The following is a 258,909-nucleotide window of genomic DNA, read 5'->3' as shown; positions in this document are numbered from 1 at the left end:
ATAGTTTCTTTTTTCACGACTCGCACTCGCGTAACCAGCAGCGGAGGCTGCAACGAATTGCATGCCGCCCGTAAGCGTGTACGTGGCGTCGATCGGCATCGCACCGTTGTGATCAATTATAAGAGCCAACAGATCGCGTACGTTTTTGTTGGCCAGCGTGTATAAACGAACTGTCTGGCGACTCAGGGTAAGCCACGCTAATTCGACCAGGAGGTGACTTCGTGCCAGGAATTGCATGGTTGCGATTTTATAGGAGGTCGAGATTGAATTGCGATGGCCCAGTGGAAGCTATGTGGAGCGGGACTGCATGCCCATGTCACAAAAACGTAGCAGCCGCGGGCAAAACCAAGCACCCGACAACGCAACAATGTCCTCCCCCGCTGTGCTGGTGCAGTTGGCGTACTCGACTTCTGTGTCCAAGGGTGTGGGATTCAATCCTGTCTGAGGTGACTGCTTTTCGATGGGAGCGAAAACTAGCAAGGCGCCCGCGTACATGTACTGCGCGATATGTCAGCTTACACGGTAAAAGCCCAGCTAGGTGGTCGAAATTCTCGGAGCCCTCCACTATATACGGCGTATCTCATAGTCTGATCGAGGTGCTTTGGGACCTCATAAACCAAACCAAACCATCTTTTGCAGTGCAGTTTAATTCGTCCCCCACGTACCCACCTTACATACACAGCATATGTAACGCGACTCATTCGAACATTTGTCCTCGAGAGCTATTATTCGAACTGAAGTGGAAGCGCGAATTTTCATGTGGCGCTTGATCTCAGTGCGTGGTTATGCATATGTTTGTTGTGAACATAGAATGTGGAAAAAGAAGTAAATTTTTTACTATATATTTTGCGCGGCCGGATTTACAAGCAATGGTATATCCAGCTGCCAAATGACCGTGTATATCGAGCAATTTGTTCAAATTATTCCGTGGTCGTCTTTAACAAATCCAATGCGTAAGATATGCATCAGAGTGCATCGCCAAACTTTCTTCCTCTGATGCGCTCTTTATTCGTTTCGCCGGTTACGCGACTGCCATAGGGCTGCGCTGTAAACTAAACTCGATAAAATATTTTATTTATGTGCTCAATTAGTAGAGCTGGGCTTACCTGCTTAGTGCAATAATCAGCGAAAATTGATGGCCATTATAACAACCAAACTGGAAAGAGGGTTGAATCCGTGCCGCGGAGGACGTGGCGTCGCTGGGAGAATCGACGGCGACGATGCGCCGGCCGATAGCTGCGAGTGGATGACCAGACGCATAACATGCTTGGTCTGTAGAGGTGAGCACTGCACAAGTGCTACCGATACTTTACGTCGCAGTCGACAAGAAAGAAGTGAAAGCGATTAAGTTGACTTGCGTTGCACTCTCTCCAGGCGTTTTAATTGAGCAGGATATAACCTGTCCGTGTTTGGTGTCAGTGCTGCGTTTTCATTTTCAGTATCAACCAAGCAGCTCAATTAGACCACTGTTAATTGTGCTTCAGGGAGTATATATGACAAACACTAAGTGACGACTAGATATATCAAATTTTCTTTATTAAAAATAGTAGTTGGCAGTGCCCTTACCTGCAGGTATTCGTAAAGCCTGATAGCATCTGGTTTAAGCACCATTCCATATATATTTCGTGGAAATCAGGTTAAGCCTAGCTGAGTCCACTTAGAAAGGTACCCTCTCGCAAAACGTGGCTTGCCAGTGCGAAAGCACGAAGGTGCTGTATAGAAACTAGCAGATGTCGTCCTTGCATGATGGAAACTGGCAGCTTGAAATATGAAATCTATGTGTACCAGGAGGAATTCTATGTAATATTAAGCATTGCAATACTTTGCTTGAAAGCATATGCTTTTTTTTTGCTCATTAGTTTCATTCACAGTGCACATGGGGTGTCCACTCAGAGACATCTACTCTATTTTCCTTTTCCAAAAGCTTGCTTTGTCCCTGACAGAGTACTGCCAAATTTTTCACTTTTTTAGGCTAAGAAAATTTCTCACTGCAAAATTGGAAAGTGTACCAAGCAATTAAGTAAGGCAACAATGCTATGCTTCAGAATACTCAGGCTACTAGAGGCATTAAGCTGAAGGTTTCATCATTGAAATCTTGTCAAACATGAGGATAGTCCGAAACTGAATTGATAAACTACTGAAGTTAATACTGCATTTATAGATTACTGAGCCTAAAGGTTAAAGGTGTGGGAAAGGTTTTACCAGAAACTGAAATACACCTAAATTGAGCAAATGCAACAAATATTTCGGGGGCACTTCTGCACCGCTGTTAAGGAAAACATGCCACAGCATTTACGACTCCTGTATCCTCATCCCTGTACATTTAGTTGGCTACTTGTTGACTCACCAATCTTAGTTTGCGCTTTTATCACACATACCAATTTGTAAGTTTACCAATTACCACATGATGTGAATGAACTCGCAACTCACACATCTGACTTGGGGATTCTGAAAGGCAATAAGTTTTTCTCATGCCAAAGGAGCTGCTTGGGTAGGCAGCTGGACCATACCATGGTCCTCACATCACCCAGACCAATCCATCTGGTCATACCATCTGCCAGTCATCCTTGTCACTCAAATTGCCTTTTTTGGTAAATATGACCTTTTAATGCAATCACATTAAATTAGGCGAGGGCTTCAACTATTGTTACATGGCAAGAATTACTGTACACTTTTGTTTATGCCCTTTTAGTATGCTGCCTCACCATCCCAGTAGCATAGAGGCACAGCAATAGCATATTGAGAGGGTATCCATGGTTAGAATCTCATTGCTACAAGCATGTCACCTCGCTATTGAACACAATTCACTTTGAAAGGCCAAGATTACAATATTTTAGTAAAGTGATTAGCACTGCCAAATGTTTGAGCATTACATGAGGTGACAGTATGGGTGTATCCCACAGACAAGGGCATTGTAATTAAGTTGCTGCTCATCTGCAAAATATTGAATTAAACCACTCTTATGCAAATCAACAAACACCGCCCACTTTGCCTTTCCATCACCAGGCCCTGCCTGCAGTTCCAAGCATCTTCATTGGGTTTACCTCTAAATATTGTCTACTTTTCTTACTTCACTGGTTTTGCTGATTATTTCCTGTCTCAAAAGGAATAACAGAAATACATGTGGTTCTATGACACATACACTAGGCTAGGCTACAAAAGGGAAGTAATGCAGAAGGTAGGCAGTCTAAACATAAATGTGTGTGTCAACATGGTGTTTTGGCACTGGAGTGTTTATTACTCCAATCATGTGCGTTATTAATGAATGAAAAGGCACATAGGTAGGAATACTTTATTTTGACACAGAAGCTATGGCCAACATGTGTAATGTGAAGTGCAGACTTGTGAGTGCACTGTTGAGCCAGTAGTACAGGGAGCAGTCAACTTGGACCAGGGAATGCCATGCTTTGAAAGGTGGGCAGCTGTTGTGATCTTTCGACTAGCATCAGTCACATGCAGGATCGGCTGTCATGGGGAGAAAAAACAAAAGTATGCAAGCTCAGAACAATAACAAAACACTCAGAGAAATTCAGACGTACCAAATTTAAATAAAAAGATAACAGGACTGCAGACTGTGCAGCAACTCATATATTCTAATAGTGGATTTGCATATGGTCACTACACCCTCAAAAAGGAAAGAAGCACAAATGCTGAATTCATGACTCGTCAAAGGAACCAGACAAAAAGAAAAGTGTGCACCATGTAGCATAGCTCAAGAATGAGAAAAGCCAAAACAGCGAAAAGGTTACCTTAAGTAAGGCCAGTACTAGTGCTCTCTGCATGTGTGCGACAATGTATCACTGCAGTGCACATGCACAGCAGAAATGGACACCGTGGGTGGTAAAGAACTGATATGAAGTTATCAACACTGGCCGCAGACATCAGAACAGACAGCTGATTGTGCTTTGGTATAACGCAAGCGTGCGGGCTTTGGTAGGTTGTGAAGCATATAAATAAACGTTGAGACATCTTGAAAACCATGTGTGCACATTTTCATTTGCTGCTGCATCCAAGAAGTTTCGCTTGCACTGTTCATTGGACGACATGCATTGCTATCGGATTGTAGCGTTTGTCGACTACACAGCATGATCCCAGAATCGCGACTAATTCAGCTGTGGACTTTTCATTTTCTAAACTTGCGAAATCCTTCCTATGGGCTGTGAAAAAGAATGAGGAACTGTTCCACCCAAATGTAGTCGCTCGCACATGATGGCAGCCACAAGTCATTTTGTGCCAAACAGTAGTTTCCATACAAGTAACAAGAAGTTCTCAAACTATGTGACAGGACCATAGCTATTTACTTTGAGGGTGGCCACAGCAAACAGGCAACAACCACAACCCAAGCATCCTTGGCCGACCATTTACGTGTGGCCGACGTTCGGAAAATGGTCGGCAGCCTACTTCGTCGGCTAGTAAACCACGGCAAGCGGTCGGCCCGGAGGTAGCCGCCAGCCATTTCGGCAAGTAGTTCGCAGCGGCCTTTGGCCCGACTTTTTGGGCGGACTAAATGCCGGGCACGGCGCCAGGTTAATGGCAATGCGTTGGCCCGACTGTTGAGGCGGTACATTGAAAAAAAGTTATGAAGAGCACGATTGCTACTTTTTTTTATTTGCCTGTTACTTGGCTTTGGTTTTTCGCGATGTTATGTAATTTGCGCTTAGTATGGAACAAAATGATACATGCTATTCAGTGTAAATGTTTTGTTACATTAATTAATGCTATTGTTTGTTTAACTTGTCGCTCACATTTTTAGTGAACCTTATAGCTGTTAGTAAAATTATTTACCGAGTTCTGATAAACAGCAAGCCACAAGGTGACCGCGATTTCATGTGTAGATCATGTCATTATACTGTTTGCTTAATACGAAGCGCAGCTGTAGGTGCTGTAACATCAGTTATATTTTGGCGCACAAGCTCCCGTACACCCCATTTAGCCCGTATCACTCACTGAAATGCGTCCGTTATATGGCAGGGCACTTGAGTAGACGCAACTTCTCATTGTGAAGGAGGAGGCTATCTATTGTGTAAAATAAAAGAAGCGGACAGAAGAGAAAAAGCACACGGAGGCAGAAATTATGCGTAGGGCACTGGCAAGCCTTGGCCGCGGCGAACGCTCCGGCAGGCAAGCAAAGAGACAAATTTTAAAAACACTACTTCGCAGCAGGAGAAGAGAAATGCGTACACGGAGGGAGACCCGGACGAAACAAAACCGACCTCACGCTCGGACGTTTCGAAAGAAGGGCGGAAAAGAGGGGGGAAATGGTGGGAAGGGCGGTGCAACTGTGTCACCCCCGCAGCTCGAAAGTTGGTGGCGAGCATTCCTGACTGGGCGAGAGAAGAGATGTATACACGCCGACTTTGAAGAGAGCATGCAGTTTTGTGGTATTTGTATACTATTTTTGAAGGAGGCCTTTTCGAACAAAGTTGTCTTACGATCAAATACATGAAGAAAAAAAAACGAAGGAAAATGAGTATTGTCCAGGTTATTAATCCCATACTTTTTTTCTCAAAACAGTCTGGTAAAGCTAAGAGCCGCGAGAAAACGGGCCAGCGTCCTTGTCATTTGGTTTTGTTTCTTTGCGTGTGGCCCATTCATCCTCTTTTACGACCTGCCGGGGTGGGACGGGCGGCTCTTTTTATTTATTTTTTTTTCGGAAGTCGGAGGGGCGCATTTTCGCAGCGAGCGGTCCGATTCTACACCGGAAACTAACCCCCTCTCCTCCCCCGCTTCTTGTCAACAGTTCTTGGAAGACTCGGCAGCTTGTGCTCGTGGGTGCGTGCGTGCTTTCAAGTTCATTGCAGAAGTGTAGAGCGCGACCAAGAGACGATCTCGAGCGCGCGAGGACGCTGTACGTGCGAACGAAATGTTGGAAATGTAAGCGCGTTTTCCAAAGTTGCGCGTTATTAGTTAAAATTACAAGACAGTCAACTTTGTTACCTTCAATAACTAGGCGCTGGACAACCAGACCTCTTTTTCATTCGCATTTATATACTGTCCGGACAAGTGACTGTAGTAGTTTTCAACCGCTGTATCCTTTCAGTAACTCCGCCAAGCCATCCTGAAGTAACGCGCTCCTCCGGCGCGTTTGGACACAAAAAATCGAAGATGCTCCGCTTTTTCTGTTTTTTTTTTGTTCATTTTTTCTTTTTGCTCAAAGAATGGGAGTGTGGTTTCATAGGAACGAAACAGTTGATTTTTATTTATTTTATTAGTATTTCGCTTTTGTTTTACAGATTGTTTTGAATTATGGCTTCTATATTTTCTTGCTTGTTACTGTCCACTCCTGGTCCGCGAGAGACATATTTTCTCAACGCATCCTGCATATCAATATGAGTTTGAGACCCCTATGTTAGACAGAGTGATTGAAAATTAAGAATATTTATTGAGAGCTACACGATGTACGCGCAATAAAAGAAGCTAATTGAAAAGAATTCTTTCCTGAAGCAGCTGCCGTAATTTCGGGTTTTTGTTGTGGCTTGCAGACTAATAATATGGAGAACTTTTAGTTTTAAGGCGTGAACATGTATCGGAAGTGATTAAAGCGAATTATCTGTCGTACGTACTAAGCCGAGAGATCGCTTGTAGAATAGCCCTGCATATGGAAGGAATGCTGCATAGGTCCAGAAACTTAAGACTTCTGCTTGAAAAGTACCGGGATAAGAGAGTAGAAACGATCATGACGTCATAGGCGTGAACTTAAACCATTTACATAGCAGGGAACCAAAGAAATCTTATTGATAAACATGGAAATAGCAAAGCACACTGGGACAATAAATAATGTTTCAGTAAAACAGCAAACAGTACCGAACATATAAGATAGCGGCAAGAAATATATAATGCAGTGAGTTTCTGGTCACACGTTGTATATCAATAATGCGCAGCTGCAGCAGGACTCCCTCGGGAGCTCTGACCACCTAACAAATTTCCAGACAGTCGATTGCTCGATCCTTTGTGCTCACACATATATCACACAAGGAGGTATTCACGTGACGTCATCCGCTAGGGGGGCTAGCGGCCAGCGCAGAATTCGCCATACGCGTGGTCGTGCAAGGGTCGTGTGTGTGGGCGCCGCACCCAGCCGCAGTATTCAACTCGTTCTGATCCGTGGGGTAAGCCTTTCGCGCCTTTACAGAATTTCTGCGTGCGCCAGCGAAAACCATGCGAGCGAGTGGATACACCCGTGGACTTCGTGGAACAAGAAAAACGGCTGTCTGGACAAAATGTTTGACTTTGTGAAAACACCGGCTCGTACGACCGCGGTAACTTCGTCGAGGTGTGTCGTGTACTACAAGACCACTGCTTCGCGTTGAATTCCCTGACATCGGTGCCTGCCACGTGAAGGGCGGTCTAAAGTTTTGCGACAGGTGAAGAAATTAAAACGTACTAAGCTACGAATGTGTTTTAATTTTTGGTAAGAATATTATATATGCTCATATATTATATATGAGCATATATTATATATATATATATATATATATATATATATATATATATATATATATATATATATATATATATATATATATATATATATATAATTGGTGTGGGCGCTGATCGCGCAGGAAGACTTGCTGAGCCGTTTGGAAACAAGGCTGCGGCTGGCTGCGGTGGCAGAATTGGCTCATTTTGCTGCAGTCTGGGTCCTTCGGTATCTCCTGTCCCAAAATGCTCGCCTTTTAATATGGAGGGACACTCACTATACCGATCAGGTAAGTCCAATTAGCAGATATTTTGTTCGATACGACAATATACTGCAACTGTTTCTGGAGCGCGTATATATTTGCGCATCTTATTACTACGTACATTTTTTTTTTTATAATCGATGTGTGCGCATTTGGCTCTGATTGCGCAGGAAGACGTGCTGAGCCGACTTGGAAACGATGCTGCGGCGTTGGAATTAGCTCTTTTCGCTGCAGTCCGAGGTCCGATCTCCTCTGCCCCAAAACGCCCGTCTTTCACTTCTTCACATCGAAGTGCATGCAGTGACATGTATACCGACCAGGTAAGTCAAATTATCACTGATTTTCTTCTATACGATAATGTACTGCAACTAATTATGTATTGTTTTGAGACTTATGCGCATCTTGTTACTGTAAATGCATATTTTGTAATTGGTGTGCGCGCCTTGCGCTGATCGTGCAGGGAGGCGATATCAGCTGGAAACTGGCTTCGACAGTGGAAGCTCGTTTCGCCGAAGCCCGAAGTCCTTGGTCTCCTCTACACTAAAACGCTGGTCTTTCGCTTCTTCATGGCGGTGCACTTGCCGGACAGGTATTAGCGCTGATTTTGTTCGGAAAATTCGATTATCCGACTCACATCGATGGGACGCATGCAACCCAGTTAAATGTCAAATGCTATCACTGATATAAATATTGCAGCACCCCTCGCCATAGGAGCGATCAGAAGCTGTACTAGCATCATCGCTACTGCCAAGCAAGCTCGTGCCAGGACTGAGTACAAGATTTATGCCGTGTTTATTATTATTATTATTATTTTGCTGCTGTAATGATGTATATACGTGAAAATTGATGATTGAGTGATGCGGTATGCTGGCAAGGTAAGTGAGCCAGTGCGTCCATTTTGTGGATTTTGGAATTATATATGTGATGCACACAGATCTGAGCCGTTTCACATTGATTTTGCTCTGTGCGCTTGCTTTCTGGGCAAGCAGTTGTATTTTCATCGTGCGGATTATTTCCTGGTGCTTACATGCTCATGAGGTGTTCAGCTAACTTGTTTCAAGCTTAAAAAATTTAGAACGGGTTCTATAAGCTTCTAAGAGTTGGGCTGTCTAAATTGCCGTCTTGGCTGATGAGACAATTTTTAAAATAATGCTCGGTGGTTAAATAACGAAAATAAATCAGATGACTTATCGTTAAATATCCGGTCGCTTTTGCTGTAAAAGTTCCATCTAGTTTGAGAAAATTAAGCTGTATTCTACGGAATAAACTTATTGTAGGTTTCATGTAAATATCGCGGAAACTGTTTGTTCTGCCGCGTTGGAATCCCTCATACGCGCTCTATGACAAGCGCGGACATTTGGTTTTGCTAGAATTATTAAATTGCAGCATTAGCATGCAAGAACGCGCTTCGGGAGGATAAGGTTTGAGTGCGCTACGGTTGCAAATTGCAACATCATGACTCCAGCAAAACAAAGTGATCGCGCCTTTCTCGCGGATTCACGGATCCTGATTACCTATTGCGGCTTTGCGCTAATGCGTTTTCAATAGGGTCGCATGAAGTCAAGCGCATAAAATATATTGATGTGATAGTGCAGTTGGTGGCAGTGAGCAGACATTATTTTTTCTACCTTTTCACCCTATATTTGCCTGCAATGTAAAAGTCTAGGCGAAAAGGAAATATTTAATTAAAACACTTTTCTTCATACAGCTGACCAAGATGGAACCTGCCGCAGATCCGACCAGTCGCAGACATCAAGTGATCGACAGGCTGCCAAAAGAAGGAGACCAAGCCTCAAGCCCATCTTCCATATGTGGCACACGCGCAGTCATATATCCACGCTTATTAAAAAGCAAATCGCGAGCTTTTTCTGAACGCTGTTGACAAATAAATTTTTCACCAAATACTGCAGCTTTTGTTTCTTCATGGCATCAGAAAAGCTACTGCTTTTCTTGATGCATTTGTATGTGCTACCCCGTTATATATGCATGGGCCACGATATATTAAATGCATGGCATGATACCTGCACGAGGAGCGATGCCGGCCACTAACCGGCGTCGGGAAGCAACCGGCCGACGTACGGTCTTTCGTCAGCAAAATGCTAGGGCAGACGAGCGGCCGACCATTCAGTAACACTGGCAGACGGCAGGCTCACGTGCGGCAGGTGGTCGATCACGTCGGGCCAAAAGGTCGGGCCGTAGTCGATTGCCGAAAATCGGCCGACGTTAGGTCAGTGTCAATCCCCGACGCCGGCCCTCATTCGGGTGCCGAAGGTCGGCCGGCCACTTTTTGGTCGGCGAGAAAGGTCGGCCCTACCTTTTGCCACACATTTTTTTTTGCTTGGGAAGATGGCCAAATCCCTCACTGAACTGCAGCACCACAACAGTTGCTACAATGCCAGCATCATAAAACCTCTGGCTGTCTTTGATCACAAATACACCAGCTCATGTTGTTAAGGAGGCTGTCCATGAGCATCTTACTTCTCAAAGCAGCTAAAAGTATTGCAAACAGAGACCAACACTTGACTAAGTGCAGTAGCAGCACTACTAACATTCAGTGTGTTAATGGAGTATAGACACCCTGAAACAGATAAGACAAAAAATCAATTATAAATTATTTAGCGGTTGAAGATAAAACTTAGGTGATGATCTGTACATAGTAATGTCTTGCATGTCATTAACAAGCAAAATGCGACCAAGATTAGGTGCATTTGCTCCTGTAAGATGAAGTACTGCACTGGCCTAGCCCAAGCAGTGCGAGTAGCTCCAGTCAAAACGCTTTCAAGTGCCATCATCCATGAGATGGTTGCCCAATAGCAATCGGAATTTTCATAATGCTGCGTTCCTTATCTTCAGCCAGCATTTTTCACTCTTCCCAATGGATGCAACCCTCCCCAAAACTCCAAATTGAAGACATCAATTCAGTCATGCAGAGTTGTCAATAATGACCTGAACCACAAACCAACTTGGAGAGGTGGAAGCAGGCTCGAGCACTTTGAAGCTATAAAACGGGAGTTTTGAAGCATTCAAATTGTTTTGGAGCACGTTTCTAAAGTCAAAAGATTTTATTAGCTGAATTTTTTATACCTGACATACCAAAATAACCTATTTGATTCCTTTTTATTCAAAGATCAATGCATTGGTGAAAATACAAGACTAATAGCCAAAACATGTACAGATGTTTAAAATAACACAAATGACCTTAGCAACAATTTGGAACAAACTAGCAGAAAATGCAATGCTTGCTTCTATACCTGATGCCCGAACGATAAGTTTGACTAAAAACATGACTCTTTTAGCTTGAGAAATGTGGACTATACCACTATGATGTGCTCAAGCACCACTAGACTAGTTCGGAGTTCACATCAATAAGCAGCACATTTCCACTCCCTATCTTGTGCATATAATTTTTTTTATCCATGCCTGTTCTGATAAAATTTCCAAGGCACTGGTCAGTATCCCTTCAGTGAGGATAGACTGCACTCAAGGGTAGCACTTTCCCCCTTCAGATGCCCTACTCCATGGCCTTCTGTCAGTGGCTTCTTACGTTTTCGCTTGAGTGGCACCGGAGCTTCCTTAATTTTAACACGTTAATGATGGGCCCTGCATGCGCCTGCCTAACACTTGTGACATTTCTAATGATTGACACCTTCATGGTGTCACACCCATAATACTGTATGTTTTTGTCTGACGTATGTTTGACAAGCTTAATATTAACAAAGAGGTTCAATGAAATAGATCTACGACTGCCAGAAACGAGGCTCATGCTGGTCTGGCTTATGAGATTTAATGTCCCAAAGCAACACAGGCTATATGAGAGGCTCATGCTCTTCTATTTAGCAGAAAAGGAAAAATATATAAAGGCCCTGTTACGACACAGGTATGCAAACGAACAGAATGAAGTTGAGGAAAGCATATAATTAACTAATAAAAACAAAATCTGCATTGGTGATGAACGGTAATTAGCAGTGTATCTACTCTCAAATGAGAAATAACTCATTGCAAACTAGGAAAACAAAACAAAAACAAGAAACATGCCACTGTCGTGAGTACGATTTTCGCAGTGACGCTGGGAACAAATACACTGAACACGAAAACACCCAGATCAATGTTTTTGAGGGAGCGCGCAGCGCGAGTCCGACAGGGGGGCGTGGTCTTTGCCTACGGGCGACAACTGCACGGCGCTAGGGGGCTGATCCGCTAGCTGAGGGAAGCGAGGGCTCGTCTGGCATGAAGTCAGTGCCACTGCACTCCGAGCGCTAACTGAGGGAAGCGAGGGTATAGCGAGGGCTCGTCTGGTGGTACACCAGTGCCGCTACGCCAAGGTCCGCAATGCCGGACCCGCTAAGCTACTCTAACTAAGCCGTGATCCATCGGAGCAGTGAGGGCTTCTGATAGCTATCAGTGCCACAACGCTCACTCCGATAGACCACGGCAAGCTGACGGAAGGGGAGGCGTTTATTCCTACTCTTCCCGGTAGCCCCGGTGGCCCCGGGCCTCGACGAACTCCTTTGGCTCCCGGCTGCCCTTCCCTATCAAACCTGCTTTACTCTCTGCGAGAGTTTCTTCCTCTTCATTCTTAATCCCTCCTCGAGGCCTCATGTAACTTAACTGTGCTCCTATATTGCGCTACATTATTTGGTAGCGCAGGCTGAAACCTCTTTACTCTCCGAGGCTCTACTCGCCTCGTCATAACTGCCAGCCCTCATATACCCTCATATTTCCTAATCGTTGCGCCCAGCAAACTAAGAGATAATTTAATAATCTAAATTCAACGAATATAGCTGTGGCTCCACCTTTCGGACATCAGCGCAAGCTGCTCTCATAATTTTATTTTCAGTTAGGGCTCATAGATAGCGCTGCTGCGCGACACCACCATTGAGGTCCGAGACCTCCACATTATGCATCCCGTGCTTTACAAACTAGCTACAATAATGGCTGTGCAATCTTTTACTTTCAAGTTATTTATGTTGCATGTATCCCAACATAGACAGCGTTCACCAGTGCTAAACTAAACCACAGCAGCAGACGTGGGAATGCCCTGTAAATACAGCAACAAGGTTATAACGACTGGGCGAGTTGGTAATCATTCATTTTAAACCAGCCAAAAGACGAGGAACAGAGAAGCCAGCCTCATCTCGTTCGCTTCTATTCTCTGTCTCGTCTTTTGGCTGGTTTAAAATGAAATACAGCAAGTGCCAAGTAGAACATGATGTGGAGCATGGTGTCTGAAGGGTTGCGTATGAACGAGCCGCGCCGGCGCGGCACGCCACTGTTCGTAGTGTGCCCAACCTCCGACAGGCAGTGAGACTCACGGATTCGGGCAGTACGGCCAGTGTGACTCTTTCGTCTTCCCACGACAACTCTAAACTGTTAGAAATTTGCCGAAAAAGAATGTATTAGTTTAGGCTGTTTACAGTCTCCAAACACACCTCGAAATATGTCAGCTGTATTGCATTTCGCTTCTGCTTAAGGGGAGACATGGCTCTTAAAATTATTTTCCAATTTTTGACCAAATTTGATAAAACCTGGCATTTTGATTGTTTCTTGCACTGATTTCAAACATGCAACCATTTTTCCAGCTGCCCAATTAATAGTTCAAGAGATAATGAAATTAATTGTTCATAATTTGCAGAAATAATGAAAAAATAACCACTACAAAAAATTCACATGGACACTTTTCTAGGTACTAGAAAGCATTATTAATACAATGTTAGGAGCTTTTTTTATTTAACAAATATTAGTGATGTTATAGGAGTTCAAAGTTTTCAATTTTGCTCTAAATAAGACAGGAAGGCACTCACATTTGGAACAGTGAACTGCTATAACATCGCTAATATTTGTTATACAAAAGTGCGCCTAACATTATTCGTTATGCTTTCTAGTACCTAGCAAAGTATTCATGTGAATTTTTTGTAGTGCGGTTATTTTTTCTTGAACAATTTGATTTATCTTTTGAACTAATTGGCCAATTGGAAACATAATTACATATTTGAAATAAGGGCAAGAAAGTAAATCAGAATACCAGGTTTTATCAAATTTGTTGAAAAACGTAGAAAAAATAGCTTTAAGAGCCATGTCCCCCTTAAAAGCAACCAGTTTGGCCATGATTTCAATTCGTGAAATCGCATTCAATTACAAAGAAAAAAACAAAAATTGTCATCGGACTTCTTGCGAGGATGCTTTAATATTTAAACACCGTGTGCAGCAAAATATAACTGATTAAAATCTCGAGGAAACGCAAAGTAGCCAATAGCGTGCGCATGTAGCCTTCACGCCATGCCAGAACTGCCGTTCGTCAAGCGTAGGTACCACCTCCGTCAAAGAAAGAAAAAGCCAATATTCTTCTCGATTTAATGTATCTGTGAACTGGAGGCGACGGCGGTAGACGAAAGACAAGAAGCTCAGGCGGCGTGCCCGCCCTATGGTGTGCGAGAGGTGCCGTTATATCATAGCTCACAACAGCACCGCTGCTAAGGCCGGCACGTGTTCTGGCTGCAATGCTCTTCGCTGATACTGCATGTAGAAGGTCCCCCCCCCCCCCCCCTCGCCTTCAATTTCCCCTGTCGAGAAAGATGGCGCCGCTGCGGCAGCAAGACTGTATCTGTGGCTGAGGCGTCACGAGTGTTGAACACCAACCTCTTGAAAAAGATCGCACCTCATCAAGCGTTCGAAGTTGGCCCTTCCCAGTGGTTTGTATGAGGTTTCCAGTTCCTAGCCTCCAGTGGTATATAAAACTGACCATATGTGGAAGCGCCTTATCGCAGACCAGACTGCCTGTGCTCGCTGATAGCTGAAACAGCCTCATCTGGCGCTACTCTAATTTATTAGGCGAACTCCACGCTGCACCACACCAGCGTAACCTGCACATGGCATTTTACGCTTTAAAACATGCAAGTGCGGTGTCTGACTGCTGCTCTTTAGTCACCGAGGGGAGTAATTTCATATATTCGTTTGTATCGTTCAATGTGGCCGGCGCGCGCCTAATTGTTTACGACACTGATTGACTCTATTTAAAAATTGCTCATTCAAGATTTATCTTATTTCATCGTCAAGGAGATTTCTAAACTCTATCAAGCCTTTGCGGCTATTCCCGTTATGAGACGTTCCAATCAACAGATTAAAATGAAAACCATACCCACATTTGGTTTTGAATTTTCTCACGTGGAGAAAAAAAAAAGTGTACATGACGCCAAAAAAACAACAAAAGGGCTATGTCTCTGGAGCAATGGTCCTAAACTGGCTCAAAGTCTGAGGACGCCGTAGCAGAGGCGTCCGGATCACTTCGGCCATCTGGGATTCTTCTATGAAAAAGCCATCGTTAAGTATATGCCTGCCATGCTTTCAGCTTCGACCAAAATGCTGTCTCCCAATTAGGATCAGACTAGGGTATCCCAGCTCAGTACTCGAGAGCTTTAATGACTAAGCCACCGCGGTGCCGTAATAAGTAAATAAATAAGCTAAGAAGACTAAACTTCTTTTTCGGAGCGTATCATGGTTATTTCATCCATTTTGCTGCAGCGACGCCGCGAATGTGTATTTTACTCTGACAAAGTGACTATAAAGGACATTGGCCCTCTGTGTACAAGCCCGAATCCGGCTCAGACCCGTACGTTTAAGCCCACCCCGAGTCCAGCAAAAATGTTCATGTGTCGGCCCAGACAGCCTGTGGGTTGAGCCGCACCCAGCTTTTGGGCCTGTCCATGCCCACGCAGTGTCGTGTGAAGCGCGTGCTACCTTCACCTGACGCTTCTACATAAGGTTTAACGATGTTCTATTTTTTCGGTTCCTGGGGCTGCCTTTCAGTGGGTCGCTTTCTACTTTTCGGTATCTGAAAGGTAGGCAAGGCAGGCAGAGAATATCGTGGGGACCGCTTCCTTTGCTAGCAACGCGTTGCAGCATATGCCCATTTAACTTTGTCGTCTATGTTTTGGATACAAACCTGGGCTCAAAGTGCCCCTCACAAACAGTGACTGTATAGCTCGGTCCTTTCTTGGTATGCCGGCCACCATAGCTGAAGTCGTTCGACATCTTTTCGCACCGAAGAAAGCTGACATTTTTCATTGCAGAATACGTAGCCTGTATTGCAGCGGTGAACGATGCACTTTTTTCCACATTACATTACAACTTAGAATATACCACGATCGAAGAAAGGCGTGGAGCGGGGGCGTCAGCGAGAAAAACAAAATGCGCACCGATGCAAGTTGAGAACTGACTGGCAATGCTTGCGGCACCAGTTAAGTTTGCGGGCTTCGCCCAGAAGGAGATTCCGAAGGGGCGACCAAGGTCAAGGGGCAGCTTGACGCGGGCTGATTTATGACGGTCGCGCAGGCGACCGCTTCTCGGAAGTGAGCCCAGAACACACGGCAGCGGGCGACGCTGCCGGCTTTGTCCGTCCCGTGCTGCTAGGGAGGCAGAGCAGTGCAAGTGGAAGGCACTGCGTAAGCGCAGTGGTGGTGGGTTCGGCGCTAACTGCTGTGTCTTCCGGTTCGAGTGGAGAGGGTGCGGAGGCCATAAATCCTGAAACGCGGCCTAACACGGGCCTGGGGAGAACGCGCTGTTGACATGTCTTCACGGGAAGACGTCTGTACGTCCCTTTGAATCCGCCGCCCGCGCGCAACCGACCAAGGGCAGGGATCGGAATGTTTGGGCCTGGGGTTTGCGTGTGTGTGCTTTCGGAAGTGTAACCGTCGACGCCGTTTGTCTTTGCGACTGCTTGGCGCCTTTTGCGTGGGAGGATTTTGGAGAGGGAGAAATCGCAGATGTATGTGTGTTTGTGTGTGCAACCACTCGCCGCGTAGCGCGTGCTTTGTTTGTATTACTTAACATGTGTAGGAGAGGGGTATATGTGGCACAGCGATTGGCCAGCCCATTTTGAAGGACTGCATGTTATTGGCCACAGAGTGACGTCTAGTCATTGATTGGTCAACGGACTAGACTCGAATTTTGAGCGCTAAGGAAGGAGCGTTGGGACAGTTGGGCTCGGAAGACGGTTGGGCTCAGACGAAGGACGAGGGCGGACGGGTTGTTCGAGGAGGGAGGCTAGGCTGACGGAGGTCTCAAGGGACTCCGGCCTAAAGTGTAGCAGAAGGCCAAGGCCTGACTCTGCTAGCCTCTGACCTCCGATCGTGCACCCAGTTGCAGTTAGCCCTCTATGTTTTGATGTCGCATCTGACGACGTTATTGTAAATAGTTTGTAACAAGTGTAAATAAATGTGCACAGTCGAGAAGGGAAGTGTCCGTGGCTCAGCGACCGCAATGTGTCGCTGAGCCACGGACGCAGCGGTGGTCACCAACACCACTCGGTACGAGCGAAGGCAGAAGAAACAGCAAGAAGCACCTGCTGTATAGGGAAGCCCATCTATTCCCCACGCCTTCGCCCGAAGAGTTTAACTGCACCCAGCGAACCTGCGGCCACCAACAGTCAACGCAGTCTCTCGGCAGCCTACGGAAATCAGAGCATCGGTATCGTCACTTACTGTTCGGTGTGGAGCGGCCCGTTCACACACTTCTAACACCATGATGCGGAGGTTGTGGGTCCGGGTCGACCAGTGGCATATGGTAGCTTTTTGCTAAACAATTACCTTTCAGACAAACTCATTATGAATTATCCATTGACCCCCCGCCATTATGGGAAGAGAGCAGGGGGTCTCAAACTCATATTGCTACGTGGGCTGCATTGAGAAAGTTTTTTTCTCATGACCCAGGAGCCAGAAATTAACAAAACAACAGGGAACAAAGTACAATAAATAACAATAAAATGAACAAAAATAAGCAAAACTTCGTTTTGTCAGACCAAGTCCTCCTATTATTGCAAAAGAAAAGCAATGTGTGCTCCTTTCCACTTCAATGCTGGACAAAAGCCGTTTCAGGATCGCTCGGAGAGAAGTACTGAAATGGTACACCTGTTAATAAATACTACCACACTTATAATCCTCAACAAGAAAAAAAAAGAAAAGCACACTTGGAAATAAAAGAGAAGGCAAGGATGTCTGGCTCCTTGCTTTGAAGGCATAGTGATGTCAAATGAAAGTTGACGCAGATTAAGTGGTCAACGCCTTTTCAAAAATGAATGCATACTAACTGGTACAAAGTCTGAATTTATTTTAGTTGGAAATTAGGGCTGGTAGTAATGCTTTCAAAATGTCAGCTGAAAATTTTGAGCTGGTGGACTGCATCACGCAGCTCCGCGGGCCGTGCGCCAAGGCCCCTGGCATAAAAGGATAATCTTTGATGAGCGGAAAGAAAGTGTTCGATGTTGGCGAGAAGATAATGGATGGAGTGGAGGGGCTGCATTCCCCATTCTCAGCAAGGGAAACTAGAATGCTTCTTTGCTCGTCAAGTGAAGAGGATATACTTTAGGCAGGCATTGCCTCTGCTACGAAATGGGCACCACCGTAGGCAGTGTACACCTGGCCAATGTTTTAACAGTACCACGTGACCGTCGACTGCCCGGCGCTGCTGTGCCGGAAGATGCAGGAGTGCGAGGGCGTGCTCACAGTTCTTGCTGCTGCAGTGAACCTCGGTTGCTACGCTGCTTTGATCAATGTGAAGCAACCCTGCCACAATCGGCCGGTAGGCATGTCGGTGCCCGGAGAAGCTGTCATTGTTTGTTTTTAGCCGCAATAGTATCTGCATATCATGCGAACAATATCTTCAAAGTACACACATTTCCAATAAAAAATCCAACTTGCCCCATCACTCTTGCCATCGATACTTTTGAAAAATTGTTGTATCGGTACTTTCATTGCTTTGAAAAAAAAAAAAGAAAAAAAAAACACCCTTGAGACAGTATCCGCAAATAGAACCAGGGACAAGTGTAATATTTGGAATGTTACAAGTTTGCACAGATTGAATCCACAAGCACATAGCAGAGCGCTCTCAGAACTCCGATATGAAACTTGATTCAAGGGGTTGCTGCCAATGGAGCAGAACAGCCAAGCAGACAACACTCGCTGAAGCAGCATGATTACATCTCCCTGCTTGTTCCCTCTCCTGATTTCCACTTTGCTTCTGCTCGGACAGTCCACGCTCGAGCGATACTGTTAAAGAATTGGCAGGGTGTATATTCTGTGCTGCTTGTCTTGCAAGCCATTGATGCCAATCTTGCAGTTCACAGTGGTTTCCAAAGCTATAAAGTTCTTGCAGCAACTTTGTCACACGCACAAAAAAGCAACACAACCAACTTGTGCAGGAATATCATTCGTTAAAGAAGGCAGCTTTGCCAGTTTTTCACAGCGAATTGAGAAGACAATATAGCGTGGTTTGATCTTCCATCTTGCGCAAACATTTGTTTGTTTTTGGAGCTAGTCTGCTTTTCTTAGTCTGAATCTACTGTTACATTGCACACTGTTTGCAATACATTATTTGCAACTGAGAAAGAAAGGCTGCAAACTACAAGCTGGACACTGCAGCTGCAGGAATGCTTGCTTGTTCGATTCATTCATGCACTCTATGCAAACTGGGCGGTGGCACAACAATTGTTTTGAAATTAAGTACAGGGCTCACCTTGTGGCGTTAGAGCATATGCTGCCTCCGCCTTTCATAGTCCCATTCGTTCAGCCTCAGCAACCAGCAAGCACATGCTAGACTCCAAAACACATACCAGGAAGGCCCCTGCGTACCAAATATTAGACGTCAGCTTATAAGCGATCTTCACACACACAAAACAAATTGAATTTAAGACAAGTACAGTGTGTACATGTTGATGCACTTTGAACACAAGGCGAAATCGCTTACCTCACCGTAATTAGAAAGCGGCCCTGCATACATTTGACAGTGCGCAGGCATAAAATGAGGTATGAAATCATTATTCTACACCGCGTCATAGCAACGAGGGCCATAAAAAATGATAGTACGTCGCACAAATGGTTAGTACGTCGTGGTGCATCGAAACAAAAGCTTCCCACACAGGCCTGTATGATCCTCGCCTTTCCTGCTTCTACGCGTTGTCTTGTCATGTCCTAGTACCTCCTAAAGTCCCTCTATCAGCTCAGAGACGTTACAATCAAACTATTCACCCAGACAGCCGCGGAAAGCTTACCCAAGTTTCCCGCCCTTTTCTAGTCAGGCGTGCTTTACATGACAGCTTTTCGTGCGGTTGGCCTAATAAACGGTATTTAACCGCATGTTCCTTAGTGTCGAACTGCGTTGAGCTTTCGATTGAAACCTTCAATAATACACCTTTGGGGCGTTCGGGCCCACTGCCGGCCAAGCAGGCTCAATGGTCGTCAACAGAACATTCGGGCCAACGGAAGTTGAAAACTAAATGTAGAACTCCAGACAGCGGGCAATGACTCAATACATGCATACTGAAGTACCTAAAGAATAGAAAAAATTGCTTACGTACCGTACAACACGAGAGCACACGGCTGACACGGCGACACAGCTCTCACGGCTCCCACCATGAAGGACGACGACCAGCCATTTTGCTACTAAAAGCAACACAAAACCCACAAAACAATAGCCGGATGTGACGTTTTTCTTAAACCGAATAAGACGTCATGGGTTGCAGCAAGCATTTCGCTGCTGCAACCCGATCGCAGCAGACGGCGCCGTATGAATGCAGCGTTTGTGCCTGGGCGGCCGGGCCGGGCGCGCGTATCCAAGCAAAGCCACCTATCCAGGACGGTCTGCCCTTTCCACCGATGAGGGGTGCGCGTATCGCGGCCCGAGTAAGGCTTCTCTATTTTTTAAATTTTTATAGTAGAGACTGCGCCCTGCCAGTAAACCTACCTGCCAGCGGGAAAGAGAGCCGACACGGCTCGCGTACTGGCCAAGGTCTACAGCGCGTTGCACAATAGGGGATATGCAAAATTACTTAGTCATCTGGCAACATGCACACGCCGCCATCTTGTGTAGGCAGAGTTTTGGCACTTGTGTTGATGTCGGTGTGTGTCGGCGGTGTTTTTTTTTTCGAAATGTGTAGAGTGCCGTAGCCCTGGGCGCGCACAGGGTTGAGGTGGTTACGGGTGTGCTGTGCGGCCGGTGGGGCCGTCTGCGCTCGGTCACCGGATGCGACGTTAGGCCTCGCCGCGCTTTGAACGGTCAAAGGCGCACTTGGGTGTTGTCAGCGCCTCAACACGCAAAGTTGGGCACTTGTGTTTGTGTCAGTGGTGTTGTTCGAGCGGTGTAGAGTGCCGTAGCTCTGGGCGCGCACAGGGCTGAGGTGGTTAAGGTTAAGGGTGTGGTGTGCAGCAAGTTGGGAGGTCTGCGCTCGGCCGCCGGATGCGACGTTAAGCCTCACCGTTGGATGAAGCTACACTGAGTCCACGGAGCCGCTGGGTGATTCCACTGCTCATATGTCCCCTAACTGGATCCGTTGAGGTGGCCGTCGGCGGCGGGGATACTGGACCGGCGGTGATTGCCTGCGGGCGCCGAGCAGCGCGGGCCGGGTTGGGCGAGCACGGACCGCAGCACGGGTAAGCCGCGCAACAGGAAGGACGCAGGTGAGAATGGGGAAGAATGGGTCGCCTGCACAAGATCTGACATGTGGATGCTGCTCCAGGACACTCCATTTAAGACGATAGAAGAGGCAAATGGAGCGACGCTTTTCGCGTGTACACGATGCACTAGGGTGGATGTTGTGGAGAGTGAGTTTGCCATCCAACTGAAACAGCTGAGAGAGGAATTGGTTTTGCGGCTGCAGAACTTGGAGGTAAGGGTGGTAGAGAATTCAGGCAAGGTGAAAGGGCCTGGGATTGAGAACTTACAGCAGCAACTTGAGCAAGAGAAGGGAAGGCGCAGAGAATTGGAAGTGCAGGTGGTCGAGTTGCAAAGAACACTGAACATGATGCAGAGCAGGATAGAAAGGTTGGAGGAGCCGGCAAAGCCCGGGATACCGACTCTTGAGCCAGGAGAGGTCTAGGAGGTAGGCACAGATGAAATACCGGACAGGATACACGGGTCCAGGCAGCAACCCGAGGACCAGAATATAAGGGATGAGGAACGTAGCGTTGTGTGTTTCGGAGACGGGGATCGGGAAGACGAAGACAAGGAAAACGGAGCTTGGGGAGGAGAGGGAGATGGAGTCCGTGTAGCTAGTGAGGAGAGGGAGAAGCACAGTGGGGAAAGTCTACAAAAGACCCGGTCAGTCGGACAACAGCAGGTGATCAGGAACCCCAGGATAGTAAGTCACCGATCTCTCAAGAGAGCCTCCAGGTGCCTAGGGGCACCAAAGATAGGCAGGTAGGGCAGTCCCGAGCAGTGTTAGTAGCCGGGGACGAGAATGCTTTCCGTTTCGTGCAGGGAGAATTACATTCCCTGATTTATCGATGTGCGTGCGACAAATCAGCACCTGATGTCACTTCAGAGTGCGCAACGTGCTGCACGTGTTTAGAGCACCACATGCTGGCGGGAGGATCACTGGCATCTTGCTCGAAAAAGAAGCAGCAGCTGAAACATCCACCTGGATTCATGTTTTTGCAGCGATAAACGCAATCTCAGCTCTTTGCTTCCAAGAGCCTTGCCGGCGCGCTCTCGTGACCACGCGGTGGGGTCAGGGGCATGGACAGTCAGCCGCAAATAAGCGGGGGAAACGTATTTATTCCCCATTATACGTTAGAAAAACGAGCCACAGGACTACTTTAGTTTCAAGAGCTTGTGTATCCTTTTTGCTCAAGCGGCTTTTCCGCAGCCTTACCATTATCGCGAAGGAATATACTGGTGTTTGTCACCAAGTTGAGCTTTTCCAAATAATACAATTGGTTACAACTAGTTTTGCCAATATAAAGTAATTGATTTATACTAGTTTTAGATTACTGAACAAAATATGTGTATTAACAAAAACGTTACCGCGTGCAAAAGTAAGCAATGCAGTACGAAATCTGCGGTAATTTATTAAAAACAAACAATTCACATACACCTTTGGCGAAGCGCTCGACGTCGAAGACACATCAGGTGCCTGAATGTGCCCAGACCACTCATGAGCATGCATGGCCCTGTCGCTAACAGTTTCTAGTGCTATATAATCTTGATGGTATCGTCTTCTTAGCGACATAAAAAGAGACAGAAACGAAGACGACACATTAGAGACATCCGGCAGTTTGTGTGGTTTTATACCACCAACAAAATGATTCCAGCAAGCCGTTACCAACTAGCCCAACTTAATGAATCTACTATATAATTGGATGCAACACAGTGGCAGATGCCCATCAAATGGCGGCGACTACTTGTCATGGCGGCGACTACTTGTCATGGCGTCTTGGTTACGTTCGTGTCCGACAGTGTGGAATCGCAGCTGGCTACAAGTTCAATACAGCGAAGCGCTCAAAATCACAAAGGACGAGGAGGGAACAGGACAATAGCGCACTTTCAACAAACGTTTATTGCGGTTGCGGAGCATATATATATACACTTCAGAATCACAAAGAAAGAAGGAAAAACATCTGCACGTGCCGCCTAAGCTAAGAAATCCAGCTCAGTTTTTGATAGAGCCACCGACGGTTTGCTGACGCAATCATCCCCTGAACGTGCTATCTGCGTTCAGGGGATGATTGCGTCAGCAAACCGTCGGTGGCTCTATCAAAAACTGAGCTGGAATTCTTAGCTTAGGCGGCACGTGCAGATGTTTTTCCTTCTTTCTTTGTGATTCTGAAGTGTATATATATATGCTCCGCAACCGCAATAAACGTTTGTTGAAAGTGCGCTATTGTCCTGTTCCCTCCTCGTCCTTTGTGATTTTGAGCGCTTCGCTGTATTGACGATGAACCAACACGCCCAAACATTTTCCCTTCTGGCTACAAGTTGCTGGATTTCCTGTTTGAACCGTTGTTACATATGTATACATTGATAAGAGCGACTGTTCCAGCGCAGTACTGATGCAACACATCCATGACGTCAAAATAGCGCGTCTTCAAACACTGTCGTCGCATACCTGGACTAAACTGGATACATGATGACCTGGGACACCAGCCACAGTGTACGCTTAGGGAAAATGATGTTCACCGCAAGTCAGTTTCTCCCCATCGGTTCTAATTTTTTTTTTTTTCATTCAGCTGTTCACAGAGAAGAATAAAGCAACCACACTTTTCTTTTCATCGTTGCTTTCTATTCGTGCCGTTCACTGTGAAAATAATCAGCCGTTGCGACTGCCATCGCTAGCCGTCGTTTTAGCTGAGATTTTTACATCCAGAATCAGCATGGTAGCAACATTTGCGGCCATTGTCCTGCTTCTTTCTCGTGCCAGACGAAATTTCGTCGACATACCTCCTTTTCGCTGTCATCATCGCAGCGTCCACATTAAGATGAGAGCGCGCAAAAACATGTAGTCTTATTTAAGACAAGCTGCAAGACCTCCATTTTTCGTGGTCAAGGCCACGGCCTCATTGGAGGGAGCACCTGTGGAGCGGAGGTTCCGTTTCCTAACCTAGGGGGTGGAGCGGACCTAGCTAGTGGAAGAACTATGGTAGAATGTTTGAGCTTCTACACGTGAATGCATGGTGTTTCTTCCCTCATCAGGCATGCTGGTGCGCTGAGTGCTGGGGTGTAGTGTAACTATTTTGCGGGGCAAACAACAGTGGGCAAACAAACAGTGGGCAGGCCAGCAGCAGTATCGGCAACATGCTCAGCAACCAGTTTTGTCTTGCTCTACAGGTTTTGGCGGCCCTTCTGTGCGGACCAGTTCCACCATGTGGCGGCGGCCCAGTGGCCACGTCGTTTGACCTGGTCAACGAGCCCTCGCATCGCGGGAAAGAACTGTGGCCCAGCGCCTGCGCATCAAGGGCAATCGACGTGGATGTGTTCAGTGAACCGGCATCGGAAAATCTGGCTCGTGCCAGGTGCCCGGCGATTACATTGCTTTCCGTTCCGCAACTGACAGCGCATCGCTTCATCTCGACAACTGTGACGTCACATCACATGGCTCAGCAAGCCCCTTTAAAAGAGCGAGCAACATCGACTTTCTTCAGTGGGCAGGCCAGCAGCAGTATCGGCAACATGCTCAGCAACCATTTTTGTCTTGCTCTACAGGTTAGTAAAAACGTTTCCGTGTACTGTTATCGTAGTGACAACCGGTTTCTGTTGCTGCTGCCCTGCCCACAGTGTTTCAAATGTATTCTGGCGCACATTGCTTTACTGCCTACTAACCTACTTCTTTCGGGCGATATTGAGACAAACCCGGGACCAACTGAAAAGCAATTGCTGTCGGAACTGCTAGACGGCCAAAAGAAAGTGCAAGGAACTATTGAAGGAATAATCGACGGTCAGAATGAAATAAAAGAGCAAATGGTTACACTAAACAACAGAATAGATGGCATTGAACAGCAGTTGTCCAAGCTAGGCACGCTGACAAAACAAGTAAGCGAAATAGAAAAAACAATAGCAGATTTTGACAGCCAGTTGTCCTTTCTGATGAATAAGGTGGACGACTTAGAAAACAGAAGCCGTCGCAATAATCTTATAATTTACGGTTTAGAAGAATCAGGAAACGAGACGCTTGAAGAACTTGAAAACATAGTGATAGACGAAATAATAATAAAGAAGATAGGTATAACACCCACAGGTATAGAAAGACTTCATAGGCTTGGGCGTAAATCCAGTGACAAATCTAGACCGGTTATCATAAAATTTCTTGACTATCGGGAAAAGGCATCCATTTTACAAGCAGCCTACAAACTAAAAGGATCGTCGTACTCTATCTCGGAAGACTTCTCAAAGCGCGTGCGTGACTTGCGTAAACTTCTTTGGGACAGCGCAGCGGAAGAAAAAGCAAATGGCGCTAAGGTAAAGCTGGTGTTTGATAAAGTTAGCATTGATAGCGTTATGTTTGTATGGGATGCCCAGAAAGGAGAGCGTGTCAGATTGGTCAATAAGAAAAATAACTGACAGAAAAAGCACTATCCTACATCCTTGAAAATCTTAAACATTAACTGCAGAAGTGTAATCAATAAAGTAACCGAGCTTGAAGGGCTCCTTTTTACTAACAATTCAGACATTGCTGTGCTAACCGAAACATGGTTACATGATGCAATTTTCGACAGTGAATTCGTGCCTACTGGTTACAATGTACTCCGGAAAGACCGTACTGGAAGAGGTGGCGGCGTCTGTATGATACACAAGGAATCATTACGAGTTTTAAGGATGCCTGACGTTCCTAATGTAGAGTGCATTTTCAGTAAAACATATTGTGGTACAATCAGGTACATTATAGGTGTGTTGTACAGGCCCCCTTCTTCTTCCATATCGGTTTTAAATGATTTGAAAACTTACATGAACACATATTTAAAACCTGGAGATCGGATAATTCTAGCTGGCGACTTTAATCTGCCTAATATTGACTGGCGCACGATGTCCCTCAAAAACCATAACGACAAAACAGGTGATGCCATGTTGGACATAGCATTTGCATTTGATTTATCCCAACTTGTTGACGAGTACACCAGGGTACACGACAGCGCTAAATCTATACTGGACCTTTTCTTCGTAAGCGGATCTATTAGTACTAAAACAAAATGCGAAATAATCCCAGGAATCTCCGATCACCAGGCCGTGTTCCTTATTTTATCTGATGCCGCTATTGACAGGCATACAAAGCAGTCATGTTTTCCCAACTTCTCACGCGCTGATGACACATCAATAATCGATACCTTATCCTTTCATTTTGATAGCTTTTCGAGGTCTACCGCAAATGTAGACGATCTGTGGATTTCTTTCAAGGATCTGGTTATGATGTGTATTAGCCGTTTTGTGCCAATCATTGTTAAAAAGACAAAACGTGGCAATCCCTGGATTTCCCGCACTTCAATACAAATGCGCAGAAAATTAAAAAAGTTGAAAAAGAAAAGGCAAGCAGTTGTCCATCCTGAAGGCCTGCTTGATAAAATTTCCGCTCTGTCAAGTCAACTACGACGACAAGTAGCACTTGATAAAGAAAATTATTTTGGCGATTTGTTGCCTAAATTTATAACTAGCTCACCTGAAAAATTTTGGCGTACAATCTCACCAGTATCTAGGGATTCCCATGCATTTGAAATCAATGGCACATTAACACATGACGGAAAAGTAATATCAACCGCCTTTAACGAATACTTCAAATCCGTTTTTACTAATGATAATGGCATACAACCTTTGTTCGAAACATGCTTACCTCCGATGCCTGATCTTGTCATCAGTGAACAGGGTATAACTAAAATGCTTTTGAATCTTAACGTAAAAAAATCCCTTGGGCCTGATAAAATACCCAATGCATTCCTAACGAGGTATGCAGAATGGGTGTCCAAGTATTTGTTTATAATTTTTTCTAGGTCTCTAAACGAAGGACAGGTGCCGAGTGACTGGAGGACGGCCAGAGTCCAACCACTTCATAAAAATGGAAACAAACAGTACATTAATAATTACCGACCGATTTCATTAACATCGACAGCTTGCAAAATTATGGAACACATAATACACACCCACATTTCCCATTTTCTTGAACAACACAATTTTATTACAAATTTCCAACACGGATTCCGGAAAGGTTATTCTACTTGTACCCAATTAATTCAGACTATACACGATTTTGCGAAAGCTATTAACAATGGTAACCAAACATATGTCATTTTTATGGATTTCGCCAAAGCATTTGATAAGGTCTCTCACAAAAAGCTGCTTTCCAAAATTAATAGCACACTAAGAAATAACAAAATCATTAATTGGATTTCAGCATATTTGAATAACCGTCAGCAATATGTCTCTTTTGGGGAACATTCCTCTCAAACTGTTTTTGTTGACTCTGGCGTCCCTCAGGGCTCAGTGCTTGGGCCACTCTTGTTTATCATTTACATTAACGACATCGTGAAAGACATTCCAGTTAATATTAAACTATACGCGGATGATTGTGTGCTATACTCCGAAATTAAACATATGTCAGATCAGGTAAAACTTAATGAGGCTTTTCAGAAAATTAGTGCCTGGTGTGATGCATGGCAGATGCCTATCAACTTTCAAAAAACCGTGTATATGAGAATCACTCACAAAAAAAAGTCCACTGATGTTCCAATATTCACTTGATAACAACATTCTTTCCGAAGTCTCACACTACAAGTATCTAGGGCTATGGATTACTAACAACCTTGACTGGACAAAACATATTGATCAAACTGTAAATAATGCAAACCGTAAACTTTTTTTTCTTAGGCGTGCATTGAGACTTTCCACACCCCGAGTTCGGCTTCTAGCGTATAAATCGATTGTCCTTCCAATATTAGATTATGCGGCAATAATTTGGGATCCATTCACCAAAACAAACGTAAATAAAATTGAAAAAATACAACAGAAAGCAGTACGTTTTGTTTACAATAGCTACGGACGCACATCAGTAAGTGACCTCTTAAACAGGGCTGCTTTAATATCTATAACCGAAAGGAATCGCGTTTCTCGACTAAAGTTCTTATACCAATTGGTCAGAGGGCATTTTAAAATTAACATTGATGGACTAATATCTTTCTCTTCAGGTTATTCTACAAGACAACGTCACAATCTTACAATCACCCCTTTCACCCAGCGTAATAACTGCTTTAAATATTCTTTTTTTCCGCGAACAGTAACGGAGTGGAATCAACTTACTAACGACGAAGTCTTACAGCTATCTGTAACATCATTCATCGGCAACCTCAGTGCACAATAATGTCCTCTGTCATGCATTCCCGGTTCCCATTTTTGAACTGAATTTAATATTGTGATCGTTCTGGTGCTCTTTCTTCATTTAATTAATTCCCTGTTGACCATGTTCACTGATGACTTGATAGTAGTGTATTTATATGCCCCAAACCTTAGTGTACTTTTTTTTTTGTTGTGTTACGTCATGAGCCTTTCATTTTTGCTGTTGTGTTTTTTTGCTTATTATTAATTTGTGGCCTTTGTACTTTTTTTTCTTAATATTTGTACTTACCTATTTTCTGTATGCTCACCCTGCGAAAATCCCTTCCTGGGATTGCAGTATTAATAAATAAATAAATAAATAAATAAATAAATAAATAAATAAATAAATAAATAAATAAATAAATAAATAAATAAATAAATAAATAAATAAATAAATAAATAAATAAATAAATAAATAAATAAATAAGAACAATGAGTGCGTTTGTGGCGCTCCTGAAGCAATAACTAACTTTTTATTGCATGTTCTGTGCGTGTCAACGGTCAGGGCATTATACAGCTGCGTCAGAAGAGTTGTGAGAGTGTGTAGCACAATCAGTCGCCCGCTTCTGCTCTGAGCTGACCACGAAGGCTGAAATGACTGCTTGCCTGTGTAGCATTGTTAAAAAGCATTAGCCACTTTACATGAAAACAATGTGGCTGCTGCTAGGAATCCGTTCTGTTCGTTCACGCTGACTTTCCGATGGCGTCGATGGTGCCGCGAAGAGAGGGACGTCATAGGGCAAGCACTCTCGTCGATTCTGCTGAGCTTGCCATCAGGACCGGTCCGTCTCCTGCATCCGTGGACATTCTGCAAGTGGTTGCGGTTAGTTGGCACACTGCTGAACAAACGGGATGCCGTTACGAGATTGGGGCCTGGCAGAGAAAGCACACAGCAAGCATTTATTAGGGGCAGCATCAGAAGTGCGCATTTTCACTCGGAATCAATCTAAAAAGAAACAAATATATTGAGCTTAACTCAATGTTGAGCGAGTTAGTTTGGCATGATCGCTTATGCTGCGAGCAGAAGAGAGCGAAAAGTACTGGATGTTGCTTCTGCTTTCGTCCAATTATTGCGAGCGCTGAAAAATGCTCACCAATATAAAATGCATCAAATGCTTTTAGCAGCATCAATTCTACTCATGGCATGGCATTGTTTGATAATGGACCTGTATATCACGTGCTTATGATCGCTGAATGAATTCAATGAGTTGTCGTAGTAAACAAAATTACAGCTGACATTTACAGTTCTTCTGATCGCTATGTTTCCGCACGGATAAACTCTCGAGAAAGATCTGCTATCCCCCTCACGTCACTCACGTAGGGAACTCACGTAGGGAGCCGAAGCTACCTTGTTCTTTGCGTGCAAGGTGAGAGGTTAGACGCAGGAAGGGGTGAAGCAAAGCGAACATGGTTTATGGAATTATTTCACTTCAACAAGAGAGATAAGTGCGTTGGACAGGGCTAGTTCTATAAAACCATAGCGGTCTAGTGCTTGCATATGAAATGGATGTGGGATGAAAATAAATTAGTCCTTTTTCCGAATAAACGATGTCCCCTTATATGCCTGCTTGGAAATTACATGGTATGGGCATGCCGGAAAATCCAGATATGTGAACCAATGACTCAAAGACTGATGACTGGAGGTCAGTGTTGCCCAGCTTTGGCTGGTGACCTGTGCAAGAGCGCGGCGGAAAAGACAATGGCTTCCTGGAAGGACTAACCTCGATTCATTCCGTTCAGCACTTGTCACACACACACACACACACAAGCACAAATGGCCGCCACCGCTAGAGTCCACCCTACGGAAGAAGGGAGCGCCAGAGAAAGTTGGTGCGCGAACGGCGTCCAAGCGCAAGCGGAGGGCGAAAGATCCCGAGTTTCGAGCGAGAGAAGCAAAAGCCACGCATTTATAATTTATTAACGTGGATTTATAGCGTGGATTAGCGTACCATGGATATATAACCGCTCCGCCAATCGATCAGCTGGCTTTGAGAAGTTCTGTCAAGTTAGCCTTGCGATTAATGAACGCCAGGCAGCTTCCCTGTTAGCATCAGCGTAGGCGCCATCAAGTTACTGAAGCTGCTGTAATTGTTTTCAATTATCGCGTATGGAAAGGAATAAGAAATATATGAAACCACAGAATTATTCCATAAATTTAGCTGACCTACGCATCAATACATGCACCTATACTACACGACATCCTGAACTTTGGACGGCTAGATTTAGACTAGCCCTATGGCCACAACAATTGTTTCAAAATGACTCTCAACTTCCCTGCAGGACAGTTGATAACTGGTTTAGAGGGTTTGCGATCCTAGGAAACAAAAAAGAAGGAATTTGACCAGTCAACTTTGTCGGAAGACTAAGGTAGGGTGTAATAGGCGTGGTAAAATTGTGGGAAATGTTTTTTCCTTGTACTTTTAAGCAGGACATTAAAGTTTGGTGGCTACTTCTGTGCAGAGTTCAAATGTAGGATTGTCTTTTTTTGCAAGAATAGAGTTGCGTGTAAGTGTGCGGTTCGATAGGAAGGCGACATAAAGTTAATTCTAAACTCACAGATGACTGCGTGTTTTCCATTCTATGGTCACAGGCTTCACTATAGGTGCAGCTTATTATTCACTTCGTTATTGCTTGGCGCATGACATTTTTCTATCAGTTATTATTGAACAAATTTAATGGCATCTTCATGCGGTATATTCACTCCGTATTTACTCTTGCGGGTGGCGGCGGCATATGCCTGAGCTGTCTTGTTCTTTTTGATTTCTAAGTGGATTGACACAAAACAGAATTTTATTTCATATCCTTGTGTTTCGGCATATTAAGTTAAGGATTATGCCTGCTATTAAATACTTTATTGTATTTTTGAGGTGCAGTGATGACTTAAACTGAGGAAGTCTGTGAAAAATAAACTATTTTCAATGTTCTGTACTATTTGTTTTTGTTGGGAAGAAAATGGAGCAACATTCAACAGTGAAAACGGCGGCATACAGAGACAACCTTATACCAGCGCCCGTGTCGTGTCGTCTTCTCTTTCCTTGGCCCTTAGTTTTGCGCTGGTCCACAATTGAACTGCTTAGAATACACCGTACTATTCACTTGCTATAGTTTCCGTTTCTTTTCTGCAACAGCACTATCAAAATAAAGTGCTGTTTAGGAACCATGTATAATAAAAGTCTGTGTAACCTCTGCATTCTTTGCTTAGTACCAAGAACTCTAACAAGTGTTTTTGTGGTGTATGTTGTTTAAGAAAGTGTTAATGAGAGGTCACGTACTAAAGAAAACTTGTAGTAGCAAGATGGCAGAGGGTCAGATCTCCGGGCGAATTCGGCAAGTGCATCAATGTGTTTCATTTCTCTTCGAAATCGACAATGAGTGGTTTATTCGTCTAAGGGTTGTTAATAAAGAGTGTTTTCAATGAGAATTTTGTAACTATGAAAGGACAAAGACGTTTTGGCAACGCAAGAATTTTCATAAAGTTTCACTTAGCTGCTGTCTGCTACTAGAGGTTCATTTGTTTTTACAAAAAGACTGTTTATGGGAGACGTCCTGTACGCATCAAGTGGAAGACGCCAACCTATTTTAGGTACTGGGCCTAATCGTTTCAATTAGGTCGACTTTGCAGGCCCATGCAAAATGCAACGATAATCTTAGCAAGAACGCACAACCGAGAGATCGATGTGCAAACAGTATGTCCTAGTGTTTACGTGAGAGAGCTTGGAGTGTATTCACAGAGCCTTATTTTTGAGGAGGAGGTAACGAACCTAGAAACTGGCCGTGTGGGATCAGTCTTTATCGGAGAAAGAACCGGAAAAACCATTGCTATCTGCGCACGTTGCCAGTTGCAAAAGATTACCTTTTTACTTTGCATGACTGACTGATGGTGTCAGAGTCTTAAAGAAAGAGCAAAAGGTGAGAGAAGTATTGCTGTTTATTCGTTCACTATAGACATTATGGAACCAAGGAAAACGTTATTGTTCTTAATAAGAAATGGGAACATTGCAAGCAATGTTCCCGTTTCGGAGGCGTTAGGCGGTCAGTTATAAGCTTGTTATGTTATTCGGCCACGGTGGCATTTACCAATTACGGAGCGCAACAAGGAGAAAGGAGTTGCAAACAGAAATCGTGCCCATGCGAGCTGTGCACCCTGATTATAACTAAAAAGGCAGAACGCAATATGGTTATCCATTTAACGCTAAGCCTAGCCGCCAGTAAAAATAAAAAAGCCAAATAGAGACGCGAAAACAGGAAAGGAAGTAAAAGAGGATAGGAAAAGGAAACTGCCGATTCCCCCGATCGGGTCTGCCCGGAGTTGCCGTCTATGAGAAGCTGAGGCCAAAGTGGTGTATTGCTTCCGCCGAGTGGCCTTTAGCATTCGGTATTGGCTCGGCCATCAGGATTCCTCTTTCCTTGGGCAATTCTACGCACACTAAGCGTGGATGCTCGGGGTCAGCGGTGTCGCAATGTACATAACACATCTCATCTGACAGACGCCCTCTGCTGGGATTAATACAAAATGTTTATTTTCGGGGTATGGGAATAATCTCAACTCGCAATACTTTTCGAAAAGGAATTGCTGTTTGACTCGATTCGCGCTGCCCTTTCGCTTTTAGAGCTATTCGAACTTCCTAAATGTTCAAAATTCCGCATTCTGGTTCAACTAACTTGCAGCAAAAAATCGGGTAGTTCTCTGACGACAGTATTTTGCACTTCTCACGCGAGTTAACTTTCCGTTTTTTCATTGAGTTGACCGCCATAACATGGGAAGAGCACGGGACACAGCACCACTCGGCTCATCAGTGCATTGTGTCGCGATGTAGTCAGCAGCTAGCTATGAACCGATTGACAGAGATTTTCACATCACTGTGCAATAAGAGACACGGCGAGTCCGGCCCGGCTTGTGGAGGGAGGCATCAGGCAGATTTATGCCAATGTGGAAACTGCTTATTTTGGGCCACAATGAAGAAGAAAATTCCAAGGATGCAAGTAACCGCCAATGTAAGGAGAATGGGTAAGCATGCCAAATTTTTGGGGTGATCTACCTGAATTTGGAAGTCGCTACTAAGCTAACCAAAGCCAAGTCAAGAGCACTGAGTTGTCCGTAGTCAAATAGTCTGGAGAAATAAAGAAGCAGCCTATTAATCTTCACGCCATGAAGTTCAATCCTAGCGCAAAACACTTAATCTAAGTTCCAGGGTATTTAATCTAAACACCAACTCGAATAACGCTAATGAATTCCAGTGCCAACAGCAACCAACACAAGCGCCAGCTCCTTTAAAGAGCAGCTTTATCTTTTTTCTATATTCAGGGATTCAAATTTATAGAGGTAATACATGTAAATTGTTTTTGCGCTAGAATTCAAACTGATGACAATCAACGATTACAACTCGAGCTTCTTCTCACAGTACTGAACGTCTGCAGAGAAGCTTGATTATAACGTCAGGGACGGTAGTAATTCTTTTCTTGCCTTCGCCTACTTCTTGCGGTGCCTTTTCTGATGCCGCGCGACAAAGTTCTAAGGCTTTGCTTTCGTCAGCAATGTTTTTACTGCTTCAAACGGCGGGGCCCTGTTTTCACGCATGAGGCAGCACAGCGCGCCAGCCACATTTGAAGGGCACGCCACTTCCTGACACCCCTGTGCACTGCCCCACTGGCCCTCTCCTCTCCCGCTGACGGGCAAACCGGTCTCCGCTCGGACCCCATAAAACGAGGCGCACCGGCTCCTTGCTCCCTCTTTGGTTTCCCGCTGTCCGCTCTCTGGCTGCTCTCCTGACGACGACCCTTGCCCCATCGCATCTGCATGGACGGACCTGCCTGCCCTCTGTAAGATAAATATGTTTGTTTCACAGCCCGCTGTGCGTGTGTGTCTTGTGTCTCCCTCCGGCAGAGGAATCACCCACAAAATGGCGCCCAACGTGGGGCTGAGTTATTTTAGGGCTATCGTATGTGTGGATGAGGCGGAATGCAGTATAGTGGTGTTTGTACAGTGTTTTAATTTTGTTTTGTGTTATGCGTCTGTTTTTTAGTGCCGGGCGGTTTGAGTTTGCATTTTCTTCGCATATCTTCTACAAAGACATGAGGATTGTCGCCGCGATTAGTCTTTGCGACCGGCCTTTGCGCGCGAGCAATTCTGCATCTTTCAGCTAGCCACAGTTTGAGTAAGGCATGCAGCCGAGGAAAAACGGGACAGATAGGGCCACCGCTTCGAATGTCGGTGCATCCGGTAGTGAGGCAAGGGACGCCGCAGAGCCCACACAGGTTCCCGATGCAGCGACTCTTATGCAACACGTGACCGCAATGTTTCCTGTGTTAACCCGTTAGCTCGGTTCGGTGGCTAGCGCCAACCAAGCCGCAGCTGCGGCGACAGTCCCGCGTCCGCGGGCAAATGTAGAGGTTTCCTCCTTTTCCGGCTACACGGACGTGAAGTCAGTCCACGAGTTCTTACAAGAACTCGAGGATTATCAGATGGCACTGGGTTCCCCAGACGACGTGGTGCTTGCGCAGGTGATTCCCGTAGCACTCGTTGAGAGCGTGGCGCGATGGAGACGCTGCCAGCCGGCCTACCAGTCGATGGCAGACTTCACTGGTTGCTTCCGCGCCGAGTTCGTGCCGCCCGATTACGAGCGCCGTATGCTTAAGGAGCTCGCTTTGCGTGCACAGCACCCAGAGCAGAGCCTTCTCGAGTATGTACGCGCAATGAAGGAGCTCTACAAGAATTCAGATTCAACGGCAGCCAATCGCGAACAGGTCGCATGCGTGATCAGGCAGTGTCATCTGCGCTTCAAGCTGTTTTTACGGGGAAGTGGTTTTGCAAACCTCTAGGCCCTAGCACAGGAAGCGAAGGTGGTGCAGGCGGATTTTCTCATTGAATTGGGCTACCAGCCACCCACCCAGGGCAGCCAAATTGCTAGAACCGCGATGCGCCTGGGCCGGAGGCCAAGACTCCGAGCCACGCGCCAAAGGCGCATACGTAATGACGGTAGGGCAAGAAAGGTAAGCGGAAGGCTCCGCTATTCCTCGCGCTCTTGACCCCTACACGTTCGAGCAGCGGCGTGCAGCTGGGCTCATCAGCGATGTTCACGTAGGCGCGGAGAGAGGGAAAAGACGTCCCCAATGGCTTCGTGGAACGCGGGATCCCCCGACCGCGTGGCCGGTGAACGATCGGCTTTCCTGGAATTGCAACCAGCCGGGCCACGTGGCACCCGAGTGTCAAGCAAGGCGTATAAAGGGAAAAGCGGACCGCCGGCAGCGATAATTGGTAACACTAGCCTATCACCATCCGCGGCAGAATTTCGCGGTAGCTACGGCGGAAAATGGGAAGGGTACTCTCGCGCCGCGTCACCGGGCGACCGCACCGGCGGCGCAGAGGCTTTTGTTCCGCTCGCCTGTAGAGCGCAAAAATTGTCGCACTCAAGCCTTTTTATGCTAGTGCGGTTAGCTGGTCAAAGCTACTCTGCACTCGTTGACACAGTCTCAATACTGTCACTGGTCGGTGACAGTCATTTTCAAAAAGTGCGAAGGGCGTGGGGAATGGATGCGCTTCCCTGTACGGCAGGTATTTCTTGCTGTTTTCTTCGTCTGCCTTCGCTCGTACAGAGTGGTGTTGGTGACCACCGCTGCGTCCGTGGCTCAGCGACACATTGCGGTGCGGAGATGAGAACTTCCCTTCTTAGACTGTACACATTTATTTACACCTTTTACAACTTATTTACAATAACTTCGTCAGATGCGACAACAAAACATAGAGGGTAACTGCAAATGGGTGGACGATCGGAGGTCAGAGGCTAGCAGAATCAGGCCTTGGCCTTCTGCTACAATTTAGGCCGGAGTCCGTTGAGACCTCCGTCAGCCTAGCCTCCCTGCTCGAACAACCAGTCTGCCCTCGACTCTCGTCCGGACCCAACTCTCCTCCGAGTCTAGCCGTTCCACCTCGCTTCCTTAGCGTTACCAAAATTCAGTCTAGTCGGTTGACCAATCAACGACTAGTCTCTCTGTTGCCAATAACATGCAGTGTTTCAAAATGAGCTGGCCAATCACTTTGCCACATATACCCCTCTCCTACGCATTTCAAGTAAAACAAACACAAAGCACGCACTCAGTAGCGTGTGGTTGCGCACGCAAACACATAAATCTGTGATTTACCCCCTCTCCAAAATACGCCCACGCAAGGGGTGCCCAGCAGTCACAGACAAACGGCGTCGACGGTTACACTTCCGAAAACACACACATATAAACACACACACGCGCAAACCTCAGGCCCAAACATTACGATCGCTGCCCTTGGTCGGTTGCGCGCGGGCGGCGGATTCAAAGGGACAATACGGACACTATGAAGCATTAGCAATGGCTGGGATGAAACATGACGGTTGAGCAACAGAAGACGAATAAATAGAGCCCCTTGTACAAGAAATAAAGTTTTACAATACGAACTGGTGGGCTAGTTGGTCTGACATATCTAGTGAAGCAGTGCAACGGCACAAGGCTAGAGCAAGAAAGGGACAAACACAGCGCTGAACCAGCACTTCAGACGGAAGAATCCGCTTTCGAATGCAAAAAGCAAGCATTCGCGATTTGCATGAATCATAGCAATGGCTGGGATGAAACAGGATGGTTGAGCAACAGCAAACGAATAAATAGAGCCCCTTGTACAAGAAATAAAGTTGTACAATACGAACTGGTGGGCGAGTTGGTCTGACATATCTAGTGAAGCAGTGCAACGGCACAAGGCTAGAACAAGAAAGGGACAAACACAGCGCTGAACCAGCACTTCAGGCGGAAGAATCCGCTTTCGAATGCAAAAACCAAGCATTCGCGATTTGCATGAATCATAGCAATGGCTGGGATGAAACAGGATGGTTGAGCAACAGAAAACGAATAAATAGAGCCCCTTGTACAAGAAATAAAGTTTTACAATACGAACTGGTGGGCTAGTTGGTCTGACATATCTAGTGAAGCAGTGCAACGGCACAAGGCCAGAGGAAGAAAGGGACACACAGAGCGCTGAACCAGCACTTCAGGCGGAAGAATCCGCTTTCGAATGCAAAAACCAAGCATTCGCGATTTGCATGAATCATAGCAATGGCTGGGATGAAACATGACGGTTGAGCAACAGAAGACGAATAAATAGAGCCCCTTGTACAAGAAATAAAGTTTTACAATACGAACTGGTGGGCTAGTTGGTCTCACATATCTAGTGAAGCAGTGCAACGGCACAAGGCCAGAGGAAGAAAGGGACACACAGAGCGCTGAACCAGCACTTCAGGCGGAAGGATCCGCTTTCGAATGCAAAAACCAGGCATTCGCGATTTGCATGAAGCATAGCAATGGCTGGGATGAAACAGGATGGTTGAGCAACAGAAAACGAATAAATAGAGCCCCTTGTACAAGAAATAAAGTTGTACAATACGAACTGGTGGGCGAGTTGGTCTGACATATCTAGTGAAGCAGTGCAACGGCACAAGGCTAGAACAAGAAAGGGACAAACACAGCGCTGAACCAGCACTTCCGGCGGAAGAATCCGCTTTCGAATGCAAAAACCAAGCATTCGCGATTTGCATGAATCATAGCAATGGCTGGGATGAAACAGGATGGTTGAGCAACAGAAAACGAATAAATAGAGCCCCTTGTACAAGAAATAAAGTTGTACAATACGAACTGGTGGGCGAGTTGGTCTGACATATCTAGTGAAGCAGTGCAACGGCACAAGGCTAGAGCAAGAAAGGGACAAACACAGCGCTGAACCAGCACTTCAGGCGGAAGAATCCGCTTTCGAATGCAAAAACCAAGAATTCGCGATTTTCATGAATCATAGCAATGGCTGGGATGAAACAGGATGGTTGAGCAACAGAAAACGAATAAATAGCGCCCCTTGTACAAGAAATAAAGTTGTACAATACGAACTGGTGGGCGAGTTGGTCTGACATATCTAGTGAAGCAGTGCAACGGCACAAGGCTAGAGCAAGAAAGGGACAAACACAGTGCTGAACCAGCACTTCAGGCGGAAGAATCCGCTTTCGAATGCAAAAACCAAGCATTCGCGATTTGCATGAATCATAGCAATGGCTGGGATGAAACAGGATGGTTGAGCAACAGAAAACGAATAAATAGAGCCCCTTGTACAAGAAATAAAGTTGTACAATACGAACTGGTGGGCGAGTTGGTCTGACATATCTAGTGAAGCAGTGCAACGGCACAAGGCTAGAGCAAGAAAGGGACAAACACAGCGCTGAACCAGCACTTCAGGCGGAAGAATCCGCTTTCGAATGCAAAAACCAAGCATTCGCGATTTGCATGAATCATAGCAATGGCTGGGATGAAACAGGATGGTTGAGCAACAGAAAACGAATAAATAGAGCCCCTTGTACAAGAAATAAAGTTGTACAATACGAACTGGTGGGCGAGTTGGTCTGACATATCTAGTGAAGCAGTGCAACGGCACAAGGCTAGAGCAAGAAAGGAACAAACACAGCGCTGAACCAGCACTTCAGGCGGAAGAATCCGCTTTCGAATGCAAAAACCAAGCATTCGCGATTTGCATGAATCATAGCAATGGCTGGGATGAAACAGGATGGTTGAGCAACAGAAAACGAATAAATAGAGTCCCTTGTACAAGAAATAAAGTTGTACAATACGAACTGGTGGGCGAGTTGGTCTGACATATCTAGTGAAGCAGTGCAACGGCACAAGGCTAGAGTTGAAAGGGACAAACACAGCGCTGAACCAGCACTTCAGGCGGAAGAATCCGCTTTCGAATGCAAAAACCAAGCATTCGCGATTTGCATGAATCATAGCAATGGCTGGGATGAAACAGGATGGTTGAGCAACAGAAAACGAATAAATAGAGCCCCTTGTACAAGAAATAAAGTTGTACAATACGAACTGGTGGGCGAGTTGGTCTGACATATCTAGTGAAGCAGTGCAACGGCACAAGGCTAGAGCAAGAAAGGGACAAACACAGCGCTGAACCAGCACTTCAGGCGGAAGAATCCGCTTTCGAATGCAAAAACCAAGCATTCGCGATTTGCATGAATCATAGCAATGGCTGGGATGAAACAGGATGGTTGAGCAACAGAAAACGAATAAATAGAGTCCCTTGTACAAGAAATAAAGTTGTACAATACGAACTGGTGGGCGAGTTGGTCTGACATATCTAGTGAAGCAGTGCAACGGCACAGGGCTAGAGCAAGAAAGGGACAAACACAGCGCTGAACCAGCACTTCAGGCGGAAGAATCCGCTTTCGAATGCAAAAACCAAGCATTCGCGATTTGCATGAATCATAGCAATGGCTGGGATGAAACAGGATGGTTGAGCAACAGAAAACGAATAAATAGAGCCCCTTGTACAAGAAATAAAGTTGTACAATACGAACTGGTGGGCGAGTTGGTCTGACATATCTAGTGAAGCAGTGCAACGGCACAAGGCTAGAGCAAGAAAGGGACAAACACAGCGCTGAACCAGCACTTCAGGCGGAAGAATCCGCTTTCGAATGCAAAAACCAAGCATTCGCGATTTGCATGAATCATAGCAATGGCTGGGATGAAACAGGATGGTTGAGCAACAGAAAACGAATAAATAGAGCCCCTTGTACAAGAAATAAAGTTGTACAATACGAACTGGTGGGCGAGTTGGTCTGACATATCTAGTGAAGCAGTGCAACGGCACAAGGCTAGAGCAAGAAAGGAACAAACAGAGCGCTGAACCAGCACTTCAGGCGGAAGAATCCGCTTTCGAATGCAAAAACCAAGCATTCGCGATTTGCATGAATCATAGCAATGGCTGGGATGAAACAGGATGGTTGAGCAACAGAAAACGAATAAATAGAGCCCCTTGTACAAGAAATAAAGTTGTACAATACGAACTGGTGGGCGAGTTGGTCTGACATATCTAGTGAAGCAGTGCAACGGCACAAGGCTAGAGCAAGAAAGGGACAAACACAGCGCTGAACCAGCACTTCAGGCGGAAGAATCCGCTTTCGAATGCAAAAACCAAGCATTCGCGATTTGCATGAATCATAGCAATGGCTGGGATGAAACAGGATGGTTGAGCAACAGAAAACGAATAAATAGAGTCCCTTGTACAAGAAATAAAGTTGTACAATACGAACTGGTGGGCGAGTTGGTCTGACATATCTAGTGAAGCAGTGCAACGGCACAGGGCTAGAGCAAGAAAGGGACAAACACAGCGCTGAACCAGCACTTCAGGCGGAAGAATCCGCTTTCGAATGCAAAAACCAAGCATTCGCGATTTGCATGAATCATAGCAATGGCTGGGATGAAACAGGATGGTTGAGCAACAGAAAACGAATAAATAGAGCCCCTTGTACAAGAAATAAAGTTGTACAATACGAACTGGTGGGCGAGTTGGTCTGACATATCTAGTGAAGCAGTGCAACGGCACAAGGCTAGAGCAAGAAAGGAACAAACACAGCGCTGAACCAGCACTTCAGGCGGAAGAATCCGCTTTCGAATGCAAAAACCAAGCATTCGCGATTTGCATGAATCATAGCAATGGCTGGGATGAAACAGGATGGTTGAGCAACAGAAAACGAATAAATAGAGTCCCTTGTACAAGAAATAAAGTTGTACAATACGAACTGGTGGGCGAGTTGGTCTGACATATCTAGTGAAGCAGTGCAACGGCACAAGGCTAGAGTTGAAAGGGACAAACACAGCGCTGAACCAGCACTTCAGGCGGAAGAATCCGCTTTCGAATGCAAAAACCAAGCATTCGCGATTTGCATGAATCATAGCAATGGCTGGGATGAAACAGGATGGTTGAGCAACAGAAAACGAATAAATAGAGCCCCTTGTACAAGAAATAAAGTTGTACAATACGAACTGGTGGGCGAGTTGGTCTGACATATCTAGTGAAGCAGTGCAACGGCACAAGGCTAGAGCAAGAAAGGGACAAACACAGCGCTGAACCAGCACTTCAGGCGGAAGAATCCGCTTTCGAATGCAAAAACCAAGCATTCGCGATTTGCATGAATCATAGCAATGGCTGGGATGAAACAGGATGGTTGAGCAACAGAAAACGAATAAATAGAGTCCCTTGTACAAGAAATAAAGTTGTACAATACGAACTGGTGGGCGAGTTGGTCTGACATATCTAGTGAAGCAGTGCAACGGCACAGGGCTAGAGCAAGAAAGGGACAAACACAGCGCTGAACCAGCACTTCAGGCGGAAGAATCCGCTTTCGAATGCAAAAACCAAGCATTCGCGATTTGCATGAATCATAGCAATGGCTGGGATGAAACAGGATGGTTGAGCAACAGAAAACGAATAAATAGAGCCCCTTGTACAAGAAATAAAGTTGTACAATACGAACTGGTGGGCGAGTTGGTCTGACATATCTAGTGAAGCAGTGCAACGGCACAAGGCTAGAGCAAGAAAGGGACAAACACAGCGCTGAACCAGCACTTCAGGCGGAAGAATCCGCTTTCGAATGCAAAAACCAAGCATTCGCGATTTGCATGAATCATAGCAATGGCTGGGATGAAACAGGATGGTTGAGCAACAGAAAACGAATAAATAGAGCCCCTTGTACAAGAAATAAAGTTGTACAATACGAACTGGTGGGCGAGTTGGTCTGACATATCTAGTGAAGCAGTGCAACGGCACAAGGCTAGAGCAAGAAAGGAACAAACAGAGCGCTGAACCAGCACTTCAGGCGGAAGAATCCGCTTTCGAATGCAAAAACCAAGCATTCGCGATTTGCATGAATCATAGCAATGGCTGGGATGAAACAGGATGGTTGAGCAACAGAAAACGAATAAATAGAGCCCCTTGTACAAGAAATAAAGTTGTACAATACGAACTGGTGGGCGAGTTGGTCTGACATATCTAGTGAAGCAGTGCAACGGCACAAGGCTAGAGCAAGAAAGGGACAAACACAGCGCTGAACCAGCACTTCAGGCGGAAGAATCCGCTTTCGAATGCAAAAACCAAGCATTCGCGATTTGCATGAATCATAGCAATGGCTGGGATGAAACAGGATGGTTGAGCAACAGAAAACGAATAAATAGAGTCCCTTGTACAAGAAATAAAGTTGTACAATACGAACTGGTGGGCGAGTTGGTCTGACATATCTAGTGAAGCAGTGCAACGGCACAGGGCTAGAGCAAGAAAGGGACAAACACAGCGCTGAACCAGCACTTCAGGCGGAAGAATCCGCTTTCGAATGCAAAAACCAAGCATTCGCGATTTGCATGAATCATAGCAATGGCTGGGATGAAACAGGATGGTTGAGCAACAGAAAACGAATAAATAGAGCCCCTTGTACAAGAAATAAAGTTGTACAATACGAACTGGTGGGCGAGTTGGTCTGACATATCTAGTGAAGCAGTGCAACGGCACAAGGCTAGAGCAAGAAAGGGACAAACACAGCGCTGAACCAGCACTTCAGGCGGAAGAATCCGCTTTCGAATGCAAAAACCAAGCATTCGCGATTTGCATGAATCATAGCAATGGCTGGGATGAAACAGGATGGTTGAGCAACAGAAAACGAATAAATAGAGCCCCTTGTACAAGAAATAAAGTTGTACAATACGAACTGGTGGGCGAGTTGGTCTGACATATCTAGTGAAGCAGTGCAACGGCACAAGGCTAGAGCAAGAAAGGAACAAACAGAGCGCTGAACCAGCACTTCAGGCGGAAGAATCCGCTTTCGAATGCAAAAACCAAGCATTCGCGATTTGCATGAATCATAGCAATGGCTGGGATGAAACAGGATGGTTGAGCAACAGAAAACGAATAAATAGAGCCCCTTGTACAAGAAATAAAGTTGTACAATACGAACTGGTGGGCGAGTTGGTCTGACATATCTAGTGAAGCAGTGCAACGGCACAAGGCTAGAGCAAGAAAGGGACAAACACAGCGCTGAACCAGCACTTCAGGCGGAAGAATCCGCTTTCGAATGCAAAAACCAAGCATTCGCGATTTGCATGAATCATAGCAATGGCTGGGATGAAACAGGATGGTTGAGCAACAGAAAACGAATAAATAGAGCCCCTTGTACAAGAAATAAAGTTGTACAATACGAACTGGTGGGCGAGTTGGTCTGACATATCTAGTGAAGCAGTGCAACGGCACAAGGCTAGAGCAAGAAAGGGACAAACACAGCGCTGAACCAGCACTTCAGGCGGAAGAATCCGCTTTCGAATGCAAAAACCAAGCATTCGCGATTTGCATGAATCATAGCAATGGCTGGGATGAAACAGGATGGTTGAGCAACAGAAAACGAATAAATAGAGTCCCTTGTACAAGAAATAAAGTTGTACAATACGAACTGGTGGGCGAGTTGGTCTGACATATCTAGTGAAGCAGTGCAACGGCACAAGGCTAGAGCAAGAAAGGGACAAACACAGCGCTGAACCAGCACTTCAGGCGGAAGAATCCGCTTTCGAATGCAAAAACCAAGCATTCGCGATTTGCATGAATCATAGCAATGGCTGGGATGAAACAGGATGGTTGAGCAAGAGAAAACGAATAAATAGAGCCCCTTGTACAAGAAATAAAGTTGTACAATACGAACTGGTGGGCGAGTTGGTCTGACATATCTAGTGAAGCAGTGCAACGGCACAAGGCTAGAGCAAGAAAGGGACAAACACAGCGCTGAACCAGCACTTCAGGCGGAAGAATCCGCTTTCGAATGCAAAAACCAAGCATTCGCGATTTGCATGAATCATAGCAATGGCTGGGATGAAACAGGATGGTTGAGCAACAGAAAACGAATAAATAGAGCCCCTTTTGCAAGAAATAAAGTTGTACAATACGAACTGGTGCGCGAGTTGGTCTGACATATCTAGTGATGCAGAGCAACGGCACAAGGCTAGAGCAAGAAAGGGACAAACACAGCGCTGAACCAGCACTTCAGGCGGAAGAATCCGCTTTCGAATGCAATAACCAAGCATTCGCGATTTGCATGAATCATAGCAATGGCTGGGATGAAACAGGATGGTTGAGCAACAGAAAACGAATAAATAGAGCCCCTTGTACAAGAAATAAAGTTGTACAATACGAACTGGTGGGCGAGTTGGTCTGACATATCTAGTGAAGCAGTGCAACGGCACAAGGCTGGAGCAAGAAAGGGACAAACACAGCGCTGAACCAGCACTTCAGGCGGAAGAATCCGCTTTCGAATGCAAAAACCAAGCATTCGCGATTTGCATGAATCATAGCAATGGCTGGGATGAAACAGGATGGTTGAGCAACAGAAAACGAATAAATAGAGTCCCTTGTACAAGAAATAAAGTTGTACAATACGAACTGGTGGGCGAGTTGGTCTGACATATCTAGTGAAGCAGTGCAACGGCACAAGGCTAGAGCAAGAAAGGGACAAACACAGCGCTGAACCAGCACTTCAGGCGGAAGAATCCGCTTTCGAATGCAAAAACCAAGCATTCGCGATTTGCATGAATCATAGCAATGGCTGGGATGAAACAGGATGGTTGAGCAACAGAAAACGAATAAATAGAGCCCCTTGTACAAGAAATAAAGTTGTACAATACGAACTGGTGGGCGAGTTGGTCTGACATATCTAGTGAAGCAGTGCAACGGCACAAGGCTAGAGCAAGAAAGGGACAAACACAGCGCTGAACCAGCACTTCAGGCGGAAGAATCCGCTTTCGAATGCAAAAACCAAGCATTCGCGATTTGCATGAATCATAGCAATGGCTGGGATGAAACAGGATGGTTGAGCAACAGAAAACGAATAAATAGAGTCCCTTGTACAAGAAATAAAGTTGTACAATACGAACTGGTGGGCGAGTTGGTCTGACATATCTAGTGAAGCAGTGCAACGGCACAAGGCTAGAGCAAGAAAGGGACAAACACAGCGCTGAACCAGCACTTCAGGCGGAAGAATCCGCTTTCGAATGCAAAAACCAAGCATTCGCGATTTGCATGAAGTATAACAATGGCTGGGATGAAACATGACGGTTGAGCAACAGAAGACAAATAAATAGAGCCCCTTGTACAAGAAATATAGTTGTACAATACAAGCTGCCCCTTAAACTTGGTCGCCCCTTCGAAATCTCCCCCGCGATAGTCGACCCGCGATGAACACTTCGTTTCTTTACGAAGCCCGCAAACTTAACTTTGACGACGTGTTCGAGGCCTGCCGTAGATGTAACATCCGTGTCAGGCCAGCCGAAACCCCTTTGAGCTTAGCAGCCGGGATGGCAAAAGCGGAGGAAGGAGTGCGTCTCGTGGTACGCTTTGACGGCAGAAAGTGCAAGCATCGCTCCGCCTACCTGTCAGGTTTAGCCATATCACTCATTCTGGGAAGAGATTTTCTTTCCAGCGAAGGCATTGTGCTCGACATGGGGAAAACGGCTATCGGTACAGCCCCTTCCCCCCTCTCATTCTCTTTGTTAGCGCACCCAGGCAGGAATGCATCGACCAGCGGGCGGGCGTCTACACATGTGAGGGAAACGGCTCCCCCGCGATGCTGAAAGGTAGCCATTAGAAGCAATTATCTCGTCCTGCACAGCAACCGTAGTTCTTCATAAATAAAGTAACAAAATTCCCATAAAGAAAGGTGTTAGGCAAGGAGACACAATCTCCCCAGTACTATTCACAGCTTGCTTAGAGGAAGTATTCAGATACTTGAAATGGGAGCAGTTAGGGATAAGGGTAGATGGAGAATACCTCAGTAATCTGCGATTTGCTGAAACATTGCCTTGCTGAGTAACTCGGGGGATCAAATACAAATAATGATTCATGACCTAGACAGGAAAAGTAGAAAGGTAGGCTTAAAAATCAATACGCAGAAGACTAAAGTAATGTTCAACAGCCTCGGGAAGGAACAGCAGTTTACGTTAGGTAGCGAAGCACTGGAAGTAGTAGGCGATTATGTCTACTTAGGGCAGGTAGTAACCGCAGATCCGGACCATGAAAAGAAAATAACTAGAAGAATAAGATTGGGATGGAGCGCATGTGGCAAGCACTCGCAGATTATGACTAGCAGCTTACCGGTGTCGCTCAAGAGGAAAGTATACAACAGTTGCATCTTACCTGTACTCAGCTATGGGGCTGAAACGTGGAGGCTAACTAAGAGGGTTCTACTTAAGTTGAGGACTACACAGAGGGCTATGAAACGAAAAATGGTAGGGGTAACATTAAGAGATATGAAGCGTGTAGAATGGGTCCGAGAAATAACTCACGTTACTGACATTCTAGTAGAAATTAAGAAGAAATGGGCATGGACAGGAGATGTAGTGCGAAGAGAGGATAACCGATGGTCGCTTAGGGTAACAAACTGGATTCCAAGGAAAGGAAATCGTAGCAGGGGCAGCAGAAAGTTAGGTGGGCGGATGAGGTTAAGAAGTTCGCAGGGGTCAAGTGGATGCAGCTAGCACAGAACCGGGTTAATTGAAGAAATATTGGAGGGGCCTTCGCCCTGCAGTGGGTATAGTCAGGCTGATGATGATGATGATCTCGTCCTTCTCAGGACACGGTAGTCAGCGCTGAATGCTTGCAGAAACTTTACTCCCGTTTTCGGATTGCTTAACAAAGAAACCGGGCAGAATCGACGTGTTTCAGCACCTGATTGAAATGGGTGATGCGCGCCATTTCAGGTGTAGCCGCGCATAAGAGACAGCTTCTCGACAGCGCTCGCTTTTGACGAGATGATTGATACCAGCGCGGTGAGACCCTCGCAAAGTCCCTGAGCGCCCCAGTGGTTCTAGAGCCAAATAAAGATTGTTCGGTCAGGCTGTGTGTTGATTTCAAAATAACGGCTTGAGGGGCTAGTTGGTGCTGCATAACATTCAGAAATGTGGCGCAACAAACCCAAACACAAGAGAAGAGACACAACACACGCGCACGCTACCAACTGTAATAAGGATCTGAAAACACTTCCTCTTCACCACTCCTCTTCTTTACACTCAAGTACATCTTCTCATTTTCCTCTTCTTTGCCAAGGGGATATTGGCACTTTCTTCCTCGCAGAACATAATCATCGTCCAAGCATGGCAGTCACCAATTCTACACTGTCTTGTTTCTCCACACCTCTGCTTTGCCCAAAAACTCATACCACGCTGGACAGTCACAAAGATCACCACATAGTCACACACTAATAACCACCACCACACATGTACAGTAGGACATGTCCATCCACAACACATCACATGTGAAGTCCCTATGTATTGAAAAAAACTTTAACCTGCTAACGTCTACGAAGCCATGAAGTCCATGTACTTGAGGGAAAAAGATTCTTTAAACTACCATGGCCACAATACGTGAGAGGTGTCCAGGAATAACAGCTTTAGGCCAAGAATAACAGCTTGAGGCCCGATAATAAACTCGTTCTTTGCATTACTCAAGAGGATTACTCAATAAAAGTAAATTCTTTTCTACGTAAACTCAACGAAGCCTCACTAATACATCTGTCTTCTTTCGTCTGTATCCAGTACGCCTCTAAAATTTCGCGCGCCATCTTATCCGACTCTTCCCTAAAATGTTAAGCCTGCTAAACAACGGCTCACACTTCTGACAGTGCAGGGGTAAATTTGACCCCTTCCCATTTTCTATGGACTTCTCGTGTTCCCTCATTCTATCATTGATACATCTTCCAGTTTGCCCTATATATACTTTACCGCACGTCAGTGGAATCTCATAAATCACTCCCACCCGACATCCAATAAAACTCTTTACATGCTTCTTATCGCATTGTCCTTTCTTTCTCCTCCCTATTAATGCACATAACCCACCCAGTTTTTTGGGGGCAGAAAACAACTGGCACCTCAAACCTACCTGCCACCTTTTTCAGGCAGTGTGCAACTCTATGTATATAAGGGATCACTTGTGGTCATCACAGTCGTTCGAAGAGCTTCTCATTCACCTGAATTCCGCTCTTGAAAGAATGAGACGTGCGGGTATAACGATCAACCCAAAGCCCGTGCAGTTGGCATCAAAGAGAATGAGCCTCTTGGGATTTGTGGTTGATGATGGCACTTTGAGACCGAACGATGACAAACTGCAGACAATTCCGAACTATCCCTGCCCTATGGACGTGAAAAGCTTGCAGAGGTTTTTAGGAATGGTTGCTTTCTAGAGGCAATTCATCCCTCGTTATTCGCAGCTCGCAAGGCCGTTGAATGAGCTGTAGCGGAAAGGCTCGGAGTGGGTCTGGGGCAAGGAACAGGACGTATTTGTTGCCTTGGCTCGCGCGATAGCGAATACCCAGACCTGAGCAAGCAGTTTGTCTTGAAGACATATGCTAGTGATGCCGGTGTTGGAGCCGTTGTATTGCAGGAACGAGAGGGTAAGCTGCATCCTGTCGCGTTCGCTAGCCGCACGCTCACAAGGGCGGAGCAGAATTACTCCGTGACTGAAAACGAACGCCTGCCGATAATGTTCGCATTGTCAAAGTTCGACATGTACCTAGACGGAGCGGTTTTCATCGTTTAGACAGATAACCAGGCACTTTTGTGGTTAAAGAGGCTGAAAAACTCTTCAGGCAGACTCGCGAAATAGGCGCTGACGTTGCAACGTTACGCGTACGGCATTGAGTACCGCCGGGGCAGCATGAACAAGGTGGCCGACGCTTTATCGCGCGCACTGTGGAAAGCTGGCGGAAGCGCATCAGAGGCGCAGTCCAGCACTGCTGAAAGCGGCGTTGCCGCTATTGGAGATGAGAAGACGGCAAACGCGAGTGTCGCGCCCTGCTGAGTTAAAGAGAGCGAGCAGACGGACAGAGGTTCCGCGCTGTGCTGCGAGAGTGAGAAGGCGCGGCAGCTGGTGACGGGCATCGCTCGCCTACCAAGCAGCGAGACAAAGAGAAATCTCTGGGAGTAGCGGTCATTAGGAAAGAACTGATTGAGGCCCAGAAAGCAGACGGTTTATGCCAGCGGGTGCTGACAGAGCTTGCGAGTAGTGCAGCTTGGACAGGGAATGCTGAGGGCAAGTACGACGCGTATCTGCGGGGAGATGATGGTTTACTGCTCCGCTACAACCCCCAACATGACGAGGAAGAGGCCATTACATCCCCTTTCCGAGTCGTGATCCCGAGGAAGTTGCGGAAACGATTCCTCCGGCACTTCCATGACTCATCGCTGGCAGCGGCAGTAAGACTTACGACAAGTTATGCCGTGTCGCGACTTGGCCAGGCATGAGAAAGTATGTGCTGGGGTACGCCCGTACACGTCCTGTTTGCCAGGTAGCCAAACCTCGGGCGGGAAGCCCGCTGGCATGATGAAGCCGGTAGTTCGCAACTACCCGTGGGAAGTGGTCGTATGCGATACCATGGGAACCCCCCCCCCCCCCTCGGTCCGCGCGTGGAAACCAATATATCCTGTTAATTATGGACCACTATTCCAAGTGGGTTGAGGTATTCCTCCTTAGGTAGCTTGTGTCGGAAAGAATTTGGGGGAAACTGTTGGATACATTCACTCGTTTCGGTTTCCCTTCCAACCTGTTTACAGACAATGCTTCGTATTTCACAAGCAAAGTCTTTGTGGATTCCTGTCGGGCGGTTCAAGCCCGCTGCAGGAAAATGAGTCCCTACCACGCTCAGAGCAACATGACGAAGATGGGGAATCGGAATTTTAAGAGTATGCTGGTCGCGACGACCGAGCAGCACAGAGATTGGGACGTACTGCGAACTGGCGTTCGCGACTAGAACAACCGTGAAGAAATCCGCGGGTATGACACCCGCTTACTTGAATTTTGGGAAAAAGATCGCTTTTTCGATAGAGAATGCCCTACTTGACGCGGCAGGGCCAGCGCCACCTCCGCTCACGCAGTACGCGGCAAAGCTCCGCGAGCGCCTGGAGGCAGCGCAGTGCGCGGCTCGTAAAAACCTTGATGCCGCGTGCATGGAGCAGGCGGATCAGTACAACAAAGGTAGTCGTCAAGTTGTTTTCAACATGGGAGACTATCTGAAAAGAACGCACCCGCTTAGTAACGCATCGCGTGGTTTCGCCGGGTGGCTAGCGCACAAGTGGGTTGGATCGTTCGAAGTTACGGCACGGACTACACCGCTCACCTACCTGCTGCAGTTGTTGGCGAGCGGTGAAACCGCGGGTCCGGTGCACGTCGCAGACTTGAAGGATTTCCACCTTCGCAAGGATGATAACTACGAAGCGTTGGAAGCTCAAGGCAATGCAGCGATAGCCCCCCAAGTAAGGCATACAGGTAGCAACCCGGTTCGCAATCGACGCATTAACCTTAGACTAAGGTACTGCACTACTTCGTCTAACGTATTTGCTTTTTCAGAATGCATTCTGATAAGATTTTGCAGAAGCCAGAGGAACAGCTTCGCTGGGACGGGAAATCGCATCCGGCGCATGGTTCAAGGAGGGGCTAGTTAAACGGGGGGGCACCCCCCTAGTTTGTCGTGATTTGTGGCCCCTCATGACCAGCGCGGCCATGCTGGCCATCTTCAGAGGCTGGATTCGGAGCCCGCTGCCCAGGCCTGGAGTACGGGCCTCAGGAAGCCAGGTGTGCCCGGAGCAAAAACGCCTGCTGAAAAGGGGTCCCGGGATACCAGCATGGCGCTACGTGGAAAGGGGTCGACAGCAATGTGGAGGAGCAGCTCCAGGCCACTGCCGGGCGTATCCGCGGCCGAGCCCAGCTGCGCTGTGACCACGAGGAAGTGGCCGCTGCTGGAGAGGGACCAGCCGGAACAGTCCCGCCACGCCTGCTGCTTCCCTGCCACCTGACGGACCAGCTGAGGGGGCATCCCGCCAGAACCAGTCGACAAGCCTGCTTATTGAACGCCGACCCGGGCTCGGACATGCCCCGGCTGTTGTCGGACCCCGGATCGGACGTTGAGGGGTAGGGGAAGATGTGGGGCCCTGCTCCACGCACGAGGCAGCGCAGCGCGCGAGTCACATTTGAAGGGCGCGCCGAGCTTCCCGGCACTCCTTGTGCAGAGCCCCACTGCCTCCCTCCTCTCCCGCCGACGGGGAAACTGCTCGCCGCTCGGACCCCATAAAACGAGGTGCACCGGCCCTCGCTCCCTCTTCGGTTTCCTGCTGCCCGCTCCCTGGCTGCTCTCCCGACGACCCCCTGACCCCCGCATCTGCATAAACGGACCTGCAGGCCTTCTGTAAGACGAATATGTTTGCTTCACAGCTCGCTGTGCGTGTATTATGTCTTTTGTCTCCCTCGGGCAGAGGCGTCGCCCACAAAACTAAGCATGCCCATGCGGGAAATGCACTGATACCATCAATGACGCCATCATGCACACCTCACCCATGTCTTTGTGGGGCAGAGAAGCCTGATAACAGTCGCGGTCTTAATCGCTAATTGCACCACTGATTAAAATGCTAGCGCCAAGAAATTGGCATGCTTAAACTGCAAGCTATAAACACCTGACCACTCGAAACTCATGGAAATCTATAACCGGCCCGTTTTCCTTTTAATCTGGGTACCAACGCATTTAGTCCGCACGCCGAAAATAACACGGACGGCACGAAGCACTTCGGAGCACAGAGAACACCTGCTAAGAACTCGTCGAAGATGACACATATTTCCGTCAGTATTATTAGAAATCTGTGAATTAAACTGCTTTCTGTAATAAATGCAGCTGCTTTGTCTGGCACATGAATTATCACTGTTTAAAGATTCGAAATGTAATCCTACACAAGTCCAATGGAAATATAATGTGCGTTGGAGACAAGAAGAAAGTTTCGAAGCAGACGGCACGTTGTGGTTTACGTTGAGTCACTGCTGGGTGGTCGTCTGCACTTGTACGACGGAGCTGTGATGCGTGCTCGTAGACGAAAAATAGTCGCGTTTCCGGTCTCATTTACTGGTAACAAACCGGTTTTTGCTCCATGGAAGGCGATGATTCGTGCTCTGTGCAATCGAACACGCCCCTCAAAGAGGCCCTTCAGCCAGTGGTTTTCGCGGTTAATCAGGTTAATAAGCCATGGGAATTCATCTGCTACACCATGCATTGTCATGGTCATCATCGTCATCATCATCAGCCTGATTATACCCACTGCAGGGCGAAGGCCTCCCCCATATTTTTCCACTTAACCCGGTTCTGTGCTAGCTGCATCCACTTGACCCCTGCGAACTTCTTAATCTCATCCGCCCACCTAACTTTCTGCCGCCCCCTGCTACGTTTTCCTTCCCTTGGAATCCAGTTTGTTACCCTCAGCGACCATCGGTTATCCTCTCTTCGCACTACATGTCCTGTCCATGTCCATTTCTTCTTCCTAATTTCTACTAGAATGTCGGTAACTTGAGTTATTTCTCTGGCCCACTCTGCACGCTTTCTATCTCTTAATGTTACCCCTACCATTTTTCGTTCCATAGCCCTCTGGGTTGTCCTCAACTTAAGTAGAACTCTCTTGTTTAGCCTCCACGTTTCAGCCCCATAGGTGAGTACAGGCAAGATGCAACTGTTGTATGGTAGAAGGTGTAAAGTACGATTTCATGAGAATCGGCCGGTACTACTGCCTTCCATTCTGGACTCAAAGCCGATTTTTTCATCAGATGGCACTATATAGAAGCCCGCACATTCCACTTTTCTTGTAGTGTTCGCGATACAGTCAAGTTATCGCACAAGTAAGCGAGGTCACCTTACAGGATGCCTAGCAAGAGAATAGCTCGAGCACTGAAACACTGTATAGTTTCTGAAATGCAGCGCCATCCAGCGATTACCACTTTGCCAGCCAAATTCTGCAAGATTGTGTGGTCGAGCTGGGTGAGATAGTGGTGGAAAAATGGTTCTTTCGCAATGTCGGGCTGACATGGTTACCTTTGACGGCCCAGTCGGCATTGATATAGTATTCGCCAGGGCCAATTAAGGAAATGATGCTTGCATGTGTGGGCACTGTGAACCGAAACTGATCCGAAAATAAACAGAATAAAACAGCTCTGCATATGGTGGGTCAATTTACACAAAATAGGAAATTTTAAACAACTTGCGAATAGACTGTTTTGTCTACATAAAATTTGGGCTGACGTATAAAAATAGTATGGCTGCGCCTTGTGAAAGCGTCGTTCGTGGCACAAGTGCGGAAGCCGTTACAAGTAATGGGCGCATGCGAGAAAGCAGAATTTCATTAGATGAAATAGTGGTGCCACTCACGGCAGACGCGGCAGCCGACCTCGTCGCTGTTGTCTCCGCAGCCGTCGACACCGCTACACAGGATGGCAGATGAGCGGCACGCCCCGTTGGCGCACCGGAAGCTTGCTTCAGGGCAACGCTGACCTGTAACATGTCAGTCGTTATTGGTGGCATCAGTTTTCAGCTAAAATGCACACAAAAGGTTTAAATGCCTCGGAAAGTGTTGTAAATGAGTGCCGGGCGTGAATATTTATTGCAAACCATTTTGCACAGGCAGTCTTGCTGCTTCATGACGGTCGCTAGCCTGGATATTCCTGGTGACGTCAGTGCCCCCGACAAGCACTGGTGGCTCACAGTGGTTCAGTGCCGTCAATTAGGGTCACTTCGTTCGACGTGGGTGAAAATGTCGCTCCCCGGAGTGAAGATTATTCGGCCAACGAAAAAGCCCACCATTCACTTGCGGAATCTTTCAGTAGAACATAGGTATCTCCATGTTCTTTCCAAGAGGAACTGCGGTGCCGGCTGAGGAACCCATGCATGCTGGTGAATGTATAGGCTCTCGAGGAAGCCTATCTTTGAACAACGCGTTTCAAACCCTTTTCTTCCCCTCTTTTAGGTGTGGGTGAAAAACATCTGTGCCTGTTGCCCGCGCCTTCCTTGTTGCATGGAGGCTGTGGAGGCGCTCTGCTCCACTTGGGTGCAGTTGCTTCGATTGGTGCGCCCACTCGCGTGTAGCTCGCATCTTACTATGCCCAGCACTTAGCAAGTAGAGCGTACTCAGGTATTATCTCTAGTGCTTCAAGGTTTGAAAATGCCGGGTGTTTCAGGAAATAATTTCAAAAGTTGCGATATCTCCAGTTCAGAATGGATTTTTTTTTTCAGCAGCGCCACACCTAACTTACTTTGAAAACTATTCTGATTATATAGCTAATTAAGCAATACTCGCTCATTAACTCCAAATCATCTTGTTCTGGTGGTTATCTTGGCGCTGTGGAACAGCAACAGTTTCTAAAATCAGGAAAAGCTCAGTTTCTAAACCCCTGCATGAAACCAATACAATGCATTTGACAGACAGGAAGCTGAGCTGCATTAAGTACGGCGCTCATTTCGACGTGTTGCATTCATTTGCCGCTTGGTGCAAGAAAGCGGTTGCCCACAGTAATTCATGACGGCGACAGATCGAAATCACGCCTCAGTAGAGCGGGCAGTTGGAATTTGGTGCCAGAGTCATTGCCACACGTCATCAGCGAACATCGGTTGGTTATCACCGAGTTTGCTCGGATCTTTTAGAAAATGAGGTTTTCTCGGTTTCGAAAACAGATACCATGTCCGCGGTTCCGAATGCCTCACTGCTTCTCATCACAAAGTAGGGTTAATTCAATAGGTAATTTACAAGTTCTATTTGAGTAGCAATAAATTTAGAACTCATTTAGTACATCGCGTCTGCACTGCTGAGAGCTTGTTAAAGACATAATTTTTTCTTTTCATCACCGACAATTATTAACAAAATTTCAAAGTGATCGCTCAAACATCTGATATCTTAAAAGGACACTATGATGAGAGTAAATCTTGATAACTTATTCGGTAGAAAGATACGTGACGTCTAGACCGAAAAGGATCACTCAGTGAATAAAATGGCGAATTTATCGAAACTCAAAGGGGCACAGCTCACGCTAGCGACAAGTATTGTATCACTGCAAAATAAAATCTATTCATCTGCTGATCGTATGCCTGCCGGTAATTGAGGACCATACACGTAACATGACTCAATTTTATTCCCATTTTACCTTTTCGTAATGTTGGCGAAAAGCTAGCTTTTTAAGAGTCCGCCTAGACATAAAAGATCCAGACACGCTATTCAAGAGGACTATTTTGCCTTCAGGTTGCATAGGTCGAGTTATGCTGACGCTATTGGCGGCGGTAATTTATTATAAATTTCTCTCGAAAAAGAGTTGATCAACGGTCGTCTAGCGAACGGTCGTCAGTCGAGCCAGGGGCTGCAGCGCAGCGGAATTCAAACAAGGAATCGCGAAGGCGCGCACTATCTTTTTCACTATTTTGTCATTAAGGAGAGCGAGAACGAAGGGGCCGAACCCCCTCTCAGCTCGTACCCTCGCCACCGGCGCGAGGCAGGGCGCGCGTCTGATAGCAGCTCGCGATAGCGGAGAGCGACCGCTCCCCGGCTATTCGGAGCGGCCTGAGAACTTTTGACTACCCCTGTACATATGCCACAGCGTTTTCTCCCTAGCGATAATGTGGAGCATTCCACGCTCTGAAAATAGGGCGCTGGCGCGAAATTTCGCCATCCCAGCGCATCGTTGTCATATGACGCGGTATTATAAATATCTCACCAAATGTTAATCTGACTGATCACTCTCAGGCTGCTGCCAGGGTCATTACTCGTGATGTCCGAGAACAACAATAAAACGATTGCAACCTCGATTATGTATGAACTTCGATTGGCACTAGCTTTCACTGCTCTGCCAATGCGCCACGATATTTTTTTCAATCGATGTTTTGCCACCGTCCGCACCGTTGTTGCTTGTAGAATGCCGAATATTTGGTGAGCCTTCGAAAGAGTCTCGTGCTGTTTTTCACTGCTTTGTCATCTAGGAGAGCAGGAAAGAAGGGGCCGAACCCTCTCTCATCGCGTACGCTCGCCACCGGCGCAAGGCAAGACGCGCGTCTGAACTGCTCCTCGGCTATTCGGAGCGGCCTGGGAACTTTTGACTACCCCTATACACCCCTGGAACATGCGTTTTCCCTTGTCGCAGCATCGGTTGACGCAACAAAGAGGATAAAACGTATTTTCAGCAAATCTTGCTATTTGTTCTAATGACTGGACCCCGTGTATGCCATATAGAATTGATTAAAAAGATTGGCAGTGATTTAGCTCGGCTTCCCGGGATATAGCCTGAGCTTGTTGTGGTCCCTGTATGTTTAGCGATGAGACGACGAGTTTTCACATTCTGCCGTCTTCCATAGGCGGTTATGCGCCGTCTATTACGCTCGGTAGTTTGGCAAGCCGTTTCTCTCTGTTCGGTCGTTTCCGCTGCTCTCTCTTTGTTGAGTAGCCAGGCGACAATCTCAGGATCGGAATAGAACATTCGCTTGTCTATACCCCGTTTAGCAGCGGGGTATAATGCGCACGTATAAATACGTGTGCATTATACACGCGAGTGTATAAATTTTGTTACGTGTGCATTAAACGTCAGTTGAAGTCTAGCGTGCTGTTCTGTCGGTACCTTTTGTCGCTGTCCTTTGTGTTTTTCCACGCTAGTTGTAATGTCGCAGTCATTAACGAATACACACCAACTAGCCCAACTGTCTTCCATGATCATACTCCTTTCTAGTACATTGGGCCCTATCCTTCCCAACTTCCATCTTCGTGACCCCTCAACGACCTATGTGAACCTGATCGCCATCGCAACGTGCCAGGATTCTCACCTTTGCGCTCAACAACCGTCTGGTTCCCCTGGAGGTTCAAGCCTTGTTTGCTCCGTGCGCCCCTTCCGTTCAACATGCAAGACGCATCGTCAAAATTATGCGGTCAGAACTTTGGCGACAAGTGAGGCACTTGCATGTGTGTCTGCGTGTCTTCACCTCGTCGCAAGTGAGTGTACATCGTGACTTGGAGGCTGTGTTTAGGACGAGAACTCGTGAGGCTTCAAATGTTTGCGAATTTCTGCGGAAGCAGTGCTTGCCGAGCTTAACTACTTGGAAGAAATGTATCAAAAAATTGCCTACTAGGTCAGCACAGGTAACTTGTATTGATCTAGAGAAGCTACCAAACAAGGTCGAAGAAGTGTTAAAACTTGGTCCAAAATTTTGCATTGAGCCCGAAGAGAATCCTGCTTCTCTTTTAAGGTATTGTAAGGAACATAGCGAACCGTGCTAGCAGTGAAGAAAAGGGTAGGTGTGTGTCAGCTGCGGTCGACTGTCTCCCTTCAGGTCCCTTAAAATCTGCAAAAAAATTAGCGGTGAAAAATACGGTAGAGTTCTTAAAGGGTAAATCACTGACTCTGCTTGTTTCTGATGAATAAGGCGGTTTTGTTGTTATGCCTAGGTCAGTTTTTGGTGAGAAAGCAGCCGCTGCTATCAGCAAGAATTTCGTCCGCGCTATGAGCCATCCTCTTAAACTGAAGAAAAGGGCTTCAGCTCTATGCCAAGAAATGAACCTTGAAAGCCTCGGAAAATGTATTGTGGGCTCCGAGAAAGATAGGCTGAGCTTGTTTTTTTCTGCTAAAGAAGGGATACCTCTTAGGGCAATAGTTAGGTACTGAAAAAAACACTGCTGGCAGAGGGAGCTTTCCAAGTTTCTAGAAAAGCGCCTTAACTTGTCACCAGATGATCCATTTTTAATTCGAAACTCCAATCAAATAGACTTCCTTTCGAGATATGAGACAGCCTGTGATGCGTTTTATGCTTTTTCCGTCGACGTAGTAGATCTTTCCTACTCTATACCACAGACACAACTCTGCACAGCTGTCAGGGAGCGAATTGATGCGCTGGGTGTGACCGTCTTCCAAAATTCATCAGGGATTTCAGTTGACAACTTTTTAGAATTGCTTAACTTTTACCTTTCTTCAACGCTTGTTGAGTTTGACGATGCTTCTTACTTGCAGAAGCAAGGCATATGTATTGGTTCGCGCATTGCACCGGTTTTAAGCGACTTGTTTTTAGCGTGTATTGACAAATAAATTTTTTGGCGTCTGGACAATACTTTTGTTGCAAAAATTTTTAGATATGTTGATGACTATCTTGTTGTGTTAAAATGTGTGACGCCTGATGGAAGCTAGGGACGACATTGTGCAGAGGGTTTTTAGTGTGTTTCAAAAATGTGGTAAGGGTCTGAGCTTTACTCGTTAGGTTCCTAATGAGGGTTGCTTGCGTACCTTGACCTCAGCATTAGTCATTCACTATGTTGGACATACTTCCCTCGCTCAAAAAAGCCAGTTCTTGGCTATAATTCGGCCCATTAAAAAACCGTAAAAAGAGGGATAGCTCTGAACTGCCTAAGAGCCGCTCTTCAGAATTCCTTTGAGCACCAAGTGAACATGAGTGTCCAGCAGGAGGTCCTCCGTCTGCGTAGCGCTGGCTTCCCTGACAGCATACTCGCTGAGAGCCTTATTAAAGAGCTCCGACAGGGACGCAAGACAGCAGGCTGCTGTGATGACGGCCTGCGGGTGCCTGTGCCCTACATGCCCGACTTGTCCCATCGCCTCAAAAAGGCGGCGGGAAAGTGCGGCATTCGTGTCGTTTTAACAGCCCCACAAAAGCTGTCTAGGATGTGCCGCATGGTGAACAATGCGTACCAGGCAAAAACCTGCGCAACGAAACACGCCACGCGGTTTGTGAACTGCACCATTGGTGTGGTGTATTTAATCCCACTGACCTGTGGTAAGTGTTATATTGGGCAAACGGGCCAGTGCCTGAATGAAAGACTGCGAAAACACCGGACTACTGTCGCAGCTCTGATGGCCGGCGGCCATTTGGCCGCACATTGCCGCAAATGCAGAATAAAAACCACAGGCAGTAAGGAAGAAAAATGTGTTCCACTTTTTAGCCACAGGAAAGTGCTGATGTGGCTTCATAGGCAGGGTGATAGGGAGATATTTGAGGCGTTTTGTATTGATAAGGCAGGGGATAAGTGCGTGAGCACACCCTCAATAGCCCTCAAGAAAAACGAGATAATCTATTTGTCAGAACACTTGCGCGTCAATTTGGTTTAAATGTTTACTCTTTATTATGACAACATGCCTCTTTATAAGGAAAGGGGGGGGGGGGGGACAGCCTCCTGAGCATGCGCCTAATGCGAGTGCATAAATTTTGTTACGTGTGCATTAAACGTCAGTTGAAGTCTAGCGTGCTGTCCCGTCGGAACCTTTTGTCGCTGTCCTTTGTGTTTTTCCACGCTAGTTGCAATGTCGCAGTCATTAACGAATACAAACCAACTAGCCCAACTGTCTTCCATGATCTTTCTCTGCATCCATGAAAAACGTTGCGATAGAGCCGCCTATTCTTCGCCTTTTATAAGAAATGCTGCGGATGCGACGCGCATTCGGGCGATAGAGCGGCGTTCGGCAAGGCGGCGATGAAACGCGCGGTGGGCCTGTGGCAAAACCCCCTAGACTATGAGAAAGCCTGCGCAAGTCCCCCTCTTCACTAGTCCTACGTCACGACAGTGAGGTCTGGGGATAGATCAGCGACGCCGAGCGCACGCGTGAACTGGAACGACTCGGCCTAAGTGTGCGTGTTTTCAGCCTGTGCTGCATAGGCGCTTGCGAGCAAGGTATCTACAATGTCTGGGTGTTGTGCGCCAAACTGTTCGCTCTAACTACGCCAATGGATCCAAAGCGCAAGTGTACAAGTTTCCGTTGGACTCGGCTCAAAGTTCAGCGTGGACAAAGGCTGTGCCGTGGAAAGACTTCATACCGATGAAGTGCACTGTGGCAAGAAAGCGTTCTTGTTTGCTTCCTAATACTCGTGCACCACTATTTGATTTATCACAGTATAATAATGTGTAGGCGCGCCTATATAGAGTACAAAATTCGGACAGCACGGCTACTATTAATCGACTAGCATTCGCCCTGTTTTGAGTGCGGAACAAAATTGTTTGCAACCTAAATTATTTTCTGATGGGAACAATTTTACTTCGCTAGTAGCCACATCGTAGTTGCCGTAGTAAACGACTGGTTTAAAGTCGTGTTAGCTGCTCGCTGCGTTAATATATTGATGGCAATCGCTGCTCCCAGCTTAAGCAGCTTTCTTATATTTACTTTACAGCTTTGTGACCAGCACTTCCGTGAGAGCGCCCTCGCACTCACGACAAGCTAGACCGAGTGTCATCAAGGTCATATCATTTTTCAGTGGTTTGCCAGAACACTATAGCATTAGAGGAAATCACCAGGCGGACGAGGCTGCCCGTTCTGCACACAACGACGGACTTGTATCGAGAGTTGACGCAGCGTGTGGCCGCCGCTCGTTGGCACAGGAGCTCACACTTTCAGCGAGGAACAATAATTTTGCAGCCTCGGCATTTTGCGTCTTCGCCTTCCACATAACATAGCCCGAAGGGACACTGTTGTGCCGTCTATGGCTCTGTGTTGCTTTTGCAAAAATAATGCTCTCTGGACGGGAATGGCCGACAGCACTGCTTGTGAAAGGACGATCGATCATCTCTTGTTTTACACAACATAGCGAAAGACAAACGCTGTATTGTGCTCTGAACAGCCTCGATCCTCGCCTTGTAACAGAGAGTCAGATCCTCGGTTCGACTTCCCTCAAGAGAAGGCACTGTTTTGTTACTGCAACTGGCTTGAGTGACAAATTGTGATGGTGTTTCTAGCCTCTCTTCCCCTTTTTAGTCTCCTCAATCTTCTTTCTCATCGTAAGGTAGGCAACCGGAACACCGTTCGGAGTAATATCTCTGCCTACAATTCTCATCTTTACCTATCCATCTATCAAAAAATGAGCTCTCAGGTGAGATTTGTGCCTGTATAAATGTTTGTTCAAGTAACTCTGGACTAAGGTGAAAATTTATTCGCAACTTCATTTCTGTCATTGGAACAAATGCCAGGTGGATTGTATCAAACTTCTAACATACTTCAAAAGACTGGCAATATTACATAACTCAGGTAACAGAAGTATATGACTTTCTGCATTGCTAGAACTAAACATTTCAAGAGGTAGCTCCAAGAGCACTGTTTATTGAAAAAAAAAAGGCGGCCGCGTTGTGTGAAGCCGACTTTCAGGATGATCTTACTACGATGACGTCACATAACTTTGCACAGGCCTTGTAGTAGTCTAGGTGGTGTTGCCTGTGGGCTATCTCTGGTTGCCATAGTATCAGTGCATGCGCACAGCTTCTCATCCTAGTGACGTCACGCGCGGCTCTGATGGCGGAGAGGGCGTGCGGCCGCGGCAACGGTGAATCGCATGCCGCACTTGCTGCTCCTGTCCGGTTGCCATGTTAACGGCGCATGCGTACAACTGTCCTTTCCTGGCCACCGCGAAATGCTCGACTGGTTGCCCAGCCTTGATCTTGCTACAAAAATGGAATTCATCACCGCGCACTGGGCGTCTTTTGTTTTGAATGTGAAATTTTTGGTTTCCCCTTGCAGGACGCAAATTCGAAACACATTCACAGGAGTGAACCAGTTTGTACTCTATTTTAATGAAGCAATACGTCTTTTTAATGCATCTTTGCAATAGTTTGATACCTTGCTTGAATTTACAAATATGGGCAGAACTTGGTAACGGCGAAGATGACGGCGAGACATTTCATTTCTGTCACTGTGTAGTTGCGTTCTGCTTTCGTTAAAGTGCGGCTTGCATATGCGATGACATGCTGGGCGCAGTTCTGGAGCTGTATAAGAACCGCACCAACGCCCACGCCGCTCGCATCGGTGTGAACTTCCGTGGTAGCAGCCGGATCGAAATGGCTTAAAACAGAACCAGAAAGGAGCAGAAACTTCAGCTGTCGGAACGATATGACTCGCATTCCGAGGACCAAACAAACGGAGCATCTTTTTGCAGGAGGGAAGTGAGCGGATGGGCAACTTGGGCGAATCCTTGCATGAAACGGCGGAAATATGAACATAGCCCCAGGAAGTTTCTCAAGTGCTTTACGTTTTGAGGTATTGCAAAGTCTCGCACAGGAGCAATGTTTTGGGGATAGGGCCGAATACCTTCCTGATCCACTAAAAATTCAAGCACCAAGGTCTGCCAATCACCGAAGTGACACTTGTCAGAGTTCAAAATTAGCCTGGCGTTTCGGACAGTCCAGCCCAAGACTAAGTCGCTGATTATTCTCCCGCAATGTACTTCAATAGATGATGACGTCATCTAGGTAGCACATGCATACCTCCCATTTTAAACCACGCAGAATTGTATCCGTAAATCGTTCGAATGTCGTTGGTGCATTGCACAGTCCAAAGGGCATCACGTTAAAATCATAAAGTCCGTCAGATGTCACAAAGGTTGTCTTTTTCTCGGTCCGACGGATGCATCGGGATCTGCCAATAGCCAGGCCGAAGATCTACTGACGAGAAATAGGATGCGGAGTGAAGACAATCTAAGGCATCGTCAATACGTGGAAGAGGATAAACGTCCTTTTTGTAACTGCATTTAACCGACGATAGTCCACACAAAATCTCCACGAGTTGTCGTTCTTCACCAAGATGACAGGGGCTGCCCAAGGACTGGAAGACTCCCGTATAACGCCTTTCTTCAACATCTCCTGGACTTGTTCGTTGATTGTTCTGCACTCGGCTGGTGATACTCGGTAGGGCTTCTGTCTGATAGGGATCGCATCACCAGTGTTGATCTTGTGTGGCATACGTGAATGTGGCGGAACAGAAAAATCGGCTTCTTGAGCAAAGTCAAACACAGAGGCGTAAAGTGCCAGCACTTCACATAACTCCTGCTGGTCGGATGACGAAAGCGATTTGTTTGTCATCCGCGTTATATTCCCGTTGTAATCCGGATCCACACGATGGTGCGGATGAGGAGACGCAGATTGAATAGAAAGGACCTCGTAGCCGTTAAATGTAGCCAACCTGAGGCCGGATGGTAAACAAACGGGTTCTGACGAAATGTTTACAGTCCACAAGAGGGCACAACCATCTACGACGTCTACGACGGCACGGGGCACTTGTAAATTTTTCTTCACGGAATTGTTGATGTCTGCTTCAACAAACACAGACTGGGTGCTTGCTCGCTCGGCAGAGCTGTTACCCGGCACAAACATTGCTGCCTTAGAAGGTAACTATATATCGTTGGAGACATAAAATGTGCCGTCACTAGAGCTAAGTGTCTCCTCTACAAAAGCAGACAGAATATTGCGGCGCAGAGAAATTTTGCCGGCTGCGCAATCGAGCGTTGCTTCACAATCGCGCAGAAAATCAATTCCGAGAATAACATCATGAGTGGCTCTTGCTAAAACTACAAATTCAACTCGAAACGTTTCCCTAGCAATGGCCACTGACACGCAGCAGAGACCCACTGGACGCAAATGTTCTCCCCCAACACCGCGAAAGCTGGCACTTTGGTCCCAAGCGAATGTTGTTGTCGGTTCAAGGCAATTTTTAAAACTGAGACTCATCACGGAAATTGTGGCATTGGTATCCACTAAAGCTAACGTATTTACACCATTTACAGTAACATGCACATTGTTCTTCAACATCACAGTAGGCAGAGGTTGGCGAAGATGACCGTTTCTCGACCTCACCTCCATCGGCCGCTCCTGCTAGTTTCTCGATGGTGGCATAGGCGAGCTTCGACGTGGGGACGGGGACCATACTCAGCGCGGGGGTGGTGGTGTGAAGCTGCGGTCAAAAGCGGGAGAGGCACTGCGAAAGACACCCGGGCGAGGCTGTAGTGGACAAGGTTGATGCCACTCAGTGTTGTCGTGACAACGAAAATCGGCCCAAGGGCGGGTCCATAAACGCGAGGCTTGCTTTCGCCGGCGTTGGCAAAATCGCGCTATGTGCCTGCGGTGGCCGCAGTTGTAACAAATGGGCGACTCACAAAAAGTGTAGGCGCTGTATCCGGAAGAATTTGACGGTGGTTGAGAGACGATGGGAGCTGCATGACGCACTTTTTATTGTGGAGGAAAGCGGCTGATCAGAGGCGAATAGACGCACTCATTGCCGTAGGAGTAGCGCGGAAGTTCTGGTTGACACGCCCACGAGGCTGGATGTTTAGCCTGCTGTGGCTGAACTACGCATTTCGAGTACACAGGTCGCACGTCGGCGCCTTGAAGGTGCTTGGCCAGCTCTTCACTCACAACTCTGCGGACCACAGAGGCGAGATCATGTGGACAGTGTAGTCAACGCTGGCATCTGTTGGAACGTTGGAGAGGTGTCCAAATTTGGGCACAATACGCCGCATATTTAAAGTTTCAAATGCACGGCAGTACTGGATAAAGTTCGAAGTACTGGCTACGGTTGCTTTTGTGATAAGCAAATCATGAACATCTACGGCGAATCCTTTTAGGAGATGGCCAACCTTGTCTTCTTCGGGCATGCATCTAGTAATAATGCGGCAGAACTTCCAGACTTCCTCTATGTGTGTCGTGCAAGTCTCTCCAGGTAACTGCTCGTTGGGAAAGGGTTTGCTCAGCCTTGCGTAGTTTTGATGTGGAGTCTCCAAAACAGTTCGTTATCTCTTCCACAAGCTTGTCCCAGGTAGAAAGGTTGTCTTCATGGTTCTCAAACCACAGCAGCGCTGTGCCGGCCAGAAAGAATACCACGTTCGGGAGTTGCATGGCCGAGTCCCAGCGATTGTATTCGCTGACACGTTTGTAATGCGCCAACTAGACCTCGACATCCTCATCAGCCAGACCAGAACATATTCTGGGCTCCCGCTGATGCGGCCATGAGCTGGATGGTACTAAGTGCTCCTGTCCTGAATTAAAAGCAGCTCCAGTTGAGCGGGAAAAGTGACCTTCTCTGTCGTGGTCGTGGCTTGCCAAGGCTGTGAAGTCAGGAGGAAGCCCGGCCAAGCGTCTGCTTCGTCGATGATGTTCGAAAGGTTCCAGGATCACCCAGCACCTCCACCAAGTTGTTACGGGGAAATGGGCTTAATATTTACAAAATATACGGGGAATGCATGAACGTTACTTACAGTCTCAAGCACAGTAGCAGTAAAGCTTGTCCCCGAATGAGTCTACGCGCCACCACTTCGTCCCCCTCTTCCACATGCGCAACCGTCCACTTTGTCTTATCTTGAACATGCGCAACACCGCGCGGCGCAGCGTAATTGACGTAGCAATATATATAGAGAGAGCGAAGTGTACGCTTCATTTAAAGAAACATTTATTGGACTCGCCGTTTCGATGGTCGAAACGTCGAGTCCAATAAATGTTTCTTTAAATGAAGCGTACACTTCGCTCTATAGTTCTTTAAAGCGGCTTAGTATGTTAAATGTTCTCGCATATATATATATATATATATATGAAGGAAAGACAACAACAGTCGGCGAGGCCAGGGAAAGCATTGGGGATTGTACTTTGTCTTTTTTTTTAATTTTTACTTCGGTAATCACATAAACTAGTAATGTAATCTGTTTAGGGGAAAGATAAACACAAAGTAGAAGGAAAAACAAACGTGCCGATCGTAGGAACCGAACCCACGACCTCAGAATATCGCGTCCGGTGCTTTTACAACTGAGCTACATCGGCCGCTGTCCCACCTGCTACTTTCTTGGTTATTAATGTTGTCTGTATACGACCCTTCAGAGGGTTCACCAGCGCCATATATATATATATGTATATATACAGGATGTCACACAACTTTCTCGATTATCTATTTTATTCCAACAGTTTCGGACAGGGGACCGTCCTTCTTCAAGGTAGAATTGAGAATGGAGAATAAGTCCGCACATTACGCCACTGTTAGGAGAGGGAGAAGGAATTCTCGCTCTCCGTCGCGAAGAAGCAAACATTACTGAATAGATAGAAAGGGCGAAAAGCTCCCGTTGATTAATGGCTGGTTATGCAACAAAGACGGATAGAGAAAAAAGCAAAAAAGAAAAGGGAGGGGGGGAGAGGGGCAAAAAGAGAAAGTGGAGAGCCGATGAATGTTACATACGCGCCGTGCTTCCACGAAGACGACACTAAAAGCAAGGCAAGTCTCCCTCGAATGAAGCCAGAAATTGAGCGAAGGTTCACAATAACATTAGAAAAAAAAAAGTGAAAAACAGACAACGCGAGCATGCATACCAGGACGGCCCGCTCCCCAGCGGTGCAGGTGTTCAAAAAACCGTTGGGATAAGAGTTATGTGTTCTAGACGAAGTTGTTCCACCCCGCGACGCGCCAGCGATCGGAGCCAGGGCAGCGCGTCGCCGCGGCGACGAAAGAGCTGTCGGCCAGACGCGCTCTCCCGAAACCCGAAACCCGATGCCGCAGCCGGGCATTCGCGTCAAGTCGTTCCCGCGAGCGTGTCCTAAGTGAAGACGTTTGTTGCGGGATAGAAAACCGACCAGAGGGGGGAGGCCAAGGAGCTAAATAGCGAACAGTATAGTTTGCGTGAGAAGGAGGAAATTCTTAGGAGTGGGCAAATGGAGATAAAGGCCTCGTCTATTAGTTATGTAGGCTTTTGAGAAAGGCAAAGTTGCCCAATGTTTCATTAATTCCATGGGTTAGAGTCTGAAATTTGTGTATGAAGTACGATTCTCTTTGTTCTCTTTGTCGACTTGTTTGGAAGCCTGATTGAAGGAGAATGACCCTAACGTTTTCGAAAGTATGGTTTGGAAGGCACAGGTGCTTAGAAAAAGGGAGATTTGGCAGTGTGTGGACGTGGGCCTTGGGGTTATTGAAACGAAACCTGAATGGTGTTTCGGTCTGGCCAGGTGACGAACCGGTTCACCACCTGGTTCAATGGACAAATACAACATTATGTGTTCCAGGTGCGTCGTCTGTGTCACCGACGACAGCTCGGAAGAGGTGTGGTATACTTGAACGACGCAATCGAGGAGCTGCCACCGTGGAGGGTCCTCGCGGCTGATGGGTTCCACCTGAGCTTTGAGGGCGTGGCTATCGTGTGCGAACACGTAAAACGCACACTTGGCGCCTCGACCCTGTATATATATAGCAGTTCGGAAGAATGCACTACGAACCAGAAGTTATATTATTATAAAGTAAGGTGTCTAACTCAGGCGCACTGTAGCTGCCTTCCTCAAAACCCTATAAAACTGATCCTGTTCTGTAAAATGCCACTCTGATTAAGACTGGTCCCCAGTCGAAACGTCAGTAAAACCTTGTTATGTTTTTAAGCGTGTGTCAGTCTACTTTATAATAATATAACTTCTGGTTCATAGTGTTTTCTTCCGAACTGCTATTTACCTACCATGAACCTTGCAATGGACACACGCGAAAACATCATCCTGAAGTCCCCAAAGACCATCACCTCGACAATACTCATCAGTTACTCCCAGATCAAGCATCTATACCACCACTGCGATCCCCATCGCAAAGGTACGCCAGCTTTTATCAGCCAGCCTGGAGCCCGTAATGATGATGCAAGGTCTTTACTTAATTTCATGCCCTAGACCTGCAAAACAATCATTCTTCATATCGGCACGAATGACCTGGCTAATACCAGCGCCACAGAGGCCTTTTACAAGTACAAGGCCCTCCTCGATGAGATTGGGGCACAACTACCCAGTGTGTCCAGACTTTATACAACACTCATTCTGCCGAGGAGCTACAACCGCAGCCAGGGCAGCCGCAATATTAGATTAATGAGATTGCGCAACCGGGAGGCATGTCGCTTCAACAACCTTCCGCGGGACTTGTGTAGACGGTCTAGGAGCGCCTTTTATGTTAACCATGGCTTAGAACGGTTTCCAGCACCCTACGTAATGGCTGCCGATGGTCTTCACGTTAACTTTGTGGGTGTTGCCATCATGGCCAGCCACATTCAGCGAATATTCTTCAGGAATAGTGGCTCCCTCACATCGTGGAACGAGTGCGCATCATCAGACCAGACCGGTGGGAAAGCCCACTGGCGACTCCTGTCCACACTCATCTCGCCAAATGCAGACGTGCCAATCGAGAAAACGGCCACCGCCCCTACTTTCCAACAAGGAGTTCCCCCCAGTGGGACCTTCAGCTTCGCAGCAACCAAAGTTACCACCTCAGAAATGGGGGTCTACAGGAGTGTTCCAGGAAGGACTCGCCGGCATCATTGATACTTATTCCGCTAAAAGTAATTCTGCTTTATCCAGAGACTTTCTGCATGGTAGAAAATTGTCCGAAAAGCGCATCCGTCATGAAATGCATGTGTGCGCCTTACGCTACTATTTGAAGTCTTACCTAAGGACCTAACAATAGATCTGAAACCCGCCACACCGAAATTGCCACCTGAACACCGGAAGGAATGGGACGCGATACTTCATAGCGCATCTTTAAAACTTATTCGCATAGCTATTGACAATTACCAGTGCAGCGCTAAGACCCTACTTCACGCAGAAAATAATTTGATCCTCAAACTTAGCCCAGATGAGTCCGATTCTCTGACCAGATATCAATTAGAGAAGCAAACTGCACTATTTGAACTAAAAGCAAAAACGTTTTTAAGTGATGGGGTCGCAGTCCCTACTGGAGTTCACATCTCTAGCACTTCCCTTACCTCTCTCTGCAACATAAATGCTCCAATAATTCGATAGAAAATATTTCAGGTGCCGCACTTAGCAATACAGAGGTGAGTGCCCTCTCTAGGGGCCTTAGTTTCTGCCCAACAACAGGAGGATACAACGAATTTCAATTGGTTAAAGTTTTAGATAATTTTGCGCGCAACGTAAGATTACGGGAACATGACCACCCCGAAATGGACGAAAATGCCCCCACCTTGCCTAGCAACACAGGTTTGATCCCATCCCCCCTACGTGACAAGCACCTTGACATGTACAATAAAGCAGTACAACATGACGTACTGGAGGCATATAAACGAACATTCTGCCATAACCTCTCCCTTAGCGAAAGGAAGGAGGGTCTGTCTAGGAATTAATAATTAAATCAGCTGATAAAGGTGGTCATCATGAATCGGGCCGATTATGAAGCGGAAGCCGAGAGGCAACTGTCAGACAGCACGTACTACAAACCCGACTGAATATTTCAAAAAAAAAAAAAAAACTATCAAAAAAACCCTCGATGGACTTCAGAACGACACAAAAATCGATGAGCTCACGGCCCGCTCCCTTCTCCCGCTTAATCCTATCGCAGGAAGGTTTTATTTGCTACTAAAATCCATAAGAAAGGAAACCCAGGCCGCCCAATTGTTTCCGGCATAGGCACCGCCATGGAAAACCTCTCCCAGTATGTCGATAGCATCATAAGCAAAATTCCGCATACATTTCCGTCGTATACTAAGGACACTACCTACTTCCTCTTTGACATTTCACATCTGCTTATACCCAATAATTCCTTCCTTGTAACCCTGGATGTTGCGTCACTCTACACAAATATACCGCACACTGACGGAATCCAAGCTGTAATCCAGGCCTTCAACCAGTCCTAACAGGGCAAATTAATTGACAACAGCGCACTAAAATCATTACTCACACTGATTCTTCCACTGAAAAATTTCGAATTCAACGGCGCTCACTACATACAAATTAGTGGCACATCCATGGGTACAAGAATTGGGCCTAATTATGCTAGTATTTGAATGGGTATCTTAGAGGAGGATTTTTTTGCTAAAGCTACTAACAAACTGCTCTACTATAAACGTTTCATCGACGATATTTTTTTAATTTGGCCCTACGGTGAAAGATCTCTCCTAAAATTCATTCAAGCCTTCAACGACGCTCATCCTTAATCAAATTGTCGCACCATTATTCGCGCTCCGCAGTGAATTTCCTTGATGTTACGGTCAGGGTCTCTCTGAATAGGCTCGTTACAAGCTCTACCGGAAGCCCACGGATTCCCAGCAGCATTTACACTTTGGGAGCAGCCACACGAGACACTGTAAGACTGCAGTCCCCTACAGCCAGGTACACCGTTTTAGGCGCATCTGATCAAGAAAAGATGACTTTACATCCAACTGTGCAAAACTCAAAGACGCACTGTTGCGTCAAAAATACCCTACACGAATAAATGACGATGCCATAGATAGAGCAGCCAAACTCAACCGCAAAGAGATTCTTCGTGGCTCTAATGGCTCATTCTGCCTCTGTTCCCAATGTCTAGCCAAACACTACAATATACTCGAGCAGAGTGAACGCTGCAAATCTGTTTTTGCAGAGCCACCACGGGTCGTGTACCGACGAAACAGAAATCTTAGGAACATTTTAACATCTTCAAAAATCTACATTCCTAAGACCGCGGGCTGTTCGCCTTGCAATAAGCCTCGTTGTCAGGTCTGCGCCCAGATGAGCACATCAACCACCGCTGTTAGCACAGCCTCCGAATTTTTCATAAAAATAAAGGGTAACTTCAATTGCGACAGCTCAAACGTGCTATATATCCTTGAGTGTTCAACATGTCAGCTGTAGTATTTCGGGCAAACAGAGACATGCTTCAGAATAAGATTTAATAATCATCGCGCGCACGCCAAGCCACTCCCTAATCTCCCCTTAACGAGACATGTCACGAATTTATTAACTTGAAGGTAACAATCCTGTAATCAAACTTCTGCACACACCATGACAGGGTCGTATCTTATCTATTTATTCAAGTCAGCTTCCTCGGGACTGAATGAGAGCCCTGGAAAACTCACATATGTACCTATAGTATAAGATTCCTATTTGAAATGAAATCGCACCCGTACATTACCAGAATGTTTCACTTTTCTTTTTTTAATTCATTCCTAATTAGGGTTGTGTTCTTTGGTATCACTTCTCAGCATTACTACTCTTTTCTCTTTGGAATTTGGTATCCTGAATGCCGATATTTTTTTTTTTACCCCTTTGCAACTCATGATTGACTGGTTGGTCTGTATGCTTGTGCGTTCCGAGGTCTTATTTTGTGCCCCCCAGCACTGCTTACTGTGAATACTTAACATACTTGTGAACAGTGACTCATTCTTGAGGCGCGTCTAATGTGTGCAGCGCGCAAGTTGGGGAACAAAGAGCACTCACTTCCGTATTTCCTGGTGTCTGCCTGTCGGCTTTGTCCTACTTATGGTAATTTTCTGAAGGGTAGGGTTACTTGGCCTACCATATTGCTTTTTTGGGCTCTTCATCTTTTGTCAAGAATTTTTGACCCTTGTGGAACTCATGCTCGGCTGGATGATCTTTGTGTTTGTGTGCCTTCCGGAGTCTTTTATTGTGCCACCATGTATATGAATAGCTTACTGTGACCGGATAGTTAAGCGGGCGAGTTGATGATACATTATCCAATGTTGTTTTGGTTACTGTGACCACTACACATATTTGTGAACAGTGCCTTCTGCTGGAGGCGCGGCTATTGTGCGCAGTGCACGTTCGTGGAGAAAGGGCGATGGGCAAGCTTCCAGTCATAGTCTGGGTGTCTGCCTGACTCATGCTTGACTGTCTGGTCTCTGTGTTTGGGCATGTGTGTGTGTGTACATATGAATTCAGGAATCTTATGCCCACGAGTACGGGTTACTGTGACAACTGAACCTCTTTCCGAACCGTGAGTCATCCCGTGCCATGTGCTTTTTGAATCTTTTGTCTGTTTTTAACTAAGGCGCACTGTAGCTGCCTCCTGTAGCTGCCATGTGCTTTTTTGAATCTTTTGTCTGTTTTTTTTTTTTAATTTTTATATTTTTTATTTTTTATTCTTCCTTTGGTGTTTAACTCAGGCGCACTGTAGCTGCTTTCCTAAAAACCCTATAAAACTGATCGTGTTCTGTAAAATGCCACTCTGATGAAGACTGCTCCCCAGTCAAAACGCCAGTAAAACCTTGGTATGTTTTAAAGCGTGTGTCAGTCTAATTTATAATATATATATATGACCCTCTCCGCAACCGATAAGTGTGATAATATTAATAATAATAACTGGTTCACAGGTAGGGAAAGGCGCAGTATCTGTCACACTTGCTCTGTGGACACCTGAACCGCGCCGTAAGGGAAGGGACGAAGGTGGGAGTGAAAGGAGAGAAAGGGGAGCCGTAGTGGAGGGCTACGGAGTAATTTCGACCACCTGGGGATCTTTAACGTGCGCTGACATCGCACAGCACACGGACGCCACTTCGTTTCGCCTCCATCGAAGCGCAGCCGCCGTGGCCGGGTTCGAACCCGGGAACTGCGATAGTGGGATACGGTGCACCCACGCTTGCGACAAGGGTTTTCCTGCTCTGCCGGCACACCGGTAGCGTATTGCAGAGGCTGTCCTTATATCGGCCGTTGACGGTGCAGAGAAAAGCAGTCGCAGATCATAACAGTTCTAATTGTGGCATTGCTGCCTGTAAGTGCAATACTAACTCAATTAAAATCAGGGTAAAGTTGATTTCTGTGTCACCTTCAGCAGCGAAGCAGGCTACGCGAGAGAAGTCTCAAGCATTCGATCAGCTAGTCTGGATTCATCTCTCGATAGCAGCTGCACAGTACGCTAGCTTTTATTTAAGACAGCAGTGTTGCGATGAATAAAAAGCAAGCCACACCCAAGGGCGCCTTAAGCAGACTACACGTTCACCTCATCATGAATTCCGCATCGTTAGCGGCGCAGCCAAAGGGTGTCACGCAGTCGAGGCAACCCTGCTTCATGCGTCGAAAGTGACCGTCGGAGAGCAGTTAGGAGAAGCACTCCTTGCAGGGGCACGGCGAAATGCTCGATATCGATAGTAAGCTGAACCGGAGTCTAATTAACGCGAACAAAGCTGCTATACTTATGCATGGTATTTTCAAAGGGATAATCTTAGACTTCGATATAAGCAATAATTCTATGTATCCGTGCTTGATCACATTGTTTCCATTTCGCATGTTATGGGTTTCCTTCCATCTTATCTTGCCCTTGATTGCACTCGTCCTATCTGAAACAAATAATTAAGTCCTCTAAAGAAAGCTTGCGCTTTTATGCCAACTACTCATGCAAGACGAACGCCTGAAATATTCTATGCAAGTTAATTTGGCAATATAGGCTCGGCCAAAAACCACTCACAGCACGCCACGGCTTGCTTCGCATTATCACGGTGAAGCCGATATAACTCCTCGTTCCGGCGACGGCGCAGTCGTGCTTCTTTAATGTGCTTAACAAACGGAAACAGTTATGGCATGGCTTCCGAAACTGATGACGTTTTCTAAGTGTATTATTAGCGCAGTTAGATTAGAAGGATCGCATGGGAGCTTTAGGGTTATGCTAGGATTGTTCGGACCGAGTTTCCGTTAGCCACAGGATGTCGGCGACAGGGAGTGTAGAAACACCTCCCTGGGCGGGAGTGAATTAATATGATGAATTTCCATGCGGTATTTAAATGCGCTGGATGAAATTTTATTTTATCCCCACGATCTTTTCGGCTTACAGTGCTGCTTCACGGATCCGTGCGCAAAAAGCAAGCTTGGCATTTACGCAGTATCTCTAAAGACGTCCAGCGTCGGCGGTATACTTGCATTTTTACCTTTCCTAAGCTGAAAGCAGCCAATTGGTCCTTAGAATGCACTAGTAGGTAACGAGTTTCTACACATGTAGACGCAGGAACTTGGCCTATCTGGGCAGCAGCAGTGGCGATTTAAACATCTCGGCATATTTCTGATCATGGGCACAATCAAGGCTCAAGAGCAGAGTTGCCAACTTGCCGACGAAGGCACATGACACAGCTAGAGCTCGTGGCTACCGGCCTCATGGGTGCGTTATAATGTATAAGCCATTAATGCACTGAGAAATCAATTACAGTTATTTTATATCAAGAAGCAGATCCTGAATAAAGCACCATTTTTGTGCCTTTGTCCAGCCTCTACGCCTCTACGATAGTAAAAATGAGTGAAAATAGACCTTGCCTGTTAAGCGACTTGTATCTTAATAGCCTACCGCGCACGAAGCAAAATTACTTAGGATCAGGCGAATGCGCTTTATTTCTCGTACCCCTCGTGAACGCTTTAGCGCGGCCAAACTTGGGTGCCTGCTCTACTCATAAGCCTTTTTGACAAGGCACCCCGAGTGCCACATTGTTTGGTTATTCTCAAGGGCCCTATTCCAAGCTTTGTTCCGTCCATCGTATCCAATATCGTGCCAATCTACGCCAAGCTGCCACACCTGATGGCCAACTTTGTATCCACCAGTGCCTCCACTGGTTCACCTTGAGTTCAATGCAGGGTTATATGAACAGTTGTCCAACTGTGTCCTCTTTGTTGCCGATATGAATCTGCATTCATGAATAGTTGCTAAGAGTGTACCGTGGGTGCAGGCCTTCTGGTCTTCGTCGCTGCCGTCGGCGCAGTCGACGACGGCATTGCACAGCGCGTACTGGGGCACACACTGGCCGCTTCGGCACTGGAAGGCGGAGCGGTCGCACTTGACACCTCGGTAGCAGCGGGCCTCGTCGCTGCCGTCGGGACACTCCCAGCGGCCGTTGCAGACGGCGGCGCGAGACCTGCAGCTGCCATCGTCGCACTGGAACGCCACGGCCGGGCAGCCTGCGCGGCAAGAGCCTCAGCGGAATCCGCATGAGGGGTGCGGCGCAAACTCACCATGCGGCACACAGCTCGACTCGTCGCTGCCATCGGCGCAGTTTTTGAGGCCGTCGCACACGAAGTACCACGAAATGCACTCGCCGCTGCTCCGGCACTGGAACGTGTCGGCCAAGCAACCTGTATGCAAACGTCCCAAAACAACGGAAATAACTATCGCGCAAAGCCTAACGGCGTTGAAATCAAACGCTCCCGCGTCGTCTCTTGCTTGATGGGCGTCCCTTTTTCGTTCATTGTCATGCATCGTGCAGCGTCTGATTTTCACCTAGCTTGCATTCGCGGTAACGTTCGAGTGCCTCGTAGCCCTACCATGGCGGTATGTTCTCAAAATAAACATGAGGAACCTTCGCCCATGCTGCCATCACTGGGAAATATTCCCCACGCTTTTGCTCCTACTTGTCTCTCAACTGGTTTTCAAAACGTATTGAGGTACCGCGACACAGCTGCGTCAGCAGAGCCCGTCATATCTTGTCCAGGGCGCCATTTTCAACCTATAAAAACCTTTGCGGACTCATGGACACAGCGGAACTGGGTGGTGGCGAATGCCCTCACCGTGCTCAGTATAGTTTGTCGAACGGAAAGATACTACCTAAGAATTCTCTCTTTAAATATGTATTCTACTGAATTAATTGCGCTCTGGACTAATTTTGAATATATAACCTGTGTGTCTGCGTCACCGCCCTGCTTTCTTACTGAGGAACTCTATGGGTGCATTATACACACCTTCGTTACGTCGCTGGGACAGTTGCATACTGCCACCACGCATTATGCTTAATTGTTTCTGCATTTGTACTTTTTTTTTTTCGAAACGTTTGCCAGAAGGCATAAGTTGAGAAAGGGGGAGTGGGATGCAGGGGATGGAAAGTTAAAAGAAGGAGTGAAGTCCAGTTGCGCTAGATATTCGCAGAGGTTGGCGGTGTAGCGATTGTCCATTGTCCACTTCTCGTAATCACAATCGCGATTCCACCGCAGGCCCACCTTCATGAGTATCCGTTGTCTAATTGGAGTCGTTTCTGGACACGTCCACAACAAGTGACGCACATCACAGATCTCAGGTGTCACAGTGAGGGCACCTGTCAGTCACTGGCAGATCACGCCAACGATGTCGTACAGATGGGGTCAGAGCCGCCCCTGCCCGAATCCGGCGCACTGATACCTCCTCCTGCCGAGTAAGATTACGGGGGAGAGGGTGCGAACACAGAGGAATGAGAGCGCGTGTTCGCTGGCGCAGAACTTGAGAATCGGAAACGTGGGACAGGAACGGATAAGGGGGAAGAGGGGAAGGTGGTGGATCGCCTGATGTGTTTATGTGCGTCATAGCATCCGCTTGAATATCATGTGGATCGCGAGCATGGCCGGCGAATCCAGATGCGCACAGGACATGGGTACTTTGAAGAAAGCAAATGAATGGATTGTGTTATTTAGAATGTGCGTCGAACGGCCTTAAGCTGTTTAAGGGCACTTGTCAGTTATACTTGTTAAGTGGCATGGTGTGACGCCGGCTGGAAACCAGGCCTGCTACCTTGTCGTACAGAACTAGCGCTTATTTGGCGCTGTTTGCTCTCCATTTACTGAGCATGGTCCGGGAGTGTGCTTGGTGTGCGTGACGGTATCAACGTCCCGTTGGTTTCATATTGTTTTGAGGTAGAAAATGAAAGCCCAAATGTAATTTCGGTTGACTAGATCGTCAAAACATTCAGCGTACGCTTGTAAGACAGCAAGGGCTGTAACCGGCCTGTCTGCGTTCTATGCAGGGAAGCCAATGAAAGCTCATATTCGAGACGAAATCACCACCGGGTGGACCATATATCAGCACCTAGTAAACTGAACTATTGTGGCTGTTCAAGGAAGCCCAGTATTAATTCTTAAATCATTGCCTATCTTAGGCGTCAACACGGCTTCTGGGCAGCAATATTTATGGTCTTGGCGTACATAGGGGGAAAAAAATATGTTAACTGGCAGGCTTGCCGTCATCAGCCTGACTACACCCACTACCTGCAGGGAGAAGGCTACTTCCCATATCCCTCCAATTAACCCAGCTCTGTGCCAGCTACCGAGACCTGATCTCATCCTCCCACCCAACGATTTCTGCTACCTTTGTCTTTTCTTGTTACCCAATTTGTTCGACCATCAGTTATCCTCCCTTCCAGTCTATTTTTTTCTTCCTGCCTTAAAATAGAATGCCATTACCTCTGACCCACTCTGCACACTTTTTATCTCCTAATGTTACACCTACCAGTTTCCGTTCCATGGCTCCCTGCGTTGTGCTCAGCTTAAGTAGATACCTTTTCTTTAGCCTCCGTGTTTCTGCCCGGCAAGATACAGCGATTATATACCTTGCTCTTCAGGGTTGTTGCCATTCATTATCTGAGAGTGCCAAATGCGCTCCTCTCCTTATCTAGCTATTGGACTCTAGTGGTCCGATAGAGTAAAGCGGTCCGTTTTCCAGAAAATGCTGCTTTGTGAGTGAAAAATTGCGTTCATGGCTCTGACTTTGTTTGCTTCTCTATTCAGATGGGAAGGAATCGAACCCTCTAGCCGGTCAGGCCGCGTTTTGTATGGTAGGCTGTATAGTACTTGAGGTATAGAGTGGTTAAGCGATGCGTATTTACGGGAATCTTTAGGAGGGGGGGGGGGCTGGTACCGTATTAAAGCGGATATCGTTTTGTAGACGTGTTCCCTTACCACTTCCAGTGCTTCGCTACCTCTTCCTTTCCGAAGCCGTTCAACAATATTTTTGTTTCTTGTATATTAGTTTATATGCCTACTGTTCTGCTTTGCCTGTCTAGGCGATTAATCAACCTCTGCATATCGCGCCGTGAGTTACTAAGCAAGGCAATGCTCGCAGCGATTCGCAGACTACTGACGTATCCTACGTGAAACTTTGTCTCCAACTGTTCCGAGTCCAGACCTGCTCATACTTCCTGTAAGAAAGCGGTGAATAACACTGCAGAAATCCTGTCTCTTTGTCTAACAGCCTTTCGTACGAGAATTTTAAATACTTTCTTTATGGAGGACCGCGGTTCTAGTGTAGCCTCTATACCTATATATCATTCAGTACTTTTACACGTTAGTCATCTGAGTCCTGGTTTCGCAACAACTACAGGCTTACTCATTCACAAAATTCCTAAATGCGCCGGAATGCTAATTCTTTAAAATCAAGCTAAATTATTGAGATTAAAATGCGCTTAAGATAATTCAGTCTAGCAAATATGAGACTGTCCTTCGCAAACTCTAGATCAATGCGCCATAAGCACCAACACAGAGTCTGCGAGTATTAATGCATTGAATTCATGCATGCTAGTAAGTAGACAGGAACCGGCTCGATCCTTCTATCACTTTACAGCGCTAACTGAAAATGAATACTCGCATCACACTTCTAACAATCATTAACTAATTTGACACTGTGCAGGAACTGTTTACCGAGCTTGCTCCGGCTCTTTGGATACAGGAAGTGTCCTGCTTACGCTTTCTTCTTAGTTTCGAATTTTGTCTCCGTTAACTTGTGTAAGAGTTCACACTCGTGGCAGTAAATCTACAGGCACTATTTTTCTTGTGCGCAGCATTCTGCCTCTATCATCCTCCGTCCGCAATGGTCCCAAAAGCTGGAGTTAATTCTGCTGGCGTTCTTCCTTCCATGCCATGTACCACTAACACTACTTGTCCACGCGCGCCCAGATAAATCTCCCGAAATACGCAAATATATCCTGATGAGATAAGCTATAGAACGGCCTGAGATTTCCAGATACGGTTTGACGGACGCGAGAACAGTCAACTATCACTGAAATTAGCTGCCAAGCCTATATGACCAAAAGCCGCTTCGCAACACGTTCTCACTACACAAATGTCCCACGTTTGCAGCGCCCTGTGTGCATGTGTGTCGACCTTTTTATACCCCATGGGTGAAGCCGAGAGGTGGGACAACTTTGTGTAGCACTACCGAAGAAGGCCGCTGCATCTGGCTCTTTGCAAAAGCAATAGGCTCCTCACCTGTGCTGCGCGCGCTGCATTGCGGCGTGTACACCAGGCAATCGCAGTGGCCCTGCACGCACGCGCTGTGCTTGTCGCGGTGCCGGCACTCGGCGGTCGCGTTGCATGGCTGGCCAAGCGACACCGCCTGCAGGGCCACCTCGTTGGTCCCTGTGCGCAAACAGAGTGGCTAGTCTAGAACCCCAGGAGCTCAGCTTGTGCTCACCGTGGTCTGGCTCGCAGCGCATCTTACTGCGTGACATGCGGAAGCCCCGTGAGCAGACACACACGATGGCGTCGCCCTTGCGGCCGCACCGAGAGTGCCGGGTGACTCGAGAGCAGTCGTCGTCCGTCCGGCAAGCGCTCTCCAGGTCTGCATGCACGCAGACATATTACTGGAAATAACGACTTTATGCTTTGGCTGGATATTTTTAACTACGATTAACCAAGCACGGAAACATTTTACTGCCATTGCAAACTGACACAATTTCAAGTCGTCGATTCAAGCCCATATCCATGCGCAAAAGAGCACTCCCTATGAGTACACTGTCAAGCAATTTACACCTGTAAGGGTCGATCTATACCTTCCACCTCAACCGTCCAAGCACGAATAAAATGGGCGTTTTATAGACTGTGGAAGAGAGCATTATACTCACAAGGCAGACACTCGTTGCTGCGCGTCAGCAGGTATCCATTGGGACACTTGCATTTGCCGTACACGCCCTGGATGATATACTTGCAATAGCTGAACGGATCGGCGAGCCTGCACTGGTGCTCGCTGAGGCAGTAGTTGTCCAGCTTGGCCGCTGCACAATTGCCCAACACTTCTTGACGGAGGCATAAATTCATTCATCCGCCGTGGACCGCACTTTACGCTCTCTCAAAACTCACATCGCCGATGCATTTAATGCAGGAGGATGCTTCGATTTGTATATTCCCTGGAGTGACGGATGTAATGTAAATTTCATGATGCTTCGTGTAGGCACAGTTTTGTGGAGTATTGTTATTACGCATTCATAGATACTGCAACCAAGCCAGGATATTACAAGTGTGGATTACAATAATAAATACAAGGCATCCAGAAAACAAAATTTGAAAAAAAAAACAATCGCATGAAGAAATGTTTACCAAAGTCGTTAAAACACAAAGTGTGTGATGACACTAAAGCCCCTCAATAAACTAAATGTAGCGCCAACATGTCAAGATTAAGGGTGAGGGATCGAATCGCGGTCTCGGCGTCCGCTTTTCGGTGGAAAGCAAAGCGCTCATGTGCTGTGCGATGTCAGTGCACGTTAAAGATTCCAGGTGGTCAAAATTTCCGGAGTTCTCCCCTGCGGTGTCTCTCAGAGCCCGAGTTGCTTTGTGACGTCAAACCACACAAACCACAAACACTTGAAGCTTGCCGCCCACCTCCTCTCTAGCACTTTCCTTGCGTTCGACCTTCCCATTGGCCGAGCGCTGTCGCCTGTTTTCGCGCGCTTTGTTCTTGTTGTGTTGGTGCCTCCTTTCCCGTGGTGCAAAACAACGCGCGCGCAACGTTGTGTGTTTTGCTACGGCTCTTTCTTGAAAAAGCCTTTCTCCGAAATGCCGTGTTGCTGCGCTTTCGTATGGCGCATACTTGATCATGATGGCAAGCGGTTGAATACTGTCCGCGAATCGAGATGCACCGCCAGGTGGACTTCCCTCTGTGAGTCGATAAACTAATATGTCGCCACACACTCTGTAAAGGCTCGTTCTCACTTCCCTACCAAGCGCCAAATTCATCATATTTTTTAGTCTTCTCATTAGACGTGGATTAAGTATAGAATAAAATGCTTGGTTTCTGACGCGTTGTCATTGTTGTGATGTAAGCCGATTTTGGGTGGGTGTGTCTCTGCATTTAACGAAGCAGTGACGGTTCTCAGGCGGCCAGTAAAGCCACATCTTTCGTACTTTGCTTTCTTTTGGTGTGGCCTCGATTTCTCACGCCACACATGCAAGAGCTGATCGATCAGCAGCTGAAGTCTCATGGAAGACAACTGATGCAACACTTCTACCGGCAGCTCACAAGTCAGTCAAAGCTGGGAAAAAAATACATACACAGGCTAAATTCTTCTTCTCTGCCACTAGTTACAGTGTCTTTTAAATCATGCCGTGCAGTTTGGTGAACGGCTGGCAAACGACGGATGTACGGAGGTGATGGCGAGTGAACAATGCCGAAATCATGCACGTATGGTGTAACACGTTGGCAATTAACAAAAACATATTAGCGCAAAATCCCTTTCGAAATTCTGTATTGATGTTTCAACAGCCAGTGATATTTTAACGCGAACACATTGCGGACAAATTACAAGCTGAAATGCTCTGATGAGACTCGGCGCCAACGCCTTTACCAGTGCCTGCTCCGGAGAGCGTCTGCTAGCCGTGCACCGCTTAGGTGAAGCCACGGTCGAAATGCGCCGGAGGAGAGAGGGGCTGCATTTAGTTTATTGACAGGTTTTGGATTGATGGTTGCAGATCGAAAGACTTGGCAATACCGTGCCTCTGCCGTTGAACGCATCCAATAGAAGTGTCGGGTGCACTCACGTGGCAGACACTTGTCGAGGCGCAGGGCCAGGTATCCGCTGCGGCACTGGCAGAGGCCGTCGGAGCCGCAGCGGCTGTGCGCAACACGCAGGGAGCACTGCTCGTCTAGGGTGCAGCCGTAGGACAGCAGGGACGCTGCGGGAGAAAGCTTTATTATCTAAATGCGTTCTTTTTTTACCCTGGTGCCAGTGAACCCTAGGCCGTGGAGATCTTTCACTTGGTCTTGTGCGAAACACAAGAAGCGCTAACGGGTCTCGCGTAATGCTTTAAGACGGAGGTGTCCTCAATTTTTTTTCGTGCAATCCTTTTAAACCAGCTTTTTTAAACAGTATTCTCTGTTGGCTCTTCATGAGAACTTCCTGATGTGTCATTCAAGGTTGCTTTTGTACTTTTTCTTGTGTCGAGTACGTCAACTGAACAGCCTTTCAGTTTGCCTCCCACTTTGTCTGTGGAAGAATCACTTGCGGTGGCGTTGGTACTTCTTCTAGTCCTTAAATGCTTCGTACTTGGTCAGTTTTTGGCTGCATTAAATCACCGTGAATTACTGTACAATTGCTAAAGCCCTGACAAGTATGACACGTGTATGATGGTTTGCCTTACGGGTTTAAATGATTGAGGGACATTGGTTCCCGCGTCATGCAAGCTCCACACGGAGGTCTTTTTTGTTTCAGCGCTTTGTTGTTGAGAGGGGGCACCCCTCTCAACAACAAAGCGCAGAAATGCAGCAGAATTGCGTATCTCAAGAAGGGAGACACCAACTGCATATTCAACGGTAAGATGGCGGAACTCGGCAAAATTTTTTTCTCTCGGTATCTGTGACTCACTCTTGAGGCAGACTGTGTCGTTCTTGCGCACGTGGTAGGGCTGGCAGTCGCACACAGCTCCCTTGTGCCAGTTGCAGTGGCTGTTGGCGACGAACAGCAGGCACTCGAGCGAGGACCGACATCCAGAGCCCAAGGAGGGACGAATGCCTGCGACACCCGATGCTTCTCAATGGGGAGGCCCACGGCCAGGCCATGAACAGGTCAGCCGTCTCACGAGACACCAGCCACTGCCAATTCAGAATCCGGGCTTCCACGCGGCTTGGTTAAAAACGGGGTCGGATGGTATCTAACCACTGATTATTTTATGAAATGCGAGAGAATCCGCAAGAGGAGGCACCCACTGTTTTTCCCAAAGCCAGTTGCTCAAATAGTCGTCTACATAAAGTCATGAGTCGCTATAGAACGCCTTGAAACAAGAGGGCTGCGTAACCAGCAGTTTGTGATTTGTCGTAAGTACACAGTGCACAAGTGTATGCCATGTGTTTGCCTACAATAATTATTTTCATTTTTTGTTTACCTTTTGTTTGCCACAGTGCATGGGCTTTCTGAGTTTTTCTGTCTACATTGTAAATCACATCATTTGCCTAACATATTCTGCACAATATGTCTGTTTTTATTTACGTTGTTTTCTCCCTATTATAGTGCCCCAGTGAGGGCGCTGTAGGTACTGTGTATAAATAAATAAAACATAACACGTCATGATATGAGTAGTTTTTGGACGTTCACTCTTTGCTAGACATACTCCTGTGAGGATACTTGTCTGATTGCCAGTGGCAATTCCCCACTTCCGCATCACAGCATCCTTTCAAAACTGTGCTTTTCAAGTAAAAATTAGAGCTCATGGCATGGTCACTGCTAGCCTCCTGTCCTGTCAACGATCCGCTATTTCCAATAATTTCCACCTTTATTAAGCGCCCAACTTCTAACAAAGCAAAGCAACAGAAACGTGGTCTGTTTGCCCACATAGCGGCAGGACTCGCTTTTACCACCCCTACATTCAACAAAGTTCGGGCAACTACTCATCTGCATCGATTCTAAATCCGTTCGTGTAGATAATGCGGCCGATATTCCCATGGTGTGTTCATAAAGTAGGCTAAGCTGCCACATACAGTGTAGACAATTCACCCTGGAGATTGGACGGATAAGACCAGAAGAACGCAAACACGTTCCTCTCGTTTTGCCCATGTTGTTACAGCGTTGCAATCTCCAGTGTGCAAAACCCCAGCCACTGTGTTTTAAAAAAATTTATTTCTAGTTCTGCCGGCGATCTTTTTCCTCGTTACCCGTGGCAACACATACCTTACGTAGAACTGGCATTATGTAAGGCCGGAACGTACGCTTTCAGCGTTCATCGGAAGCTATTACCACGTCTCCACAAGGATCACCTTGACCGCCTGTATTCAACTGCTCTCAAAGCATGGCTACTGCGGTGTGGCGCTGGCAAGAAATTTCCCGCGTCATCGACCGTACCGCTGAAGTCCTGTGGCTACAGGGCTGCAACAGCTGCGACAAAACCTTCCACGAAATGGGACACCATCATAGGAATGCAGTGCACACAGCCTGTGGAACTCCACCAGCTACTCAGCCATGATCCAAAGTTCGCCGTGGAGCCGAAGAAGAACGCCGCATAGCAGGTGGTGATGGTGAGACAAGTCGTACGGCTGGGGCCTAATACAGAGAAAGAAAGGTGCATCTCTGACAGCATGTATTTTTGCATTTTTCTCGTCTTTTCCGTTTAATAGTTGCGCTGCCTAACACCTTTCTTTATGGGAATTTTGTTACCTTCTTTATGCAGAACTATGGTTGCTGTGCAGCCACTAATATATATCTTCCAGCACTTTCACGTACGGCTCGTCTACCCCCTGATTTCGCAATGCCTGCATCACCGCCGAGGTTTCAACTGAGTCAAATGCTTTTTCGTAATCAATGAATGCTATGTATAAGGGCTGGTTATATTCCGAGCATTTTTATATCACCTGATTGATGGTATGGATATGATCGATAGTAGAGTACCGTTTCCGAAAACCTGCTTGACCCTTTGCTTGATTAAAGTCTAAGGTTGTTCTGATTCTATTAGCGATTACTTTAGTAATACCTTATACGTAACAGACAGTAAGCTGATCGGTCTGTAATTTTTAAGGTCCTTAGAGTCCCCATTCTTATGAACGAGGATAATGTTTGCATTCTTCCATGGTTCCGGTACCGTCGATGACACCAGGCACTGCGTATACAGGGTGGCCAGCTTTTCTAACACGATATCCCCCCCGTCCTTCAGCAAATCTGTAGTTATCTGATCCTATCCAGTTGAATTCCCCCTTTTCATAGCTTCTAATGTTTTCTTGACCTCGTCCTTTGTAACTCGTGCAACGTCTGACTGTTTTTCCCTACCGCCAATCTCATTACGGTCCTGACTACTTTGGCTACTATAAAGATCTGTATAGAACTCCTCGGCTACTTTGACTATCTTGACCATATTCTTGATGACGTTGCCAGCCTTTTCCCTTATCGCATACATCTGGTTTCTGCCTATGCCCAATTTCTTCTTTACCGCTCTAAGGCTTCCTCCGTTCTTTACAGCATGCTCAATTTCTTCCATGTTATACTTCCTTATATCGGCCACCTTGCGCTTATTGATTAGCTTTGATATCTCGGCCAATTCAATCTGGTCAGTTGGATTGGAAGCTTTCATACTCTGGCGTTTCTTAATCAAATCTTTCGTCTCCTTAGACAGCTTACCGGTATCCTCTCTAACTATCCTACCGCCTACTTATACCGTACATTCAGTACTGATATCTCTGAAATTATAGTTCATTGCTTCTAGGGTAATGTCGCCATCCTCGTTTAGAGCTGAATATCTATTGTGTAGCGAGATCCTGACCTCTTCTGCCCTCCCCCTCACCGCTAATTCGTTGATGGGTTTCTTTCTTACTAATTTGTTGCTTTCCTTATTCAGATATAGGCTAATTCGGGACCTCACCATCCTGTGGTCACTGCATCGCACTTTCCCGATTACCTCTACATCTTGCATAATGGCGGGGGTTGAGCACATTATGAAGTCAATTTCATTTTTAGTCTCCCCGTTAGGACTTTTCCATGTTCATTTCCGGTTCTTCCGTTTGCTGAAGAAGGTATTCATGATTCTTCAGTTATTGCGCTCTGCAAACTCAACTAGTAACTCTCCCCTGCTATTCCTAGAACCAATGCCATAGTCACCAGTTGCCTGGTCTCCTGCCTGCTTTTTCCCTACCTTGGCATTGAAGTCGGCCATTAGTACAGTATACTGCGTCTTTACTTTTCGCATTGCCAATTCTACATCTTCGTGGAAGCTTTCAACTGCCTGGTCATCATAACTATATGTAGGTGCATAGGCCTGTACAACCTTCAGTTTATATCGCTTATTAAGCCTAATAACGATGCCTGCCACCCTCTCATTAATACTATATGATTCATCTATATTACCCGCTATATACTTATTGACAAGGAAACCTACTCCTAGTTCTCGCCTCTCTGGTAAACCTCGATAACACAGTACATGCCCATCCTTCAGTACAGTATATGCCTCATTCGGCCTCCTAACCTCACTAAGCCCTATGATATCCCATTTCATACCCTCTGGTTCCTCTAGCAGGACTGCTAAACTAGCTTCACTAGCTAGGGTTCTAGTGAAGTAAACGTTGCCAGGGTCAGTTTCCAATGGCGGCCTGTCCAGCGGAGCCAGGTATTCTTAGCACCCCCTGCTGCGTCACAGGTCTGACCGCCGCCGTGGTCAGTTGTTCCGCAGCCGCTGGTGACTGAGGGCCGGGGTTTTATGGAGCTTATCATAGGAGGCTGCGGCCGATTACTGCACCAGGGTGACCAACGCCTGTTCGGGTGAGGGAGTGCGTTGCCAGAGGTGTTCACCGGCATCAGGTCGCGCCCCAAACCTGTTTATGCAATTCCATCGACACGCGGATTTTTTTTTCTTTTTTTTTTAAAATCCGGTGGAGAATTGCGCGGCACCGGGATTTGAACCCCGGTCCTCTTGCATGCGAGGCGGATGTTCTACCGCTACGCCACCAATGGGAGCTGCAACCTCCAGTGTGCAAATCCACCTAGTCAGTCACTATGTTATAGACAAATCTCCCTCATATTGTGTGTAGAAAACAGGATTGACTGGCTTAATTTTGTTTGCATACGGGACCACGAACGCTCTTAGGACGCGGGAGGTATAATAGAAAAAGCAATTGCTCCTTGCGGCCCATATGCGCAGCTCGTGCGCGTTTCGATGAGGGGGGGGGGGGGGGGGGGGGCAGCTTGTTTGTATACTGCTCGAATCAATGGCAAACCGCTAGTCTGGGGCTCGGAAATTGTGCTTGCATGATTTATTTACCTTCTAACGCTGGAAAGCGCTTCATCATCGTAACCAGCCGTTTTTTGAGTACATTGCAGCGCCTCTCCCGATGACTAAATTTACTTTTTGGCGGCAGCTGCCATATGGCTGTCCAAGTATATTCCATAACCATGTCATTCGAATTGCCTTTCGGCCGCCTGCGACCACGTCTTTGCTCACTTTGTACCCACACCGGTGGATTATGTTTTTTCGCCACTTGTTAATTTCAACTAAAATAACTCCTTTTTTCCTAAGTTTCGTTCAATGGCTGCGTTGTTCTTTACATGATTTCTAAGGATAATGTTTTATCTTGAAAGCTGTTTACGAGCCCATCCGCTACTCGTATAAAGCCCTGCACAGAAGCTACGTGGTTTCCCCTTAAAGTGAAATCCGAAAAAGGAGCCTTTCTAGTAGCACGTCAAGACACAGTACTGATATCAAAATATGAACTGAAGTGAATACGTTCGCTGAAGCCATCGTTTTTCGAGCCGAAATTGGAAAAAGGGCGGTGATAAATCCGGAAATGACGTTGAAACGCGATATCAGACCGTCGCGGGCGCCTCAGTAGCGGTATATTTGGCGGCTTTCTCCCGCTTGGCGCTGCAAGTGGGCTTTCTCTACGTTCGGGTATTCTGCAATGAACACAAACGCCGGTCTGATGAATATGAATCGCGCCGAAGAGAGAGAGAGAGAGACCCTTTAATTAAATACAGAGAACTTAGCCGGCGTTTAGATTTCGCTAGCATGCTACTCTGCGTAGGAAAGGGAAATGGGGAGGAAAAGATGCAAAACGAATAGTGAGTAAAATAAAAGAAATGAAGGGGGAGATAAAATGCGGCTATTAAATGCGTTTTAAGGTGCATCGTAGAGTAATGGTATAAAATGAAATGATGAAATGCATAATCCGACAAATGTCCTTACAGAATAACGGCCTGGGGGGCGAGTTGGTGCATGATGGAATTGAACGGCGGCGCAACACGGAAACGGACACAGACAAGAAGGGGACACCGCATGCGCATGTAGTGTCCCCTTCTTGTCTGTGTCCGTTTCCGTGTTGCGCCGCCGTTCAATTCTATCATGTCCTTACAGAGCTCACAGCGTGAAAAATGCCTGAGGACAACATGCAAAGCGAATTTAGACTTTTTCAACAAGTCCAATCTCTTTCAAATGCGTAACTAAAACGTTCATTGCGAGTCTCTGTTGCCTAGGGCAGGCTAAGGGACCTAAAACACTGTCCAATGTTAAAGGCACTGGGGAGAGCTTCTCCATGCTATGTTCATATGCTTTGTCCTATGTCTTCTGTCTTGCGCGCCGTATGTCTTCGTGCCCCGGACGGCTGCACAGTCTTTTGGTATGGTAATAGCGGCGGTAATTACAAAAAAATCTTTTCAAGAGGACCTCCAAGCTGAACGCCGTCAGAAATCTGTTCACCTAAAATGAACTTGAGGAACTCCGCGACACGCCGCTAGGTGCAAGCGTTGTCTGCTACGCAGGTTTTAAAACCATAGTAGCCACAAAATTCCTTTTCAAGCAAGCATGAAACCTCGCTACGGTTAGTTTTCAGACTCACCGATTATATTAACAGGCATTGCTGCTCAAGAAAAAATTTATTGCCGTTGGCTTTTACCTTCAATGTCAATGGCAGGGTGTCGTAGCCGAATTTGTTTCGTGTTTATTGCAGATTTGCCTTCACATATTTGGGGTTACGTTAGAGGTTAAGCACAGGAGAGACAGCCTGTTTCGGGTAGAGCCGGTTCGTACTTGTTTGAACTGGTTAAAATCTGATTAGGACAGAAAAATATTGGAATGAGGATAATGTCCAATCAACCTTATTGATGCGATTCATGGCGGTTGCACACAAACTAAACAGGCTACATCCGCTTTACGTGAGATACTTTTTCTTTGTTTTCTTTCTTTCAATTTCTTAATTTGCAGTGAAAAAGCAGCCAAGGGAAAATATGTTTAAGCAAGGCTTGAGGTGTCAGTGGACACTGACAGCGGCGACAACACGAAACAACGTACTAGGAGCAACTAGCTCCTTCATGTATCTAACAGTGCGCCACTGCAAATAGAACAAACATATCAATAAATCCAAACATTCAAAGTGAAATACACTACATCACATTGAATTAATAGTGAGCATAACATACAGGACATGAAATTAATAGAGTACCGAGTCATCAAACATGAAAAGGAAATAAGAAAAATTCAGGTTATAAATATGGATGCCCCATTTTGTAGAATCGCTTATAAACGTGGCAAAACATCATGAAGCATTTGTCGGCCATAATAGTGCGAAAGGTTGAAATTTTCCGATATTGTGTTAACCTGGTGGTGCCGCCTGATACGGCTGGGCATAATCTGGCAATGTCTGTAAGTGTACTGTTTCCGCGCTTATTACTAATATAGTATTTTCAAGAAAACGTATATTTATATTGCTCGCTAACTCTGACGATTTTGAAGTCTCTAAAGAGCTGAGAAGTGGGCTCTAGGGACGTTTGCAATAATACGAAGAGTTTCTTGGCGGTGCCCCACATTCAGTTCAGTCGTTCAGTCGTGTCCGACTCTTCGTGACCCTATGGATTATATCACGACACGCTTTCCGGTCTCTCACTATCTTCCTAACATCACATAACTTAATCTGCAGCGCCTCGAGGATGCCATCTAACCATCGCGTTCGCTGCCTACCCCTTCTCCGGTGACCTTCAACCTTTCCCAACCTCAAATCTTTCTCCAGCGACTCCTCTCTTCTCATCTGATGACCAAATAAGCTAAGCTTTAACTTTAGAATTTGACCCTCCAATGAGCAGTCAGGATTTATGGTCGACAATATCGACTGATTTGATCTTCCGACAGTCCAAGGAACTCACAAAAGTCTCCGCCACCACAATTCAAACGCGTCAATTCTTCGGCGGTCAGCCTTCTTCACTCTCGCATCCATACATCACAACTGGAAAGACCATAGCACGAGTTATACGGATCTTGGTTGGCAGTGTAATGTCTCTGCTCTTTACTAGGCGGTTAAGGCTAGCCATGGCTCTCTTTCCCAGAAGCAGGCGTCTCCTAATTTTATGGCTGCAGTCTCCTTCCGGGGTAATCTTGCAGGACAAGAAGAGAAAATCTGTCACAGCTTCCACTTCTTGTCTCTTGATGATCCAGGAATTGATAGGGCAAGACGCCATGATCTTTGTCTTTTTAATGTTCAGTTTCAGCCCAAACTTCTCACTCTCTTCTTGTACGCGCATCAGAAGTCTCTTGAGTTCCACTTCACTTTCTGCAATTGAAGTGGTATCATCTGCATATCAAAGGTTCTTGATACGTTTCCCACCAATCTTCACTCCAGCTGAAGACTCGTCCAGACCGGCCTTCCTCATGATGCACTCAGCATATAGGTTGAATATAGGTTGCCTCACTCCTTTCTCAATCGGAAACCAATCAGTAAGACCATGCCCAGTTCTGACTGTGGCCTCTCTTGCCCTTCATACAGGTTCCTGAGGAGACAGATGAGGTGAATTGAAATTTCCATCTCTTGGAGAGCTTGCCCCAATCTGCTGTGATCTACGCAGTCAAACGCTTTCGCATAATCAATAAAGCAGAAGTAGATGGGTTTCTGGAACTCTTTTGCTTTTTCCATGATCCAGCGAAGGTTGGCAAACTGGTCTCTAGTTCCTCTGCCCTTGCGAAACCCACCTTGCACGTCCAGAAGTTCCCGATCCACATACTGCTGCAGCCTACCTTGGAGGATTTTCAACATCCCCTTGCTAGCATGCCAAAGAAGCGCGATCGTGCGGTAGTTGGAAAAATCTTTGGCACTGCCTTTCTTTGGAATGGGGATGTAAACTGACCTCCTTCAATCCTGTGGCCCCTGCAGGGTTGGCCAAATTTTCTGACATAATGTATACAGAACGTTAACAGCGTCATGGTTGGGGTTTTGAAGCAACTTAGCTGGAATGCCATCAATTCCGCTAGGTTTGCTCTTAGCAAGGATGACTAAGACCCATTCAACTTCGCTCTTCAGGATGCCCGGCTCGAGATCAGTAATCACAACCGTCTTATGTTGGGTTCGCGCATCCGGGTTCTTCTTGTACAGTTCTGTGTATTCCTGCCACCTCTTTATCTCCGAGGCTTCAGTGAGGTCCCTGCCTCGTTTGTCCTTTATCACGCCCAGTTTAGCACCGAATCTTCCTTTGATATCTTTGATTGTCATATACAGAGCTCTTGTGCTCCTCAATTGGCTGTTGTCCTCAACTGCTTGGCACTCTATGTTCAGAAAGGCATTCTTATCTCTCCTTGCTATTTTTGAAAATCCGCATTGAGAACCTTGTATCTTTCTCTTTCCCCCATAACTTTTGCCATCCTCATTTCCTCAGCTATTTGTAAAGCCTCTTCAGATAACCAGTTTGCTTTCTTGCATTTCTTTTGCTTTGGAACTACCTTAGTAGCAACTTCTGGTATTATAATACGAACATCAGTCCACATATCTTCAGGCTCTCTGTCTTCTAGATGTAATTCTTGAAATCGATTCCTCACTTCCACAGCATATTCTGATGGTATTTGATCCAGATCATACCTGAAAGGCCTTCTAGTTTTCTGCATTTTCCTCAAACGAAGCTTAAATTTGGCAACAAGAAGCTGATGATCGGTGTCATAATCGGCCCCAGGCCTTGTTTTTACTGCTTGTATAGCGCTTCTCCATCTCTGCCGGCAAAGAATATAATCAATCTGATTCCTGTACTGACCGTCCGGTGAAGTCCATGTGTACAGGCGCCTCTTGTGCTGTTGAATATGAGTATTCGCTATGGTCAGGTTGTTTTCTTGGCAAAACTCTACTAGCCTCTGCCCAGCTTCATTTGGCTCACCAAGACCGAGCTTGCCTGTAATTCCGGATATTTCTTCACTCCCCACCTTAGCATTCTAGTCTCCTATGAGAAAAAGGACGTCTGACGATAGAGTGCGGTCTAAAAGGCATTGCAGGTCAGCATAAAATCTCTCAACGTCAGCTTTTTCAGCAGTAGTGGTTGGTGCATAGACTTGGATAACTGTTATGTTTAAAGGGTGACCTTGGATCTGAAGTCAAATCATTCAGTAGTTTTTGGGGTGGTACCCTAGCACTGCTTTGCCCATTCTTCTGTTTACTATGAGAGCGACCCCATTCCTTCTCCTGGATTCGTGCCCACAATAAAAGATATAATGGTCACCGGAATTAAGTTCTCCCATTCCGGTCCACTTGAGCTCACTGATACTCAAGATATCAATGTTCAATCTGTCCATTTCTCGCTTGACGACATCCAGTTTACCTTGCGTCATAGATCTTACATTCCATGCTGCTATATGATATATCTCCTTGCAATACCGAACTTTCCGGTCGCTTCCCGACACATCCACAACTGAGCGTCCTGTTGGCTTTAGCCCAGCCGCTTCATTCGTGCTGGAGGTACTAGGAATCGCCCTTCGTTCATCCCCAGTAACATGTGGGACGCCTTTCAACCTGGGGGCTCATCTTCCGGCGCCATATCATGAATGCTATTGTGACTGGCCATAGGGTTTTCTTGGCAGGAAATAATGGAATGGGTTGTCATTACCTTCTCCAGTGAATCACATTTTGTCAGAACTCTTTGTCGTGACCTGTCTATCTTGGGTGGCCCTACACAGCAGAGCTCACGACTTCATCGAGTTTCGCAATCCCCTCCGCCACGACAAGGCAGTGATAGAAATGAGTAATTTAGTAGGTAGGATGCCGACACACACACACACACACACACACACACACACACACACACACACACACACACACACACACACACACACACACACACACACACACACACACACACACACACACACACACACACACACACACACACACACACACACACACACACACACACACACACACACACACACACACACACACACACACACACACACACACACACACACACACACACACACACACACACACACACACACACACACTCAGATATATATGTATATATATAATTACCAACTTCACGTCTTCAGTAAAAAGTACCTGTTTCGATTGATCACTCCTATTATAATGCTCAGTTAGTTCAACACACAATTTACACCATCATCCATTGTGAATGTTACTTTGACGCATTGCACTTATAAGTATCCGAAGATTTAAATATTACATCATTAGATACCCTCCCTTCCTTGTCCCTAGGTTAAAAAATTATTGCTTCTGTTTTTGTCGCGTTCACCTTCAAGTGGTTGTTTCTTGTTCGCGTATATAACGCTCGTGAGACGTCATTAGCTCTTACAATGGCATCATTGACATAATAAGAAGCAGTAAATATACTAGTGTCATCAGCATACAGAATACATTTATCTTTAGAGCAGATATTACCCATGCCATTTATACACAGGATGAAGAGCAGAGGCTTAAAATACTTCCTTGTGGGACAACGGAAATGTTTTGTTTTTGCGAGAAACCAAGTTATTGCTGGAAACAAACTAATACCTGCATGACCTACTTGCATGTGCTGTCGGCGGGAAAAAGTAGATATATAATTTGCTATAAAGCCGCGGATTCAAGTCAACAAAAAAAAAAAAAAACAATGTTGGCCTAATATTCTATCGCATGTAGAAATCTGAACAGGGATAACAAAAAACTGACAGGTTGCACATGGACATCATAATTATGCATTTTTGTAAACACCATCAAGGGAGCAGTAAGCGTCTTACCAAAGTGAAGATTTTATTAACATCATTTAAGAACTTTCACCGAAGATGTGTTGGTGTTCAATAAGGGGAAGTTTTGGGCCAGTTGGTACGATATTGTTTTGGCGGAAAAGAACCGCGACTTCAGACTGGACAAAGGGCAAGGAGTAGACAGGACGAGCGGTAACTTGCAACTGATGTTTATTTGGAACAAAAACCCTATAGCAACAAAAGGGGCATCTGCGATTACAAAGAAAATTTCAAGCCAGAACATTATCCCTCGTTAAAAGTAGGCGAGCTAACAATGGCACGCTACAGAAAAGCGCGAAAACATGTGCACCACTGATTGAGGGTTTCTAAAAGAGCCACAGGTGGCTAACTTACGATTCGGATCCAAGCTTTCGCATATATGCCGCTTCCGATTTTTCTCTTTCGAGCCTAGTTTTTCCCTTTCCGATAATGCAGGCCATGTTCACCAATGGGTAGCAGCCCTTGCATTCTCTGCAGTATTTAGGAAGATTGGCGCTATTGTCCGGCTTCAGAGACCGGTAATGCTGTCGCAACTTCTCGTTGATACATTAGCCCTTCTACCCAACGTAAACTCTCCCGCATCGCAGCGGAAACTGGTGCACCACATCTGTGTTCATACTGGTGCTCGTGTTTGGTCGAACACGCGGCACTGCGCTGACCATCTGCTACGCGCCTACAGAGTTGAGATAGCTTGCAGGGGGCTGAAAAGACAAGCCGAATGCTCTGCTTACCCGCCACCCTTTTCAGGTTTTGGGCCAACTTCAGGCGTGCCTTTGATCGTAGGAACAGCAGGCTCTCGCCCGCGCTCTTTGTGCCTCAGCTTCCACAGTAGCAATTCCTCCACTGCCTGGAGAACGAAAGGGGGAAACCCTGACTGCTACAATCTGTCCACTTGGTGCTGAAAGCTTTCAGCAGCCTTGTGCTGACATGAGTTCGAAAGGGCCGACCGCACACAGGTCATAGCTATGCCTCTCTTAATTAGTCTCGAGTGGCAGGAAGAGCAGTTCAAAATAGCGTTCTTGAAACGCGGCATATACGCCCAGCATAGATGGTTATTTGTAGTAAAAGAAATCTGCACATCTAAAAACTGAATACTGTTCCTTGGCTGTTTTTCGAGGGTAAAATTTAAAGATTTGGAGCAATTCTTGAAAACTTCAAACACATTCCCTGCGACTATGTCATTATGTTTTCCAGCACTCGAAAACCAGCCAAGGAACAGTATTCAGTTTTTAGATGTGCAGCTTTCTTTTACTCTAAATTCCCATGTGTGCTGGGAGTATGCTGGGCTCACAACGACCCACGATTCAAAGCCTACTATGTGAAGCAAAGGCGTCTCAGTGACCTTTTCCATCACGTGATTACTTGACTACTCGACCTGCTGGTCTATCGTGGAACTGCCAAGCTTAGAAGCCAGCTGACGTTATTGAAAGCAGCTGCCGGCTTTCACAGCGGCCAGTGGCCCCAGCCATGCTGAATCGCGGGAACAATGATGCGTGCCTTCTGAAGTAACGGCCTCTCTTCGAAGTGAAGGCTAATAGCACGCGGCCATTATATCGTCCCGCCCAGTATTTTGCAAAAAAAAAAAGAAAAAAAAAGAACCACACTCATCATTTTCCGCTGATGCAGCCAGTTGATTCCCGAAAACTAAAACAAAAAGGGAAGCAACGCTGCGTCCGAAATAAAATGAGCTACCGCTTCATGCGCGGCGTCGTTACGCCTACTGGGTCACGCGAGGCTTCGCGCCCAGAAGCCGTCATTACGGAGGTGTGGCGAGCGGCCGTGATTCACCTTTATGGGGAGACGAAGCCGGAGGCGCTGCCCATCGGAGCTGCTGTTTTGGCTGGCTGTAGCAAGGGATGAAAAATAGGCCGCGTTTTTGTAGTGCGGATCTCCAATATTACGCTTTTCAGTGGAGGCGAAAAGCTAGGCAGCATGTTCTGTGCGATGTCAGTGCACGTTAAAGAACCCCAGGTTATCGCAATTTTCGGAATTCTCCCCTACGGCGTTTCTCATAGCCTGAGTCGCTTTGGGACGTTACACCGTACTGGTTTCACCGCGCTAGCACAAAGAACGAAAATAAAGACAACACCACGGAGCGCGAACTAACAACTGGTTTTAATGGAAGAAACGGAGTCATTGATAGCGGGTACCCTGATATCCTCCTGGCCTCGATTTCGGAAAAAATCCTAAAAACATTGACAGCAAAAAATAAGGAAGAAAAAAAAATGACACTGAAGGTTCCCAGAAGAACATGCGACCAATTGTCATCCCGTACGTACACGGAGTATCGCACGGTCTCAAAAAGATTGCAGGCAGGCACGATGTTCCTGTGGTGTTCACGGCACCAAAAAAGCTATGGGTGTTCTGCGCGAAAAAAGACTTGATGAGACACCCAAACTACGTTGCCCCACCAACCATGAGAGGAAACACGTCGAATGCGATACCGGCGTGGTTTATTCCATTCCCCTCTCATGCGGAATGAAGTATGCCGGCCAAACGGGCCGGTGCATAAACAAAAAGCTAAATGAGCATGCCAACAATTGCAAATCCATCGCGCATCCAGGAAAGCTGGCTACGCATTGTCAGCACTGCAAATGCCAGCCTCAATTCGAAAAAAAAAAAAACACCTATTATTTCGCATTCTAATAATAAAACCGAACGAGAAATCACAGAAGCGTTCGAAAAAATCCGTCGGGGCCGATATGTGTATCAGCAATGTATCGCTGTCGTTGTCTGCGAAAGAAGTTGATCTGCTTAGATTATCGCGATGAGCGTGTCTAGCTGTATGCCTTTGTTGTCTGCGATGATTGCTTTCCTCGGGTTGCGTCGTGTCTTTATGTTTGTCTGATAACGATCACGTTTTTGTGTATAAAATGACTCCGTTTCTTCCATTAAAACCAGTTGTTAGTTCGCGCTCTGTGGTGTTGTCTTTATTTTCGTTCTTTGTGCTAGCGCGGTGAAACCACTATGAATAACTAACTAGGCCCAATTCTCGCCATTTTAACGTTAAACCGCGTAAACCTAACCATTATTACGCATGTAGAGCATGGAACGAACACAATCAGCCTGATAGAAGACGATAAGTCATTACGCCTGCAAACAGAAACGGAAATAGCGATGTTTGTAGTGTTTTCATATGCTGCGTTTTTATATCAGAACTCCGCTCATTGATTACTGACAAACTGTTTTGCCTTTGAATGTGACATATGACGTGAATTTTTAAGGTTCTTGTGATCCGGCCGCTGAAGTCGGTGCTAAAGACGTTTCTGAATCTCGGGCACTGCAACCTTATCAGTGCGCGGTCTAACTCGGACATACCAAACCTGAAAGAAATGGAATAGTCATGGATAACTGAATGAAAATCGATAAGCTTATTTGCGCTCAATCACGCGGCTTTTGTAGCGGTGTGCTCGCCATTCGCTTCCATTGAAGAACCTAAGCCAGTCTAATCTTGTAGCCAGTACACGCAATTATAGCGAAGAGACGAGTGCTGCCGCAAGGCATAAGTAAGAGCGCCTTACGTCCACGTAGCGTTGCTCCAAAGGCCGACCGAAGACCGCCACTGGTCACTTGCAGAGAAACAGCACTATTTTTTTTTGCAGTAGTACCATTTAAAGAATGTTCGCTTTCGAAAATAATGCACATGTTCGATATATCAAGGCTCAACCGCCGTCACTCTGTGCCACCGTTCTCCGGATGCTGGTTTGGTTTGTGGGGTTTAACGTCGCAAAGCGACTCAGGCTATGAGAGACGCCGTAGTGGAGGGCTCCGGAAATTCCGACCCCCTGGCGTTCTTTAACCTGCACTGACATCGCACAGGACGCCACACCGTTTCGCCTCCATCGAAACACTCCCGCTTCCTTGGGCACAGCAGTCGAGTGCCGTAACGACTGCGCCACCCCGGCGGGGGTTCTCCGGATGCTGCCAGTGTCCCTTTCTGCCGACGATACTTGATGGCGACCTATTTTTTAGCTCAGATTGTCATTTCTGGGCCCATTATTCCATCCATTAAGGAACCTGAACCTTCTTGGCGGCCCCGCATCTTTGCAGTAGCTTGCGTAAGTTGTGTGGCAATTATTTCCAACATGTGCCGACTGAGCATTCTGCCGTTTTTTAACATTTTAAATATTTGTTGTCCTCATATTTAAAACCTAAATTGTGGATTTGCCACACTGATTCAAGGAGGCTCGCATCTTGGTGCAAAATGAATTTCGTCTGAGTGGGTCCTACTTACTGGGCCTTTATTTACTCCGAGCACAGCAAACTGTCGAGCACGGTGGTTACGAAAGCTGTAGTTCATATTGTGGAACAGCGCGAACGAAACAAAGGACCGAGGAAAGAGAAAAGACATGGGCGCGGTCCAATAACTGAAGGTGGTATCTTCACCAAGTAGCATACGTGACATAATAGAACGATATATGCTCGGGTTTATTCCGACACTGTCTGCACACAAAGAAGAACAACAAATATAAAGTGCGGCTGCTTTTATAGCCGCTATCAGCTGACCCATGGCGTCGCACAAGCATGCTGTGAGAGCAATGACACAACAATCCTTGCCCTATACAGTGTTCGTCGTTATTATGGCTGATAGCAGTATGAGGCCCTTGTCTTACGAGTGCTACAGAGTGACCGTTGCTGAGTAGCTTGCGCTAGAGGACCAGGCTGCAGGATCAGGTGGCGGTTGAGGATCAGGCTTGGGTGCAGGCACAGAGCCCGATTGAGGAAATTCTGGTGCTGAAGTGTTGCCTTCGGTTGTTGCCGTGTCGTTCGAGGTGCGCCGCCCCGTACCCTCGGCCGGAGTCATATGCAACTGTATGCTCGGATCACCTCTGGCCAGGATAGTAGGGTGGTTAGACGTCACCTTGTCCTGAAATGTACACTGTCGGAGGTGATCAGCATGAACCCGTAAGAACTAAGTACGTGCAGGCGCTCACTCGTCTGCGGATTTAATCGAAAGGTCGGGTACCATTTTCCAGGACGCGGTCACCCTCCTCGAACTGTCTCCAGGATCCGTGGGTTCGGTTTGCAGGCTGCTTCATATGATCCAAATTTCATTTTTTGCTCGATGTCAGGGTGAAGCAGCCTCAGTCGGGTTCGAAGCGATCACGACAGGAATCTCTGGTGTTTCCTCTGTGTTGGGCTATTTCTCTATCTGATCAATACGGTGCTGCATAGATATTCCCCTTTCCGGTGCTCGTCCAGGATCTACTTGCAGAGGTTTCTTTGCACACAGCGCTCCGCACTGCCATTTGAAGCAGGGTGATAAGGAGAACGCCATTCCTAGTCTAGAAGTTCTCAAAATATGCAGAAGAAAACTGCGGGCCGTGGCAGGTCAGTACCTCTTCTGGTAATCCATATGCGGTAAACACACGACGTAGGTTTTCCACATCCTTTTCATTGGTCTTCGAGCTCATCACAAACACTTCCACCCACTTAGAATGCGCGTATACAAGTACTAGAAAGAACTGTCTATCATGATACGCTAAGTCCAGGTGCATTCTTTCCTACCTACGCGTGAGCCAGCCCGCGTTTTGCGATAACTTGTATGTGGCGCACTCTTTTACCGTTTGTTCTATGTCCCGAGTTAATCTCGGCCTACACACGTGGCTTCGCGACAGCATTTTCATTCGGGTCATTCCCGGGTGGCCTTCGTGTAACATTGACAGCCCTTGTGCACGCAGGCGCACTGGCACTACTACTCGGTTTCCCCAAGTTACACAATCTTGATCGATAGAAAGTTAGTGGCTGCGAACAAAATACGGTGCGAGCAGATCATCTGCGATTCTCAGAGGCCAACCGGTTTGAGTATAATAGAGCACCTTTGATAAAAACTTGTCCTTGCGCGTTTCTAGTCTTACTTCCTTAGCAGAGAGAGGTACTTCAGCAAGTACAGACATAGCCTCCTTTATACACTCTGTGCCTGTCAACTCCGCGCTCCGCGGCCGTCGCCGCAGCTCCTCCTCCGTTGACAAGTTACGCCGCTGGCTGCCGAGAGATGGCGACAGCGACGTAGGGTCACCTTCGCCAGGCGAGCGCCGGGTGCGCCGTGTTGCAAAGCGGTCCGGATAGCCACGCGCTGCCGCTGTCTCGCTGTTTCGTGGACTGTTCTGCTGTGTGCAAGGTCATGCTTCTACTTTTCTCTGCCTTCGGGTGCTGCAGGAATACAGCACTGCACCAACTGGTAAGTGCCAGCTTTGCTTTGTCCTTCCGGCGATCGCTGCGTAGTATTCAGCTGCTTTGAGGCTTGTAAAAAATAGTAACAGCACCAATGTGTTTATTAAGCGTGAATACTGCAATAGTGACTAGCAGCTTACCGGTATCGCTCAAGAGGAAAGTATACAACAGTTGCATCTTGCCTGTACTCACCTATGGGGCTGAAACGGGGAGGCTAACCAAGAGAGTTCTACTTAAGTTGAGGACAACCCAGAGGGCTATGGAACGAAAAATGGTAGGAGTAACATTAAGAGATAGAAAGCGTGCAGAGTGGGTCAGAGAAATAACTCAAGTTACCGACATTCCAGTAGAAATTAAGAAGAAGAAATGGACATGGGCAGGACATGTAGTGCGAAGAGAGGATAACCGATGGTCGCTGAGGGTAACAAACTGGATTCCAAGGGAAGGAAAGCGTAGCAGGGGGCGGCAGAAAGTTGGGTGGGCGGATGAGATTAAGAAGTTCGCAGGGGTCAAGTGGATGCAGCTAGCACAGAACCGGGTTAAGTGGAGAAATATGGGAGAGGCCTTCGCCCTGCAGTGGGTATAATCAGGCTGATGATGATGATGACTGCAATAGTAATGTTAGATGCGCACCTGTTCTTTCTGGACTGCAATGCTAATTGCTTCCCTGCCTAGCTCGTCTGCGTAGTGTGTTAGTGTGCTCCTGCGAAGCTTTTTTTTTTTTGCAGTATACGCTAATTACGGAAATTTGTGATAAAATAGAAACAAAAGATTTACCTATTGTGAAGATGACTACTTTAAAGTGAGTTAAACCAAATCTTGCAAAGCCTATATTAGTTTCCCTTCTCGCACTCAACCGCATTGAGGCCTGTGAGAAATAATGACAGCACCAGAAGTGTGTTTGTTACGCGTCAGTAAGGTAATAATAATATTAAATGTGCACGTGTATTTTCTGGACTGCGATGCGTACTTCCTCCCTGGTTAGCTCGTCTGTGTGGTATGTTACATGTGCTCCAGCGCAGTATTTTTTGTTTCGCTAACTGCACAATTCTGTGAAAAAAACAAAAAAAAACACGAGCTTTGCCTATTGTGACCATTATTTTGGAGTGATCGAAACAGAAAGATGCAACGCGTATATTTGTCTTTCCTTGTTTTTCTGGTTAAAAAAAAAAAAAAAAGATTTGTACGACGCGCTGAATCACTGAAAGTAACAGCTGATACCAAAATTGTTCTCCTTACAGATCTCAATGGCATACTGCGATGTAGTTGTTCTAATCATCTGTAAATCAAGCTGGCTTCTGAAGTGCTATCAGGGACAGTAGTCACCTTCAACTTTTTTCCCTACTTGTGGCAGGTATTCATCACACCACTTCTACATGGTACTCTTGAAGCACGATTGCTGTTGTGAAATGTGTAAATAAATGCTGGTGCCTTTCTTCTTAAATTTTGTTTTATTGCAGCATAGACTAGCATTGTAATTTTTCTATTACCATTGGCGCTAGCGGAGCAGTCATGCAGTTTTTCAAGCCATGCGCATTTTCTTGAAACTGCCTGACATAAAATGTCATATAGCGTTGGTGTTATTGCCTAACAAGTATCATGATCACTTGTTATGCTTAGTGGATGTCGGCCTTACAAGTAAATATGCTGAATAGGGAGCCCAAGCTCAAGTTTCGCCGCGCGACGGCAGCGCCGCAGTCCTGGCGTGGTGGCGAAATGTGAAACGATGGGGCTTCGCCGGAGCAGACGCTCCGCTAGCTTCCTTTGCACGCGCGACGATCGCGTTGCGCCTGGTGGTTATTTGGCGATACAAAAACGCTTCCGCTGATGTGAAACGGATGTACTAAGTAGCATTGTGTCATGGGAAGCCACAATAGTAGGCGAAGAACCAAAAGACGAGGCTCACGTGAGAAACTTCGCAGTTTTCTTTGGAAGCGTGTCCGCGAGACCTGTTTTCCAACCGCATGACAGCGTTCTGGAAGTCTCGCGTTCTTTGTGGAAACGAAAAGAGACAATTTCCTCTTTCTTCGTAAACTGAGAAATGTTAACAGTTGACAAAGATGGCTTGGAGAGGCATCAAAAACGTATAGTGGTGTAACACCATGCATAAAAAGTGAAGAGGGTGGAAGATTATCCTGCTCTTCGCTCCCCGCGTGCCTAGTTTCGGCGATTTTCTGTGCTCTCTCCCTGCTTTATGGGTGCTCTGAAAGCAACCAAATCAACTGATGCGACGTCCGCGATCGAGACTGATGTGTGAATGTGCTCTAAGTGTCCACAGCTGCCTTTTCATTTTTAGATTGACCAAGAAAATATCTAGAAACGAGGCCTTTTTTTTTTTCAAGGGTGGGGATGGCGTAGAAAAACATGCCTTGCTGAGACGCTTTTACAGATTTTCGCAAATTGGCCAATAAGTGAACCAATTATTATTATTATTATTATTATTGTTATTAGCAATAATAACGAAGATATTGATACGTGGCGAGGTTAGTGCACGAAGGTTAGTCCAGGTTGACGCAGCACACAAAGCACAGAATCACAACAGCGTTAACCTTCTTCTAGCACTAAACGTTGCTACCACTTTGTCGTCGTCTGTGTCACCGTTTCTGATCGTTGTCTTCTTTAGCGTCCAACGATGCAGGGCATATATGTCACAATATGTCGGAAGTGCAGTACAAAAGTGATCCTAGCTATGGCTCGACTGACACTACTCGCACGGAGCACCCCATTCGCGTCACAGGGTTCGTGAGTGCAAACCAAATATTATAAATGAAGAACAACCATTTAATAAGAACCGAAATGAAACACTATGTAGTACAAGCTTGGATTTCACCGACCTTCCGAGCCAGCGAGCCGGTTATGTCGCGTGCAGCGCACGGAGCACGCATGTGCTTATGAGATTGCTAGCGTTCTTGTCATTGAAGAAACAGCTTCTTCGGACTACATACTTATTCTTCTACTGCGAGATTTCCTTTGGTAACGTCGTAATAATAAAAAAAAGAAATCCGTATATAGATCGCATGCTACAGACCAAAACGATGGACTACGAGCGGGCCACTTTATTTCACTGTACTGATGATACGTTAGCAGTTTTTAAACATATTATATACGACAGTATAATTACATAGCGGACTTACCTCGAGATGCACTTCCTACGTTTTTGCTAACGTAGGACGCATTCACAATCAATATTTACTCAACCCCGTCTGTTGTCTGCTCTACAGTGCAGACGTGAATAAAAAGTTTCCCACCTATAATTAAGTATCCTTCATGGAAGTACGCGTCAGGTTGCCCAATCAAGACGGAATGCAGGTGGCATGTTGCGGTGCGCCTGCGGGGGCGCGTCAAGGCGCGTGCTCGTGCGAGAGAAAGCGCACGGCGCACGCCGTGAAGGCAGCGAGCTGAGCCGGCGACGTCCAGTGCGTGCTTTACTGTCCGCGCGACAAAAGCAGCGCGAGACGTCTGCACGTGCGCGGAAGCGAGCGAGCGAAAGGAAAAAACTTGAATGGGATGCCTTGGTGGTGCCGCCGCGTTTATCCCCAGTTTCTATTTTTCTGTCAGAGATAGCGCTCCCTGTCAGGAGCAGCAGCGCCGCTCGACGGTGCTTTGGAAGCCTATATGCATGATTCATGCTTAGGAACAGTTATCCCGCTAGCGAATAACAGCGCTCCCGCGCCGACATTCGTACGCGTGCGACCCGTGCGCCTCGACCCCTAGGTCACCGGCGCCCTAAGCGAGGGGACCGCGCAACTTTACTCGACGGCGCCGCTCTATTGTTCGCGCGGCGCGTTGACAGGCACAGAGTATAAAGGAGGCTATGGTACAGAAAAAAAATTAACGCTGTCAGTTTCGCCAGCTTGGGTGACTGATGACAGCCGCGACAGTGCGTCAGCGTTTGCAATCTCTCTAGACTTCCGATAAACCCACCGGTAGTTGTAGGCTGCCAACAACAGCGCCCATCGTTGAACACGGGCCGCTGACATAGCTGGAATCTGCTTGTCGTGCCCTAAAAGATCTACTAAGGGCTGATGAACCCTGTAAATGCAAAACGTCCACCCGAACAAATGCTTGTGAAATTTCTTTAGTCCGAACACAACAGCGAGTGCCTCTTTTTCGATGTGCCGGGCGTAGCCTTGTTCTGTTTTGCTGAGTGTTTTGGAGGCGAAAGCGACTGGCCTCTCGACAGAACCTATCTTGTGGAACAGAACGGCTCCTACGCCGTACCCAGATGCGTCAAAGACTAGCCCTAACTCCTTTGTAGGGTCGTAGTATGTTAGTATAGAGTTCTGCCTAATCCACCCTTTTGTTTTCTGAAAAGTTATTTCTGCTTCAGATGTCCATTTCCGTTTCGCATTATTACTGAGTAGCTCATACAATGGTTTCAGTTCTACTGAAAGGTTTGGGAAAAACTTCTCATAAAAATTTATTAGGTAGGTCCCTGGGGCTTGATGCTTCCTCCTGTGCTTTCTCGTGGGAAGGACGTATTCCCTTGCCGTCGATCACATGACCCAAGTACGTTACTGAGATCTGAAAGAACTTGCATTTTTCTTTTCCTCAGTTTAATTCCTCTTTTTTAAACCTTGTCCGCACACTTCTGACCACTTACACTTGGCACACTTACAACGTTTTCGCTGCTAGCAAAACATCAAGATAGCAGGACACTCATTCTAACTCGCTGAGAACATCATCCATTACTGCTTTAAAAATGGACGGTGCACTTGTTATTCCGTACGGAAGACGTGTATATTTAAACAAGCCGACATGCGTGTTTATCGTTACAAGTGCCTGAGGATCCGGGTGCAATCTTAGCGGTTGGTAGGCTGTTGAATGATCAAGCACCATGAGATACTTGCAGCCATGTAACGTTGCAAATATGTCCTCAATTACCGGCAACGGATAATAGTCTGTTCTGAGGCACGGATTTACAGCCACTTTGTAACCTCCACATATTCTTACTTTTCCGCCTGTTTTGGGAACGACTACTAAAAGAGTCGCCCACTCACTGCGTTCGATTCGAACTATTGTACCACGGACTGCAACTCATTTGCTGCTGTTTCGCGAAGCAAAAAGGGCACAGGGCGGTGCTTACAGAACACAGGAGTACTGACATCTTTCAGCAGTATATTGACCGGAGCGCTGTCGATTATTCTGAGTGCGGGCTCAAATACTTCCGAGTATATTTCCATAAAGCCTGCTACCTTGTCCACACTGATTCCGTACACGCTCGTTCAGTCTAATTTCAAAGCTTCCAGCCAGTCGCGATCCAACAGTAAAGTTTCACACCTTTGTGAAGTGCGCACAAGAGGCAGAGTAACCGTTTGGCCATTGTGCTCGACCGGGACATCTAACTTCCCTACAATCTTTAACGGCACGCCACCGTAAGGTTTCATTTTTAGTGCGCAGCTTGTTAGAGCTAGGGCTGGCCAATACTTCTGATAAACAATTTCTGGAACAATTGAAACAGACGCACCTGTATCAATTTGCATTGTAAATTTCTACCGCCCACAAGAACATTCACAGTGTAGCTACGGCGATTATTGTCACAAGAGAATACACTATGCAGTACGAGGCAGTCCTCATCCTTCATTACTGCTTCTTGGTCTGCACTCTCCTCCATGGTTCGCACGAAACAAACCCGTGCTAGACAGACCCTGGCCAGGTGTCCTGTCCGCTTGCAGATACGGCAGTGGTATTTCCGGAACGGGCAGGTAGCTTCAGCGGGGGCGTTTCTGCAACGGGGCAAACCACCAACTTCGCTTCTGTACTCCGCAGATTCCGCTAGTACTGCCTTTGCGTCTCGTGCTCCAGGTCTGGGCTTTCAAGTGCCGCGTCTTAGCGTGTTCACTTCCTCCTCTTCGTTAGAGGCAGGTTTAAAGTTTCTTGTCTCTGCGCGGGCTAGTTCAATGCTTTTGGCAAAGTTGCAGGCAGCTGCAAACGACAGCGTGGTTTTCTTTAGGAGCCCTGCTTGAGTAACACGGTCCCTTAGACCAGCTACAAAACGGTCCCGCAATGCTTCATCCAGGAATTGCCCAAAATTGCAGGTCGCCGCTAGCCTCTTCTATTCCACAGCGAATGCTGCCACTGTCTCGTTTAAATGCTGCGTTGGGCAGTTAAAATGAACCCGCTCCGCTATTATTCGTTTTGGAGAGTAGAGTAAACGTCAGGTACTTCTTGTTCTTCAAATCTTCCGCACCTCTGCAAGGTGCTCCTCGATTCGGTAGGCGACGTGCAGTTCACACACAACTACACAATGAGACGTAGGACGACTAACTTGCAGTAACAAAACGAAAATTAACTTTATACGACACAAACACAAGATACAGCAAACTTATTTACACGAGGCAGTGAGACAGCGCACTGTACGAAAGAGACTGGGCGAAAGACTAACTGCTAACTGAGCGCATCGCTCTTTTTACGACTTCTCAGTCGGGGCCTGCCTGCTACGCTGTCTTCAACGACTAGCCTCAGCACAAGAACCAGAACCAGAACCGTCGATGGCTGCTCTGCGCGCTCTTAAATAGCCAGCGCAGAAGCTTCTAGGCGCGGAGGAGGAACGGAAAACAGCTTAGCGCTGCCAAAGTTGTGCTTCCCCCCCTTGGCTCTTAGAAGTGGTCTCGAATTTACTCGAACATGGTCAGCACGCGCGGCCTTCCCGCGCGAAGCGAGGAGGAGGGCCGGGACCGTGCGGGGGAATGCACGTGTGACTCCGCCCATGACGACGAGGGCGAGGAGGCGCAGCGCGGTGGCCGAGATTACATAATCGGTCGCGTCGCGTTCTCGGAGCTTGTAGAACATTCCATCGCCGTTTTCTGCGGCGCGCGCTGATCATTAAAGAAAGGGCCACCGCGGCCTTACAAGTAGTGCATCTTGAGCACTTTCCCCAAGTGGTCGCGGTCTCTCTCTTCTAGCTTTTCAGGAGCTAGAAAAATTTTGTGGGTAAGTTGAAAGCTTGCAGGTAATGTTGAAAGCGTTCAACGTAGGACTCAAAATCTTCGTCCTCGTCCTAGGAAAACAGGCCGAACGTAGCCGTGCTGCTATCCGATGCCCAGGTGCTTCCACTACCAAACTGTGCTACTTCAATTGCAGGGTGGATCCCAACCTCGTCGCCACTCTTGTGCCTTCACCAAGTAGCACACATGACAAGATAGCACGACAGAAGGTTTATTGGAAAAGACATGAACTATATCTGGCGAAAACATGCAAAACCAAAAACAAAACATCAAGGACTACGCTGCAATGAAAGGCACATAACAATGAAGGCTATCTTATTTCTCTATAACGCAACGGACGGTTTCGCCATACACGTGTCTGGGCTCTTAGCTATTCAGAAAGCATCAAACATTTCCCTGCCTATCTGGTTGTTGCTGTAGTAATGGATCGGTGAGTTATGCACGTCAGGCAGACCTTTAAGGTCTTTGCAAACATGGCAGTGCAGAGCAAGCTTAGAAGAAGGGCATTTTTCCACAGCAAGGAAATTTTCGTGTTCTTTCAGTCTGGTATTTATGCACCTACCGGTTTGACCCTATAAGTCTCCACATACCAAAAGAACCCTGTACATGCCGTTTTTTTTGCGATGCGTGAACTTATGTGTGTAACACAGTGCACTGACGACTGCCCCTTTTGGACGAGGCTGGCTTCAGTTTCCTATGCCCTGCAGCGCACACTTTTCCAAGTTTACAGTCGGCGTAGAACACAACCTGCACGTTGTGCCACGGTGCGATCTTGTTTAGACGAATTGAGACACCGTGTAGATACCGTGTCGGGTTATTTGTTTTATGGTTTTATATCTTTTTAAATTCGGGGGGTAAAAATCGGGCGTTATTTTTCGATGTGAAAATAGGGGAGAAATGGGGGTTTCGTGGGAACACTTTTAAATTTGGGTTTTGACGGGTTAAATTTACAAATTAATTTATTCAATTTACCCTAATCGGTGGGTAATAATAAGGGTAATGTTTTAGGCTGCTTAAAAGAAAGTGTTTCATTATTCGCCGTTTACAATTTTCGGAGGTACTGCGTTGAGTCTGTGGCTAGAGCTAAAACATACTTAGTGCCAATGTAGGGAAAAAGCAGGCTGGAGACCAGGCAGTATGTGACTACGGCATTGACTCCAGGAATAGAAGGGGGAGTTACTAGTTGAGTTTGCAGAGCGCAATAACTTCAGAATCATAAATACGTTCTTCAGCAAACGGCAGAACTGGAAGTGGCTATAGAAACGTCCTAACGAGGAAACTAAAAATGTAATTGACTTCATACTGTGTTCCAACCCCGCCATAGTGCAGGATGTAGAGGTACACGGGAGAGTTCGATGCAGTCACCACAGGATGGTGAGGTCTCGGATTAGTCTAAACCTGAAGAGGGAACGAAAAATATTAATAAGAAGTCCATCAATGAATTAACGGCGAGGGGAAGGGCAGAAGAGTTCAGGATCTCGCTACAGAATAGATATTAAGCTCTAACTCAGGATGACGACATTAGCCTAGACGTAATCAACAATAATATTTGAGATATCATTACTGAGTGCGCTGTAGAAGCAGGCGGTAGGATAGTTAGAGAGGATATCTGTGCACTACCTACGGAGACGAAAGATTCGATAAGAAACACTAACGTATGAATGTTTCTAACCCAACAGATCAGATAGAACTGGCAGAGACGCCAAAGCAAATCAATAAGCGCAAAGTGTCTGATATCAGGTACTATAACATGAAGAAAATTGAGCATGCTGTAAAGAGCGGGGGAAGCCTTGAAAAGGTGAAGAGGTAATTGGACATAGGCAAAAATCAGATCTATGAGCTAATGCGCAAGATGGCCAATGTCATCACGAATAAGGACAAGATAGTCAATGTAGCCGAGGTGTTCTATACTGATCTCTACAGCAGCCACAGTAATAAGAAAAATAATGAGTTTCGAAGGAAGGAAAAGCGGTTAGACGTTTAGCCAGTGACGAAGGACGAGATTAAGACAGCTTTAGAAACTATGAAAAGGGGGAACGCAGCTCGAGAGGATCACATAACTGCAAATTTTTTGAAGGACGGGGGGATATCGTGCTAGGAAAACTGGCCACCTTGTATACGCAGTGCCTGGTGTCATCGATGGTACCGGAACCATGGAAGAACCTAAAAATTATCTTAATTCATAAGAAAGGGGGCACTAAGGACTTGAAAAATTACAGACCGACCTTAATATCTGTTACGTATAAGGTGGTTTTTTAAGATAATCACTAATAAAATCTGGACAACCTTAGACTTCAATCAAGCAGGTTTTCGGAAAGGGTACTCTATATCGATCATACTCATGCCATCAATCAGGTGATACAAAAATTCTTTGAATATAACCAGCCTTTTTACATAGCGTTCAATGATTACGAAGAAGCATTTGACTCGGTAGAAACCTCTGAGGTTATGCAGACATTGCGAAATCATGGTGTAAACGAGCCGTATGTGAAAGTACTGGAAGATATATATGGTGGCAGCACAGAAACCATAGTTCTGCCTAAAGAAAACAATAAAATTCCATAGAAAAAGATGCTAGGCAAGGAGACACGATCTCCCCAGTACTATTCACAGCTTGCTTAGAGGAAGTATTCGGAGACTTGGAATGGGGCAGTTAGGAATAAGGGTTGATGGAGAATACCTCAATAACCTGCGATACGCCGATGACATTGCCTTTCTAAGCAACTCAGGGGATGAACTGCAAAGAATGATTCATGACCTAGACAGGAACAACAGAAATGTAGGCTTAAAAATCAATATGCAGAACAATAATATAATGTTCAACACCCTCGGGAAGAACCAGCTGTTTATATTATGTAGTGAGGCACTGGAAGTAAAAAACGATTATCTCTACTCAGGACAGGTAGTAATCTCAGATGCGGACCATGAAAGGAAACTGACAAGGAGAATAAGATTGGGATAGAGCGCATTTGGCAAGTACTCGCAGATTATGACTAGCAGCCTACCAGTGCCGCTCAAGAGAAAAAGTATACAACAGTCGCATCTTACCTGTACTCATCTATGATGCTGAAACGTGGAAGCTAACGAAAAGGGTTCTACTTAAGTTGAGGACAACGCAGATGGCTATGAAACGCAACCTGGAAGGGGTAACATTAAGAAATAGAAAACGTGCAGAGGGGGTCAGAGAAATAACTCAAGTTACTGATATTCCAGGGGAAATCAAGAAGAAGAAATGGGCATGGGTAGGACGTGTAGTGCGAAGAGAGGATAACAGATGGTCGCTTAAGGTAACAAACTGGATTCCAAGGGAAGGAAAGTGCGGCAGAGGGCGGCAGAAAGTTAGGTGGCCAAATGAGGTTAAGGGGTTCGCAGGGGTCAAGTGAACGCAGCTAGCACAGGACCGGAATAATTGGAGGAATCTGGGAGAGGCCTTCGCCCTGAAGCGGATGTTCTGGCTGATGGTGATGATGATTGTCAGTGGAGAACAAGCGGCTTAAATTGACACTGATTTCTTCCGATTTGAACCAGTAGCAGCCTTTTTATCGCACTGATTTGGCCTCCCTTGGAGCAATGGTTAAAGGGACTAAAGGAACGACTTGTTGACTGAAACCGAAAAATTTGGAAAAGTGCCGCACTCCCCCATCACCAGCAGGTATGAGGCAGGTCCGCGTCCCTGACAACTCTTCGCGGCTCCGAAAACGGAGCACAAAGCTTCGCTTGTACAGTCGGCTTGAGAACATGCACGTATCGCCAATCTAAAAGGCACGCTTTTTAGCTCCACTCTCTGGTCGACATAAAGCTTATACTTCACTTGGTTCTGCTCTAGAATTTGTCGCAATAGCTTAAGCACTGTAGCGGGATCTGTAGAAAATCACCAATCCGGCAGGCCCGCGACATTCAGGATTCGGCGGGGCAAGCGGCCTTGCAGCGGGATGGCTGGTATGATTCCTGTCGTGGCATGTGACGTACATCGGTAGAAACCAAGGTAGTCAGCAATAGCAGCCCGTAGGTCACATCGCTAGCACAAAGACAGCTGAAGATGTCTTAAAAATCCAATAAACCGTTCTAAATGTCCATTGGCTAGGGGGTGATAAACAGAAGAGTAACAATGGCGTCTTCTCCTTATTGAAAAAAAGTTTGCATATTCGAAGATGAGAATTGTAGTCCGTGATTCCAACACAATCTTTTGAGGGTAACCCTCGTGACCGAAGATATCTAGAAGAAATTATTAAAGGGACAGAACACTGCCCAAAATATGTCATGAGATTAAGGTGGATATGAAAAGACCTTGCCTCATATAGTACAGATCAAGCACTACAATAGCAGAAAAAAGAGGCTTTACAATTTCAATTTGCGATTGAAAATCGTATAAAATCAACTGAGGCGATATCTAGCGTAGAAACCCTATCACTTTCGCTATAGTACCTCACGACTACATGTCAGCAAAATATCTTTGATTTTCGTAACTGCACACTGTTCTTTTTTCTTCTAGGAGTGCTTGTCATAATAAATTACATTTTGCGCTTTCTACACTGTGTACTTAAATAAAAACCACCCCTCCTTTCGCCCGCGAGAGGCATGCTTTCAGGTTTTGCCACTAGATGGGTGCTCAGAATTCTGTGAAAGAAGCGGTGATAGTGCCCACAAAAACTTTCGTCGACGAGGCGTGCGTTATTGTGCCATAACAGCCTTGAGTGTGAAACTGAAAAGGACGTTACTCTAAGCAAAAAATGTCGAATTACTGCCTGGCGAGTGAAATTTGCATTTGTTTTCGGTACGTCTTTTTTGTCGACCGCCAGTCATCATTGCGGTCGCTGCTCATGGTTTCCAGCATCGGACTACATAAAAACGGGCGCATGCACTGATCGAAAAATTCTCGGTAAAAATGTTTTACAGTGTTTGTACCAAAACCGCTATGGAATCGAACATTTTAGACATCAATCTTTCCATTAGGCCAAAAAAAATTTGAGACCTAAATTCCAGTGTTCTGTCCCTTTAAACTGTCTGAGTTGTGATAGTATTTGTATTAGTCAATGAGTGCTATCGCAAAGCGACAGCCACAAGGAGTTTGGTCGAAAGGTCCCACGAGGTTAAACAATCTTACACTAAGACTTATCTGGGAAGGCAATAGGTTGCAGAAGTGCTGAAACCGGAGGAGCGAGCTTGCCACATGGCTCAAAGACGACGTATGTACGTACCAACTATTCAACGTGCTCTTCCATTTGTGGCCACCAGTAGAACTCTCGCAGCCGGTTTTTCGTGCGGCTGATTCTGCGGTGTAACTCATGCGCGATGTCCATGAGGCGTCGTCGCAAACTTTCAGGAACAAGGACTCTGTAGCACATCCTGCAAAATGGGCAACTCGGCGCTTAGGTGATAGTATGGCCTTTGACTTTGCAGCAGGGATTTCTTGTCAGACTATTTCGAAGATGTATATTGCCTTGCTTGCGGAACAGTCGAGTCGCTGGTTATTGCCACTTGTAGTTCTTGTAGAGTCACGGCTGGGGATAGAAGGAAGACAAAATCATCACTACGTCGAACTCGCTTGGGACACTCCATAGGTGGATTGGCAAGGGTAGGCGACAGAGCATCTGCATATCGTTACATTGCATTTGTGATATTCAACAGTGTAGTTATAACATAACTTGCGAGCCGACCAAAGTGAAATTTGCAACGGGCGATGTCAGTTTCCTTTCACTGAGGGCACAGTGACAATAGCACCATGATCTATTCGCAGAACAAAAGGACAGCCTCACACGTGCCAGCGTTCACACGCCCAAACGGAAGCTAGGCCCTGACGCTCACCAACAGAGTAGTTGCATTCCTGTGGTGTCAAGGTAAGGGAGGCAAACGCAACAGTTTGCAGGAAATGGCTGTTGTCTTGCTGTAGCACCGCCCCAATGACATATCCGGATGCGTGAGTCGTTATAAAAGGAAGGGCAGGGTCGAAAATGCAACACGTTGCATGACATAAGTATGAATTTCAGTAGCATCAATCTTGAGGTAGACGCAGCGGTACAAGCGAAGTCTGAATAGCTTCCATGAATCAGGACGCGGATACAATCAACTACGTAGGAGCAATGCAGGATAGACTTAGAGCAGAAACCCGCGAGTCCAACGGGGGAGCGAAGCTCGCCGATGTTAGACGGAGTCGGAACCTTGGTGTGGCATGTGGAAGTGGAGACAGTCCATCGCTGACAACGTGACTCAAGAAAGTGAGCTTTGGGACGCCAAAGACATTTGTGATTAAGCTTGAGTCCGGCTTGTGACAGACGCTCAAGAACGGCACGAAGGTTGATCAGATGCTCTTCTCTGGTGGTGCCATGAAAAGAGGACCCGATTGCAGCCTTTCAGTGTCAAGTGCATTATCTTGTGCAAAACTGAAGGCACCGAAGCAAGGCTGCAGCAAACGTGCCTAAAACGGAGGAGACCATCATGGGTGATGAACGTTTCAGGACTGAGCGGTACTTGGTGGTAGGCCGAAGCGAGGTCCAACTGCGAAAAACGCTGCGACTCAGCCAAGCTTTGTAGAAGCTCCTCTGTTTGTGGCAAGTGCAAGCTGTCCACAAATGATGTTCGGCTCACGCAAATTCACGCACGTGCGAAAGAAGCCGTCAACTTGCCGGTTAACTACTATAGGAGAGGTTCACTTAGAAGCATGAACCCGCTGAATAATATCTTGAACTTCGATGTTCTGCAGTTCAGTGGAAACTTCCTCACAAATGGCAAACGACAACCGTCAGGGCTTGAATGCGACAGGGGGAACGGAGTCCTGTAACCTGATTTTGTGCACGTAGCCATGGGCGACTCCGAGTTCCGTGGTGAAGAGATGAATGAAGTTAGGGCATAGTTCTAGAGATAACAGCGGCGTATCAAGTGTAATAGAAAGGCATTCCAGTGATGCACCTTTTATCTTCATTTGTAGGGCCGCGATGGCATCGAGACCCAGCATTGTTGTCCCTTCCGAGAGAACTCACATGATGCAGGCTGTATGGCCACTGAGTATTGCTGCTGCAACAAAACATCCTAACATGATAATCCTAGACTTAGTTGTCCAGAAGTTGAACTGGGGTTGGTTTAGGCGGGCGAAGTATCGACGGGAAGGCTCTTCAGCAGGGATGGGCACTGATGAGCCGGTGTAAATCGGGAAGTTGATGAACCTGCCTTCAATCAGGACACAGGCAAAGATTCCATTTTTCCACCTTTAGCCTGTAGAATAGCCGCACTGCTGGAGCCATCCGGCGTCGACGGTGTTTTCGCAGTATCTTTGACAAGCTGCACTTGACCTATGCGATCGGGCGACTTGCGACAAGAATCCAATGGCCCATTTTGCCGCAGTGACGAGACTTCCGTTTATTCTGCAGGTGGGCGTAGAGCCGCAGCGGTAACACGAGCCCGCCGGAAGTGCAGATGAAGGTTTCGATGTGTAGCAATGTCATTTGCTGCAAGGGGTGCCCTTCCTGATGTGCGCTGACATCGCAAGCGCTGTACTGATCTTGCATCACGAGAGCTTGCTCACACTGGCCGCGGCGCGCGACAGAATCAAGGAGTCGTTCAAGGAAACGGTGGCTGGTGGTCTTCTCCAACAGCTAATTTCTGATCATGTCGTCCGTGAGCAGCCGCCGACAAGGCAACCAAGGGTAGCGACGTACTTATCAGCTATCACGCCGGCAGCGTTTACTCGATCGTCGTCGAAAATAATGGCGTGCGCCGATTATATTGACGAAAGATCTGTAGTGCTTCGCCATTATGGACATCTCCTCGTCATCAAAGTGTGATGCACCAGCGGTAGGCACTGAAGTGCACAGTGGCGTTATTGCGTTGAAAATTATCTGACCTTCAAGCCCCGAGCAGTTGAGCAGGATGGCCTTTCGCCGCCCCGCAGACAGTGTGAAGCATCAGACGCCAGCATGTGGTTGAGGAACGCCATCTCCTATTGCTCTCATTGTAAGGGAAGCGACTACTGAAGACACGAAAAGCTCATGACGGACGGTCAGGAGTCCACGTCGAGGTCCTGGTTTAAGTTAACATGCTTGTCACCGAAATTTGTATTATCGTAAGTAGGACTCAAGATGACAACCAAGGAATCGACTTCTCTAGCCGTTCTGTATTTTCTCTTCATCGTTCTCTATACCGTGTGTGCGCGTGCAACACTTGGTATTTATCACAAAGGGCCAAGTCCTTGAGTCGCTCACACGTGCGGAGCGCGAGGAGCACGGTACCGGTAGGCTTCGGATACACGAAGTTCCCAAGAAGTGTTGAGCTCTGGATAATTCATGCGTTTCTTTTTTTTTGCACTTTAGCCGCCACGGGTGCGAGGGCTTCGCCAACGACAACGTTCGTGAGTTTCAGGTGTTGCAAGCACTGTGGCAGAACAAAGGTTCGGACAAAAGCACGGTGTTGGAATGCAACAGAAGACGTTGGAGATTGGACACCGGTCCAAAGATGGAAGACGAAACGAAGGAATTGACGCTCTAACTGCATTCGGTCGCAGACCCAGACCTCGCGGAGGCACTGCATGATGTTGTCTGGGCAGAGAAGCCGTCAAGACGGAGCCATCGTTGTGATTTCCGCCGCCACAGTAGCTGGCACGAAATCACCTCGGTTGCCGTGGGATAGTAAACGCAGCTTCCCTGGTTAACGTTCAGTCAAAAACAGCCTCGGTTCCCGCAAAGCCTCGTTCCATGAATGTGGTCTGTCGATGAGGCAGCATGCTGAGCGCTCACTGCTGAGGGCACGAATAGTCGTCCGAGTTGCCATCTCCATGTGTACTGACCCGGAACTGCTTTCCATGCCGGTACACTTCTGACCTAGATCAAATACCAGAAGAAGCAGGTTTTCCTTTCTATATACCACGCTTGGGCGAAGTGTTGTTACACGTTGCCCTATCCATGGCGGGGGCGTGTTCTAAAGTCACACATTCGGAGACGATTTAAGCCTAGCACGAATTCGAACTCGCGCAACACGAGAGCTCCATCGCGCAGTTCTGGCTTCGTCTTCGTCGATGTAGAATTGGAGAGCTGATTGCGGCTTTACTCGATTGCGCATACAGGTTGCTCCACCGAAAAAAAAAAAGGATTGGGAGTACCGCTGTAATGGCGCCACATCATTCCACGAATTTGTGGCATTGAGAGATTACCACAGAATTTGGAAAATAAACTAGAAATGGAATCCTTATCGTAAAGTAGCCGCGAACTTGACTAGTATGACATCGTCACAATTTCGATCCTGAAATCACATGGTTACAATGGTGGCCTTGCGGACCGAACAGGGTGGACACGTAAGCTTCGACTTTAAACGTATGATGATGGGACAACATTTATGGTCGACTCCCTTTGTGGTTTTTCGTTCGCGTCCTTGCACTGCCACGCTAAGCTATCGCGTCTCTAAGGGTCGACTCCGGCGATTTTTAGATGCTCACAGATATCAACGAAATTTGCATCAGACGTTCTTCTAAACATCAACATTACATGTCCAAAAAGCACAGTTGAGGATGATTTAGTTTTCGCGCAAAGTAATTTTAAAGATAGCGCTCCGGAACCCGTGACTCGAGCGGCCAGAAAGGAAATTTTTACGGCCAGCACTGTGCTTGATGACGTCACAGTCGTGCAAGAGTTTTCGAACAGACGAAGGCGACAATAGGACCGTTCGATAAAACTCCACTACGTGAACTGGCTCTTGCGGTGCTGCACTTCGCCATTCGTTTCAGCGATGCAATATGGCGCCCTCTGCACCACGCCGTTCGTTTCAAAAAATGCAGACGTCGTGCAGGTCGAGTTCACAAAAAGTTCAGCAAAACTGTGCACCTCCTCAGCGGTCAGTGCCTAAATGGTGCAGCTGCAGTCTGCTTTCATAGAAGATGACAGCTTGCGCGCGATGGCTTGGATGTTGTGATAAACAGTGAAGGGACCCAATTCGTTCCACTCGTCAACGAGAACGGTGCCCGTGTTCGCCAAACAAACGACGAGGCATACTTCCTAACAAGTAAGCACATGCATGCGTTATATGATTCATGCTGACTTCAATAGTGATCGAAGTTGTTTACGCTTCGTGACAGCTGCCACATGGTGCGCATGCATCGAGGCTGGTTCATTGCGATGTGCTATTTGAAAAATTATCTTATTCGACATGTTTGCGCCGGTTGATGTGAGTGGCGATATAATTCACAGCTAGCCAACCACATCAATGCGGTCAGCTTTTAAATTATTTGTGCACCGCATTCATGAATGAATGAATCCTATCGGCTGTGGATATTTGCCGCCCAGATCAACGGCGCTAATCATCCCGAACATGAAGGTTTTCGAACAGCGCAATGCAATAAGCACGTGTTGTGCAAATGCATATATCCACCTTTTGCGGCAGCCGGCGATCAAAACGCACATGGTCATGACTGAAGTTATATAACCAGCATGCGTGACATCACATGCGTGTATCTACCCTTTTCGAACTCGAGCGTGTTCTTGTTTTCAAGTAGGTAATTACATCGGGTCTTTTTGCCGTTTATTACAACGCACAGGCGAAATTCGTCACTGCTGGATAATGTCAAAACTTCGTTGTCATGTGCTATTTGAAAGTTCATCAAGTTAACCGGGACGTGAAGTCGGCTGACGTGAGTTGCACACAGCCGTCCGCAGCTTGTTGGCGACGCCAAAGCTAGCAGATGGCCCGGCCTGCACTCCACCATTCGTTTTGAAGCAGCTGGTACCTGAACTGCTGGAACTGGCGCTGCACGTTTGCGGCACCACCGCAGAAGTTTACGGAACTGGTGAGAAGAGTGCAGCTGAATCGAACGGACCTATTAGCAACGGCCCTACTCGGCGCCGCTGTGTGACGTCGCCTGTACGACCCTATGAGATGGCGCCACTCAGAAACAGCCTGGCAGGCATGGCCGACAGCTTGCTTGCAAACATCATACTTTAATGCATTCCTTTGCAGCGATGGATGTTGTGTTGTTGGCTGCACAAGGTATTCTATGAAAAACAACATACTAATTTACTACCGATTTCCCTAGGCAAAAAAAAAAAAAAGCTTCGCGACAAATTGAATCGTGCGATCCGGCGCTCCCTTTATACCTGAGAATGTATGCATGCTCGAAACATTTCACGCGGGCTTGCTACCAACAAAGGATGGTTGTGATAGAAGAGTTTGGCCTCACGAGTACTAGGCTATTATTGAAATCGGTTGCTGTGTCGACGATATTTCCGCACACAACATAAGCTAAACCGCCCGCTGCAGTCCGCCGGTTCCGACGCGGCGAATTGATTGCGAGCCACTGTCAGAAAAAATAGCAACAAAAATCTGTCGATCTCTTAATAAATACGCGGATAAATTAATGTAAAAAAAAACTTTACTGAGGATTGTTGGGGATAAGTGCGATACAAGCTGCTGAAATGTCGCTCAGCTGATCCGCTCTCGTTTTGAAGCTCCGTTGCTAAACCGAGATTTCTTTTACTCTGATACAGTTAGGTTGACAGTAAGGCAGAGCGCTAATCAATTCCGAAGTCTGCTGCGTCTTCGGTGTGAAACAGTTCAGGCATATCGACGACGACTGGCGCAGCGCACGGCCAGCACAGGTGCGGTAAGCTAGCTGCATTCGGTGCGGCAAGTGTTGCGAATATGTAGTCTACTTTCTTGATGCAGCTGGGGTCGCTTGTATTTTGATGTATCGGTTAACATTTATTACGCCGAGGAAGCGATCCTGAGAGGAGGGAACGGAGGTACTACATGCTACGCCGTCGGGTGCTTACTCTCAAAGGTTGTATCCATCGATCGGCACACTATAGGCAAAGCCTATATGACTTGTTGCTCTTGAAACTTGCTTTAGTGTGCGAAGTACACGTAGTGGAAACTGCATGGCCAGCCCCTGCGCTTTAAAAGTTTGCATCCGGGCTCGGCGCACCTTCCGCACCCTTTCTTAAACAAACGCCGACACCGCAACTTCGTAATGAATAGTCGTGATCAGCAGGTTGGTTACGTGTGGCATGTAAGACGTCAACGGGAATTGAACAACTGCTTTCACTCAGAGCTAAATCATTTTCGTAACATATCGAAGACCCATAAAATGTCTACGCTCAATTTTTATCTATGCCATTATTTGTAAAAGGTATTGGGTTTGGTCGTTTAGCAGTACGTAGAAAAAATGATAATAAATTGAACAAATGCCATTCGTTGGGAATGACATTAAATTTTCCATGTGGCAGAAGTATTGCTGTGTAGACTCACTCGCAGCGGGCCGGATTTAGGGTCGGTATCAAGAAAACAAAATGGGAATTTGTAGTCGCCATCGCTCTGATATATGCCATTCACCGGGCTTGTGAGTGCATAAATGGCTTAAAAGGTTCAAACGGCAGTAATTTAGCCGCATTCAAAATCGCTCGTTCTGCCCTCACTAGCCGTGCATTCCAAATATTGCTTGTTTATTAATGGCATTTGGATGACTATCATCTAGCTCTCCCTCTCCGATGACATCGAGGGTGACTTCCGACGCCACATAATATGTTTCACATGATGACGTACGTGGCAGCGATTGACGTTCGCACACCTCGGCAGAACAGTAGCGGGTGCGTGCGGCGCGGCTGCCCGCTTCTGTTGTTATCGTCGGACGTCACTCAAGGCACTGCTTTCCGGGCCACGCGTGAGAGTTTCAGTCTTACTGCAAGTTTTTTGCTTTTTTGTAAATTATTGCTTGCGTACTGTAAAAAATGTCATCGCGTACTGTGGTGACCAAGCCTTCAGCAATATAAATGAATCATTAACCCAGTACGGTCTAAAATCGCCCAAGTTGCATTTTACGACGAAGGGCGCCTTCCTCATTCTCACTTTCAATATGTAATTATATTTCGATACCAATTATTTTCCTTCTACTCGAGCCCATTTAGTATCCTTCTGAAAAGTCATTCTGCTTTCACCAAGGTGAACGTATCTGTTCGGGGCATGTACCCGCATTGTGTCACCACAGCACTACTACTGTGCTGCAATACAGCACGGAGGACTCATATCGGAGCAACCGCAGCCGCTTATTTTTGCACTCCTCTTTGTCACAGCGAATTTCAACGCATTTGAGTTTTCTTGAATGCGGGCAAATATCCGCAAACACGGTAGCAGATTTCGGGCTTAGAATTGGAGCTGATACTGCTGCCCTGTCTTGTGTTCTATGCGTAACTTCGTAAAATAAAAATATGACCACACAGTGAATAAGCTGCAATTGGTGGTGTGCATAAACGTGCAACATTAACTTCACCGGACGCATGTCTTGGAATGAAAGTGAGGCTGGATGTCCCGCAGTTGAATCAGACGAAGGGGCAAACGGTTTCTGCCCTGCTTCATTCTGTGGACAGCTCAAATGTGTCCACAGCACCCGAGGCATCACAGCTGGCTTCCGTAGACGTAAGTACGACAAGACATAGAACCACGCCGCTGTGAGTACACTCGAAACTGCGCACTGCCGGCACAAAAGCTTGATTCAGCGCGAGGGAATCTCGCGTTTTAAAAAGCTGTACCAACACTGTAAAAACAAAAACACCTTATTAGGTGTTTTCGCATGTCTATACCTAACACCCATGCACCCTTGAAAAGAAGTGTCTTCAGAGTGCCAGTACACCCTCAAAGATGGTGATTCGGTTGGTCATAACACCCTTCTATGGGGCCAATGCACTGGGGTGTTTTCATCATCATTACACCTTATTGCAGGGTGGGAGCAGTGGCATTGCACCCTTACACCCCTTGAAAAAAATCAGTGCGGATAACCTCCATATATTGCATTCCATAATTAGGAATTACTTTTGCCACTACACGTTCTTTAATGCTTTTCTATGTGCACATTTGCAATCAAGCTTAATGGTATACCTGGTAACCACCTGTAATGCCAAATGAGCATGTAAAGAGATTATTTTGACATCTCGAATGGCCCATGCCAGTATGATTGTTTTCTCAAATTCACAGAGCATGTTACGAAAAAATGTCACAGCTTCACACACAGAAGGAAATTGGAAGTCTTTTATTCGGCACAGAAGGGCCAGGGTTCGGGCTAGTAGGTGCTCGGGTACTGGGGGGGGGGGGGGGGTCAGGGGGCGCACTTGTGTTCTGTTCCTTCATTGATGCGCGCTATGGAACCTCATTTATTTAACAATACTGCCGCTCTCAACCGAGAGCGTACACTGTAAAAACAAAAACACCTTTTTGGGCATTTGTCTGATTCAAAACCCCCTTACACCCTGAGTCTAGGGTGTTCGTGCCATTGGAAATCACCTCTTGCATACCAAAAGGGTGCTTTGGTTGGAGAATATGCCTTAGGGTGTTAAGGGCAAGCAATATCAGCTAACATGCCGGGGGCTGCGTAACTTCGTAGCCTTTTATACACAGCGGCGCTGCTAGTATAACCCAACACCTAAATAAAGCACCAAAAATAACGCTAAGATTAAAATTACAGATGAGTGCTTTCTAAAACTGAGACTGAAACTGAAACAAAATTTCACCGCCAGGAGGCCGCCGGTAACTACGCCCGCTCTTTTCAAATTTCACAATATGGCCGTTAGCATTGTGGGGTGCGTTTCGACCACGTTTCGTCGAATGCTGAATGTGCGTCTTCAATTGTTTACCCTCGTGAAATGTGTTGCGTTTCGCATGGATATGTGTTACAGAAGTGTGTACGCTTGTGAAGTGCCTTCTACATGTGGTGTTTAACGCAAACGGGCACTTATCGTGTCGGCAAGTGTCCGGGCTTCTTTTTGCTTTGCTCAGGCGGAAGGACTGCTGCACCGTTTTATGTTTGAGATGTTCGAAAGAAGAAGGCATGGACGATTTTTTTTTGCGTGACTAAGAGGTATATGCGCCGACTACAGTGCACTCGCGCTGAAATCGCACTCGTTGGTTCGGTGCCGGTGATACGAAGGCGGACAGCGTACTGCCACGGCCGCTCGATGGAAGCGCACTAGGTGCGGCCTGCTACGTCGCCCGAAACCGGCTGGAGGCGCCTACTTCCCGTCGCCACCGCCGCGGCGCCACCGTTCGGGGACAGCCGCGCGCAGAGAGCTGCGCCTGGCTGCGCTTTCAGGGAGGCGTCGGCGTGGTAGAAGCCTTTTATTTTAAGTATATAAGAGCTCCGCTTCACACAATTTGGCAACACGAATTAGTATATACTGTCATGTCTGGTGTGACCATGTCAGCACTTAGCGCTTGCTTGGCAACGAGTGCACCCCGAAAAACTTAAAAGTGACGGTGGATCAAGGCCACTCGATTGGAGAGCTCGCATTACTATGATGTTGCATTCGGATCAAGTTGTTTGTCACACGAAAATATCACCCGGCTGTGAACAATTCGAGACTGTTCAGCTGCCATGGTAGCCTAATGCATAACCCACTTAACTATATCGCGAATTCCGTGTGCCATTTTCATACCATTTACTCATTCCTGCATACAGCTTTTATACACAAATTGATGTCAACCTGTTCTAAGATTACAGCGCTATCCAATAAAAATATATTGTCCTACTGTGAGCAACCTCTGTGAAAATGCGACATGTAACCAACCTTTTTATCTCATTCTGACAAATGTTACATTGGAAATATGAAGATGTTTATTAAGTTAAATCTACATGAAAACCTGGGATCTTCGACTCAGTTGGAGACCTTAAACCTTTTACGCCAGAAGGCTATCCGTGATGGCTTCCCGCCTTTTGCATGACGGAACTAAGCGCGCTTCATAGAGCCGGTCTGCCTCAAGATGCTACGTATATGCGCCGAAAGTTTTTATTACTATTTTTATTTGCTGCTCGCAAACCCGTACAATTTTTGCTGGTTTGTAGTTTTCAATGGAAGAACACACATCGAGTGTTCCTGTTGTGAAACTCTTAGTTGCGATCACGAGAATGTTCACGCTTCAGAGCGCAACTGCAGCTGAGATTCAGCGAGCAGCCGAGTACGCTTATTAAATGGCCACACAAAAAAGGAAGAAAATTACCAATCGCAGATGTAAAACCTTTCATGAGAGAGGTTTATGCCATAGCCATAAATGTCGCTCCACTGTTGAGTTGACATTTCCAGCCCAGCTCGCTATCAGTGGGTGCCGCAACTTAACAATATCTTGTATAGCACCTCAGCATGGGCACGATCACTGTTTTCATAGATTAGCTGCAGGTACTGTGTACAGTGAGAAATTAATGATAAAACCAAAAGTTTACACAGCTTGATACTTCGCCGGACCTCTTCAGACTTTATCATCTTGTTAATGAAGGTGCTCGTAAGCTGACAAAGCTTGATTATTTCCTTTGCGGGGTACATCAAGCCTCCATTGCCCTTGGTTTTCATCAACCTGTAACTGGTCCAGTTGACTCGTATTTCCTGCAACAGGCTTTTGCACGACTGAAATGTCGCCTCAAAACCATTACCAAATATCGCATAAATTGAGCAACAACGTGGTATGATAAACAAAACTTGGGGTTCTTAAATTTCCTTGCAGAGCCTCGTTAGAGTACCCGCTCTTTCTTGGCTACCTGCTTATTCACCGTATGCCGTAATTACTGCCTCTGTCGCATATCATTAGAATGCAGCCTTAAGCCACCGCAGTATATGAAATAGCACCCTACACATATATCTATATAAAGCCCATCTTTACTGAAGCCGTGCGAACGTGCCCTATAGTAGTATAGTGTGCCTGACTTGTGATCTAAGGGTCCCACTTTCAATAATTTCCATTTCACCCTTACATCTTATTGACTCTCTCTGATTTGGCAGCTGCTGCCACATTGAACATGTCATGTGTTCTCATTGCGCCAAAGGTGTCTGGCCATATAACTAACGAATGTGCCTCTTACCAGAGAGGTATTTTTCCGACTTTCCGCCGACAGAGCGGGCGCCGGATTTACTGTGGAACGTGGCTCTACAGTTTATCGCATCGGCTCAAACAGTCTCAAGAGTATAAGTAAATGTTGTATGCACAGGCTCCTTTGCTTGCAAGATCACTCAGACTAGCGCGGCAAAATTTAGAACAAATTGTATGCTTATATAAAAACAAAATGCTTCGTATCGTTTTCTGATGTGTCCTCGCAACATAACCTGCGAGAACAGCTTCTGGTGCTACCTCATTGTGTTCATCTGCTTCACAACACATCGTTAAAAATCCTAGTTCACTGGCCAGCTCCCTGGTAACTAAATAGGTTAAACAACGTGACGGGAACACAGGAAAAGAGGACGACACAACTAGCGCGGTTGTGCCGTCCTCTTCTCCTGTGTTCCCGTCACGTTGTTTGCACTGTTAACCTATAATTAATCACCAACAAGTCCAATCTGCTGCCTTTGTAGCAAATTCAATGGCAGCTGATAGGGCATTATGCCTCAGCATCTGGACTTTTTAACCTCAACGCCGCTTTCATTTCAGAGGAAGCGAGTGCATTTCCACCCCTCGCTACTGCCTTTGTCTGAAGCGAGCTCAGCAGATAAAATTTTAGGGCCTCTTAGGTGTCTCTTAAGCGGAGGACGGCGAAAGCCTACCCTTGTCCTATCATTTGCCTCTCATCGTTTGCCACAGTTCGTCATTTCAAGTCGTCGTTTGATAAATTGCTCGTTTCCCAGTCATGATGAGTCTGCCTGCGTAGTCACTGTAGCCCTTACCACTCAAAACTAAGCAGGTTACTCATTTAGAATCAGCAGTGGTCATTACATGTCATCCTTTCACATATTGGTCATTTCGTAGTCATTAGCAGTAATAATGAGTCATGCCTAGCTATTATAGTCATTACCACACATCTCTAAGCACTTTTACTCATTTCTAATCAATTGCGGTCATTACATGTCATAGTTTGATATACTGGTCATTACAAATCATTTTAGTCATTATTAACCATTATTAGTCATTAGCATTAGTCATTACCTCTATCAATGTCTATAACTTTTATTGATTGCCTCTCACCATCAATCATTTTCATTCTTAATCTCCCTCCTTGCACGTCCGCTTTTGCGACTGGCACACCAGTGCACAGTGCTACGAAGTTACGCAGCCATATACCCCCAGCATGTTAGGTGATATTGCTTGCCCGTAACACCCTAAGGCATAATCTCCAACCAAAGCACCCCTTTGGCATGCAAGAGGTGATTTCCAATTGCGCGAAAACCCTAGACTCAGGGTGTAAGGGCGTTTTGCATTAGACAAAAGCCCAAAAAAGGTGTTCTTGTTTTTACAGTGTAAAGATGAGCTTCGTATTTGCTACCGCCTCTAGATAGATTGCCTTTCCTCTTGCAAAAACTGTGTTTTTTATGAAAGCAAAGGCGCAGTGTCTGTCTAAATTGGCAGTGGACACCTGAACCGCACCCTAAGGAAAGGGAGGAAAAAGAAAGAGGTCCCGTAGTGGAATGTTTCGGAATAATTTGAAACACCTGGGTCCACTCACACGGCGAAGCACACTGCACCTTTGCGCTTCGTCGAAACGCCGCATCAGAAGCCGGGTACTCCGCGTCAGTAGCCGAGCATCATAACCCCTCAGCCTTTTTCGAGTAGTTTACAGGTAACCGATACTTAGAGCAAAGGAGTATATGCACAGTAAACACCTTTTGAAGAATATGATTCCAAAACACCTCAGTTGAGTAAATGTTATTTCTCGTTCTTCAGATAACGCGGTAAGCAAGCACAAATATTTGGAGGACGCTTAAGCTTCGCCTTTAGGAATGGAACGCGATAGCGTTATCGCGCCCCGTTCGCATCGTCTACTCATTTGCTTGTCGCGCTTTTGAGTGACACAAAGACGTAGTCCACATGATACAACACTCGTTAACTCGTCCAAAGCATGACTGGTAATTACTTGTTCTGAAACGTGATTCTGACGTAGAAGCGCTGCCAGCCGAAACGCGCGGGCCTCAAGTTGCAGTCGTAGTTCGTCGGAAACATCGTTGCCGATTCGAGCCGGCGCGTTGAAGATCTCGGAGGCCCTGTCTATCTTATTCCGTGCATGATGGCGCTACGTGCACGCCAAGCGAAGAGGAAGTACAGCGGAAAAGTAATTTGCCGCTCGCTTAACTGCGTCTTCTGTAATTCTGTAATTTACATGCTCATAATTATTATTATACGCCACAATACACTTCTTTAAGGGAAATTTCTGAGACGACCGCAATCAATAGACGCGCCTTTGTCCATTTCAAGCCATCCAACTGGCGTGGCGGATAATCGGATGTGAACAATCACGACCGATTATCCGCCACGCCAGTTGGATGGTTTGAAATGGACAAAGGCGCGTGTATTGGTTGCGGTCTTGTCTCAGAAATTTCCCTTAAAGAAGTGTATTATTAGAGCATTCCTACAAGTTAATTTCATGAGTGCTTCCCGACTTAGTGGTTTCTTTAGATTTTACTGATCGCCCGCAGTTACTAGGATTTATGCAGGAAGTTTATGCTTCGGTGAGTTTTTTGACAGTACGATTCTCGAATTAGTACTTACATTCTGTTTCGCGCAAGATACTATACAAGGATTTGGTAGCAATGCTTTTTCCGCCACCACTGTATCGTTCTTTATACTTTGGCTTTAAGGGTCATGATGTGTTAAAAAGGGTGCGCAAAATGCAAATTTCTCCTTGCACGAAAACATTTTTCTTTAAATTACACACCGAAGCTCTACCTGTTAACACATGGCTCCATAGAAAAAATATTTTTGTATCTTCTGTAAACTGCCATCTGTGTGATGTGCCCGAAACAATTGAGCACTGTTTCATTAATTGCAAAGACGCAATTCTTTTTTGGGATGTGCTGCAAAGAACTCTAAAGAAAGACTTTGTTCTAAATTCGTACAGTGTGCGGTATCTTGCTGTTACACAATATGATTACGAACCATATGACATGTTTTTCCTTATTGGACTTCATAGCTTGTGGAAGACACGCATGTCGGATCGCAACGCTGAACCTGTTGTTCCACCTAGACTCCATTTTAGCAGAATGATGCTGCAACTGAAGGACACTTATGATAAAAATGACTTTCAACCTGATTGGTTTCCGCTGGTGACACCGTGCTTATTTTTGCCTGCCTTTTAAAAAGTTGTGTCTTCTGTTGTGCATCTCAGCAATGGCTGAAGGAATTGTAAATAGTCTGTATACCTAACCCTTTCTGTATAATAAATACCATGTTAGAAAAAAAAACTGGCGTGGCGGAGATTCCAGTGGTATTGGTTTCGTGAGCTCCTGATTAACAATTAGTCTTGTATACGAGTTCATATAGCACAGCCTTATGCCTTTGAGCAAAACGTCACCAATGTTTGCATTCTCCAAGACCGCGAACAAGAAATTGTGCCGAACTTTATCAAACGCCTTCGCCAGATCAATCATCTGTTCGTCAAGGATGTCCACTGTCTCCACTGTTGTTTGGCTTATATCTGGAACCCCTCTGTCTCAGTGTAATTAACAGTGCAGCCATCCGTGGTTTCTCTCTGGCTCAATGTGAAGTTAAGATTTTAGCTTACGCGGACGATATCGCCCTCTTTTGTTCTGACAAAAAGAGCGTACTTGAGGCTTTACACTTGACTGAACAGTTCTGCGATGTATCAGGCGCGGCCCTTAATTTAGATAAATCCAAAGGTTTTTGGTTGGGACACTGGGGCACTAGACCAAGCCAGTTTGGAGGCATATGCTGGGACTGTAGTCCTCTTCAGTACCTAGGGGTTCCGCTGCACCAAGTTCGTAACAGCGCAGCCTACTGGGATTCACAAATCGTACCTATGCGGCGACAAACGCAGGCTTGGATGGGTAGGAAACTCTCAGTGTTTGCTAGGGCACAGGTCTGTAACATATTTTTGTTTGCAAAGCTTGCGTATGTCCTTCAAGTCCTGCATTGTGCGAGGAGCAAAGTACAAGTTATGCACAGAATATTTGCAACATTTGTGTGGCGCTCTCAATGGGAGCCCATGCGGCGTGACAACTTGTTTCTTCCCTTAGAGTCTGGTGGAGTGGGCCTTGTTCACTTGTTTGTGCATCAACTTGTCTCCCGTTTTTTCTTTTTCAAATCGGCAAACCATCCGTTTCTTTTAACTGTGCTCATTAGGCGTCTTAGTCCACATTTGCCTTACTTATTCGCACCAACTGGGCAGGCTCGTGAGGGGCGTTTATGGGGATTCCTTAAGGAGGTTGCTGACACTTTCAATTTTCTCACTGTGCGTTTCTCTGTAGATTACCTGTATAGCTTCTCGAGAAAGCAGATGACCCAGGCTCTCACTGAGTCTTTGTTCCCTACACCGTTGTATCGGCAGCCTTATCTGGGGTTTTTGGACACCACTGTTCTAAAGCGTGTTAGGCAAATGTGCATTCAGGCAGCTGCAAAAACGTTCTTTTTCAAATTACATACAGAGACGTTGCCTGTCAAGACATTTCTTCACAATAAGGAGATGTTTGTGCCCTGGTCGATAAATTGTCGTCTCTGTAACATGCCTGAGACAATTGATCATTGCTTTATTCTGTGCCGTGATGCTATGTTCTTTTGGGACATACTACAAAGAACTCTTAAAAAGGACATTGAAATTACGCCTTATACAATTAGATTTTTGCCTCCTGACAAAAACTCTGTCGTGCCTTACGATCTATTTGTGTTGATGGGACTGTTCAGCCTTTGGAAAAGCCGCATGATCGACAGGCATGCAGAGCCACCAAGATCGTCCAAATCCGTGTTTCGGGAGCAGTGTGCTTTGGTGAGAAGTGTATATGCTGCACGTGAAGAACGTCCAAACTGGATGCCGTATCTAGACGCATGTGTATGTCTCCCAGACTTTTGATGTTCTGATTGTGCATTGTCGGGCTGGGGATACGACGGGCTCGTATTAAGCAGCCCGGTAACTTTAGACATGGACATGTTTAAGTAAGTGGAGTTGTTCCTTTTTACGGAGTTTTTTCCATGCAATAAAGAAAAAAAAAAAACTGGCGTGGCGGAGTGGTTAGCGTGCTCGTCTCGCACCCCGGAGGCCCACGTTCGATTCCTCAGGTCGGCGATTTTTCCTACTCGTTTTTATTTATTAATGCTTCTGGGATTTTTCGCTCGCGGCCAACGCCGGACGACGCGGGACGGCGGCCGCCGACGACGACACCGACTTTTCTGCGACACGGGGCCGTTAACGCTATGGCATTAAAAGCAGGCGATGCAGGCTGCGCTCAGCACAGCTGATACCGTAGGCATAATTCGAGCGTTTATATTTTTTACCCTTTAGGATGCTTGGCTTTACCAAACAGCAAACGCTTGGAGAATACGTTTGTCTAAGAGGGCACCTTCATCAGTGACCGGCATTCCCAGCTCACCATCATTTTCAATTTCACGCCTGTCCCTACTGTAGTACGATCATGTGTTTTCCATAAAAAATATTTGAGCTTTCCGTGGATTCAGGGTGTGAGAATACAAGTTTGGAACATGAAGGGTCGTAGTCAGAAGCGCTTTCAGTGTCTCCCTTTTATCTGAGTAAAGCAAAGCACTTCAAGTTTGCGGAATGTATTGCTCTCGTCAAACATCGTTGCGCTTTTGAAAGACTGGACACATAAAAAGCGGCCTTGTGGTAGAGCAATTAGACGCGTACAGACAGACACAAACATAGACATAGAAGCGTGGCCTTGTGCCAGAATACGTCAGTCAAATACGGCTGACGGTTCCTGTGTATATACCGTATATTTTGACTTCGATGAAAAAAATGAAGCGTGGCCTTGTCATAGAGCATCCGCCTCAAATTCGGGAGGTACCAGGTTCGATCCTGGTTCCGCCGGGCATCCACCGGTTTCCAAAGGGTACAATATTTCCCCGGTCTGGTGCTCGGCTCCTCTGGGGTGAAATGCTTGGGAAAGGGGGTCACGGCCCAAATAGTTGCGCCGACGGGCTACCGATTCGTTCCGCCATCGGACAACCATAAGTCCGCCTTGTGCTGCAGAAGCCCATGTGTGCCGGCGTGTTTATTTATTTTTGAACCAATGGTCTTGGTCCAGGGCCCCTTTTCCCAAGAATTTCACCACAGAAGAGCCGAGCACCAGGCCGGGGGAAATCCCATTGGAAACCGGTGCGTATCCGGAGGCACCTGGGATCGAACCTGGACCTCCCGAATGTGAAGGGGATGCTCTACCATATTCCAGATATTACGTCAGAGCTGCTGAAAAATGATTGCATCATGTGCACAGGCTTCAAAACGTTGGAGCTGTGCAGTCGGAAGAGGAGTGCAGCACCATGCACGAAACATGCCAACATTCAAAGATACTCCTCGAGAATGCAGCTCAGAATGTGCACAGATATTGACAGTCTGCGGTACAAATCAGCACAGAGCTCTTACCTGGAGGCCGCATTGGAATCGTCACCCCGACGCCCTTGCACACGAACAGCACCTGCGAGGGCACAACACAGTGTCACATGCGGCCCATCCCAACCCGCTGCCCGGACAAAGCGAAGACGACACCGCGGCAGTGGAGATCTGGTCAAGGCAGGGCGAGGCTGCTTTCGACAAGTATGCGTCGCATCGCAGACACGCGCACTTGGACAAATCAGACAGAATGCCGACCTCAATCTGTTGGGATGCGATGGATTTATAATTGCGATACGTCAAATTCACCGAAAATTAGGCGTTGTGAGCGGACAGTCACCAGCATGGCAGCTGACATGCTAACTGGACGTTTCCTTTCGTATGTGAATGTGATAGCAGAATCAGCCTGCCCTTACGTTACCTCTAGGCCACGCAGGCACGTTCATACGCTTTGGTTAGAGCGCGGCTTTATATTGTGACAGTCCCGGATAAGATGAAGCTGACAGAACAAGTGAAGGAGAAAGACGTTGGAAAAGACTCTCGTGCCGGACGCGCTGCCGTTGACCATCTGAGCTCCCTGCCCTATCGTCCTGTTGATCAGCGTTACGACGGCAGCGCTCCGACGTCAAACCCCCGTCGTAACAAGTTGGTGGTCAGGTGCTGAGTACGACTACCCTCAAGACGCATCCTCAACCACTGGAGCTTCGTCGGAGCCGTCGCTTCGCAGGTCTCCCACCCTTGTCAGCAAGAATGCAGAAGGCTACCGAGCAGCCCCGAACATCAATACGGGACCCTCTACCACCGTCTGGCGATGTGCCGCCGACCACAACGAATGCGACGCTATCGTTTCGCGAAACTCGTTCCTTTGCCCGCCAAGCAGGGGAAGATATTGATGACTGGCTTGCTCATTATGAACGTGTGAGCCGCTCTAACCTCTGGTATTGGGTGACTAAACTAGCGAACATTGTCTTCTTCTTGACGCAAACCGCCTTGATATGGTGTGAGAATCACTAGGACTCCCTGACAAATTGGGACAGTTTTGTCGAAGCAATCAAGGAATGTTTCGGTGACCTAGCTGCAAAGAAGAAACAGGCTGAGCAGACACTTGCTCAGAGGGTTCAGCAGAAGGAGAAACTTGCACCACCTACATCGAGGCCATACTCAAGTTATGCAAGATCGTCAACAGAAGGATGACTCAGGACGATAAAGTAGGCCATCTGCTCAAGGGCCTTGCGGAAGACGTCTACCACTTCCTCATTGCCAAGGGCAACGAGTTCAGTCTCTGACGCTATCTGACACTGTCAAACATTCGAGACCCTAAAGACTCTCCGCATTACACCGAACTTTGGACGGCTCGCAAATGTCACTACAGTGGCTAGTATTGAAGAACTGTCATCTCAAAGCCTCCTGCGCGCCATCCGTGAAATTGTTCGCGATGAGATGTGCCGACATGAGCAGCCTGCCCGGCCCATTGGCTTCGAAAGGTGACGTATATGCTCTTCCAACCTATGGGGGTGCGTATACACCGATGTCCTCGAATGTTACCGACTTCGCTTGCCGCGACAACCTGTACACCCCGCGACCAAGGCCCGACAAGTTACCAACAATTCTCTTACCCTCAACGCAGAGATCCTCGCTCTTACACCAATCGTACATCGCAGGACAGCTACATCGTCCCAGAATTACCATCTGGATATTAGTCACATCCTACTATGCAAGAACCAGCTGACACGCCCCTTTTGGTCGCCCTATTCCGGTGTGCTACCGGTGTGGTGTCACGGGTCACATTACCCGCTATGCAATTGGCACGCATCGTTCAGGAATCCCCCGACAGCATCGAACCGACGCGTCGTCCAATTCTCCAGCCCTACATCGACACCTATTGGCCAGAACATCCTGCCCGGAGGGGCCGTTTGCAAAACGAAGGGTTCCGCAGCCATTCTCCAGCGTCTGCCCGTAGTGTGACACCACCTCCGTCATTTCGTGTGCACCGTTCCCCGTCACCACGGTGCCGGTCTCCGCCCCCTTGCAGAAAAACTAGCCAGCTCGGCCGATGGAGGTGAAGTCGCTGGACAATGTACGCTGCTACCTAGTATTCCTCCGTCTGCGCACATGTTAAAGAACAAGGGTAATGTAGTTGTTGACGGTTTGTTTACAGTGGCGTTGGTAGACACTGGCGCTACAGTATCAGTTATGAGTTTCGAATTTAAGAATCTTTTGAAGAACAAAGTCATGTTTATTTGGGATAAAACTGCTAATTTTTATGGAGTGAGTGGAGAGGTATTGTATCCGGTTGGGGGGTGCAGCGTTAAATTTTCTTTGGGAGGCACAGTATTTCCGGTAGAGTTTGCAGTACTGCCCCGCCACGTAATCTTGGGAATTGACTTCCTGCATATATGCGGCGCTACCGTTGATTGCCGGAGGGGAGCGCTAAATGTTAGTGGTTTTCTTCCTCGTGAACTTTTGGAAGAGTGGTCAAATTATGAAGACGTTTTGTGTGTGTGTGATGAAGTCGTTGTCGCCACATTCTGCAGTGTGCGTCCAGGTGTCCAGCTCCCGTGCCATTAACGACTCATTTGAGGCTTCTGTGATGCCTCTTCATTCACAGTGCGAAAAATGTGTTAGTGCCGCATTGTTTGGTTTGTGTGAAAGAGCGCCGTACCGGACAGTGGACTATAAAGTGCTCACTGGAACCGGTTGTTTTTTCCAGAGGGCTTGAAACTAGCTTCACGTAGCGCAGCTATACCGAATTATGTGGCTCTCGTTACTTCTTCACCCGACAACCCCGCTTCTCACTCGCCCGCTGACCAGAAGCTTGTTCCGCCTAGCAACGCCAGATCTTGATGAGCATATTGTCTCAGCACGTCTTCATCTTTCTCAGCACGTCACCGGCTCGCAGCGTTTTACTCTGTCTCGCGCACGCCATAGGATTGACACGGGATCTGCCCATCCGATCCGTCAAAAGCCGTACCGTGTGTCGACATCAGAGCGTAAGATCATCAGCGAGCAAGTCCAAGACATGTTGAACAGGGGCGTAATATAGGAACCCTCCAGTCCTTGGGCTGCTCCCGTGATATTGGTAAAGATAAAAGACGGAACATGGAGGTTCTGCATCGACTATCGTCGCCTCAACTCCATCACTAAAAAGGATGTGTATCCTCTCCCGCGCATCTACGATACCATAGATTGCATTTTCTCCGCGTCTTATCTCTCCAGTTGATTTGCGATCGGGGTATTGGCAGATTCGGAGGGACCCTGCTGACAAGGAAAAAACTGCATTTGTTACGCCGGACGGCTTATTTGAGTTTAATGTCATGCCCTTCGGCCTATGCAATTCGCCGGTCACATTTGAAAGGTTTATGGACGCAATACTTCGTGGCCTCAAGTGGGAAATCTGCATGTGCTATTTAGACGATGTTGTTATTTGTGGTCGGACGTTTACTGAACATAACTCGCGACTCGCTATTGTTTTAGATTGCCTGCAGAAGGCTGGCCTTGTCCTGAATCCTAAAAAGTGCCGTTTTGGCGAAAGTCAAGCGCTGGTACTCGGAGATCTCATCGACCGCGATGGAGTTTGGCCAGATCCACAAAAGACTGCAGCAGTTGCAGCATTCCAACGGCCCCAGACACAAAAGGAGCTCCACAGTTTTCTGGTGCTGTGTTCTTTCGACGATTCATCCCAAGGTTTGCCGTTGTCGCCTACCCTCTGGCGTCCCTTCTACAAAAGGGCGTCCCTTTCGACTGGACCTCAGTCTGTGACGCGTCTTCCCGCCAGCTAAAGTTTCTGCTTACGTCACATCCCATATACTATGGCACTTCAACCCATCCGCTCCGACAGAAGTTCACACTGATGCAAGTGGAATTGGTGTTGGCGCTGTGCTTGTGCAACATTAGACAACCGGCGAGCATGTTAATGCGTATGCAAGCCGTTCCCTCAGCAAACCTGAGCGTAACTACTATTAGGTTTGGGCTTGCGCCTGGGTATCGCACCGCTGCCAGCAGTTATTACATGCGGGCTTGCGCGCCCCTCGGTAGCGTTGGCCTGGTGGCTCCGTGGCTCGGCGGACGGCATCAATGGTCCCAGCAAAGACGAGGCGTCTTCTAACGAAACAACCATTACTAAAACATCATGAAGGAACGGGCAGAGAAGCTGACCCGGAGAGAATACAGACACGCTCACACAGCTGGTGTCTAGTGTCGTCACAGCGACGCCTTCCAAAATAGTCTGTCTCAGCGGAGTCTGCCGCTGCTTTTTATAGGCTTGCCAGTTCACAGGGAGAGGGAGAGCCCTGCATGTTTGGGCACGAGGATATGACTCAATCGCAGGTGGTCCGACCACATCTCCTCCACCTCCTGCAGACGGGCGAGGGCGACGCACTCTCCCCCGAGCTCCGGGCTTGGCTAGCGTTTGCACACACACGCACGCACACACGTTTGGCGCGTGGCAAGATCACGTCGAGACTTGCCCGCGGGAGGAAGCGTTGGGCGGCCGATGGACGGCGCCGAAATGGCCGATCCGCTCGCTGTTCTGCCTGTTGCTATGCGGTGGCCGCGTCAGATGACACACTTGTCGGTGGCCAAACGTAACACTACACTGTTACGGAGCAAGAGTGTCTCGCTGTAGTTTTCGCTGTTCAACGGTTTCGGTGTTACCTATATGGACGCCATTTTATGGTTGTGACGGACCACCACGCCCTGTGTTGGCTCGGCAACCTTCGTGATTCATCTGCTCGTCTGGCACGATGGGCCCTTTGTCTGGAGGAGTAAGGCTCCACTGTTTCGTACAAGAGAGGATGCAAACACGCCGATTCAGACTGTCTTTCACGTCTCCCCCTTCCTTCGACCGAATTTGACTGCTGATTTTGATCGCTGCATCGCCACCGTCGTGCCCGAGGTTCCCGACGCCTTGGTTCTGCGCACTGCGCAAGAGACTGACATAAACCTCGAGCCACTGCTTGCGGCGGCGCGGGATTCCACTGCTCCTAGCCCATTTTGTCTCCGTGATGACCTTGTGTACAAAAAGGCTTACTCAAGCATCAGCACGAAATTTCTACTTGTGGTTCCCGAGAGCTACCGCTCGTGCATCCTGCGTGCCACGCACGACGACCCCACTTCCGGTCACCTGGGCTCTGCACGAACGCTCCATCGTGCCCGCGACCGGTTTTTTTTTTTGGCCAAAAATGCGCCAGACGACTGAGCGATATGTGGCGAGCTGCACTGAGTGCCAACGACACAAACGTCCTACGTCCACGCCACAGGGCCTGCTGCATCCTGTCACTCCACCACATGGTGCATTTGAGAAAGTCGGAATCGTGGGTTTCTTCCCGAAGTTTTCCGACGGAAATCGTTGGATCGTGGTTTGTGCCGACTATCTCACCCGCTACTGCGAAACGTCAGCTCTTCCTTTAGCCACCGCTCACCACGTGTCCCTGTTCTTGCTTCGTTCTGTCATCCTCCGCCATGGACATCCGCGAGCGATAATGAGTGATCGAGGTCGCCAGTTTATGGCAGATGTTTTGGAAGAGCTTCTCCGTTTGTGTGCGTCGCATTTTCGACATTCCATATCATATCACCCTCAAACCAACGGCTTGACGGAGCGCAAAAACCGCACACTCGTCAACATGCTATCTATGTACATCGCATCTGACCACAAGTACTGGGATACTATACTGCCGTTTATAAAGTTTGCATTCAACACTGCAACACATGAGACGACCGGCTACAGCCCGCTCTTCCTTCTATATGCCCGTACCCCTCGGTATTGTCGAGACACCATTTTTCCTTACTCTGTCCATGACGGACTGTGCATCGCGGAAACTCTTTGTCGAGCCGAAGAAGCTCGCCATCTCGCCCGTTTGCGAATTCTCGCTTCGAAAGAGCGTTCTAAGGCTGGGTACGACAGCCGGCATAACCATGTGTCGTACGCCCCTGGAGACTTAGTGTGACTTTGGCGACCTCTCCGAAAGCGTGGTTTAGCCCAGAAAATGTTGGCGCATTGCGCTGGCCCTTACGTTGTGCTCGAGCGCGTCAGTGAAGTGAACTGCATAACAGCACGTATGACAGCTTGTGGTCGTCGCTCAGTCACAACCGAAGTTGCCCATGTCGCCCGGATGAAGCCGTGCCACTCACGTGGGGACGAATAACTACCTCGCCTGGGGGACTTCGTCTGCCCGGGGGGAAAATGTAACAGTCGCGAAGAAGATGAAGCTGACAGAACAAGTGAAGGAGAAAGGCGTTGGAGAAGACTCTCGTGCCGGACGCGCTGCCGTTGACCAGCTGAGCTCCCTGCCATATCGTCCTGTTGATGAGCGCTCCGACGTCAAACCCCGTCGTAGCAATATGTCGGCTGGCAGCTATCGCGGCACACCTTTAAAGGCAGTGCTTAAGTGTTCGCCACTATTTTTTGCCCTGATCGCCAAAAGCTGCGCAAAATGCAGCAAGCGACGCATTTTTTCAGGCCGCGTTGACAAACCTGCACTCAATCCAACTCAGGAGAAGCTACCGCAATGCTTCAAAAAGGGTGTACTTGATTTCCCCCGCGTGCGCTGCAGCGATTGTCCCTCTACTTAATGCGACCCCGTCCAAATCGCTCCATTTTAATGGTCAAATATAGCACTATCCAATATATTGCAAAAGAATGCCCATTGAGTTTTAGTTTTTCAGCCATAAGCGGAAAAATTCCTCCCCGCTTCATCACGAAGCAATTTCGTCGAGTTACAAGGTGGCGTCTCGCAGCAACCATTCAACGGCGATATTCTAGCACCATCGATTCTTCATAAACGGAGAGCATAAAAAGGGGACGTCGATTCACCTGATATTCGTCTGATATTCGTTCTAGACCACGGTAGAAGAATTCCACCATGGTTTGCTCATCCCTGACTGGTGCGTCTGTAACTTTGCCTTCACCGTTGCTGAACAATTTCGGTGAGCCATTGTGAACGGTGTGGCAGAACGAGGTTTGTCTTAGACAGAATAAGTCAGAGCGATCAGTGGATCTTTTTAACGGCAAATTTGTTTTAGGAACGCATGTCATCTGTCCCACTTGAGCCGTATAAAAGATAAAGGTTTGGCTATGAGAGGCGCCGTAGTGGAGGGAAATTTCGACCATCTGGGGTTCTTCAGCGTGCACTGACATCGCACGCAGGGGCCTGGCTTTTCGCCTTAATCGAAAAGCCAGGATTCGATCCCTAATCACTGCGCCACCCTGATAGGGCACAAGAGACAAAGGTGGCATAGTGCAAGGCTACCAATTTGTTTCGACCACCAGGGACACTGACATCGCAAAGGACGCCTTTGGTCGGAATGCAGCCGCTGTAGTCGGGATCGAATCTGGCGGCACGAAGACGTCTAGTACATAAAACGCATGTTTTAGATATTTATTCTGCTATTTGCTAGCTGAAGACATTTATCTTTTTGTAAACTATCGCTCGAACGTCGGCAATGAAGTATTTTTGGCGGGGGGTGGGAGAAGGAATGAATGTTAAGTCTTCTTTATGCCATTAAAAATAGGGCTTTATTAGATGCGCTCTGATGTGGTGAAATGAAGCTAAATTTTTACCTTTTATGTTTTTCTGGGGAGAAATCTCTCCGTGCACTGAAATTACCGCTTTTCCCCTGTGTGAATATTACGGTTTAGCTTACTGAAAGACCTGCTCGCACACGAAAAAGTAACGGAACCAAGTTTTCTCTGAAACCTCTGACCGGCGGAGATACAATCGGGGGACTTTATGTGACACCCCTCCCCATCCTCCTGTTTCGACCAATATAGTTTTATTCACGAATATTATTACAAACACTGGCCGCCGAGTGTTATGCGGTGAATGGACATACCCGCTGCATCAAGATGTTGCATGCAAGGATTTAGGATTGGATTGCATATTTCCATCTTCAGCGAATGCCCGAAGAGAGGTGATGACTCACCACGTATGCCTGCAACAGAGTCAGAGTCTCAGCAGATTGCACGCTCCATTTCATCTTCAGATCTAGGTGCCTGCGCATGGCAAAAGGGAGGCAGATTTTTAAGCCAGCCAATTCATAAGCTGCATGCATGTCTCTGCTATATAGAAATGTTTGCACTCAGACAGGCTCTGTTGAAAAAGGACCAAGCATAAGTACCACCATCTTTCGTTTTTGGGGGGATATGTTTGATGAGGGAATCGATGTAGTTAGATATTGGTTCTGTGAGCGTGCCAATTCCGGATACGATTGGTCGACCGGGATGATTTTCTTTGTGTGCTTTCGGGAGCATGTGGAAACGCCCTGGGGACGGATCTATTGCCTCAAGTGCCTTACGCAATCGCCGTGGTATTTCCCCTATCTCAATGAGTTGCTTTAGGGTTTGTGTTATAATCTAACTACATCGATTCCCTCATCAAACATATCTCCCCCAAACATACATCGTACATACGTGGCACTAATCATTTCCTGAAAGAGTTATCTCAATTTACTGTCCCCAAAGGTGCCCTTTTAGTGACCCTTGACGTGGTGTCCCTTTACACGAACATTCTGCACGAGGACGGGATTCAAGCTCTGACCGCATCATATGAAAAACACAAAGCCCTAAACTCCCCTAGCCGAACCGCTATCGCGTCTGTAGCAAAACCTTGTTCTAAAACTCAATTCTTTCGAATTCAAGAACTCGTATTACCTACAAACCAGTTTTACAACCATGGGAGCGAAAAATGCGCCAAACTATGCTAACATATTCATGGACCACATTGAATCGGACTTCCTAAGCTCGTGCCCCCAAAAAAACAGCTTTTTATAAACGCTTTCTAGACGATATATTTATCATATGGACTGAAAACGAGCACGAACTCATTCCATTCATTACCTAATTTAACAACATACATTCCAACATCTCATTCACACATACCTACTCCTCCGCTCAAATTAACTTCCTGGACGTATTAATTCAATTTGAAGAGGGTGCACTAATCACCAATGTCTACAGAAAACCCACGGACAGACGACACTACCTTCATTTTAACAGCTGCCACCCGCGCCACTGCAAAACATCAAATCCTTACGCTCAGGCTATAAGAATCAAACGAATCTGCTCACGCTCAGGAGATTTTGCGGAAAATTCTAACCGCATGCGGGAGGTTCTGAAACACCAGCACTATCTGCCCCTTATTATTGATGATGCCATTCGAAAAGCGGGATTAATTGATCGCAATGGAACGTTTGGGGAAAGCCGGCCGGAAGCAAAAAATGAACACCGCTCAAATTTGATCCTAACTTTCGCGAACAACCTTCCGAACATTAAAAAAATACTAAAAAAGCACACTTTAACACCATCGAACAAAGTGATCGCCTCTCCAAAATTTTTCCTGTCGTTTCGCGGGTTACATACAGACGACCAAAGCATTTACAAACGTATGTAGTCCACTCTGTTGTCGATGAAACATATTCTATGGGTTGCTTGCTGTGCGGAAAAAATAGATGCCAAGTTTGCAAACACATGCAAACAACGACCACTACATAAGTACACACTCTGATTTTAAATACTCCATTCGCGGAAACTTGAATTGTGACTCCAGAAACGTGGTATATATGCTCGCGTGTGGCGAGTGTCAAATGCAATACATAGGGCAGACCGAGAACCCCTTCCGAATTCTATTAAACAACCAGCGCGCGCACACTAAATCTCCCCCGCCTTCCTCTGCCCAAACATCTTCAACAGAAAAATCACGAATTCGACAAAATCAAAGTTATCCTGCTCCAGAGCATCTTCCATAGCAACCGCGAACAAGGAGAATCGTACCTAATTTTAAAATTTAATGCCCTACAGGCCGGTATAAATGAGAGCCCTGGTATTTTTTCTCCACTTCAAAGTTCAGTTACCCCCTAAATTCCTCTCTCGAACTTACCCAAACTGCCAAAGCATTCTGTTTTTTTGCGCAAAAAACACGACACAAAAGAAACGAGGTAGACAGGACAAGCGCTTACTAACAACTCAGGTTTTTATTACCGGAACATTTGCTTAAATACAGCAGCTGCTCTTATCAACAAGGAGAAGAAAATAAGGGACTTCGCATACATATCAGATCAGCACAGATCCCATCATCGCTCGAGGGAATGCATGCTGCGAGTTTTAATTCTGCGCAAGATAACTGAATTCTTTTTTTTAGAGCAAAATTGACGGATTGCTGACACACGAGTTACCCGATTTTTCTATCTCATTAGGCTCAATTATCTCTCTTCCAAGTTGAGTCTTGCACCGGCACAGTACTGACGTTTTTTTCGAGCGCGGGAGTGCAGTTGTGGCAATTACGAATATGGTCAATCATTTTGCTGCCTGAAATGTTCCTGACATCTCTAGCGTGCTCCCTCAGCCTATCATTAAGGCACCTCCCAGACTGGCCAATATACTGCTTACCACAGGCAAGCGGTATCGAGTACACAACGCTCTTTTTACAGGCCACGAAGCGCTGCTGGTGGCGCTTAGAACAAGCGACGCCCTCCTCCTCCGCATTCACTCTCTTGCAAATCCTGGAGAGTTTTTCTGGAGCGGTAAAAAACCACTCTAACACCAGCCCTAGCACCAATCTTCTTAATATTATGCGAGATTCCGTGAATGTACGGAATAACCGCCACTTTCTTCTGGTCAATTTGATCGGGCATGCTGGCTGGTTTCTTCAGCAGGTTCTCGGCAATTGATGCCAGCAAGGACGGCTGGTAACCTGGGCTTGAAAGGCGCTGCAACTGGATGTCAAAGCTGCGTCCTACCAAATGCAGACTTGGAAAGGCACGATCTCACAATGCCTCGTTTTACGGCTTTGGAGTGTGCCGAGCTGAAGGGAAGCAAGGGCTTGTTGCCTCTGGGCTCGAAGGCCCAACATACGTGTTCACTTGAAAAATGAAGCCCTATACCTAGAACCCTAATGAAATTATCTTCCGGTAACTCGTGCGTCAATTCTAATGGTGCTAGGCACTCTGCAAACGTCGTTAGATGCTTATGTACACTAGCTGAAAAAGATTCTTTGTCACAACCTACGAACACAATGAAATCATCAACAAATTTAAAACGTTATTGTCGCGAAGGCAGTCATGCAGCATCTTGTCACGTGTCGCTAAAAAGATGTCACTAAGACATGGTGCTAGGCACGATCCAATGCATACTCCTTGTTTTTGAATTACTGTCATATCTTTCCACTGCGCATACGTGGAAGTAAGGTACATTGTTAACAGTTCGACGAAGTTGTCAACCGATAAACCTGCATTATTTTGGAAGGCTGTTGCACCATGGCTGTCAGTACAATCGCGGACATTTTTTAAGAGACATTCGTGAGGTATGGAATAATACAAGTCCTTTATATCTACTGACAGAGCTGACATGCGTTTGTTGTTGTTTGATTTTAAAAAAACTCAATTATTTCGTCCGAATTTTTTATCCTAAAGGGATCGTCAATTTCTAAAACACTCAACTTATCCTGCAAGAACCTGGCTACGCCTTGCTGCCAGGATCCCTTTTCCGAAACAATCACTCGGAATGGGCATGCATCTTTATGTGTCTTGGCGGTGAAGAACATGTTTAAGGATAACTTCTCAGCTTTCTCTACAGAGTGCACTAGCCCATCGAGCTTTAACGCCTCGATAAACTTCAGTGCCTTTGTCTTAACTCTCGCGAGTGAAAGCTTTTTACACTCTTTGAAATTTGTAGCGATCGCTTCTGAAGCCTTCTGAAGATACATCGTTTTTTCCTGAAGCCTCCCTCCTTATCGGCCGGTACGATATTCAAGGCATTATCCTTCAGGTGCCGAACAGTCTTTTCAACAGGTAGGGCCCTAGTTGACGACCTGTGTCGTTGGAGGAAGTCAACGCCTTCGGAGACACACCTCTCGACTTCAGCCCCTGAACGTCGTGAGACTTGCCTGACCATTTCCAATAGTTCAGCTGGAGACTTCCGAGGTTCGGTGGCGAACATTGGTCCGAGGCTGAGTACCTGCTGGGTCTGTTTCGGAAGTGACACGTTCCCCAACGTGTGGACGTTGTTCCCAGGTGCAGCGTTCACTTTTGATACGCACCGTCGAAGGAAGGAAAGTGGTCGTTGCGACACGTGACAAGATGCTGCATGACTGCCTTCGCGACACTAACGTTTAAAGGTTGATGACTTCATTGTGCTCGTAGGTTGTGACAAAGAATCTTTTTCGGCTAGTGTACATAAGCACATAACGACGTTTGCAGAGTGCCTAGCACCATTAGAATTGACGCACGAGTTACCGGAAGATAATTTCATTAGGTTTTTAGATATAGGGCTTCCTTTTCCAAGTGAACACGTATGTTGGGCCTTCGAACCCAGAGGCAACAAGCCCTTGCTTCCCTTCAGCTCGGCACACTCCAAAGCCGTAAAACGAGGCATTGTGAGATCGTGCCTTTCCAACGCTCTGAGCAAGTCCTGCCTGCATTTGGTAGGACGCAGCTTTGACATCCAGTTGCAGCGCCTAACAAGCGCAGGTTGCCAACCGGCCTTGCTGGCATCAACGGCCGAGAACCTTCTGAAGAAACCAGCCAGCATGCCCAATCAAACTGACCAGAAGAATGTGGCGGTTATTCCGTACATTCACGGAATCTCGCATAATATTAAGAAGATCGGTGCTAGGGCTGGTGTTAGAGTGGCTTTTACCACTCCAGAAAAACTCTCCAGGATTTGCAAGAGAGTGAATGCGGAGAAGGAGGACGTCGCTTGTTCGAAGCGTCACCAGCAGCGCTTCGTGGCCTGTAAAAAGAGCGTTGTGTACTCAATACCGCTTGCCTGTGGTAAGCAGTATATTGGCCAGTCCGGGAGGTGCCTTAATGATAGGCTGAGGGAGCACGCTAGAGATGCCAGGAACAATTCAGGCAGCAAAATGATTGACCATTATCGGAATTGCCGCAACTGCACTCCCGCGCTCGAAAAAAACGTCAGTACTGTGCCGGTGCAAGACTCAACTTGGAAGAGAGATAATTGAGCCTAATGAGATAGAAAAATCGGGTAACTCGTGTGTCAGCAATCCGTCAATTTTGCTCTAAAAAAAAGAATTCAGTTATCTTGTGCAGAATTAAAACTCGAAGCATGCATTCACTCGTGCGATGATGGGATCTGTGCTGATCTGATTGTATGTATGCGAAGTCCCTTCTTTTCTTCTCCTTGTTGATAAGAGCAGCTGCTGTATTTAAGCAAATGTTCCGGTAATAAAAACCTGAGTTGTTAGTAAGCGCTTGTCCTGTCTACCTCGTTTCTTTTGTGTCGTGTTTTTTGCGCAAAAAAACAGAATGCTTAGGCACCAACTAGCCTGCAAAAGCGTACTCGCAAACTGCCAAGTCAAGCTTACTCCCAGTAGCTCAAAAGAATGTCAGCCTTGCCCACTATACACACAATGAACGCCACACAATTCCTGCTTTCGTCGCCTGTGGTAATAACTGTTACCGTGATTCCTTCTATGTGTCCTTTTTCGTTCACTTTCTTTTTAACTCCCCACCTGCAAATTACCTGCACTGTTTGGCACTCCCCACCTGCACCTGCTTTTTTATGCTTTTTACCCCAACCACCACTACAATACCATTGTACTTCCCTCCTGCTAAGCCCTCTTTCCCTCTTTGCCTCTCCGCCACCTGTTTCTTTTCCGCTGTTCGCCTTTATAACCTACCCGCGTCGTTTACATTCGCACTCCTGATGAAGGCCAGCTTCTGGTCAAAACGTCGAGTAAAATAAAATGTTGCTTTAAATGAAGCGTACACTTCGCTCTATAATTTTTTAAGCGGCCAAGTACGTTAAATTTTCTCGCATCCTACCTTCTTCAATGGCCGCCACTAACAGCTCAACGAACATCCTGTGGACATTTCCACTCAACGCGCCAACATGGGCTCTAATTGGCGATTCCCAGACGAAGTACCTCTACAACCACTTCGATGCATCAAGCCTATACTCTCCAGCCTTCATTTCACAACCCGGAGCCGAAATCAACACCGTAAGAAACCCCCTGGACTTCGTGCCCCCGAGTGTATGTGGAATCATTCTTCATTTTGGCACCATTGACCTCTACCGTACAAGTATCGATGGTGCCCTCACCCGCTACGCGGAAGCGCTGAAACATTCGCAACCGCATGGCCTGAAATCGAGACAGTATATGCCACTTTGGTGCTACCGCGGGCCCCTAGTCGCCGAAGAGGTTCCGGGAATTGGCGAATGGTGGAAAAATACAATCAACGCGCCATAAAGTTCAACAACGGACTCATTGAGTTGTGTCCACAAAGCGAAAATGTTTTCTACCTATACCATTCCCTTGAGGCCTTTCCCGCTACTAAAGTTCTGGCTGCTGATGGAGTGCACCCAAGTTTTGGAGGTGTTTCGGTGCTCGCCTGGAATATATTCAACCTCCTCCTCAGTGCTCAACGGAACTGCATGGCCCCATGGCAAGACCACCTGCCAACACCAGATAAGAGCCACCAACCCACCATGGAGCAAAGCACCCGAATAGCTTCCAGCTGTTTTGAGCTCACGTGCCGAAACAATGATGAAGCCAGTCCACCCGCAACACCAGACTTCCGGACTATTGAGGAAGCAGAGCACCTGATCAACCAATGACGGACATCTGGGTTGAAATGCCGCCGTACCTCACAGAACCTACCTCCTGGAGGTTCAGGCCACACCACACTCACGAAGACAACTACACCCCCTCGCCAAACTCTTCTGCCAGCTGCACGATCACCGCATTTTACTGCGCGTCCAACCGCCGCCAAATCATCCAGAACAACAACAGGAGATCCCACACTGGAGACCTGCCCATCATCAAACCGCCCGCCCCTACTACCAACGCCGGCTGTGCAAGGCGGTACGTCACCGGTTTCCACGTCGACGAGGCCCCTATCACGGATGGGTCCAGTCTCAGCTACAACACTTGGATCCCAGCAAGCTTCACCCACCATGCAGGACATCGGAAATGACGTCAACACACCCACTCCAAGGGACAACCTCCTTCCAATGCAAACGAGCGTCCAGAGAGCGCCGTTACACCGAAACAAACCTCAGGCTGTGGCTCAACCTAGCGGGACTGACGGGCTGATCGACCTCTTCAGATGATGCACTCCTAGCATTTCTTAATCAGAGACCAGCTTCATGTAAAAGCCCTTAAGATATATCTCCAATCAAATATGGTACCGAAAGGCCTTTCTGTAGATTTAACTCAGTCAATGGACAACTTTTCAAATGCCCGTAAATTAGCTTGGAGCCAAGAACTTCACAATACATCCTCTTAGCCTTTTGAAAATAACCATACATCACTGCGAAGAGACGTTGGCGTCACTAAGGTGGGAGGAGGGGCGGGTTCGTCGCAACACATCCATTATCAACAATTGAGGCCAACGAGCTGGAGGTCTTCCAGTCCAGGAGAACTAAAGAAATTTGGACTAAGAAGTGTAAAAAATTTTAAAGAGATAACGTCCCTTTTCATATAAACTTCGAGCATGGCGCGACACCACAACCTAGTAATAGTATAAATCAATCTAATCATATAGCAAAGGATTCGGGAACCCACCTAAACCATTCTACACAAACACTGGACAGACCACACGTTCAGCAGAACATTATTAACTTCTCGAACGTAACTCCTACACCTGAAGAAAAAGCACTCCTATCCCGTGGATTAAAGTTTTGCCCAAATATAGGACGATATGACGAATACAAATTACTTAAGGATCTAGCCGATTTTTCGCGAACCCTAAGACTACAGGAATATTTTTCGAAAAACCTAGCAATAATTCCGTCTCACTTCCCTGGTCTCAGGAACAGTGGACCCCTAGATCTGGTAGGGAAAAGCATCTGGACCTGTACATAAAAGCTGTACAGCGGGACATCCTTCGCGCTTTCGACACTAAAAACCCGGACCCTCTAACATTTCGAAGAAAGTACGTAACGCCTTAGGATCCCTTAGCCAGTGAACGGACGATGTCATCAAACCTGCTGATAAAGGACGTGGTATAGTAATTTTAAACACAGACGAGTGCATTAACGAGGAATATCACCAACTCAACAACCCCAATTTCTATAAATTACTCCCATCAGATCCCACGGCCTAACACCAGGAAATTAGAACACAAACTCTAAAGCAGCTCACGGAGATAGGGGAAATACCACGGCGAGTACGTACGGCACTTAAGTCAATAGATCCGTCCCCAGGGCGTTTCTACATGCTCCCGAAAGTACACAAAGAAAATCATCGCGGTCGACCAATCGTATCCGGCATTGGCACGCTCACAGAACCATTATCTAACTACATCGATTCCCTCATCAAACATATCCCCCCCAAACATACATCGTACATACGCGACACTAATCACTTCCTGAAAGAGTTATCTCAAATTAATGTCCCCAAAGGTGCCCGCCCTTTTAGTGACCCTTGACGTGGTTTTCCTTTACACGAACATTCTGCACGAGGACGGGATTCAAGCTCTGACCGCGTAATATGAAAAACACACAGCCCCAAACTCCCCTAGCCCAACCGTCATCGCGTCACTCGCATAATCTTGTTCTAAAACTCAATTCCTTCGAATTCAACAACTCGTATTACCTACAAACAGTATTACCTACAAAAAAGCTAATTTCGTTCGCTCAAACCACGACTGAGAGCACCACAATCGCGGCGCACAAATGCACTAGTCACGTGGTATTATTTGTATTTCGCGGGCTTTCTTTTGAGCCCAGAAAAAAAGATACACGTGAGACTTTCGTTATCGCAATTAATGGAATGGGGGTTTCTGAAGGTGCTCTACAAGTTTCCAATTCACATGTTTGGTCTAAAGCCGATATTTAATAAATTAGAAAAATTAACATAATTAGCTAATTAAGTAATTGCAAATAAAAAAATCGCCTGTAGTGCTCAAGGAGGCTGGCAGTTGAATGCAATTGGTTTCACTGACCTACCTCAAATGTATTATTTTGTATCCCTTGGTTCAAGTTAGTTTGGACACCCGGTATATATATATATATTGTTACGAGGCACGTCGAGATATTAGGAGGCGATGGTACGTTGTAGCCGCAACAGTTCACCGTCGGGGACACACTCACAGGAGAACCAGCCGTCGCTGCAGCGTCGTCTTTTTCTACTCGCCCAGCACTTCGTCATCGTCTCTTTCATTGCGTACCGTAACAATACCCCCCCGCGGAAGAAGCACAGTCCCGGTGCGTAGACTACACAGGTGAGCGCGAGATATAAGGTTTGAGACGGGCGACATGCACGACTTCTGGATGATGGTTTGCCGGAGAGTGGCGGTTCACAGGGATAATCTCGTACGGCACGTCGGTAAGTTGCCGCAAGACCTAGTAAGGGCCCACGTAGCGGGGCAGAAGTTTCTCGCACATGCCTACACGTCGAGCAGGGAGCCAGAGGAGCACGAGGGAGCCAGGAGGGTAGTAGGCGTCACGGTGCTGGAGATCGTAACGGTGCTTTTGAGAACGCTGGGACGCACGAAGCCGGTCTCGAGCAATATGACGGGCGGCATCAGCGCGGGCGATGGCATCAGAAGCGTAACTGCAGGAGGAATCGTCAAGAGGCAGTAAGGTGTCGAAGGGAAGTAGAGGGTCGCGGCCGAAGAGTAGATAAAAGGGAGAGTATCCGGCGGTATCATGTCGTGAGGAGTTATAAGCGAATGTTATGAAAGGTTAAGAGATGTCCCAGTCACGGTGATGGTCAGAAACATACATTGACATCATATCGGTCAGGGTACGATTAAGGCGCTCAGTAAGACCGTTCGTTTGTGGATGGTAGGCCGTTGTGAAGTTGTGGCGCGTAGCGCATGAGCGCAGAAGGTCATTAACAACTTTAGAAAGGAAGCAGCGACCGCGATCGGTGAGCAGTTGACGAGGAGCACCATGAAGCAAGATGACGTCATGCAAAAGAAAGTCTGCAACGTCGGAGGCACAGCTGGTGGGGATAGCTCTGGTTATGGCATACCGGGTGGCGTAATCGGTCGCTACGGCAATCCATTTGTTCCCTGAAGTCGATGTGGGGAATGGCCCGAGCAGGTCGAGACCAACTCGAGAAAAGGGCTCAGTTGGAACTGCGAGTGGTTGCAGGGGCCCACTAGGGTGAAGAGACGGGGTCTTCCTGCGCTGGCACAACTCACAGGCGGCGACGTAGCGACGAACAGAGCGGTAGAGGCCAGGCCAGTAGAATCGCCGTCGAACATTGTCGTATGTGCGGGACACTCCTAGGTGCCCTGCTGTAGGAGCATCATGAAGGTGCGCAAGAACATCAGAGCGTAGATGTGTCGGGACAACAAGCAAAAGGTCTACACCATCTGGGCGCATATTGCGTCGGTATAATGTGTTATTAAGCAGCACAAACATACTGATGGGCGGATCGGTGCTGTCGTTGCGCAGGTGATCAATAATGGGGCGCAGGGAAGGATCACGACTCTGTTCGACGCCGATGTGGAGAAAGTTCGAAATGGACAAAACGCAGTCGTCAGCAGTATTGTCAGGAAGTTCAGGAGGGTCGACGGGGTGGCGGGACAAGCAGTCGGCGTCTTGATGTAGGCGGCCTGACTTGTACACAACAGTAAACGTGTATTCTTGTAATCGCAAGGCCCAGCGACCTAAGCGGCCAGTAGGGTCCTTAAGTGATGACAACCAACACAAAGCATGATGGTCCGTCACTACGCTGAAGGGCCGCCCAAACAAATAAGGACGGAATTTGGTCAACGCCCAAACAAGTGCAAGGCATTCGCGCTCCGTAATGGAATAATTGCGCTCGGACTGAGATAGAAGGCGGCTGGCATAGGCAATCACACGAGAGTGGCCGTGCTGGTACTGGGCAAGGATGGCGCCAATACCATGTCCGCTAGCGTCGGTGCGCAGTTCTGTAGGAGCAGACGGGTCGAAGTGCGCCAGTACAGGAGGAGCGGTGAGCGCGGAAATGAGCGTTGTGAAGGCCTGAGCTTGTTCATGGCTCCACGAGAAATTCACGTTTTTCTGTAAAAGGGAGGTAAGGGGACGTGCTAGGTCAGCGAAGTTCCGAATGAAGCGACGGAAGTAGGAGCAGAGCCCGAGAAAACTTCGCACATCACTTGTATTACGTGGTGTAGGGAACTCGCGGACTGCACGAACTTTATCAGGGTCGGGCTGCACACCATTTTCGTCAACCAAATGTCCCAGGATTTTGATCTGGCGGCGGCCGAAGCTGCATTTTTTTGCGTTGAGTTGAAGACCGGCGCGGCGAAAGACTGCCAGTATCGTAGAAAGCCGTTCAAGGTGACTTGTGAACGTGGGAGAGAAAACGACAACGTCATCTAAGTAGCATAAGCACGTTGTCCACTTGAAGCCACGGAGAAGCGAATCCATCATGCGCTCGAAGGTCGCAGGAGCGTTACAGAGGCCAAATGGCATGACCTTGAATTGGTATAGTCCGTCAGGGGTGACAAATGCGGTTTTCTCTCGATCCCGTTCGTCGACAGCTATTTGCCAGTAGCCGGAACGCATGTCGATCGAGGAAAAATAGCTGGCACCATGCAAGCAGTCGAGGGCGTTGTCAATTCTCGGGAGCGGATAAACGTCTTTTTTAGTGATCTGATTGAGGTGGCGGTAATCTACACAGAATCTCCAAGTTTGATCTTTCTTTTTCACTAAAACGACAGGAGACGCCCAGGGACTGCAGGAAGGCTCAATAATATTATTTGTCAACATCTTGTCGACCTCCTTCTGTATCACACGTCGCTCAGCAAGAGAGACTCGATACGGCCTTCTGTGAATAGGGCCGGCATCTCCAGTATTGATGCGATGGGTAACGACAGATGTCTGAGCCAAAGGTCGGTCGGCAAAATCAAAAATGTCCTTGTACGATAGCAAAAGGTCGGAGAGAGCACCGGCTTGCTGAGGTGTCAAATCCGGTGCTATCATGTGAGTAAAAAGGGTCGAGCGAGAAGCTGATACGGGGGGTCCAGACAGAGGCACAGGCTTGAGGGCAGAAACTTCGCAGTCAGCCAACGGAAGTAAGTCAGCGAGTGCAATGCCATGGGGCAAAACTTGGACAGAGCGGCTAAAGTTAAGGACGGGAAGATAGGTTCTGTTATCCGTGACGGTCAGGACAGTGTGAGGGAGTATGACGTTACGGTGGAGAACAACATCGGTGATTGGACAAGTGACGTATGTACCATCAGGAATAGCAGGAAACGGGGCCAAAGGAACATACATGACAGCTTCGGGCGGTAGGCGAACAAACTCGACGGAGCAGAGGCGTGGCTTGATATCTGTGCGGTCGGAGCAGAAAGGCAGGTCTAAGCGAAGGAGGCCACTTGAACAATCAATCAGGGCAGAGTGCGCCGTTAAAAAGTCGATGCCGAGGATCACATCGTGGGGGCAGCGGTCGATTACAGTGAATAGCACAGGGGTAGTTCGACCACAAATGCTCACGCGCGCAGTGCAAAGTCCCACGACGGTAGCGACGCCTCCGTCGGCGACACGAACGGCTGATGAAGAGGCGGGTGTAACAACTTTTTTGAGTCGGCGGCGAAACGAAGAGCTGAGGACGGAAATTTGGGCACCAGTGTCAATGAGGGCGGTAACAGGCACACCATCTACACAGATATCTAGAAGATTGCGGCGATGAGCGAGGGTCAGCAGAGGATTTTCGGGCCGGGTCGTCAATGCAGCTCCCGGAGGTGAAGCTGCATTGATCAGTTTTCCGGGAGCGGGCCAGAGAAGTGAGGATGAGGGGACGAGGAACGGTGAGGTAGGGGCGAGCGGGAACGGCGGGTCTGGGGAGACGGCGATCGGCTGGACATGCGCGGGGATGGCGGGTTAAAGTCACGAGAGGGCATATCACGGAGAGAGGTTGGGTGTGGTCCGTAGGCGGTGCTGCGATCATGATAGTAGCGAGGTCGAGGTGGCGGAACCCAACGGCTGCGGCAATGGCGAGAAATGTGGCCGGCACGTGAGCAGTTGAAACAGATGGGCCGGTTGTCGAAGGTCCGCCATTCTTCTGGGTTGCGGTAGCGTCGGGTAGATTCGGGGTATCGCGTCGGGAAGCGCGCAGTCGGAGCCGCAGCAGCTACCACCGGAACGGTGGGCTGGACAGATGGCTGTGCGGACGGCTGACCAGAGCTGAGGCTTACGCTCGCATTAAGGCCCACGTTCGCGAATTCTTGCCGAACGACAGCTTGGATCAGTGCTACAGTAGCATCCGCCGGCTGAGGTGTGAATGCGACAGGGGCCATTGCCTCCAGCTCTCTGCGAACGATCCTGGTCAAGTTTGGCTCATGGGACGGCTGCTGCAGTGTCGGCAGGTCTTCGCACGAAGACGTAGCAACTGTGTTTGGCAAGCGGTCGAAGCGGGGAGCAATACGACGATGTTTAGCTTGCTCAAACCGCCGGCATACCTCGAGGACGGAGTCGACCGTCGTACAATCTTTGCAAAATAGAAGGTTAAAAGCGTCGTCAGCAATGCCCTTTAAGATGTGGCCCACCTTGTCACACTCGGGCATGGCGCTGTTCACTTTGCGGCATAGAGCTAGTACGTCTTGTATGTACGACAGATATGATTCGGTCGACGACTGTGCTCGCGATGCCAGGTCCTTTTTAGCGCCGAGCTTGCGTCCGATTGGCTTGCCAAAGAGATCCCGAAGCTTCTCTTTGCACATGTCCCAGGATGTTAGATCTTCTTCGTGCGTCTCGAACCAGACGCGCGCCGTACCAGCCAGGTAGAAAATGACATTTGCAAGCATCAACGTTGCGTCCCATCGGTTGTGCTTACTGACTCGCTCGTACATAGCGAGCCAGTCTTCGACGTCGATGTCATCGGTGCCGCAAAAGGTTCCCGGATCACGAGGCTGCGCAACGACGACAGTGGGCGCTGGTTGTGCCGCTGTAGAGGTAGCTGCGTCGGACTGCATAGTGCTAGCACCAAGTTGGCGGCCACTACGGAGATCCAGCTTGCGGTATTGGTGTCTACCCAGCAGCTCCACCAAGATGTTACGAGGCACGTCGAGATATTAGGAGGCGATGGTACGTTGTAGCCGCAACAGTTCACCGTCGGGGACACACTCACAGGAGAACCAGCCGTCGCTGCAGCGTCGTCTTTTTCTACTCGCCCAGCACTTCGTCATCGTCTCTTTCATTGCGTACCGTAACAATATATATATATATATATATATATATATATATATATATATATATATATATATATATATATATATATATATATATATATATATATATATATATATATATATATATATATATATATATACACATATATATGGTGTTTCCCGTAACTTGAGAGAACCGAAGCTTGTAGCTGGCTGAGACCATGTAGCTCTCCTAAAATTATTTTCATACCCTACGTAATTAGCTAATTAACTAAGAAGATTTATGCAAAATTTTTATTATTCTCTTTAGAGCCGAATGGACTTCATTAACCCTTAGAATGGGTTAGGATGCAACCGCCCCACTTCTATCTTTTAAGCTATCTCCTACGTGATCGTTATTCCAGCATTTAAAAAAGCCCGCGAGGTATAAAAAATACCACGTGACTGCGGCCTTACGCTACCGTATTGCAGCGCTGCCAAACGCGTTCTGAACTAACGAAGTGCGTACGCTTCCCGTTTCGATATAACCGGCCGATGGACGCCACTGTCTGCGTCAGACATTAAGCCGGGGCGCAGAAAACCCGAGCCACGATCAGCGATAAGCGACGGGCAGGGCACCAATCTTGGACGGATATTGTATCAAGGTATCACATTGACAAAACAAAAAAGAAAGAAAAAGCGCTCAAGTCGCTTAATTGAGGGCAGGGGCCGGATTACGCACCGCTCTCCAACGGATCGCTCTCAAAATCGCTCTCAAAGGCCTATGTCCGATTGGTCAGTTCTGTCCGTCAGCCATATTGCTTTTCTGCGTCACCAGTGGACGTCATCAGACGTCATGAACACAAAAGAAACGATGACGTTGAGCACCTAAATATGGCCGCCAATTGAGAGCGTTTTTTGAGAGCGACAGAAGCAGTCTCAAATGTTTGAGAGTGAAAATGGCGGCCGCGTAAATTGCGATGCGCCGCTTTGAGGCATTGTATCGGCGATCCACAGCGAAGAATGAAGCACGAGGACGCGTTTGATTTGCCGGACAAGTTGCTCCGGCTCTGTTCAACTCGGGAACAAGCAGAAAGTGTAGTGACTGCGCGACGATTGCCGACGAACATCGATGAGCGGCGGCTTGCGGGCGAGTGCGTCGTCACAGCGGCGGCGAGCGCACCGCATTTTTTTGCTACCGGAGTCTTTCACCACGATTACACCGTGCTTCCAACGTACGTAGGGAATGTAAGATCGTTTGCATCATGTAAGAGCGGAAGCCATCGGGCGGAACGCTGATTGCCGTCGAGGCGCCGCGGGGAGACACGGAAACAAGTCGCTAGGCAAGGGGTTATACGCACGTTGTGAACATCACAATAGTGAGTAGATTTTGTTTTTGACTGCATGTGTTTGGCTAAGAGTTCTGAAGATCCTAGTAAACTTGTATTGTGCCTGCTTTATCTCAGATCTACGACGCGACCCTGGCTGCCCCACCGGACCAACGCCTCCTCCACGACGCGTTCGTTAAGCGGTACTCATGTGCACCGAAAGGTGATCGAAAGTCTGCTGAACACCTACGTCTTTTTCCTTGTTAAGCTCTAAAAACCCGTGTTGGTCATCGAACGATCTTGATTATATGCATTGGTGCGTGCTATACCACTTGTAAATCTGCTTCTCTGCAAGGCTTTTTTTTTCCAACCAAAAGGTCTAGTTCCCACTCGTGCATTGTTTTTCAACAGCTGTCTTCAAGATGACCTAGCGAGAGCTGTCGAAAGGGTTCTGTATACCTGCCCTTTATATGTAAAGTACAGGATGAAGGGACTATTGATTGTCCAGCGCGCCTTGCTCCTCGATGACTGGTTTCGGGCCATTTGTCACGCTCCCTGCCTGCGACACATTCGCGGCTTGAAAGTGAATGCGCCGTAAAAACATCCGCTTCTTTTCATTTCAGCAAATACCGAGAGTGTTTTCTGACCTTTTTTTTTTTTTTTTTGGAAACAAGTTTTGCAGGGAGACTGACTTAGATTTCGGCTTCGGCAAGAGATCCATTTCCTGAATATGCTGAGATTGGCTATATGCCAAAGAATGCACGTTGCAGTGAAATTTTGTTGTTATCATGGCTAAAGCAATAGGAGACAAATATTTATAGTTTTTAAATTTATTTACTGCCTAAGAAACCGTTGTGCTTCTGTTATGCATAATCATCACTACCAAGTTACAAGGCTGTCCTTACAATGATGCTTGCCTAAACAGCATTGGCATACGTTGTCAGCATTCCTGCGAATGTTTACTGTGGGCTATTTAGTATGGATCTTCAATTGAGTGCTAAAGCATGCTCAAAAGCTGTTGAGATTAGCAACAGGTGGGCCTAAGTGGATGTCATATTTTGATTGTGCAGGAGACGGCAACTACCCATTGAAGTCATGACTGATTACACCAGCGCCAAGCCATCCCAGTCTCAGCTCGCTGTCCCTTCTCTGCTACCATCTTGCAGCCTGGTACAGTTGGCTGTGGTCACTGTGGTGTAAACATCCTTAAACTGAAACGTGCAGTATTACAGCAAGGCAGTAAATGTTCATGATGTTGATTGTAATCGGAAAATACCAACAAAGATCTTTTTACTACCACTTATATTAAGTAGAAACACTTATTTCTTGGCAGCAACGTTTCACTTAAATGTTTTTACTGCAAAAGAGGCAGCATATAGCGAAGCACATCTACCTTGATGTACATTGACCATACAACATTGACATGTACATTCGAGAATAAATTACTACGCGCAAAGAAGCCATTCCCTTGCATATTGAAGCTACCTATACAAATAGGTACTGTATGCATGGTGCAGTATACAAAATACTTATATATCAGATATAACAAAGCCAGCTGGATGGTAGGCTATTAGACGTCTTACTCTCTGCTGTAGCAGCTGAGAACAGTGCTCTTTACTTGGCCTCAGTGCGCAGAATGACTGCTGAATGACAAAAATCGTAGTGACAATAAAATAACTAAGCATAACAAATGCATTGCGGGGGCGATGAGTTAATAAAGGTTATTTTACAGTAATAAAACGTGCACACTGTCAAGAAGAATGCTAAACAGCTTGAAGACAGTAGAGGAAGCTAAACTATAAGCCTTCAAAAAATGACTACGCCATAAATGTGTGATAGGTACACCTTTTGCACAGCTACTTTTGTCATTGGCATTTATTTTCTAAGTCTTTTCAACTATTAAACCAAAAAAATTCATCTTCTGTTCAAACTGACATTTTAATAGAAAAGGCTTGTGCATAATTAACACAATATTGAAAGAGAATGCGTAATGTGTATATAATGAACATATTTTGAAACCACTACAGACTCGATGGATATAAAGGCACTTTAAAGCTAGTTGTCATAGTGCGATCGCAGAAATTGAGCCGATTTCCAGCTCGCCTACGGCATCACATGCATGATACGCTTGCCTTTCCTGCCGACAGAGTGGACACCGTCTAGCAAAAACAGGCACTATGACACCGTCATAGAGGCCTTGCAACAATGTGCGACCAACACCATCACTCTTCCCACTGCGCGAAATGCAACATATTAGACATCTCTGCTCAAGCCTACCTTTATCGCCTCTAAACTGAGGTCTGGTAGAACAAACTATTTCTCGCCTCGGGGACGGTAAAAAAAAAAAAGTGTTTTCTTTCTCTTGAACAAACCAAAACGGATAATAAACGTAAGTTTCTGTACCTTACACAGTCAGAACAACATCAGCAACTGAACATGAACGCAATGGAGCAGCAGCATCAATCGCAATATCAAGAACCGAGCCCAATGTGCCTGAAGTCAACTGGTTGCGAATCACAGCAGCGAATCACTGTGGCTTGCACGAGAAGTCAGTGGTGGAGGGTCATGCGTCGGATCTCGTTTCCCGCGCTGCAGTCGCGAGCTCTTGCATAGCGGCTGACACCTACTTTACTGATACTGCCAGCTTCCATCTGTCGGCAGAAGTAATAGTGTAGCCTTCATTTTCCTCTTGTATTTTCCAAAGAAACAACACTAGATCACATTGCTACCACTCGTCGCTCTTGTCATCGCTGGTAAGCACTGATGGAAAACACTCTCTTATGCAAGTTGGCTTAGTCGATTTTCGTGACAAACACTTTCGCCAAGCTGTTCACTGCAGGTTTATAGCCTTCACTGCTTTCAGTCAGATTTATCCGGCTACTAACGACATCCGCACAGGACCTCGAATTTAAACTACGCGTAAAAAGCAGCAACTAGACGGGAAATCGGCTGTTTCTTTGCAGGCCGCCATGTTCACGCCTCGCTGTCGTCAGCGGACCCTCGCGGCGAAAATTGTTACCTAGGAGCACATTTAATTTTAATACTAAAAATGCTTCTATTTTTAGTTGCCGATTTTTAGCTTCAAACAATGTTTCATAGGTAAATAGAACATTTGTACTTTTATTCGCTGCGTTTTCACGAAACATGTTTGCACACGGCCCCCTTATCGTGCAAATAAAAGTTTCCGGGATGGGGCTTTGCTATTAAGCACCCTAGCCTGCTTGTAATTGGCTAAAGCCGTGATGTCGTCACACTTCACATGTCTGAGCCTCGTCATTTTGACGTCACGCTCTGAAACTTGAGAGCGATTTTGAGAGCGGTGCGTAATCCGGCCCCTGCAGGCTCGGATGTTTTGTCTTTTTATCATGGTGCAGCCCGTAAAATGAGCGGAGGTCGCTCAATTTGGCTGGCGGCCATCGCGTACTTTCGTTCGTCCAAACGTTGTTGGGAGCGCTGCACTATTATAACCCATGGGTGCGGCACGTGACATTAAAAAAAAAATATTTCGTGGGGTTTCTTCAAATGCCTGAAAAAAAAAAAACACGTCATATATACGCTGTTAGAAAAAACTTAATATGTTATTTTCAAACCCCCTCCACAACTTGATTAAACCGCCTTGGCCCAGAGTGAATAACAAATATTTTGCAAAATTTATCTTAGTTAAGTAACTAATGGAGCAGAATGTAAAAATACTCTGAGGAACACTACATGACAGAAGATTATATGCCGTTTGTTTCACCAAGCTTCGTTGCACGGTAATTTTTAATCCCTTGTTCAAGTTTTGTGAATTACACACACACACGCGCACGTACGCACACACACAAACACACACACACATATCTTTAATATATATATATATATATATATATATATATATATATATATATGTGGTGCGAGGGGTACGGGGATCGTATTTACACGGCGGGTGTTAGATGCGCTGGTCGTTAGCACACCCAGATCGAACCAAACCAGCTTCCTCTTCCTCTTCAGCTTCTCCTGCAACCCCTCATCTTCACCAATACAGGACCACCGCGGGACGTGCGTGACAATATATATATATATAGTTATGCTTGTGCGAATAGTGATTTTTTCGTTCGAAGGGTATAGTAACTCCTTTCGAACAATTCCGAAGCGAATACTTCGAATAGCAGTAAGTAAAGAAGTAAAAAAACTGCAAAATCAAATACAAAACTCTGCCAATTTTTATACATAAGCACTACCTGTTCCACATGCTGGAGATTGAGGTGCTTCCTTCTGCAGCTTACAACGGCTCCTGCAGTCGAAGAAAGCTTTTCACTTCTTGCCTGGGTGGCTGGTATCGAAATATACTTACGGGCAGCTGCAACCAGGGTTGGGTACTGGTGGCTGCCCTTGCTTTTCCGCCACACAAGGGGAACTTCGGGAAAGAAGGGAGGCCTTTACACAGCAACCTCATCCGAGATTGTGCTATCGCGCTCACTATAAGCTACACCGCGCGAGCGCATGCCAGAGAGTACTACGTGGTTTTACAGCGGTGATGGTTGCGACGTGTTTTCGAATTATCAGGATAGATTGTGACTGTTTCTGCACGCGCGCATCACCACTGCTTGCTTGCTACCCTCGCCCTCATTTTCCTCGCGGTGATATCTATTCCGAAAATTATAACAACAGCTGCAGCCCACCGTCCAAACTTTGTGCTCGGCATGTTGTGGTTCCTGAAATGTAGGTTATCTGGTCAGCCGCCTTTTTGCTGAATCACTTCATGTAACAAGAAACGCAGAACTTTGTTGCTCATATGCTGTTCAGCATCGATTGAAAGAGCCAACAGATATAGCGGCGAAGAACCAACTATACTCGGGGACAACTTTCTGTGGCAATGGAGCCAAAGCTACGAGGGTGGGGCTTTCTTAACTGTATTACTACGCCATGTAGTTCCAAGTACCTGGCTTCGGCGGCGGTTTCGGCAACGCGCACGACGTACGCTGTCAAAAGCAGACGAGCGATACGAACGCGCGCAGAAATGGGCGGAGAAAAGCGGCCGACGCATCCCACCCGGCCCCGCCTACGCTCTTGCGCTTTACGAGATTGTCGACAGGCCGCACAGCCATCGACATGAACGCTGTCTATTAAACTCCCACTGTACTGGCTCGTAGTGTAGTTTAAGCCTGATACAATAATAAGCTTAATAGTTCCGTAATGGTCTAACATTCCAGAGCATTTCTGGAGGCACTATATGCTTGTGCGGAGTGAGCTGGTGCGTTTCGGCTGCGTAGCTTCTACCACATTGCCACAGAAAGTTGTCCCCGAGTATAGAAACGGGGCTCGTACTCGTTCGACTTATGTGCATGCGAACTGAAATGTGTAAAAGCGCTCCAAACAGACTTCTGCAGAGTTCTCATTTGTTGTTGTACTATATTGATCCACAGTGTCTTCTGCTGCCGTTGTGAGTAGAATCAAAGCTCACTGCTTTGCGGGTCGTTCTGCATAACAGACATCTTTGTATCTAGGATCAACCAATATTACCAATGCAGGAAGGCGCGACATCTCAATATCAGGGAACGTCGTCTTGATGCAAGAGGCTACAGGCAAGCAATAGTGTCACCTTCGGAAACATTCTCAGCTAGAATCACCTTAGTACACTGCTACAGGGGAATGACTTGTGACAGCGTGGAATAGCTGTCTCCAGACTGTTCCGTTGTGGCATGGTCAAGTGGCTTCAAGACTTCCCTATTGCAAAAACCAGTGCCACTGGGTGCCAGCGCCCCAACGCCATACCTGATTATGGTCCCAGTATGACGCTGGAAACTGGGCGCACTGGGACGCGGCATACTGGGACGCTCCGCACTGGCGGTACTGTTCGCCCGGAGAAAAAAAAAAGGCGTGCGATAAAAATTAAAAAGTAACGAAACAAGTTAGGTACATAAAAAACCTAAAAAAAATGTAAAAAAGAAAAGAAAAAAAAATCAGTGCACCAAGCGCGCCACGAACTAAGGCCCTAGGCACATATCAATCACTAGCTCAGCACGCTAACCACTCAGCCACGCCGAGACCTGGATTTTTTTTTAAACATCTTTGTATTTTATGCCATGACCAGCATTTATAAGGTTGGGACTTCATGTTTCGCAGTCTACAGGCCATTGCTACCGCTCTAACAATTGCAACTTCTTGATCATTTTAGCTTGCTGTCTGCTCTGACGACTTGCAACTAATGTTCTGGGTGCCTATGCGCGCTATTTTGTGCACTGGAATCATTTTAACATGTGGAGTTTGACATCGCTGGCAAATTTACCAACGCCGGCTCTTGGGTGGTGCTCTGCTACCGTGGGCGTAATTTTCGCTGAACACGGAGTTTTAGTAGAAGCCTTCAAGGAAAAAAGTGCGACCAAGCTTCAATACCGGCAAGCGACGCAGCGATTACCCTAATTGCGTGTAACTAAACCTTATTTGTATGTAAACATTTCGGGAAACGTTGCGATGACCGAGGGCTCGGCTGCTTGATACGCAGAGTAAGAAGGAGCGCAAAAGCTTGAGAAACACGCCAAATATTATGTATTACAAGCGCTGTATGTTGTTGATTTTTCTATCATGGGCCCATCGCTCGGGAAACTACTCTTTTCCTGGTTTTAGTTTTTCTTTCTGCTGTTTATACTGGGCCGTGGTGCAGGCTACGCTCGCCTGCGATTGAGCCCGCATTGAACATTTTGGCAGTAATCATTGTGTTAGAGTGCCCTTAAGATCAGCTGTGAAGTTGGTTATGCATAGTAGCCCACATTATTCAATTCCAGCTTTAGTTGTGCGTTAATCGCCAGTGTGTCATGAGATCGAGGCGCGGCGGTCGTTGTCTCTCTCGAAACGCTCGAAACGACCTATACAAACATGGAAACTCTAAAAAAAGATACTGCCTTTGTTTTCTTACAAATGCGCAACGACTTCGCAGCAAAAAGCGCTTGCTTGAGCCATATTTTTCATATGCCCCCCGATGGTCGATTGAAAGTACGCTGTTGCCCTGTTCGCCCCCGAGGGATGCTATTCCGGCTGACGTCGCAGGCCGCACCGGCTATACTAGGGCACTGGAACCAGTGCGGCCCCAGCGCACATACAGCGCTTCTCCCAGTGCATCGCGGATGCCAGCGACACACCCAGCGTCAAAAGTCTAATCCCAGCGTTTTTCTCCCATCGCACCAGTGCAGCCAGTGTCTTCCCGTTACTGCTCCAGTGAATATCGCAGACCTCCAGCGTGCCCAGCAGATCCAGTGCAAACCCAGCGCCAAAATCTTACTGGTTTCGCACTGGAGACGCTGGTTTTTGCAATAGGATTGCACTACTGCATTCATAAGCTTCAACTTTCTTTCAAGTTTGGAAGTGCATCAGATGCTGAAAGCTCTACAGTAGGTATGAGGTGCCAGTTGTGTTTTCTGCGCCAAAAAACCTGGGTGGGTTGTGTCCATTAATAGGGAGGAGAAAGAAAGCACAATGCGATAAGAAGCATGTAAAGAGTTTTATTGGATGTGAGGTGGGAGTGATTTACGAGATTCCACTGACTTGCGGTGAAGTATATATCTGCCCTATATATAGGGCAGACTGGAAGATGTATCAATCATAGCATAAGGGAACATAAGAAGTCCATAGAAAATGGGAAGGGGTCAAATTTACCCCAGCACTGTCAGAAGTGCAAGTGTGAGCCATTGTTTAGCAGGCTTAATATTTTAGGGAAGAGTCGGGATAAGATTGCGCGCGAAATTTTACAGGCATTCTGGATATAGAAGAAAGAAGACAGATGTATTAGTGAAGCCTCGCTGAGTTTACGTAGAAAAGAATTTATTTTTATTGAGGAATCTTCTTGAGTAATGGAAAGAATCGAGTTTATTATCGGGCCTAAAGCTGTTATTCTTAGACACCTCTCATGTATTGTGGCCATGTTTGTTTATTGATCCTTTTTTCCCTCAAGTACATGTACTTCTCATTCTCATGTACTTCGCTGCTTCGTAGACATGTTCGGCAGGTTGCAGTTTTTTCATTACATAGGGACTTCGCAAGTGATGTGTTTTGGATGGACTTGTCCTACTGCACATGTGTGGTGGTTGGTTGTTAGTGTGTGACTATGTGACTACGTGGTGGACTTTGTGACTGTCCAGCTTGGATGATGGTTGTGGTATACTGGGACGATTGTGGTATTATCTGCTGGCCAAGGCCAAAGCAGAGGTGTGTGGAGATGTACGTCAGTGTAGAATTGGTGACTGTCATGCTTGGACGATGCTTATGTTCTGCGGGGAAGAAAGTGCGCTACTATCTCCTTGGCAAAGAAGAGGATGATGGGAATATGTACTTGGGTGCAGAAGAAGAGGAGTGGTGAAGATGATGTGTGTGTTCAGAGCCATATTACAGTTGGTAGTGTGCGCGTGTGTTGCGTCTCTTCGAATGTGTTAGTGTTTGTTGCGCCACATTTCTGGGTATTATCTCTTGGATATCTGGCAGCGGATACGGGTTCATTCAGGTGACACTGTTTAAATTCCTGTACTCAACTACAAAACGGAATGACCCATCTGGCTTTTCAATCAATAATGCAGGAGAACCCTACGGGGACTTGGAATGTTCTATGATGCCGGCTTTCAGCATATCCACCATTTGCTTGGCCATCTCGTCGCGCTGCGCATACGGAATGCGGTAGGCCCTCTGGCACACAGGAGGTGATTGCTCCACATTGCCCGAGGTCAAAGTTGCCTAGAGAAAAAAACTTCAATGTACGCCTTGATCACCTTCCTCAGTTGGGCCAAGTCCTCCTCAGGTATGTGAGACACATGAAAGAAAGACGTGATCTCATCATCCGTCAATGTCTGGCAATGATCTGTGACTGACCGCAAGCACTTTTTCGTCTTTTGGTTCTTGCACAGCGCACAGATATGCAGCAATATTCTTATTTCGAGGCAAAATTATTTCCTCTTTAGTGAAGTTTGCAAGGCGGTCGCGAACGCGGCATCTTTCGTCTGGCTTCACTAGAGTCGCGGACCCTATCAATCCATGCGCTAAAACAGGGTCAACTTCGACGACGCAAACCTGGCCTACGCGCACGGGTTTCGCCAGATTTGCCCAGCAAACAATTTGCGACAAGGCCGGTACAGTGCAAGGGCACGTCAGCCTCACGGATATGCGTTCGGGCGCATCATCGAGGATGGCTAGCACTTGAGGGACCTCTCTCATAGTTTAAGCTCGCCAGTTTTTAATAGGAATTTGGCACTCTTGTAGATCCAAGACCCCTTCAGTTGTAAAATATTAATTTTCTGGGCCGATATGATGTCCTGTTCGATTATTCCGTCTGCTGGAATTGCAGGTCCATCCGCAATCACAATACAGTCATGAAAAAAAGTTCTATTTCTTAAGGAAATTTGCAAAGAGAAACAGCCGTGGATGCCGACCACAAAGCGCCCATGGGAGCGTACCGCGCTAGTAATTTTTTCAAGACATCGCTCTTGGTACATCTGGAAAGCCCGTTCAGAAATGAGCGAAATGCAAGAGCCCGTGTCAACTAACATTAAAGCTTCACTCCCATTTAAGCGGAACTGTACTACCGGACTAGTTTCCTCCGAATATCGTACTACTGTAAGAGATATCCAAAGATCGCTGTACCCTTGTTTTGTACTCTCTCTATCTTATCGTCTACAGTAGATCTATCCACTGAAATCCCCGTTGCTTTTCTTTAGCCCTTCCAACCCGCAGTCAGAGGGGCGACCTACTCGTTTTTTGGAATGGACTCTTTCTTGGAGTTTGCATGCTCAGCGCAGTTACGAGCAAAGTGACCAGTTCGGCCGCACGCGAAGCATGCCCTACGAGAATAACGCCGCCCATAGGGAGCACTCGATGACTGTGGTGCAGCGAGAAACCTCTCAGTGTTCTCTAATCGTTGTTACATTTCCTCTATCTCTTTGCGAAACCAGCTTTCTTCTCTGCCGAGGACTCGTATCTCAGACATGCCGCCGCTGAGGAGTTCGTTCACTTCCTCGTTTACAGCGCAGGCGACCGCATCGTCAAACGTCGACGGATCACGTTACATGACAAACCGCCGCATACTGTCCCTCAGGACATTCACGAACTGCGATCACATTTGATCCTGCAGAAATTCTTTCTTGATTTTGCTTTTATCATCCTTTGCCTCAAGTTCATCGGCCATTGTTGCCTGCGCCAGCTTTTGTACTCGCATTGCGAAGGATCGGACGTCTTCGCAAGGCATCTCGTTGAACTTGGAAAATGTTGCCTCCCTGGCCGCTGCAGCATGTCACAAAAATGCTTTGGCAGCGCCTGCCATCTTACACTTACGGCGACACAGCACATGACTATCGGCGCAAGAAGCGATGCTGACAACGTGCTCTACGGTATTCAGAAACTCGCGATCAGGTCCAGTACCATCAAACGTAGGGATCAAATGGCTAAATGCTAGTACACCCGACCCATTCACCATGACCTGATCTTCAGCTTTGGCGTTCATTTCAATGCCAGTCTGTCCAGTCGGCCGAATTCCGTGTATCCTTCCTACTCTCCGTGGCAAAGGGATCTGACTAAAAGCAATGCCAGACCCGAAAATACCGCTGCCACCATTGTGATGTCCCGATTATAGGGCTCCTTTTGGGATGGAGAGCAGGAATGACGCATAAAATAGGGCCAGTAACAGATCTATTCAGAGCTGGACGTCCCTACTCACCCAACAGTCTTGAGGCTGCGTCTGGACGCCACAGCTGCGATCCGGTTTTTGAGGTGGGACATGATGACAATAGATGAAAGCAGCGCTGATGGTGATGGTTTACTCGGCGAGCTCAATATACGCGCCACCAGGACTAGCGAGCCGTCTTGGTATTTTCAGGCAGTCGTCCCTCGGGAGGCTGGGTCGACCGGCTCTAGCGCGTCTCCTCTCTGCACAATCGTCCTTCTGCCACTTTCCTTGTCCACTCGGGTCCTTCCTGTTCACAGGACCCTCGCCGTCTCCGCAACAGCGCACTTGTAGCCGTCATTAGCACATCGTCCCCGCATTCCAGCGTGTCGTTCAGCGACACTTGATCGTATCCGGTTTTCGGACAAAAGGCGACACGAGCAGGCAAAATTGTCGAGAGGTTGGTGGCTGCCGGATCCCCTCGCAACCCGTATCCCAAGCTCCGGCATAGGCAAGTTAGCCATCTATTCGCTCTGATCTTAGCACAGAGCTACGAAAACCCTGAAACTTCTCTTTTTTCATCCCTGATACACAACTGAAGGGTGTGTCCGAGACAATGCACACTACTCCCGCACGACCGCGCAACTGCTCAAGTTTCATCAAGGAGCTTGGGGCATCGAAATGCGCAGAGCGTAAATCATGCTTGGGGTCTTATGTTAACGTTTGGGGCGTCCGACCAATCGGCGGCCGCCCGCCTCGGCACCCATTCATCGTTACCCATGGTGTGACGTGTTCACCTCCAACGAAAGGCGCAGGAAGCTTGTGCTATATATCTGATGATGCCCGCACCACCGAAATTTGTCAATAAAACGAACCTAATCTTCTAATTGCTTAGGAATTTAGCGAGCTGTTAGGCTTAACGAGTTCGCCTCGTATCGTTGCCATGGAGACCAGACGTCAAAAAGCACGGAAGGTTCAAATGAGGGTTCCTGGCTCAGCCTGCATTGGCAATTGGCCAATTTCGTCTTGTCTGGCGAAAAGGTTTTAACTGGTAGTTTTGAGATAGTTTGCACTTTATGATGGATAAAATAGCGTTGTTGGCTGCTCTATACTTAAATGCTCTTTCACAGTTCACCGTCGGCGCACTGCAATCGAAGAACGCAGCCCGGCTCCGCTGCGTCGGGAAAACCCCTATTCTAAAACTCACCGGTCTGCTGGCCCGTTGCACCGCGGCACTCTATTTTCTTGGGGGCCCCAAGCCTTGGGTCCCCCTATTCTAATACTCCCTATTATCTGTAACATCGAAAATCGACACAGTAGGCTGGAAATTCCCACTCCTCAATGACATCTGCGATAAACAGCTACACGTTTCCTGCAGTGTGAGAGTTTGTCACCTCTGTGCAAACCAATGCATACACGTGTTGCACGAAGTCCAATTGTCCATGACGTGACAAGTTACACAAACGTAGCTGTTAGTTATCCGCAATGTCCAACCATCGGTTGTGTTTGATAGCGACTCCACTCCGCTTGCAAAAATGTCCCTGAGCTTCGTTTTCACCTTCTGTTTGCTTTATGCATACAGGTCTGCAATAATAGCTCTCGAGAATGTTGTCCAAACAGCATAATTCGGCATAGCGAAATTGATCTTGTCGAGAAAACCCGGTTCTTCGACAATGTGTAGGCGTGCATACTATGAGCTACGAAGCGAGCTATCATTTTTGTCATCTGTTGGGTTTTTGGAGCCTTCATTTTCGGCTTGTCAGCTATGGATGGCTGTTGACCACTTAGATGGAGTTTCGCGTGCGTCCCCGCTTCTCCTGGTAGTCCGGATGTCTCTTCAAATGCGTTGTTGTCGTACCTGTCAGTACTGCCTTGAATTTAAGGCATCAAGCTCCCTGTGGAATTTTTATAAGCTTCCAAATCGGACTGCTAGCTACATACACGTCCCCCATGGTGCACTGGAGTGGTCAAAGGCAGCCGCGGCAGAGACAGAGTTGGCCACTAAACGCAATAGGCCGCGCCGACGAGATGAGTTTTTGTGTGCCTTTGTTTTGAGCTTTCCTGGCTTGGATTAGATTTGTTTGGACTGGATTGAATTGGGAAAAGTATAACTGAATTCAAAAACCAGAACGTCCTAAAACGCCTTCTTCCTGCCGCATGTGGCTATTCGTTCGACCCAAATACTTCGAAGTTTCCGAATAACAAAACTCGAATCGAAGCGAATATCGAATATTTCATTATATGTTTAACTAATCGGATAAAGCTCATATTTGCACAAGCCTAATATATATGTACATGCTAAATGTGTTTTATATTATTTATTTATTGTACCCTCAGAGCCAAAGCCATTACAGAGGGGAGTGGGTTACATAGAATAAAGGTAAGTACAATACAGTGAACGTTATAAGGATGCAAAGTCAGTTTTCTTCAGAATAAACAAAATTAGCTAGTGCATCGCGAAACATTTTGTTATCTTCAATGGTTGCAATGTCGGAGGGAAGACGGTTACACTCGATGGATGTCCGGGAAAGGTATGACTGAAAAAAAGCTTTGGTATGGCATTTAGCGGTTTTAACCTTGTGACGATGCGACAGAAAATGCATTCTGGTGGTGAGATGAAGTCGTCGTGTAGTGTGTCGTGATAATGTATCTTGTGGAATAGAGTTCAGCGATATATTTATTATTATTGTTACTTTCCCGCAAGATTGTAAGGATGGAAGGGAAAGATTAGCTTTCATGGCTGTGATGCTCTCAGTGCGGTTATAATTTGAGAGAATGAAGCGAACGGAAAAATTTAGGACAAGTTCACGACAATATGCTAAGTTATCATGCGCAGGGTCCCATATTGATGTTGCATATTGAAGTTTTGGACATATAAGTATTTTATAAAGTAGAACTTTTAACGAGGACGGAGCAGCGGTAAAAGCTGCGACGTAAATACCCTAATATATGCGATTAGCGTTTTTAATCCCGTATTCGATATGAGTACGCCATGCTATTTTTCGTGTGATATGGACACCTAGGTACCTATATGAGTTGACTAAATCAAGAGGAATGCCGTTCAGGTGAAGAAGAAGGGTTTGAGGTGTGCTAAACGCGCATGAGCTTGCAATTATTAACGTTTAATTCCATTTTCAATGTTCTGCACCATTTGGAGATAAGAGCAAGATGAGACTGGATTAAGTCAGTGTCTTTCTGGTTACTTATTTTCCGGAAAATTCCCCAGTCGTCTGCGAAAAGAGGGATGTTAGAAGATACGGCGAAAGGTAAGTCATTAATATAAATTAAAAACAGAAGTGTTCCAAGGACAGAACCTTTTGGTACACCAGACAGTACGTTAATAAGCGGTGAGGTAGTATTATTAGCGAACACACATTGCTATCGGAGAAGAAAAAAATATTCAATCCATCGGAAGACATGAGGATCAAGATAAGATTATTTAACTTGTGAAACAGCAATTGATGACACACTTTATCACAGGCTTTAGCTAAGTCTAAAAAAATGCACTCTGCGCAAGATGATTCGCCAAGTATGCAACGTGAGTGATCAGTGAATGATAGTTACTCTGTTTAACCTGAATATTTTTGGTTTGGTTTGGTTTTGGTTTGTGAGGTTTAACGTTTGCCGAAAACCATGTTAAGGAAGGTTAGAAAGGATACGGTAAGCCCTAGCTCACCGTATTCGAATTAAGAGCTGTTCAGAGTCCGCTATGATAATCTCAAGTTTTTTTTATTCACAAAAGTTAATTAATTAATGAAAACTAATTAGCTATCCTTTAATTATTGGCCTCAAAAAAGGACAGAGAGCCCGAAGAGATGTGGACTGATGTTCGTGATATAATACAAGAAGTTGCTACTAAGGTAGTTCCAAAGCAAAAGAAATGCAAGAAAGCAAACTGGTCATCTGAAGAGGCTTTGCAAATAGCTGAGGAAAGGAGGATGGCAAAAGTTATGGGGGAAAGAGAAAGATACAAGTTTCTCAATGCGGATTTTCAGAAAATAGCAAGGAGGGATAAGAATGCCTTCCTGATCATACAGTGCCAAGCAGTTGAGGACAACAGCCAATTAAGGAACACAAGAGCTCTGTATAGACAATCAAAGATATCAACGGAAGCTTCTGTGCTAAGCTGGGCGTGATAAAGGACAAACGAGGCAAGGACCTCACTGAAGCCTCAGAGATAAAGAAGAGGTGGCAGGAATACACAGAACTGCACAAGAAGGACCCGAATGTGCAAACCCAACATAAGACGGTTGTGATTACTGATCTCGAGCCGGGCATCCTGAAGAGTGAAGTTGAATGGGCCTTAGCCAGCCTTGCTAAGAACAAAGCTAGTGGAATTGATGGCATTCCAGCTGAGTTGCTTCAAAACCTCAACCATGACGCTGTTAACATTCTGCATACATTATGTCAGAAGATCTGGACAACCCTGCAGTGGCCACAGGATTGGAGGAGGTCAGTATACATCCCCATTCCAAAGAAAGGCAGTGCCAAAGATTGTTCCAACTACCGCACGATCGCGCTTATTTCGCATGCTAGCAAGGTGATTTTGAAAATCCTCCAAAGAAGGCTGCAGCAGTATGTGGATCGGGAGCTTCCGGACGTGCAAGCTGGGTTTTGCAAGGGCAGAGGAACTAGAGACCAAATTGCCAACCTTCGCTGGATCATGGAAAAAGCAAGAGAGTTCCAGAAACCCATCTACTTCTGCTTTATTGATTATGCGAAAGCGTTTGACTGCGTAGATCACAGCAGATTGTGGCAAGCTCTCCAAGAGATGGGAGTTCCAATTCACCTCATCTGTCTCCTCAGGAACCTGTATGAAGGACAAGAGGCCACAGTCAGAACTGGGCATGGTCTTACTGACTGGTTTCCGATTGAGAAAGGAGTGAGGCAAGGTTGCATACTGTCGCCCTGCCTATTTAACCTATATGCAGAGTGCATCATGAGGAAGGCCGGTCTGGACGAGTCTTCAGCTGGAGTGAAGATTGCTGGAAACGTATCAACAACCTTAGATATGCGGATGATACCACTTTAATGGCAGAAAGTGAAGTGGAACTCAAGAGACTTCTGATGCGCGTACAAGAAGAGAGTGAGAAGTTTGGGCTTAAACTGAACATTAAAAAGACAAATATGATGGCGTCTTGCCCTATCAAGTCCCGGAGCATCAATGGACAAGAAGTGGAAGCTGTGACAGATTTTCTCTTCTTGGGCTCCAAGATTACCTCGGCAGGAGACTGCAGCCATGAAATTAGGAGACGCCTGCTTCTGGGAAAGAGAGCAATGGTTAGCCTTGACCGCCTACTAAAGAGCAGAGACATTAGTCTGCCAACCAAGATCCGTATAACTCGTGCTATGGTCTTTCCAGTTGTGATGTATGGATGCGAGAGTTGTACTGTGAAAAAGGATGACCGCCGAAGAATTGACGCGTTTGAATTGTGGTGCTGGCGAAGATTCTTGAGAGTTCCTTGGACTGCCAGAAGATCAAATCAGTCGATATTGTCGACCATAAACCCTGACTGCTCATTAGAGGGTCAAATTCTAAAGTTAAAGCTCAGCTACTTTGGTCATCTGATGAGAAGAGAAGAGTCGCTGGAGAAAGATTTGATGTTGGGAAAGGTTGAGGGTCCCCGGAGAAGGGGTAGGCAGCGAACGCGATGGTTAGATGGCATCCTCGAGGCACTGCAGATGACGTTATGTGATGTTAGGAAGATAGTGAGAGACCGGAAAGCGTGGCGTGACATGGTCCATAGGGTAACGAAGAGTCGGACACGACTGAACGACTGAACTGAACTCAAAAAAAGTGTCAAAGCAAAATTTGTAGAACATCTCGAAAAACGTCTAGCTACGCTGCTTCCACCAAGCTAGTGTTTAAGTGAAGTGATTTTTTTTCCAACCGAAAATGATAACTGGCGCATAAAAAAAAAAAAAGCTTCGTCACTGCGGCACCCCTTTAAAGTTCCGAGACGCGTCTGAGACAACACAATCCGCTTTTCTAAGCCATGCTCTCTCCGATGAAGCTGGTTGCATGCACCTGGCGAATGATTTACAATAACAGCTGGTCACGTGACAGCATTTTTTGGAGGCCTATAATATAGGGCGCCGTAAGTTGTAGCATGACGGACGAGACAACATGGCGGGCCGTTTTTCTAGAAAATCAACAACTTCTGCATTGACACTTTTTCTCTTTACGTAATTAATTAACCTCGGTGAGCAGCTTTGAATTGTAATCTAATACCGTGCGATGGGGGGCTAGTTGGTAATGCATTATTGAAAAACTTAAACAGCGCCAAAAGGACGGGACAAGAGAAGAAGAACACAGGATGAACGCAGACTGGTTTATTGCGCCTCCTTTCTTCAACACCAATGCTCACGCGCACCAACACACAAAACCATCTGGTCAGCCCGAGAAATTCTAGCTCTCTACGGTACAAGTGAAGCCTCGCTTACACATTTATCACAAGCCAATTCCGCTCTTTTCCTCCACGCGCACATCCGATAATCTTAGTCCGGCCGAAGAGCGGGATACAGTTATGTTCAACACAATTACAAGCCCTGCAATATTAAGGAAGGTGCTGTCCACGTGCTGAATCCAAGGAAATAGAGGGCTCCAACAATTGTTTAATACATCGGCCCGTCTGGCCGACATACACCATGCCACAGCTGAGCGGAATCTCATATATGACTTAAGATTTCATCATCATCATCATCATCAGCCTGACTCTACCCACTGCAGGGCGAAGGCCTCTCCCATATTTCTCCAATTAACCCGGTTCTATGCTAGCTGCATCCACTTGACCCCTGCGAACTTCTTAACCTCATCCGCTCACCTAACTTTTGGCCGCCCTTGCTACGCTTTCCTTCCCTTGGAATCCAGTTTGTCACCCTAATAGACCATAGGTTATCCTCTCTTCGCACTACATGCCCTGCCCGTGCCCATTTCTTCTTCTTAATTTCCACTAGAATGTCGGTAACTTGAGTTATTTCACTGACCCACTCTGCACTATTCCTATCTCTTAATGTTACCCCTACCATTTTTCGTTCCATAGCCATCTGGGTTGTCCTCAACTTAAGTAGAACCCTCTTGGTTAGCCTCCGCGTTTCGGCCCCTTAGGAGACTACAGGTAAGATGCAACTGTTGTAAATTTTCCTCTTGAGCGATACCAGTAAGCTGCTAGTCAAAATCTGCGAGTGCTTGCCGAATGCGCTCCATCCCAATGTTATTTTCCTTGTTATTTCCATTTCATGGTTCGGATCTGCGGTTACTACCTGCCCTAAGTAAACATATTCGCCTACTATTTCCAGTACTTCGCTACCTAATTTAAAGTGCTGTTCCTTCCCGAGGCTATTGAACATTACCTTAGTCTTCTGCATATTGATTTTCAAGCCTACCTTTCTACTTTTCCTGTCTAGGTCATCAATCTTTATTTGCAGTTCATCCCCCTAGTTGCTTAGCAAGGCAATTTCATCAGCAAATCACAGATTACTGAGGTATTCTCCATCTAACCTTATCAATAACTGCGCCCATTCCAAGTCTCCAAATACTTCCTCTAAGCAACCTATGAATAGTACTGGGGAGATTGTGTCTCCTTGCCTAACACCTTTCTTTATGGGAATTTTGTTACTTTCTTTATGCAGAACTATGGTTGCTGTGCAGCCACTATATATATCTTCCAGCACTTTCACGTACGGCTTGTCTACCTCCTGATTTCGCAGTGCCTGCATCACCAGCGAGGTTTCAACTTAGTCAAATGCTTTTTCGTAATCAATGAATGCTATGTATATGGGCTGGTTATATTCCAAGCATTTTTCTATCCCCTGGTTGATGGTATAGAATGATCGATAGCAGAGTACTGTTTCCGAAAACCTGCTTGATCCTTTGCTTGATTGCAGTCTAAGGTTGTCCTGATTCTATTTGTGATTACCTTAGTAAATGCCTTATACGTAACAGACAGTGAGCTGATTGGTCTGTAATTTTTATGGTGCTTAGAGTCCCCTTTCTTATGAATGAGGATAATGTTTGCATTCTTCCATGGTTCCTGTACCGTCGATGACACCAGGCGCTGCTTATACAGGGTGCCCAGTTTTTCTAGAACGATATTCCCCCCGTCCTTCAACAAATCTGTAGGTATCTGATCCCCTCCAGCTGATTTCCCCTTTTTCATAGTTTCTAATCCTTTCTTGACCTCGTCCTTCGTCACTGGTGGAACGCTTGACTGTTTTCCCCTACCGTCAATCTCATTACGGTCCTGACTACTTTGGCTACTGTAGTCTTGCGCTTATTGATAAGCTTTGATATCTCGGCCAATTCTATCTGGTCTGTTGGATTGGAAGCTTTCATACTCTGGCGTTTCTTAATCAAAGCTTTCGTCTCTATAGACAGCTTACCGGTATCCTCTCTAACTATCCTACTGCCTACTTCTATAGTGCACTCAGTAATGATATATCTGAAATTTTTGTTCATTGCTTCTAGGGTAATGTCGCCATCCTCGGTTAGAGCTGAATATCTATTTTGTAGCGAGATCCTGAACTCTTCTGCCCTCCCCCTCACCGCTAATTCGTTGATAGGTTTCTTTCTTATTAATCTGTTGCGTTCCTTTTTCAGATTTAGGCTAATTCGGGACGACACCATCCTGTGGTCACTGCATCGCACTTTCCCGATTACCACTACATGTTGCATAATGGCGAGGGTTGAACACAGTATGAAGTCAATTTAAATTTTACTTTCCCCGTTGGGACCTTTTCATGTCCATTTCCGCTTCTTCCGTTTGCTGAAGAAGGTATTCATGATTCCTAAGTTATTGCGCTCTGCAAACTCAACTAGTAACTCCCCCCTGCTATTCCTAGAGCCAATGCTATAGTCACTTACTGCTTGGTCTCCTGCCTGCTTTTTGCCTATCTTGGCATTGAGCCGCCCATTAGTACAGTATACTGCGTCTTTACTTTTCGCATTGCCAATTCTACATCTTCGTAGAAGCTTTCAACTGCCTGGTCATCATAACCACATGTAGGTGCATTTGCCTGTACAACGTTCAGTTTATACCAGTTTTTAAGCCTAATTAGGATGCCTGCCACCCTCTCATTAATACTATAGATTCCATCTATATCACCCGCTATATACTTATTGACAAGGAAGCCTACTCCTAGTTGTCGCCTCTCCGCTAAACCTCGATAACACAGTACATGCCCATCCTTCAGTACAGTATATGCCTCATTCGGCCTCCTAACCTCACTAAGCCCTATGACATCCCATTTCATACCCTCTAGTTCCTCTAACAGCACTGCTAAACTAGCTTCACTAGCTAGGGTTCTAGTGAAGTAAACGTTGCCAGGGTCAGTTTCCAATGGCGGCCTGTCCAGCGGAGCCAGGAATTCTTAGCACCCCCTGCTGCGTCACAGGGCTGACCGCCGCCGTGGTCAGTTGTTCCTTAGCCGCTGGTGACTGAGGGCCGGGGTTTTGTGGAGCTTATCATAGGAGGTTGCGGCCAATTACTGCACCAGGGTGGCCAACTCCTGTTCTGGTGAGGGAGTGCGTAGCCGGAGGTGTTCACCGGCATCAGGTCGCACCCCAAACCTGTTTATGCAATTCCATCGACACGCGGATTTCTTTTTTTTTTTTAATCCGGTGGAGAATTGCGCGCTACCGGGAATTGAGCCCCGGTCCTCTTGCAAGCGAGCCGGATGTTTTACCGCTGCGCTACCGCTGTACCCTTCAGATTTACAAGGCACAAACGTAGTCTTGTTGTTAATGCCACACAAAACCTTCTTATGTTTGTCTTTACAAGCTAAACTGCGCAAACGTGACAGTTTGCAGGGTGCAGAAAAGAGAACCTCAACCGCGAATTTTTCGCCAACCTTCTTCAAGCTGTGGGTGACCCTGTGAACATAGGGAACCAGTTAAATCTTCCGCCTCTCTTGTATATCAGCCTCCAAAGGTTTAGACTCGGGGCGTAAGGCCTTTAACGGGGACTCAGCCACTGCCTGAAGAAGGGCAGGCGGAAACCCCGCAGACCGTAGGCAGAAAACTTGAGCCTGGAAGCTATCTTGAACCTTATGGAGAGAAGACTTGGCTAACGAAGCCCTAAGGCAAGTAGATGCAATACCCCTCTTAGCCAGCTTCGAATGGCACGAGTCCAAAGGCAGCAGTGCCTTTTTTTCCTGTCCATGTACGCCCAGCAGAGGGGGTCAGGATTATTAAAAAACAAATTTAAATCTATGAATTACAAACAAGAGTTATCAAGAAGTTCAATGGTAAAATTAAAACAGGCAAAGGTGGACTTAAAAGATTCTAAAACCTCACTCGCGACCCGGCATAACTTGTCGTAGGTCTTAGTGCCGCTGCAATGGCCTGCCAGCGCTGAGTCATGGAAGTACTGGAGGAATAGTTTCCGCAACTTCCTCGGGACCACGACTCGGAAAGGGGATGCAATCGCCTCTTCCTCGTCAAGTTGGGGGATGTAGCGGAGCAGTAAGCCATCATCCCCCAGCAGATACGCGTCGTACCTGCCCTCAGCGTTCCCGGTGCAAGCTGCACTACTCGCAAGCTCTGTCAGCACCCGCTGGCATAGACCGTCTGCTTTCTGGGCCTCAATTAGCTCTTCCCTACTGACCGCTACTCCCCAAGAGAGATTTCTCTCTGCTTCGCTTCTTGGCAGGCGAGTAGCCGCCGCCACCAGCTGCTGTGCCTTCTCTCTCTCGCAGCACAGCGCGGCAACTCTGTCCGCCTCCTCTCACTTTAACTCCGCTCATGCCGGGCCGCTAGAGGCGGCCCGGCATGAGCGGAGCTGCACTTCGTCGTTTTGGATGGATAGAGCCATGCATGGACGGACAGCATGCTGAAGTGCTGCTGATGTTCCGGCAGCAGCAAGGGCCCCGCGACGACTGGCGGTGTCATGCAAGGCGGCCGCCCGGTGGACAAACATAGAGAGGTTGTCCGTGTCCAGTGTGGACATAATCAATGCGTGGGTGTCATCGTGAAGCCCGTCGACGATGTACTGCTTGGCTGCGGACGTGGGCTACTCGATGTTGCAGGCCTGAAGAGGACGGACCTTATCATAAATGTAAAGGGAAACGTCTTCACCTGGAGCCTGGCGCCGCGCTCTCATCGTCGTAAGTTTGGCGTCGTGCGCACTGGCCAGAGGCGTAAACGCAGCTAGGAGGGCAGAGGTCCAGGCCGACCAAGTGGTGTAGCGGCGGCCTTCGTAATGGTGCCAGGCGCGGGCGGCACCACGAAGATGGTCTTCCGCGACGGCGAGCGTGGTGGCTGGGGACCAAGCGGAACGCCGGGCAGCAGCGTCGACAAGTTCAACCCATGCTTCGGCGTCATCAGAGAAGCCACGAAACTCCGGAAGCGGTACCGGTGGTACTGGGCACCCAGAGGACATCGAGACGCGGCCAAGCGCTGCGGCGAAAGTGGCGGTTACCTCCCGGAGGGTGGAGAGCACTTCAGGAAGGAGGGCCGCCAGAGCCGAATCCGCCGAGGAGGCATGGACGCCGTTCTCTGGTGGAATAGGGGTCCCAGGCGCCGAATGAGCCGGCCGTGTGACTACCCGGCCGCTTCGAAGGAGGGGCGGCGGGTCGTGGAGGTCCGGGTCGGGCCCGACGTTCGTCGACTGCGCCATTGTAAAGACTGAACAAGCAGAAACACGGCCGTTCGTTCGAACGCCCTGCTTTATTCTCCCTTCATCGTCGTCTTCTCCTGTTTCGCTCCTGCACCCTTCACTTCGTCGTCGTCTAAGCACATCACAATATATATATATATATATATATATATATATATATATATATATATATATATATATATATATATATATATATATATATATATATATATATATATATATATATTGTAGGGGTGTTTTTATTCAGTCGACGCTGATGGAATCAGCTGCTCAGGATGAAATCGCAGCGGAGCTTCAGGCGTACCGAATCACAAAGACGACCAGCTTCCTCGTTCTCGAGAGCGACCGCACGCGACGCATGTCAGTGGCTATAACGATAAAGATTATCACACTACATTTTCCCCCCGGGTATAGAAGGAGCCACCCTGGCGACTGATGGAGCCGGAAGGATAGACGGATCGTAGTAGCGCTTGATTCAGTCCACATGAACTATTTCGCGTCCACGGCGACGCAAGTCCGCAGAGGGCGTAATGGGCTGAACTGCGTAGTTGACAAATGTTTTTTGAAGGACTCGGTATGGACCGTGATACCGAGCAAGAAGCTTCTTTGAAAGGCCGGCGGTTGGGGCAGGAACCCAGAGCCACACCAGGGAGTTGGGTGCATATGAAGGCGCCTCGCCAGTGTCACGATGGTGTTTTTGTTGCCACTGGTTTTCCTTTGTAAGCGAACGAGCGAGCCGACGGCATTCTTCTGCGTACTGGGCGGCGTCCGAGAGTGGCGTCGATTCAGAATCATCAGAGCGGTAGGGAAAAAACGTGTTCATTGTGCAGGTTGGCTGGCGCCCGTAAAGAAAAAAAAGGGAAAGAATGCAGTGGTGGTCTGTGTCGCAGTGTTGTCCGCGTAGGTTACGAAGGGAAGAACCTGGTCCCAGTTGAAATGAGCGTCGTTGACGTACATGGGCAGCATGTCACTTAGAGTACGGTTGAAGCGGTCTGTCAGGCCATTCGTCTGAGGGCGGTAAGAAGTAGCAGTGCGGTGAATGATGCGGCCTTTTTTTCAGTAGGGTCTCAAGAGCATCAGACAAGAAAACGCGTCCGCGGTCGCTGAGTAGTTCCTTGGGAGTCCCGTGGCGAAGAATCAAGTTGTTGAGAAGAAACAAAGCAACGTCGCTTGCGGAGGCAGAGGGTAACGGTGATGTTTCAGTGTAGCGAGTAAGATTTTCTTCTGCCCCGATAATCCACCGGTATCCAGCGGCAGTAGTGGGAAGAGGGCCATAGAGATCTATGCCAACTCGGTCAAACGGACGCGCAGGACAGGGTAACGGCTGCAACGAAACAGGGGACTTCTGAGGTGTTTTTCAGCGTTGACAAGATTCGCAAGCGCGCACGAAATGTCGTACAAAGCGGTACATTCAACGCCAGTAAAATTGCAGACGTAGGCGCGTGTAGGTTTTCAATACGCCACCGTGAGCACACTGTGGGTTACCATGGTACGCAGCCCAAATGTAGGCGCGGAGATGAAGCGTGATGACTAGACGCCACTTCCGCCCATCAAGCAAATAATTGCGGCGATAGAGAAGACCGTCACGAATGGAGAAGTGGTGGGCTGCCAGACGAGCGCTTTGGATGAATGACCGGGAGTAGGACTTGAGAGAAAATGCAAAAGTGCACTGTTCCAGGGGTCATTTAGCTGTTCGGTAACCATGTCGATAGCGGCAACAGTTTCTGGAGGCTGTTTAAGTGCTTATGGTCTTTATATTTATACAGTTATTGTTGCTGTTATTTATTTATTCATTCATTGACGCTGAACACTGCTTTATTGTGGAGTGCCACCCTCTTATGTATGTTTGTACAGTGAAAACTTCTTTTGATCTTGGCCGCTGCCCCATTGAGTATTTAAGTAAATGAGGTGTTTTCTTTGTATTTTTCGGACACCTTCAGTGAATCCATTATGGCATGTTTTATTCAATAAAGTTATATAGACACCGTGTACAGTGATATGTTTTTTTATTCCTATCGCTTAAGATTTTCATTTCTCCTTTTTCTCCTTCTCCGTTTTACTTACTGGGTGCCTTTAACCGGCTTCAGCTGCCTTGTGATACACCTGTGTCTTGTTGCGCGGTAACCCAGCTGCACAAAGGCGCCGCAAATCCCTGCACTCCACGCAAATGTGTACACCCATTGAGAAGCCCCGTCTTCCTCTTGGGCTGTTGACCACCCACCAGCTTTGTACGCGTCGCCGCCGCCCACTTTCCCATCACCCGGCGATCACGCTGACTCATCAAGCTGGAATATGCCAGAAAACTCCAGAACCTTCTATGGGACCTAGCCAATGACGACGCGCGGCTCGACTTGAGGAGAAGGGAGCGCTCTAACCAGCGAAACTAAGTGTGTGTGCGCGCTAGCTTTGGCGCGTGTTAACAGACAGACGCGGCGCGCCCTATTTAAAGACACCACGCCGCTTGTGTAGTCAGTCAGTCAGTCAGTCAGTGGTTGCGGCGTGTTCGCCTGTGCTTCGACTGGACTCCCGGGGATCACCCGCTGCTGACAAGCCCACGGACCTGCGAGGGAGCGGCGCTCGTCTTGCATGGCGGCCACATCGTGACTCTCCAGGCGACGGACTGTAACAGTGCCCGGTGAATAATTAGGTGTTTGTTCTTGTGCCTCTCTCGTGTTTGATCTGTGTTGTAAAGCCTCCGAGTTTTTGAATCACTCCGTAGTTGCATGCTTAGCGTTTGTTATTCTGTGAACCTCTCGTCTGTGCATTGCAAGTGTTCTTGTGTATTCCTTTGTATCGTCTCTTGCTGTGCATAAATTGTGTTTTGTTTGTTACTTCTGACTCCGAACTTTACTCTGGCTTGAACCGGCGACAGCTGGGCACCAAACGACCACCCCCTTCTGTCACTACAAGGTAGTTGTATTCCGGCTGAGCTTTCACGCAGGTCGAGGGCAGCTCCTTTGCGATCGGAACAGCTACCCCCACTCACTCTAAGGGTGTCTGGGAGTGTGCGCACCATTAAGGGCGCATCGTTAATAATCCCCTAATTATTAACGGGTGACACTGACATAAACGATACTCTCAATAAAGTGCTGCCTTACAGGGCAAACATCAACTTCCACATTGCAAACCTGCCACAGACTGTGCACACTTTGTCTCCCGAGAATAGATCTGACATAAACGATACTCTCAATAAAGTGCTGCCTTGCAGCGCAAACATCCACTTCCACATTGCAAACCTGCCACAGACTGTGCACACTTTGTCTCCCGAGAATACATCTGACATAAACGATACTCTTAATAAAGTACTGCCTTGCATGGCAAACCTCCACTTCCACATTGCAAACCTGCCACAGGCTGTGCACACTTTGTCTGCCGAGAATACATCTGACATAAACGATACTCTCAATAAAGTACTGCCTTGAAGGGCAAACCTCCACTTCCACATTGCAAACCTGCCACAGGCTGTGCACACTTTGTCTCCCGAGAATACATCTGACATAAACGATACTCTCAATAAAGTACTGCCTTGCAGGGCAAACCTCCACTTCCACATTGCAAACCTGCCACAGGCTGTGCACACTTTGTCTCCCGAGAATACATCTGACATAAACGATACTCTCAATAAAGTACTGCCTTGCAAGGCAAACCTCCACTTCCACATTGCAAACCTGCCACAGGCTGTGCACACTTTGTCTGCCGAGAATACATCTGACATAAACGATACTCTCAATAAAGTACTGCCTTGCAGGGCAAACCTCCACTTCCACATTGCAAACCTGCCACAGGCTGTGCACACTTTGTCTCCCGAGAATACATCTGACATAAACGATACTCTCAATAAAGTACTGCCTTGCAGGGCAAACCTCCACTTCCACATTGCAAACCTGCCACAGGCTGTGCACACTTTGTCTCCCGAGAATACATCTGACATAAACGATACTCTCAATAAAGTACTGCCTTGCAAGGCAAACCTCCACTTCCACATTGCAAACCTGCCACAGGCTGTGCACACTTTGTCTGCCGAGAATACATCTGACATAAACGATACTCTCAATAAAGTACTGCCTTGCAGGGCAAACCTCCACTTCCACATTGCAAACCTGCCACAGGCTGTGCACACTTTGTCTCCCGAGAATACATCTGACATAAACGATACTCTCAATAAAGTACTGCCTTGCAGGGCAAACCTCCACTTCCACATTGCAAACCTGCCACAGACTGTGCACACTTTGTCTCCCGAGAATACATCTGACATAAACGATACTCTTAATGAAGTACTGCCTTGCAGGGCAAACCTCCACTTCCACATTGCAAACCTGCCACAGGCTGTGCACACTTTGTCTCCCGAGAATACATCTGACATAAACGATACTCTCAATAAAGTACTGCCTTGCAGGGCAAACCTCCACTTCCACATTGCAAACCTGCCACAGGCTGTGCACACTTTGTCTCCCGAGAATACATCTGACATAAACGATACTCTCAATAAAGTACTGCCTTGCAGGGCAAACCTCCACTTCCACATTGCAAACCTGCCACAGGCTGTGCACACTGTCTGCCGAGAATACATCTGACATAAACGATACTCTCAATAAAGTACTGCCTTGCAGGGCAAACCTCCACTTCCACATTGCAAACCTGCCACAGGCTGTGCACACTGTCTGCCGAGAATACATCTGACATAAACGATACTCTCAATAAAGTACTGCTTTGCAGGGAAATCATCCACGTCCGCACAGTGAATGCTCACAGCTGGAGATTTGTGAAATCATCTTTTACCCGTGGATACTATCCCTAACCAGGTGGGCCAATTTTTGGCACTTTGCGGGGCTTCTCTTGTTCATCACTTGCGACGGCCAAGCTAGGCCTTTTAGGCCTAGCCCGGTGTAAGCCAACTCATCGACGCAAATGACGACTGCGAGGGGCTACAACCCGGAATCCATCTAAGTGGTGGAAATCCAGTCTGCGAAGCAAAAACACGCCTTTTTTGACGATTTTACCGAACACAACATCAAGAAGAAGTGGAAGAAAAAGATCGAAGTCACGAACCGAGAGTTGCTGCGCTGTGTCGGTGGGAACGCTGGCAGTTGTCCTGCCGCGTCCGTGCAGCAGCAACCGGTGTCGCCATCTCGCCAGCAATGAAAGCCGGCGGTCGTGACAAAGTTTGGGAGAGAATAATCCGTAGTTATACTCAAGTCTAGGGACACGCTCAACTTAGTAGACTACAAAGGAAGCAACAAAATTGGAGAAGCCGTTTAAACACCAACAGGAATCCCCTCAAGCTACGAAGGAGCTATCCATCTGGCCTGCCTGGGATTAAAACATCGTAATAATAGGCGTCCAGAATCCTCTTTACATAGGGCAAGTGCTCGCTATAGAAAGCTTGACCATTGACGGTAAGAAATGTGCGGTTCAAACTCATCTCAAACCAACCGAAGGCTCTTGCTGTGGGGTTATCCGGGTGGACCCCCGCGTTACAGACAAATGCATTTCCGAAGCCAACCACTCCCCCGAGGCCAAAGTTGTCGGCGTGCGCAAACTAGGCACGTCCAACGCATGAATGCTTACGTTCGAGGGACGCACAGTTCCTTTCCACGTGTTCTACTGGGGCGAAGCCATTCCGCTGCGTCTCTACTGGAAGATTACCTTAGCCTGCCCCCGATGCGGCATCATCGGACACAGGGCAGACGTTTGCCCGAATCCTGAAACATACCGCTGCCATGCCTTCTGCAAGACGTCTAGAAGATGGACGTGAATGCAAACCTCAGTTGCTAGTTTGCGGAGAGTCCCACCTCACGGGCTCTAAGGAGTGCGTCAGAAAATACAGATATCCTAACCGCAACTCTACCGGCGCTGCTGCTAGAGGAGGGCGCAAGTTCAACCGAGACAACAGCGGCAACCAACTGAAGAATACTCCCCCACTTGCCGGACTGAAAGGAGAAGGCAAGTGTCCAGCAGCTATGAACAGAAACAGCCAGGGGACGCCGGCTGCTGCTGCCGCCGTAGCCAATGCCACCGCCAACGACAAGGTTAGCTGGGCTAGAGTCGCTATTCCCCCCAACCCCCCTCTCTCGTTGTCTGATCAAATATTTAGGGCAAAAATTTGAAAATAAATCAGGATTTGCAAAAGTTAAATGAAGCTCTGAACGCCATAAGTAGCCTGTGTAACAAACCCATAGCGACTGTCGCCTCTTCTTCGGAAGAGGAGATGGAAGAGGAATGTTCGAACCTTTCCACCTCGCCAGCGCAAAATAAGGCGAACGACCACAAATTTAGTTTTCTAACTGAGCAGGAGGTTAGAGAAATCATTACAGAGGAAAATAAGAAACTAGGAGCGAGACTGGAACAGAAATTTGAAGAGAGGTTGGCTCAAATTGAGGAAAGCTTAGAACAGAAGATCAAAGCGCGAAAAATCTAGATAGAACAAACTCTAGAACAAAAGATCGAGCGTAAATAGAAAGAGAAATTTGGGAAATGAAATTAAATATAGAACAATACATTCAGGAGGTTGTCAAAAAGTGCATTCAAGCCTCGGTTGAACCGATTCTCTACAAGCTCCAGTCGTACGAAATCAAAATCGACCGGAGGTTGCAGGAAATGGCGGTAGGCCCTCGAGCAAAAATGATTCGGGAAAAAGAGCAGCAAACGCAAAATAGAGGAGGAACGTCAAAAGGGTTCGGCCACAAAGCACTGTCCACATAGCACTCACTCAACGTGGCTAAACGCGACAAACAAAAATTACAAATTCTCCTAAATCCCTGCAGTGGAATTGCAGGGATTTAGGAGAAATATAAAAACGCTACAACAATACATAGAAGCGTTAGACATAAAGCCAGAAATAGTTGCTTTGCAAGATGTAGGTACAGAAGCCATACTCAGGTCATACAGTACACACCAAACGAATTCGTCCACCTGCATTCTCGTGCACAAAGAGTGCACGGCAGTGACAATAGATTTGCAGTTAAGAGAAGAAATTGAGCATACATTTATTCAACTCCTACCAAACAAACGGTCCAGCAAACGTGCGTTTAATTTAAACATTTATAGCAGGCCGCAACAACGCCACGGTACTTTTGACGGTATCGTACTCAAGGCGATGCGGATAGCTAGCGGATCGTCTCTAGTGGTGGTTGGGGACTTCAACGATCACAGCTACCAATGGGGATACCATAAGGATGACGCAAAAGACAGGAATTATCCGCGGCCATAGCCGACGCAGTACTAACCACGCTCACGGACTCGCTGTACTCTACCAGAATAGGAAATAGCGCCTCCCGAGACACGTGCCCGGACCTTTCGCTAGTCCGGAACGCTAAAAATTACGAATGACGCAATACAGAAGAAACTCTCTACAGCGATCACTGCATTCTAAAAATCGCATTAGATTCAAATAAAATTCGCAAAAAGAGAGGGAGATGCTTGCATCATCAATTGGACAAAGTTCAGAGAAGTTGTGACCCCGCTCGGTGGCGACGCATCAAAATATGAGGATTGGGCCAAATCGCTAATTCAAACCAAGAACCGTTTCCCGCGCAAACTTCAGACCACTGAAGACTCCCCGGCAGTAGACAACCACCTCCTACATTTGTGGAAAGCCAGGAGGTCTCTTACTAAGAGATGGAAGAAACAGAAACACAACCGTAAGATTAAAGTTAGAATTGCACCGATAACCAAGCAGGCGGAAATATATACGCCTAGCAAAAACCAACTGGATATCAAGATGCGATTCCCTCCGAGACACACTCAGCACGAAAAGTACATGGAGCCTTCTCAGGTGCCTCATTGAACCTAATAAATCCAAAGGCGAACAGATCAGGAACTTGAGGCGGGCACTAAATGACTTCAAAGACACGGACGAACCACTCGCCGACAAACTAAAAGAGAGATAGATACTTGTGTACAACTATAGACGAAGATGAGAAATTTAGAACATACATTGGAGATAAAAACCCAAAATTAGATGCAGAGTTCACCGTTGGAGAAATTAAAACCGCATTAATGAGTAATTATGAGGCGAGGAACGACACCGGGAGACGACCAGATAACGGTCGGCCTTCTGGCCTACCCCAATGATCAAACTGTACATCATTTTACGACCTACATTAATGATTGCTGGGACTCGGGAGTGCTACAGAATGACTGGACAACCTCCATAGTGACGTTCATCCCAAAGCCAGGCAAAAAGGTAAGCACACACAATTTAAAACCAATCTCTCTCACGTCCTGCGCCGGCAAGCTCATGGAGACAGTAGTGATACAAAGGCTGTCCGATTATTTGGAACAGCACGACCTGTTGCCGCCCTCTATGTTCGGCTTCCGACCACATTTATCAGCGCAGAGTGTACTGCTACAAATCAATAGGGAAATCATCGATCCCCCTTTCGGGAGTTGAGGAGACAGGGCTATTTTGGCCCTGGATTTGAAGGGGGCCTTTGACACCATTAAACTTAGAATTCTGAAAATTTTAAGCGCCACCAATTGCAGCGAGAAAACATTTAGGTACATAAACAACTTTTTGAAAATCAGAAATCTTATATCAGATTGGGCAATAAAAATTCAGACCTGTCTCTATGGGAACCCGAGGAACGCCTCAAGGAGCTGTTCTCTCTCCGCTGCTCTTTAACGTTACACTCATATGCCTCCCAGAGAGGCTACGCCATCTATGCGGACGACATTACCATCTGGTCATCCCGGGGCAACCTAGGGCAGATGGAGGAGGCCCTCCAAGAGGCCATCTCGGTAGTAGAAAACTACGCTCGGGAGTGTGGTCTAGAGTGCGCTCTGAATAAATCAGAACTTTTGCACATTGCAAAGCATGAAGACCAAGGACAATACATACACATTTACGTAAACGGCATTCCGATACCAGAGGTTAACACACTTCGGGTATTGGGATTACAAATTGATAACCGGAGTAACAATGCCACAGCCCTTAAAAAATTAAAGTCCACCTGCGATCAAATTAGTACGATGTTTGGTAGGATATCCGGCAAGCACGGTAGACTTCTTGAAACAGAAACCGTTCGCCTGGTTCAGGCGTTCGTCATTAGTCGTGTGGTGTACGTGGCGCCCTACCTCAATCGGAGGAAGAGCGACCGCGGGACGTTCTACGCGATGATTCGGGCGGCGGTTAAAAAGGCTCTAGGACTCCCGGCTAGAGTGTCTACGGAGCGCCTGCTCCAACTTGGGATTCATAATATAATAGGGGAGCTGATTGAGGCCCACAAAACAAGCCAAATTGCTAGGCTGTCGGTGACCAGCACCGGCAGGCAAGTCCCCCGAGACCTGAATCTCGGGCTTCTGCCCACAGCAGAAAACAGAGTGGACCTCCCGGAAGTGCGAAAAAATACTTTGACGGTTAAGACGCTTCCTCAAAACATGAATTGGGAGTACAATCAGGGGAGGCGTGAAGCCAGGGCAAAATTTATACAAAATAAATGTGGCAGTGAGGCAGGCACATATTACGTGGATGCAGCGGGTCCCACCGAGGATGACATCTGCACCATTGCTGTTGTGCTCGAAGGAAGGCAGATGAACGGGCTCTCAGTAAAAACTAACGACGCGCTAATGTTGGAGGAAGTGGCGATTGCACTGGCCGCCACCCACTGCGACGCAGAATACATAATGTCGGACTCGCAACAGGCCTGCCGAAATTACATGCGGGGTAGGATAGCGCCACTCGCCCACAGAATATTATTGTCATATACGAAAAATTCAGATTTGGCTATTAGTAAAAACAGGTTATATGGGCGCCTGGTCACCAGGGGGTGGAGGGAAACGAGAACCGCTCCCGCGGCTGCCCGAGCGTTCCTCCCCTGGGGAGGAACGCTCAATCCTCGAGGTAACCATACCAATCCCGCTCACAACTTATGCGGACATTACAAATTATTTACGCCTCTGCAGGAGGGCACTCCCGGGACCCGCCAAAGATATCGAAAGATCTGAGGAGTGGCACCTTAGACGGCTCCAAACCGGTTGTTTTCTAAATACGGCCATACTAAAACATGTGGACCCGACATTCACGGGTGGGTGCAAATTCCGCGGACAGTATGCTGACCTATACGACATGGTGTGGGCCTGCAGCAAAATACAAAAATAAAAGTCAGCCAACTAGGGAGGGCTGGGAGGCGGCCCTGTCCAGCTCGGACATGGAGGCTGAGCGTGTCCTGGTCCAGACAGCGGCGGCGGCCAATGGCGTCCCGGAATAGGGTCTGCCGCTCAGCTCCACAACCATACGCACCTCCCTTCCCAAATAATTTCATTGTAAAAAAATATTTTCCCCTCCTCTTCCACAAAGTATGCACGCTTTGGCTCCTGAAAACATCTCTGATAAACGGTACTTTCTATAGAGTACTGCATCCCCGAGCAAACATCCACGTCCGCATTGCGAACCTGCCGCAGACTGTGCACAGTTTAGTCAGGAGAATATATCTGATATAAACGATACTCTCAATAAAGTACTGTCTCGCCGAGCAAAGATCCACATACGCATTGAGAATCTTCCATAGACTGCACACTTTGTCTCCAGAGAATATATCTAATATAAACGATAACCTCAATAAAGTACTGCCTGCAGGGCAAACATCCACGCCCGCATTGTGAATCTTCCCCAGACTGTGCGCAATTTGTGTACTTAGAATATATCTGATATGAACGATAATTTCAATAAAGTACTGCCTTGCAGGGCAAACATCCACGTCCGCATAGCTAACCTACCACAGACTGTACACACTTTGTCTCCTAAGAACTTCTTTGATATAAACGATACTGAAACCGCTGCCTTGCAAGGTAAACATCCACGTCGGCATTGTGAACGTGCCACGGACTGTGCACAATTTGGCTCCTGAGAACATCTCTTATATGAACAGTACTCTCAATAGAGTACTGCCTCGCCGAGCAAAGATCCACATACGCATTGAGAATCTTCCTTAGACTGCACACTATTTACATGGGTGCATCTATGCGGCTGCTCCGTCCCCTCAGTGTTAAGTCACGTGATGCGGGCGTCGCCACTTTCCCTTCCTCCTCTTCAAGGTCACGCAGAAACAGATGGACTGAGAGAGAGAGCAGCTTCTGCGTTAGTTGTGCAATCTCAATTCTCAGAGCTGAGCCACTTGACGCGCGCGTCACCAACTTTTCTTTCTTCATTTGAAGATGATGAAAAGTTAGAGAGTGAGCGGCTTCGGAGAGTCATCGGCGAAATTCGTGATTGCGGCTAGTAGTCCTATGCACTAATGATTTTGCAGTGATTTAGCTCCGGTAAACCTTGTTGAGTTTCGAAAGCAACAGCTGCATGACTAAGCTTAGAGTAGCTTAGGCTACGCACTGAGCAGCGGCCGGGCTCTCCTTCTCCATAGTTGGTCGATTCTGGCTGCGTGCTCCTAGCTACATATGCACCACCCACACCACTTCTCTGCACAATCAACGGAGAGCGTGAAGCGCAGCTGATGCCGGCTGTGGTTATGACGTCACTTCTCCGGCACGGGCGGACCGCGCGGCGAAGTACGGCTGCGACGGTAGCTCCGACACACCAGATGCTGCCTCTTATGCCATGCGGCTTGTCGCGCACGTGCAGCTGGGCCCACGTTGTGACACGCGAAATGGCTCGACGACTAGCATAGTGCTGCTTTGACAACCAAATGTTTTCAATCATGCTCTTTGTCAACTGAGGAACGGAAGAAGGCATAAATGAGAGACCCCACTGGCGCGCCGGCTTTGTGCACATCTCATTCTCGGCTTTGTGCGCGTCTCCTCCTCATTCTCCTCTGCGCCGCGGCAGCGCGTTGGTTTTCCGCTTCGCCAGGAACCAAGCAGTAGCGTCGCGGAGCAAACTCAAGCTTAGATTTCTTATAGCGATTCGAAAGCAGCTCGCCGGCAGCGAGATTCTCGGCGCGGAGCACCTGACCGTGCTGGAGAACTTTTGACGTGGCGATATAGCATCTGCAAATTGCTATAATGGATTTTAATGAAATCAAAACCTCTAAAAAAACATGCCCACAACGGGATAGACTGCCTTATTTTCTATTTCTAGTTCTAAACAGGAGAAGCGCGTCAATATCGCAGGAACCTCGTTCCTTGCGATATTAACTCCTTTTTCTTCAGGTTTCGAATGAACTATTTTCGGATGAGCTATGCAACTCGCAAAAAAAAGAAACGCAAACAATTGGTGTCCACAAAACTCTGGCCAATTTTGACAGCAACTGCCACCATGCATAATACTGAATGTAAAATTACGGTCTTCCTCTGAATCAAAGAAAACCTGAATTTGGTAGCGGTAGTCGTAATACAGTCGGATACAGTCTAAGAAAAGTGGCATCCTGCTCTCAAAAGACCCCCCCCCCCCCTCCAAGCAATAGCTTTCAAGCTGTACCACGACCTTACGGCCGACCGCCTTGCACTTACAAGTAGTGCTTGGAATGTGGTTTCTTCAAGTGAGTCCGTGCTGGAAAGTAGTTCCTAAATGCTTCGTGAGTTAAAGCACAACTACATACCCTTACTCAATTTTATCAATAGTCGTTTGCTCATCAGAGTACAACAGGTAAAACGACGGATATTGATGGTGAATTTCAGCACTGTCGAGATTTACGAATCTGTTTTGTCGTTCTGTGCTTCACTGCATCTCTTTTCCCCCATGAAGCCCTACGAGGTGAAATCGGAATGCATTTCATCCTTCTCAAGTGATGATTGTGGAGAGTTAAGTGGTATACTAAGCGGTACACCGCAAGTGGTACATCACGAATAAGAGTGGCCGTATCATCTGCAGTTGCGAACGGGAGATTATCCGAAATGCGCATGTTCGCTTGAGGTGTCAGCCCACAGAGCGTAGCGTGTAAGAAACGTGCGCAGTAATGATTGATCTTAAAGTCAGCGGGGGGTTGGTGATGGATGTCAGGAAGGAGGTGAAGGAAAACGATAGAAAAGTTAGAACGCCCTCCCGGAAGCGCCCACGAAGCGCAGGCAAGGAACAACGCACGGAGATGTATGACGTGTTCACGAAGTGCGCATTCCAATCTTGTGTGAATCGTTTTTTTTTTTCGCCGTAATGAGATCCCAAATGTGAAGAAAATTGCCGCCGATTTCAAAGCTAGCGGCGATTGATATTCCCCTTTAGCCGTGAAGTGTGTGCCGTCTGTTCCATGATATGAGTGAGAAGAGTGGCTGGGACTCGCGGTTGATTTAGCAGGATGACATCGTCGATTGGCAGCAAAGATACCTGCATAACATCGTGAGGTACAGGAAGGAAGAACGGATAATATTTTTACTGGACGAAACGTGGGTGAATACATGACATACTCTCTCGACTGTGTTGATAAACCGACTGTTGCTTCCCTCCGCGATGCCATCATGCATGGTCTGACGACGGGTATGAAGCAGCCGCCAGGAAAGTGCAGCACCTGATCGTGACGCATATCGGCAACGAGGACGGCTTGGTCGACTGCTGTTTAGAGTCTTTCGCGGTAAAAAGACCGGCGACTACCCCGAGGAAATGAACGGCACCTGCTTCCAGAGGTGGTTTCAAATTGCGACAAGGAAGTCTTATTGTAATCGACAATGTCTCGTACCACTCGCGGTTGGAAGAAGCAGTGACTACGACTGCCCCTCGCAAGGAAGTAGTGCAGAATGGGAGTCATTAAAAGGGGATATTTGGCAACAGAAAATGCTGAAAAAGAGCTTCTGAACCTAGTGGCCTCTGTAAAGCAGCAATACATGAAGTATCGCGTCGACAGCGCAGCTGAAAGGGTACGGTGCGTTGTGCTGCAGCTTCCACCGTGCCATTGTGAGCTCAATCCAATCGAGCTCATATGGGCTCAGATGAAGCAGGATGTGGCAGCCAGGAATGCCACATTTAAGGTGACAGATGTAGAGGTTCTCTTTAGAAAAGAAGCCTCCAAGGTCACAGAAGAACACTGGGCTAATGCTGTCATGCTTGACACCGATACTAAAAAGTTTACGGAAGACAGAAGTGGCAGTATACATGTCCAGCCCATCATCATACATCTCGATTAAGATGACATGGACTCCGAAAGTGATGTGTCTGGAGTAGAGCCCCTCGAAGACTTGGAGAGGCAGCACATATTCACCAGTCTCCTACAAGTTTTGGAACTACATTGTCCCACTGCTGACTTTGCTACTGTTGACAAAACACTGCTCTAATTTGCTATGGTTAATTCAGTGGTGCGTGCTGTCTAGACGGTTCGGCTGGATTTCCTTCAGATATAGCAGTGACCATGGGAAAAGCTGCTTAAGTGTTTCACTACTTACCCTATTTCCTGCAATTAACTGAATGGTATGTGTGTCGTATGCAGGGCTCTGTGCCGACTGCATTAAGTTACAATAGTCAGCACTACAAAAACTGCTTCAGTATTCCATTCTTTATCTCATCTGCTGTGATTAACTGAGTGTTGTGTGTGTCGTATGCCTGGCGTGGTGCTCACTGCCATTTAGATATAGCGGCGGATATGAGGAAAGGTGTTTGAGTGTTTCATTTGTTAACTTATTTGCTGTGATTAACTCAACAGTGCATACCGTGTAGCTCGATCGCTCAGCCAAGATTGCCTTCTGATGTAGCAGCGACCACAAGAAAGGCTGCCTCAGTGCTTTATTCACGATCTTATTTGGTGCGGTCGTCACGGAGTAAGATGGGCATATTTAATGTTATTTCCAATAAGTTTATTTCCCTTAAAGAAGCGCCATATTGATTGTGCCGCGCTATAATTGAAAGAAAAGTGTCATTTAGATGAGTCATTTGCAGGAAGTACACTGTACATGAAATCATGAACTGATGGGCGAGTTGGTTTTTGCACGATGGACGTAAAACAAAGTAAAGGCTGCTACACCCATCCATTCGTGACACATTGTTTCTGACAATGACATGATGAACTCTGAGTCAACATATTGGATACAGTGTTAACGGTTTCTGAACCCCCAAGATACACACATAGTCCCCGCACCGACCTGTTTAAAGAGAAGCATCCGGTAAACCTGCATTTTTAGTCTGATATTAAGGAGATTCAGTGTCATGCTGGCAGTGTGCTTGCGCACCGACAGCTCAACAACACTGGCGTTGTTCTAAAATTTTTCTGAAAAAAAGTCTACACTGTCACTCTATAGGTATTTCTCCACAGAGAGGGACTGACTGCTCTCCAGTACAGCATGGGAAGTAAGTGACTGAAGTGAGTTCGCCAAACTCAGAGCTGAATGCAATCTGCAGCGAGTGGCACTAAGGTTTATTATGTGGCACTGTTGAAATGGCCTCAAAAAACTGTGGTTCTCATTGAAAGTGATGCTAAATTTGCCCATGTTAGCGTGGAACTAAAAGGCTAACCCAAAAATATCTCCTGGCAGATCGGATATTAAAAATTCACTGCTTCAAATTTTCAAGCCAAATGTTTCTTCTGGCACCTTAGACAGGAAGAGAATAGTTGCTTCGGTGTTCCATATCTGATCAGATTTGCTCTCCTGATGGTATGTATGGTATGGAAATCAATCTGCCATTTACATAGCTAACTGGATTTTATTACAGGAGTTAGGATGAGGAAAGGAGTTTCCATATAATATATGTTCCACTGGACAAAATCTAGATTATGATGGCGTAAGCTACCATCCAACATATAAAGCCCCGCTTTAAACGAGCCATATGAACGTGTTTGCGTGGCCTAAGGATAACGTGAATCTAAGGGTTTTGGCAGGCTGATTGTTATATCATCCTCTCATATGAAAAGACAGGCCCGAGTTGGCAGCTCCTGCCAAACGTAATGTCAGGAAGCCCTACGTCCAGCCAGTTGAACGCTACCGCCTCCCACGACTTCTTAGCTCTTCGGACAGGCACGGCGAAACGGCGAGACTGTGGCCAATTTAACTCTCGCTACAAAAAAGGAAAAGAAGAGGAAGAAGAAGAAAAAGAAGAAGACAGATAACTCGGTAGTTGACAGAGGCGAACGACAACAGCGAGTTGCTAGGACATGAAATTCGTTCGAACGCTGTGACGGCGGTGTGCCCTAGAGTCGATGTCATACCACTAGAAGTCTTCTACACTCGAATGAGAATGGTCAACGACGCGAGGCAAGGGGTGCTTATAACTGAAGTGATTCCCCATGGCATAAATAAAGCTGAAAACAGAGTAAACTACTACGTGCAATAGCCATGCCCTTAGTTTCAAGCCGAAGCTAAGCGTAGCCATGCAGATTACTCTCGCGGAATTCCAGGTGTAACCACAAGCTAAGCCACAGCTAATTGTTTTTAGCCTTGAGTGAAGACTAAGAGCCCAGGGCAGCACTGTAAAATGGATAACTTAATTTGGAGCTAAATTTTTATCATGTACAGGGTGCCTCCGACTCACCTATTCTTATTTTAAAAGCAAGTCACTTTCTACTCAGTGGACTGACTTCTGCTTAATGAAACGTGTGGTGACCTTGTCCTGTGCATCATGTTGGTCTTTCCAGCCCCATAATTGGTAAAATAATGCAGCAACACCATGGTATTCGAAACTTGCTCAGGCGCTCTCGGCTAATGTATGCAGTGCGCCACAAGGTTAAAACCTCATGCAGTGCAGCGTGAAAATCATCACCATCCCCGTTACTGGCATGTACCGGTGCTATGCTGTGCTGGAAAATGAAGTGGCCCATTCTCTTGGCGCTGATTGCGCCTGATTGCGTGCCACAAGATCCTCCATAATGGCTGAGTTTCTCTGAAATCCCTAGAATAAACGCATCCCTACAGTAGCACAAATGCCTCGTAGTAACAGTTGTCTATGATCATTGTTCATCATAGTCTGTATACTCTATTATATACACAGATGCCGTCTGCACCCATCTTCTTAACAAACTGCTATTCCCTCACTACGGTGTTCCTCATAACCTTTGATGTTAAACTCCTCTCCTCCGCTTTGGAATGTTAAACAGTGTAAAACCAAACCAGAATTCAACACTGTGCAACCATTGTTCAGCACAATATCGAAAACACTTAACGAGTGAAATAGTTTTGGCCTATAACACTAGGGTTCAGTAACACGTGTAAATTTGCTTGACAGCTATGTGCCAGCCAAAGAAGCGAAAACTGACAAAGGAACCAGTTCGTGGTCATAGAAAATATAAGTTCAAGCACCTAAACTAGGCAGCTTACTAAAACATTGTGCACAGCTGCCCTGGAAGTTGCTACCGATTTGGCGACAGAAATCTCGTGTTTGAGTAGCACTTAGCAAAATTTTGTACTAAATGTTTCAAGAAGCTCCAAACAAATTTATTTGCTGGAATGAATGTAAGGCTTTATGCATGATATATGTGAGCAATGCTTTTGATAACATTTTTTTGCTGAAAAGATTTAATTCCTGGAAGAAATTAATTCCTGGAAGAAATCAAAGATATGAACAATATCCCGAGTAATGTTTTTATTTCAGGGTTTGCATGCAGTTGAAAACGTCGCTAGATTTTGGCCGATTTTAATTATATTTTATGATGGGAAGTGCACCCCTGCCATGATTTTTTGCAGAATAAGTCAATGTGTGTCTGCTTTTGGTCGAGCCAGTTTTAAGTGGTGCAGTGCACTTCACACGGCAGCTTGGTGTTCAACGCGGCGCTCAGTGCTGCTCATGACGCGGAATGCTGTAATCTGCCTTCATGGGATGCAGTTATGCAGGTGGCCGTACCAACACTGTATTCTTATACAGCATTGAGAATGGGAGAAAAGCTGAGGGGGCACTTTGTCTAGAATGCTATAGGTTCATAGCTTAATTTGTGTTCAAGCAGACGGCTACGCCAGCAAAGCTTTTTATTTACAATTCCAAGAGCTACTAAATTCTGACAGCTACTCAGCGCGTATAAAGGCACTGCTAAAAAAAGTTTTTAGGCACTGCTAAAAATTTGGTGTGGAGCATAATGTGTATGATCATGTGCCGCAGACTTTCAGTGCTACATTTTAGGCTTTAATGCATTTTCGCAGCTGTCTGTACCAATGAAATGTAATTGATGAAATGCTAAAGCATAGTGTCACTAAAGCACACTTGTGATAAACAATTGAAATGATGGAAGTGAATTTACGGCGTTTAAAAATCGTGTATTTGAATAGAGCCATACACCTACACAAATACAAAGTGCATTCTTATTCTTATTTTATTTATAAAGTACTCCTTCCCAGGAGTAACACATCAGCAGCTGCCTATCACAAAACCAAACCGAATCACCTGGAAGCAACGGGAAAAGGTGACGGGCAGCATGCCGACGATCATAATTTTGTCGCTGACCTTCCCTGAAATCGGTATCTTTGTCCCGTGCTTCTTTGAGATTGGGTGTCTTGGGGGCCAATTTCTTTGGGTGGAGAGGCAAAGTAGTGCGAAGCCGCCGCCCCATGAGTAGCTCTGCTGGCGTTTTTTCTAGGGGTCCCGGCTTGTCCCTGTACGCTAACAAAGCCAGATGTAAGTCATCCGATTTTAGCAACAGCTCTTTCATAGTTTTTACCATTCTTTCTACCTCCCCGTTTGACTGCGGATATCCAGGCTACACGTCACATGTTTGAACCCATAATCTTTCGCGAACTGATTAAACTCCTGGCTCGCAAATTGAGCACCATTATCGGTTACCAGCTTTTCCGGGATGCCGTGCGTCGAAAACACCTTCGTGATATGATAAATAACTTCAGCACTGCTAAGAGAGGTCAGCAGACAACTCCGGAAATCAAGATAGGTAATCAACTATGAGCAAGTAGTTACAGCCTTTCACATGACAGATATCTGCCGCAACGCTTTGCCAAGGCCGAAAAGGCGTTTCAGTCGGGATCATCGGCTCGCACGGCTGGACGCGAAATTGGGAGCACGTGCGACAGTTTCTAATGAATGTCGCAAGCTAAGCGCTTAAACCTGGCCACCAAACCGAATCTCTTGCCCTTTCTCTATACCTTACCACACCCTGGTGGACCTCATGAAGCAGCTTTAACATTCTGCTTCTAAGGCAGCGCGGCACCAGCATGCGGGTGCCCTGCAAGATAACACCTTTGCACACACTCAAAACGGCACGATCCTGCCAATAGGGCCTCAAAACAGCTGATAACAAAGGTAGAATAGGCCAGCCCTCTCAGACATAGCGACATAGCGACACAACGTACAAGTCTCGTCCTTCGCCTGTTATTCGGCTACTAAGCGGAAGTGCTCTGACTCTCTCAACTCCGATAACGTGCCAGCAACATAACAGTTGATTTCATCCACCGAAAGAAAGTCTTTTGGCCTGGTCCTAGCGCTTTGGAGGGTGCATCCGCTATGTCCAGGTTTTTCCCCGGGACATATTGCACCTCAAAACTGAACCGCATTAGCCGCATTCTAAACATTTGAATGCGAGGCGGAACCAGATCAAGTGGCGTCTTTCCTAGCAAAGCAACCAGCGGTCTGTTTCTACCGTAATGTGCAGTCCACGCGCAAAGCTTTCGAGACGTTATGCGGCCCATGTTATAGCCAGTCTCCTTTTAGATTTGCGCATAGCGCATCTCAGTTGGTGTCAATGATCTTGATAGAAAAGCAACCGGCCGCTTTTCTTTATTTGGCTGCACTTACAGTAAAACTGGTCCTAAGCCGTACGACGAAGCATCTGCAGAAATAATCGTTGGACGTTGGGCATCAAACTTAGCCATACACCTATCTGAGCAGATAGCAGTCTTGACGCCATCAAAAGCTATCTGCTGAGGCTCTGTACAGACCCACTCCGTGTTCTTTTGCAGCAGTTGACGCAAAGGCGTCGTTTGTTCAGCCAATTCTGGAATAAATCTGGAACAATGAATAGCAATGCTTAAAAATCTGCGCATTTCTTCAACGTTCTTTGGCGGCTTTAAATATGCAATTGCGCGAACCTTCGCTGGATCTGGGCGTATGCCATCTTGGCTCACGCGGCACCCCAGAAAACAAAGCTCGTTTGCACTGAACTGGCATTTTTTCTTTGTTTAGGGTCACGCCATTTTCTGCCAAGCGTTCTAAAGTGCACAACAAGCGTTCGTCGTGTTCCTTCTGAGTAGAACCGAAGACAAGGATATCGTCCATTAAGTTCACTACTCCCGGAATTCCATCAAGGATCTCACACATTTGTTTTTAAAAATACTCCGGAGCCGAAGATATGCCAAATGGTAGCCGCTCACAGCAATAACGGCCAAATGGAGTAATGAAAGTTGTGAGCAGTTGACATTCCTTTGCTAACCTCACTTGGTGGAAACCAGAGTTTGCGTCGAGTTTGGAAAACCTAACTGCCCCACTGAGCAACCCGAGTGTCTCGTCCACAGTGGGGAGCACAAACCGTTCACGTTGCACCGATTTGTTTAATTGAGTCAGGTCAACGCATATTTGCACTTGGCCTGACGGCTTCAAGACGGGCACTATGCCAACACACTACTCCGTACACCCTTGAACTTTACGAATGACCCTATTCTTTTCCATCTCTTCCAGCTATTGTTTTACCCCGTCTCGCAGTGGGATGTGTATGCGACGACCAGTGTGAATGGCATAAGGCACAGCGTCTGGCTTAAGACGAATACAGTATTCGCCTTTCATGGTCCCCAGATCACGGAACAAGGATCTAAATCGTGTCTGCACTACCTGGTGAACTGATGCCTCACCCACAAACTTCACTATTCCCAACGCTGCTATTGCCGGTAAGCCGAGAATCACATTGCACACCAAATTGACAACGAAAAGATCCTGTCTAACCGAAGCATGTTTCCACAGATTGTCGGCAGTAAACATTCCCTCAACGTCTAACCGGTCACCGCCTGGTGCCATCAAGATAGCATCAGTAGACTTTAGTACCTTAGGCAACGCTGTATATGACCTTAGCACCACATTTACCTCGGCTCCCATGTCAACTTTGGCCGAAACAGCTGCACCATTAATAACAATCTGAACAAAGCGTGCTTTTGCTGATGTCGCAGACGAATTCCCCACGGAAAACATCCCAGAGTTCCTGTTCGGATGCTCACCCAAAGGACTGTGGACTCCTACCTCCAAATGCCGTACTTCGGGTTCCGTGGTCCAGTGTGTCTGTGAGCAGACAGCCGCGAAGTGTCCCCGGCGCTGACACGCGTAGCACAGCGCTCTCCTGGCAGGGCACGACAACCTGGAATGAGGACCCCTACCGCAAGCTGCACACTTCAGGTGCTCCGGATGTTTCTGGTTCGGTGTCCGCCTATGAACAGTGTCGACTTCAGCGCTCGTCAGGGAACCATCACGGTCCACGCTGTTGCGAAGATCCTGCTGTTGCTGTTGCACAGCTTCTTTCAGGCGTGCCTTGGTGAGAGCACTTTCTAGAGTCAGCGCCGCATCCATTTGAAGAGCTTCTGACAACTTTACGTCTCGTATTCCAACTACAAAGCGGTCGAGAATCATACGCTCTTTCATCTCCCTGCAGTCGCATCTATCGGCCAGCATATGTAACTCCGCAACATACTGATCTACGAACTCCCCTGGTCCTTAGTGGCGGCGATGGAAGCACGCGCTTTCGTAGACTAGGTTCCGCGTGGCAACAAAATGGGTATCGAACCGTTCCTTCACCACGTCGTATTTTTTCGAGTCTTCCTTAGACAAGCTGAAAGTCTTGAAAATATTGCGTGCCTGTCGTCCCATCGTGTACAGCAAAGTGCGCACCTGAGCGCCTTGAGTTCGCTCGTTATGTTCCGAGGCGAATCGGTAGTCATCGAATTCTTCAGTAGAGTTAGTTGCTGGGCTAGTTGGTATTCTAGATTTAAGGACATAGTTTTCAGCGCAAAGGCACACGGTCAAAGGAAAGAAGAAGAAGGAAGGCTATAGGGACGAACACAGCGCTCATTCACAACTGTTTATGTTTCGACGCACACAAGCGTTATATACAACCAGACGCGCAGGCGCATACCCCTCAGGCCATTCAGACGTCTTGTCAAAGGTGAAGCTCGCTGGCGGCTGCACTAGGAAAGGCTGGGAGGTAACCTTCGTTTCTTGCGCCATTTTTCGTTGCTGTTATTCGGACTGGTAACGATGATGCTGGCGGCCTGCCACAAGCGGTAGCCTTACAACTACCGCGGGTCCAGTACAACCCGCACAACCACTTCTGACGCCATGTGGAGTTCGATGGACGACGCATCAGAGGGGGTCTGTGCGTGGCCGCCCCTGTACCAGGCTGCAGTGAACAACCCCCCGTTTATCGCGACATGACAATATATATATATATATATATATATATATATATATATATATATATATATATATATATATATATATATATATATATATATACAGACGCTGAGTATCTCACGCATGCGCCTGGCATTACCAACGTACACGTGCACTTGTTAAGATAGCTACTATCACACAAGTAGCGATAATGCCACAGCCACCAGACCGTCTAGAAAAATACACGTTAATGGCTTTTCAGCGGGATTTGCGGCCATACGCTTGCAACCAACGAACATTGTTTCTTCGTTCTAGGACCGACAAGTTTTTGGTTCCAGCTGGCTGCTGCATATAAGGCGATTACGAGATTTCCCCACCAAAGAGTGCCATGTGCCTGCGTCGTAGTCATCATCGCCGGATGCTTCCACGCACATGACGACACCAACATCTGAAGAGCCACCAAAGCGTCTAAACGAAGACAGGTCATGGGCTTTTTAGCGGGATTTGCGGCCATACGTTTGCGACCAATGAACTTTGTTTCTTCGTTCTAAGTGTGCTTTCATCTCTGTATTTTGTTGATATCATGTCGTCAGTCTGGCTGAAAAACGACCGTTATCGAACATCGTTACTGATCCCAGTGAGTATCGTGCTTGTATAGGGCGTTTTGTTATACGCAGGAGAGCTAAGAGTTATTCTCAGCTTTCAAGTATGGCTTAGGCCTCTTCCGCTTAACCGACTTCGTTGCCGCCTCACTGGTGTTCTTTTTTGTGTTGCGCATTTGATGATGTGTGCAGTTGACGTAGAGATGAACCTTGGTCCAGACAAGATAGACAAAGGTCTCGACCTCAGCCGACAAGTTTCAAAAAGGCACGTCTAATAAGCTGAAATACATTGTCTAACGTAACTGAGATAAAGCGACGACCTACCGGACTAGAAGACAATCCGATGCTAACGCATTGCGCGCAGACGTAACTAGCGTCCCAACTGCATACGAGGAATCTCAAGCACATCTGAAAAGTAAGTTGTCTAAGCAATTCGAGCGCATCAATTTAGTACCAGATGACCTAAACAACCGAATGCGGCGAAATAACTTGATATTTAAGGGTTTCCTTGAGGAATCCCTTGAAAATCAACAAAACACAGAAAAGTATATCACAAAAATTTCTAAAAACACATTTTGGCAAAGAGGCGAGTGAAACAGAACGCGCTCACAGGTTAGGCCGGCACACCACTGACCAAGGACGGCCCGTTATTGAAAAATTCCTCAACCTCAAATACAAAGCCAGTGTTCTAAAAAAATGCATTCAAACTATAGATCTGGTCTCCCCTCCAACCTGGATTGATGAAGACTTTTCACCAAACATCTAATTTGGTTAGAAAGAAGCTTCGAGACTGCACACACTAAATTATCGGATGGGGAAAAGTTTAAACTGTTTTTTCGTACAGTTATAGTCGGCAACAAATTATACACTTTCGATGTATCGGCTAATCAAGTGATATGCCTTGCGGAACGGGCTAAGCATACTGTGCTTTCGTCCTCGGTGTCACCTTCGCCCATAGCAGCTTCAAAAGATGTGGCCTCAACAGATGTGGCTTTACCCCCAGTGCTTGCCTGTTTAAAAGTTTTCTTTCATATTATCAGGTAACGCTGAGGGGAGAAGAAGGAAGGGTGAGAAAGAAGCAGCTCACCATCTTTCAATGAAAACACCAGGCTAAGGTTTAGTCACCCCTGTAAATAAACTTAACAATAGTATCCAATATTCGCAGTCTCTATCACAAACAAGATCTGCTATGTGCACCCTTTGTCGACGGTTTAGAGCCCAAGGGGTCTACTTCTGAGTCGTACTATGTGGCCCGTAATGCATCCTAGGTTTCCAAACTTGCTGAAGGCAAGAAGATTTTTCTTTCTAACCTCTCCAATGGCTAGGACCTCCAGGATTGCTAAGGAATTCATAATGATCGGCTTAAAAGATAACCCTCTGGGCTCTAAACGTTTGACAAATGCTGTACAGCCTCGTCCACTTCTAGCTAGAACACGGTCACTGCTTTCAAGGTGTCATTGCATCCGACCCGGCCACGCAGTAATCTCAAGTGGCTGGCCATGTGAAGCAGCACATCCGTGTCTCTGTGTGCTTGCATCGCTTTGCATCGATATCTGCCTGCGTCAGATACAATGTTGCTTTAAAAGCAGTGACCGTGTTCTAGCTAGAAGTGGACGACCCTGTACATTCATCGAATCTTGTTCGGCGGACTTAATACTAGGCACAAAACTTGGCTCTCCTCTGACGTAGAAAACAATTAACTGTGTTTTTCAGAAAACTTTTGCGTATTTAGGAAACACAGGTCTCTGTCACAAGGGGGGGGGGGAGTAGTGATCGCAGTCAAAAACAACCTTCATGCTTCAATGCTTCACTCCTTTCTCAATCGGAAACCAAGCAGTAAGACCATGCCCAGTTCTGACTGTGGCCTCTTGTCCTTCATACAGGTTCCTGAGGAGACAGATGAGGTGAATTGGAACTCCCATCTCTTGGAGAGCTTGCCACAATCTGCTGTGATCTACGCAGTCAAACGCTTTCGCATAATCAATAAAGCAGAAGAATATGGGTTTCTGGAACTCTCTTGCTTTTTCCATGATCCAGCGAAGGTTGGCAATTTGGTCTCTAGTTCCTCTGCCCCTGCGAAACCCTTGCACGTCCGGAAGCTCTCGATCCACATACATAATATATAGTCGTCCTACACGCAAGGAACATCATCGTGATTCAAGGTTGATATGATACCGTGCAGATGAAGTAGTTCGTCTCGGCCTTGTACAGAGATGTCGACGTATGACTGACACACATGGTCGCTTTCTAATCGATCAAAAACGCTTCAATTCGCTTTTGTCCTCCTGCAGAAAATGAAGCCTCCTTTTAGCCTCCTGAAAGAAAAGGCAGTGAGAGCGGGGAAAGACGTTCCTCCAAGAGGTAAAGAGACCTGTGATGGTGCCCTACAGACACAAATTGGCTCACAATTTCATCAGTTTCCAGATTGCGAGCCGGCATAGTGTGCTGCTTGTCTTTTCCGTGCCTAGTAAGCTCGGAAACATTTGCTCACGCATGGAAAAAGGAAGGAATTTTGGGGGTAGAACTAAGCACGGGAGACAGTTTATGAAGTGCACTGAAAGGGTGGTGTATGAAATCGCCCTCTCGTGTGGCCGTTCTTATGTTGGACAAACTGAGCGCTTTGTTAATGAGCGAATTTAGCGAAACGTATAAGGTCTTGCCCGTCACGCTCTTGTGAGCCGTGGCTTTCTGGTGGGCGGATTCTGTCAAGAAGTAGACACAAAAGCTAGGGAGTTAAATGAGGAATTTTTTTATTGATAAGAAAGCGAGCATATGTGTCGGTGATGCGTCGATATCTACTTCCCCCGCGCGGTATTATATCAACCTTGAATCACGATCAAGTTTCTTGTGCGTACGTGTTTGTCCTTCAATGAAGCAGTGGCGTTGCCTTTCTTGTGTGCGTTTTGGCGAACTTACGATGAGCTTGCTGTGTCTGCTACCGTAGCTTCACAGAGAACCTATATATTTCACTGATTAGTGTGCAAAACAAATATCGCAACTCTCCTATTATTTTGGCTGGCGAATTTATTTACCCTAGAAACAACTGGCGGGTGCACAGACCAGTCGGAAAAGCAAACAAGTATGAGTGCCAAGAATTTATAAATATACTTTATTTGTTTCGTTTAAGCCAAGTGATTACTGTTCCGACACGCGGCGACATCTTATCCTCACAACAGAGCCAAATGACATTTTTCTACGAGTACTGGATTGTATCGGGGATCACAATGTGTTGCATGGTAAATTTTCTTCAAAATCAATAAAACCAGAAGAGGCGAAAAAATTATATTGGTCTTGAAAAGAGCGAACGCGGATGCAATGCTCAAGTGAATTGTCAACTTTTTCATCAGTTTCTGCAGTACAAATGAAAACTGGAGCATCATCAAAACGAAGCTCACTCAGCTGACGCATGCTCCAAAACTCGCCATAGCTACATTCACTCAGAACTCGAGGTTCCCCGTGTGAAACGTTGCAATAATAAAGAAATCAAAAGCAAACCTGACCGACTCTGATGGCAATTGGCATAGCTATAAAAGGCAGTCCAAATGATGTAAACTTCAAATCAAGGCAGATGATGAAATATCTAGCTTATTAATAAATGACAGCAAAAAGTTTGGAAAGAAATCAATCCAGAGCATTCGCCTAACGTCATAGAAATTAATAAAGACGACAGACTCCTGTCCCCATCAAAGCCGACAGCTGTATTCAATTCATATTTTGCTTCTATATTCACGCATGAGGATCCACTGCTATTCAATTTAACCTGCGACAACCTGAGGTCCGTTATGGACGATATTATTATCACCTCCAAAGGAATTACACCTGCCATCGATCGTCTCGCTCCTAACTCGACGCCAGGGCCGGACGGTATTTGTGCAAAACTGATAAAATGACTGAACCCATCATATGTGGTATTCTGGCCGCGTTGTCTCAGCAATCTCTTCATACAGCTCATGGATACCCGATGAGTGGCAATTGGCTAGAGTTGTTCCAATTTTTAAATACGGTAACTCTTCCCAGCTTTCCAACTACAGGTCAATTTCACTCACAAGCATAGCTTGCAAGCTCTTAGAATATATTATATCATCAGCGGTCGATTTTGTGGAACAGTTATTTGGACTGATAACTGACCTTCACCTAACAGTGGACGCTCCGTTCCCAGTTGATGCCATATTCATTGATTTTTCAGAAGCCTTCGATAAAGTCCCCCATAAACGTTTAATCCTGAAACTTACCTACCTTAGTATCAATGGCAACGTTGTTCAGTGGACTACACATTTCCTAACCCATCGTTATCAGTCTGTTACCAATGATGGCGTCAGTTCCTCCCTAGCTCACGTAAAATCTGGTGTGCCGCAAAGTACGGAGCTTGGGCCTATTCTATTTCTCATATATATATATATATATATATATATATATATATATATATATATATATATATATATATGAAGGAAAGAAGCCAACAGTCGGCGACGCCAAGGAAAGCATTGGGGATTGTATTTTATGTCTTTTTTATTTTTACTTGAATAATCAAAGAAGTTAGTAATGTAATCTGCTTAGGGGAAAGATAATTAAACACAAAGTAGAAGAAAAAACAACGTGCCGATGGTGGGGACCGAACCCACGACCTCCGAATATCGCGTCCGGTGCTCTTCCAACTGAGCTACATCGGCCGCTGTCCCCCCTGCTACTTTCTTGGGTATTAATGTTGTCTGTATACGAACCTTGAGAGTGTTCACCAGCGCCACCCTCAACCATAGCGGCGGACGTAGAACGTCCTGTGTTACCGCCAGCGTCACGTAGAACGTGATCAAGAGCGAGCGCGAAAGCTGTGCTAGAACCCTCTTACGCTACCTATGGCTTCAAGACTGCCAGAACCGAGACACCCGTAAGCTACAAGCAGATAAATGAAGGGGAAATGAGAGTGCTCGTTATAATACATGAAGGAAAGAAGCCAACAGTCGGCGAGGCCAAGGAAAGCATTGGGGATTGTATTTTATGTCTTTTTTTATTTTTACTTGAATACTCAAAGAAGTTAGTAATGTAATCTGCTTAGGGGAAAGATAATGGGTTCGGTCCCCACCATCGGCACGTTGTTTTTTCTTCTACTTTGTGTTTAATTATCCCCTAAGCAGATTACATTACTAACTTCTTTGATTATTCAAGTAAAAATAAAAAAAGACATAAAATACAATCCCCAATGCTTTCCTTGGCCTCGCCGACTGTTGGCTTCTTTCCTTCATGTATTATAACGAGCATCCTCATTTCCCCTATATATATATACACACATATATATATATATATATATATATATATATATATATATATATATATATATATATATATATATATATATATATATATTAATGACATTAGCCTTTATTTGCAGATGATTGTAGTGGGATAAATGGACAGTCTCTTTACAGTCAGACCTTAATGAAATAGCTGAGTGGTGGGAACGTTGCAGATGGAAATTAACATTGCCAAGACAAAATACCGCTAGTTTATATGCAATAGACAATGAATATTCAGTGAACAGCTTAAGTATTGAAACAGTAAACTATCATACATAAATACTTAGGCGTGCACATATCACGCAACCTAACGTGGCAATATTCCATAGACACAGTCATTAGCAAGGCATTTAGGTCACTCGCTTTTAATTAACGCAATATACATCAGTCTAACGCACCTACAAGACTTATGGCATACAAAACAATAGTTCGTTCAAAAATAGAATATGTTTCACTATAGTCTGAAATTCTCATCTGATGTTTTTATTCAATAAACTAGAATCACTGCAAAATAAAGCTGCCCGGTTCATCAATACAGATTTTGCAGAAGCATCTAGTGTTACCGGAATGAAAGTCCCTAAACCTATGTTCTTTGAAAAAACGGAGACTGTTTTCTCTTTTGTCATGTTTCCATCGATATTGTGACGGACAATCCTCGTTCTCTGCCATTCATATAAAACCTGCTCATCGCATTTGTCCATGCCTCGATCACAGGTTCAAAGTTCCGCCAATATTTGCTCGTACTAACTTGCTTTATCATTCATCGCTCTTTCTTGCTTTCATGAATGGAACTCCAGGAACATATTGTGACGCCCAGAAATGGAGACAAGAGAAGATGAGGTCGACAAAGAAGCGGCTCGTGCTGGGACTCGAGAGTGGACACAGCTGGGTCTTCGACGCTCGTCCTGAGTCAACTGAAACCTCGCTTGTAACATCTTGGTGGAGGTGCTGGATGCACGGTCACCAGAAACCCTGAAGACGGATACCCAGCTTGAACCGCGCCGAAAACGCCGTCTTTTCTACGATTAACTATGATTAACAGCCACAATGAATTTGTTCGCAAACCGAAGTCGATGTTTTTAAATTTGAGTCCTGTGTCGCATTTCTTGTCTCACAGTATGTATTCATCATTGTTTTTATTCATATTTTGTATTCTTAACCCCCCCCCCCCTCCCCAAATGTAATGCCCTTTGAGGCCTTTCGTGTGTGTGAATAAATAAATAAATAAATTTCCTGTTTACCAAGGAAAACCTCGCCAGTACTTCAGATGTTATCCAGTATTGCCGCACGTTTGAAGCATTAAAATGCGGCGCATTTCCCCCTGATTTGGGCGCCTTTCCAACTGTGTCCAGCATTGACTACACGACGATATCACCTCATTGGTCCGCTGGCCAAGCACCTGCAAGGCGCACGGCCTATGTACTGCGCATGCGCAGTTCAGTCCCAGCTTCGTGGTAGCCAGAACTTTCGCGGTGGTAATGAACGCACCTCTGAGCACCCTGCTTTCTCCGGCAATCAAATGTTCATCATGCCCCGTCTATCAACCGCCGACTTGGTACAACTGCGGCCGCCGTGGGCAGATCGCGCACTTTTGCTAGCAACCGCGACAGCAGGCTGCACGCTCTTGGCCTTGGGCAGGTTTCCGAGACAACGGCAACGTTAAATGGAGTCTTCAACAATGCCAGGCACCTTTCGACTCTCCCGTCTCTCACCGCAGCTTCACACTACCACCCCCACGCCAGGAACGGACCGCGTCACCAACACGTCGACGTACGCTACCGCCGGAAAACTGTAGCAGGAGCGGCCGATGGAGGTGATGTCGCGGAGCAGTTTTTTCGCCAATTCTTCTGCCTTGCTTTGTGTTGGATGACTAAGTGCGTGTTAGTGTAAACGCTGTACATACTTTTGAATAAGTGGACACCGGTGCAACAGTTTTTATATGTCCCAGTTTCAAAAATCGTTTTGGACCGACTTGCTCGGGACTCAAGTTTCAGCTTTCGCGGTGTTGGGGGAACATCTGCATCTTTTGGGTCTTTTTTGCGTGTCAGTCGTCATTGCTGGGAAAACGGTTTAGCATGAGCCACGCTTGATGTTTTCTAGGCATTGATTTTCGGCGCGATTTGAGTGCAACGGTCGATTGCGCAGCAGGCGAAATTTCTCTGCGACACAATATTCTATTTCCGTTTGTGGAAGACTCACGTAATCGTATAGTCACGGAGAATGTTATGTCACCAGCGATATATTACCATCCATGGTTGCAATGTTTGTGTCTGTTCACAGCTTCTCCGATCCCACCCACGCTGTGTATACTTCAGCCGACATAAAGAACGCACCAAATAAAAATTTATTAGAGCCCAGTGCCATCGTCTAGGTCGTAGATGGTTGTGCCCACGTGTGGACTGTGAAAATTTCATCAGAACCCTTTCGTTTATCACCGGCTTCAAGTTGGCTGCATTTGACGGCTATGACATCCTTACTATTCGGTCTGTATCTCCTCATCCGCATCCGCGAGTGGATCCTCAATACAGCGCGAATATAACCCGTATGATAACCAAATCTCTCTTCCATCGTCCGGCCAGCGAGAGAGACTTATACGATGTTCTGACATCTTACACCTTTATGTATGACTGCTCAAAAAGCCATTTTTTCTGTGCCACCCCATTCTCCTGATCAGCCAGAAGCGAAAAATTGTACCGAATATTGCAAGCCGAGCGCAGGGCAATTAAAGAACAGGTCCGGGACATTTTGAAGAAAGGTATTACATTCTTTGGGCTGCCCTCGTCCTCTTGGCAAATAAGGACCACTTATAGAGATTTTGTGTTGACTATCTTCGTTAAACGCGTTACAAGAAGGACGTTTACCCTCTTCCACGCATCGATGATGCCTAAGACATGTCTTCAAACCGCTTCCTATTTCTGGTCAGTAGATCTGTGGCCAGGCTGTTGGCAGGTCCAGATTCATCTGTCGGTCCGAGAGAAGACAGCCTTTGTGACATTTGACGAATTTTATGAATTTAATGTGATGCCCTTTAGGCTGTGCAATGCACTAGCAACGTTCTAACAGTTTATGGACACAATTCTGCGTGGGTTAATATGGGAGATGTGCATGTGGTACCTAGATCACGCAATAATGTATAGAAAAAATGTTCGAGAATAATGAGTGACTTAGGCTTGTGCTAAACTGTATTCGAAACGCCGGACTAATTTTAAATTCCGATAAGTGTCACTATACGGTGAGCAGCAATCCTTGATGCTAGAATGTTTAGTAAATTAGGACGGTAGTCTGCCCCACCCCAGAAACGATAGCTGCAGTGTGCCACTTTCCAAAGCTTAAAGCATTCAAGATGCTTTCTGGTTCTAAGTTGATATTTCCACCGTACCGTCCGAGGATTCGGCCAAATCGCTCATCCGCTCACTTCCCTCCTGTAAAAAGACGCTCCGCGTGTTTGGCACCCGGATTGCTCAGATTTCTTCTTGTCCATTTCGATCGGGCACTGAGGTGTGCACCGATGCCAGCGGCGTCGTCCAGCTGCAAAACGGCGCCCAACATCGCAAACGCATTTTCAGTAAGAGAAGCGGAATCTCTCGCTTTCGTCTTCACTGTTAACAAAGTATGCCCCATTTGTACGGCCGCCACTTCATCGTAATGCGGCCTGCACAAACCCTCCGGTCGACTAGTTCGCTGGGCATTACGTCTGCTGGAATATGACTTTTCTGTGTCCTATAAGACTGGTCGCCGCCAGGCTGACACGAACGGTATGTCCCGATTAACTCGTCTATGGACGCCACTCTGTGAAGATTATCCACACAACTGCCTGGTGCCTGTGACCGAACCAGATCATTTAAAGTTCCAGCATGGGCAATGTCAAGACCGTGCTCTGGCTCCGCTGTTTGGTACTGCGCGCAAATCTTCACCTGCAACATCTTTTGTTATTAGAGATTGTCTACTCTTCAAATATGACTGCTGAATTGATGGTGGCCGTCTGCTGCTTGCCGCCTCGCCTACTTTTCGCGGCGCCGTCCGACATGCGACGCCATCAGCTCATGTCATCTCAGCTTTTCCCGCACTCTCGCGAGAGCCCGACAACGTTTTTATTGGCCAAGGTTGTACATGACATCAAAGCGCTACCTAGCAAGTTTTGGTTCCTGCCAAAGTCTAAAGCGAAGCACCACACCTCCGGCTGGCTTTCTTCAACCGGTCATGCCCCCCACATCGCCTTTTGAGAAAGTTGGAACTGATCTGATTGCTCCTTTCCCGAAGTAGTCTGGCGGTCTTCGCTGAATTATCGTGGGTATTAACTATTTGACCCGGTATGTGGAGACGGCTGCGCTCGTTCCTGCCAAAGCAGTCGACGTGTCGAACTTTTTATAGCACCAAATTGTACTTCGCTACGGCGCGCCCCGAGAGATCATCAGTGAAGGCGGTCGACAGTTCACTGCAGATATCTGCAGATATCACGGAAGAACTTGCGTGCCTTTATGGCTCTGAATACTGTCATCCTACTCCCGCCTTGAGACAAACTGCCTTATCGAGTGCATAAACCGGACTCGCATCAACATGATGTCTATGTATGTAGCGTCAGATAACAAGAACAGGGACGCCGTCCTGCCATTTGTTACGCCTATAACACAGCTAAGCAAGAAGTGGCCGGATATTATTTTTTTTTCTCTACGTACGCTTGCCTTCAACCTTCCTGGACACAACTCTTCCATTCTCCGAGCACGATCACCAATCCCTGTCGCAACATCTGTGTCTCGCAGAAGAGGCACGCCGTCTTGCTCGTTTGCGAACCACTGCCTCCGAAGACCGTGAAAAGGTCCGTTATGATGCAGCTCATGATATAGTCACTAACGAACTGAAAGATTTGGACTCCATTGCGACGCCGGTAACTGTACGAAAAGTTCTTGTGACAATACGCCGATCGCTTTGTTGTTTTTAAGTCAGTCGAGTGACGTAACTTGTTTTTTCGCTCAAGTGACATCGACGAATCGCTAATGGCTCGCTTGGCATGGTTGTTGAAACGCTGCAATCCTAGCTCTTTCTGACTCGCTCGAGGACGAGCTTCATCTGCCCCGGGGACAAATGTTCCACCAATTACGCTGCACAGCTCAGCGCAGCGCAAGAAGAGAAGGATGAGGTGGAAGCGCGTGGACTGGGACTGTAACAAGCCTGACTCTGGCGGTTTCTTACATTCATGCATTCCACGCCTACTTTGTAAATAATAAATCCACCCCCTTAACAGCATGCTCGTCATTATAACGACTTAATTCACATGTGAAATACACTGGCAATGTCACCAGAGTTTATACAAGTTGTTAGTTCAAGCTGTGCCAGTGATACGTTCGACGCTGTGGTTGAACCCTTCACCCTCAACTGCGCGAAGAAAAGTATTCTGATTCCCCGCTGCATCATCTCAGTCATGAATGGCCATTCTTCTTTGTGGACGACTAACTGCTCTAACGAACCTGTTGTATTACCACGTGGTCTAAAACTTACCAACTTTGACGAAGACACTTTTAAATCAGTGGCAGTGCTCAGCATAGACAATCCCAGCCTACCGCATGCTCAGAAGTAGATGAGACAAAATTTCTTGCCATGATTAACAAATCCCTGCCAACAAGTGACCATCACAGTTTAGTGGAAGTTCTTGCGAAACATACTGCGGCTTTCGATTTCTCTCGGGACTCGCCACCACGGATTCCCATTTCCTGTACTCAGTACCGAATCAATACTGGGACTGCTGATCCAATCCGTCAGAAGCCTTATCGTGTATCCCCATCAGAGCGCCAAACAATCGAAGAACAAGTTCGTGATATGCTGCTTAAGGGCATCATTCAGGGTCTAGTCAGTGGGCTGCCCCTGTGATTCTAGTCAAAAAGATGGCACAGGGCGATTTTGTGTTGATTATCGACGGCTGAAAACTGTTACCAAGAAGGACGTGTATCCCCTGCCACTTATTGATGACGCCATTGATTGCTTACATTCCTCCTCCTATTTTTCCTCAGTTGACCTGCGATCAGGCTATTGGCAGATTCCCATGCACCCGAAAGATATAATGAAAAGACGGCATTTATCACCCCAGACGGGCTGTATGAATTTAATGTGATGCCATTTGGATTATGTAACGCTCCAGCCACGTTCGAAAGATTCATGGATACAGTTTTGCGCGGTCTGAAGTGGTACATTCGTAGTGTTATTTGGACGATATAGTAATATTCGGGACTACTTTTTGTGGACACAATAGTAGATTAGAGATTGTCTTGGAGTGTATTGAGAAAGCTGGTCTGGTACTCAATTCCAAGAAATGTCGTTTTGGAGAACGCCAGACAGTGGTACCTGGACATCTCGTAGACAAGGATGGAGTCAGGCCTGATCCGAAAAAAAATTGAAGCTGTCACTTGCTTAAACCGCCGAAATCGTTAAAACAGCTCAGGAGTTTTTTGGGCCTTCGCTCCTATTTCCGGCGTTTTGTTCCGAAGTTTGCTGACCTAGCATATCTCGTTACTTGTCTTCTACAAAAAGATGTGCCTTTCAAGTGAACTGCCGATTGTGACTCCGCCTGTCGTCAGTTAAAATTTATTTTGACATCAGGACCTGTACTACGCCACTTCTGTCCATCAGCTCCAACAGAACTTCACGCTGACGCCAGCGCAGTTGAAGTTGGTGCTGTGCTCATACAGCGCCACAATGGTGATGAACATGTCATTGCATAAGCTAGCCGCTCTTTGAGCAAGGCTGAGCGTAATTACACAGTAACTGAACAGGAATACTTAGCTGTTGCATTCAGTGTGCAACGGTTTAGGTCATATCTTTATGGATGTGCATTTAAAATTGTGACGGACCATCATTCCTTATGTTGGCTTGTAAACCTTCGTCACCCCTGTGGACGCCTTGCGCGGTGGGTTTTGTGCCTTCAAAAATTTAATTTTACTGTGTCTTTCAAGAGTGGTCGTAAGCACGGTGATGCTGACTGCCTGTCACGTTTGCCACTTGAAATTACTGATGTCGACAATGAGGTCTTGGATGAATATATAGCTGCTATCTCCCCAAGTTTCCCCGATGTTGGTGAATTCAAGAATGCGCAGCGGAACGACATCGAGTTGGCGCCGCTATTTGATGCAGCAAGTTCCCGGAAACCTACGACCTCATTCTGCATTCGTGACGGTATACTATACCGAAAGAACTACTCGTCAGTAGGTGCGCGGCTTCTTCTGGTAGTTCCATAAGTCTTAGGTGTCAGGTTCTTCGGGTAATGCACGACGATGCCACAGCTGGACACTTGGGTTTCGTGAGTACATTGCACAGGACTAAGGAAAGTTTTTATTGGCCGAAGATGCGTCAAACTACTCAACGTTATGTGGCCAGCTGCCTCCAGTGCCAGCGTTTCAAGCAACCAACCTGCTCACCTCCGGGTCATCTTCAGCCTATAACGCCACCACGAACCCCATTCTAACAGGCGGGAATTGACCTTTTAGGACCGTTTCCCCGTTCCTCCAACGGAAACTGCTGGGTCATAGTATGCGTAGACTACCTTGCGCGGTACTGTGAAACTGCTGCTATACCGTCAGCCACTGCTTCCGATGTCTCGGCGTTCCTCCTACGGTCCATCATTCTTCGACGTGGGCCTCCTCGTGTGTTAATAAGCGATCGTGGCCGACAGTTTACGGCAGAAGTTGTAGAAGAACCTCTTCGTCTCTGCTTATCCCATTTTCGCCATTCAATTCCTTACCACCCACAAACAAACGGTCTTGCCGAACGCACCAATCGGACGCTTAGCAATATGCTCGCAATGTATGTCGACTCCTGCCACAAAAACTGGGATGAAGTGTTTCCGTTTATAACATACGCATTTACAATGCTAAGCACGAAACAACAGGCTACAGTCCGTTTTTTTCTTTTTTATGCACGACCTGCACGAAGCACTATGGACACGTTTTTGCCTTTCTCACTCCCTACTGAAACTTGACTAGCGCATACTCTCTCTTTGGCTGAAGAAGCTCGTCGACTCGCTAGACTTCGCACTCTATAGCCTCCCAGGAACGCTACAAGCAATGCTACGACAAGCGTCATCAAGATGTTAATTATGCCCCTGGTGACTTGGTGTGGCTTTGGGCGCCGTTGCGTAAGCACGACTTGTCCCAGAAACTGTTGCACCACTATACTGGCCCTTTCGGTGTACTGGAACGCCTCAGCGCAGTAAACTTTGTAGTCTCTCGCCTGACCACCCAAGGGCGTCGTTCTCGGAAGACTCAAGTAGTCCACGTGGCCCGCATGAAGCCCTTCTATCAACGTGACAAACCTTGACACGCCCGGCGGGCATCGTCAGCGAAGATGGCGGTGTCACGCACTTCCCGCGGTCCTGTATTGAAGGAAGATGAGGTTTGGCGGAATAAGCAGAAGAGACGAGGAAGCTGGGTCTGTCTGCTGTGGTGTGCTAATCTCCAGCGCATCCTTACATCTGTGTAAATAAACCTCGTAACACTATGTATAAGGGCTGGTTATATTCCAATCTTTTTTTATAACCTGATTCATGGTATGAATATAATCGATAGTAGAGTACGGTTTCCGAAAAGCTGCTTTATCTCTTGCTTGATTGAAGTCTAAAATTATCCTGACTTTGTTAGCAATTACCTTATATATAAATGATAGTAAGCTGATTGGCCTGTAATTTTCAATTCCTCAGCGTCCCCTTCCTAATGAACTCAGATATAGTTAGCTTTCTTCCATGACTCCGGTACTATCGAGATACAGGGTGGCCAGTTTTTCTAGCACGATATCGCTCTCATCCCCCCCCCCCCCCCCCCCATCCTTCAACAAAGCTGTAGGTATACCTGATCGTCCCCAGCTGCTTTCCAACTTTTCATAGTTTCTAAAGCCTTTTTAACCTCGCTCTTCGTCACTGGCGGAATGTCTGACTGCTTTTCACTACTACCTATCACATTATTGTCCTGACTACTTCGGTTACTATAAAGATCAGTATAGAACTTCTCGGCTACGTTGACTATCCTGTCTATATTCGTGATGGCCTTGCCCGCCTTGTCCCTTAGCGTATACATCTGATGTTTGCCTATTTCCATTTTTTTTCTTGACCGCTTAAGGCTGCCTTCGTTCTTTAGAGCATGCACAATTTTCCCCATGTTATACTTCCTTACGTCGGCCACCTTACGCTTACTGATTAGCTTTGATATATCTGCCAGTTCTATCCTATCTGTTGGGTTGGGAGCTTGCAGACTTTGGCGTTTCTTAATCAAATCTTTCGTCTGTTTAGATAGTTTACCGGTGTCCTCTCTAACTATCCTACCGCCTACTGTCTTACTAAGTAATGGACAATGCTTCAAATAAATGTTCAGTTGTTTTAAAGGAGAATGTCATTTTCTCCTTCCTTAAATTTCCTTTATTAATAGGTTAGTTTTGAAAGAGAATGATTTTATCTTGTTTGCTGCTCTCTTCGCTTATGCAGAGTAAATATTTGTACCCGATGTGTTGATAAAAAATTGTTGCGTTGGTCGCGAAACTACATACTCTTTCAGCCGAGTGATATGCTCTGAACGTAATGCGTATGCGACTGAAGACTTGAACAAAATATTACGGCTGTCCATAGCACCGCCAGTATATCCTCATACGACCACCATGCAATCGCACTGAGAGGAACGCCAGCGCACGAAATTTTTCTGCGTTGTATACCTCATTGATCGCAAATACTAGACGCCAATTACGCGGTGTTTTTTGAACCGCAAGGAATGAAATGTTAGGACTTGCTGGTCGCAATTTATGTGGGTTGAGCGGGGAGTGGAGTGCGCGCTTTCGATGCTCGTGAACATTAGTAGCAGGTGGTGATCCAAACGATGTGCGGCGGGAGGTGGAAACAGACCCTATTGCGAAGGCCGCAAGAAGAACCGCGGTCTTCCTCGACACCGGCCGTGGCTGCGCATAGGTAATACCGTTTCTCTCCGTTCTATCAGAATCCGAGCGCTGGCATCGCGAGCAAACTTCAGCTTGGGTTGTAGGGAAGGTGTAATAAGAGTGTTCGTTTGAATCTTCCTTTTGGGATTCAACGTGCTGCCCACAAAACGTAATGACCGTCTACGAAGAAGTACCACCGTTCCTTCTTAGCGCCCAATAGTGCGCGCTACGATAAAGCCCCCCCCCCCCCCTTCCCCATGTAGACTAACGGAATTGACGAAATTCTGTCGAAGTATATGAACCACAGAGAATCTAACACGGAGCACGCAGTGCCGAACGACGTTTGCAGGAGAGTGCTCGGCCGGAGCTTTTCGCAGCAGCTGCAGCTGGGCAGATTCTGTCGCTCTCGCTCTAACCTCCTCCTTTACTTTACTCTATGCGCCTGCCCTTGCTGCATCCTGTTCATCATGCTACGGCTGCACCCCTTCGCTTTCTTCTTCGCCCTCTCTTCGCTATTACAGCACTCTCATCCTTCCCTGTGCTTCTATAGTCACTGAACCCACGAACGAGCTTTTGAGAGCTGCGCTCTAAAATGCATGCTTCTTGTTTTGATCACACATAATGGTACGCATGAAAGTCAGCATATTTGTTGGGGTCGCTAGGAGGAAGCGCCTACAACCCAACAAGCCAATTAAATTATGGCAAAGGGACGGAGAGAATTCTACCACTTGTGGTGCAGAGGATCAATAGTTTTGCTTCGGAGCTCGTACTGAAATGCTTTGGCACAAAGCAGGATGAAAGATCTTTCTAGCGTTTAGCGCCGTTCCCAACGTCTGTGTTGCTACGAAGTCAAATGTCGCCAAAATTATCCAGGGATCTCAATAAGCTCAGTGCACTTCTGCATAACATCACAGAAGACCAATGTACCAAAAAAGACTGCCGATTTCATCATATGGCAAGAAAAGGCCAGGGGTGAGCGACCTAACATTCATTCGAGCAAAGATGCTCTTCACGAGCATCTTCCTGCACCATCTAGTGCCTTACATGCATTGCCAGGCTGCCGGGTTTGTGCACTGAACAATCGAGAGCTTTAGTGGGTGGCGCACGTGAATCGAAAATACGCGCGCCCTGAGCGATGCATCCTCACCTTCTTGAGCAACAAGGGATATCACATCTTCACCAGCCGGACCCACTACAGGGAGAAGGGCTCTCCCATCTTTCTCCAATTGACCCGCTTCTGTGCATCCACTTGACCCCGGCGAACTTCTTAACCTCGTCCGCCCACCCAACTTTCTGCCGCCCCCTGCTTACCTTCCATTGGAAACCAATTTGTTACCCTAAGCGACCATGCCCATTTCTGCGTCTTGATTTTCCACTAGAATGTCGATAACTAGTCTTTGCTCTGACCCGCTCTGCACGCATCGTATTTCTTAACGTTATAACTACCACTTTCCGTTCCATAGCCCTTTGCGTTTTTTTGAACTGAAGTAGAACCCTTTTCGTTGATCTCCACGTTTCAGCCCCATAGGTGAGTACAGGTAAGATGCAACTATTATATACTATACTGATGAGCCTCTAAAAGAAACAGCGGATAGCGAAGCGCTGGAAATGGTAGGCGAATATGTATGCTTAGCACAGGCAGTAACCGCAGATCCCGACCATGAAAAGGAAATAGCTAGGAGAAACGGATTAGGATGGAGCGCATTTGGTAAGTACTCGCCGATCATGACTAGCAGCTTACCGGAACGGACATATGGGGAAAAAATTGAGCCGAGGGCAGGCTCTCGATTGAGGTAACCTGCTGACTGAACAAGGTGTTCGTGACCTGTGTGCGACAATTCAGGTCGACTGACCGACCGCACACTAACGACCCTTCGACTCGGTCAGTCTCTAATCCCTAATCCGTAATTTTGAAACTGACAGCCATATCCCAAAGGCGCAGCCTAGCTGTCCAAAAATTCAGACATTTAAGAGAATGTCTTAAAGTTTCAAAAACCACTTCAAAGTAATAGTCGATCGGCGTCCACAAAGGAACTGTGAATGGTGTGGGACTGCGCCTTATATGGCGTTCTTTCGCTAAAATGCTCTAGCCCATGCTCTTGGAAAGGCCCACCTGTTACTGAAGCAGCAGCGCGGCCATTCCTCCGCCAGCCTGAGAGCAACCCCAACGGATTGGACGTAGCTGTTGACGGAGCACCCTCTGTTCCAGCATACGCCTTCATGAGTGGCTGGCGAATATCAAAGACGGGATGAATCAGGAATAGAAAACATAAACAGCCCCTTGAACGAAACATCATAAAAGAAAACAGGAGGTTGTCTAAAAAACTAGAGGAATTTAAGTTCAGCATGAATGTCATGAGCAAAACATGAGGCAAACCATCGCCTAGAGAGGACGCACAAAACAAATAACAGCGTGAAAAAGAGAAACGAGTCCTTTCAAAAGAACTTAGCTGAATGCGAAATGAACCTAGCTGAATCCGAATAGTACACCGGAAATTCAAGTCGGAAATCAAAGGGGTCAAACAGGAGCCCAAAGAAAACATTTCCGATGTACTCAAGAAGCCTGTAGATGCCGTCGATGAAGCCATATCCAGTAGCGACGTAGATCTGTGCCACAATGTGTAATATTGCGGCACATGATTGTGCAGTGTCAAGTTCAAATGAGGCAAGCTTCTTGGGAAATCAGGCAGACCAACTAATAGCACGCTCGGTATCTCAACTGAATATGATGATGATGATTATTATTATCTGATATAAATACACTTGTGCCCAACTACCAAAAGAATGCTTCGGGATCATACAGATGCCCAAATGTTTAACTGGCGTGCGCAATAGCCGCCAGTGCTCCTGCGCCTCACGGTCTAGGCTTGGTGAGCCTTTGCTTATACTTGGACGTTTATCTGGTTCGCTCCTCTGTGACGCTCAGTTCTCACGCCCGTCAGTTAACGATTTGGGCGGCTGTACGTAAGCGTCAGGACGGCTGGAAAGTTGTCGCAGTCCGGCACGTAACACATTTGGTCGTCTCTTTGCCATTTTTTGAGCGAAATGCGACTCGATTCACGCTTGAGACACAAGTTATCATGGCTCTGCATTTTTTGTTTTCATATCCCATTTCACTAAATCGTCACCCACCACGCTCCTCTTTCTTCTCCTTTCTCAGTGCATAGTAGCAGGCCAGATAATAATCGTTTTGGCTCACCGCTCTGCCTTTACAATCAACAAACATCAGGCTTATTTGTGTGGAAGATATCTATAGTGGCTGCAAAGCAACCATAGTTTGCGGAAATAAACTAATAAAATTCCCATAAAGAAAGGTGTTAAGCAAGGAGAGACGATCTCCCCAGTACGTTTCACAGCTTTCTTAGAGGAAATACTCAGACTTGGAGTGAGAGCAGTTAAGGATAAGGGTTCATGGGGAATACCTTATTAACGTGTGATTCGCATATGATATTGCATTGCTAAGTATAACTCAGAGGACAAATTTCAAATAATAGTTGATTTCCTGGACAAAATCAGAAAGGTAGGTCTAGAAATTAATATGCAGAAGACGAAGGTAATGCCCAACAACCTCGGAAAGGAACAGCAGTTTACGTTAGGTAGCAAAGCACTGGAAGTAGTAGGCGAATATGTCTTCTTAGGACAGGTAGTAACCGCAGATCCGGACCATATGAAAGGGAAATAACAAGCAGAATAAGATTGGGATGGAGCGCATTTGGCAAGCACTCGCAGATTATGACTACCGGCTTACCGGTATCGCTCACGGAATAAGATTGGGATGGAGCGCATTTGGCAAGCACTCGCAGATTATGACTACCAGCTTACCGGTATCGCTCACGAGGAAAGTATACAACAGTTGCATCTTACCTGTACTCACCTATGGGGCTGAAACGTGGAGACTAACAATGAGGGTTCTACATAAGTTGAGGACAACGCAGTGGGCTTTGGAACTAAATATGATATTGGTAACATTAAGAGGGAAACGTGCATAGCGGGTCAGATAAATACCTCGATGTAATGGCATTCTAGTGGAAATAAGTAAGAAATAATTGGCATCGACAGGGCATGTAGTTCAAAGAGAGGACAACCGATGGTCGCTTAGGGTAACCAATTGGATTCCAAGGGAAGGTAAGCGTAGCATGGGGTAGTAAAAAATCTAGTGGGCAGGTAAGGTTAATACGTTCGCAGTGGTCAGGTGGAGGCAGCTAGCACAGGACAGGGTTGATTGTAGGAGTATGAAGGATGCCTTTGCCCTGCAGTGGGTATAATCCAGCTGATGATGATGATGAAGGTTGCTCTTGGTGGCGGAGGGGGGAGAGGGTCGCTATGCCGCCTGTAGTATGACCTACCGGAGTTGTCGGAATGGTCGAACGGACATTAAGAGAACGCATGAGGCGACATATAGCTCTTATAACGCAGAACAAACGCACTAAGTGCTTGGCGCATTACCTTCTGTTATTTTAAGAAGGAACAGAGTTATGTGCCCAAACACTGAAGGAATGAGTAGAGCACATTTTGCACGACACCGTGTCTAACTGTTTGTATTGCGTTTAGTAATGACATAATAGAATTGTCATGATGTGTCACCGCCCCGTCATCTGTATTCTGATCAAGAAGCTGACAGAGCCTTAAACGCCTAACTGGTTATGCAACGCCACGAGCTCCTTAACTCCACGTGGTGTTAAGGAGCACGCGATGTGAGTAGCAATGGATAATAAGCTCAAAAATTTCGCAGCTGCGGCGCCTGCAAGGTGGCTGATCGGCAAAGATCCGCACTTGAAAATATCCCTTCTGTTGCCTGGACCAGAGATATTAAACGACACAAGCGCAATCCCATCACTAGTTTGTTACAGCTAAGACTGGCGTTCTTTAATAAACTTTGTCATCACCACCTAACTAAGGGAACCACGCAAGTTCCGAGTCGAATACACTAGTCAATTCTATAAGACAGGACGATAACAAACGAAAACATATGTTCATTACGCATTAACATAACATCTCTGAAAGCTTGGTTAAGTTAGTCATTACCGAAAGGAGCGTTAAAAATATTTACAATCATACCTTCAGAATCGCTGGATTTTAAAAGTTTTGCGCCGTATTACAAACGAAACGGAACACCCAGTGTCGTGTAAACAAAATGAGAACACATGATTGCTTCGGTGCGGGATTGCGAACAAAGCCCATTAGATGATCCGCCGCATTCCGTGGGGCAAGTGCATTCTTTCACAACGCTAACAGCTCCCCTGAGCGGATTATAGAACACACCAATAACGGCATCACGAGTGGCACTCAGGTGGAGCCCCCAGTCGCCAAATGAGAGCATAGCGGCTGATATCACAAATGTTGTGGAGAAGGAAGCATTGATAATAGGTCCGTTAGATTCATCTGCACTACATGAACTGGTTCACGTGGTGCTGCACTTCGCCGTTCGTTTCAGCGGTGAAACATGGCGCCCTCTGCACAACGCCGTTCGTTTCAAAAAGTGCGGACGTCGTGCAGGTCGAGTTTACGTGAAGTTCAGCAAAACTGTTGACCACCATCAGTTCCGAAATTGTGCAGCTGCAGCCGCCGCATGGAAGCAGACGACAACTTGCGTGTTGTGATACCCGTGTTCGCCACGGAGATGCCGACGTACGTGTACTGTGCCAGTTATGTAAGCGCGTTTGTTATGATCCATTCATGATCGGTAAAGCTGTGTGCTCTTTGTGCCTGCACAGTTCACGGCTGGTCGACGCTTTATTGAGATTTGCTATTTGAAAATTCATCACCTTAATCGGAATGTTGGCGCTGGTTGATGCGAGTGGCAATATTCACAGCAAGCCGACAACATGGAGGCGGTCAGCTCGTATATTTCCCTGTGCATCGCATGTATTATTCATGAATAAATGAATATTATCGGTTGTGTATATGCCGCTCAGATCAACCGGCGCCATAACATCCCGAGCATGAAGATTTTGAAACAGCACATTGCAATAAGTATACATGTTGTCAATAAGTGCGTGTTTCACTTCAATTGCGGCAGCGGGCCACAAATTCACATACTCATGACTGAAGTGCATAATCAGCATGCATCACAGCGCATATGCGTGCGTTTAATTTTGCATGTTACTGTTGTGTGGGTTTTACGTCCCAAAGCGACTCAGGCTATGAGAGACGCCGTAGTGGAGGACTTTGGAAATTTCGAGAACCTGGGGTTCTTTTACGCGCACTGACATCGCAGAGCACACGGGCGCCTTGCTTTCCGCCTCCATCGAAAAGCGGCCGCCGCGGCCGGGATTTGATCCCGCATCCTTGGACACAGTATAGTCGAGCGCCTTAGCCATTGCACCACCACGGAGGTGCTCTTCTTATATGTGAAGTACATGTGCTAGCCGTTTCCTTGGCTATCTCGCGTTCTCGTTAGCAAGTGGAATAACTCGGTTATTAATTTAAACAGCGCGAACCAAAAGACACAGGACAAGATAAAAGGAAGCCACAGTACAAGCACTGACTCACAACCATTCCTAAGCCTTTACTTCGAAGCCCAGATAAAAACAAATATGAAGAAAACGAAACAATCACGTGAAACAACCCCTGGGTTCACCTGCTGCACAAACAGGCACTCAAAAAAGACATCTCTTTGCTTGAAAGAGCAAGACAAGTTTTGCTGACTCACTTATCGTCCGTTGAAATAAAATATGATTCAACTTTCTCACTCGTCATCTTTTCCTGGTGGCGATACAAAATCCAAGTTTGGTAAAACATAGGAGTACACTTCTTCTTCTTCTTCATTGTTTCACATGAATGGTAATGTGAGACCAGAAATGTTTTGTCCTTGCCACTTTCCAAGTTGTTTCGGTGTTCCAGTAGCCACTTGTTAATACAGCGTCCTGTTTGTCCTTTATAACAGGCTCCACAAGAGAGTGGAAGCCTGTACACAACACCAGCCTTGCATCCAACAAATGGGTCTCTATGTTTACCCCACTTTCTTGCTTCTTCAATTCTCTTTCCCTTTGAATAGTCGGGCAAATCCTCTTCATCTTGAGCGGGGCGGCCAATGCGACGTCAACACCATACCTCTTGCCTACATTTTTGAGGCCATGTGAAATTCTGTGCACATACGGTACCACCGCAACCTTCCTCTTGTTCTCACTTGTGCTGGGCAGGGATTTCTGTCTGAGCGTTCCATTAAGACTCTTCGGTTCCCGGCAACTGGCCTCATTAATAACCTACTCCCGATAACCGGGCTTTGCAATTCTTGTCAATTGTCTTTCAAAACGCTTGCCCATGCCGTGGTAGCAAGATTTCTTCAACGCATTTAATAAACATGTGTTGATCATCCCATTCTTCACTAATTTGGAATGCCCCGAATTGGAGCTTTGCAAGGGATTCACCGATCTCGGGTTGTATTCCCAACAAACATGATCCTCACCGAATTGAATCAATAAACCCAAAATCTGTAACCGATCATCAACTGTTTCTTCAAAAATAAATTCCAGCCCAGATCCATACTCAGTAAAAACATCCATAATGTCCCTCATTCGTAGATTGAATTCTTCACGGTCTGTGAATACTAAAACTTCGTCCACATACCTGAAGGTGGAATGATGTAGGCCCTTCAAGTTATCCTTCAGGTGTCTGTCCACGTACATTAAGAAGATGTCACTCAAGACCGGTGCAACACTCGACCCAATGCATACTCCAGCCTTCTGCGTATACAGATTGTTCTTCCAGCCTATGAAGGTGGACTTCAGGTAGAACCTCAAAAGTTCAACGAAACTTTCAACACTTACACTTGAGGCGTCAATGAAGTCACATTCATTATTGTCTTCAGTAATGCATGTTTGAACACGCTTAAGAAGGCAGTCATAGGGGAGGCTATAATATAAATCCTTGACATCCATGCTGAAGCCAACACATTTTCTTGGGTTGTGTTCTTTGAGGAATTCAACAAGGGCTTCATAGTTGGGTAGCCTTAGGGGGTCTGATAAAGTCAACGAGGAAAGGTGTGTCTGCAAATATTTGGACACCAGGTGCTGCCACGTGCTCTTCTCAGATACGATGGCTCTGAACGGAACGTCTCGTTCATGGGTTTTTGCCTAGAAGAATACTTCTAAATGTAATCGCTTGCATTGTTTCACCTGTTCACGTATCCGTTCCGCCCAAGATCACCAAGCAGAGCCATAGCCCTGTCTTTTACCATGGTTTCATAGGAAGCTTTTTGAAATTCTTCTCAACAGCAGCCTCCGCTTTTTCTTGAAACTGATTGTCAGAAAAAATAGTAAAATGCCCTTCTTTCTCTGATAGTATAACTCTGAGGTCTCTCGAGGCCACCCATTTGGTAATATAGTTAATAGGGCACAGTTTCCCCTTTAATCCTTCTTTTGTGTGCTCTAACACTTCAAGCACTCATGGATGCACCGCGACCTATCAGAATCTTGAACTCTATTTGCAATACAGCGTGACATGGTCACCTGTTCAGCCTCATCAACTCTAGGCTCAAAAGCATGCTTAGGAACCAGTTTCAGCATCTTATCAACATCTAGAGGCATCTCTTCATCTGCGAAATTCAATACCTTGCCTGGCTGATCTTCGTTCATCTTCTTTTTTTGTGGAAGCCGAGGTAAAACTACCTTCCAAAGAAATTCTGTCAATCGTTCACTCAGAGCACTCCACTCTGTGTACTTGTGACACACACGCTGCTTGTTATAAATGCACTCACACACGAGTCGTAGGCAAACCATGACGTGGCGGGCTTGCCTCCCCATCTCAGACACTATTATGCGGTAGAGTCTCCTGCAATGACCGGTGGACGGCCTCAGGAACCCAAAGGTCTTCCGGAATTCCGGAGGTACTGTGCCGAGCTTGAGGTACCAAGAGGCTTTTCTTGCTTGGCAGACACAAACGGCGATGGCAGGCGCTAGCGCCTCAGGTTCATTAAACGAAAGGTTCTGAAGTAAACACGAAGAGCCCGTTGCACAAGAAATATGGCTTACCAAGATGGCTTCCTTTTATCTTGTCCTGTGTCTTTTGGTTCGCGCTGTTTACATTAATAATGGTTGTTTACCAGCTTGCCCAACAAAGTATCTTCGAATAACTCAGGTCTTTTCTCCGTTTATTACGAGGCCCAAGCCATATGCATCGCGGCTGTTTAAGGGCTAAACTTTGTTGTCATGTACCATTTGAAAGTTCTTCAAGTTATTCGGGAAGTTGGCGTCAGTTGACGCGAGTTACACAGAGCCGGTCACAGCTTGTTCGTAACGCCAAGGCTAGCAGACGCCCGGCCGGCACTCAACCATTCGTTTAGGAAGCAGTCGATGCCGATGCTGCACTTGAACTGCCAGAACTGGCGCTGCACGCTTGCGGTACCGCCGCAGATTTTTACGGAACTGGTCCTGAGAGTGCAGCCGAATCGAACAGACCTAAAATTTACTTCCGCGCTCAGCGATAAAACTATCGCCGAATTGGTACTTCAGCAAGGAGTGCTTCTTTTTTGTTGTTCAACCCAGTGCCCCTCCGAATAAAGCAATGAGAGTTGCAGGAAAGACCGCATTTGACCCGGTATGTGGAGACGTCTGCACTAGTTTCTGCCAAAGCAACCGATGTGTCGAACTTTTTGTTACACCAAATCGTACTTCGGCACGCAGCCCCCCGAGTGGTCATCAGTGATTGGGATCGGCAGTTCACTACAGATATCGTGAAACAACTTTTACGGCTCTGTGGCTCCAAATACCGGCACTATACTCCCTACCACCCTAAGACAAACGGCCTTACCGAGCGTCCAAACCGGACTCTCATTAACATGATGTCAACGAACATCAAATCACAAGAACTGGGACGCCGTCTTGCCATTTATAACTCACGCTTATAGCACAGCTAAGCATGAAGTGACCGGATATTCTCCTTGTTTCCTTCTTTATGCTCGCTCACCATCAACGTTTCTGGACACCATTCTTCCATTCTCGGTGCACGATGACCCATCCGTGTCGCAACAGTTTTGTCTTGCTGAAGAAGCTCGTCATCTTGCTCGTTTGCGAACTATCGCCTCCCAAGACCGCACGAAGGTTCGGTATGATGCGGCTCATGCTGCAGTAACTTATGAACCCAGAGATTTGGTTTGGATTTGGGTGCCATTGCGACGCCGCGGACTGCACCAGAAGTTTAAGTGAAGTAGCTTACGTTATCGCTAAAGTTACATAGACAAATCGATGCTCGCGGACAACTCAGCTGGCTCATGTGGCACCACTGAAACGCTGCTATTCCCAATCTGTTTTCGCTCGAGGACAAGCTTCATCTGGCCCGGGCGAAACTGTTTCGTCAATTAGGCTGCGCGGCGCGGTGTTGCGCATGTGCAACAGAACGACCAAGTGGACGGTGCGCATGTGAAAGAGGAGGACGAAATGGCGGCGCGCCGACTCGTTCGGGGACAAGCTTTACTGCGACTGTGCTTGAGACTGTACGTAACTTTCATGCATTATATTTTGTAAATATTAAACCCATTTCCCCGTAACAATATAACAATATATATATATATATATATATATATATATAAGATGCGGTAGAGGCGCACAAACGAAAACAATGGTTTATTTCTGACGTTTTTCAGGACTGGCCCCGGCCGAAACGTCGGAAATAAACCATTGTTTTCGTTTGTCAATACATTAGATTTGCTCTTTTCTAAAAACTGATCTTTTAAAAAACGTAGTAGCCACGCCTGGAATTAGTGACCATGAAGTGGTAGCAGCAACAGTCGTGTGCAAACGAGTAGAAGTGCCGAAGAAATCTCGTAGAAAGGTTTATATGTATGAAAAAGGTAACTATGATGCTCTAATTAGAGAAGATTCATTTTTTTGCGGTTTTCTTAGAGAACTCCGTTTCCTGTGATGTAAACGAACTGTGGACAAACTTGAAAAATAAGCATATGTCTCTCATTGATCAGTTTATTCCCGGAAGGCTGATCTCACCTAATAAAGGAGCGAATAAACCATGGATCAATAAAATATTACGTGTAGCAATTAGAAAGAAAGCTCAGGTTTTTAAAAGGTTTTGTGAAACAAATAACCCATCTGTGTACGCATGAATGATAATCCTGACTGCTAACCTTAGGAGCGAATTAAAAGCGCTTTAAGCTATTCTCGTTAGCAGACAACCGAAGTGTGGCGCTTTATTAAATGCAACAAAAAGGATGCTGTTGGTATTCCTGCCATCAAGGATGGTAAACATTTACTGAAAGACGACGTAGCACGAGCAGAGTGTTTCAATGTATATTTTCATTCCGTCTTCTCGGCTTGGCGCTCAGACGTAATTATGAAACAGCAGGAATCGCTGAATGCAATGACAGATATGGTTATAACCGAACAAGGTGTCAAATCATTGCTACATAACATAAATGCGCATTCCGCACCAGGTCCTGACGGCAATACCAACTATATTCTAAAGCACTGTGCAGAACATATTAGTTCATTTTTGGTTACTTTATTCAACAAGTCACTACAGACCGCAAAACTACCCAAAGATTGAAAAATAGCTAATATCCCACCAGTTCACAAAAAAGGTGATCGCAGCCAGGTCTCCAATTACCGCCCCATATCTTTGACATCTATTCGCTGCAAAACTCTAGAGCACATAATCTATTCTGGACTTGCAAAACAGTTTTTTCACACCACCGCAGCACGGTTTTCGATCAGGGCTGTCATGTGCAACGCAGGGGAGTTTATCCATGACATTGCATCTGGTATAAACAACCGTTTTCAGATAGACGCCATATTTCTAGATTTTAAAAAGGCTTTTGATGTTGTGCCGCACCACCTTCTTCTGCAAAAAATATCTTGCCTTCCTGACTAGCTGTTTGGTTGGCTGCAGGATTATTTAAGCGCACGCCAGCAGCAGGGTGTAATCAATGGTGCGTCATCATCACCTGCGGATGTTTTATCTGGAGTGCCACAGGGTCTGTGCTCGGACCATTACTGTTCCTGACATTCATCAAGGATATATCTATCGGCCTCAGGTCCACTGTATGCTAACGATTGCGTTTTGTATTCCCGTATTACAGGCTGACCTTGACGAAGTCTGTGCCTGGTGCTTGAAGTGGGGCATGGCATTGAATGTATCAAAGTGTTTCCATGTGCAATTTACAAAAAAAAAAGAAAATTCTTGGATCGTACCGTTTAAACCACGATACTATTCAAACTGTAGATAAGGTTAAATATCTTGGTGTTACACTCACAGCATCACTAGACTGGACAGCCCACGTCGACATGATAACGCCCAAAGCTTCTCGTCTTTTTTTTTCCAGCGGAATTTTAAAAGCTCTCCCCAGGTACTAAAAGAAACACTATATTTAACTAATGTCAGGCCTGTATTAGAATATGCTTGTGTAGCATGGGACCCTTTCACGGGTGCCCTCATTGACAAGTTAGATAGGGTACAGAAACGCGCTGCAAGGTTTGTGACTGGCAAATATAATTTTCGTATCAAGAGCTCTGAACTACGCGACCGTATTGGGTGGAAGACTTTAGCAACCCGAAGAAAAATCTGCAGGCTGAAGTTCTTGTACAGCATTTACAATGATTGTAGCGGTAATAATAAGAAAACTTATCTAAATCAGCCATATTACATTTCGGAGAGATTAGACAACACAAAAAAGATTAAGAGTTATCAATGCCGCATTAATGTATTTAAGTATTTGTTTTTCCCTAACACAATTCTGGACTGCAATAAGCTTCCGAATGATGTAGTTTGTGCACCTGACTTCCAAAGTGCTGTTGAAATGATGTGATATATTTCTTCCAGACCTCGTGCGTTTACCAGCGCTGTGTTGATGTATGTTATGTTATCACTTATACTACTTGTGAATTCATTTAGTGTTCTATTGGTGTGTTGTGTTACCTTGCTAACAAGTTCCCCGATATCTTCTTTGCATGTGTTATTTTATGTATTTGTATCCCCTCCCCCCACAATAATGCCTCATGGGAGCTGTAGGTACTTACAATAAATACATAAATAAATTGCGCGATGTCAGTGCACGTTAAAAAATCCCAGGTGATTGAAATTTCCGGAGCCCTCCACTACGGCGTCTCTCGTAGCCTGAGTCGCTTTGGGACGTTAAACCTCATAAACTAAACTAAGCTAACGTATACATAAATGATATATCAGTGGTAGTACATTAAGCTGCTCGATATTATTATTCACCGCCACCTGTATGCACTAAATTATGCATTGTTCACAAAAGCTAAGACTCGGTAGTTCTCTTTCAGCTTGTAACTCAAAAGAATCATGTTATTGCAAAAACTTTTGCAAGTGCGCAAAACCCATTAACCTATACTCACAGTGTACAATAGCTAACTACCGTGCTATATTTCCCGTATGTCTTCTGTTGCAAATAATGTCTTCGTGGTGACAGTCAACCAGTGCTGGGGTTGAATGTCCCACATGCTGCATAAAATGCGTCACTTCACGTGGCGCTCCATCTGCAGCCTGCTTCGAACTGGGGAAGGGACAGAGGATGACCGGAAGCTGGGGTACTGTGCGGGTGCTCCAGCCTGGGTATATCTGCCGCAATGGCGTCCGTGTACAAGAAAATAGCCGGCAGGGGTGAGTGCGCGCGCTTGACGGCTCATTGGTTGCCGCCATGGACCATTGGATGCCCAGGGGCGTATCCACGCCGCATGTGTCATAAGAATGAGAGCCCACCGTGAAAAACTAACCAGCCGTGTTCCTCAAAACAAACGCAGCAAAGAGTCAAGACGAATAGCCCAGTAACGGGTTGACTCGTGTGCCAAGAGCACGCAGCAACCATGCAAAAATCGTTTCTTTGTTCCGACACGCTAGGTCAGTTCAGTTCAGTCCTTCAGTCGTGTCCGACTCTTCGTGACCCTATGGACCATATCACGCTACGCTTTTCGGTCTCTCACTATATTCTTAACATCACATAACTTCATCTGCAGCGCCTCGAGGATGCCATCTAACCATCGCGTTCGCTGCCTACCCTTTTCCGGTGACCCTCAACCTTTCCCAACATCAAATCTTTCTCTAGCGATTCTTCTCTTCTCATCAGACGACCAAAGTAGCTGAGCTTTAACTTTAGAATTTGACCCTCCAATGAGCAGTCAGAGTTTATGGTCGACAATATCGACTGATTTCATCTTCTGGCCGTCCAAGGAACTCTCAAGAGTTTCCGCCAGCACCACAATTCAAACGCGTCAATTCTTCGGCGGTCAGCCTTCTTCACAGTCTAACTCTCGCATCCATACATCACAACCGGAAAGACGAGTTATACGGATCTTGGTTGGCAGTGTAATGTCTCTGCTCTTTATTAGGCGGTCAAGGCTAGCCATGGCTCTCTTTCCCAGAAGCAGGCGTCTCCTAATTTCATGGCTGCAGTCTCTTTCCGCGGTAATCTTGGATCCCAATAAGAGAAAATCTGTCACAGCTTCCACTTCTTGTCCCTTGATGCTCCAGGACTTGATAGGGCAAGACGCCATGATCGTTGTCTTTTTAATGTTCAGTTTAAGCCCAAACTCTCTTCTTGTACGCGCATCAGAAGTCTCTTGAGTTCCACTTCACTTTCTGCCATTAAAGTGGTATCATCCGCATATCTAAGGTTGTTGATACGTTTCCCAGCAATCTTCACTCCAGCTGAAGACTCGTCCAACCGGCCTTCCTCATGATGGACTTGGCATATAGGTTAAATAGGCAGGGCGACAGTATGAAGCTCTGTCTCACTCCTTTCTCACTCGGAAACCAATCAGTAAGACCGTGCCCAGTTCTGACTGCGGCATCTTGCCCTTCATACAGGTTCCTGAGGAGACAGATGAGGTGAATTGGAACTCCCATCTCTTGGAGAACTTTCCACAATCTGCTGGGATCTACACAGTAAAAAGCTTTCGCATAATCAATAAAGCAGAAGTAGATGGGTTTCTGGAACTCTCTTCCTTTTTCCATGATCCAGCGAACGTTGGCAATCTGGTCTCAAGTTATTCTGCCCTTGCGAAACCCAGCTTGCACGTCCGGAAGCTCGCGATCCACATACTGCTGCAGCCTGCCTTGGAGGATTTTCAACATCACCTTGCTAGCATGCGAAATAAGCGCGATCGTGCGGTAGTTGAACAATCTTTGGCACTGCCTTTCTTTGGAATGAGGATGTAAACTGACTTCCTCCAATCCTGTGGCCACTGCAGGGTTGTCCACATTTGCTGACATAATGTATACAGAACGTTAACAGCGTCGTCATGGTTGAGGTTTTGAAGCAACTCAGCTGGAATGCCATCAAATCCGCTAGCTTTGTTCTTAGCAAGGCTGGCTAAGGCCTATTCAACTTCACTCTTCAGGATGCCCGGCTAGAGATCAGTAATCACAACCGCCTTATGTTGGGTTTGCACATCCGGGTCCTTCTTGTACAGTTCTTCTGTGTATTCCTGCCACCTCTTCTTTATCTCTGAGGTTTAACTGAGGTCCCTGCCTTGTTGGTCCTTTATCAAGCCCAGCTTAGCACAGAAACTTCCATTGATATTTTTGATTGTCTTATACAGAGCTCTTGTGTTCCTCAATTGGCTGTTGTCCTCAACTGCTTGGCACTGTATGTTCAGGAAGGCATTCTTATCTCTTCTTGCTATTTTCTCAAAATCCGCATTGAGAACCTTGTATCTTTCTCTTTCCCCCATAACTTTTGCCATCCTCCTTTCCTCAGCTATTTGTAAAGCCTCTTCAGATAACCAGTTTGCTTTCTTGAATTTCTTTTGCTTTGGAACTACCTTAGTAGCAACTTCTTGCATTATATCACGAACATCAGTCCACATCACTTCAGGCTCTCTGTTTTCTAGATCTAATTATTGAAATCAATTCCTCACTTCCACAGCATATTCTGATGGAATTTGATCCAGATCATACCTGAAAGGCCTTCTAGGTTTCTGCGTTTTCCTCAATGGAAGCTTAAATTTGTCAACAAGAAGCTGATGATCGGTGCCACAATCGGCCCCAGGCCTTGTTTTTACTGCTTATAGCACCTCTCCATCTCTGCCGGCAAAGAATATAATCAATCTGATTCCTGTACAGACCGTCCGGTGAAGTCCATGTGTACAGGCGCCTCTTGTGCTGTTGAAAATGAGTATTAGCTATGGTCAGGTTGTTTTCTTGACAAAACTCTACTATCCTCTGCCCAGCTTCATTAGGCTCGCCAAGACCGAACTTGCCTGTAATGCCGGATATTTCTTCACTCGCCACCTTAGTATTCCAGTCTCCTATGAGAAAAAGGACGTCTGATGATGGAGTGCGGTCTAAAAGGCATTGCAGGTCAGCATAAAATCTCTCAACGTCAGCTTCTTCAGCAGTAGTGGTTGGTGCATATATTTGGATAACTGTTATGTTGAAAGGGTGACCTTGGATTCGAAGTGAAATAATTCGGTCGTTTTTGGAGTTGTACCCTAGCACTGCTTTGCCCATTCTTCTGTTTACTATGAGAGCGACCCCATTCCTTCTCCTGGATTCGTGCCCACAATAAAAGACATAATGGTTGCCGGAATTACATTCTCCCATTCTGGTCCACTTGAGCTCGCTGATACCCAAAATATCAATGTTCAATCTGTCCATTTCACGCTTGACGACATCCAGTTCACCTTGCGTCATAGATCTTACATTCCATGTTGCTATGTGATATTTCTCCTTGCAACATCGGACTTTCCGGTAGCTTCCCGGCACATCCACAACTGAGCGTCCTTTTGGCTTTAGCCCAGCCGCTTCATTCGTCCTGGAGCTACTAGGAATCGCCCTTTGTTCATCCCCAGTAGCATGTGGGACGCCTTCCAACCTGGGGGGCTCATCTTCCGGCGCCATATTCTTAATGCAATTGTGACTGGTTATAGGGTCTTCTTGGCAGGGAATACTGGAGTGGGTTGCCATTACCTTCTCCAGTGAATCACATTTTGTTCGAACTATCTGCCGTGACCTGTCTATCTTGGGTGGCACTACACAGCAAAGCTCACGACTTCTTCGAGTTTCGGAAGCCCCTTCGCCACGACAAGGCAGTGATCCATGAAGGGGACACGCTAGGTCAGCAGTTACTAATTAAAGAAAACGAGGCTTAATCATTAATTCAATCCAACGCTTCATTGACAAGCTGCTCTAAAACGGCCGATGTACAAATTCATAGATTTTGTTGCGTTGTGGTAATATCACCTAGCGTCAATTTTCAACACCTGCTGCGAGCGCATTTATTGGAGTGCCACGGGTGCGAGGATGTCTAGATAAAACCTGCAAATTACGAGCGCTGCGACGGAGAACAACAACGAGAGAGTAATTTGCAATCATGTACCAACTAGCTCAACTTTCCGTATTACTAGATAAAACCATGTTCAGGTGATAGTGTGACAACTGAAGAGCCCCTAAATACTATGGGCGTATGAAGGGTGTTCTCTCTTCAACCCGAATCTAATACCAGTAGTGTAGCTAAAAACCGAATCGCAAGTGCGAATATGATATTGGTACTAATATAAAACAAGCATCGCGCGATACATACAGCTAGGCGGCACGTTATGGAAAGACAGCGACACTTAGCTGCCCAAAGGGGTCGCGACTCCAAGCTGTTTGTCCATCAAGATATACATATAAAAAATCAACTCAACGAGAGCCACACCTCAGGATATATGAGCCTGCATCAAGACTTGGAAAACATTACCGAGCAATGGCGCCCAGTCCAGCACTATGAACGCTGCACTGTGACGACAGCAGCATGATATGCGGTGTATGAACCATTTGTGGAGCACCCGCCTTTCAAAAAAGTACTACGGCAGCTCTTACTAGTTGACAATATGCTATATTCACATCGCGTAATTTTCAACCTACCGAATTTGATTAATCGAATAGGAGGGCGTCCAATAAAATGTTTGCTATTTTCAATTACTCTCACACCCCTTTGAAATACGCATCACAATCGAATACGGGCGAAGCTTTGCATCGAGCAAGCCGGTATATGGAGGCCTTCGATTGCATTGACTTTTGTAGAAGACGGTTCTTCATTGTTTGGCTGAGGGGGGAGGGGGGGGGTGGCAATTCTCCAAGCTTTCAGGTAATTCTTAATAATTGCGAATGCAAGGCTCACCCCGCCGCTAAAGATCTTTGAATTAATTTTTCGTTTATATGTACCACTTGTTTACATTCTAATCTCCTCCCTGATTCTCCGCGCCACCTCTTGGCGCCTTAGTACAAGCACTAATGTTATCTAGCCTTTTTTCTCTAAATAACAGCGCTGGGAACGAGACGACACACAGAGAGCGAAGAAACACAGGCGCTTCGCTCTTCGTGTTTCGTCTCGTGCCGAGCGCTGTTATTTAGACATGCAATACCGACATCTCGCTCTCTTTTCTCTCCCGTCCTCGTGAATGCAAGGGGAATTCTCAACCCACACGTTAAGTCGGAACATGGGTGTCCACAGAAAAGGAGAGCAGGCAAGAGCTCGACAACGGTCGTAAACGCTTTCGCGTAAGTCCGTCCTGTTTACTGCTTCGTTAAAATGTATGCTTAAACTGTATACATGACACCACGTATAAGCAAAGAAATGCCCAGCTAGACACTATTCTTTTTTGATGAGGCGAAAGTGTGGGGTCTTCCTCTTGGAACACACCTGCACGGAAACTAGCGATTGCAGAAGAATAAAAAAAAAGACTAATCATCCAAAGCAGTGTTTCCGTGCACTTGGGAAATGACGGCTCCCCACACGGAAGCAGCGTTAACAAAAACTTCAGCCACGATCTTTGCGGGGAAATGAGGCACGTGGCGTCGCACAAGCGAGACCGTCCAGGAGTCGCGTAACGCTAACTTGGCATATCTTGTCCAAGCTTGGCTGAAAACTTTGAACATGAGGCCTGATTATTGACAGCAGCTTTTGACAAATAAAAGTACAGGTGACGCAAGTTTTCTGCCCTCTCGTAACGAGCAAACAACAAAAAGTGAGGGAAAAAAGGAGTCAGCAAAAACTCAAAACGACGTTGCATTCATTCTGCGCTGAAAGTATTTTCCGCCAGCCGGACAAGATTGGACTGGAAAATGTTTTCAGGTGCTGAGCGAAACGTTGGCACTACTGCGTAGGCGATTAAAAAACGCCACACTGGGCACTCGAGCTATGGCGGTGCCATGCAAGAAAGGAATCAGGTGAGAACCAACGTGGAAGACCCCTGCAATCTGCAGTCCTCGCGTCACAAAACATTGTGATTGGTCAGCAAGTCGGCAACCGTAAGCCTAGCTATCACCAAGTGTCGGCACGGAGCGAACCCACAAATCATTGCCACTGTAGTGTTACAAATGTAAGAGAGAGAGAGCAAAAATTGTTAGATGGCAACGTGACAGTTGCTAAAAATCCAGCAAGAAGCCAAAGGTAAGTAAATTGCTTTTTTTTTCAAGCACTTGTTTTCAACATAATTTGGGTATATAATGTATTTATCGGCCACTGTATTATCTGAAGAGAATAGAAACTGCTCTCAAATCATTTTTTCTTGCAGGTAACTACGAAGAACATATAGGAGCGAATAATATATGTTGTCCCGTTTTTATTGCCATAATTTAAAGGGGCGCGCGTATATTTCGCACAGCGTCAAGCCTTGCGCGCCGACAAAGGACGAGCTACGAATACATCACTCCTCTGTAAACATGCAAATAATGAACTACGTGTACCCGAAGGACTATGAAGTCGCTACTAAAATTCTCAGCAAAACTAAAGGAACTATATTACCTTTATGGAAAGATGATCGGCTCGCCGATGTGGGAACAGTAAAACGTTTATGCAGTACAATATATACAACACAACAAGCTTTAAATTTGCACTATTATTCACTTAAGAAGCTCAAAATGGTAGTTATCGGTAGCGACATGAGTATTTAACTACAGAATAGCTACCATTTCAGATGTAACTTTGTACGGCTATTTCTCTAGGGCAAAATGCGGAGAAGGCTTTTCTCCTGACACACAAGCGAAGATTACAAAGAAACTTGTACGTGGTGCCATGTGGGGTACTCGTAAAGGTAGGTCACTAGTTAATAAAAGGGAGCCTTCAACTACTGCACTAAACCACTGCCGCGCAAGTAATGGAGAAAACTGCCAAGCTAGCCGATTGGGATCAGTCACAGTGGCCTATCTAACCATGACGCGATAACGCCAAGATTTGTCTGAAACTGTGACACGGGGGATATCGTCGGAGCATCATCACAGCTGTTACTCCAATTTAACAGCGCGTCCTGTCGTCGGGGGCACTCACGTGTTGGCGGACGACGTGGCTCCGGAGCAGTCCCGATCCGTAGTGGCCGCCGCTGCAACGCTCGGCTGCGCAGCGCGGCCCACTTGCCGCGGGAGGCGCCGCCAGCTGACCTCGCGGCCGGCGTTTTCCTCAGCGGAGGTCAGCGCGGCTGCCAATCACCCCGCCGTGGGACCAACGCAGATGGCAGAGAACACCCAACCGAGGAAGAAAATGCAGTTCTACTACAGCTGCTCCTAAAGCTGAATAAGGTCATCCCGAAAGTTCTGGGCTTCCTGCAGACGTTGCAGCGGTGGGCACCGATGCTCCCTGACATAGTAATCTGCAGTGGGCACTAGCGACAAGTGCCCTTTAAGTAGGCGACTGCAGGCGCCTGATCAAGTGCGGATAAGAAAGGTAAACCAGTTATGGCAAATAATACTCTCAGCTATAAACGGCGATAATTATTTTTTTCACATACCATTATTGTATAAACGATGTGCCTTGCGGACGAGTTGTGAGCGTACCCACTGCTCAAATGTTTTGTCAGCCTATTTCTCGCTCTGGCATTTCATTAAACTGCGAGGAATTGGAAAACTCAACTACATATGCGCAGCAAAAAAATTACTGCATGCTTCAATGCTGATCATGCCTATTTGAATTTTATATTCACAATTGGTGTGCTTATCTCTACAGTAGCCAAAGTAGTCAGGACCGTAATGAGATTGGCAGTAGGGAAAAACAGTCAGACGTTCCACCAGTGACGAAGGACGTGGTCAAGAAAGCATTAGAAACTATAAAAAGGGGGAAATCAGCTCGAGATGATAAGATAACTACAGATTTGTTAAAGGACGGCGGGGATATCGTGCTAGAAAAACTGGCAACCCTGTATACGCAGCGCCTGGTGTCATCGACGGTACCGGAACCATGGAAATATGCAAATATTATCCTCATTCATAAGAAATGGGACTCTAAGGACCTTAAAAATTGCAGACCAATCAGCTTACTGTCTTTTACGTATAAGGTATTTACTAAGGTAATCGCTAATAGAACCAGGACAACCTTAGACTGCAATCAAGGAAAGGATCAAGCAGGTTTTCAGAAACGGTACTCTACTATTGATCATATCCATACCATCAACCAGGTGATAGAAAAATTATTGGAGTATACAACAGTTGCATCTTACCTGTACTCCCCTATAGGGCTGAAACGTGGAGGCTAACCAAGAGGGTTCTACTTAAGTTGAGGACAACTCAGAGGGCTATGGAACGAAAAATGGTAGGGGTAACATTAAGAGATAGGAAGCGTGCAGAGTGGGTCAGAGAAATAACTCAAGTTACTGACATTCTAGTGGAAATTAAGAAGAAATGGGCATGGGCAGGACATGTAGTGCGAAGAGAGGATAACCGATGGTCGCTTAGGGTAACAAATTGGATTCAAAGGGATGGAAAGCGTAGCAGGGGGCAGCAGAAAGTTAGGTAGGCGGATGAGGTTAAGAAGTTTGCAGGGGTCCATTTGATGCAGCTAGCACAGATCCGGGTTAATTGGAGAAATATGGGAGAGGCCTTCGCTCTGCAGTGGGCATAGTCAGGCTGATGATGATGATGATGATGATGATGAGCCTGATTTCATTTCTTATGATTTAAAATCTGGGGCCCAAGGGCACTGCAGTACTTGTGGGGACATTTCCTAATATGAGGGTTAATGAGTTGGTTCCCCAGTCATGGAAGGTTGCGCGTATGATCACTGTTTTCTCTACATTTTTGCGTATTTTTGGACATGATGCGTGCGTTTGATATAGTGTAAGCCACGTTCATGCCCTTTCAAGTTTTCTAGACCTCGGTGTGGAAGATCGCTGCGTTGTATTTCGAACTTTTTAGATGGCAGGAAAATATTCAAACATACGAGGGAAGGAAGAAGCACGCAACCTAGCCCCATGCAGTGAGAGCCGCAGCGTGATAAGCCTTTTAAACTGTGTGATGGCTCTACCTTCCTACTTCATTTAGTCCACCTTGAAAGCTGGCCTAGATGTCATTTTCTGATGTTTAAAAGAGAGGTGATGCTCTCTCGCGCTGCCTTTCACTCTGCCTTAACGGTCTACCTTAAACGTCTGTTAAGCAGCATTTTCTAGGTGTGCTTATCTACAGACGACACTATCCAAGTACAAGAGAACACTTGTGAACGTGCTCCGCACGCTTGCAGGGCGGTCTTCGTCCTCTGCTCACAGTATATACAAAAAATTGCGTGTTCCTCGCCTATTGTGCACGGCCTGTTGCGAGCCTCAGAACAACGGCTGCAAAGGTCTTATCTGGGGTCTCAGTGAGTGTTTAGGAGTTCATCAAGCAACTCCAGCGCTCTGGCAACTACTGAAGCAAGGCAGCCTCTGCTTGAACTGTTTCGGACAGCACATATTTGCAGACATATCTTCCATCTGATAACCCAACAGGAAAGGCAGCCATTAGCTCCTTCGCTTCAAGAAAGAGATAATAAAGCTTTGGCAGCTCTTTGCATTTTAAAGCGCCCGCTTAAATTCGTATCAGTCGACACCAAACGCCTAGCATACACTTCACCATATACGAGTACAGAGCATATGGTCTGTACTCGAATATGAAACCATATGTTGCTTCCCCTTCCGTACACATTATTATTATTGTTATTATTATTATTATTATTATTATTATTATAATTATTATTATTATTATTATTATTATTGTTACATGGTGGCATGGCAGGCGATAGAACACGGCGACACAACAGAAACAGAACTACGTGATGACATGACGATGAAATATGTTTTAATGGCCAGCGGGCCTGGCGCGAGCGCTCCGCCCCGCGCCATTGCCCGCTTCGTCATCTTCGTAGCATTACGCGGGGCCACCGAGCGATCGTCCCGATCGATTGTAGAAATCCAATGCATGACATGACGATGAACACAGACAGGATTGGGACATAAAACGCTGGACACCACAATGAATGCGAAGATGGGAGGAATGCTTGCACCGGAGCTGTGCACCGGAGCGAGGGTGCTGTGTTCGCTCGAGTGGTCGTGAGGTCGCTTCGTCGTGGGGTCGGTAGGGTCGGTAGGGTCGGCTTTGGGCTCTTCCTGGTCGTCGTGTGTTGTGGTCAGGGCTGGGGACGAGGCTGGGGACAGCGGCTGGTCGGGTCTGAGCAAAAAGGGCTGGGGCAGAGCTGGCCGGCGATCTCCACGGGCTTTCGGCAGATGGATCCGGCTTACGGTTGGCTTCGACGGTGCAAGGCGAGGATGGGGATGAACCGCACCTCCAACCAAAGACTGTCGTGCTTGTTAACAAGAAGGACAATACCTGGAGATTCTGCGTTGATTACCGACACCTCCACAAAATTACAAAGAAAGACGTTTACCCGCTCCCCAGGATAGATGATGCCCTCGATTGCTTGCACGGTGCCAACTATTTCTCTTCCATTGATCTTCGTTCCGGTTATTGGCAGATCGCAGTCGACGAACGGGACCGGGAGAAGACCGCCTTCGTCACTCCCGATGGCCTGCATCAATTCAAGGTGATGCCTTTCGGCTTGTGTAATGCGCCCGCAACATTCGAGCGCATGATGGACTCTCTCCTGCGCGGCTTGAAATGGACGACGTGCTTGTGCTATCTCGATGACGTCATTGTATTTTCTTCTATATTCGAGAGCCATCTCCATCGCCTTGATGCCATTCTTGGCGTATTCCGAAGAGCTGGCCTTCAGCTGAACTCGAAGAAATGTAACTTCGGCCGACGTGAACTCGAGGTGCGCGGTCACGTGGTCGACGCCCGTGGCGTTCAACCCGATCCAGACAAAATACGTGCTGTGAGTGCATTTCCTACACCCCGTTGCACCAGTGACGTGCGTAGTTTTCTTGGGCTTTGCTGCTATTTTCGGCGGTTTGTACCTAACTTTGCGGAGACGGCTCGTCCACTCACGAATCTTTTGAAGAACGACGCTCCATTTTGCTGGGACCAAGAACAATCCCAAGCCTTTTCTGCGCTCATTGCAGCCCTCACCAACCCGCCCGTCCTGGCACACTTCAGTTTTTCGGCACCAACGCAGGTACGCACCGACGCCAGTGGTCACGGTATTGGTGCCATACTCGCCCAGCAGCAGATGGGTCGCACTCGCGTCATTACTTATGCCAGTTGCCTCCTTTCTGCGGCTGAACGAAATTACTCGATCACAGAACGTGAGTGCTTAGCCCTCGTGTGGGCCATTACAAAGTTTCGCCCTTGTTTGGCCGCCCGTTCTCCGTCATCACCGACCACCATGCCTTATTCTGGCTTTCTATGCTGAAGGACCCTACTGTTCGCCTGGGTCTTTGGACCCTCCGCCTTCAGGAATACACTTTTTCTGTCGTCCACAAGTCTGGCCGGCTGCACGCTGACGCCGATTGCCTGTCCCGCAACCCGGTAGATCTCCCATCTGCGAGCGAGTGCGACGATGACACATATGTGTTGGCCATCTCTGACCTCTATTAACATTCGCCATGCAGCGCTTGGATCCCAAGCTTTGCAGCATAATCAATCGCCTCAGCACTGATCACCTTGATGCTACCCTTGCTCTGTTTGTGCTCCACAACGGCACATTATACCGACGGAATATGCGACCAGATGGCGCCGAGCTTCTGCTGATAGTCCCCAACACCTGCGTACCACCGTTCTTCAACAGCTGCACGACGCACCCACAGCGGGTCATCTTGGCGTATCTCGTACGTACGATAGCGTCCGAAGCCGCTTCTTTTGGCCAGGCCTCTATCGTTCTGTTCGTCGTTACGTTGCTTCTTGTGACCGGTGTCAGCGACGGAAGAAGCCCTCGGCTATGCCTGCTGGATCCCTGCAGCCGATCGACATCCCAGTAAATCCGTTTTCCCGAGTTGGCCTTGACCTCCTCGGGCCTTTCCCACTTTCTGCGTCGGGGAATAAATGAATTGCAGTGGCCACGGATTATACTACGCGCTAGCTGTCACCCGAGCGATACCCACCAGCTGTGCAACTGATGTGGCTGTGTTTCTTCTCTACGACGTCATCCTGCTCCATGGTGCTCCCCGCCAGCTGCTCACTGACCGTGGCCGTTGCTTTCTTGCTCGAGTGGTCGACGACATTCTTCGGTACTGCTCCATTAGGCACTATTTTACCACCGCTTACCATCCACAAACGAACGGCCTCACCGAACGCCTCAACCGCACGCTCACGGACTTGCTGTCTAAGTATGTCTCGGATGATCACCGTGAGTGGGATATTAATTTGCCGTTTGTAACGTTCGCGTACAATTCCTCTCGTCACAACACAATGGGCTCAGTTCAGTTCAGTTCAGTCGTGTCCGACTCTTCGTGACCCTATGGACCATGTCACGCCACGCTTTCCGGTCTCTCACCATCTTCCTAACATCACATAACTTCATCTGCAGTGCCTCGAGGATGCCATCTAACCATCGCGTTCGCTGCCTACCCCTTCTCCGGCGACCCTCAACCTTTCCCAACATCAAATCTTTCTCCAGCGACTCCTCTCTTCTCATCAGATGATCAAAGTAGCTGAGCTTTAACTTTAGAATTAGACCCTCCAATGAGCAGTCAGAGTTTATGGTCGACAGTATCGACTGATTTGATCTTCTGGCAGTTCAAGGAACTCTCAAGAGTCTTCGCCAGGACCACAATTCAAACGCGTCAATTCTTCGGCGGTCAGCCTTTTTCACAGTCCAACTCTGGCATCCATACATCACAACTGGAAAGACTCACCGTTTTATATTCTATACGGCCGCGACCCTCCCCTTCCTTTTGACAGCGTATTGCCTCCCACCACTAACGCCAGTTGCTACGTTCGTGACGCCATCTCCCGAGCTGACGCCGCCCGTGTTATTGCTCGCCGACGACTGGCCTCCTCCCAAAATTCGCAAAAACGGCGCCATGATTCTCGCCACCGGGATGTCCACTACTTTCCGGGCTCTCTCGTCTTGCTCTGGACTCCCGCTCGTAAAGTTGGGCTGTGCGAGAAGCTCTTGCCACGGTACGCAGGACCTTACCGTATTTTACGGCCAGTCACTCCTGTGACATACGAGGTCGCCCCTGTACATCCGCCGCGACAGTCCTCTATGCCACGCACCGAGATTGTTCATGTCGCCAGAATGAAGCCGTACTACCCCTGCAGTAGTTCGTCCTAGTGCGCACCGGGACTGTGGTTTTCGGAGGGGGGGGGGGGGGTAATGTGACACATATGCCCTGCATCGCTGGACGTTAAAGAAGACAACGATCAGAAACAGTGACACAGAAGACAACAAAGTGGTAGCAACGTTTAGTGATAGAAGAAGGTTAACGCTGCTGTGATTCTGTGCTTTGCGTGTTGCGTCATCCTGGACTAACCTCCGTGCACTAACCTTGCCACGTATCAATATTATTAATACTTTACATTATTATAATAATAATTATTATTATTATTTTTTATTTTATATTATCATTTTTTTTTCAAGATGGCGCCCAGTAAGGACGCATGTGCGCTGTGCTCTCGCCCGTTTTTTGGCAAGTACAGTTTTTACGCTGTGCCGACTGTGCGAAACGTGTTCACACGAAGTGCGTCACTTGGGCGGATGATGAGCTGCAACTTTTGAAGTCCGGCTCTCGGCCATTAGTGTGCAATTTGTGTGCGTTGTTGTCGCCTGACGGTGCTAGGCTTAGTGACGGTGGTGTACCGGCAGCTACGTTCCTTTCTCCCATCGCCCAGCTTCTGTCCAGCCACCCGACCGGCTTTCCCCCTTCAACCGCGACCGGCGAACATGGCGATGAGTTTGCCTCGCTACGGGCGCTCCTCCTCGACGCGCTTGAGGGAATCTCTTTTCTGAGCGATGAGGTTGCCCAGCTACGGGAGGAGAACGAGCGCCTTCGTGGGGAAAGCTCGCGGGCTTTCGTACAACAAGCCGAGGTCATTGCCTCTCTACGTGCCGATGTTCGTGGCCTACGCCAGGAGCTTGTGCGGCGCGCTGCTTCGCAGTGTGAGCGTCGTCTCGTCGAGCGTCCTGTCGTCGTTTCCGTGGGCAATCCTACCCGTGAGGAGCAGCCGTCTGCGGACTACTCCGCCGCTCTTCATCGAGGGATGACTCCCGGCGATATTACCTGTTCATCTTCTGCCTCTGCGGTTAACCCACCTAGTGCGATGAAGAAACACCGAAGTCCAGCCATCACTGGCGCATCGAGCTCATCTGTCCTGAACGTTGCCAATTATCAAAAGAAGCGTCCGAAGACTATTTTTGTCTCTAAGCTCAGTCCTGAACCAACATCGGTAGACTTTACCAACCATCTAAAATCAGTGAATATTACCCCCATTTTCGGCCGGCAGCTGAAAACAAGGTACGACTCCTACTCGTCCTTCCATATTGAAGTTGATGAAGAATCCTGCATTAAGCTTGTTGAGCCTCCGATATGGCCGATGGACTGCATTTACAAGGACTTTCGTGGGAAGCTTCACGACGACATAATGCATTCCTCCGAACTGACGCTAAATTGCAGTGGCCCCTAATTTGGACACCTATTATCAAAACGCCCGAGGTCTTCGGACTAAGGGATCTGAATTCTTTTCTAGCATTTTCGCCAGTTGTTACACCGCTGTTGTAGTTACCGAAACCTGGCTGCCAAGCGATATCCCTACCAGCGATTTCTTTCCTAATAATTACTCTGTTTTTAGAAGCGACCGCCCTGAAACAAGACCCAAACAAAGAGAAGGGGGAGTGCTCATTGCTATTGACAGTTCTCTGCAGTGTGTTCGACGTTACGATCTGAAAACTGTTGAATAATGTGTGTGGCTTGAGCTCACTTTAAATCGACATGAAAAACTTTTACTTGCAGCTTTCTACATTCCTCCGAGTCTTCCTCTTCTAGCCTATGATGATGTTCTGCTCTGAATCGAATATGTTATAACTCGTCATAGCAAACACCAACTTCTTATTTTAGGCGATTTTAATACTCCAGGTATCAACTGGAACTCATTCACTTCTTCTAACAATAATCATATATTAAGTAAATGTAGCATGCTACTTGATTTTGCAGCCTTTAACTCTTTGCAGCAACACAATTTCATTGAAAACTGCTGTGGTAATATTCTCGATATCTATCAAATTTAGAACGTGTTCGCGTCTCGAGTTCCGACATACCCCTTACTCGCTGTGACAAATTTCACCCTCCACTTCTTGTGACTACATCTGTCTCTGCCTCACCCTCTACTAATTCAGATCGGGCGGGGAATTCGCCCTGTTTCGCGTATGCACGTGGTGACTATGTCGGTCTCTTCAATTTCTTCTCTTCTGCCGACTGGCCACTTTTAAATGCCATTAGTGATGCCGACGGACAAGTCAGTCGCTTCACTGAAATAGCTCTTGATGGTATGCATCAGTACATACCTCTGCATACTCCTACTCGTAGGAAGTTTCCTTTCTGGTTTTGCAGAGAACTGAGAACGGCATTAAAACTTAAAGAACGGGCCCATCGTAAAGCGAAACGCCCCGGGTTTCACAATTGGGCGCACGAGTTTCGCCGCTTGCGTTCTCTTTGCAAACGCTTATACAAGCGGGACCATGATTCTTATCTTGAGTCTTTAGAGAGGAGTGCCAATAATCGTCCTAGTTAGTTCTGGCGGTACGTTCGCAAGCGTTCCATTAAATCGGATTCTAGTATCAGCTCAGTTCACTCTCAGGGGTCGGAAATTCGGGATGTTGCCGACAGTTTTTCCCAACATTTTTCCTCCGTATACAAACCTCCACACTGCAATTCCGTATGCCTCCCATCTGGTGACCATATAATTTCTTTCTCTTTGACGAGAAGTTAATGACTGCGAGTCTTAAGCGTCTGAGACCATCTTTGTCTCCTGGACCTGATGGCATTCCAGCCGCCATAATAAAAGCCTTCAGTTGTATCTTTGTACCAGTATTGACTGTTATAATTAATAAATGTTTGAAAAATGCTGCCTTTCCTTGCGTGTGGAAAATAGCACGCGTGTTTCCTGTCTTCAAGTCAGGAAAGAAATCTCATGTTTCTAATTATCGTCCGATTGCTCTTCTGTGTGCCATCTCTAAGCGTTTCGAATTAGCTTTGCATAATGTACTTTCCTTCCATCTCAAACATGTCATCATAACAAATCAACATGGCTTCATATCGGGTCGCTCTACTTCAACCAACCTAGTCACGTTTATGACATATGCCTCTGCAGCAGTCCTTCAGAGAGGTCAGGTTGACACTGTGTGCTGTGATTTGAGCAAAACTTTCGACGTTGTTACTCACTCCTTACCACTTGAAAAGCTTCAACTCTCGGGTGTCGAAGCCTCAATCGTAACCCTCCTACGTAACTCTCTCCTTGATCGCTCCTGCTTTGTCAGTGTCAATAGACAGACTTCCTTCGTTTATCCTGCAACCAGTGGAGTTCCTCATGGTTCAGTACTAGGCCCGCTTCTCTTCTCCGTTTTTATTAACGACGTTTCCTCCGTCATCAAGAACTCGTCGTTTCTTCTTTATGCTGATGATATAAAAATATTTAAGGTCATACAATATTTTCAAGATTGCTTGTTGTTGCGATCGGACGTATCTGCTTTTTCTGATTGGTGTGCGAAGAATCGACTTACGCTCAATTCTTCCAAAACTAGGGTTGTCTCATTTACTCGTAAAACGCACAGCTTTCTCTTACCATTATTCTGTGAATTCTGTGCTGTTGGACAGGGCTGATGAAATTAATGACCTTGGTGTACTTTTTGACCGCACCCTCAGCTTCTCCTCTCATACTAAACGCATTGCTCAGCGGGCTATGCGGACACTCGGATTCGTCTCCAGACGTTCGAGAGAGTTTCGTACTCCACTTCCATTCCTAAAGCTGTACCTGTCCATATGCTCGCCGCTTTTGGAGTACGCTATGGTTGTTTGGAGTGGCACTTGTAAATCGAACTGGAACAAGGTTGACAGAGTACAGCAAAAATGTTTACGGATATTTCGATATCGCTTTCCTTGCTCAACTTCCTCCTCTCGCTCCACCAAGAGTGCCCCACTGAATCTTCCTTCTCTTAACTGCCGTCGTGTTAGAGTAGATATAATTTTTCTATACAAGCTCCTTCATGGCCACATTATGTGCCCTCAGCTCTTAGAGTACATTCTTCTGCGCGTTCCGCGAAATAGCATGAGGGAATTCAGACCGTTTCAAGTTTCTCCGTTTCTTCATTCCCATTCCCCTCTTGACAGAATGCAGATGTTGTTTAACTCTTTTTGTCTTCCCTTTACATCTTCCAAAACTCGCTCTCTTCATTTATATTGGACGTTCGTAGCTTTGTATTCTAAACTGTATTTATCACATATAACTTCCACTTTCTAACCTAAGTGTTGTATTTAGTTACTTCCCGTTTTGCTTTTTCTCCTGTTCAGTGCTGTTTTCAGTATCTTGTACTGCTTTTTGTCAGTTTCTTATATATATTTTTTAACTTCAAACTTTATTTTCGAATCTTACTGTCTAGCGTTTAATTCTATATTTTTATTGTATTTCCCTGTATTTCTAGCCTGTGTTTTAAGTACCACGCACTTGTTGTGCCTGGAACGGTTGTTTATTTTATGTATATTTCTATTATCACTGCAATCAATGTCAGTTATTTGCTTTTTTTTTCTCTATCTATCTTTTTTTTTTCGTGATGTGCTCTACAATTCTCTGGCTGTGTATATCAGACATGCTACTCATTGATTTCTTCCTTTCCGTGACACTTTTCGTCTCAGTTTCATTTCATGTGTTATTTGTTTCTTCTTTTGTGTTCTACCTGTGTGTAAAACTTCTGTGAATTTTCATTTTCTTTTTTTTTGTGCTGCGGCACGAAGACCACATGGTTGTTCCTGCGCACATTAAATAAAGATTGATTGATTGATTACCGAATACTGTTAGCCATTCCGGGCTGTTAGATGGTGGGAAGGGTGCATTCATCAGTGCAGCAAAAGGTTTCTAAGGAAAAAGCCCTATCAATACCCGTCTTTCAAGGTTATTCCATTCAATAATTGTTTTATGCAGAAACGAAAACTTACAAACGTCAACTCTAGGCATATAAGACATAACTGCAAAGGACGGGATGACAGTCTTCCGGGTGGCCGCAAGTACAAGCCGGAATCCATGTTGAAATTATTGTGGTAAAGCTGACGAAAAAATTTGAGCCTAGCAATTTTTCTGTGAGTTGCCAAAGTTGTTAGTTGAGCTAGAGAAAAGATCTGTTAAGGACTGCGTCCTTTGGTAACAGGAAGATGCAAATCTCACCGCTTCTCTCTGAGCACGTTCAAGTTTGTGTGTGAGATATTTTTGGTTTGGGTCTCAAATTATACTTGCGTACTCCTATTAATTTATACGCTTTTAATTTGGTGGTGCATCTTCGCCATAAGAATCCGAGTGTTCTTCAAGCTTCTCAACGGATGTTTTGTACGTTATCGCTACAGCTCAAATCATAACGCCTAAATATTTTAATTTGCTGGAACATTTTATTTCAGTGTTATTGCGTATGTGTACGGAAACAACAATGGACTGTTTGACATGGTCATAGACATTGACTGATTTTCATGTCCCGCTTAACACATCTTTCATACACAACTTTCAAAGAGTCGTTCAAAAGGATCTGGTCCCGCACGCTTTTTACGAGACAAAAATAATACAATGTCATCAGCAGATAATCGAGCTTCGATGAGAGGGTGTACGTCTTTCGCAATATCATTTATACAAAGCATAAACAATATAGGGCTCAGAACGGACCCTTGTGGAACCCCAGTTGATAGTGTTGATGCAGATGAGCATTCCTTAACTATAGCTAGAAACTGCTTTCTGTTATTTAGACCAGAATCCAGCTGATAATTTGTAACCCGATTTCAAGCTCATGCAGTTTGAGTAAAAGGTTTGTGAGACACACTCTGTCGAATGCTTTGAACAGGTCTGCTGTAATACCATAAATTTGCTCTCTTGAGTTTATGGCTGTAGCAGAAGCATAACTGGTTTCAAAAAGTTGTGTTATTTTTGACAAACGGTTCCGGGAACCATGCTTACTTTCAATGTATTCTGCAAGATGTTTAGATATTATATGCTCTAATATTTTGCACGCGGAACATGTGATAAATATTGGACGATAGTTTGAAATGTCAAATTTGTCGCCAGATTTGAAAACGGGAACTACTCTTGCCAACAGCCATTCACTCGGTACAGTACAGCCACGTAACGATGCTACGAATATTCTTTTCAAAAAATAGGAAGCCTAATCACAGTAACACTTCCAAACACATTCGGTATTTTATCAGGACCAAGCGACGTCTTAGTATCCAGTTTTAAAAGTAATGAGAATATACCTTTTCGTGATATGACGATGTCATGATCGTGCTGACCGCCTGAAGCTTTTATCGAGGGTTCGTCTTTCTTTTGTAGTAAATACCGATGCAAAGAAGCTGATACAGGCTTTAACGACTCCTTTCGTTTCACAGCATAGACTGCCAGTGTGGTAGAAAGGAAATGCGCTTCCTTCACTTTGCACTGAGAGCGGCAGCTAAAGTGCCATGTTTTGGTTTCTGTTTACAAACACGTTGGCGTTTTAAGTGAATAATTTTTCCACAGGTTTTGCTTGCATTTCAGTGGTGCAAACCTATTCAAACAGTGCCTCACAGTTGAGATGAAATATTCCCACAGGTTCTCGACGCTGCTATCTTGTATGGCATCATAGGCATATTCCAAATAGTCGTTAGCTCAAGTGCCATCAGCTGCGTTACAATTTTAAATGTTTACCATATTCTGTTTAGAGACGGTTTTCTTGTTAATAATAATAGTAGCAAGTACAATTTTAAGGTCTGGCATTCCATCGTAAATATCATTTGTATAATGAAACACTTGTGAGAAAAATATTAGATCCAACAGTGAATGAGAGTTTCCACGAGTTCGGGTGGGTTTCTGGACCGTCTGAACAAGGCAGTACTTCGTCGCAATCTCTGGTATGGTGCCGCCATGAGACCTATCCATAAGCCCCAGAATACGTTGAAGGTAAATTAGTCCCCAAAAAGTATGATTCTGGTTCTATCATTGGTTACAGTACTTAAACGTTCATCAATACTTTGGAGGTATTCTAAGGGCCTGCTTTAGGCCTAAAAATAACTCTTATTGCTAATGTTATATCGGACAAAACTATAGTTTACACCATACACTTTCGTGATCGCTTATGAAGGGGAATGTGTTCTTGATGAGTAGAGCCACACCTCTTTCAGTTTTGAAGCACCATTGTCCGGAAAAAACTCTAATATTGTCGTGCAGCCACGGCCGTAACGAGGATTGTGCAGCAACGTGAGGCGCTCGATGGGTTCTCACTTCGTATTCTCATTTCATGGTTGTCATTCAAGAGGCCTGAATATATTCGCTTCAGTAGCCGGCAGCTTCACACGAGAATTAGCTGTCAAATCCCAGATATAGGCAGTGCTGTTGATAAAGAGTTTATTGTGCACAATCTTAACTTTGGCCCCCTCACGCTTATCGGCCTGAGCTGATTCTTTCTTGCGCAGAGTTGCCTGTAAATAATCGACATAGACACTTATGATGGTGTCTTTTAGTTTGCCGCAGTTCTTAAAAATAGCTACTCTTTAATTGAAATCATATAGTCTCATGATAACATGTCAGTTGTAACAAGTTTTTCTTCACCCATGCCTGTGCATTGTTTCTACTGACGTCACAGACACTCCAATCTTCTCAGAAAAAAAATTTCTTTTTTACTTTAGTTTCAAAATCTGCTCTTGTTTCTTTCGGATCTTCTAATTTACTAAATACAATTACACTATAGCTTCTGGATCTGTCTTGCATATTTTTTATTTTTTGTTGTTGCAATTGCACAGTATACGCTCAAGGTCACAAACTACACTTAGCAGTTTAGTGCACTGGTTATTGAAGGATTCTAGTTTGCTTTCAACGACAGTTAGCGGAGCGTCAATTTGAGTTTGTTCCTCTGAAATGAAGTAATTCCTCATTTGTTGGTCTCGGATTAGTTTCACTATCGCCGCAATGCATCGGCACAATGCGTCACCAAATGAATAGCAAGCATTCACGCAACTACGCTCGGAGCGGCAATACAATCATGCAATCTGAACGAAGATTTGTCCTATATAAGAATAGTAACGAACCTGCAAAGCAAGCCAAGCATGTTCAGGCAACATGGCTTGCTGCGGTGCGGTACATAGCAAAATTCGAGAACGTGCAAAGATATTTGTAACAAGTAAGCCACTATTCAAAGCCGAACCAGACTACTTCGGCTTAAGTTTCTTAATGGCAACATGAAAATTGGCACCAGTAACTTAGTACCGTCAGTTATACGCAGCACCAGAACGAAGCACAGAAAAGTCTTAACTGAATATAGATTTCATAACAGCATATTCAGATACTTTTCTACAAGCAATCCATGAGTGGAACTCTTTGCCTACAGATACTATCAACTGCACATCAGTCGAAACTTTCATCGCCAGCATAACAAACAAAGCATCCCTATCGATGCTGATTCAATAATCTTGCTTTGTGCCTTGATTTTTTTTTTCACTTTTTAGATTCATTAACAGTTGTGCGAGCCCTACATCTCGGAACACACCATATACTACTGATTGCGTAATGGACGTTGATTTGACCACTCTAACTGCGCCCCTTTCCTGCACTGGCCTCAAATGCGAGGGTATGTGTAAATAAAAATAAAGTCATATACATCAAGTGTTTCAACAACGCCGCCAGATTCTTCCAAGTTATGAATTTTGGAAAGGAGACCCCCCATGGCTTTTAGTTATCTCTACATTAGAGCTGTCTGTTTAAGGGATAATTAGGAAGCGTGATCATATTTGGTGCTAAGCATTTTACCAGACATACATGCGTTATTCCGGTTACATTCATGCTGACGGTTCCATTCTACGAAATGGTTCCGCACCTGAATGTCAACTAGCGAGAAAATAAACGAAATTTGGCTCTCCAGTTCATCTCATTGATGCTTATGTAGGTAATATTTATCTGCTCTCAGTCTGCACTGAAATAGACAGCGCTAGTTTCATACCATGGAAGGCTAGACTGGAATACGAAATTCGTAATGAATTTTTCAAGGCTAGCAAAAAGAAGCCCATTATAGCTTTTGAATGGATACCCGGACATTGCCTTATTACTGAAAACAGAGGCGGATCAAGCGCGCTCCAATGCCCTCATTTCTGACCTTCCGTTCTCGAGAAGCGCGCCGTTTTTTCAAGTTCATACGAATGAAATGAACCAAGAAAGGCGGTTTGAGCCTAACCATAAAAATTCAGATGTACATTTCATCGATATTTTCTTGTGGTTTAATATTCAAATTTTTATCAGAAGAAGTTTCTAAACGCGTTTGGGAACGGCTTACACGAAGCAGAGACAGCTCACGGTGCGGACACAAAAGTGAGGGAGTGGCTCATTTGAAGAGAGAGCTGAAAGCTATCCGTGGCATCGTGTGCACTGCCGGCCCAGCACTTGTGACAAAACATTCCTTGAGGGGGAACTACTAAATTAGTCAATGTTAGAGCTCCTCCGTTTATGTGAATTAGTGTATTAATATATTTGTTATTTGCTCTGTTGGCACCAGCAAGGTTATTATTACTGTGTTTTACTGTTAGCGAGTGCTTCTTCCTTATTTACTTTGTTGTGTATACCGCAAATAAGCTTATTTCGGTTCTTATATGCTTTTTTATTCATATCTGTTATGTATGTTGTAGTATTGTACTATTCTGTACAGAGTTACGCACATCTACACTAAGAGTTTATATCACTCGTCAGTTTTACTTCTCCTGACGCTTGTGAAGTGTGTTATGTTATGTGTGTATCTTCAGACTAGGTGGTTCTTATGAATTGGTAGAAAGGAGAAGCCGGAACCGACCAACCTCTCCTTTACTATTCATTTAATTAAATAAAAAGCACTAAGCATTTGTAGGTTGTGTCGTACTCTGCATTGATTCTTGCACTTTCCGTTTAGAGAGACCGGTTACGTATAGATGTCTTCGGAACCTACATGCGGAGGGGCAGACATAAAAACAGAAAAAATGAGAATATAGAAAAACAGGTTATACATTCCTGGCACTCGCCTTCAGGAGATGTTCGCAAGCATAATCAATATGCTGCAAAAGTATCGAAAGCTTCGTGCATGCCCGGCACGTACTGTGCTATAAGTGAATACTCGGCACCGCCAGGAGGGTGGCGATGCAAAGGCTTTTTTGCCAATGGCGTTGCTCATTTTAAAGCACATACCCAGCGCACGTTGACCACAACGTCATGGCGACGTTCCCAACAGGACACGACGGCGCACGCATTCCATTGATTGCCATAAAACGTGTTCCAGCAGAAACATATACGATGAAGTGAAGCAATACACGCACAACGCCGCATCGAATGCACGTACAAAAACCACAGCTTTGTTGAGAAAACGTGCGAAGCCTCCAAACGCGTTTTCATTTGCCCGTGGCGTTCTTCTGATCTCCTAGCGAGTGTGTGACGACGCATGCAGTGCACAGCGTGTCGCAGAGAAACACGTCCCGCAGCGCGGGACCGAAACCGTCACGTGCCTGAGAGGTGCCAGTTGGAGTTTTCGGGTCGTGTGACGTCACTACATGGCCGTGCTGGCTTTGAGAATCCAGGAAGAACCCGGGCTAAGCTTGCGTGGAGGTGCAGAAACGAGCAACCGCAAGGGGAGCCGGCACAGACTCAATGTGATTCATTCGGCGTGGTAGATATTTTAAAAATTACATTTTCTTTTGGCTTGCTCATCTGGCAACTTTTGAACGCTCGTGTCAAACGCATTTCGTCTGAGTTAATGTGCTTAGATACACGCCGCGAAATGGGGTAGCTTAACGAAAAAATATTTGTCTTCTGGATTCCTTCAACATAATATGCGAGCGTATTTACCTTAGGAGAACTTTGCGGGCGTTTGTCTAAAAATTATCGATGAATCCGAGATCTATGGGCGCATGCTGTATATATGAGCACACATTCTGAATGTCTCGTTTTAGTATCCAAACACTCTAGCTTATGAAAAGCTTCCAGTGTTTGCTTCCGTCAATTTGTACGGCAAAGGGCTCCATAGGCTCGAAAAGTAAGAAAAAAACAAGCCGGTGGTAATGCAGAGAAATGGCTTCTTGAGAAGCGAGTTCTTCCGAAATCACTGCTTCTTGTTAAGGTGCACTTACCGATCGCTTCAAGACAAGCATTTACTGTGCGAAACCCAGCTTGTGCTTGTGTATATACCGGTTCTTTTCCATTGCATAAAACGCAAGCCCATTATCAAACATATTTCCTTTCGTACCAGTCGTAGCTTTATTTCGCTTAAACGCTTCAACAGCGCAGAGGATATGATCTCCTGCCTAGAGGTATTCGCGGGTTGTGGACCCCTCATGTGACTTTCTGCTAATTTTACCTGCATGTTTTCTCCGGCACGACCAATGCTTGATCTGAAATTTGTTTAATCCAGGAACACGCTTGGTGGCTATTCGCATTAATTAAAGGGAGTCAATTTGTTGTCCACAAGTGCCGCCGACAGCTGCCTTCAGCATTGCTCACCCGATAAGGATACAGCGACGCTTCTCGCTCGAAGTGCACATGTCGTGTGACGTAAGCAGTCGTCTATTTTGGATCACTATTTCCAGAGCTCCAATTGATGGAAACAAATCACATTACGACTACGCCGGGAGACGATCATTGGTCGTCCTGGAGTAGTCGCAGGCATGATGAGACAGATTACTGCATCGATCAGCTTATATCTCTGCTGCCCAGCGCACCGAATTTATCCGTGCTATAACTATGCCACCGGCAACATGCATTACTTCAATACCTGCCTCATGACGGACGACTTCAACCGTCCACGAAAGGAAAGGAGGCATGTACTTTGATATACTGTAGCGCATGCATTGCAGACGACTCTCCGCCTCTCTTGGGACGACAAACGAGCATTGCAATAAGGTGGTCAGCGGGAACTTCCTTTGTCGATGTTTGTACAATATATTTTTTTAAATATCCTGCTCGCCCCAGGCGCTAAAGTTTTGCGAGTAGAATCACAGACCTCAGCGGAAGCGTCGCTGACCGCGCACCTTTTGCTGAGCGGAAAAGGCGCTAAAATATGGGTCTTGAGCACTACAGCACAAATACAGAAGCTATTCTATGACATTATATTGATATCTTATATGCTGCAGTGAAAATAGCATTGCTTCTGAGCAATTATTTCCTGTAAATATTTTAAGGGGTAAGTGGGCTTTAGATCCCTCACTGAAGCCGTGTTGTGCGTTTGCGTATCACAGACACGCACGTATAAAGACAGATTTTGAGTTATTTTGAAAATAGCTTTCATCATCACCATCATTATCATCATTAACCTGACTACAACCACTGCAGGGCGAAGGCCTCTCCCATAATCCTTCAATTAACCTGGTTCTGTGCTGGCTGCATCCATTTGACCCCTGCGAACTTCTTAACCTCATCCGCCCACCTAATTTTCTGCCGCCCCCTGCTACGCTTTAATAGCTTTATAGCTTTAAAACATTCAACGCAACAGTTCACCTGAAAATGCGACGTTGCGAGCGGGAAACTATTCATGTTATTGGGGTCCGGGGCCTGAGCTTCGCAGCAGAGTGGCTAAGAGTTGACGAGACATCGAGGTAGGAGCAGCCAAGAAAGAGAGGGGAAGAAAAAGGTTTATGTACAACTCATTTTACACGGTGAAGTATGCAGAGAGCCTAGAGAAGTAGAGAACTGAGTCGCTGGTGGATACAACTCCACCTCTCAAATACTGGTTGTTTTCGCCATCTAGGGAGCTGGGGACATGGAGTTCATGTCGGGCAGTCCACCAGTAAGACACTGGCGAACATTCCAGGTGCTGGCCACTTTCGGAGATAGTACTGAGCCTCTTCGCACACCTTCATGTGGTGTGGGGGAACTTTCTTGGTGGCGTTGACAAACTTGCGCTGGTGGTAGAAATACAGCAAAAAGCTGAGTCAGTTCGGGATGTCCGAGAAGTCCACCCCCTGGCAAAGGTCATTTTCCCGTGGTACATAATTCATGGAATGTCGCCTTTCGGCAACACAAAGAAACACTTCCTACTGGTCAGAGTACGTAATGAGTCGCTCGGGGAATCGGTTGCTCCGCCGCTCCTTTTAGATCCGGCGAGGTAGTTGACCGCAGGAGCGCGTGGGTGTCGTGGTCGCCGCTGACTCAGCGGCTTCGATGGCTGGTGATGGTAGTCGTTTATTGAATAACCAAACAAAATGGAAAGAAACGAGTGTTGTCGGCCGCGGTCACTGATGAACATGTGTCACTAAACCACATTAAAGGAAAATGAAAAGAAAGTTTTAGGCAAGCATTACATGATAGCAAATATGCTTTTTTTAGAAAAAAGGCTTTATAAAAAAGCCTGAAAATTGTGCAAAAGCAAAGTACCCTTGGTGCCATTACGCGGTTTGATGGGGTGGAGGAACAGTGAAACTGCTTTACTGGCAAACTAGCAAACCGAACAACGTGCGAGTGGCGTCGAGAGCTTTAATTAAGTTGCTGTGTGCACTAGCCAAAAACAGGATTTAGTGCTTGTGTTTGTCTTTTGTCTTTGTCTAGACTTTGTCTTTAATGTAAGTCTAGCACTTTTAAATGTGAGACATTGTAGTATTGGCTACCCCTGCAGCAGTGCTGTCTTGATATTTCGATGATAGTTGCCTACTCAGGTAGCAAAACAGCTTTCCTTGACAACTCTCATATTTGCTTGGCTCGTTACAGCTGTGAGAATACATCAGTAATGGCACCAAGGGTACTTTGCTTTTGCACAATTTTCAGGCTTTTTTATAAAGCCTTTTTTCTAAAAAAAGCATATTTGCTATCATGTAATGCTTGCCTAAAACTTTCTTTTCATTTTCCTTTAATGTGGTTTAGTGACACATGTTCATCAGTGATACTTGAACTATGTATACCCTGTAACTTTCTTAGTTGTTTTCTGTAGAGCTCAGAAGAGCGATGCGTATTGAATACCAACTGAATGTTGCCACAGCACCACGAAAGTGAAAGTTACTGCCCCTGCTGAACCGGAAATGCGGATATGATTATGTTGTAGAAATAGTCGGCCGTTAAATGCGGTTCGTCTCAATATAGTATTGGGCATATATTCACGTGTTATAGGAGATACTACCATGAAGAAGGCTGTGCCCTCCTTGGTGACTCTGAAACCATAGAGGTGCCTTCAGCTCTACATAAATCGGCCCACAGGTTAGTGCATAGAATAATGTTTACTTAATGTTTACTGTGCCTTTCTTTATATATAAATTTTATATATAAATTGTTTATTTCAAAAAATTTTACATACAAATACGAGCCTGCCCAAGCCAACAATGGGCTTGTGGGGCAGCGCTCGGCAGAATGGAGCAAGCCCAGGGGCGGCACAGTAAGTCAAATGCACAAGACTCAAACTAAAAACTAAAGAAAGGCATTAAGAAATGACGGGGAAGAAAAAAAAATAAAAAAACAAAAAAGAAAGAAAGAAAAGAAACAAAATTACACATACAGATCAAAGATATAAGATTTTACTTCTTTCCGCGTGCTGGAAGATAGAACATTATCTGGCAGGTCGTTCAACACATCAGGTACATAGAAGGCACGGACACGTTTCCCGTATCTTGTCCGTACTCGTGGTAAGGAAAAGCGGTCGCGTGGACGTAATGTTCTGGCGGGGACATACGGGAGGCAGAACTCATTGTTCCATATATAGGAAAGGATTACTGTTTCTTTGAATAACAGCCTGAACGAGGGCATGTGCGAGCATGAAAAAAGACCGGGATTGTTAGTAATGTGCACACCATACATCACCGCCCGAATTATGGATTTTAGTAAAGAGTCAACTTTATTGCGCCAAAACACTGAACAGAAATAAAAAGAACAAATTCCATATCTCAGCACACTGTACGCCAATGCATGGGCTATTGTTTTCCTTACGTAAATTGGGCATAGTGCTTTAATAGAATACAGCAGGCAGGCTATTTTGCGCAGCCTTTCACAAACGTTAGCCAAATGAGTGTTCCAGGACATGTTAGAATCGAAATGAACACCGAGATAATTGACACTTGAGAGGTATGGAATAGGAGAGCAAGAACAATTGTTACACAGAGGAGAATGAAGAAACACTGGAGTGATGACAGGAATAGATTTCAGCGGATCGTGAAAACATACTAATTTAGTTTTATTTTGGTTAATAGAAATTAAGTTATTACGGTACCAACTGATAACATTTGTAGTGTCAGTTTGTAATTCAGCCACGGCTTGATGCTAATTAGTATGACGAGATACTAAAAGCGTGTCATCTGCGTATTGAAACACCCGACAGTGAAAAATTGCTTGACTGAGATCATTAACGTACAAGTTGAATAAAAGGGGAGCTAAAATCGACCCCTGGGGTACTCCAGCGCTCAACTGCCTAGGTTTGCTTTTAACATTTCCGAGAACTACTACTTGGATTCGACCGTGCAAATAATTCTCAAGGCAAGTTAGGAAAGGCCCTCGGAAGCCATAGCTATGAAGTTTACGAAGTAAATTTTACTGGCTTGCACTCTAGTTAGCAAGCAAGCGGAGGTGATAGGGAACTAAGCACGGCCGCATGACAGAGTGCTCTTGAAGGACCTAAACTATGCCGGTGGCAGAGCAAGTATTCCCTTCTCTAGCTCACTGATCTCTATCCCACTCTGCCCCAAGCCTATTCGCCTGCAGGAATGTGCCACAGATGAGCACATCGGCCATGAATGTTAGTCTCAGTAGCTTTCTTAGAAAACCCTGCGCTTCCTAAGCAAAAAACACAACAATATAAAAATGAAGATGAATTACTTTTTGGCTACAAGTTCAGCAGCACGCTCTAGCAGTCAAGTTTATTGTGTATTCCCTGTAACATTTCCTCAATAACTTTTACTTTTCATCTATAATGCTTTGTGGCTTGAAAATGTCTAGCAGGTGCTATGGGAAGCCTTGAGATTTCCGAGTGAAATTAATTTCTGCGCGACTGTGAGGAGTGGTTCACATGGCAAGAATAAGTGCAGAATGTCATTAGTAGCCCGATGTTTTCTTTTACTAACCTTGAAGACTTGAGCTTAAGAGTACTTCCGCTGCTTTAGGGTACTTGTCTACTGAGCTAGAAGACACTGGTTCTATCCTGGAAGTAGTGGCAGCATTTTGGTGGAGGAAAAATGCACTCTCCCATGTGCTGTGTGGTGTCATTGCATTAAAGAGAGTTTCAGATCTAAATATCTGCAGCTTTCCGCTGTGCCGTCCTCATAGAATATGTCATTTCAGTATGTTAAACTCCGCAATATGCATTCATAATTTTATTGCAGCAAGATAGCAATTCTGTAAAATATAGTTACTACTGCAACTAGCCCTGCTGAGAGATGTGATTTCGAGTATTAGCCATTCCATGCCAAATGCACGAGACTTCGTGCTTGAGCTTCTGTGATTTCTCGTTAAAAATGTGTGGCTTTTCACTGAACTGTCAAAAGCGATTTCCCTCATGTGACAGCCTTAAAAGTTTCGAGCCTAATGCAGAACTAGGTCTCTCTGAAAGGTTTACAAAAAATTTCATTATTCTGCACTTCAATTTTTTTTATGAACAATATACAGAATGGATCACATACTTAATCCACGGATATCAAAAAGTGAAGCCCTGCAGCAGAGTGAAAACAACAGCATATTATTTGGTGTCATGTAGTGCGGACATGCGTAGCACGCTTTGTTTATGGAGTTTAATGTCCCAAAGTGAGTCTGATTATGAGAGACGCCTCAATGGAGGGCTCTGGAAGTTTCGACCACCAAGAGTTCTTGAACGTGCACCGATATCGCACAGTACACCGGCGCCTAGCTTTTCGCCTCCAGCAAAAAGCAGCCGTCGAGGCCGGGATTCGATCCCGAATCCTTGGGCACAGTAGTCGAGCACCTTAACCACTGCGCCACCCCGGCGGAGTTAGTGCAAAGAGAGGATAACCGATGGCCGAAAAGGGTGACAAGGGAAGGAAAGCCCGGAGGGGGAGATGGGCAGATGAGGTTAAGAAGTTTGCAGGGGTCAAAAGTGGCTGCAGCTAGCACAAGATTGGGTGAATTGAAGGAATATGGGAGAGGACTTCACCCTGCAGTGGTTATAGTTTTTCTGATGATGATGGGAAGTGCCCCTCAGATTCCCCATGATTGGCTAATTAACTATGATGAACCTGGTTAGTATTACATTCAAAACAGAAAACAAAGTTTAAAAAAGCACGCAAAGTATAAAAAAGCACGCATAATCTCTGCAATCTCTTTCACTAACCTATTCCATTTGTGGCTAAGTGTAAAAATGAAAACCGATTTACGTCTGTGTGTGAGAACGATGTTTGAACTTTGAAGTTGTGGTCAATATCAAGAAAAATTCGCTAAGCTCGTTTAATAAGGGCTGTAGTGCAGGTAGTCTGATTATGATAAACTTTATGAAAGTACATAAGGCAGGATGTTTTACGTCTGCTCTCTATGGAAAGAAGGTTGAGGTTCCTTTTAATTTGAGATATACTGGCATAAGGTGAATATTGGCGTGAGATGAACCGGGAAGCCTTATTTTGCAGAGGTTCTAGCTTGTCAATAAGATATGCATGAATGACTCATAGTTTAATTTAGAACGGACTAATGAAGTATAAGAAAAAAATTTTGTGTCTTTCTTTGCTTGATGGAGCGGGAATGAATCCGAGTGTTCTATATGGGATGGCTTCTTTGGGATGGATAGATTAGATGTATTTACACGATTGTAAGTCTACCCCTTTTTCTAAATTCGAAAATCTGAAGTTGGGGAGTCAACTTAAAATCGAAACCAAAGCATGACACTGTTAACAAGAGCAAGATAAAACCATATCAGGGAGGATATGGCGAATTTGTTTGCTCTGCGGCTTCAAGTGCAACATTTAGTTACTGTGCGTGCTTCTCGGGAAAATTATTCTTTTTTAACTTGTTTTGTTTTCTTTGTTACTTCTGACTCCGACCCTTTCTCTGGCTTGAACCGGCGACAGCTGGGCACCAAACGGCCACCCCCTTCTCTTACTACAAGGTAGTTGAATTCCGGCTGAGCTTGCCACGCAGGTCGAGGGCATCTCCTCTGCGTCCGGAACGGCTTCCCTCACTCACTCTAAGGGTGTCTGGGGGTGTGCGCACCGTTAAGGGCGCATCGCTAATATTCCTCATAATTTTTAACGGGTGACAATTATTCTGCGTAGCACGAAATGCAGCAATGCAGCTGCGGGAGTGTCGACAGTTTACGGAAGAGCCGCTGTTAGGATCGCAGCGACGCTCCCTTTTTGCACGTCCGTCGTGTCGGGTCACGTGACACGGCAGCACTTCCAGGGAGTGTCGACGGTTGATGGAAGAGCCGAAATTGAATTATCGTTGAGCTCGCGCTCATTGCGTGTTTATAGTGCCTAGAATATACTGGCTAGTGTGCCGAGCGCGCGCCCCGCGCTATGCGAGAGGGTGGCTCCTTCCGTGATGCCTGCCCGCTACTGTCAATAGAGGGCGCTGCTCTTCGGGAGGGTTCCACAGTCGCAGCTGCGCTGGCTGCGCAGACTGGTCGCCGCCGGTTTTGACGTGTGTTGCAGCTTTCCACGTGTTTCTTCAGTAATTGTTTTGTAGCTTTGCTACTTTTGTGCGTGTCTTGTGGCTGCTCTGCCATTGGGCGTGAAGTTTCGGGAATTGTTTCGGAAGTTCGCGAAACAAATGCCAGTGGCACAGGGCGATGTCAAAAGCAAAGCGGCAGTGCAAGGAAACGAAGTGTTTTGTGCCGCTTTGTCGGAGTGGTTACAAGTCTAGCAAAGAGCGTGTCTCGATGTTTACTGCTCCAACCGACCCTGTGCGGCTCGCGGATTGGGAAAGGAAAATCAAGAGAGGGGACAGAAAGTTGACGCCGTCAGCTGTGGTGTGCGAAAAACACTTTGAAGACATCTGCATCGAGCGCTCGTTCAAGGTAACAGACAACGGCATTTTTAATGAGATTCTCCGAGAGAAACCCCGTCTAAAGCCCGATGCTGTCCCGACTGTTTTTGAGAACTACCCTCCACACCTTGTGCCCAAGACGGCACCAAAAAGGAAGGAAAGAAACATATGCGAGCAGCAACCAGCTCGTAAACGCCATAAGCGGGACGCAGGGACTGGACCCGGCGATTCGGGCTCGGAAATCAACGAGGGCTCCTGTTTTCTCGAAGCTGGCTTTCAAGACTGCAACGACTCCTCCGGCTCCAGTGAAGCGGGCATTGTGGGTGAACAGAGTGGCAGCCAGGCTACACTGCAGACACCTAACCACCACGGAGGCCGTCATCCGTTTGAGAACGTTCTCATTACGGTTACATGGATGCGGATACCTTCCGTGGATGACAGCCTAGCTTATGCTTGCTGCGAAGCACAAGCAAATAATTTTTCAAATTTGTTCATGGAAAGAGTGGTCAGCTTTGGAAAGCCTTCAGCTGATGAAGGCTCGGTCGTGGCCACTGTTTATTTGAGAGGCCAAGAGGATGGCAAGAAAGCTGTCAGGAATGAGGCGGAATCTTTGATTGGAGATGTTAATATGAAATACCTGTGCGGTGGCTGCGGTATGAAGCCTACCTCAACAAAGTATGCTTTATACCGGGAAATGTATTTTGCCGAGAGGTGCCTCCTCACAACTGAGTCCAGAGGAGAATCTTATGCGCAATGCAAATATCAACGCAAGCTTGCCCAAAACCAAATGCGCAGAACAAAGAAAACAAGTGCGTGCAATGAAAAGAAAAAGTCCAAGAACATCATTCGCAATTTGGCCAGAACAAGAAGGAGGCTTACCAGTGCACAGGCACAAATTGCCCAAATGAAAGAACGAAACAAAGCACTAAGTGAACAGGAATTTGAGAAAAGAATCCAGGCACCCCCTCGCAAGCAGCAGCTGGCAGTGAAGAACTGTTTTCTTGCTGCTAGGAGAAAATCAAGAAGAGGCAGGAAGTACGA

The 258,909-nt window shown here is 46.6% G+C and overlaps 2 protein-coding genes, 1 long non-coding RNA gene and 1 pseudogene across 3 annotated transcripts; 1 reads left to right on the top strand and 3 right to left on the bottom strand.

Annotated features, from left to right (window-relative positions):
- The first annotated feature begins 5,651 nt into the window (after positions 1-5,651).
- LOC146206872 (uncharacterized) lies at positions 5,652-9,584 on the top strand. The gene is made up of 5 exons (XR_014704556.1): positions 5,652-5,874; positions 7,563-7,709; positions 7,853-8,002; positions 8,143-8,271; positions 9,391-9,584. It is a non-coding gene; the product is annotated as an uncharacterized LOC146206872 (long non-coding RNA).
- Positions 9,585-28,741: 19,157 nt separating this feature from the next.
- On the bottom strand, positions 28,742-74,535 carry LOC146206871 (uncharacterized). The gene is made up of 4 exons (XM_084587070.1): positions 74,418-74,535; positions 74,124-74,363; positions 53,345-53,467; positions 28,742-29,106 (listed from the first exon to the last, which is right to left on the bottom strand). Exons 1-4 carry the CDS (start codon positions 74,448-74,450, stop codon positions 28,918-28,920), a joined length of 585 nt encoding a protein of 194 aa, XP_084443196.1. The 5' UTR covers positions 74,451-74,535; the 3' UTR covers positions 28,742-28,917.
- A 3,121-nt stretch (positions 74,536-77,656) lies between these two features.
- LOC146206869 (uncharacterized) lies at positions 77,657-233,018 on the bottom strand. Its single transcript, XM_084575857.1, has 9 exons — positions 232,937-233,018; positions 137,130-137,199; positions 129,243-129,294; positions 81,776-81,922; positions 80,952-81,086; positions 79,043-79,192; positions 78,613-78,759; positions 78,408-78,557; positions 77,657-77,685 (listed from the first exon to the last, which is right to left on the bottom strand). The coding sequence occupies exons 2-9, from the start codon at positions 137,181-137,183 to the stop codon at positions 77,657-77,659; spliced, it is 864 nt and encodes a 287-aa protein (XP_084431983.1). The 5' UTR covers positions 137,184-137,199; positions 232,937-233,018.
- Positions 161,132-196,757, bottom strand: LOC146206870 (uncharacterized; annotated as a pseudogene).
- Positions 233,019-258,909: the final 25,891 nt, after the last annotated feature.

This window comes from Amblyomma maculatum, chromosome 1, assembly GCF_055883805.1.
Source record: "Amblyomma maculatum isolate TAMU_Amacu chromosome 1, ASM5588380v1, whole genome shotgun sequence".
Classification (NCBI taxonomy): domain Eukaryota; kingdom Metazoa; phylum Arthropoda; class Arachnida; order Ixodida; family Ixodidae; genus Amblyomma; species Amblyomma maculatum.
Note: the sequence above shows the minus strand (reverse complement) of the source record. Positions and strands in the feature narration are given on the sequence as shown.

Coding starts and splice junctions, on each gene's coding strand:
- LOC146206869 (XM_084575857.1), bottom strand. CDS start 137,183: ATGAAATGGAGCGTGCAATCTGCTGAGACTCTGACTCTGTTGCAGGCA. Junction 79,193..80,951: donor CCTCGACAAGTGTCTGCCAC/GTGAGTGCACCC, acceptor GCAATTGTGCAG/CGGCCAAGCTGGACAACTAC. Junction 77,686..78,407: donor ATGCAGCGCGCGCAGCACAG/GTGAGGAGCCTA, acceptor TAATACTCGCAG/ACTCTGTGTTGGTGCTTATG.
- LOC146206871 (XM_084587070.1), bottom strand. CDS start 74,450: ATGGCAGCGACGAGTCGAGCTGTGTGCCGCATG. Junction 74,364..74,417: donor GTCGAGCTGTGTGCCGCATG/GTGAGTTTGCGC, acceptor CTTGCCGCGCAG/GCTGCCCGGCCGTGGCGTTC. Junction 29,107..53,344: donor GGTCGGCTGCCGCGTCTGCC/GTGAGTGGCACC, acceptor AACCACTTGCAG/AATGTCCACGGATGCAGGAG.